Source organism: Pieris rapae, chromosome 17 (assembly GCF_905147795.1).
Source record: "Pieris rapae chromosome 17, ilPieRapa1.1, whole genome shotgun sequence".
NCBI classification, from domain to species: Eukaryota; Metazoa; Arthropoda; class Insecta; order Lepidoptera; family Pieridae; genus Pieris; species Pieris rapae.
Genome location: NC_059525.1, coordinates 1557201 through 1825372, shown reverse-complemented (window position 1 = coordinate 1825372; position 268172 = coordinate 1557201). Strand labels below are relative to the sequence as shown.

Below are 268172 nucleotides of genomic sequence, written 5' to 3'. Positions count from 1 at the left end.
GATCGTTGAATCGATATTCAAATTTTAGAAGTAATTTGTAAAATAATTCTAATTGTAAAATATGCAAAATTAAATTTCGAACAATAGAACAAACATTAGCAATCGAATCTTTTGAAACATAAGGCTATTGAAGGCGATTTCAATCGTCATTTGAGGCTTTTTACATTGTTCGATTGAAACAAAGGCTGTTTCACTCGTTCTGTTGTGTCCTATTGTATCTTATCGATACTGGACTTCTGACTAGTGACTACTTTTCTAGAATCCATTGCAATCTAAGTATTAGTTTTTTTGCTAAATTACATTATAAGGCTTAAGTATATCTTAATCTAAAATCTGATTTTCGTGATTCATGTGCACTTTTACATTTTGTTTTTCACGTATCCAGTATCAGTTTAGTTTATTTATTTTTTTTTGTTCCTGTTTATTTTATATTATTAATAAAGAAATAAATATATTAAAAGAAATTAAACAATACGAGAGAAGATAAGATAAATGCCTAAAATCTTTACAGTAGTTAGTACATATATATATATATATATATATATATATATATATATAATAGATGAGAAGAGAATATGTCCGCATAGGGAGACCTATAGTAACAAATGGAGCCCTAAGGATAGGATCAAGATATTGCAGGTCTTTAAATGGACTCACGTGCCTTCTGGCAGTGTAAGATACCATAACACCTGAAGAGCCTGTTCGACTCATGCTTTAAAAAAAAGTGACAGGAGGATTGTCTTGCTTGTTAGTAGTTAGTTAGTTAGTTGTTAGTTGCTGTTGTAGTTGTAGTTTATACTTTGGCGAGTCATAGTGGCTGCAGATATTATAATCAATGATGTACTTAAAATCTGATAAATTATTTCCGCTTTCTATCGGAAAGGCTGAAAAAGCAGCTCAATATTTATTAACAACATATAATATAATGTACCTTAAGAATATTGTAAATACTGTGTTATAACTTTTTTTATCATATCATGTCATTAAATATAATAAACATTATGTCATTTTACCCATTATGTTCGATTCTTATTCGGCTGGGATATTATTTTTTATTTGTATACCTTCTCTAATAAAGAAAGATATGAAATAAAATGATGACTAATGGTTGCAAATAAAAATTCTTAAATGTAATAAATTTTGATCAGAATTCAAATTTTCCTCATAATTACTAGTAACCAAGGAGGTTCTAATCGAATCAAGACTCGTTATTTGAAATTCAAATTCAACGTAGAAGCCCGTCAGGCAAATAATATTTACTTTGATTACTTTACGAAACTTCCTAACTGTTATTGTAAACAATCAAATTATGTTTAAGTTTTCAATCAATTATACCCTGGATATTTGACTTTAGAACAATATACCAAAAATTTCATTTGCTTGAAAGAAATAAAAAAATAAGTAATTCTTGCTTTAAATAATCTTTGTAGAACGTTAAATGTTAGTAACTAGTCTGGCGATAATATTACATACAAACTTTTTTAAATTAATTTAAATTTGGAACACGTTTACTATTTTAAATACTTCTTTCTATTTTGCGCCATTCACATATTTTTTGTGTTTCTTATAAAATATATATGGAATAGGGTGTTAAAAAGAAAATAAGATTGCAGTGAGCGCCTGGGTATGGAGCCGTCGGTCATATTCCAGACACTTCAAAAGCTTGGTATCAGTCGTATGTTCGTATACCGTACTTTCAACTGACGAAGTCTATTAATGATAAGGAAAGTATTAAATAAAAGCTATATATAAAAGCTGACCACTGAAGTATTTCCGATCCAATTTGACATAGGGTCCTTCAAGAAAAGAGCGTAAAAATTCTTAAAAAGCCGGCAACGCACTCGCGAGCCCTCTTGCATTGAGAGTGTCATGGGCGGCGGTATCACTTAACATCCGATGAGCCTCCTGCCCGTTTGCCCCCTGATCTATAAAAAAATATACATATATTTCATTGGGGCTTCTCTCTATAAATAAAATTCAAGTCAAGTTAAAGCTGTTAATTAAATATTACGATTTATATTATATGAATTAGTTAATATATAAAAAATAAATCAGTGGCGATACAACTTCTACAGGTCCTGGCCTCAGATTTCTGAATCTGTTTCATGATCATTTTCTAAATCTAATAGGCAAGTAGGTGAACAGCCTCCAGTGCCTGACACACGTCGTCGACTTTTTGGGTCTAAGACATGTCGGTTTCATCACGATGTTTTCCTTCACCGTTCGAGCAAATATAATGCGCACAGAGAAAGAAAGTCCATTGATGCACAGCCCGGGATCGAACCTACCACCTCAGGTACCAGAGTCGCTCGCTGAAGCCACTAGGCCAGCACTGCTGCAAATGTTAAATAAAAGTTAATGTATAAACTAAAGTTACATAAAAGTTACTTATGTTTGACGAGTTATAAATTGTTTTACACTATACTAAAACATATTAGCTTATTTCACTTGCTGAAGTTTTTACAATATTTTTATTAGATTTAATTTGGTTAAATTATATGTATATCTGTCAAAGTATGTTTGACAGTAGAACGTTATTTGATTTGGTCTTGCGATTCCAACACATTCCAGTTTATACGAGGTGGTGTGTCATATACGGAAAACGCTGTTAAATTTAGAACCCTATTAGTATAATATTATTTTTATAATTGAAAGACTGGCAACACCCTGGGGCCTAGTATCAGCGGTAAGAACCCCTGTTCTATAAAAAAAGTCCTAAATACATCAACATCTCAATTGTATTGTATTAAGAAAAACATGGTAGGCCCTGATAAATATATTAGGAAAAAGATGTGTACTATTAGTATTCGATATAAAAGCGACGATTATCCCTTTTTCGGATGACCTCAGTACAGACTTAAAAATATCACATCGTGTTTACTAAAGGCAAGCAATACGTAAAGGACGTTATAATACAGAAATCCCTTCGTATTTGAAGGTGCTATTAGCCGATAAGTTACGTCACCAGCTTTATCCTAGAGTCTCAACCCTCATGCGGCTTACTTACTGTTTATTCGATATCTTTGTGATACAAAACCAGGACTTTCAGTAATAATTGTGGTTTATTGAAAATGACGCTCTTCTCTGGGATTTTCGTTTGTGTCTACAATTCATGCGAAAACTAGTGAAAAGCGAAATAAAGGATAAGACAAATTAACATGAGTATGAATCATAATGGGACTATTATTAAATTAAACTTAATAATAGTATGTTTTTTTATGTATGTATGTATATTTTTTTATACATAACGTAAGTAAACAACAAATAATTATAATTCGAAACGGAACAATTATTTACTTTCCATATTGCATTCCATTCCACTTTTACAGACACTAATCTAGTAGAATTTATTTGACAATTAAAACAAACAAATACACTATCAACTTAGAAGGTGGTCTATTCATTTTTTGTTTGTCACGTTCTTACAAATATTCCCTATGTTTATGTTTTCGTAGCAATCGTTTAAATTTCGTAGACTATGCTACGAAAAGCTACATTTATTTTTATTCGTTACTCACCTAAGAGAATGGATAACGGTGATAAAATACAATCTCATTCAGCCGTATCCCAGGTCCCACGGCTTTGAGATCGTAGAAATAAATTTTGTAAATCCATAGTCCGGCCACAGTTGATCTACATCCATGCACCGATGTGTCGTTGGGCTTACGGTGTAGGGATATGGCGATGAATGCACATGCTGGTTTTCCAACGTTTTTATTCAATTAGTAATTTTTTTTAAGGAAAAATATATTTAACAAAAAATGAAATCTCCTTAATGAGTAAATGATTCTGTAGCTAATAAGCGGAGGCTTACAAAATTGATGATTTTATTACTCGATATCGAAATTTATTGTATTTAGTTGTATGTTTTGTAGTAAACGTCTATATTACTTTCTATCAAAATGATTTTAGAAATATAATAAGTATATATCGGCGCAAATTTATATATTGTTACGAAAAATATTAATAATGTTTGGGATTCATATTTTATGATAGTCTGTAGTAATTTTATATTCTTTATTATTTATGTTACAGCAATGGCGTGTTAGTGTCAGCTGCCACTGTCATTATCATTTAATGACATCGAAGTCAAATCTCTTTAAAACCGTTAATATGACTAGTTCATTTAACTTGTCAATGTTGCTAGATCTTATAATTAATCACTATTCAATGATCGATAATAATTCTGACTCCATAGTCATAATTATTATTATGGAAAGTTATTTATCATAATTTTAAATATTGGAGACTAGATAACAATAAATATTAAAGTAATCTTTGACACTCGTTCTTATGACTCTGTTTGACTCTGTTGTCTATTCGGGTTCGGTCGTGGAACGAGTACCCGAAATGTTACGAAGCTTGTTTATTACAAATTCTGGTTGTTATAAATACAGGAACTGATTGGTACGAGCCTCAGTTCGATTGAGCGGTCGAACCAAGCAGAAGCCTTTAAAGTGTAGACTCTAATGTCGAAATTAAATGGCAGATGCCAACAAACTAATCTATGACACCAGTATAACTGACGTCATTATCTTCAATAATTTAATGACAGCTTTAATTAATCTGGATTCGTTATTTACAGGCCCTTCGCGCCGACAGCAGCGGTGGGATCACACATCTCCAAGAGACTTCGGGAGAGCTGATCCATACGTAAGTGACGTGTAGAGTTTCGGTACTCGATTGACGTGCCGAAATGGCGCAACTACACTTCGGACCAAGCGAGCCGTTACGCAGAGTATGCTACAATGGCACGGACGTTTTTTTAAGAGGATTCGACCATATGCTACCGACGCCGACGCCGAGGTAATGGTTGCGGTGATCACAGGTATTTACCCTGAGTTTTTTCGATCTGAGTAACTGAGAATTACCTCCGATTCACTAAATAAATTCTTATCAGTTCTTATAATATATCGTAGGCGTAAAATCGAAAGTAGAGTAAATATAATGATATAACAAAGATCCCGTGTTATGGTATCTTCAAAATATCAATTCGTTCGTTTCACTTTCTTAAACCGGGTCGTTTGTCGTTGTCGTGTTACCGGGACTGCAAAGTGAGAAATTCGTCTAAGCATAACGTTATTTCGTCATAATTCAGTAACAACAATACCGGTTTTCATGGCACAGTTTATTAAATGAGATTTCTGCCGTTGTGTGGGTCATCTAGAGTAAAATTGCTACTACCGTCAAAATGACGAATGTAACTCGCTAAATTAAACTATTAAGTATTGTTCATTTATTAAACTTACTACAACAAAATATGTAATTAATTGTTCAAAGAAAGGTATAAGACTTTTTAAAACTATTAAAATTGTCAATTAATTCGAGAAAGTCATAATAAGATATGAATTTTATGAATCGAGAAAAAGAACGGGACGGACCAACTTTGCGTTGATTTTTGCGTGTTGAATTCAAGTGCGGTTAGAGATATTAGCAGACCAAATTTAGAGATTAGGCAGAGCCCGATATTACAGATGCTTAGATATAGCATCTGGCTTTCACGGAATTCCCTAATCAGATGACACTATTAAAAAAAAACAGCTTTTGTGTTTAATATTTACGTATGTCTTTCGGTAAATTTATGTATTTTTACTTTTCGTCATCGCTGAAAGTGAAAAGAGAATTTTATATCGGTCATTATAAACATTCTCTAATATTTTGCACATATGGCAAAGTAAAATCCAAATCAAAGTTGTAAATATAACTTTTAATAAATTTGGGAAATGTATTAAATAGGAGCTGTGTAAAAAGGCTTACTATAAAGTTAGCGATTATCTAGTTGATAAAAGGGACTAGGACTAGTGCTGGGCAAGCTACTTCTAATTAATTTGCTATGAGCGTTGTAGTATTGTTTGATGACTTATTTTATTTTAAAAATTACCAAGAATTTTTTACGTCGGCTTTTTCTCTCGGCCTACACCCTGTCTTCTTTGCCAATGAGTAGGGATGCCTACAAGTTCGAATTTAATGACGTGGAAAAAGTGATACCTTGACGATCTTATGTTCCAAAATAAACGTATTTTATTTTAATTTTATTCATAGTTGTCATGACAAATATCAACTTTGTATGAATACTCAATCCAAAACGCTTTCTCTTCAACTCAGTTACATTCTACACATCAAAATGCAGTGATTTTTGTCTACCGTACGTTGCGTATTCGTTCTACCCACTTTTCGTTGTTATTCTATTTTGTTGGGTTTGGCCCATTACTAAAAACTAAGTGTGCATTTTATATCAACCATCATAAGCGAAACATTCCATACGTTACAGATATGAGTAATTAAAATTTGAATTTAAGTTGTAAATGTAACTGTAAAAGTAATTGTAAAATTAAATCTTCTAATATTTTTGACGAACATCAGGTGCATGAATGTAATTTGATGTGAATAACTAATGTGATAATAGTGTGATGACAAAAAAAATATCATGTATTTTTGTGATACCATTTTACTGTGGGTTTTAATTTTTAATATTTTTTTTTTTTTAAAGAGAACGGGTATCGGTATATTCTGACATTAGACGGCTTTTGAGAAGAACTGCTTTATAATTCTTAGTCTAGATGTCAGCAGGCCGAGGCGGTTTACATGTTATGGTTGGTTGAGTAACTGATTGAAGCAATTCTTTGAACGCCATGAGTTTATACTTCAGTCGAATTGACCGTATCGGCGGAAGATTTGTCGGAGAGTTTTATGTGAGGAGGCCTCGACCTCTTCTACTGACGTTATTGGATCTAGGTAATTGCATTGAATTACTGAATAACTAATCTAATTAAAGGTAATAATTATTCTATGTATATGCATTGACATGTTTATGAAAAAAAAAATGTGTTTTACCTATCCAATATCCTTCCTAAAACGCTGGCTGGCCACCATGCGTATCCTTGATCCTGGTCTTGTTGGCTGAACCCAGGATGGGTGATGCCTTGTGTGGGCTAGATCTCGTAATGAGTGATGCCTTATGTGTGGGCTAGATCTCGTAATGAGTGATGCCTTGTGTGGGCTAGATCTCGTAATGAGTGATGCCTTATGTGTGGGCTAGATCTCGTAATGAGTGATGCCTTGTGTGTGGGCTAGATCTCGTAATGAGTGATGCCTTGTGTGTGGGCTAGATCTCGTAATGAGTGATGCCTTGTGTGTGGGCTAGATCTCGTAATGAGTGATGCCTTTTGTTTTCCTATCCAATAACCTTCCTAAAACGCTGGCTGGCCACCATGCGTATCCTTGATCCTGGTCTTGTTGGCTGAACCCAGGATGGGTGATGCGTTACGTGTTGGCTAGATCTCGTCATGAGTGATGCCTTGTTTAAAGTTGTTGCAATGTAAAGCAGCGCAAGGGACGCGCTGGAGTCAGTATGGCCGTATCGGCGCAAATTTATATATTGTTACGAAAAATATTAATAATGTTTGGGATTCATATTTTATGATAGTCTGTAGTAATTTTATATTCTTTATTATTTATGTTACAGCAATGGCGTGTTAGTGTCAGCTGCCACTGTCATTATCATTTAATGACATCGAAGTCAAATCTCTTTAAAACCGTTAATATGACTAGTTCATTTAACTTGTCAATGTTGCTAGATCTTATAATTAATCACTATTCAATGATCGATAATAATTCTGACTCCATAGTCATAATTATTATTATGGAAAGTTATTTATCATAATTTTAAATATTGGAGACTAGATAACAATAAATATTAAAGTAATCTTTGACACTCGTTCTTATGACTCTGTTTGACTCTGTTGTCTATTCGGGTTCGGTCGTGGAACGAGTACCCGAAATGTTACGAAGCTTGTTTGTTACAAATTCTGGTTGTTATAAATACAGGAACTGATTGGTACGAGCCTCAGTTCGATTGAGCGGTCGAACCAAGCAGAAGCCTTTAAAGTGTAGACTCTAATGTCGAAATTAAATGGCAGATGCCAACAAACTAATCTATGACACCAGTATAACTGACGTCATTATCTTCAATAATTTAATGACAGCTTTAATTAATCTGGATTCGTTATTTACAGGCCCTTCGCGCCGACATATACGACCAGATACATTTTAGATAACCAATTGGCCTACATTTTCACCGCCATATTTATATCTTTTTTACATGAAATACAGGTTTAAATTGGAATTTTTTGTAATGTAGTCGACATTTCTGTTTTACTAACCCTCTTATAGATATAATTTTTTTCTTAATTTTTTAAATATAATTTTATTACGTTATTATTACATAGTTATATGTAATATGTTGTTTAACTTCGCTCAAAATGGCTAACTCACGTGTAAATTACGAAATCAAAAATTAAAAAGGCAAATTTCAATTTAAGGTCAAATTTCGACGTTATAGCCTATTTAAATTCACAATTTTAAAACATCTGAATCTTTCTTTATTATTGTTTATGTCTGAATAAAAATGTAATCGGTATATAAATTAAATCGTTATAAGTAATTATCCTTATTACTTTATATTAATAAAGTGATAATCTTATGTTATGTCATCTATATTAATTATAACTTACATTAAACATTGTAATGACACTGTGAATAAAAACAATTGGCTGTTATACCTTCAACTACCAAGGCACTTGAGACCTAACCACTTTAGACATAAAGTAGATTTTCATTCAACATTTTCCACGTGAGCAATCAAGTAACGTTAAAGCCACGTGTGAAAGCCGGCTTGTACAAATACCGTTCAGAGAAAAAAATGAACTTTTCGCTTTGATTTTTTTACTATACACAGAATAGCACGTTTTATTGCTTTTCCATATTGCGATTGTATTTGTCCACACTATACGTTTATGTTTATACCTTTACGATACATTTGTATTTGCATACAAGCTTTCATTGTGACCTTTTGTGGATTTGGTGTTTTCTTATTTCAGTAAATTTGCATGAAACATACAACTTTCACCTTTCACCGCCCGTATAGTGAAGAAAATATCGACTCAAAAATGAGGACCGTGTGTATCAGGCAAAAAAAGCTGATCGCCTCTTAGGAAAAAAACTCAAAACTCACAAAACGGATACAAAAATCGGAGGCCTGAAAAGTAGCTTTAGTAAGCCATAATTCAATAACGCATTCAAGACTAATTGAAGCCATTCTAAAGCTAAGAGTAGAAAGGAGATTTATTATTCATCGTGAAAGCTTGCTAACGCTTAGAACACTGATACTTTGGTAAAAGACCCATAACATACAATTTTTAATGTGACAAGAACCTATAGGCAAAAGTGACATACCCAAAGAGATAATACAAATATTAAACAAAACAATTATTGAAAAATACTAACATAAAACAAAACAATAATTAAACAATACAAACATAAAACGAAACAATTATTGAACAATACAAAACAATTACTAATCCAAAAAATTAAAATTACAAAAAACGAAACATATATAGGTATAGTATGAGGGAAGCAACTATGGATATCCAGGCTTAGCTCGTTTATGAAAATTCTCAATCTGAATATCGGTGAGCTTAGATCAAAACTCGTTCTAAAAAAGGAGGGACAAATGGAATGATGGAGTATAGAGAGGCTACACGAAATTTAAATTTAGACAAAAGGACCATTTTCTGCGATTCTACAATGACAACAACTTAAAGTGCCTGACCACAAAAAAAAATTTCGAGACAAATTTTACGTAGATATTTCTAGAGAAAAGTGTTTCTAAACTATAGCTACATATTCGACTCGATATACTTTTGAAATCAATTAATTGGTATAGATTTTATAAGGCTATAATAAATCAACGTAGGGGTAATTAAAGGGGTCTGCAACTTTCACGTATCACTAGTGGCAAAAAGAGAGCATTTCAGCAATTAATTTTAATTGCAAAACTTAGTGTACGGGGCGAGTGAGCTAGCGTTACGTACTCAACTTTGGATTGTTTTGAATTATTTTCATGCACAATTTCTGTAGAAACAGATTACTATAAACACGTGACTCTCAACCCCTATGTGTAAGTTAGAATAAAGATCATGCAATCAATTATAGTTTTATTCCAGTCGGAGATTTTATATTGCTCATTTGATGAAAGTTATTGTGACGAAAAGCTTGTAAAAATTCAAAATGTATGCCGATCACCTATTTGCCTAAAAATCAGAAAGATCACAAAATCCTGCCTGGATTGGATTTTTTTTCAGTTCTTGTTTCCTCTTTTTGCCTATTTATGTTTTTCGTTTCATTTATATTTTTGTGGCTATTGCCTTAGTATTTTGTTTTATAATATGTATGTTACTTGTAAGTAAATAAACAATTTTATTTTTTCATTAATAGCTTATTTATTTAGTAATAATTATATAAAGACAAAAAAATGTTATTGTCAGTAATCATTCCACACGCAGTAATACGTAAGCTACCATACTGTTCCTTAATCTAATCAAAACCTAGTTAAATAGGTAATTATATTGAAATGAAACTGTTTAATAAAATGATTAATACTTAAACCTCGTTGAGTAAGGACGATACCTTAGCATCTACTTTGCTATCAAACAGTGATAAATTGGAATTGTTTCGACTTCAGTACCTTTAGCTCTAATTCTACATAACTCGACGGATAAATCAATACCCGCCTTTGTTTGTACCTAGGTAAGACTGAAAATATTTAGAAAATGAAAAACGGTTTAATGTAGAAAGTTGCCAATACTTTTATGTTTTTTTTTTGGGAAACAACCGACAAAACCAACAAACGTGTCATATAAGCTACAATTCAATATCATGATTACCACGTGTTATTAAGGCTAAAGTATAAATTAAATTTATTTTGTGAAACGAAGGAGAAACGAAGTTCGCGGGGGCAGCTAGTAGCATTATATATTTAAAATCGAATCAGCGACCGGAATCCCACTCATATGCGGCCCATTGCAAAGTGCGTTATCTAAGTTACTACTATTTATAAGTGCCGAAATAATGAGTGAATGAAAGTAGAATAAGCGAGATCCTTTTCGCTATTTCAACAACAATTCAACGAAATTGAATAACAAATGATCGTATAATGCAACACTTGGAGATGTCTAACCAAAAGGATGAATCTCCTGCGTGTAAGCAATTATAGTAAATAATTTAATAAACTATTAATACGGTCTTATGTTTTTTGATAATGCTTTACCTAATTTTTATCCTGATATAAAATTAAAACAGCAGTTAAATACTTTTATATGAGTAATCCTTATAGACCAGTGCCGAAGCCTTCAAAAATGGTAAAAACAGAAAAAAAATTACAGTAGGATGAAACCCATTAGAAATGCAAGGAAATATGATAAAAATGACAGGAAAAATAAATTACGGTCGATCCGAGTTCGGGAAGTGGGAGGGGGGTGGCTTTTAAGGGGGAAAAATTGTTAATCTTGATTTCCGGCGAAACTACCAGTCCTATGGAAAAAAGTTGAATGGCAAAGTTGTAGGTCATAAAAAGATCTACAACTTTTGTATTTACAATTTTTTCACATAACCTCAAAATTTAGGTGAAAAATTCAAAAAACCATGTTTTTGGTTTTTTATTTATATCTTTTTTAAAAAGTTTTTTTTTTCTACGAAATTTGGTGAAAACTTACCTTATTATGTCCCAAATATACTGTAATTTATTTGATTAAAAATATTTATTTTTTCGCCTCATTTTAACTTAATATCAAAAAATCACCCTAATTAGCAATCGAAAATTCTGACGTCAAAATTTCAGCTTTTTTCAAAAAGTTTTGGGGCTTTTTGTTCGTTGAAATGTCTACTTTCTGATGGTGTAAAAAAAAATTTACATTACTATAGGAAATATTATTAGAAAATGCAAAAAATTGAAAAAATCTCAAATTCGAAAATTTTCTTTTAATTATGTACAATTTTGAGGTATTTATTAAAATTTACACTTTAATTACTCAAAAAACGTAAGATTTCATGCTTCATTGATAAACGAAAAAATTGCAAATTAAAATATACTTCTATAATTAACAAGCAAATAAGTTAATAAAGTTAATATTTAATAAGACATCTACAATATTTTGAAAAAGTTGTAGAATCTTCTGTAAATAATATTTGTAGATGCCTATTTACTGCTGTTTTAAGATAATTTATATACCTGAGTGACCTTCGGTGAATTTTAGCCCAGTGTAAGTTATTTCATTGAGAAGTGGGGATGGACCTAGGAGGGTCTGGGCCTTACTGCTACTTGCAACTGCTGTTGTAGTATTGTTTGATGACTTATTTTATTTTAAAAATTACCAAGAATTTTTTACGTCGGCTTTTTCTCTCGGCCTACACCCTGTCTTCTTTGCCAATGAGTAGGGATGCCTACAAGTTCGAATTTAATGACGTGGAAAAAGTGATACCTTGACGATCTTATGTTCCAAAATAAACGTATTTTATTTTAATTTTATTCATAGTTGTCATGACAAATATCAACTTTGTATGAATACTCAATCCAAAACGCTTTCTCTTCAACTCAGTTACATTCTACACATCAAAATGCAGTGATTTTTGTCTACCGTACGTTGCGTATTCGTTCTACCCACTTTTCGTTGTTATTCTATTTTGTTGGGTTTGGCCCATTACTAAAAACTAAGTGTGCATTTTATATCAACCATCATAAGCGAAACATTCCATACGTTACAGATATGAGTAATTAAAATTTGAATTTAAGTTGTAAATGTAACTGTAAAAGTAATTGTAAAATTAAATCTTCTAATATTTTTGACGAACATCAGGTGCATGAATGTAATTTGATGTGAATAACTAATGTGATAATAGTGTGATGACAAAAAAAATATCATGTATTTTTGTGATACCATTTTACTGTGGGTTTTAATTTTTAATATTTTTTTTTTTTTAAAGAGAACGGGTATCGGTATATTCTGACATTAGACGGCTTTTGAGAAGAACTGCTTTATAATTCTTAGTCTAGATGTCAGCAGGCCGAGGCGGTTTCCATGTTATGGTTGGTTGAGTAACTGATTGAAGCAATTCTTTGAACGCCATGAGTTTATACTTCAGTCGAATTGACCGTATCGGCGGAAGATTTGTCGGAGAGTTTTATGTGAGGAGGCCTCGACCTCTTCTACTGACGTTATTGGATCTAGGTAATTGCATTGAATTACTGAATAACTAATCTAATTAAAGGTAATAATTATTCTATGTATATGCATTGACATGTTTATGAAAAAAAAAATGTGTTTTACCTATCCAATATCCTTCCTAAAACGCTGGCTGGCCACCATGCGTATCCTTGATCCTGGTCTTGTTGGCTGAACCCAGGATGGGTGATGCCTTGTGTGGGCTAGATCTCGTAATGAGTGATGCCTTATGTGTGGGCTAGATCTCGTAATGAGTGATGCCTTGTGTGGGCTAGATCTCGTAATGAGTGATGCCTTATGTGTGGGCTAGATCTCGTAATGAGTGATGCCTTGTGTGTGGGCTAGATCTCGTAATGAGTGATGCCTTGTGTGTGGGCTAGATCTCGTAATGAGTGATGCCTTGTGTGTGGGCTAGATCTCGTAATGAGTGATGCCTTTTGTTTTCCTATCCAATAACCTTCCTAAAACGCTGGCTGGCCACCATGCGTATCCTTGATCCTGGTCTTGTTGGCTGAACCCAGGATGGGTGATGCGTTACGTGTTGGCTAGATCTCGTCATGAGTGATGCCTTGTTTAAAGTTGTTGCAATGTAAAGCAGCGCAAGGGACGCGCTGGAGTCAGTATGGCCGTATCGGCGCAAATTTATATATTGTTACGAAAAATATTAATAATGTTTGGGATTCATATTTTATGATAGTCTGTAGTAATTTTATATTCTTTATTATTTATGTTACAGCAATGGCGTGTTAGTGTCAGCTGCCACTGTCATTATCATTTAATGACATCGAAGTCAAATCTCTTTAAAACCGTTAATATGACTAGTTCATTTAACTTGTCAATGTTGCTAGATCTTATAATTAATCACTATTCAATGATCGATAATAATTCTGACTCCATAGTCATAATTATTATTATGGAAAGTTATTTATCATAATTTTAAATATTGGAGACTAGATAACAATAAATATTAAAGTAATCTTTGACACTCGTTCTTATGACTCTGTTTGACTCTGTTGTCTATTCGGGTTCGGTCGTGGAACGAGTACCCGAAATGTTACGAAGCTTGTTTGTTACAAATTCTGGTTGTTATAAATACAGGAACTGATTGGTACGAGCCTCAGTTCGATTGAGCGGTCGAACCAAGCAGAAGCCTTTAAAGTGTAGACTCTAATGTCGAAATTAAATGGCAGATGCCAACAAACTAATCTATGACACCAGTATAACTGACGTCATTATCTTCAATAATTTAATGACAGCTTTAATTAATCTGGATTCGTTATTTACAGGCCCTTCGCGCCGACATATACGACCAGATACATTTTAGATAACCAATTGGCCTACATTTTCACCGCCATATTTATATCTTTTTTACATGAAATACAGGTTTAAATTGGAATTTTTTGTAATGTAGTCGACATTTCTGTTTTACTAACCCTCTTATAGATATAATTTTTTTCTTAATTTTTTAAATATAATTTTATTACGTTATTATTACATAGTTATATGTAATATGTTGTTTAACTTCGCTCAAAATGGCTAACTCACGTGTAAATTACGAAATCAAAAATTAAAAAGGCAAATTTCAATTTAAGGTCAAATTTCGACGTTATAGCCTATTTAAATTCACAATTTTAAAACATCTGAATCTTTCTTTATTATTGTTTATGTCTGAATAAAAATGTAATCGGTATATAAATTAAATCGTTATAAGTAATTATCCTTATTACTTTATATTAATAAAGTGATAATCTTATGTTATGTCATCTATATTAATTATAACTTACATTAAACATTGTAATGACACTGTGAATAAAAACAATTGGCTGTTATACCTTCAACTACCAAGGCACTTGAGACCTAACCACTTTAGACATAAAGTAGATTTTCATTCAACATTTTCCACGTGAGCAATCAAGTAACGTTAAAGCCACGTGTGAAAGCCGGCTTGTACAAATACCGTTCAGAGAAAAAAATGAACTTTTCGCTTTGATTTTTTTACTATACACAGAATAGCACGTTTTATTGCTTTTCCATATTGCGATTGTATTTGTCCACACTATACGTTTATGTTTATACCTTTACGATACATTTGTATTTGCATACAAGCTTTCATTGTGACCTTTTGTGGATTTGGTGTTTTCTTATTTCAGTAAATTTGCATGAAACATACAACTTTCACCTTTCACCGCCCGTATAGTGAAGAAAATATCGACTCAAAAATGAGGACCGTGTGTATCAGGCAAAAAAAGCTGATCGCCTCTTAGGAAAAAAACTCAAAACTCACAAAACGGATACAAAAATCGGAGGCCTGAAAAGTAGCTTTAGTAAGCCATAATTCAATAACGCATTCAAGACTAATTGAAGCCATTCTAAAGCTAAGAGTAGAAAGGAGATTTATTATTCATCGTGAAAGCTTGCTAACGCTTAGAACACTGATACTTTGGTAAAAGACCCATAACATACAATTTTTAATGTGACAAGAACCTATAGGCAAAAGTGACATACCCAAAGAGATAATACAAATATTAAACAAAACAATTATTGAAAAATACTAACATAAAACAAAACAATAATTAAACAATACAAACATAAAACGAAACAATTATTGAACAATACAAAACAATTACTAATCCAAAAAATTAAAATTACAAAAAACGAAACATATATAGCAATAGTATGAGGGAAGCAACTATGGATATCCAGGCTTAGCTCGTTTATGAAAATTCTCAATCTGAATATCGGTGAGCTTAGATCAAAACTCGTTCTAAAAAAGGAGGGACAAATGGAATGATGGAGTATAGAGAGGCTACACGAAATTTAAATTTAGACAAAAGGACCATTTTCTGCGATTCTACAATGACAACAACTTAAAGTGCCTGACCACAAAAAAAAATTTCGAGACAAATTTTACGTAGATATTTCTAGAGAAAAGTGTTTCTAAACTATAGCTACATATTCGACTCGATATACTTTTGAAATCAATTAATTGGTATAGATTTTATAAGGCTATAATAAATCAACGTAGGGGTAATTAAAGGGGTCTGCAACTTTCACGTATCACTAGTGGCAAAAAGAGAGCATTTCAGCAATTAATTTTAATTGCAAAACTTAGTGTACGGGGCGAGTGAGCTAGCGTTACGTACTCAACTTTGGATTGTTTTGAATTATTTTCATGCACAATTTCTGTAGAAACAGATTACTATAAACACGTGACTCTCAACCCCTATGTGTAAGTTAGAATAAAGATCATGCAATCAATTATAGTTTTATTCCAGTCGGAGATTTTATATTGCTCATTTGATGAAAGTTATTGTGACGAAAAGCTTGTAAAAATTCAAAATGTATGCCGATCACCTATTTGCCTAAAAATCAGAAAGATCACAAAATCCTACCTGGATTGGATTTTTTTTCAGTTCTTGTTTCCTCTTTTTGCCTATTTATGTTTTTCGTTTCATTTATATTTTTGTGGCTATTGCCTTAGTATTTTGTTTTATAATATGTATGTTACTTGTAAGTAAATAAACAATTTTATTTTTTCATTAATAGCTTATTTATTTAGTAATAATTATATAAAGACAAAAAAATGTTATTGTCAGTAATCATTCCACACGCAGTAATACGTAAGCTACCATACTGTTCCTTAATCTAATCAAAACCTAGTTAAATAGGTAATTATATTGAAATGAAACTGTTTAATAAAATGATTAATACTTAAACCTCGTTGAGTAAGGACGATACCTTAGCATCTACTTTGCTATCAAACAGTGATAAATTGGAATTGTTTCGACTTCAGTACCTTTAGCTCTAATTCTACATAACTCGACGGATAAATCAATACCCGCCTTTGTTTGTACCTAGGTAAGACTGAAAATATTTAGAAAATGAAAAACGGTTTAATGTAGAAAGTTGCCAATACTTTTATGTTTTTTTTTTGGGAAACAACCGACAAAACCAACAAACGTGTCATATAAGCTACAATTCAATATCATGATTACCACGTGTTATTAAGGCTAAAGTATAAATTAAATTTATTTTGTGAAACGAAGGAGAAACGAAGTTCGCGGGGGCAGCTAGTAGCATTATATATTTAAAATCGAATCAGCGACCGGAATCCCACTCATATGCGGCCCATTGCAAAGTGCGTTATCTAAGTTACTACTATTTATAAGTGCCGAAATAATGAGTGAATGAAAGTAGAATAAGCGAGATCCTTTTCGCTATTTCAACAACAATTCAACGAAATTGAATAACAAATGATCGTATAATGCAACACTTGGAGATGTCTAACCAAAAGGATGAATCTCCTGCGTGTACGCAATTATAGTAAATAATTTAAAAAACAATTGATACGGTCTTATGTTTTTTGAAAATGCTTTACCTAATTTTTATCCTGATATAAAATTAAAACTGCAGTTAAATACTTTTATATGAGTAATCCTTAGTGCAATTTGTCATTTCAATAGGCGTAATAATATTTACTATAGATTTTCAATTAATTACACTTTTCACGCCATGCTAAGAAAGGTAAAGAGAACAGTTGATATTAAAATTATTTTCAATACAAAGTGTTCAACGACAGCATTTTAATATACTGCCTTTTATTTTGCCAATACGAGAAAAACAGCACTCATTTTCTACTTGCCACCGTTTGTGAGGATTGCTTTGATTACAATTTTCAATTGAACGCTCCGCAAAACAGTTTATTACGTTTATTGTTGTACAATAATTTTCACCTATAGGTCGAATTCGGGAGTTAATTAAAATATTAAGTGTGAATAATGGAACAACGATGAAGACTATTTTGGCGATGGGTACTTTTGTCCTATGTTATGTTGTGGTTTCAAAAGTTTATAGTTTATTAATTGAAAATTAATTAAATGTAAACCTTCGACAGCATTTTCAGAAAGTGCTTATTATGATTTAAAGGCGTATGTTTTACGCCTTTAAATCACTTGACTTAAAACTAAAAAATACTATAACCGAGATTTAGTTAAATAATTCAGACATTTTTTTAATGTAAGAATTGTAAAATATGAAATTAATTTACTATAGAATATTTGTATATGTCATAAAAGATATGGCTTCATGCCATATAAAATTACGTACAAAAATACATGTTACGTTCATATTTAAAGAAACAACTGGACGAAACAGAAGCTTTTCAAAGTTTATAGTACATTTATTATTCATTAGTAAGAGGATAGACAATATGCCGGCAATGCGTTCCATAATTCATTAGTAATTAATTTAAATGGTTCCTATAATAACATAATAACATATTCTAATATGATTTTGGACGTGGAAAATAAATTGTGTATTTCACGCAAATTAGCTTTAATATCATTCAAATCATTTCATACAATTTCTATCCAAATACTACTATTATATTACAAATTATATGTACGATTCCTTATCTATTTTTAAATAATTAATCAGTTGCCAAAATACAAACAGCAAATCCCATTAAACGAAACAAGCAAACAAGCATCGAATAAAACAAATGAACGATATACGTTCCAAATTTGAAAAACACAAGCCATCGAATAATTAATAAAGCGCGATATTTAATAGCACGTTCTGTATAATATGACAGGAGCATGGGCCATGTTTCACTGTTTTGTTCAGATAAAGCAGAATAATGTACAATTAGTGCCCCCGCCATAGGCATTTGGCCATTAGCAGTTAAATAGAACATGCATTACGCTACAAAGTACCCGTGGCTTGCATGTGCTCCAATGTGGACTGTAAAGTAACAAAACGAATTACTCATTCTAACTTAATGTACTGCACTGTTTGTTGATGTTATAGCCTCTATCAGTGTATTATTTTTATTTAAAAAAACATTTAAAACGCATGAATTTTATCGTTTACTAATTGAATTCACAATAGCAATGTATTATAAAATAGTTTAGTGATTCATTTTGCCTTTAATCGCCATTTTTATAATTTGATATTAATTTAAATTTAGAATATTGTTTTTATGAACACGTTTCTATTTAATTAGTTATTAAAAAGTAGAAGATAATATATATGCAAGAGTTTTGATACTTCTAAAATAGTTTTTGTTTATATTTAAAGGTCAGTATTTTATCCTTCTGAGTTTTTTATTTTTTCAGTTCGGAAGAGGTTATATTTTATAGGACATCATTAAACTGCTTCTTGGGTTTATCGTGGGGTTTAAATATTTACAAAATTTATGGGTTAGCGTGTTATTCTCACTATTAAACATGTGCGTGCTCCTTTATACCATGCCAATTGCTGATAGAGGTAGTGGTAATTTTTTTAATAATTATGATTCATACCATTTTATTTAGCAAATCAATACTTTGCGATTAAGTGTGTTAACTGAGTGGGTTGATTTTTACCTATTCCATTAGTGAATAAATATACTTTGAACTTTAACTTTATTTACATTAATCAATAATATTTTTCTGTTGCCAAGTTCAGACTTAATTACGTGTTTATTATAAATGATATTTTATTAACCCTGTCAAAATTAATTTATATTAAAGGAAAGTTAATAAACAAAAACATCAATCATGAAACAGCTTGCCAGTTAAGATCGTAAGCTCACAAAGAAATCCAATTTTCTGGAATAGTTCTCCAATTCGGAATTGGAAAACTTCCAGATTTCTAATGTTCGTGATCATGACAGCAGGCTTAGCTGAGTTTTATTGAATGAAAGTGTTTCTATTTAGTTTATAAACAATACCTTATTTGTAAAATCATGTTACGATTTACGCCAGGGTTGTTATAGAACTATGATAATTAATTAAAAAAATAAATAAACAGTTTTAATTAAATTCTGAAGATTAGAAGGCAATGAAACCTGTAAACCTTCATTTTTGGTAAAATAAAATTGATAATTAAATCTTTGCCTTAATTATTATGTTAATTACTTTGATAGTTAAAATATTACTTTATAATTGACTTATTATTTTTTAATAGTTAGTCAATTATCAAGTCAGTCAAGCCTATAGCCATGTATTGCCTACTTATTTGTTTTATTTTAGATTATAAGTCTTAGTTATCGAAATGATAACTGTGAAAGTTAAAATATTATTTTATATTTGACTAATTCTTTCTAAATGTTGTGCAGTTAATGTTTTATATACCTATTTGTTTTGTTTTAGATTATAAGTCTTAGTTATCTAAATTAATACTGTGATAGTTAAAATAATATTTTTTACATAACCCTTTTTTCTAATAGTTAATTTGTAAGCACGCAAAGCAAAAACGTTCTAAATTTCGTGCAATTAATGTTTAATAAACCTATTTGTTTTAGTTGAGATTAAAGGTCACATCTCTCAAAAGCTATAATCTTCTTTACAATTAAGTAATTACCCCTTGATGGCAAGTTTCTAAAGTCAAATTATGAAAAATATACTATTGCAAATGTTAGTATCGAAAATGCATCTTGTATAAAATAGTATAGATTTTCTTAGGATTATTTTTTTTGTATCTTACAAACATTTGTAGTAGTAATAATAGTCGCGTCGAAAATGATTATTAATGGACCCACTTTTCAATCTTATTGGCAACTTGTTGGCTATCAACAATGGCTCCCAACGCTGCTTAACGTCTTGATATACTATTGAAACTTATCAACTTTTATTCAGCCGGACTCGTCTCGTTATGTAGAAAGGTTATAATAGCGAAGAGAACCTAAACAACTATCACTATCCCGGGCATCGAATCTACTATTTTTTTCGATATTAAAAATTCTCGGTTTGTCTGCGTTTACTTATCTGTTGAAAACTAAAAAATGGGTTTTATTGGATATTTTAGTTTAGTGTAATAACTAATGAAACAAACTTAATACGTTGAATAAAATTAAATTTCGGTTATAATTTAGCATCATAAATGTGATTCTCTGGGACTGCGAATATTAATATTCAAATCCAAGCATGGCGTCGATTAAGCTAAGTTTGCCATTTCGGCATTTCTCGGCTGTTATCTTAGCACTTCAGAGGGAAGTTTATTTATTTGGTAAGAATTAATTTTATTATTTGGATATGTTTTTACAACACATCGGGTATTACATCACCTTGCACTCACACATACATGCTTAAGCCCTTTATTCTCGCATATAATATCTACACTAATATTATAACGAGGAAAACTTTGTTTGTTGTAATGAATAGGCTCATAAACTACTGGACCGATTTTAAAAATTCTTTCACCATTCGAAAGCTACATTATCCACGAGTAATATAGGCTATATTTAATTTTGAACAAAATTAGGGTTCCGTAAGATATTATGGTTTTTCGGATACAAGGTGTAAAAAATCAACCAAAAAAGTTACTTATTTTGCGTACCCTGCCTAAACTATTAAAGATTAGCATAAGATCTTATAAATATCTACAAAAAAGTCCGCGACACACTATACCTATCTATGTCAAGTGAGGCACAATAACCATAAATGATATACATGGCAAAACAACGTTTGCCAGTTCAGCTAGTTATCTATATTCTGCGAACTATAACGAACACTGAAGGTGAAACCAATACGGGTAGACAATGTGAAATAAAAGACGAACGTAGTGTTTTGTGCTTGCCTAACGGAATAACGTCATTAGACGTGCTAAGGGCTACATACTTTTCTTGGCCGCTAAGCGGTTAAGAGCGTCGCTGTCAATGATATTAGAATTGCCTGTGAATACAATATAACCATTATAAGGGGGATAATTTTTCATGTAGAGTAACTTAAAATTTATTAAAACGTCTTAATAAAACATACACTAGTATCTTCGATATGTAATTCTAGGCTTTTTTTAAGGGAATAAGAAGAAGATCAACACCACTGGAGACCGAAAAGAAGGCTGGCAGGCTCATTGGCTTATTATATAGGCTTACATAAATGCGACATAAACTTAGAAACAAGTGTTAGGTTTTGTTACCTGCACTATTAATTATTGTTTCCGTTCGTTAATTAAAACTTAGCCTTTGTTACAAATAATGCAAGGAATAACAATAAATACATTGGAGTTAAATTTTTACACATATTATATAACACAGATCTGAAATATAATTAAACAAACAAAAATATCTTCATATAGGTAAACAGTACACTTATGAACGTCAAATAAATTAAGTTAATTGGGAATTTACATTTACTGCCAGTTCTCAAATCAAGGGCGTAGAACGGAAGAGAAGAAATGGAAATAAACTCTCCGCCACTCTTTTTTAAATTTAAATATATTTATAGTATTATTCAGTTTAAATATGAAAGCTTTGTTTAACTGAGTTAACAATCAAATATGACTCCAGTTTAACATTTTGAAGCATTCTAGGTAAGCGAATAATAAAGTTAATAACGTGAAGAATATTATTAAATTACTTTACTGTGCGAGTGTAAAACGCACACATACACAAAAATGTCTATTGTTGCAAACTAGGAATTGAACTTGTGACCTCGGGTATCAGAGTCGCACTCACGCCGCTAGACCAACACTAGTGTTGCCCAAAATCGGTCTTGGTCTTGCAGTCTTGGTCTTGTTCTTGCATTTTTGCAAGACCAATACCAATACCAAGACCGCCTTATCGTAGCAAGACCAATACCAAGACTGAAGCCTGCAAGACTTGAGCAAGACAATACTTAAGCCTGCAATACTCTTGCGTCTTGCAGTTAGGACAAACTGAGATTTGGGCGTTATTAAATTTTCAACTTTATCACTAGAGAAATAAGGTTCAAGGTTGATTGGGAAAATGTGACGTTCTGCGAATAAACTGTTGGTCGGTCGGTGTATTATATACCTACATATTTGATAATTTACCGACAAAGACGCCGCGGTTTGCAACAAGTGTATCACAGGCATTTGACACGCTGTCTCGATAGTGGGTGATTTAAACAAATTTGAAACGTGGAAAACCTCCAAATATGAGCGACGTCATATTGCTTTACGCATTTGGTTTTAAAATCACACATTTCCAAAAATCGAGATTTGCAGTGTCGGTTTATCAACTTCTATCGTATCTACTCTAGTAGCTAGTAACCTCCATAAAAACAGCAGGCAACGTATAGTTCCAATAAAAAAGGAAAATCATAAACAATATTATTTGCATAATTATCTACACTTTATTTTTGCGTAGGCACAAAACCTATTTGATTTTGATTCTGATACTTCTGTTTTTTAATCTTTCAAAGATTTATTCTATCTATCAAAGAATGCCGCATTTTTCTTTGTCGGTCTTCGGCTTGTGTGCTTATAAATATGAGTTTTTATTTCAATTTCAGTCATTTCTAATTGAGTTTCGCTTCGAGTCTATCTTATTTATTATTCTCGCCCATTTACCTAGCTAGGTACTCTAAATTCTTATTGCTTTCGGAGTGAATGTTTACAATTTGACATGAGTGACGAATAAATAGCAATAGGCTAATAGGTATTTGCAAGTCTTGCGAGACTTGCGAGACTCTTGCTGCAAGATCAAGACCAAGACCAAGACTGAGAGCGCAATACCAATACCAAGATCAAGACCAGGTGTATTGACGCAAGACCAATACCAAGACTGGTCTAAGTCTCGTCTTGGTATTGCATTTGGGCAACACTAACCAACACTGCTGAAATCGCAAATGTTGTTTGATTATTCTATACCATGATTTGTATTATATAGAATGCAGTAAGCAGTTGAAGGTATATGGTTGATCATGCGATACCCGATTGGAAGTCATTTAAACACCAGCTGGGAACTATTTAAATTTATTTCTGTTCTTGTGAATTGATCTGCATTGTCAGGCATTCGGTATATTTAATACCATAAATGAGAAGACAGAAGGCTTTAAAATATAAAAGTTAATTGATTATAATGTTAAACAGATGATTACTAGACTTAAGGTCTGTTTCACAATATCCGGATAAGTTCCAAATAAGCTATTTATTACTTATTGGTAGGATAAACACTAATGTTGGGTTTCACGACTGTCAGATAGCGCTATTCATCATGAAACGCGATGTTATTATTCGGAACTTTTATCTTTCGAATAATTTATATCTTGCTGTTTGGTACTTTATCCATACACTGTAAAACAGACCCTTAATAAATAAATAAAATCAATTGCTATTAAGCTATAAGTCGCTAAGAGAAGAGTTGGAACGCTGAAGGTATATTATTATTCTAATGTAATTGTTTATATAACAATCCTATATATATTGGGAGAGCAATCGAGTATGTAAAGACTTCCGCTTAGTCTGTGCATATTGACACTGTAGCCTGTACGCAGCTGTCAAGAGCACAAACATGCCAACAACGGAAATGTGTTTGTCGAGACTAGCACTAGATTAGTCTAATAAAAGGTTTATGCAAAATATAAGTAAAAACCAACCTATTTTAGCGAATACTAAACATTTTAATGAACACAATTTAAACAGTTCTGTATTTGAGAACTGGCAGTAAATGTAATATTAGAAGAATGCATTTTTTTTTGTAGTTCATAAGTGTACCTATATGAATATATGATTTTTGACTTGACTTGACTTTGTCACAGAAATGTGGTTTATTTAAATTATAAAACATGATTCTATTCTAGATAACCCTTTTATTTGTGTACTTAAACATGATAAATAAATTTATTATTAATTTAAATAACTTATAATATGTTCTGAATTTATAATTAAATGAGCTTATAATATGTTCTATACATTAATAAAGTTAAATTTACAAGCACGACAAAAAGATATTATACAGCTTATTTTTTTTACATTATACATATTATTTTATTTATCTTGTTATATACCCTAGATATTAGCTAAATTTAGGACCGTCGATCGGAACCCCTTCGCGGGTAAAGGCTTTCCAGCTTTTACCAACTGACTGTGTCCATGGCTCTCATTCTCCATTCGCTTCCTGTTACCGCGTTTATTTCTTCGGGGCGCCCTCTTCTTCTTCCCCTTGGTCCTTTCCCTTTTGTATCTTTCAAAGATTAAAAGAAACGCATCAAACTGGCAAGATCGGTTCTATATTTCACAAATAACAAAATAATTTATTTATTTATTTATATTGTACTCCTACAGCTAACACAAAATACATATAATAACAAACAAATACACCGAGAACATAGCCACAAACGGAATACATGATACATTATAATAAAAAGATTTAAAAAAGGGAACAAACAAACAAGGTATTTAATACAATTAACTGATTAAATTTAATTAATTAAAGAGAAATTGGTTGTGTTGTGTAATGGTGTGTGTGTACGTGATGGTGTGTATGTGGGTCGTGCTTATGATGTAGATGATTTTGCGCTATGTTTATTCTTAATACATGTTTTAACCACATTCCGCGATAACCTAAACAAGTCAATGTCTAATAACATGAAACAATCAACCTTTACAAAATACAAAGAATATAAAAGTGAAAACCCGTTTTATTTCCTTTCCTCTCAACGGTACGTGCCCAATAGAGGAATAGTGTGCCGCTTTAACGACCTTGTTTCGTAGCATCGTTGATGCATTGTTTTCGTACGTTTTTTGTTCAGGACTTTGGTAGTTACTTATTTATCATTCATATAACACTGGAGTACTGTATGTTTTCTATCGGATTTTTTTGTTTATTAAAGTGAAATTTTTATTGCGTTGCGTTAAACGTTCAAGGTGCCTGGGGAGGGGGAATAGAAAGAGACAGAGCGAGAGTAAATGCGTAGTATACCTGTTGCAGGTAAGCGTAAACTTTAACATCGAGTAGCGTCCAATATTCCAACGCAAGAGGGTGAGGGAAAAAAGATACACAAAGATAGAAAGTAGGAGAGTGAAAGAGAGTGAGTATACATTCTTTCGAATGGTAGTATTGCTATGTAGTAAAGTAAAGAATGTGAGCGTCGTGAAATTAGCTGAAAATACGTACTTGTCGGATCCTAATTAATTACGGATTTTAATTAATTATATTCATTATTTCTACGATGCGATCAATTTGTTTTAAAGAAACTAAATATCAATTCCTTCCTATTTTCATTTCCTCATTATGAAGGTTCCACATTACACAGAGGAATTCTACGCACTATTTTTTATTTGTAATCGCTTTCGAAGAAATAATTTTTTCAATTCAGAAGGCTAGTTAGTTAAAAACTTTGTTAGGTAACTTTGTATTAGGGCTGAGTGTACCTTCCGTATATCAAGGTTTTGGATTTTTGTTTAATTAGTTTAATAGTTTTTTTATGTGCTCTCTTAATTTAATATTCCGTGTTGTGTGATTTTAATAATTAATGCAGTTTTTGAAGCATCCATAGCCATCGCATGCATAAAAAAATGTACACAAATAGATCGCATATTTTAAATTAACATAGCTTTGTATTTTATTTGTAATCCTTTTAAGCCTTTTTTCGCTTGAATAGTTCAACCTATTTTCGATGTTAAACATTTACATATTTCACTCACGATCTGGGTAATTTTTAATCGCTACGAAATAAATAACGTGGTTTAATTCTCAGGAAAAATATTCTGTATACGAACAAAAGTAAAATTCAGCAAGAGATAATTGGACGTAACTGAAATTTCAGCTTGATTAATAACATTATAAATCAGCTGAAAAGCCAGACTTAATGTGAAAATAAAAACGGTAATTTAGATTAAGCAACGATTTTGGCATCGTAATTAATAATGTAAATTTTAACGCCCCATAAAATTAAAACAATGGCCAAGCACATCAGCTCACTATTTTTATAGGTTTGAGGTTTTTTGGATGGATTTTTGCTTCATACCGAATCGCTATATATATATATTGGAAAGCTGAAATTAAATATATAGATATATATATAGATATTCGTGTAACAAAAAAGTCCATTGGTGCAGAATTCATTCTCAAGTCACTTACTAAATGCAACATTTGATCATAACTAACTCAAAATATAATATAAATTCCTGTGTACGATATTAAAACATATTTTTTTATACAAAAACTTATAGACAGTTTTAGATTTGCAAACAATAAAAGACGTATTCTTACAAGCTCAAAAATCTGTCATTAAGAGAACTAATTTATATTCATTTAAGTTAATCCTCTGTTAAGCTTCATACTAAGTAAGTACGTACGTAAGTTTCTGTTAAGTAATGTTGTTGTTGTGAATGAGAAATAACAATTTTACATCATGATTTAAGTTTAATTTTTTAATGTTTGTATGTAGGTTAGTTGGTGTGGGTAATATAATGGAATTCTATCGCATTATTTGTAACTGTTAAGATGGGAAAATTTACTGGAAATAAATAAATAAATAAATGATTAACTTACTGACGTTGGACGTTTGTGGCCCTACTATATATTACCAACTTATGCAAAAGAACTTCACGGCTGCTCTCGTCATACAGCTATGTCACCTACATGGCGTATTCGTATGATGTACATATAAGTATAATTGCAAATAACAACGATGCGCGCAGACTTGAATGCTTTGCGGCGCTCCCACTGGAGTATGGCCATCAGTAAGCGGCATCCGCGCTTCTTTATTCCTAGAAAACGTAGGCTATAACTTTTGCGATTTTCGTTTATAATTTACATTACTTTGATGATAACATGTACGGTAGGTAAACCTTATTGGATTTTATAACAAAATCCTTTGGTATTCAAAAAGGTTATATGATAAATCTTTCGTGTTATAAATAAATACACTGACTTGGCCTTCGCTTTGAACAATCTAATTTAAAATAGTAAGACCAAGTTAATGTATTTATGTATTATATAAAAAAATCGTATTACCTATGTGGCCCGTATAAGCTTTTGTTAGGTTGGCTAATTACGCAATAACTTTAGGCAGGAAGTCACTTAAGTAGGGACTGAATGATAACCGACTTTTTTTTACAGAACAGGGGGCAAACGGGCAGGAGGTTCACCTGATGTTAAGTGATACCGCCGCCCATGGACACTCTCGATGCTAGACGGCTCGCCGGCCTTTTAAGAATTTTATAAAAAGTTATAACATGGTTCTCACAACTTTTTACGGTAGAATAACTGAGTTTCGAAACTTGATTATTTCTAGTTCTAAGATATGTTTTGATGGATTTATAATTTATTCACTCTAAAACTTGTATAAGCCACAGTAGTAGCCTTCAAAGTAAATCTGTTAAATTCAAATTTAGAAACGGACACCGTAATATTAGCAAATTCAAAACATTACGAAATAGACATTAAAAGACGAGAGGGGATCAAAAGCTTCAAACAGATCTCCCAAAGACATTTTAAATGGGAATGGAGAAATTTCCATTAAGTCTCTGATGCCAAATATTAACATTTAATTACAATAGGACTTCTAGCTTGTAATTATGTGTCGATGTGATTCTCTTTGTTTCCGTATTCCGTTCATTACATTATTTACTTTAATTCATATGGTTATTTGTGAACAAATATGTGAACAAATTTCTTGGTTTTGTAAATTTCATTTTAATATGAATAAAATTGTTTGTACGACATTTATGTTAAACGCGTGCAAATATATAAAATTTATATCTTGGTAAATAATAATAACACACTAAAAAGAGATAAAGGTAAGTAAAATATAAAATGTATTCCTCAATCCGTACGTCATTTAATTTATAATTGTTTAGTCAAGCCACATTTCATATATCTAATTGAAATATGGGGTACGGCATGTAAAAACATAATTTCTAACTTACAAACACTACAAAATAAATTAATAAAATCATTATTTAGATACAATTTTTTAACACCGACTAATAAAATCTACCAAGAAACCAAAATTATGACAATTAAACAACTGTATGTATATAGCACCTGTATCTTGATAAAAAAAATTTTAAATAACTCAATCCATAGTTGCTTGTCGTTTAAAAAAATCAAACACACAACGACACGCAATACTCGTCGAGCGAGTTTGCTTATCTTACCGAAGCCGCGTACAAATTATTTGAAGAAATCTATTAGGTATGAAGGTGTGCAATTATTTAACCAATTACCATCTCAAATTCGTAATATTGGAGTGTTTGACAAATTCAAAAAGGCATTAAAGATGCATGTTAGAATGAACATAGCTGACTAAAATTGTTACGGCTAATGGCGACGTGTATCTCGCTCGTATATAATATACACATATTAATATTAAGTTTCTCATGTAAATAAAATATTTCTGTTTTGTAATGAGAAATAAAGTTCTTTAAACATTACATTAAAATATAAAATAAATTACGACATGCATAATTTAAAAGGTATATTAAAACCTGCGTACAGTTTATCGTCAGTGCCCCGTCTTGATATCGCCAAGAAGGCGCTTACCCATTTATAATTTATGTATTGGTATTATGTAGTCTATGTATGGGTCGTGTCCTGTGGTGTAGTGAGCGGATATAGAGATACTGCATCTCCATGTACTTTATTGTATATGGTTGTATTTATTGGATGGGTACCTACTACAAATATTGAAGATTGGAGATATAATCTCGCTCTATAATAGAAAAACTTTCTATTCTAGACCTTTTGTAATACTAAGTCATTTTAAACGTAAATATTAAAGTAACATAAATTCTAAACTGAATCATCTTTGTATACAAAAAGTAAAGTCAGTATACCACGTTTTATCTTTGTATTAAACCATTAATTAAAAAAGACGAATGAATATTAAGCTTTTGAATTAAAAAGTGATAATTTATTTATATTGTTATAACTCTAATTCTATAATTAAATTTAAATGTAATGTTATTTGATTGATTGATATTTCATATATACAGAAGTAATAAAAACCGGATCGAGTATACAATGTTTATTCAGCAGTAGAAGTTTCCGGCTGTCCGATATGCCACTGCATGTGCAACAACTTCTTTGTGCCTCCGAGTTCGCGGTCGTAAAGCATGAACTAATTTGTCAAAGTTTCTGTGTGCACAGACATTCTGGTGTACTCCCTGTAATGTATTTGTAGTTGATACGAAGAAGTAATCGTAAAATAGGCGTATATATACTTTTTTATCTTTCATAAATATCTACTAATCCAATAGGTTTTGTTATTAGCTGTCGCTGTTGTAATGGAACGAATTGGCTCAAAAAGTACTGGACCGATTTAAAAATTTTGCATTTGCTACATTATCACTGATTAATATATGCCATTTTTATTGCAAGAAAAAATAAGGATGTATACTCTAAACCTAAGTGAAATGGTTTGAAAACTACCCATAGATGTCATTTTGTTTTCATCAAGTCCCGTATACAAAGGGAGCCAGCAATAGACTATAGCTACATACATTGGGTATGCCTACATTTACTGTATGATTTTGCCATAATGTTTAAAAAATAAATATCCATCCGTGCGAAGCCAGGACGGGCCGCTAGTTAATTATATAGTGGGAGGCTAAATTTCGCCCACGATGATTGCTTCTCTATGTTATAAGTTACGGGTTTAAAGCCTTAAAGTATTTTTAGGTTAAAAAACTTTCTTGCGACCTTTTTCTTATGCATCATCCGTAAACCATAAAAAAGGAAATTCTGATGCTGGGAACTCGAGATTGTCGACGTATGAGTAGTCTAAAACTGTTACTAAGGGTCTGTTTCACAATATATGTATAAAGTACCAAATAGCTATGCAACACATAAATTAGGAACTTCGTATTTCATGACGAATAGCGCTATCTGACAGTCGTGAAACGCAACAATAGTGTTTCATCTACCAATAAGTAATAAATAGCATATTTGGGACATATCCGGACATTGTAAAACATACCCTTAGTGAAGAAAAGTTATAGTTAAATGTGACAATTCGCATGTCATTAACACAAATAATGTTATGTGATCGTGCAAAACAGCAAATTGTACAAAGTTATGCAATTGAAACTCCGATATTATAATCTCGGTTGCAGTGGCGGCTGTTTTTGCCACAGCCTGCCATTAAACGTTTATATCTCTGCCAAACAGTCGTCGCCTTCACGCTACAAGAAACCTTGATTGCTTACTTATGCGCAATTAAAATTGAACTTTATTTTATAGAAATACGAGTTGTTATTACTTGAAGCCATATGGTTGTTCAGTCCTTTGGTTCTAGGATGGACCCTTAAGGTATTTTCTTGTAATTGCGTAAAACACAATTTTGATAGTATTAAGTAATGGAAGCTCAGTATCTCGTATAAATATATGTATTTTAAACGTAAACTAAGTTAAAATTTCTGCTTATAATTGAAGGTTTATTTAACAATTTGTATTATGGTAGTATGGTATCTTTCTATCAAATTATAAACAATTATCACATCGCATTTAAAATATTAAATGTGCTTATAAAGTAAATATAAGTTATTTATATGTATTGATATTAAAATGTTGTTAAAAAGAACTATTAACTTAACTATTAAACGACTGATTTTTCCACTTCCATTGTTTTTTGCTGATATCCGTAAATGTTATTTTTTTTTAACAGCTGTAAACCGTATAAATTTGTATAACTAAACCGCTGATCCCATGGTAGTGGAAAGTCTAATACTGTTGGACAATAGATATATTTTTCCTATATAACCTTTTTTTACTCTTTGGGTTATATCATTGCAATTTAATTAGAGATCTCTATTTTTTTTGAAAATGTCATATGACCTATTTCAGTCCGTGAATATGCAACTTTCTAATGGTGAAATAATTTAACAAACATACTTACAAACACACCTCTTAATAATTTTGGTATATAACAGAAACATACATATTGTCGAAGTAAGAAGTAGACATGGGAAGAAATTATCAGTGCCAGAAATGAATTTACAATAATTTACCAAAAGAATGAAAAGATCATGTGACTAGAGTCTATAAAAACCGACTTGGAGTAAAGATAATTCAATAAATGATAATTTGCTTAATCCTTAATCCTTTAATGACAAATTTTCGAGCAATTGTTTGTTGTATATTAGAACTAACGATTGTATGGCCTTACACATTTTTTTATCATATTCTTGCAATAAATTTTTATTATTATTTTTATATATTTTTTATTATTATTATTATCGCAATTATGTTAGTGTCCTTTTTAAAATTTGAAAACGTTTTCTTAAAGGACTTTAATTATCATAATACTAACCGGAACCGGACTTACTAATAGGTAAGTTTTAAATAGAAAATAATTCTATCATATAAATTATTGCGTACTAGTTAAGATTTATACTAGTATCGCACGAGGAAAAGAAAATTGGAAAGGAAAGGGTCGCTAGGCGAAAGGGAATATTTCAATATGCCATTCACATTTTTTACGAGCGTAATGCGCGCCGCCTTACGATTGTGAAAGCCACAATATTGGCGATCCCGCCGTGTGCTTTTCTTCCTATATTCACTTGTTTATCGACAGATTGAACGGTTTTGCTTGATAACATATTGGGAAATAGGTTTTATTGTTTGAAAGAAAATGGGTATTTGTTATATTATATATAATTAAACTGTTTGACTAATTTATATGTCAGTGATCTAGTGATTAGCTTCTAATCTTTGGAATGGTGAATTTTAGATTTGGATATAGCTAAGTGCCTTGCAAGCTGAGCCACCGAAGTGATCTCTTTATCATCTATCTGATCAGCTTTTTAAGGTTTTTATTAATTAAGGAAGCACACCTAGTAGGTACGTTTTTCATTCAGGCAATTCTATAGCACAATCACTTGATGACGATCTATTTCATGTTTGAAGTGTATATATAACAATATACAAACAAAAGTACTAAAAAAACTACAAAATACGTGACGCGTAATTATATAATGTATACTCTATTCTAAATCTATTTAAAAAAAATACACAAGAACACACATTTAAAGATTGTATGATGATAATATAAGAAAATCTATATTTTTTAAATATACTCGTGAACTTGTGCTGACTGGTCGTATTAGAATTCGTGTAAGCGGTGATATTAGTTGTTTCTACTATGTATTTGCGTGTTGTTCCCACGAGAATGTAAGTGCGTACACCTATTTCACCAAGCTTCCTGCTGATAAAGGACAACTCTTTGTTTTTAATTTATTTTATTATTATTTATTACTTAAGAAGTCATATGGAACATGGTGTAATGGTTGCAGCTCATTACAAACGTTGTGTAAAAGAAAAAACGTAACTAAATTCAATTTATATGTCTCTTTTGACGTTCATAATTGTACATTATAGTACCTACAAGAATAAATGTTTTTTTTAAGTTGAATTTGTCTTAAAATTACGCTTTTCATCATTTTAAATTGTGTAAGACAATTTTTTTATTAAAATTAAGGGTGTTGACAGAATGAGGCGTTAACGATGTCTCCAATTAATTTGAACGAGACTCGTAATTAAATAACGTACTCGACTTTGTTTTACTCTCATTATGTCTTCAATATTATGATACTTCATATTATTATACAAACAGTATTAATATCTCATTATTGTCTATAATAGGATTTTATATTTCATAAAAAGTATGTCTTTAATATCTTGTTTCATACACCCTGTCTTGAGAATTATAGTAGTTACAATATTACATTACAGTACATACAATATTTGGTAACCTAACATTGAACCGTATCATGAGCGCGGGGCATTGTTCTCCTAGTATGTCTTTTATTAACTTATAAGTTTTACACATTTAAAGAAAACACTTTTTTAATGATTGAACCTATGTCACTATCATCACTACATAGTATAAAACAAAGTCGCTTTCTCTGTCCCTATGTCCCTTTGTATGCTTAAATCTTTGAAACTACGCAACGGATTTTGATGCGTTTTTTTTAATAGATAGAGTGATTCAAGAGGAAGGTTTATGTGTATAATAACATCCATTAAATAGTGGAGAAGTACTGTTATTTTTGAGGTGTCTAATGTAATGTCGTAAATGATTACATGTTTTCCGCTTACATTGCAAACGCAGGCTGAATCCTACGAGTTTTATCAAAATAATGTACTAAGCATCAAAATCCGTTGCGTAGTTTCAAAGATTTAAGCATACAAAGGGACATAGGGACAGAGAAAGCGACTTTGTTTTATACTATGTAGTGATATATATTAATAATTAAAACTTGTTTTTGTCCTATGGACATATAATATAAATTACTATTTTATTTATTATTATCAAATTAATTCCTTTCATAAACTATCGCTATATTTGCTCTTGGGGATCTTTTAATTACTGTTGCGCTATGTATCATAAATTTTACCGGTCTGTGTCCCCGGGGAACTACACAAATTGGATTTTAGAATTAAAACCAGAACACATGCACATCACACAGGTGATTTTAGATTATCTGTTTAAACAAATTCAAATTGATTGTGAACAAACATTACTAAGCACCGTTTATACAACTCTCAATTGTAAAAAGGCTTTCTGATTTCTTATCCTTGTTTTTATTATTATTCTGAATATTTGAATAATTTTTATATACATCGTCTTTTTTAATAATAAGATTTTTGACAACAAGCCATAACCAATTGTTTGGTCTGATCCCCACTACTTTCTTAGTATTGGAAATACCATAGTCCACTTCTCTAAGCATTTACTTTTGCGAACTAGTTGAACTAATGAGCTGTGGAATCGGCTTCTATCTTCCCTTTTTCCCTTAGAGAAAAAAAATATGAGAAAACTAACATTACTACGGCCGGCATCGACCAAGATGGGAGCATGGGCTGTGGGAGCTACCTTTAAACCTCTAAATGCACGTTTAACCTCTGGTAATTAATTATTTTTTTCTTAGGAGTAGGATATAAAAATAAATAGTTAATTATCTAAATTATCTGAGACTAAACACACATACACATATTTTAAGTGGTTTTTATTCCCCAAGAAGCATTCGCTACATGATAGGAAATGTTCTAATAAATGCACTTTCAATAATAACATGATAATTAAGAAAAAAATTGAAGTAGGGTTTGTGGTTGAATTTCTTGAAAAACATTATACAAGTATTGTAAAGTTAATTTATATAACTTTAAAAAAAAGTATATTCTAGATTTTTTTTTTAATTATTTAGAATTATGTTTATGTTTTATATTTGTTTCATACTATTAAAATTAAATTAGTGGCGAGTTAAGTTGGGTGTCAGAGGGCGGGCGGTTAAGTAGGAGTGTTGAAATAAATGAAACTCTTTGTTTGAAGCTAAGTGTGAACTAGCTTTAATCGTTTTAAACTTGAGCTTATAACTAACATACAATTAGAGGTAGCAATGCTAAACTAATGTTAGGCTTATTCTAAGTACATCATACTTTACCCATTGTATATTTTTTTAATCGGGAATGATATGTATTACAATATCAGTGTATGAGAAACTGGCTCATTTTGGCTTTAAGTATGCTAACATTTTGTTTGGGCTGCTAATTAGTAACTAAAAACTATGAACAGATTCAACGCGATTAATAATTACAAAATTGGTGTCACTACCGTTGTCCGACATTATTACTTAATATTTTACATATTACATATATTACATATTATTTATTACAAACAAAACACACACACATAAATACACAACACAGCGGTAATCAAAGAGAAAAAAATAAATAAAAGATATAAAGAGAGGTATATTATTTGTTTCCTTTTCCCCATCGGTTCGTCTCAAGCATAATATATTGCGTGTGTGCTGTGGCTGTAAATTGCCCTGGCTCAGCATTATGAGGAGGAGCAGAGTGTTCCACAGCGCTGGTCATTCTGCCAGAGACCACATCAGCTAGTTTGCGCCTCAATCGTAAAAAAAAAAAAGAATATATTAATACTCAGTAGGAAATGATAATAATTATTAAATATTAATTATTAAATAAATTATTGAAACTTAGCAATATCGGTAACAAAGTCTTGTGTAATATGGTGTGAAGTAAATAGGTAAAATTGAAGGTTAAAATAAGAATAATTGTTAAGTTTTCAGAAACTGCATATACTGATACATAAAACTAAGATAATGGTATGCACAGTATACATATACTTACACAATACTTTAAATAAATAAATAAAATAATAATATTTAGGTCATTTGGTGTCATTTGATGGTCTTCATAAGATAAGTAATTATTACCCTGTGTACAGAATATATAAATATGTAAATGTAAGTAAATCAGGCTGTGACTTAAGTATATAAGTTTATGCATTATTTAAACACATTGTGCACGTCCGGTGCAGGCGCCGATTGGAAAGCAACTCTAGAACAACGACCGATTGATTTTACAACGTGTAAGATGTCTATGATATTGCATGGTATTGTCATTCTAATAAATTAAATAACATCGTGTTCTATTATTAGATAATGTCTAACATGTAACTACAACTTTTTTAGGTCTAGGCCTAAGATTATTGAATCTGTTTCATGACCATTTACTACATCTACAGATAATCTAATAGGCACGTAGGTACACGCCGTCGACTTTTTTGGGTCTAAGGCATATTCTTACGATGTTATCCTTCACCGTTCGTGCGAATGTTAAATGCCAACAAAGACAAAATTCCAAAGTTTACAACCGGGGATCGAACTACCTCAGAGATGAGAGTCACACGCTGAAGGCACTAAGCCAACACTGGTCATACTATACCACAAACAAATATGCATCAATACGCAATTTACACTATATCGTAAGCCTTATCATTAAGAACTCGAAGGGTCCATGCCCACACGTAATTAAGTACCTTTTACGGCGGTCGTAGAGCGGTTTTTATTACGGAACGTTTAAATAATTTCATGAGATTGCGTAAGCGAAATTACCCTACTCCCCTTTAAACTCACTGCTTTTGATTTCACGCTCGTGAGTTCAATCGATAAAATAAATAGTTTTTAATCAGTTTTTAGATTATAGTGGGTTTAAAGCCAACTTTATTGGATCAATTATCATTTTTCTTATTTTTATACAATACTAAATGTCCCCTAGAGTTTCTCCTTAATGTCTACCATACCTTTTTAGTAAATACTAACAGGGAATATTTTGCTACGCTACCCCAGAGACTGTTCGGTTTTCCGGAATCAAATTTAGGCTTTTTTTTGTGATTTAACTCAGGGTTCAAGTTATATGTTCTTAACGAACAAATAAAAATTGCGATTGATGGTAGCGGGTAAATGTCAATTAAGGGCTATGTATATTTTTGTATACTGTATCATAAAAATATAAAAACAAAACAAATAGAAGGTGGACACCCCTTATCACTCAGGGGCTTGAAGGATAGATAGTACTTAGATGATTTGGAGGAGTATAGGAGTCCCATAGGAAGGAACATTGTTATTCAAATAAATCAATCAGTTTTTAGGGCAATATCAGTACTAACAACCGACCTCTAATAGAATGTAATTTTAGTAACTAAACACTGCAAATACTTTCTAGAGAAATACGATCATTAACAGTTTCTTAAAGTAATTAAGATTTTTTATAACTTAAGTAAATACTTGGATAACTTAATATCGTTTGTAAAACACGAACGAATTCATTTAATTGAACAAACGGGGTTTATCTCGCTTTTCGCAATGATGAGTAATTAATAGTTCTTTAACAGTTCTCTAGCAATTAGATTCATTTTATAGGAAGATCTTTAATCAATTAAATTCAAATTATTACTGGATGCAGAATTTAGATATTTCTCAAATATTCACAATTTTTATATTCAAATTCATTAGTTTGAATAGATAAAGAGAATAAAAAATATGAAAACTTTAATTTTATTATTTTTAAATTTTGCTGTAATACACAACTGGGATCAGTTTGTAGGATGAAAATTTGTTAATTTTATGTTAGGAGTTTATCAAAAAGCATTGAATTATTTCGTCGATGCAAGTGAGGGTAGAATGAAACAGACGGTTTATTAGTCCCACGCTCGTAATAAAAGTTCGTTCATTCAAGATAGGGTAGGGTTGCCAACTTTCTAATCATATTACCCTGACTATATAATTTTTGAAATATAAAGTGGCAGAGGTTTTTTGACGCCAACCATTCAGTGTGATTGGTCAAACTGATAGTGTATGTAATTAAATGTATACGAAACGAATTAGCGATATTTATGACAGACTGTATATATTTAAACCCATGTAGGTTTAGATACTTTGTTACTGTACGAAGGCCAGCAGCTTACGCTTAAAGCGATTTGTTTCTAGAATTCTAAAACCATAACCGGGCTGGAATAGTCTCAAGTAGAAAGTAACCTATATCTGTCTATCATTAACACAAGTACTACATATCAATATAAAACTTTAGCAATATAAATAAGCAAATCTATATATTATTTAAATTTTGACAAACTTTTCTTGTGGTTTTCAACAATCGTATTCAACGAGAGACTGCCACATTGAGTTAAGAGATTGTCTATTTTATATGTTTTAACGCCATCTATTGCTTATAGTTCTAAAATATTCGACACTTAAAAAATACTACGATAAAAACCATAAAATTTATTACTAGCAAAACACACGTAAATACACAAAATAACAATAATAAAAAAATTGAGAATTTTATTTCTTTTTAAGAACAAAGTACTTTTAAGTGTATGTTTTTGGTTTGAGTGTTTTGTTTCAACTAGGAACCCATCTATGACCGTGGTGCGACTCTAATTTGAGGTGTTGATGATGAGCCAACCCTACTGCTTTAGGAATGGCTAAGCCGAATTAAAGCCGTATTTATAGCGGTCCACGCATCGATTCCCATGATGATAACATGTAATTCGATTGTTTTGGCCAATAGACGTAGTCGAGTGGTCGTAACAGTTAGCGCGATATATAGACTGCCCTGTCTTCCGTGATACCTTTTATTACTGTATTGTTAAAATTATATTTAGTATTAAAAAGGCACCGTTTGTGGGTTATCCATATCCAGTAAACCGAAAACTTTCTTTCACAAGTCTGACTTCTGTGTTGTCCACCGATGACGCAGAAATCAGATTTTATTCAATCAATCAATAAAAATATCTTTATTCATTTAGGTAAACATGTACACTTATGAACGTCAAGAAAAACAAATTAAATTAATCGTAAATTCACATTTACCACCAGTTCGCAAGTCAAGGGCGTAGAGCGGGTAAGAAGAACTGGCAAGAAACTTTCCGCCACTCTTTTCAATCGCCAAGTTTTTAATACAAATTGTTTGAACTGGAGCAAATCAATCCTAAGGATTAGGATCATTTAAGTATTCGTCACATTTATAAAAGGCTTATTTAATTAATTTACTTTTAACAAGGGCTTTGAATTTATTTAGTGACAGTTCTCTAATTTCGCTTGGGAGTTTGTTGTAAAAACGAATACAATTTCCATATAAGGAGTAGGAGAGGAGAGAATTAGTTCAACAACATTTTAAAGGTGATTAACGGATGATCCAAACATTGCTTTCAATAGACCGCGAACTGAATCTAAAAGACTGCTCATAATTTATAAAAGGATAATATTATATAGCAGTGTTGGCATAGTGGCTTCAGCGTGCGACTCTCTTACCTGAGGTCGTAGGTTCGAACCCCAGCTGTGCTCCAATGGACTTTCTTTCTATGTGCGCATAACATTTGCTCGAATGACGAAGGAAAACATCGTGAGGAAGCCGACATGTCTTAGACTCAAAAAGTCGACGACGTGTCACTGGAGGCTGATCACCTACTTGCCCATTAGATTAAAAAAAGACCAGCCTTATGTATTTTTATTTATTTTATAATATTATATACGAATACAATCAAACAAATATACTTTAAATTTTAATATTTCCCTGATCATAGCAATATCGTATAAATATAAACAAATCAGTTGCGTTACAACTGCTTTAGGTCTGGACATCAGAAAGTCCATTGGTGCACAGCTGGGGTCGAACCTGCGACCTTCAGGATGAGAGTCGTACACTGAAGCCACTAGGTCAACACTGCTCTCATATGCCGATTTATTCTAATATAATGTATGTAAATAATGATTACTAAACCCTGTTGTTTACTATAGGTATATGTATAGATAGAATATAAATACTTTTAGGTAGGCCACCATTGTCTTTTATAAGAACTTTCTTGGCTTAATTGGAAGCCCTGAGTTCGGATGACAAAATAATTGATGTAAGAGAAGCCTACCTCTACTGGCAGAAATAAATTTCTTTAGGGTATTCGATTTCCACTGTCTATAGTATTCTCTGTAATTTTTCAACTTGCATTTAACAGTCCATCAACCCTGTTATGTAAGCTCTATTAATTATGTTCGTTCAGCTTGTAATAAAAAACAGGTGTCTACCCACAACGTCAGAACAATGTTTGCGGCGCTGTGCAAGCGTTTTTGCACAGTTCTGTTTACACGACAGAACATGTGCTACGAAATAAATTCGGCCACAATTCAAACCGACGCAACACGACATGGAAATATTGGGTGATTTAAAATAAAACCTGGTTGGCTCTGATTTACGTAGCGTCGCGAAACCGTACGAAAACTTTTACTACGAATAGTATCCCGCAGATACGAGGCGGTTTTATGATTGTTACAGTTAGGCTGTTTTCCATAATGTTCTATTTTTGAATTTATTTAAAACTAAATGTAGAATGTGAATTTTTGTCACAGACAACTTTGGTCGTATGGTTATAGATTATTTCTTCTATAATTTAAATTCTTTATACATAATTTATTTTTTCATTTTTCTGACCTGTAGGCGATCGACCCCAAATTTTCCTACTATATCTTTTCTTAGTTCTTTATTAAATTTATAAATTTAAAAGTTAACTCATTTTCAATCATTTTTCGAAAAATAAAGAAGTTGTGTACACTAGTACACGCACACATGTTTTTACTAAAGTTTTCTCTTGCTGTTTTAACGATTAGACTTGTGTGACGATTACTTTAGTTTGAATGGTGCAAAGAGACTGATTTATAATTAATGAATATTATATTTTTCAAAGAACTTTTATTGACTAAATGGTTTGAATTACGATTTGGGATGAGTCGGGAGTGGCCGTGGCATCCCGGGAGAGGTGCCTTGCAGTTCAAATTCAATTTGGTCCGTTGTCGTATTCGCCCGGTCCATTTTGGTATTGGCAGATAGAGGAGATAGGGCAGAGTGGATTTATCCCAGCGCAATATAAAGAGACTGTAAATCTAAACTAAATACATTGAACTTTGTGAAATCATGATTCAATAAGATTAGATAGTGTGAACAGGGTACAATGATTTAGGGTTGGATTGGGGTGGATTTTGGTGTATTGTATAATGTGTTTGCAACGAGTATGTAGAAGAGATTTTTATTAAGAGCATTTATGTTTTCAGTCTCATTAGCTCCGTGCCTGCGCATTATTTATTGAAAAACACACATGTTGGTCATCGGTTCGAACTCCGGCTAGTCACAAAGAAATAACCGTCATAAAACCTTAGACCCAAATAGTCGACGGCGCGTATCAGGCATCAAAGTTTGCGAACTTGCGTTGCGAAAGAACTTGCGTTTTAACTCGTTGAGCAGTGTTGGCCTAGTGGCTTCAGCGTGCGACTCTCATATCTGAGGTCGTAGCTTCGATCCCCGGCTGTGCTCCAATGGAGTTTCTTTCTATGTGCGTTTAACATTTGTTCGAACGGTGAAGGAAAGGCTAGGCTGATTACCTACTTGCCTATTAGATTAAAGAATGATCATGAAACAGATTCAGAATCTGAGGCCAAGACCCAAAGAGGTTGTAGCGCCACTGATTTATTTTACTTGCGTTTTAAACAGATAACGAAAGAAAGAAAGAAGAGCAGACATCAACAATTACATACATAGTCTAAGTTACTAATGAATTATGTCTGAATGCGTGCCTGAGATTCCTCTAATAAAACTTTTCTTTCACAGATGTCGCAGCCATAAACTACCTTTACAAGTCAGACAAATCGCCATACAACACGAATTACAAAAAGCAACTGTCATAAGATTTTAATATTAACTTAATTCATTACACGACAGCAATGTGTTTAAGAATTTTCCCCATTTTAATGTAAATAACGTCAGGGTAGAATTCCCGCTCTGTCGTGATGAAAGTAAAAAAATAAAATTGCCAACATCTGCAAATAAGGAAATTATGAAACCGCGCTCAAAGTCTGCGTTCGTGCTTTTGTTCCCTCAATGCTTTGTTTTAACCTTTCAGGTTTTAATTGAAAAATCAAATGGGGTTTAGACGTTTTAATAGCCTTCCGATGACAGTGTTTGGATAACGATTATTTTGGACGGAAGTTTTCGACATTACTGCTAATTGCTTATAGAAAAATATATAAACGAATAGTAGGTATGACCAATTAATGTTGCATCTATTCGGTCCCCAAACAACTGTAACAGTGGAATTAAATTGCATATTTGATTAACTATTTGTTTTTCTTAATTAATTTTATTGTCATTATTTTCTTTTAATTTTTCCATTTAAATTTTATGCACACTTTGTTTGAAGGATTTCCGAACCAATTCTAGGGTCCTTCAAGAAAACAGCGTACCTATTCTTAAAACCGGCGACGTACTCGTGAGCCCTCTGGCATTGAGTGTCCATGGGCGGCGGTATCACTTAACATCAGGTGAGCCTCCTGCCCGTTTGCTTGTTTATATGAAAAAAAAAACTTGTCATTGATGCAACATCTATATACTGTGTTTTTTTGCGTATTTGTATTTCGTTAATGTGCATATTTTAATTAAAATTAAATAACTTAAAATTCAATTTAGATATCTGACTGTTAAGGATCCTTTAGAGTATATAAAAGCTTAATTATATTATAATACTGGACAACAATTCTAATTGTTTTATAAGTTTGAATTGATATTTATTAATATAATATACCCCTCTTTTTACTACTACTCTACTCTACTCCTACATGTTTTTTGTCGGAAAAATGTGGTCTTTCACACTTTGCCGACTTTCCAAACTTTCCTTATGGTTTAATAAAGTTAATAGTCGACCCCTATTTAGTGAAGGTCAAACTCTTTGAGCGAAAATAATACGCAACAATTAAATTACAATTAATTTAGTTGGTATTAAATTGCATTAAGCGTGATGAACTATTATTAAAAAAATAAACTTCTTATAAATCCGACCCACATTATATACGTGAACTTCTAACTAAAGTTCGGTAGGGAAATTTACTTAGTCAGAAGTTGAAAGGCAATGAGCAACGTATTAAACTTTAATAGGTCGCTAATCTCGTGTACACCTGCACATGATGTATAATAAAAGCGTTTGCCCATAATGCTGTATATTTACGGGTTTTGGAGCGTGAAAATATCCAGAACATTGATATATAGTCCTGGATTAATAAAATAAAAATAAACTTTATTTGAGCACTATAATTTGAGCTACATTGATTTCATATAAAGTTAGTAATTCTTAGTTGGGAAAATGGATACTTTTCTTTAATAAAATCCCAGAGGCTCTTTTATCTATGCCTTATAATAAATTTAAGAAACGTATTAAAGAAAAGCTGTGTAAAAAGGCTTACTATAAAGTTAACGATTAAGTTAAGTTGATAAAAGGGCCTGGGATTAGGATTAGGCAAGCTACTTCTTATTAATTTGAAAATAAATGTTGTTTTGCTATTTTAAAAGAGTACCTAGTTTTTTACGCCGACTTTTTCTTTCGGGCTACACCCTCTGTCTTCTTTGCCAATGAGTAGGGATTTTGTGACAAATTTAATGACGTGGAATAAGTAATCTTATATTCCAAAATAAACATATTTTATTTTGTTCATTATTTTTAAATTAAATACTAGTACTACCTAAGGTCCGAAGGCCTTCTCCAAATTCTTCTATCTTCTACTATTCTTCAATTATTCCCCGCTATATCTGTTATTTCAGCTTCTCTGGTTTCTGGTCGGCGTCTTTTCTTTTTTCTGCCAATTGGGCCATTCCAAGAATAGACCCATGTGCCATCACTGATACGGGTATAGTGACCAGCCCATTTCCCCTTTTTTTTTTCACATTGTCTTTAATTTTCTACTCAAGAAGGACTGGATTATCCGACATATGACTATTGTGTAATTATATCTGTGGATCAGTGTGGATATTGTAACTTATATAATATAAAAACTGATTTAATTTCTGATATTTTGAAATCGATTATGAATAAAAAATATATATAATCTCATTGCACCGTTATAAATAAATTCTAATGCAATTGAAGATAACCAACAATAATTTATTATATGTTTCCAAACTTATCATTAACTCATCGTTTTTAATAGCTTCAGACGACACAATCTAGTGATATTTTATAAAAGTTTGCAGCAAATATTTGCTTATGTAAATTGATATTAATATGTTTTTTGAACTCAGTATCTACTGCGCACGCGACAAATTTTTTTTTTGAACAAAAATTCAACATAGATCTACTTTTGATATTGTATCCTTTTACAAGGTCCTTCTTCTTTAAACTATCTGGGGTTTTCCCTAAACTTCAATTAAGTGCAATAAGACTTACAAAGTTATCGGAAAGTATAAGGTATACAAGTATCTTTTTAAATTTTATTGAACTCTAAACTTATCTATATATACCAAGATAAAGATGTAGCTTAACGAACCATCTATGTTTACGATTAATATTTAATGAATAATCTAGCAATTTAAATCATTGTAATCGAGTGTATTAAACGATGCAGCTTCGCAAGCGTTCGGAAGCCGCCCGAGAATGAAGAAATGAAAAATAAATGATTTTTCACAGCCAGAGATTTTAAATCAGTCCTTTTGTCGTTAATAACATAAGCTATAGTTTACTATAATTGAATCACTAAGAGGTCTCTTAATCTGTAATCTTAACTCAAATATGATGTCCATTGTTTGGCGCCAAATTTTGTATTAGTTAAAAATCAAATGTTATGACTACGTCTCGCCTAACAATTCCCGGTACTAGTACTCACTCCTAAAAGGAAGTCTAAATCAAACCTGATGAGATCAACTACAACTAGTAAAGGCATTCGAAAACAATGTATTAATGGCTTATATTACTCTAGGTGTGAATCCTACCCGTTTGCACTTTGTCCTAAACGTATAGATATTTGTTTGGTATAAAATATCTTATTAGAGTTAAGGTTTACGCCGTTAATTTTGTATCAAATGTGTACCCCATATGAAAACGTAAAATTTGATTAACATTTGACGCTCATATTTTTTTATTAATAACTAGCTGACCCGCCAAACATTGTTATGCCATGTATATATATATATTATTAATTTTTCTTGACAAGATATGACACGATAATTTTATATATATAGAGAATAGCCTTTAATTCCGCCTTTAATTTATTTAAATTAAGATACCTTTATATTTTTTTTTTATAAATTTTTACTCTACTCCCCTGCCCTAATGTCCAGGGACTTTATATATCTCACTTTTTTTTTCAACAAACAAAAAATAAATTCATTTCACTGCTACTATTTGTGAAATAGTGTATTGGAAGTGTTACGCGTCGGGAATTTACTTTTATATTTAAACACGTTTCTATTTTAATCCTTTAAAGTATCTATGTACCCTTGTTTGGTACAAACCCTTTTCCTGAACTGTGCCACACTCTGCCATGTACCAGCTGTTTATTTTTTATTACAAAATAAAAAAACCTTAGATTTAGGGCCAAATCATTTCTCGTCTACGACAAGGAAGTTTCTTTGTCTTAAACTAAATTAACAAATAATATTTATTTATATTAATGAAAACGCATTTCTTTCGTATATCTATATTAAATAATTAAATATTTTTAACTATACAACGTGTTAATAGATACATTCATAGAATCTAGTTAAGTCTGTTAGGCAAATTAGACGGCATGAGGACACCTGACACTAGGTAATCTTGCCAAGTGACGCGGACATGAACGGTTTATGTAAATTGAGTATGAATTTATGATGTATCAGATGTATGTTGATGAGTAAAAGATTTTAATACCAGTAATAATAAGACATACAGACATAGCATTGTTTAGTAAGAATTCAAAGCAATATACACAGTATACTACAGATTTTAAAACGCACGACAAAAAGTGTCAAAAAGTAATAATTTACTCTTGTGAGGAAATTAAATATATTATATATGTCAGAATATGCCCAGATGTCAGAAGTAAAATACGAACGGCCGAGGCGGGTTTTTATACACCTGAAATGAAGTGGGGCAACGAAGTAAGGTGCAGGTGCATCTGCATGTGTATATGCAGATGTGTGTGTAGGTGTGTGTGCACCGTAGTGATGGCCTTACTTATTTATTCCTTAATCTTACTCGTTGGATAAATTACTGAGCTTGTATCATATTTGCTTAAATATATTGCTTATACGGTATAAATGATAACGCAATTTTAAGAAAACTTTGTTTTTTATTTTCTATACAATATCGCTGCTCGGTTTCTCACAAATTACAGATTTACTACTTACAATTTAATTCTCCACGTGATTCCAGAGCGCGGAAAAATCAAACTTACTGAATTATCAAATAAAACAAAGATAAACTTAAAAGGCGTCTTTAAACTTGCAAAGCACTCAATAAAAAGTGTTTACTGTCCATATATTAAACAGGACTATTGGATTCACATGAGGTCTCTTAAAGTTTTACGACCAAAGATGGGGTTTTATTCGATTGTTATCAGTTCATTCGAGTTTTAGAGCTCGTACGGTCTTATTATGTATATTCGAGCATTATAATTATATTAAATAGAATTACATATGCACACATAAACTATAAATATATAAAATATAATTCAGTGGACTGCAACCTTTTTAGATCTGGGCCTCAGATCTTAAAATCTGTATCTGTTTCAACATACATTCATTTTTCTGGCATTGAGAGTGTCATCAATAGGCAAGTAGGCAATCAAGACTTCAGTGCCTGACACACGCCGTCAAATTTTTGAGTCTAAGGCAAGCCGGTTGACGATGTTTTCCTTCACTGTTTGAGCGAATGTTAAAGAAAGAAAGTAGAAAGTACCCATCCGGGTTTGGACCCTATGACCTCAGGGTCACACGCTAAAGCTACTAGGCACACACTGCGCATAAACTACATATTCATGATGTTTTGTCGGTAATTAAATGTTTATTACTATGAGAGACGCGGTCAATTTCATCAAATAACCTCTATTTCAGTAAGACATTAAATTAATGAGTACAAGGAACTATCAATATATTCCTTGAAAAACTTGAACTTAATTTTAGTATTCATATATTTTATTCGAAAGCGTTACGTGTAGAAATTAAAATACCAATTTAAATGTTGTTTCATAATCAGTCAACATACATTTCCAGGCAAGAAAAGCCTTTCTTAACTAGTAAAAGTCCTCAATCCTATATAATATCATATTATGCTTTCTTTATTAAGTCCTCTACTCATAGGTTCTATGCGTGCAAAATTGCTTAGGTTTAATCTGGTTTGGTCTCCAAAGATATTCGTAGTGAACATCTAATTACTGCCTCTATGACTTTCATACATACGACCGTGAGCCTTTAACTGCAGCCATCGTAAATCTGGAAAATCTTAGCGGGGAGCCTTCCAACAATAAAACTACCACGATGCCTATCATCTTCATACATCGAGCGGTTTTGTGTTGCGTAATCTTTCTTTTATTAATATCAGTTATATTTGGTAATGTTTATAATCAAATAGAGATAATTACAACAACAACAAAATATCTTTATCATATAGGTAAACAAGTACACTTATGAACGTCAAAAAAAAGTAAATTAATTGTAAATTTACATTTACTACCAGTTCGCAAGTCAAGGGCGTAGAGAGGGCAAGAAGAACTGGTAAGAAACTTTCCGCCACTCTTTTCAATCGCCAAGTTTTTAATACAAATTGTTTGAACTGGAGCAAATCAATCCCAGTATTCGTCACATTTATAAAAACCTATTAATTAATTTACTTTTAACGAGGGTTTTGAATTTATTTAGTGATAAGTCATTCAAATGATCAATAATTCACAGATTACGCGACTTTATGATCAATGAGTCATCAGTGATAAGCAAAATATGGCTATTAATTGCGGCTTACCAAAATCCTCAATTATCGACTGTAATCCTCTGAAGAGCGATAGTGATCCAATTTATCTACCATATTGTATTCCAATACATCAGATATGGTGTACTAAGACAAGGTACTATATAGTTAACTGACAGTATTTGCAGATGTATATAGTAATTCATCTATACACTTTAGTAAGTCAATGCCCTTCTGCTAAAATAATAAACAGCGATAATGATAAAAATTTTAAAATGCTGAAGTCAGTGCAAAGTTAACTTCGAGGATTGTTGCCTAAGTGTGCAACTCAAACGGTCTTGTAAATTTGGTTGTACATATTTTCAGTTTTTAATAACACTTGTATGTACCACTTTTATAATAATAAAAAAATATTTATACAAGCAAAAAAATTATAAGTCTATATAGTTCTTTGAAGGTCTTAATAGAGTGATAAATTATGAACTAAGTCGTCTGTCAATTATTAGTCTTAAAACGGCCATTTATACGAAAATATTGGAAGTTTTAAATAATTAGACTTGGAGACGATTATGAAGATATTTTTACAGACCATGTATTTTTGCACTTCTTGCCTACCATATGTAATATACTCATAGTGGTTTTTTCCTTTACTCACAGTAATGTTTGTAGTAGGGAAAAAGTAGTTGCATTAATAATAATAATAATATAATAATATATTTATTTTATTTCTCACAAAAACATATACAATAATTGTCATTCTTCTTTGGACCACTGCTATTGCTTAAGTGAGACTGATGCCTGTTAAAGGTTGTGCACCTGTGTTACAGGTCATCAGGCCTCCACCACTTCGGATCGACAAAACGATTATATGTAAAGAATAGACAATTATATTAATTATAAGGAAACCACATGGTGTATGAGTGTGTGTTTGTGTATGTGTGTGTTTGTGTATGTGTGTCTGTGAATGTGTGTGTTCTGAATAATTGACGTAAAAATATTGCACAATTATACTCTAAATAATTATTAACTAAAATTTACATAAAATTTGTGTCAAACTTTATGCTCAACTATTTAGTTATGATAAGCATTTTCTCGGTAACCTCATAGTTTAAGTCCAATAGCCACAGTGTAACCGTCTTCTTGCACTCATTTTTTGTTAGGGGATATATGGAGAGAGAAGTGTTGACCTTGTTACATAAGTAATCACCCAAAAAACAGAAGAATTTTTGAGCAAAGCTTGTGCGAAAGGGTTTTGTATGGCACAGCATGATTAGTACACGTCGATATTGTCCTTATTTGTAAGTTACTTTAAAAACTTACCTTTAGAATACAGAAAGAGTAACTACTAAATTTCATAGTATAACTAGCTGCCCCCGCGAACTTCGTAAATATTCTTGGACAAAAATTTAGAAAGATGAAAAATATATGTTATCCGATTATCAGACATGCCCAATATGCACACAAAATTTCATGTTAATTTCATGAGAATCGGTCAAGCCGTTTCGGAGGAGTTTAACTACAAACACCGCGATACGAGAATTTCATATGTTAGATACATTTACATTATAAGCCATAATTAATAAATAAACGTTTTTTTTATTTTTTTCTTATTTTTTATAGAACAGGGGGCAAACGGGCAGGAGGCTCACCTGATGTTAAGTGATACCGTCGCCCATGGACACTCTCGATGCTAGAGGGCTCGCGAGTACGTTGCCGTTTACGTATTTATAATTCTACATTACTAATATAGACATTTTATAGGATTTAAAAACAATAATATTCATTTTTTACACCATAATTACAAATTACATTAATATCCTCCGATTGATGATGAACTCTAATTTTCTTACAATGTTAAGACATAAGCCTACTTGTGAGTGGGCTAAGAATAAAAACGCTTGAATTTAGAACCTTAGCAAAAAGCTCGATGAATAACGAAAAGTTTATCACAAGTACTCATGATAAGTGCTACACAGCGGAAATTAAGGGTCGTCAATTTTTGAAGTCGATTCTTACTCAGCAAATGAAGTAATGACATCAACTCGACAGCGCTACGCAATTTCCTTTAGACCATCTATAAAAATTCCTTTTCTGACTTCATTCAGAGTTCAATGATTTTCGAGGTCAGGCATGAAGGTAAAAATCAAGAAAGAAATTGTATAGTATGGATTAAAGTTATATAAATAATGTTTATATAATTATAAGTTTACAATAATACATATTTTATCCATTAAAAAAAAAATTATTTTTCTTTAAATGTGTAAAAGTTATGTTAATAAAAGACAATACTAGTATGGATTGTATTACTCGGAGAATATCGTGAGAATCGCCGTTGGTAATGGCGTTTAAACACTCAAAAACAAAGTAACCCAACTCCATGATTAAACTTTATCTTAGAATATTCTTATCTGCAATTTGTTCCTAATTATCGGAAATCAAACATCTTAAGCACTGGACGGAAAATTATTAATATGGAAAGATATAATCACAATTATGAAGCAAACAAGGCTTGGCCAGGTCGTTATATAGGAATTCAATTGTGATATTCAAACAAATGTCATCTTGTGACATCGTTACCTTAATGTCAATTGTCAAGAGCGTAATGCGAAAGACAAATTCAGTCTCATTACAGCTGCTATACGTATTCTGCAATGCTTGTAATTAAGCCACCTAAATTGCGGAGTCCACAAATGATATCGGAGAGGAATTCCACAATGATGCGATTCGAACAATGGGTATTGGAAATTGAGACGTATTGATAGGGTGAATAGAATTTAAATGACAGGCTGTTAATTTAAAAATCAGTATTACATTTAGGCTTAATTATGTATCGTATATACCAGCTGACCCCGCGAGCTTCGTATCTCCTTAATGCCTACCATACCCTTATTAGTACATACCAACGTGGAAAATTTTGCTATGCTACCCCAGAAAATGTTCGGTTTTCCGGAATGAATTTTTTTTTAGGTTTTTCTGTGAATTTCTCTATAAAAATCAGAGTTCAAGTTATAAGTTCTTAACTAACAAATAAAAAATAGGCGTTGATCGAAGAGGGTATATAAAAAATAAATTGAGATATATCTATCTAATATGAGATCATAAGAACCGGTTGATCCATTTCGGAGGTAGGAAGGAAGCGAACATTGTGACACGAGAATTTTATATGTAAAAATTATACAATTTTCAATTAGACAATATATTGGAAAAACTAGTTTTGAGAATGAGTGAAGATAGTCTCTTCCCATCACGATAAGAGCGACACAGACGACAACAATAGTGTCGTCACCAGATTATTTTTTTAACAATAATTCGTTTATTCTACAAACGCGAATCTATGTTCGTCCCGAGATAATTAATTCTAATTTCATTTAGATCAGATCATTTAAAATTATGTGGTTAGTTAGGTTAGTCGAAAGCCATCATCATCAGGTATTTTTAGATAATAAGAATACAGAAATCAAATCTATAAGATGTAGTTTAATGTTATAAGTAGCCTTTTAGAACGGTGATAATAAACAAAAAATTCATGAGCATACCCAGAGTACTTAGCTTATTTGTACATCAAGAACCAATTTTCCTTATTTACGAAGGCTAAGCGGTAAGTGCAATCATAATGAGCCCCATTCACTTGTTAGTTTGCCCTACTTTGATACGAGCAAGAAGAGTGTGTACTTTTTCAGGGGGTAGTTATTATAGATTCTATTTTTAAATTAATTTGTTTGAGATTATGTCTTGAACAGAATATATAATAGGTAAAAATTTTATCATTTTACAATTTATTACACAAAAATCTTCACGCACTATCCGTATATTACAATTATTAACTTAGTACAATTAGCAACTGTAGTTTTAATTATATGTATGTATGTAAATTAAAAAGCTAATAAAGTTTAATTATCTCAGCCAGTATTTATAACCTACAATAGCCATAGCGATACCGATCACTACGTTTTTGTTTACAATTTCTAAAAAGTATTCTCTATCTAAAGTAAGATAATTCCCACATACCCCTGTAACTTTCTAGGGCAGGGGGGGATGCGCAAATGCATTTCCACCTCGAATAAAAAAAAAAAAGTAAGATAATACATATATGCGCGTCATTGGTCTTAATCATGAACTATCGATTCGATGTTTTCAATAGTAGTAATAATTTTCATTGTTCCTATTTTAAAATCGGTTGCAAACAGAAATTTATTGCTACTCTCTAACAAGTACCTGTTGCACTATTGTAATTTCAGTTTAGATGCGCTATTAGTGTGCACAAGTCTAGACGTCAGTGTAACTTCAGGCCACTACAAAACGTGTCTAAAGTTCTATCTTCATAATACTAAAGAGTGAATTGTGGGTTTTGAGAATATTCACTCAAACTGTGAAGGAAAACATCGTGAGAAATCCACTTGTCTTTGACCCAAAAAAACTAGTGCGTTTGTCAGGCACAGAAGGTTGGTCACATGCTTGTCTATTAGATTAGCTAATAATTATGAAACAGACACAAAAATCGGTGGCCTAGACCTTAAAAGTTTGTAGCGCCATTGATATATTTTATTAAGAATATCCAAAACGAATTAAGTCTTTATAAATTTATTTATTTGCCCACTGAAGTATTTCCGAACCAATTCGACTTTCGAATTCCTTCAAGAAAAAAGCGTACCAATTCTTAAAAGGCCGGCAACGCACTCGCGAGCCCTCTGGCATTGAGAGTGTCCATGGGCGGCGGTATCAAAAAAGTTTGTAAGTCAAGTGCATTTAACCTATTCTGTTGTATTAATGTTTATAATAAAGAGAAATATTTGGTTTTTTGGTCTGTTGGTAAAAATTCGCTTCTCATTTAAAATAATATTTTACAATTAGAATGCAGCTATATTTCTTCCTAAATATAAAAAAAAATCAAGGCTTGCGAAACAACGCTAGCCAGTAAGCATTAAAAGGCTTTCGTCCACCAGTCTTGAGCCTCGTATTTCACCTCGCTTCAAGTCGTTTCCGCTCTGTTTGCCTGATCTGCTACTGTATACCGCCAGGTTTAACTGGAACGGCTACGTTTCCGCTTTCCTTGCGGGTTCCAAGCAAGCATATTATTATCATATTATATTACATAATATTATTGGGATACCTTCGGAGTATATTTCCTATCCAATTCCATTTACGCTTGATCTACAGGCTACTAATAAAAAGGCTGAAAGTTATTTAATCAAAGGCTTTGTGCACGATACTGATATTAAAACTATTCCTTGTTACGACACGAATCAACTTTTTTTACTTCAAATTGTAACTGTGGTTTAACAATATATACCCATACAAGAACTACACTGTTAGTAAAAGTTAACATATCAAAAACAAAGAGGCAATTTGGGTTGAGCACATAATTGTATAAAAGTGTGATAAATTGTTTTTCTGTCCGTATTTTGTACCGTTGGTACATGGATTTGGTAATTAACTCGTTGGAAACCACGCACCATTCTCTATACAAAGCGATCGCGCCTGAATTATGAATTAGGTTGTTAGGCAATTAATTAGCCTGTTTACGCACATAACTTACAATCATCGCATTGTTTAAGTATTCGATAGTGATTGTGCCATTTCATTCTCCAAATTAACTATTGTTTGGTGAAAAGCGATTTATAAACATTAATAAACACTTATTTTACTCCCTTTGGTTGGTCATTTGAAAATAACGAAAACAAATGAATTCAATTTGCTCTAAGTTTTTGATCTTCTTTCATAGTTTTGTTTAAACACACGCGGTCAATTTTGCATATACCATTTCTTCACGATGCTGTCAGTTCAGCTCTACATTTCTGAAGGTGGTGTTTGTGATGCCACTCAATTTCCTCTTCAACCCTCCATCTTCAGCAAGATTTGGTGGCTGGATGTTAAGACCTGTAGGGGCCTTTGCTTGTGTCCAGCTTCTAGGGACTTCAGACTTTTATACACCTCCACGATGTAACATGTTCAAAAATGTCAGTTAAAAAAGTATCGAAAACTGTGTGTTTTAACAGTAATCTTCTTACTATGGACATGTTTGTTTTTTATCTTTTCAATGAATTCTAAGAATCCAACACCACATTTTCAGAGCATCATATATAAATAGGGTTTGAAGGACTTAAAGAGTTACTACGTTCATATTGCTTTAGTCTACTAGGATATGTACTGTGTCATATCTATGCGTTTTTATGGAAGTATTATAAATTTAGGATTAATATATCTTACATATTTGCTATAGTTAATATTGTTATTTAAAATAATAATATTTCCTAAAAGGTAAGACGTGCTTCTGCTTTAGATAAGGACAATGATATACGATATTACTTATTGATGAAACTAAATATCATATATTAAATTGTAAAATTTTGATAGAATATGCAAAACTGATACCAAACTATTAATTGTTATTAATCTCAGTCAATGCAGTCATTTGTATAATTGATTCTAAATGGTTAGTGATTTGAACGATTAAATAATATCCAATGTCATTGTGGTATAAACGTGATAATTTATGTGTGAGAGAAGATTAATAAATATAATATAAAATAGTTCTGAGTAATAAACAGTTAGTGTCCGGTAGATAGTACCGGTGACCCCAGAGTACTTTCCTGCCAACTAATAAGTATCGTAATACGGCGAGGAAATGCTGCCAGCGATAAAAGTACACAGGGACCAAACTTATTAAATTTGTTTTAATATTATTTATTCATTTTAATGATTTTTATTGTTATTATGTTGATTATGAAAATTGTTAATACTGTATAATATGTGTTGTTATGGACTGAATTATTTCTCAATAAATTAAAAACATCGGAATAAACTTTCAATTCGCACGCTGTATACTAAAAAATGCGTTTATTAGAAATAAAATTATATATTATTTAATAAAATGTAATTATACGTTCATCACATTAATTATAATTTATTTCTTTAAATAAAAGTTAAAGATTCTAGAACTGAATCTAGAACTAGAACTCACTCTAGACTGAAAAGACAACGAATGTTTATCTGAGGGAAAAAAAGCCAATTTAAACTAGATCTAAGAATTATTTACATTGGCACTGCACACCTGTTTAAATTCTTAGACGTAGGTACTGAGTATTGGCCTTTCTACAAACATTGCCCTCATGGACCCGAGTTAGTTAGTCTAAGATAGAAGCTTTAGAATATTTCGTAAAAATATAATTTTGGAATTTAATAAGAAAATCTTATCGACCCTATAAAATTGTTAATACGTATTTTGTGTACCAATATTATCAACATATACATTCGAGATAACAGAACATACTCTTAGTTTGATTGCATAGTTCCGGTTGCTCTTAGATGCAGTTTTATTGTCACGATGGCACATCTCGCGGAGATCCTGTTTTTGATTCTTTGTAGAATAATGACATGGAGTTATGTCATATTTCTTTATTACTTTTGTGACTTTATGTAGTTTTTTGTTACTAAATAGTAAACTGGAAGTCACAGTCACTCATTGACTACCGTTGCTGTGAAAACGATTTTATTTATTCGGGGGTACAGGTGCTAACAAAAAATTACATTATAATATTAACAGTAATGGAAACAAATGCTTCTTTTAAATATAATCTGATTATACGGTCTCTATGTACATATGACAGAATGCGTATAACTATATATATGTATATATTTTAATAGTCTTTGTGTTAATATACGAAAATAATTGTGGTTGTACATCACTCAAATTGTTTTTTTTATAGAATAGTGGGCAAACGGGCCCGCAAGTGATACCGCCGCCCATAGACACTGTGCCAGAGGGTTAGAGATAGGCTCGCGAGTGCGTTGCCGGCCTTTTAAGAATTAGTACGCCCCTGAATTGTTGAGTATTGAACAGATTTTTTGATATAGGTAATAATACATTAAAATCGATTTTCGACTTTCGCCTATGTTTTAAATCTTAAACCTAGTTGTTTAAGTTAAAGTTGTTGCGAGTCAGCAATGTTGGTCGCTTTGTAAACACAAACTCAGCCTCTTCTATAAAACTTAGACTGTACCGCGACTTTGTTTGCGCAACCTCTGCATTAATAAATATTTTTTTACCACTTTAATGATTTGGATTTAGAAGATAGGCGAAGATTCATAAGAGATGTGTTGCAACAACTATGTATTAAGGAAATAAATCAAACATACATAAAATTTCTTTCAAAAGTAATTTCTAAAGTTCAACAATCTTTTATCAAAACAGCCAATAAAAGCATTTGCTTCCAGGCTACTTATGTAAAGTGATAGAAATCTGTCGAAGAGAGATAAAAGCAAAAAAAAAACAGAAATAAACAAGAAACGTAACTAAAAAGTATTCCTAGTAATCTCGAACTAAAATATTTATTTATTAACACTTCGTTACATTACAATAGAAAAAATTAACATAGTTAAATGAAATGGAGGGCAACCTGCGGCCTTATCGCTTTCGAGCGATTTCTTCCAGGCAACCACTAATAATAATTTAGACAGGCATCTTATGGCATTAATATGCCTAACAGTAGAAACTTTTGTATTTTTTTAAATGAAAACTTCTTTAGCGGCGTTGTACACTTTTGAATGGATTTGGAATGGGTAAAAAATGTTAAACGTTATGTTAAACACATGACCTGATCGAAAATTAGTAAGACGAATTCAGAGTTGACAGCTGGCACGGCGTATTTAATGTAATGTAAATTGTCATATTTGTGTACGATAGCGCAATAAATAAATATTGTATTATTAAAGCAAATTGTGCAAAGTTATTCCCTAACCATTCCAAAATAAAAAAAATGCATGTTAATATTCAAGTTATCACTTCTGCCGGCACTCCCGGGGTGCAATACGTAGTTTTTTTTACTTACCAATAGTAATATAGCAATTCCAAGTAATAAGTAACAAGAAACATATTTAACACAATGTAGATGACTACAATACAAAATCGTTCACTACACAATCACACTAGAAATAAGGTTGCTTCGTCCAGACATGTTTGCATTTTTTATAGAACAGGAAGCTAGGGGCAGACGACTCATCTGATGCTCAGGAACTGCATCCTTTGCCTTCATATGGCCACTAACACTGCCAGAAGGTAACTGCTATATTAATATTTCAAATAAATAATTCGTGCACGTAATTTATATTAATTAATATGATTCGACAGTGCAAAGGTAAAAGGAACAATTTATAATAGTTATCAAGTTAACGGAAGCTTATGCAAATTTAATTGGTGTAATTAACCACTGTACACTGAAACTAATTACTAACGCGATTTAACTATAATAAGTTATTTATAAAATCATTTGCCTATTTGAAGAATTAGAAACATCTTCAAATACTCCTAATCGCCCACATGGTAGATGAACATCAATCAATATATATTTACCATAAAAATAAAATAAATATATATTGATGTTATGTATATGATTGACATTTAATTTAAGATAACAATGGAATAAAGTGTTTTAATTTCAACAATTCACTTAAAAATGAAAAACAATAATTAAACTTAATTAATAAAGTCACTAAAATATATTATCAACAGAAGTCCCTTTAGGTATGGTTCCGAAGATACGGCAGCGTTTCCCCTTTGAATAGCTAGACTAATTCTTGTCCGAGGGCTGTCAGCTCTTCGGTCTCCTGTGATGTCGACTAACCTTTTTGATATTTCCATAGATAGCCATATAGATGAGAAGGGGCCAGTGTATTTGAACATTTATTTATTTTATTCTCTTCTATTCTATTCTATTCTATTCTATTCTATTCTATTCTATTCTATTCTGATTCTGTTCTGTTCTGTACTGCTCTGTTCTGTTCTATTCTGTTCTCTTCTATTCTATTCTTTCCTATTTCATTTTATTTTATGGGGTATCAGACTTCTTGTTATAACAAATTTGAATCATTATTCTCTATGTATAGTATTCCTTTATCATAGTTAAAAAAAATATTCTACCTAAAGTAAAATACGTGATGTTTTCGTATGAGAAATCATAGTTTTGCGCTGAACCATTGGAGGCGTTGTAATTTTCACTACAAATTATCAACGCAAAAGTTTAACATCTTAGCAAAACAACTAACAATACTTTAGCAAATCTTTAAGTGGTTTAAAAGTTGACTGTTTCACGAAATTATGAGTGTCAATACAACACGGCTTCCGTCTATAATTTTAAATTATTTAATTTTTCTGACTCATGTTAACTTTATACAATACGCAAACGAATTTTTTGTCTATTTTTATTACCTATAAAAAAACTGTAAAACAATGTAATTCACGACAAAGTTCAATGTTGCAAAAAGCAGATTGGATATAAAATTTAATATTCAGTAGTAAAGATTCACAACTTATTAGATGGACACAGGTCGTAAAATCGCCAAAACATATTGGAAATCGTTGGAAACTTTATTGGTTGTGTCTGTCGTAAAAATATGAGACACGTGCCGGACCAACAATATCAGCGGGGGTGATTTGATAATGTGTGCTTACAAATTTTAACCATGTTTATTATACGCCTCGTCCAGCTGTTAGTATTAAATAATAAATATATATTATAAATTATATTATATATTAATTACATATTATATATAGAGGATGCCTACGTCGAAGGATAAGCTGTAAATCAACCGGCTTGTCTATTAATTATTACTATCTATTTTTTATTTTTAGTGAAAGATCCCTATATATCTCTATATATTAGAGAAAGATATAAGAATATGAATATATTACATATTTTCTGCCTATTATGAGATATTTAATAGATATACGTACTCATCATTATGAAGCCACAACATTTTAGAATTATTGTTTAGAAATAAGATATATACTAGTTTAAACTTAGTTCTATATAAATTGTGTAGGAAATGTTTTCGAGGTATGTCAACTCAGCTGAATAAGGGGTAGGAAGTATTTTGTGTAATGCGGCACGTTGTAGAGCTTAGTTCAAGGTCTACGGTACACAATGTTGGATTTTACACTACACGCGTAATATTTTAATACTACTGTTTTATACTTAGGGCCTGTTTCACAATGTATGGATAAAGTGCCAAATAGCTATGCAACACATAAATTATTCGAAAGATAAAAGTTCCGAATAAAGAAACTTCGGGTTTCATGACAAATAGCGCTATCTGACAGTCGTGAAACGCAAAAATACTGTTTATCCTACGAATAAGTAATAAATAGTTTAAATGGAACTTATCCGGACATTGTGAAACAGGCCCTAAATATGAAGTTATTGATTTGTGTATGCCCACGGCAATATATATTTTGCTTCAATAAACGGGTTTATTATTATTATTAACATGCATAAACCTACGGGAGCGGCCAATAAAAAAAAATTGGATTTGGAACGGGGACATAGGGCTCTTAAAAGTGCAGTGAAAGCTTAATGTCCTATATATATGAATAAATACAATATATTATCAGTATTTCAACTCACCATTCTACAGGGAACGTCCTGTTAAACATCCACTAAATATTTAAACGATTCCATTTACAATGTACACTGAAAGGGAAGCCTTGCCCTATCAAATGGGATGGAATTTTGTAATTAGAAATGTTTTTCCCATCCGTTTCGTATACGGTATCGTTAATGAATTACCTGAACTGCATTTTGCCCGTTTCTTAAATTTAATAGTATCTTGTAGTTGTACAGTGATGTTGTTATTTATATTTATGTATAATGTAACTATACACACGAGAAAATTTGAACATTTATGTCTTTATACGTTGATATATCTTTACCACAGCTAATAAATAGTGTACCCATTCAGATATTAGATGGCCTAAACCGAATCAACATTAAATTAACAACTACTTTTATATTCATTTGTCGCGTTTCTAAACAAGATAGGTTACATGAATACAAAACACAACGGCTTTCTAATGTAATATTATGTGATTATATTATTTTAAAATGTAAAGAAATTTAAAAAAAAACTTAAAGCTCGTTGAGTAATATGAAACAACTAAATAATTTATTCATATTGTAATTGTAACGTAGGTGTATTGAAATTATGAATGTCTAAATCTAAAGTTACTGCCAGTTCTGAATTCAACAAAGCATGAGAAGAACTGGCAATAAACTATCGGTATTTTTTTTATATGTGGTTAAACAAAGAATAAATTTATATTCAATACAAGACTGGAATAAACGCAGTTTTCTTTTATTTATCACATGTCATTTTACGTATCACAATGAAGATTGGAGGTGTATTTTAGTAAAACAGTTTTTTTAATCCATGACATGATGTAAATTAGGTTTTCCTATTTCATTGAATTAGACGTTTCATAATTTGGAATGTAGTTCAAATCAATATTAAGTAAATAATTTATGTTGAACTTAATTTGAATTCTATAATATTACTAAACAGATCTACGTCTTATGCCGTCAATTGCAATAACCATATTATATTTATCCTAGGCTATTCCTGTGAAACGATCGATATTGCTTTGTTATTTTCCTCTGCCAATGCCGTAATTAAAAATAGGCGATAAATATTTGTAGCAACAAAACATTTAATTATTCGAACATTCACTTCATATTACTCGTGCGATCGCACGCGACGCGATTGACGTGAATGCAAACTAATTCCGATACTTTAATTCGATTAAATTCCAGCAAAGTTTAACGTACAAATTAGTAATGTAGTAGAATTGATTCCAGCTCGCGGAATAATGATGGCGCAATAAATATCCATTAGCTAATGAGTGGGAATAAGCGGCAGGCAAGTTGAGGGCCATTTGTATATATATTTTGTGAGGGGTTTATTATTGTACTTAACACGACGGTTCTTATTGTGAATATTATGGCAGTTGAAACGACAGTTGGCTTTTGATGGATATTTATTTTCAATTATTTTGTAGTTTGTGTTAGCTTTTCAATTTCGGAGCACTAATAAACTTATCGATAAACAGCAACTTTAGCAGTTCAACGTTAAAATTAACAAAGTATGATTAATGGTATTATTCATTCATATAGGTTAAGTTTTAATCGTTTAACGATAAAAAGTAAATCCATTGCTACTTCATGATATGGGTAATAAAGTGTTCATTTTTCAGCGTTAGAGCCACTGAAGCAGTATTTTATTGACACGCCTATGCCAGATTATGTATTGCTCAGAAGTTGATTATATAAGTAATTGACAGCTAAATTTTCGTGTTTATTTATATATAAATCTGAATTACATTGTTAATAGATACTATATATCAATTTGGCTATACGCAAAGTATTATCAGTTAAAGGTTGAAGAATCGAATACGTTCTATTGAAGTAAATTCATCACATATGCAAGGTTTTAACGCACTTTCTCTGGATTGATGATTATATTGATAGTATATAGGCAATATCCACATGATTTCTATTTCCGTTGCAAAACCTTCTTACAAAATAAAAAATACATGAACGCGAATTTTGCAATCGCTTGTAAGCTCATTCCCACGCGAGTTTCACATTGCATACGTTGTTGATTTTTATTGAGAGGCTACACCTTTACTGATACTCAATATGGGAAACCGAACTATTGTAGAGAACTCAAATAATATTGTATGGCCGGAGCAATGTAATTTTAGCGAATGGAAACTTGTTTTAAAACTGAATTTATTTTTATTAAAAACGAGTGAATACAGAAAAATAGTGTAAACACTAACTTGAAGACGTGGATTTGCAAATAAGTTCGAAGATTTATATACTAGATAGATGATGGATGACTCCAAAAAAAGCGATTGTTCAAGCGCCGTAAAAATCAGCGATTGATTAAAAAACTCATCCTATTAAATAGTTCACAACATTTTTCTGTTCGATATGTTTTCATTGTTATTAATTGTGTTGTATTATGACAAGTGTCAGTTATAAAACACTTGTGATTAATTTATTATTAAATAAAGCAATTGAAGTTAATATATCACTCATTAAACCACAGAATCATGAAGAATATTTTTAAGGAAAAAAAACAGATTATACACGTAATACTAAGAGTGAACAAGAATGGCTGTCGGGGGATTTAAATGTTAGTTAAACAACTTGTTCTGATCAAGTTTTGCAAAAACATTACTTTCTTAGTTTCAGCTTTAACAGTTACATTTCAGCCATTCGTTTCATAGCAGTTATCTCAATCATATGAATTACGCCCCGAGAGTTTAGCCAGATGCAGGCTCTCTTTAAAAGTTACAAAGTAGTCATTTGTTTCATAGCAGTTAACCAAATCATGGTAGATACTCCCCGGGGGTATGGCAAGACATAGACACTCTCTTCGACTGTTACATAGCTTTCATTCGCATATATTCTATTGTTGTAGGCGAGTGGTTAATATAGAGTAAAACTAAAATACTGTAATAAGTAAAGCACCCATCACCCAAGAATCGTACAATATCTAAAAAATAAAAGCATCATTTTGACTCGACCGCGTTTCACTTCGAGTTGTTGAAATATCAGGTAACGCTATGTCTTAAAGTTGAATCAATGGAGTCCGGAGTTCGAGCCCTGTAGGCCTTATAATAACATATTTCCGTAGGGCTTATAGTGATTTATGCGAGGTGTCAATGCGATTAGCATCAAAGAGCCGGTGCGGGCCGTTTGGCGCATTTCAATTACTACGCCCGAGTGTTGCCCGTTGAATAATGCATAGAGGAACTTTGATTGAAACGTTTCGGACCCGTGTTGGTCTTAATTTCAGCTTGTTTGATTGCTTATGTAAGTTGGGTAATCGTTGTGATTATTAGCTGTTAAAAATTTAATTATTTTTGTCAGCAAACTTAGGCGAATAGCCATTAAAGATGTGATTCTCAAGATTGACAGTCGTATTTAACGCCCGAAGCCATAATTAATCCACAATTTCAGATTGAAAACAATCTGGGATCAGACCATGACAGTCTATCAAATCAGCCTATCTGCATCCCAATAACGATTCGATAACTCGATTTTTGGCGACGGATCGAATGCAGTCTCTTCGCTCTTTACACTCATATTTGATAATCAATATAAAACAAATAAAACCGTACAAACGTTTAAAACATATTAGATAGTTTTATAATTATTTTAAAAACTGGTCTAAGTTTAAATCTTAAAATAGGATATTGTCACAGTTGAACTGTCATTTTCATACAAAGGTTTATCCACATACACCGATCTGACCTACCATGGATAGATTGTATCGACATATGGCTATTATAATCCATCGATTCGTTATTACTATTATATTATATCCATTTTATCAATATTTGGATAAAGATGTCAATCTGAGATGGTCAAACATGGATTGAGAGAGGTTATTGGGTTTGGGCGTAAGACAGTGAAGTATTCGATCTGTAGTCTTTGCATGTGTTTTTACAGAAAAAGTCGTTAGGACACTGACGTGTCAGTCACGTCTCAGTTTATGATAAACAGGAGGCTGATCACCTACTTATTTTCGTATCAAACAAAATGCTAGAATGTCTCTGCCCTATTGAAAGAAACAGGATTTCTCCTTCTTACATGAGGAATTAAGAAAAATAACGTTCCAAAAAGCAATGTAAGTCAAGATTTGAAGTTGTGAGGGGAACAGAAGTGGAAAGCTGTGCAGGAAGTGACACCGGAAGTAGCGAGGCGGCGGCAAATACTCCATCCGGTTGCTGTTAACAAGTCCTCTTCTCAGTTCAAATTAACTCACTAGATTTCAGAGTACGTGAGTAATGTACGCTATGTAAATTACACGACACGTTAATATTATTATTATTACTTCTTTATATAGTTGTACATATGTTTAATAGATTACATCAAAAACTACAATCCGAAGGTTATTATTTCTTCACTTTCAAGCAAAACAATTAGCGATGGTATAAAGAATATTAAATAATTTATAAATGTATCAGTATGGATGCTTTTTCAGAAAGGTAAATTGACATACATTACTTGCGTACTTTAAATCAAGTTTAAAACTTCTATCACTTCTCGTTACAGCAGAAAGAGATATATCGACCACGATTAATTAGGTCGCATCTATATTCGTCAAAAAAGTTTTGATACGTGTCTATGCGTGCCTAACACAATATTGATTTATAATCACACAAAAGTTTGCTAAATAAATGTTCTGTATTTTTGCATTGTAATCGTTGTAATTGCAATTTAAACAATCATCTCTTACCTGATCTCGACGCGCTAGGAATTTCAATTTACCCTCACATTTGCATTAGGTCCTTGTGTTCAATGTGAAACAGCCAATTTAAATTAATTAGGAGGTTCCTTGTAACATTAGACGTGCATATTACAGATTTGAGAGTACTATTATATTATTTATTAATTTTATTATTATTATTATTATTTGCAACCGCGCATGTTCTTAGCTCAGATTAATATTTTAATATTGAGATTAGACTAAAAACTATAAATAGTTTCGGAATTGCATTAAAAGATTATCCTATTCATGTTAATACTTATTCATAAACAAAAGAGCTTAGGACGAACCTATGTTAACACTATTGTTATAAAATTTATGTTAAAAAAATATAAATATGTATTTAAGCTAGAAACAAGTTTCAAATAGGCTCATTTAAAGGCATTTAAATATAATAAAGGCACATATTTCAAGTAAAAAAATTACTCTAGCCTCATACAAAATGTAGTTTCATATAGAGAAGAATAGGCAAGAACCTTCATACATAAAAAATAAATAAAAAAAAAGCCTTTTTATTTCCTACAAATATAACTTTTTACATTGGCCCATCTCCAAGCGCTTACTTATCTAATTAAAATTAATACCATCTTATTTTTACTTATTTTCTATATTATTTACCTACTATTAAACTATTTTATTTATTGTTATTAATATATTACTTATATAATATTTGCTACTATATATATCATATTTACTACTAGATAATATTTACTATTACATTATTTTATTGTATTATTAGCTAGCTTGGTTAGATTTTAGTATACTTAAATAATATAATTTGTAGGAACCCCATTATTGGGTGAAGGCCTCCTCCAAAGATGCCCAAAGATGCCCATTTGTCTCTGTCTTACTTTGTTTTTGTTTGGCTATTTTTAATGTTGATCTAATTAATCGGTGGTCTGACGGATAGTTTAAATTCAGGACTTCAAAGTTATTGAATAGTTTTGGTTGGTTCGATAGTATATAGTCGATCTCATTTTTGTGTTGTCCATTTGGGGATCGCCACGTCCATCTCCGGCTACGGTTTTTCTTGAAGCATGTATTGATGATAGTTAAATTGTGTTCAAGTGCGTAGTCGACAAGTCTCTGTCCTCTATCGTTTCTTTCACCGTCCCCATGTTGATGCACTATTAAGTATTCACCTTCTTTAGGAGCCCCTACCTTCGCATTAAAGTCGCCCATTAGTATAATGTTCTTATGTGTTATTTCCATAGCTTTTTCGATAGTTTTATCAAATTCCTCTATTTCTTCTTCTTTTGCGGATTCGGTGGGTGCATATACCTGTATAATGGATATCTTAAATTCGTGAAGTATTAAATTTAGCATTGCCACTCGTTCTGTTAGGCCGATAAAACCTTCATACATAGCAATGTAATACTTTTCACATGTAAAGTGTAATTATTGTTTTTTATAAATTTATAATATTTCGTCTTTATAAAGTAAATTTTGCATTACTCCTTTTCACTAACTTTAAGAAGTTTTTGGTAGATACCAAGAGTCATATGCCTTCGTTTCAGATATCAAAACGGTCAGTGAACTTGAAGCTCAAACTCATTAATATTAGATTTTAATTTATGAATATCAAAGTAGCGTTAATGTTTACATTTCTGTTTGAGATTTATTAAAATCACATTCATGAAAATTTAACAGAAATTCGTTCTTTATTTTAATGATAGGAATACATGTAGTATTTAATGAGCGATCGCTATAATTATTTTCATACTGAACATGTAATTTACTATTATTTACTTAGTAACATCATCTGTTCCTATAGTAAATTAAATATTAATTATATTTTCAGAAATCTGTTTTCGTAGATGTATTTACAATATTAAATTTGTTATACTCTGGTAGTAGGTATCGGCGAAGAAAATCATCGGGTTATTTTTCTTCGAGGTGCAATGAGCGACTGGCATTTTAGACGAATATTTTTTTTGTACCGAAACTGTAAGAAGGCATGGTTTCAACAAGACGTTGCCACAGCCCACAGTGTTTCCACAGTTTCGGGGAAAAATCATAATCCGCTTTGGAGTCATATTGTGGCCACCCAATTCTCTCGACTTTTATTACACCAGCCGATCTTTTATGGGTTTATCTCAAAGCAAGATGTTTTCCTTTACGGTACAAGTGAATTTTAAAGGCATATTCAAAGGGTTCATTTATGCCGTTGATCGAACCTACGACCTCAGAGATGAGAGTCGCCGTAGCCACTAGGCCAAACCTGTTCTCACAACATACATTAACATAAATGTTTTCCATAGTAAACTACATACTACATAAACAGTTATGTTTAAAAACCACAATTCTTATACTAACATTCGTAATCCTTTCAGAAATATGATACATGCTGGGGCAGAGTTATGATATGGATGAGACCTTGCTGACGTAGGCTTGTTCCAGATTGGACGTCGTCCAACTCGCCTTTTATCTTTCGGGAGCATACATTCAATTTCTTTTTTTTTACATATATTCAGAATTCTATATATGCAGAATTATACTAGCCACGCAATTACTAGAAAAAAAAACAAAGCTATTTGGTTTGCAAGATTCATAGGTCCGCAGACTCCAGTTAGTTGTGCCATTAATTAAGACTAAAAACAGTTCACAGTCGTCTCGTAAATTCCACCCACCCACGGATACGGCTCATTACGCCTATCTAGCGTACTAATTTGGTACAGATTAGCGTTGCGGTACTCGCAGGTAATAAATATACTGGCGCGTGATTTATTTGTCATCCGGGCGTATTTCGCTACTGATATTATCTATTGGAATACAGTTAATCGAATACAAAATTGAGGACAGCTTAATTTCAGCGTGAACTGTGCGGCTATTTTCTGTTCTAATAATTAGTTATATAATGTATTATTACGTAATAAGCGCACTAAAAGTTCTCTGGTGATGAAAGCGTAAAACAAAAGACGACTAGTTCGTCTTTTGTTTTTTGATGAACAGAACGTTACGCAATGACAACGTTCTTGAGTAGAATGCCTGGCTAACCACAAGGGCCCATCTTGAAGGCGAGTGAAGGGCTAAGGTGTTTTAGTGGGTGGGATGTCGCTACCTCTCTGTAAAACAGAGGGATTTCAGTTTAGATCCAGCCCCATAGTCTCTGCGTCAAGCTCAACATCCGAGCTTGGGTAAGCGCATTTTCACCTCATTAAAAAAAAATGACAACTTACGTTTTGCGTCTTTCATATCACGTTTTCACCATTGTCCTTTTAATGAACGGGAATTTATTATAAAATTATAAATTTGTTTTTGGACTACAACTACTGTGAATGTAAATGAAGTAAAGAAATCACGTTGTTTTTAAAATAAGTTAAATTTAAGTGTATAATACTCGCGATAACCAAACAGTAAGCTGATAATTCGGGTTTTTATTTTATACAGTACGGGTCCAAAAATTACTCAATTAATAAAATCAATTAAGTTCATAATGTAAAATTAAAATCCCGAAGAATAGTATTCATATCTCAGTGGAAATATGGATGATTCAATTATTTTAGTTTGACGGCACCACAGACCGACCCTACGCGGTTGAAAATACATAGAATATACATATACATAAAGTACAATCATGAACGTTATATATTTATTTATTTATTAACACTTCGTTGCATTACATAAAATGAAAAAAATATTAAACATAATTTCATCAACATAAAATCATATATTAAAATATAAGCTTTTAATTTACTGCCACTTTTCATACCAAGACTGCCAAGTGAACCATTCCCCACGCAATGACTTTTCCACCGCGGTAAGTTAATAATCCCCAAGATTTTTTAACCAGAATTTTGTATGGGGCTAGTATCTGACCCGCTTATTTAAAATACTGGTATAATATGTTTTTCGAAATGTAGTCATCTGAAAATAATTATGTAAATTTGCATTAAAAATCTAAAATAAAACAACTTTAAACTTACCAAAAAATAACAAGATAAGTTGTTTACAGCGCCATCTCTGCGATTTCACTGATACTAAAAGGAGTATACTTTGTGAAGCCATAAGCAGGTTGATATAAATGTTCAAGTGACATCAGTTACACATTAATACAGATAGATGTTAACACTTTCCTATCTTTTACCTATTGTCATTACGTTAAAGCATGTTTAAAGTTTTCTCTTTGAACGCACTGAATAACTCTAACATTTTTACAATTCGCAGGTTAAAGTTTCAGTTTTGTTAAAAATGTCTATGGTAAAAATAATTATGTATTTGGTAATACATAACATACATTCGGGTTGGACCCGACCTAAGTCGGGAGCCAGAGAAGGTAGGCCTAAAGATGAACTTTAACCAAAACTATAGCTATGTCAAACATCAAAAGAACCAGACAATAATAGCAACTATATCAGGCTTGGGCACAAAATTTAACTGTAACCGATGGACGCGCAGGCTTCTTGAGCAGGGATCCTCCTCGGCAGAACAAAAGACCGGCACGACTGCTTACATATTAGGTGGACAGTTGGAAACACAGAGCCATTGCGGCCTGTACTGGAGGAAAATGGAGGAGTCCAACGTTCAGCAATTGACCAAAAAAAAAAAATTACCAAAAAAGAGACTGATGATAGTATATCATGATATTTTGTTGCTAGAATACCTAAAATAGATAGTTAATAAGAGATAAGGCAGACAAATCCAAAGAAAGCAGTCTTTGAATTTGTTAATGAATTTCATTATTTTCTTGAGTGAATATTTATTATTATTTTTTGTACATAGATACATTCCAGGATACTAACACTTGCACGCACGTCCAGCTCCGTGGATTTAACTGTTTCATAGATTAATATTACAAAAACTCTCGAATCCTTTAAACATGTAGGGGTGTACGCTAAGCATGGCAACACTGTTTACTTTTTAACTTCATTCATTATTTATTTGGGTCTGTGGACGCATCATTTGATTTCTGTTTGATGTCGTATAGGATCCGAAAGTATCGTATAAAATTCACGTATATTATGAGACCCTTATCAGGTTTAAAAAATGTCTTTCCTTTTAGTTTGTACTTTACTGCGACAGCTTCATTTTATGCTCTTTGAATTAGTAACAAAACATTGATCGTTCGTTTTACGACGAAAATTTTAGTATTTCCGAGAAGGCTGAACAACTTATAATAAATTTTACAATTTTTATAAGAACCTAGCTGTACCGTTGAGCTCTGACACATTGATGATTGTGAATGGTTGAGAAATGAGAAACAAAACAAAGAATACATTTCATACAAGTTTAATTTTGCAATACTTGTGGATATAAAATACATTTTGAAGTGAAACTTTCTTATCGGCGTTGGAAAAAAAAATTCCGTCACATTTTTCGGTTACCCGTCACATGTTTAGGTTACGCGTCACATTTTTTCGTTATGCGCTATCTTTTTCTTGTAAGAAAAAAATGTGTGCGTGTGTATGCACGTAAGAAGTAAAACTTGACTTTTTTTTCGAAAACTGATCTACTACTTGTAATTTTCTTATACTACGTTTAGTTAGAAGCAGGATAATTCACATCGTATCGGAAGTGGATATATTTTCAAAGATAACTCATTAGGATTATCCTCAACTGACAAGAGAGCTCTTGATACAAGTGTGGGACTCATTTGCACTTTTGCTTAATAGAGTATTGACTATACAGAGGCTTTTGTGAAGTCGAGACTTTAAGAAAATAACATATTATCCCTAAAACAGGTCTTACTGAATACAAAAAATTTAACTAACATGCTCTCAAAATTTCAAGGGTGATTCCTTCGTTACTTTATATAAGTTTAAATAAAATTATTGAAGTTCTGTAACTGTTCCGTAAAAAAAATCACTGTCGTTTACATAATTCTTCTTTTTGAGTCACACTCTTCATTTCTGAAGACGGTGTAAGTGGCGCCGCACAATTGACTAAAATTTCCCCTGTCTTCAGCCAGCCTCTGCGCCTGGTTGATGGTAATACTCGCAAAGGCCTTGATCGGTCCATCGATCAGCCTCCAGCTCTTGTGGCCTTCTTTCTGACAGTCATAATAAACTGTTGCTAGACTTGTGTATTTCCTTTTGAGAAAAATACGTAAAACCTGAGAAACACGTTATTCGTGGTATTATTATTAGTAAAGGTATCATATTAAAGAAATTTGCTACGTTAATTAACAAAGTCTGTAACATCAAAGATAATTAATAAATTTTAATTATACATAAAACAAATTAACAATTACTTTATAGATATAAATTGTCTACGTCATTTGTATAACACGTTAATGGAATTTATTGTATATGTGCATGGCCATTATCGTAATATATCGCAACAATTTTTTATATGAACCACTACAAGCTAGAATAAGCTATTTGATTTAAGTTTCTTATTGCATTGCTATTGCTGCATTTTTAACAATTGTACAATTAATTGAACGCATTCAATTCATTTATTAACTTTGAATTTAAATCTCTTAACCTGTATTTATTGCCAGTTCTTCTCTTCCGTTCTACGCCCTTGATTTGAGAACTGGCAGTAAATGTAGAATTAGAAGCATTCAATGTTTATTAGAAGCATTTAAGATTTAGTATTTGCTGCCACGGCTAATAATTAATAGTCTACCTAATCAGATAATAGATATAGCCTAATACTAACCAACATAAATTTAAAAAAAAACTACTTTTACATGCAATTGTCGCGCTCCTAAACAAGACTGCTATGGTTACATTACAACGCACAATACAACAATACAACAACACAACAACATACAACATTACAAACCACAGCGGTTTTCTAATATAACATTTTGTGATATACTGTATTATTTTGTAAAATAAAGAGAAAAAAATATTTGTTGACGTTTCTAAGTGTACATTATGGTACCTACATGAATAAATGATTTTTGAATTTTAATTCGTAAATCTTTCGTCAAACTGTAGGTTAAGAGAACAGTTAAGAGAAGCCCTGGACAAAAACCGGTGGAGACAGATACTCCGATCCAGATGTTTCCTTGTTCAACACGTCGCTCAGACATTTAAACAAATACCTATAACTTTAATCTAGTAAAGTAAATCATTTTAATACTGATATATTATTTTTACCGGTTTAATGCCGTACATATTATGTCATTTACACAAAGCTTCTTAATCAAACGATATGACACCGGAACGTAAGTGGTATAAAGTTATAAACTGTTAGATAACTAGGATTGGAACTCGCTGCCTCTACATGAACTTTCTCTGTACTCCCATTATCTGCAGCTGTCTACCTATTAATTCCTTCGCTATTGGTTATTTAAACGGTGCATAATCAAAGTGATATTTTTGATATGGTCTTGTATATAATTGTACATAAAACAAAAGGATTTGTTTTAGCTCAATTACCCGATATGTTACATATTTTAGATAGATCAATTGTCTTGATAAGGAAGTTAATGATCAAACATTTGTGATTAGAGGTGGGTAAGTAACAACATGGTTTTCCAGGTTTGAAAGAAACAGCAGGAGGTTGAACACAAGATGACGTGTCTACTAAGTACAAATCTCTACCGTGTGTTCGACTGTCTAGTCACCTTTTTAAATTAGCTTAATCATTAATAGGGATTCATTTATATATTATACTAGCTGACCTGGCAAACGTCGTCTTGCCAAACTACTACCTTTAACTCAGCGCCATCTGTTAGAATTGTATCAAATAATAAACAAATGTTAATGTTATCGTAATTGGGTCGCAGTCCGGCTGTCTAACGCAACGCACGTGTGGATTGCGCGCATTCGGACCCGATTTTATTTTTATTAACTATCGCGGCTTTTATTGAAAAGCACGTAATAGTTGCCCTGAGGTGCAGTCACAAACCAGCTGAAGCTACTATTTGGTGACGCCCGCTCGCCGCCTATCCTGTAACCCTTTGGGATTCGGGAAAAGCGGTGGAGCGCGCAATGTACCGGTAGTTTCGGGTCGTGCGTGACAGCCTCCTGGCTTCAGTTAAGTTATTTTTATTTTTATAACATGAAGCGCACTCCGCAGATCGGCGATGATAAGCAGCCGCCCCGCCCGCAGCGCCCACGCTCCTATGCCAGTCGAGCGAGGCCACCTGCGGATGCTGAGGCAGCCGCCGCCACAGCCGGACCATCATTCCAAGTGCGCGACACAACGCACAGCTCGCCCGCAGCGAAGCAGCAAGCTGCGTCAAGCTTGTACAGCTTTGCGGAGCCAGCTTCGCAGCAGACGAGCCGCAGCCGATCCCTAGAAGTCCCCAGGGACCGCCATCCGTCGCATCAAAAACGTGACCTAACTCCAGCGGCTAGGATTAAGAAAACGGTACGCATAGCCCTCCCTCACCGCACCCCGCAAGTTTCCGTCGCTACGTCGGCCGTGACGTCATCAAACGGAGCGGCGATATCGCGGCGTGCCACCGACGTTACGCCGGCCGAGACCGCATTCCTGAGCGTTGAGTCATCGCCTCGCGCCACCGATAGCGTCATACAATCCGACCCGCCCGCCCCGCGGGCCCCGCAACAAATTGTGTCTACTGTGACGTCATTTGTACATTCCGAGACATCGCCGCATGTCACCGAGACGCGGGCCGTGTGCCAACGCCGCGCGTCCGTAACAAATAGTGAGTGTTCTGGTATTGACGAACTGTTGCGAATGCTCGATCGCGACCCGGGTACTAGTGCCGCGTCTTCGCCGCGGACGGCATTCGAGTCAGACTTGATCTTTTTGGCTCAGTCAGCCGCATGCTCGTTCGCGTCGCGCGGGATGCTGCGCGCTATGGCCCGGTACGCAAAATCGCGTGAAGAAGCGCTACGCAACAGCGGCATATTAGAGTCGCCGCTCACCGAAGCCGAGCAGCGGGAGTTGGCGCTGATCCGCGACGAGTGTCGCTTCCCAGCGCGCACCCCTGCCACCCCTGTACGCCGCCCGTTTTCAGCCGTTGACCCCGGCTCGGAAGGTGAGTCTGTGGCAAAGCGCCCATGTGCTGTGGCACCCACAGCAGCTACTCCAGGTTCCACTGGGGACCCTCGGCTGGCGCCAGGTCGCCGCCTTGACCTGGGACCTCCAGTCCAGCCGCCACCTTTAACTGTTCCGCCACCCGCCGCCCCTTTGGCTGGCAGGGCGGGGAACGCCAACGCACCCCCTGGTGCCACCGGTGCCTCACCTGGACCTGCTGCTCCCGTTGCTCCTGCTGACGACGACGCCGCCCCTGCGCTGGTGGCGCCCTCCTCATACGCAGCGATGGTGACCGCACCTACGGTCCACGCACAGCCCCCCAGGGCCCCTGTGGCCCCGAAGAAGCCATCATATCCGCCCATTGTGATCGAGTTTCTCCCCAATTATGTACATCATTTGGGGAGGATCAGCCAACTGCTTGGACGTTCCGCCAACACCAGGGCATACGGTAAGGGCTACCGTATATCTCCCGAAACAGCTGACGAGTACCGGGTGGTCCAGCGCTACCTCACAGACCTGGAGAAGGAGGACCGCCGGGTCTCTTGGTTCTCATACTCTCTTCCAGCGGAGCAGGACCTCAAGGTGGCGATCCGGGGAATACCAGTCACCACCGACCCCGAGGAACTGGCCCAGGCGCTACGAGCCCTTGGATACGAGCCTGAGTACATACGCCCAATTCGTGCCAGAAAAGGTCGACCAGGGTGCATTTTTCTCGCCGTCCTGCGGCGAACACCTGACATCACCCCTGCCATTTACAGTATAACCGAGCTGCTTTACATGATAGGGGTAACGATTGAAGCCTGGCGCGGGAAGCAGGGCCCTGCACAGTGTCATCGTTGCCAATCGTTTAGGCACTCTTCGGTTAATTGTCATCGACGAATGGCGTGCGTTCGTTGCGCAGGGGAGCATCGCGCGGCGGACTGCACGAGACCGAGGGACGTGCCGGCGACTTGCGCCAACTGCGGGGGCCCACACCCCGCCTGCCATTCGTCGTGCCCGGTCCGCAAGGAGGAGGAACAAAACCGGCGCGCGGGCACATTTGCCCGAACTGCGCCCTCTCGCCCCTTGCGCCAACGCCACGAGCAACCACAAAAAGAAACTTCTCAGCAGACCCCGAGTGCGACATCAGCGGCCGCTCCTTCGACGTCTGGCGTCGCCCCTACAGGCGAAGCGGACGACTTCATCACCGTGCGGCACCGCACAAGACGTGGTGGCCGCAGACGAGGTCGTGCTCCACCCTCGCTTGCCGCTCAGGAGGCAAGCCGCGCTGCCGCGCTCCATGCAGTCACCACCGACGTCGCCAACCGCGCCGCCACCGCAGCGACTACACCTACACCAGCTCATGAACGCGCTGCCACTGCACCACCTCGCACAGCACCATCTTCGCGCTCGCGCACCAGATCCCGCGCGCGCCGGCCACAAATGGAGGAGGCGCTGTCGGCGATCGCCAATATTCTCCAGGCTGTACAAGCCGGGGACAACCCAGCCGCGCTCTTCAGGAGAGCGGCATCGGCCTTCAAGGGCCCAACCCGAGGCCGCAGTCGACGATGATGGGGGGCCTCCGGCTCCTACACTGGAATGCGCGTGGCCTCGCGGGTAAGGTCACATATCTAAAACATGTACTCAGCTCACAGGACATCGACATCGCCCTGGTCAGTGAGACGCACCTAGCCGCCACAGCTAGACTCCGCATGCCGGGTTACGAAGTCTACCGCCAGCACCGTGTCGACGCCCGTGGTTACGCCTACCGTGGTTTGGCGGTCATGGTGAGACGCCGGATACCACACAGATTGCTGCCAGATGTGGTGGTAACCGAATGCGATGCCCTCGGCGTGGAGCTACAACTCGCAGGTCGCCCCACTGGATTCTTCGCGGTCTACGCGCCACCCAACAATCGGTATACCACAACAGATCTCCAAGAGCTCCTCGCTGCAGCCCATCCCTGCGTCATAGCTGGGGATTGGAACGCGAAGCACCCGGCGTGGAACTCGAGAACTTCAAACCCGAGGGGTAGGCGCCTGCTGCACGACGCCGAGACGCTGGACTTTTCAGTGTCCGGCCCAGACGTGCCGACACACTACCCCGATCAAGCCAGCCACAGAGAGGACACCATTGACATCGTGGTCCACCAGGGACTGACGTGCCAGATGACGCAGGATGTGATCGTCGACGAGTTCCGGTCCGATCACCTTCCCGTGGTTGTCACTCTGGTGAACTCCTCACCGAACATGATACTTCATACACCGCTTCGCCGGAAGTGCATTGACTGGAGGGTCTTCGAGCGAGCCCTAAATGACGCACCCCAGCCGCGCCCACCCGTCACCCCAGCGGCTATTAACGAACTTGCTGCATCCTTTACCACACTGTTACAGAGTGCATTGGACGCAGCTACCACCGAGCGTCCTCTACCAGCCACGTACAAACAGTTGCCGCCCCGTTTGCTGGCGCTCATCCGCCGCAAACGCGCCCTACGTCGACGCTGGCAACAGACCCGCTGTCCGCGCATGCGTGCAGAACTGCACGCCTTCGCCGATCGGGTCAAGGCTGCACTCAACGACCACGCCTCCGAGTCGTGGGACCGCGGCCTTGATGAGGCCAGCACGGATTGGGTACGGCTGCACCGCCTTTGCAGGCGTCTCAGTGGCACAGCCGACCCCATCCGCCCCTTGCGACACCCAGACGGCACACTGCGCTACGACGCCGAGGGCCGCGCCGAGCTGTTCGCGGACCACCTTCAACACCAGTTCTCCCCTAACCCTGCGGAGGACCCAGCCCGTGCGCTAGAGGTCGAGACCGCCGTCGCCGAGCAGCTGGGCGCCCCTCCACCGGCAGACGAAGAGGTGCTGTTCTTCTCGCCGAGCGCCGTCAAGAAACAAGCAGCGCGGCTCAAGCTCAGGAAGGCCCCCGGCCCAGACGGTATCACAAACGCAGCACTGCGTCACCTGCCCCACCGTGCGGTGGTGACGCTTATGCGTCTCTTCAATGCGATCCTCCGGACCGCACACTTCCCCGAAGCCTGGAAGGAGGCAAAAGTTATCATGTTGCCCAAAAAGGGCAAAAGCGTCTTCGACCCGGCGAGTTATCGCCCTATCTCATTACTCGCCACGCAATCCAAGCTGTTCGAGGCCATGTTGCTGCCGACAATCAGGCGACACTTTACTCCGAGGCCCGAACAGTTTGGATTCCGAAGTGAACATTCCACCACCCTCCAGCTGTCGAGAGTACTGCACGACATCACCGCCGCTCTTAACAAGAAAGAGGCGGCGGCTGCAGTATTTCTCGACATGGAGAAAGCCTTTGACCGGGTCTGGCACGCGGGACTTGTGCACAGGCTCCTCGCTTCCGACATCCCGCGGCGCGTGGTGGCTATCATCCGCTCCTTCCTTCTCGACCGGCGGTTCCACGTCTCCGTCGAGGGGGTGAAGTCGAGCTGCCGGCCGATCACCGCGGGGGTCCCGCAGGGCAGCTGCTTGTCACCGAGCCTGTACTCTATTTATACCGATGATGTTCCAGTCGCTGCGGGGTGTGCGGTGTCATTGTTTGCGGACGACACCGCCTACATCGCAACGGCATTCAACGCGCGCTACGCAGGCGTCAAGCTGCAGAGGTCGCTGGATGCCCTTCCCGCCTGGTTGTCTGAGCGGCGCCTGACCGCAAATGCCGCCAAGACCCAGGCCATAGTCTTTGGCCGGCGACACCTCCCGCCACCGCTCCAGCTACAAGGGGTCGAGATCCAGTGGCGCCCCAAAGCAACCTACCTAGGCGTCACATTGGACCGAGGCCTCACAATGCGCCACCACATCGCTGCAGCCACGGGCCGCGCAAAGGCGGTTGCCGTGAAACTACGCCCTGTGCTCCAGTCGTCGCTGCCTATAAAGCGCAAACTGGCGCTCTACAAGCAATACCTCAGACCGCACCTTACGTACGCGGCGCCCGCGTGGTATGCGCTTGCGGCCGAGACGCACCGACGTCGGTTGCGGGCCGTGCAGAGTACCACACTGCGGCGTATAGTCGACGCGCCGCGCTACGTAAGGAATACCACCATTCAACGTGACCTCAAACAGGAGAGCCTGGATGACTTTATCAGCGCGCTGGCGAGACGCATGTTCGAGCGTGCGGACGCCTCCGGCTTCCAGCACCTCCAGAATCTCGCCCCGCTCCACACCAGGCCTCCCGACCACCGCCGATCCTTCCCGCGCGAGCTAGTGCGCGAGGAGGACTCCGATTCCTGAAGAAGTACCTACGCATTCTCCACCCCCGCTGACACACAACAACATTGCAGCCAAGACGCTACATAGCAACTAAAAGACCCAGGGCCGCTCCAGGCCCGCCACAACGACCACCCCGCCCTTGAGCGGGGCGCGAAACTGATACCCCCCGCAAGCCCACGGGCGTAACGGGGCTCCCGGCGCCACCCACGGGTGCAGCGCGGAAGACAGCAATTGTTGTTATCGTAATTTTAGTAAGGATGCCTATTTTTTTGAAAATGAAATATAGCCTATGTCACTCAGGAATGATGTAGCTTTCCAACAGTGAAAGAATTTTTCAAATCTGCCAAGTAGTTTCGGAGCCTATTCAATTCATACAAACAAACAAACAAAAAATCAAACCTTTCCTCTTTATAATATTAGTATAGATATCTTGTGATTTTTACAGCATCACGCATGAACGGCTGGACGGATTTCACTAACTCTTTTTTGTTGTGTCTGTTATTGTCAGGAGTAGGATCTTATGAAAGAAAAAGCAAATTTTATTTCCATGCATTGATGTAGCATTATGGTGTTTGACATAACATTGACAGAATGCGAGCTGCAAATAACGTCAAAGAGGATGTAAGAAAAATGAATATCATTTAAAACAAATAATTTGATCGATCGGAGTTATTTAATAAAATTCATTTAAAATAACGATAGTCATTGTCTGTGGTGTCTTGAAACATCAATGTTTTCGAAATCTATATTCACAGACAAGACAACGTCTGTCGGGTCCGCTAGTTGTAAACATAAATGTTACTAATACCAGCGATTATGAACTACATAACAACTGTATAACACAATAAAAACTATAAACAAAATAAAAGTTTGATGATTAATGACGAAAAATACCTTTTAATTTCCGTAATTATGTCGAAATGTTAGACGAAACTTATACAAAAGCTGGTATAATTAAACAACAGCCTTCATTTAATACGACCTTTTGTTTAGACAAAAGATTATATACAATGCATGTTTTCTCATCGACATGGGTCGTGAAAGGTCTGATTTAGAGTATAGATTAACTTTTTGTGGTTATAGTACATGTATAGTGACATTTATAAATGTCAAATTTTCCTCTCTATATTGTTAAAATTAAATAGGCGCGTCCACACAGAGCGGGCAGCCCCGCGAGGCTTTTGCAGCAGTTGGGTTAGTGTGGACGTGTCGCAGGCGAGCAACCGAGCGCCCGAGCCATCGAGTGTCAGGTTTTTGATTTGCTCAAAGGTTCCTCATTCGTTTACCACGAACACTCTGGAGGCTCGGCCTCACCGCGCACAGCCGCCTCGCGAAGCTGGTCGCTCTGTGTGGCCTCTGTCACGCCTAATGAATATTAGCTTCAGATAATACTATTACCACATATATAAGACTTATCACACATATATCAAAGGAAAAACAAATAGGGAAGAAGATAACAATGATCTTAATTCAATCTTTAACGTAGGAGGGGAGATAAAATTTTAAAAGATTTGAAAATATTTCAAATACGTAGAAAGTGTACCTACAGTAGCACTCGGGCAGACATATATTATGTAGGATTCTGTAGATCGAATTCACTAGCTTGATTGACTTTAATAAACTTTACGATTGGCCGAATGCGTCAAATACAAACTCCTGTATTGGAAGAAGCGAGTCAGCTTGCAGAATTCAAATGTTTGCTGGGACATGAGAAATTACGATTTTCGAGTTTCAAATAATTCACCAATCAAACATTTAGGATATAAATATAGGATATTACTGAATCACTAAACACTTTAGTAAAAGAACATTTTTTTAAGAGCCATTTTGACTTTTATTGTGTACGAAATGCATTGTTCCATTAACGCCAATTAAAACATTTATACTTTCATCGTTCTAATTTTAAATATCATCTATTACTTTAAAACAAAGCCGGTTCGGTCGAAAACAAGTATGGCTCCCTCGATTTCCACGGTTGATAAGAAATACGATACGATTTGAACATTTCAAATGGTTTCGTAACTGTAAATTTTTTAATTACGTACGATACGTTAAACACAAATGTATATAAATTAAGGTTCCAAATCGACATGATATACCCATAATATTCTAATAATAGCGCATTGGATTGTAACTGAATAATGTCATATATATATATATAATAATATATGGGGCTCATATTTGGTAGAAGTACTTTACCGTGTATAAGGTATCCCTGTTTATTAAACTGCCACGCTGTACTAAATACCGGAATCCTTGCACTCCCTTTTATCAGTACCTATGAATAAAAGCGTTCAGAAATGTATTTTTTGCAACGAAAAAAAGATATAGAGCGATTTTAATATATAACAACTTTTAATTCTATTTCTTAAAAGAAAGTGTTTTTATAGCGTGAAGGAATATCTAGATTTTAAGTTTGACACATATTTTAAATGCCTAACTTGACTATTATTGTATGTACATTTGCATGCCTATTTATATCGGCGGATTGTGCAGATTTTTGTTATTTATGTAACTAATTGTACCACTGATTTTTTTGTGTTATTTTTGTATTTAGTATATAACTTAGTATTTATTTTGTATTCATTACTCACATAAAATCACAAATTAAGTTCTGGTAATCTATTACACGACATTCATTGACTGTTAGAAATTAAATTATTAGCGAAATTAGCTCAGCTTATACTTTTAAATTCCATCTAATATAAAGCTGTATAAAAAAGTAATTAAGAAGTATACGATATCCTTAACAATGAAAAAGGAATTTCGGTGTCTTTAGTTTGTCATTAAATTACTGCTACGTCACCCATTTTACTGAAGCGCTTTCAGGAAATCTGCTAATGATTTTTAGTTAATTAGTCGTTTACAAATCGTTAGGGTTAATGGAATCTTGTGCCTTATGTTCAAGCGAATTATGTAAAGGCAATTTAGTAAATTACGTGTTTTGTTTTTAAATGATCATTATTACATAACCTTATGAAATATTAGTTTAGTGACAACTCCGTGATCTTAGATTAAATCTTAGGCTCAGATTTTAAAATGTTGTAGCGCCACTGATTTATTTATTTTTGGTGTCATGGTCATCACTTTTAATAATAATATTTTCATCTTTAGAATTTTCTTTTCCCACTCTTTGAGTTAGATGTTCTTAGTAGTCGGATGGTAATAATTTGTGATTTTTTTGCATTTGAAATAGGTATCATAAGTCTTTCAAGTTTTTTAACGATTTTTTTCATTTTGTCAGTATTTTTATGTTTATTGTTAATTAATTGTTGTAATTGTTATATTGTTATTGTTATTAAAAGAATCCTAAGAATACAATGACCTGGGTATATAAATGTTTAAAGTGTTAAGTAAAATTGCATACTATAAAATCTAGTTAGTAGTAACCCAGTTTTAATGTGTTAATAACTGAGTGCCAAATGCATTTAACATGTTAAGTTCTTAATATTTTCATTTTTGTAATTTTTTTTTCACGCCATACATCTTAGTTTTTTTGAACTCATTATTATTAAAACTAAACAGTAGCACTAGAAGCTTTTTATATGCCTCAGACTTGTGTATCTGCTTCATGATAATTTGTCAATCTAATAGGCAAGAACGTGATCAGGCTCCTGTGCCTGACACGCTGTCAACATTTTCAGTTTTCGGCAATCCGGATTCCTGACGTTTTCTTTCAACGTTTGAGCGAAAGTTAGAAGACCATTGGTGCACAGCCGGGAGTCGAACCTACGACATTAGGGATGAGAGTCGCACGCTGACGCCACTAAGCCAACACTGCTCGACTGTTGCTTATTTATTTAAACCAATATAAATTGATATTTAATTACATAATGTAAATTACTTAAATTCAAACGTTCAACATCAAAAAGAAATGTAGATCTTATTTAAATGCAATTAGACGGAAATTCGATTGTAGTTCAAGTTACAATTAGTTTGGGTTTTGTAGTCACCAAACTCGCCAACATGCTTCCAAGGAAGGGCACTTAAATTATAGACTTTGGTTCAATTTAGTGATCATTAATTTGCTGCGCTCGAGTCAATAATTTAATATTGTGTTATGATTTTCAATCGCAATGAAACGTAATAAGGTTTGCGGTAACTTCGTTCTTTAAATACGGTATAATTTTTTGTTTAATTTTATGGCATTAGTTAACTTTATGCGAGTTTCAAGTAGAAGCTACACGCAATAATAAATAAAGAAACATATAAATAGGAAATAAAGGGATAAGCTAGTTAAAAACAAGATATTTACATAAATATTAAATCTTAAATAATTGATTATGAAAGAATATAATATATTTTAATATAATAAAGGATAAAGAAAGGAGATTACGGTCTAAAAATAAAAAAAGTATTTTATAATTATTTTTGTGTTGGTGTTCTCTTTCGTGGCTGTGTTTTGAAAACCTATCACTATCTATACTTTTTTAATCAGTTTACAATATTTATTTAATTTTTATGAACAAATAGCCATTTAAAGTATTACCTTCATAAGCACAACTGAGACAGTGGTATTTCTGAAGTAATACAACATAGTCGCTTCAAAGACGGGAAATTTTCGAGAATTCTTCTAGCATTGCGGAAGTGTGCTGAATTAAATCTGATTTTACACTTCAAAACGTATAACGTAGACGCAATTTACACAGTTTCCTATGAAGCACAAAATTTTATTATTAAAAAAAATCGAACTCTCCGTACAAAATTCATTTGCATATAATTAATCCTACCCACGCCCTCTCACTACTTACTCGTCTGGCTTTTAATCTAATTAATTGCGGTTCATATGATACGTGGTGTCACCACAAAGTAGCGTACCAATTTCACGGGTGTGCCGATCGTTGCTAAGCCCTAATTATGTTCACAAACATCGGCTTGAACGTAACGATCTTTTGAAGATGTTTAAATGCACATCTAATCTTCTTAAGTTTTCACATTAAAGACAACATGTCTGTTAAGATGAATAAACAGTTAATTATTTATTTGACTTATTAACACCATCACACTCATGAATTGAAATAGAATGAAAATGAATCATTTGTACTTGAACATAAAAAAAATTGTGAGCTGTCACGGGACGCCTGGCAGATGTGAAACATCGACATTATTTTGTAAAAGTAATATGCAGAAAATAATAGATTGTGATAGGAACTAAATATGTCATAATGATAAAATAAAATATTACGATTTTTTTTCCACATAACGATGACTATTTGTTGAATAAACATTACTTTCATTAAATATTTTTAATGTGAAATTTACTACTGCATTTAGACTGTATATCATATACGGCGACGCGTCGCCACGGCATGCGTCGCCACGCCAGAAATCGGTTTTACGTGCGGCTATAGATGTTTCACAACAAAAAAATATTTTTCAGTCGCAATCATTTCCGAAGTTCGTTAGTTGAGCCGCACGGGTTCATCCACTCTCCCCTTTCTACAGCAAACCTTTGCTCCTGGGTGATGCCTGTGCCCTTTACTTGATAGGTCCAGTTAGTAGGGGATCGGCCTCGAGTTCTAGTACATTATTCAGCCTGTAACGATAAGTTTTTCTAGTCTATCTGGATCTTTACATGTCCAAAAAAAATGGGATGCGTTCTTACCAAAGTGTCGAAAGACGAATGTTTTTGATGATTACGTTTATTTCCTTAGATCTTTAGCATCCGTCACCACGTTTCCCGAGCATCGACTTTTCTGCTATCAGGTGTCCGTATTGGCTATAGAGCAGAAGCGCTATAGAGGAAAATCAGAAATACCAGAGTCTCAATCAATTTCTTCTTTGTTTTTAAAGAATGTTCCGGTCCTTCCATAAAGACGTTTTTAAAAGTAAAGAGAATAACTAGCTAGAAACTTTTTAGCACTCGTTTTAATACCTTAGTATTTTTGGAAGATTTAAGAATCTTACAAAAAAAAACTAGATCTATTAACTATAATGTTTCACATGACATGGAATAAATATAAAACAATTATCTGTTATTGTTTAATTAAAACTAAGAAATTCACTTCAATAATCTCCACAACAATTAAGTTTAAAAAAGTCTCTTTATTAAGTAAAAAATATTTTTACATAACTTAATTTCTATAATATCGCTTGCATTACCATGGCTATGGGTTTCTCACGGAATGCAAGAATTAGTTTGAAACATTTGATCAGTGCTGCCGCCCGGCTGCGGTTGTAACTTACCAACTATTATTTTGCACAGTGTCTGGTAAATATCTAAGCTATCTTATAAATCGGTAGCCGTTCCGTTTACAAACCAGTCCATATGAACCAACTATCAAATCAATCAAAATCATTTATTCATATAGGTAACATAATGTAAACTTATGAACGTGAAAAAAAGTTTGGCCAAGTTTTTTTTTACACAATGTTTGTAAGGAGCTGCAACCATCACACCATGTTCCATATGACATCTTGAGTAATAAAGAATAATAATATAAAAAACTTATTACAATCAAGTTTTTTTTTTTCAACAGGAAGATCAATTCTAGATATTATGTTTTATGAATTTATTGTTCATACTATCATGTACTCGTTGTCTATCTACTAAACCGTCTTTTAGTAGAAACGATAGCCTAAAAAACTAATGGATGTAATGTCCGTTTTGGCAGAAATTTGTCGAAATCCCAAAACTAATCAAGAGAAGGTCGGTTGAGCGGCGATTAAATGAATTTCCAGGCGATCGACTCGGTAAGCCACTTTTATAGAGACGTGACTAATTTTACAGGTGCGATCCTCAATAATTTGACTAAACTTTGACGTACATATTTTTTTGTTATTTCGTATTTGCTTTTTAATATTAATTATTAATTTCATAATACTTATAAACATCTTAATATATAATAATAATCTTAATACCTATATATAATGACTTTGTTTGTTCCTTTATATTAAAATCTATCAATCAATCAATTTTAGAACTTATAATTTAGAATTTTGTATGAATTTGTGCTTATATTTTTTGTTTAAATAGGTAAAACTGTGCTTTATGTTTATGTTTGAATGTGTATTCCGTGTTTGGCGTTTGTGTATAATGTAATTGTTTGAATATTGTTTAATCAGTAGCTGTAGGAATAATTTAATAAAATAAATATATAAATTACGCGTCACGTTGTTTGTTGTCGCGCCACCACGACTCCTAATAATCAAAACTTGATAAACAGAAAAAATAAAAGAAATTTAAAGTTTGGTATACTAATACAGGTAGGTACACTGCCACAAGGACCAGCATTATTGCTGGCAGAATTTTTTCACTGTATTGCGATACTGATTCGTTGAGCGAGGAAAATCCTAGCTCTGGGATAACTTGTTACTACCAGGAACCAACGAACCAACCAACCAACTTAAAGAAGCACATACTTTATTATACTACCTATGTACTTTTAATATGTTGCGTTAAATAACTGTTTTATTATTTAACTAAGTTTTAACTACTGTTTATTTAGAGTAACTATAAAACGTATTAGTTTGATATTCGCGTATCAAAAATTAATAATATAATGAAAATTTTGTATCCACTTGAACTATTTTTTAAATAAGTGAATTAAAAAATAAATAATTGTTTGAATAAGTGAGACAAAATTCTCTAGTGTAGTAGTCTCGTTTTGATACAATTCCATATAAATTCAATCATTACATTACTAAAGGTTATTACATTATTGAACCTACACGTTAATGTACAAATCAGTGATATATAGTAACCGAAATGTAACGTAATCCACTGGAAATGAAGTCATTATCAAGTACATAGCCTGATGTGTTGGGTCAAGATTGATGGGTAGGTCTGGAGGCAATTCCATTCACTTACAAATGGCCGACGTGTTCTGAAAAACGGATTGGGAAAGGCATTCAAGTTCATTTCAAAAATGTTTAAATGAATCGTCATATATCACGTATGATTTGCGAGAGATATGATAATAATTTACTTATTATATATGTTAGTTATTGTCCCTAAAAAGTGTGTCCCGTGTTATTAAAAAGAGCAATACGACTTTTAAAATACGTGTTTAGTTATATGTTTTTCACATTCCAGGAAATTAATGTACACTACCACTTTTAAATGTATTTGAACATATTAAAGAATTTTTGAAATTGAAATTGAAATATTGTCCCTAAAGTCGTTAGCATTTTCTCGTTTTATTACGATGCAAGGAAAGCTAGGTCTGGTGTTAATGGTACAGTTAAGCACGTTGAATTAAATATTTAACACTTGTTTATCGACTTTACCAACCCTTTTAATATAACGAAAAGATAACTTAACAAAACTAGAGGAAAAATATAAAACCGAATAAAACACATGTATAACATTTAAAAAAATATTATTTTATTTATTGTATATACTTTAAAAACCAGGCAGCCTGCTTATTAATTTGTAGTATGCAAGTAAATAATCAAATAATAGTAAATTATTAATAATTCTATCTTTCGTGAGACTTGACCGCACCTCAATTGAAATGTGATCATTTTTTTATAGACAAATAGTGATCTGTCTTTCTGCCCCTGACACGTCTCTTGAGACGAACTGGTTTCCTGACGATGTAAGTCTTCAAAGGAGAAAGAAATGCTCATTTTATGAGAATCATCATAATATCAATTTGTACCGAGGTTTGGATACACGATACGATACTTCGATACTTCAAGACGATACTTCAAGACCTATGTAATGATAGTACGTCTTAATAGGTCTGAATTTAAAATTGACTTGACGATTATTGATTGCTATAAACTTTTACCGATAGCAAGTTATAAATTAGCGTCCCTCGGTGACTTCGAATTCAAAGTGACTGTCACGTTGAGATAAAAAGTTTGTGAGATCCATCAGTTGTGTCACCTGCTCTTATTAATATTAATGATGAATATTGTTGTTTTTTAATTAGAATTTTTGTTAAAAATCCAGCAAAATTTGCAAATACATTCGCGACCACAGAAGTCATTAATATAACTACATTTTAATAGACTACTATGCCTGATATTTGTCGACTTGACATATCAATCTCGCTCACCACGTTAGCTGTGACTCGAAACGTCAGTAGATATGTGTTATTCCAATTAATAGTTTAAAAATATATCGTTTATTTACATAATAAATATTTATCAATTATTAGATAAGTCACTAGTCAATGGACTGTGAAATGTGCATTAAAATATATACATAATAAGTGATAGGTTTTTGAGGAATAGTAAATGCTATTAGCACAAGGAGGTAATTGAAGGAGTCTTCGCTACTTTAAGAAAAAGCGAGAAGTAAAAAATGAGCAAATCTGATTTATTGTATATAACACTAGCTGATCCGGCTTACTTTGTTCCGCCTAACATTGTAATAATATCATGTTAACTTCACTAAGAGCAGTGTTGGCCTAGTGGCTTCAGCGTGCGACTCTCATACTGAGGTCGTAGGTTCGATCCCCGACTGTGCTCCAATGGACTTTCTTTCTATGTGCACATAACATTTGCTCGAACGATGAAGGAAAACATCGTGAGGAAACCGACATGTCTTAGACTCAAAAAGTCGACGACGTGTCACTGGAGGCTGATCACCTACTTGCCTATTGGATTTAAAAAATGATCATGAAACAGATTTAGAAATCTGTGGCCAAGACCTAAAGAGGTTATAGTGCCAGTGACTATTATTCTTAAGCTTTAGTTAAACTTAATTTATGATTATATTATTTTCAATTAATACATACATTGTATTGCTCACCAACCTATTACATACCATATTACATACCACTACCATCAAGAAGAATGGCAGTTTTACATATTAAGCCTCTTCTCTCTAGCGCCAATATTGCCATACTGCATCGTAAAGCAATTCTTGATATACAACATTTTTTCATGAGGTAACACCCATCTTGTAATATAAGTTGTGTAACTAACACAGATTTTTCACAGATTCACACTTGTACTATTATTCATGAACATTTGGTGTATCGCGCACCTTTAGTTATGAAAATTTGGGACAACTGCGTCAGCCGTGTTAGAGGTTAACCAATGTGCAAATGAAATCTGAACAGGAACTAAACCTCGAAAAAATAAAATTATTTAGCTTTTTTTACTGGAAACATTGTACTATCACTAAAACATACACAATTTAATTTTAATAGGTACATTTTACTGTATTAAAATTAAAACTAGCTACATAAATATATAAGATCAATATAAACGAGTACTAATCAAGTTTATATTATACGATGCGAAACTGTAGTAAAAATGTGACATACAATTTCCGGACACATCTCAGAAACGTAAATTATATTTAAATAAATATTTCGTGTAATACGCCAGATTTCGATAAATGTTTTATTCCAAATTCATTGACAGGCTTCTAAAGTTTCATTTTTTAACCAACTAAATCCCAAAATGATCTTAGAAAATTCATTTTCCTAGAAAACGCTATATCTTTGATTATGCATAAGGACATATTGTTAACTCACAAATAAATCCAAGAGGAATAATTACTATAGTAGGAAAAATTTAAATATGGAACGAATACGCAAAAAGGTTACACATCTGTCTAATATATCAAGGAAATTACATTTTGATTGATGGGTCCCCCCATTGATAGAGTCAATGGTTGCGAGATAAATAGCAGTTTGATCCAACCGATGAATGGATAACAAATGACCACGTGACGTCACCGTGTAGAACCTGTGTCACCACACAATGCCTTTTATCGAGATATTTTCGGAGGGAAAGAATTTTTTTCTATAGATTTGGGCTTCTACATTATATATTGTTATATAATTCAATTATTGAATACATTACATTTATTTTTGGAGAAAAATATATATATTAGCAATAATGGAGATATCGTAACTAAGTTACATTTTACTTTTAACTTATAATCACTTAGTAATGATGTTAAGTTTTTGATTCGTTATAAAATACGATACCGTACTAACCTCACTATAGAAATTTATTTATTTATTTATTTATTTTATTTATTTATTTCCAGTAAATTTTCCTATCTTAACAAATTGTAATAACAAATGTATATAACAAATTGTAAGAGAATATTACATTTTTATTTATACAGAGAACTTTACTCCAACTAAACTTATTACAATATGTAATGCCCTTGGCACTTTAATGATACACAAATTACTTTCACTTATAATACAAGTTTTCTTCTGAGCTTTAAATTAAAAACTGTTCATATAGTTTCCGTGGTGTAGCGGTTATCACATCTGCCTAACACGCAGAAGGCCCCCGGTTCGATCCCGGGCGGAAACATTTTTTTTTATATCGGCCTTATACTTAATTCAAAACAATTTTAATTCTCTATATTTTAGAAATTTTAAACATTTAAGTTCTTTACATATTTTCTACTTTCCAGGAATTTCTTTAATATATATTTTTTTATTTTAGCACCAATTCAAGTAATAAAGGTCTTCACGTGTCAAGTAGAGGTTTCATTTTTAATTCAACGAGAATTGTGCCTCGTGACGAGGGTTAGGATCTCATAAAATCTGTGAATGTGCTTTTTATGTCTGATAATTTAATTAGTCATATTCTAAGTATAAATGGAAAGTAATCTGTAGTCTAGCCTTGTGTATTATACAACGTGACTCCACAATAACCAGTTAGTAACACTGCATTTGGTAGCCTCAAGTTAATTTAATAAATTTTCATCATCAAAAATTATGAGGGCGACGTAATTAATCAGGAGCGTTATTAATTAATGGAATTAATAAATCATTGCATTTTTCGAATCACCGATGCACACGGCGTCCCGTCAATTGCACGTTGAAAATCAGTCTGCATTAATTTAATTATCGATGTGGCGAAAACATATGAACTGAACTTTTTAATTATGAGAAAAGTTGCATAGATAAATGTGTATTCAAGTGGAAGACAAATGCAAGTATAATATTACTAACGCTTTGAAGTATCTATCTCCTATTGATTTACGTATTTACAATTTTCTTAACCTTAGTAATAATAGTTTGCTTTCTTTGGCTGGCGGCATTTCCTCGCTGTATTGCGATACTTACTACTATCTACCAGGCGTCAATTAAACTCATTAATTAGCATCCGTGCACTTGTATCCCACGGCCCAAGAATCTCTACTCCAAAGAGAACAAAATCAAAGTTGGAGGAAATACTTATATTTGAGTCATTTATTATTTCATTGTCTTGATGCATAGATGTATGCGTAGTATGGTTTTTGATAAGAACGAGTTTATTTAGCTCCGTAAGTAAAAAATTTCTGCATATTGCTGCATTGCATTGCTGATTTCTTTGATAATATTTCAACCTCGTGGTCACCAACGTTTATTTAGCATTGGTATGCTCTTGTAAGGTACTTATTATTGTATTGAAACGAAGCTCAGGATACGTCTATTTACTATGAGTGTTGGTACAATACTGATTTAAATTAAAACATTAATATGTATTAGTCATGACACACAAACAAGTAAATAAGCCTTTTGTGATCACAATTGTAAATTTTGGGACTCAGACAATGAATTCGGAATCGAGCCGGTTACTAGTGAAACACAAACCAAAAAATATAAATATCGGTAGTTGATAGTTGTTACAAATGAGCAACTTTTTCGAGCACTAGTCAGTGTCCACTATAATAATGCTTTAATCATCACTACATAGTATAAAACAAAGTCGCTTTCTCTGTCCCTATATCCCTTTGTATGCTTAAATCTTTGAAACTACGCAACGGATTTTGATGCGTTTTTTTAAGAGATAGATTCAAGAGGAAGGTTTATATGTAAAATAAGATCCATTAAATAGTGGAGAAGTACTGTTATTTTTGAGGTTTCTAATGTGATGTCGTAAATAATTACATTTATTCCGCTTACATTGCAAACGCAGGCTGAACCCTACGAGTTTGATCAAAATAATATACTAAGTATTGTACACATTGAAAAGGTCTACAGAAAAGTCCGTGATGGTATATGTCTATATGGTATATGTCGCGTATATTATCGGTGCTTTCCAGCAACGGAAATAATAATACATAATATAAACCTGCTTTTCATCAGCATTGCACCCGTGCGAAGCTGGGGCGGGTGTAGTATAAAAATGATAGAAATTTTAAGAAGATATTTCTTACCTAAATTGTAAAATGATATACCCACTTTAATTATTATTAAAAATAATTAAATTATTGATATATGATATGATATAACTGTATCTCGTGTTTTACTTCTGATGTCTGGGCCTATTCCGATATATCATATATAAAAACATCTCAGTCACCTAATCTATTGTATTTATTTAATGACACTAGCTTCTTTTAGAAGCCACGAAATATCACCCATATTATGCATTTTATTTAAAATAGGATTGCTTTTTATCGAGCAATCATTTTACATATACCCTGCAAAGATAATCAATTGTTATTATTAAAAATAACGTGCTCTTTAGTGTTTATCATTTAACGTTAGTTAACCATATAGTGTTTTATTTGATTCAAGGTTTTCAAAGCGCTGAATAAATAATGTATGAAATTATAGCTGTGCGTACACTTCAAAAACATTTTCCGCTGAGTAAATTGTGGTACCACTTGTCTATCGATTCCTATATTTTATTAAGGTATTCGAAGTCCCATGTTTGCGTCCATAGGGAAATAGCACTAAAATGTACCGTAATGTATGGAGTTGAATTTATGATATCGTTTGTTTGATCTAACAGGAGGCACACTAGCAGGTCACTTAAAGTGTTTACCGCCGCCCATGGACACTGGTACTGGTGCGATCTTATCCTGCAGGCTCCATAGTCGTAACGGTTAAATAAAAATGGCCTAAATACCTGGCAGCTGGTTTCATAAATTAGTGCTGCACATGGTGACGTTTCATCTGTTAATATTTTACCCCCATGCGCCTAAAGAAGTTTAAAGAAACTTGAGTATAAAACTTGAATATAAAACACAATTTTCTTTTAAGGCTGGGTCGTCAATATGGGCAACTATTTTTTATTAGCCTTTATAAATTAGCGTGTTCTGAGGAATTTTACAGTACATTGTAAAACTCCTCAGAGATCTAATACATAAAATTCTCGTCACGGTGTTTGTAATTTAATTCCTCTGAAACGGCCCAACAAATTTTCGTGAATTTAGTGTGCACATCAGTTAGGTCTGCGAATCAGACATCAATTTTTATCAAATTATGGTCCAGCCCTTACTTTTTTCATTATTTTTTGATGATTCAGCATATAAAAATAAACACAACGCACGGCATCCAGTGTTTCTATATAAAATGATCAAAACGCAACTATTATTGTTAAAGGCGCGCGGGCGACGTTCCGCCTACCCAACTAACCATTTTAGAAAGCCTATACTATGAGGTATATAGATATTTCATACCAGTGAAGGCTATATGTTACCGGAAAACAAATAGTTGCTGTTGTATCCCATACAGGTACTTATATATACTCAGCTATACTCAGCTTTCTGTGTTTGTTTAACTGTAAATTTATAGAGTCAACGAAGTGTTCAGCCGTCTGTATCTTCCATATCAAAACAAATACAGTTTTGCTAAGAATCGTCCGCAAGCAATACTAACGCCCAAACCTATCTCAATCCATTTTTAGCCATCTGAGATAGACATCATAATCCGAATAATGATAAAAGTGTGCCTATAACCAATAGACGGATAGATAGCCATCTGTCGATACAAGCTATCTTTGGTAGGTCCACCTTTGTATGAAAATGACAGTTCAACTGTGCCAATATCGTATCTTTAGATTTTTATTTTACACCAGTTTTTAAAATAATTAAAATGCTGTTTGATATATTTTAAACATAGACATATTTTCATATTATTTGTTCGATTTTATTTACTTTATTTGCTTTATATTGATTATCTAATATGAGTTTAAAGAGTGAAAAGTATGCATTATATCCGTCGCCAAAAATAGATTGTCTTTGTATGGTTTGGTTATTGGAATGCAGATAGGTGATCGATCGACTGTCACGCTCTGAATTCAGATTGTTTTTAATCTGAGATTGTGGATAAATTATTGGGTTCCTCCAAATAATATTAATACAGTAACGATTTTATTTTGTTAATATACCTATTACTTGGGGTATTTTTTTTAAATATTGGTGTAGAAATAAAAATACATTTATATTTTATTTGCTTTATTGAATCACAAGTAATAAAAAACGCTGTCGTTTCATTACATTACTTTTTACATTTAAAAATAATGCTGTAAAAAGAAAATTTTAACTTAAGTATAGGTTTACGTTTATAAAATAGATAAAGATAAGATAGTATAACTAAAAAAATACTCTTTACTGGATGTAATTATCCTAATTTCGCGAATATTTAGAATGTATTTATTGTAAATAACAATATTGCGTGCTATAAATATCTAAATCATTAGCAATTTTAAACAAGGATTTAACAAATAAAGTATATCTTCTGAATGATATTCAAATTCATAATTTATAACTAAAAACTTTTTTATTATAGCGAAATGAATTAAGTTGATTGTAGTCTTCTACACGTCCCATCTTAAAAGTAATAAATCTTTAATTAACTAACTAATATAGTACATTTTTACATTAGACAATTGACTATCTTTTGCCCTACCGAATTATAAGTGAATTATAAATTTTAATTACTTATATCTCTTTGGTATGTCTTTAAATTTAAAAAAAATTAAATAAATTTACAAGAAATTAATTAATTTTTCAAACAGTATTCGTGTATTTCAATTACAATAAATTGTAAATAATGCATAGATAAGTATTCTCTTTTAAAATGTGTAAAAGAAAATTATAATTTAAAAGTTTTTGTTTACCCAATAATAAATAATAATTATTACTAATGAGTTAATTATCGGCTAACAGCCATCATAATATATGTTCTTTATTTACACGTTACTTAAATTTACAAAATTTAGGACATAATTTTTATTATGATACTTAGTTTATGCCTAACTATTATAGTTAACTAGCAGAAGCCATCGGAGGATTTTAGCTATGTAGTTCCTTATTGTCAACAACATGAAATCATTGATGATTTTATGAGAATTTTACGCAAATCTATTTCAGAAAAATTACCAGTTTTATCCTTGAAATTTTTTATAAACGATAGATATTGCATTTTAAATGCAACAATACTAAACTTATTCAGAATTCGACCACTGCGATGTTAGCTATCAATCAATAGATGTCCACTATCATGAAGTTAGGTGTTTAAGGCAAATCCGAGGCTTGTCTATGTAGTTCGTTATACACAGCTTTCCTGATGTGCTGCTAGGAGTGGCGTTCTCGTAGTTACTACTTCTCTGTGGGATCGGACACCACCATTACTGCTTCGGTCATTCTGTAATAAAAGAAAATGCGGATTTTTTACATATAGAAATAGAAGTAATGTATGTATTGCTTGTATACAAAATATAAAACAATACGCTTTTCAGACTAAATTGTTCCTGACTTAATTCTTTTAAGATTTGCCATAACGCAAGAAACTAGTGCATAAGTGTATTCAATGATACACTATAATCCATAACTCTAATAGCAGGTGTCGGCCCCGATAGACACGCGAGATTAGGCATTTAGTTTGGGTACCTGCTAGTTTCTAAGCTCTATGATAGAATTTATCGCGGGTTTTGAGTGCGGCGACCGAGTTAAGAAATTTCGTAACGAAAATAAACCTAACACACGATGGTAACGTAATATAAGTGCGGATAATACGCGTTAGAGCGGGACAGAACGAACACTGCGTATTCACATTTACCTTCCAACAAAAGTGAAGGAAGAATAATCTTGAATTATAACCTAAGAAAAAAAAAATATAATTGCATAAGTTGATAAAAAATGCTATGTTATATATTTCGTTTTATTATTCCTGAATACATAACAATGATTATACTAGTAATATAGTTCGTCCCAAGACCTCAAAATCAAGCTGCGTTAGTTAAAAGTGGTCAAAAGTTTAACATTCAGTCAAAATCCGTATACTAATAAACGTAATTGAAATGAATCACAGAAATAAAATTTTACATTTATATTATAACACTAAATACCCTAACTATATTTACTCACAATAACGAACAGTACAAGTGTATAATTTTAATTGGAAACCTCTCAGGACGGTCAAATTAAGAAAAATATTCATTTCCTTTAATTATACTTTAAGCGATTTTAATGAGAGTATCGATACAATCACTCTTCATTACACTGTGTATTTTAAAATTGGAACGCTGTAAGAATTTCGAATAAAATATATTAATATTTGTAAACTGTGCTCAATCATTATAAAAATTATTCGACCGTCCATAGAGTGCGTCCGTTTCGCCCACTGCGCACATTTATCACGTTTGACAATTTGCAATTTAAATACAATCTTTCGTGTTCATTATCTTTGTGTAATTTACATTAAAATTGCTCTGGGAAATTAAGCGACTCATTTGCCGTTTCTCGATGATAATATTTTTACCCGTTTTTTAACCAGTCTATCACAATAAACGCAACTAACTGTTAACCCAACAGTCGGGCGATTATTGACCCTGAGTTAGTGGATTTTATAGCAAAACGATTTTTAATTGATAATATATTTTTACCTTAAAAAATTATCATAATAATATTTAACGATTTAGTTTTTTTCTTAAATTATACATCAATAAGTACTTACAAACCTGTAATTCATTTTTCTGCGCAGGCGGCGTATTGGGCGACTGCATACGCGCGACACTGTTATTGCTCGAAGAATTTTTCACTTCCGCTTTTGATACCACCTCGGAATACTCTGGTGGCTTAGGGCAGTCTGTATCTAACAAAATTTTATACTATATTATTTATTTTTCTATGTTATAACATAGAAAAATTAATATAAACATATTAACATATATAAACAAAATAATGAGGGATGGGCCTCAGATTTCTGTATTTGTTTCTTGATCAATTGTTAATCTTATAGTGTGTGGTCAGCCTTCTGTGCCCAAGCCTAGCCTCACCCCCCGGAAATACCCGCATTGGAAATTTAATAATCTAAACTCAACTCAACTTTGCGTGACTCAGTGAGTTATATTCTGAGGTCTATTTGGTCTAGTTTTGAATGCAGTTAAAAAAATTGTTTTAAAATTATAAATATATTTATAAATAATGATTTTGATAAATTGTGTCAACAACAATCAGACAATAATCTTTCTTCTGATTATACTGGATAATTGTTTTTTTAAGACTTGATTTAGGACGATTGGTTCAACAACTTTCAATAAAGATTAAGTTTCACTCACAAAGTTTCGGAGATATCAAAACAATAGAAACCAATACTGAATACTGGTTTTAAGTTCGTGGAATATAAATTGGTCAATTTCAGTCTAATTTAGAAACCATTAGAATCTTTGTCTGTTCTATTAAGACGATAAATCTTCTATTACCATTGCCTCGTTGCAATCGATTTAAATAGGAAAGACATGAAAAATGTAGTGTTTATTTTTTTCAATATAGGTTACATTGTAGCTACACGATTAGGCATATCTGTGGTCGAGAAGCTAGACAGCAAAAAGGGACTTTATTTGGTTAAACTTAGGTCTGGTGGACGTGGCGTCTGCAGCCTTTGTATCTACTACACCGGAAATATCCTCATGATATTTATGGGCGATTCCTAAATCACTGGTCGGTGGGACCCGCGTTACCTCTTGCACAATACAAATTCGGTAATTCTATGGCAAAAAAAATCCAGATCTGTGCAATATCCCGTTATACCATCATACCAGTTTTGTATCGCACCTGGCTTTTGAAGTTTATAATATAATGATTGTTTCTTGTCATAAAATGTGCTGTTTATTTGGATAATATTGTCTATATAAATAGTTATTATTGAAAATAAAAACTAAATATTGAAACTAAAACCAATATTTTCAACTATTGAATGTATTTTTCTCGATTACTCCATACTCTCAAACATTATTCTAAAAAATAAGGTCACTGAATATTTAAGAGATTGTTAATAAATGGATGATTCAAGATCTATTGGAATTGATCATTGAAATCTTCAAACAGGAATGTTATATTAATTGGTAGATATTTTATTCTTATATTGTCTGTTTTTTATATACAATACAATTTAAAGCTTTTATTTTCCTGTTGCGTTAAAAGGTAATCCCTTTCACTTTAAAACAGGTCCGCAGATAAATACATTTTATAAACGCACCTTTTATTTTAAGTTAAATGGTATTAAAAATTACTAAGATTAAGCCTTTAATATCGAGTAGAGAAAATGTAATCTGAAATCAAGCAGTGTTAATCTACTTATGGATAAAATAAAATATTGCAAATAATATTTAAGACGATTTTTTTCTATTTATCAACACACATTTTAGATTTTTATGTCTCAATTTTAGAGACATTTAATATATTTTTTCATACCGTATATATTGTTTATACAAAGTGAAAAAATATTTAATTTATTACGTCTAAAACGTTATTACAGGGATAATGTTAATAAATCCTCTTACTGAGTGAGGGATGAAAAATATTCCCCTAATTAAAGATCGCTACTAATGAACTGCTACAAAATAGCCTCAGATAAAGTAGGGACATATTATGTGGGTCCATTCCGTCTAATGACATGATCCTATCATGAAAAGGTTCATGCGATAGAAATGTCAAAGATATATTTAACCTAGATTATCTTTGTGTTTTCAGAAGATGTTTTAATAGTTCGGACTTAGTGACTTAAGCATGGCAGTCAAAACCCTTTGATCCTACATTCGAATGGATGTTGGCCTAGTGGCTTCAGCGTGCGACTCTCATACCTGAGGTCGTAGGTTCGATCCCCGGCTGTGCACCAATGGAGTTTCTTTCTATGTAATTTAACATTTGCTTGCATGTCTTAGACCCAAAAAGTCGACGTGTGTCAGGCACTGGAAGCTGATCACCTACTTGGATATTAGATTTAAAATATGATCATGAAACAGGTTCAGAAATCTGAGGCCAAGACCTAAAGAGATTGTAGCGCCACTGATTTTTTTTTGTTTCGTTCTATGTGTGGATTTAACACTGGCCGTACGGAACAATTACGAGGTCATTATAGGGTTGTAGTGCCATCTTATCTTTATATTAATTCAAGCTCTATTTGCATTTCAAAATACCTTTGCTAAGTGGTATTAAATCTGGGTTGCAGTCATCTGGTGAGGTCCTCTTTTGAAGCTGCGTTTTTTGATTCTTGGATGATTGCATTGTAACTGTAAATATAATTATTTAGAATTATTTGTAGCCTTGAAGTAAATTGTATAAGCCTCTATCTTAGGGACCTAAGGTAGTTCATTTTAGAAGGAATAATAAGTTTATTTTTTGCTTACCAAACTAATGTTATTATTCAATACCAGAACATGGATTATAATGTAATCTGATCAAGAAACGTAATGATTTCGTGTGAGAAACTAGACTAATTAAATACGTTACTTGATAATTGTCAGTAAAATAAGTCATTATTAGTAATATTAAGCGTACCCGCAGACTACAGACTTTTAATCGGCCGATAGTTTAGTCGAGTTGGCCTGTTCGTGCGCACACTGTACCAACAAAACAGTTGGGTTAGACCCGAGTGCGCAGACTAGAGTTACTAGAGTTACTAGAGTTGGTGAAGAGACCAGTCGAAAAAAAATTATTATAATTGCCTTATACTCGATACAAATGAGGAAAAAAAAGAAGCGGAATCGAGAGTATTGGGTACATCCCATCTACAATAACAGATTATTGTAAGGGAAGTTATAAACAATTCATTCTAAATTACTAGACTTCCCGGAAAAGTTTTCCTCCCTTTATCGAATGAGCATAACCAGTTTCAATGAACTCGTTAAATTAATTGGACCTTAAATATCAAAGCAGTCGAGTCGGCCGATGAAACAATCGGCAAGTATGCGGGCGGGGAAGAGCGCCATACTGATCAAGCGGTCGGGCGACAGTTCGCCGATGGTTTAGTTTGAAGGCAGTCGTGAAGCCCATCAAACTTTTTTATCGGCCGATACTGAATCACTGTAATGTGCGCATCTGCATACATATTCATACTGATTAAGAAGCCGACCGCTGATCGAACTATCGGCCGATAAAAAGTCTGTAGTCTGCGGGGACTCTAAAAGTTTTGCCGCACGTTCTAACGCCGTAGAAGAAATACGTCGTAGCATGTTTGTAGCCCTCGTGCTCTTTATTTAATCAGCCTTACAACCATGTTTTCCTAAAAGCTCCTCTTTGTCTTTTTGTCACAGTGTAAACCCAATTTGACTAAATTAGATGATTAAGTACATCACACATTTAATTTTATATACATTTCTCAGATAATAATTCAACCTATTTAATATTGTAAATTAACTAAAACAATTTCAGTATTTAGTACAGAATTATTTTAAACAAATTAGTGTGTATTCAAATCACGAACGCGACTACAAGCTGCATTTAGAGTAAAATTGATGACACTACTGCTTTGAACCCTTGTCACGTTATCAAAACATATTTACGTTGAATTATATGTAAAGCAACGTTTAATTTTGTTGTTGCGAAATTGATTTGATTATTTTGATACCAGATTGTTTTAGAGAAGTGCTTATTGAGGCGTTTAATTTTTTAAATATGATGCAGTGATTTTAATCTCGGTTAATTTACCAAAGAAGACGATATTCATATAATCATATAATATTAATAATAAATTATCTTTATTTCTCTCTCACATACATGGTTATTATGATTAAACTAAGATGATAACATTTGGAGACTGGGCTCTGTAACAGGAGACCTGAGTGACAGATAGCCAGTCTTTTCACCACCGGACCGGAACACGTACAATCAGATCATTGTTATAAGATACAATAGAACAAAATAAGTAAGTGCTAGAAGAAAACATTGCAAATGGAGTCGTAAAAATAAATTTGGTGTGTGTTTGTGTGATACAAATTTAAATAAATAGAGCTTGGTTTCTGTGGCTGGACCAATATATATCTATCTATCAAATCGTACGTTGTAGTCATAATCATTTGAAAATCACAAAAATATATTTGGTCTAGTTTGAACTGTACACATGTATTTCTATAACTGTATTTACTAATTTCTAATAGACTAAGGTAGGATTTTAAAAAACGTCTAATTTTTAATGAAAACGGTTTCAAATGACCTTCATAGTTACTGCTGTGGCGTAGTCTCGTTGCGATGAGGGCTAGGCACAGTATTATTGCAACAGTAAGTGCCGCTCCCAGAACTCCACCAACCGCCCAGTTCACTTCCCACGCTTCTTGAGCTTCTACAAAACATACAAAATACCAATAATGAAAATATTGATCTCGATTCAATCATTCAATTTACCAGAATTCTTAATATTCTATTATATTATATATAATTGTTTTGATTCGAAAATTAAAAATACTTTATCCTTGGTCTCCATTTCTATTCGTTGATAATTCTCATTAATAGGCAAGTTAATTGAAAATAAGGTTGAATAAGTCAGTTCAAGAAATTCACATATTGAGGTGAATGAGAAGATGTATAACCAGACTTTGATCTGGATCGAAGACAAGGGTTACCTCAAAAAAAGTTGTATATCAGAAAGTGCTTTAACATTAATTTTATTACATTAATGAAATCCTAAATTATGTTTAACTAAAGTTAACACGATATTGTTAGATTGTTAGGCGGAACAAATTTAGTCGGGCCAGCAAATATTTTAAATTTGTGATTATTAAGTTATTTTTCTTAATTTAATAAATAAAGAAATAAACATACATACTAACGCAATTTATTTATTTGATTATTCATGTTATTGTTGTATCTTGAAACAGATCATTGTTTTATCTATATCACCTAACTTATAATATTTAATTAAAATTTGCCTCAACTCTGATGGCTTAAAATTGTTTTCAGTTTTGACAAAATGCTGCTTTGAGCCGGAAATTAAAGAGATTCCGCGTTGAGTCGACCTTCTAAAATAATTTTAAAAGATTATTTTCGAAAATATTAATTAATTCTTGGATCACCAGATTTGAAGATAAGACGCAAAATTGATTTGCTAAAGTACAGGTAGCGTTATTCGAACTACCTACATGGATACACAACTTACTATAAATAAAAATAAATCAGTGGCGCTACAACCTCTTTAGGTCTTGGCCGCAGATTTCAGAGCAAATGTTAAATGCGCACAAATAAAAAAAGCCCATTGGTGTACAGCCGGGGATCGAACCTGTCGTAGGTTCGATCTCAGGTATGAGAGTCGCACGCTAAAGCCACAGGGCCAACACTGCTCTTACTATAAATGTTAATTGAAAAATCAAATCATGTACCATTTAAATATGTTGACCTTATTTTAATAGCGACCATTATAAAAGAAAACCAAAATAATAGTTGATATCAAACGATAAAACTTTGAAAATTATATTTTTATTGTATAAACAATATACCTATTTTTCTTAGTATGATGTTTTATACTTGTGTACGATATTTTTTTGTATGTTGGGTTAAAATCAAGGATTCAATCTAACCATCATTGGAAATACTAAGCTAACAAAATCGTAGTCTCAAAATTCAGTCACATAATGAAGTGATAAAATAATCACTCATTACTAAAATAGAAATAAATAATTACTTTAAAAATATATCAGCTTGCAATAAGGCTTAAAAGGTTTGCGTTTAAACTTTTAAAGCACTAAGCTTTGCTGTTACCATATTTATGTATCACAGATATATGCCAAAAGTTTAAGTTTAAGAGCGCTGGTAAAATGGTAGTAACCTTTCTGTTATTAATCTATGCAAAATCATCATGACCACAAATTACCAAAACTACACCAACACTATCATTTACAATTACTACATATCTAATTAATATTATAACAGCGGTTAACTAATGTTTTATGCTTAAGAGTAATAATAATTAAATCACAATCGTCATCATTACTCACTGTCAAATTAATATGGATAAGATGGCTTGTTGCTACATAAGCTAATTTGGAGATTTATGTATGACATAGTACTTACATACTTTTGATGTAACAAAATCGAGTGCATTGCGCTATTTTTAATGCAGTTAAATGACTTAATTCATTGGATTTATAATAAACGATATATAATTGACTTTATTGTTTATAAACACTTTCATTTTTTTTAAGTAAAATAGTCATCAATATTTGTATCAGTATATCTATTTCAAACAATTACAAATTATCGTCAAAATTTTGATACATTTCAGTGTAAGGAAGAAAATACTCAAGGATGGTAGATTTTTATTTAAGAAAAAACAACAAAAAATAGCTATATTCTTATCACAAAGTATTATGGGACTAATTTACTTAAATAAATCTTCTGCTAATAGAATAATGTACTTCTGGCACTTCGATACAAAAGATAATTGTTTTATGAATTTTTAAATGTTGTTTTAAGACCTGTTTTTTCTGATTTTAAAATATCTCTATGTATAAGTGTGTATATGTATAAATAAATATAAGTACAGGCGAGATTCCTTTAGCCAGTATTTTAACCAGTATCTAGTGTTATTATTAAAAATAATAATTTCATAGCTTGTATATGAAAACCTGCGACAAGTGAAGTCAAAATCGTTTTTGTCTTGGATATGGTAAGTATAATGCGAAAATGTTGGAGAGACTGGCTGCGTGTACCAAATAATCACACTTGGCGTTGTAAGCGGTCGAAATTGCTTGCAATGCCTCGAGCGCGTACAAATTTACTCAGAGAAGAGCCATTTATGCGTGTCTTGCGTACTATGAATATTATTGCATGTGAGACGGATATAATATATTATGTAGTCGCACACTGGCTGAATTCACTAGCATTTCTTTATTTTTAATTAGTTATAAAATGGTTTACGTTTTATGTTATGTTTTATATTTAATTTTTATAAAAATAAGTTTTCTGTTATATTAGTATTAATACTGTAAAATAAGGAAATAACAAAAATACAATATTGATTTATGTAAACCGACTTCAAGTACATTAGTTCCTTCTTATACTCTTATAGGTTTCAGTAGCTAGTTTTACATATATAATTTATAAAATATTTTATTTTAATTTATTCTATTATTCATTTCATTCAGAACAAACACTTACCAGTTCTAGGTGATAATCGCGGGGCAGTTTCCACTGTGAACGTAACATGTTCTGATCTGCCTCTTAAATTGGCTGCATATACAACAATACGTAGATGACGGTTAGCACCCAAACGCCGAAGATTCCATACTGTCAGTGAGTTCGTTGAATTGACTACGAGGCCCTCGTTCGCCCATACTTCCGCTATATAGGTACAGGGAAGGCCGCCTTCGTAACCTGTGAGAATATTACTAGACTTAAAGAAACTTTTTTAACGTATAAAAAACATTATAATTTGATTATATATATATGTATAACACTAGCTGACCTGTCGGTTTATTGACGTGAATACGTGATTAGAAAATACTGATGGAATAGTTGCATTTTTAAAAAGAAAATTTTAATTTTATTTGTTTGATAGATATTTGAAGGTAGATGGAAATCAAAATTCATTGTACGCATAAATAGAAGTTTGACAATTTTCAACGAACAAACGCGGAGGCGGATTTTGCCTCTTTGTTCTGTGCTCTCGCTTGCACTTCAAGCCTTAAATGGAACGCCTCAGAGCGAGGTAACGCCGCATGCGTCATGTTTTTTCGTGCGTGCAGACGGCTCCATCGAATTATAAGACGTTGTCAAAAACAAAATGTAAAAAATATATATAGCCTATAAAAGCTCGCCACGGCCAATTTATTCAGAGTTAGAGCACAAGCCGGAAGCTGCCTCGCTACAAACACGGTACGCATTAGACAAATGCTAACAGAACTTTAGCAACGCCACAACTTCTTATCGAACATGAATAATGGGTATAACTGTGACACGTATTGTGCAATTGTCCCACTTATATTTGCTTTATTGCAGAATTTACTTTTATTATCTATAATAAAAGTAAATTATTTATATAATATACTTATATTATATTTTATCTTTCTCCCTACCATCTTTTAAAACCCTTCTATATAAACATTTCCTAACCTTATCCTATCCAGATCAATCGTGACCTGTTTAATTATTGTATTTTCTTTTCTTTTGTATTGCATCGCTATTTGCTATATTTTATGAATCCTTAAGATTAGCTTTTTAGTTTTTAGTTAGTTATTAATATTCTATTTTTTTATTAAGGTTATATACATAAATATTTTTTTATATAACTTCTGGTACTTCACTTCACACTTGTCTTACATTAATCTTTTTTTCGTTTCTTATTAGGGTTACCTGGAAGAGATCGCTTATTAGCGATAAGGCCGCCGTTGCGTCCCTTGTAATTTTTATATATTGTGTCATTTGTATCCATTTTATTACTATTATGAGGACTGCAAGTGGGAATAAATAAATATACACTATTAGGTATTATTTAACGGACAAATTATGTGAACTAATATTTTTTATTATATTCATATTATTTAAAAACAAAAGCATTTAAGTTATAAATAAATATTATTTATATAGCCAAAATATCTATTTGTTTTTAGATTTAATAGGATTCTTAAAAGGCCGGGAACTCACACGCGAGCCCTTTGACATTGTCACTCCATAGACGACGGTATCACATAACACTCCTGCCCCTTTGCCCCCAGTACTATATTAAAAAAAAATCTCGACTATCTCGTAAAAATATCTCCCACTATAACATTTGTTTATAACATACGGAATGATTGTAATATGCATGCAAGTAAAACGTTAATAATTTATAAAAATTTCATTCTATACCTGTCCTCCAATCGCCTTAAATTTTATACATCACAAGGCTGTAACCCAAAACCCTTAAGAAAATTATTGAATAAGATTTATACCTTATGCAAAAGTATGTATAGAACACATTTTATTCATAAAGAAAGCCGTAGTTTTCATTACCTAACATATGTATCATATTTATTTCGAACCTATCATTTTATCAGACACAAACACAAAGCCACATCACCACAATCGTAAACCAATACCTGATAGACACGTCAAATCCAGGGAATCGTCAGTCAAATTGTATACAGTACAATTAGCTGGGGAATCGGGTCGTGTAGCCGGCAATAGGGTGTACACACAAGGAGATACTTGTTGCCCGGCAAGATTCGTTGCCCGACAGGAGAGAGTCCCATAATCAACGTCAGATACCGGTGTGTAGGTTAAAACCGATCTGCCATCCTTTGCGTGGACTGTGAAGCGCTCCTGTTGGAAAAAGTACGTATTAGAAATTATATCTCTAATAATTGTATTACAATAAACAGTGATCCTACTCAATAATTGGTCGCCAATGTCTTAGTTGGTTTTAGTATGTTTCCAGTTAAGTTATTTTTTAATAAGGAAATAATCTATTTAGATCCAAGGAATGCCGGTGTTCTCGCAATGCTTTTCATCGGACAAGTAAATTTAAGTGCGAAATGTGCTCGTCTTACATCTGAATTGCAATAACAAAACGATATTATTTGGTTTGTTGGTTTGTTGACTTGTACGGGCCAATGCAGTAGATTTTGCTCACTCAGGTATTCTTAGTTTTATAAGCGTAAGGATTTCCTAAATCGTTGGAGTAACGCCCCGAGTATATGTAAGGGAGTGCCAGACGTAGGCACTTTCTTCGTATATTCTTCTATTATTTCGCTTACATTCTATTGTTCATATTGAGTAAAACTAATATCCTATATTATTTAAATCACTCCAATGACCCAGGAACCGTACAGTCCTCTTAATGATAAAAACATAGAGAGATAGAGAGACTCTAATAATATGTATACCCTTTTCTGTAACAGTTGTATCAAAGAAAGAAATACAAAACGGCATTTCTATAATTTTACAAAGAAATAACGAAACAACATACTTAACAAAAAAATCGTATTTTAATTCGATAAAACAACGAACGATCAAAACAAAAGAATCCCAATTCCCTGAAAATCTAATACACTTCAATTTTGTAAAGTTAATCTGGTAGCGGCCACAAGTTTTGTCAAGAAAATGTGCCCCCAACCGCCTCCAACCATCGCTGTTATAAAATCCTATTAATTTTCACACCGCAGAGTTTGTACTAGAAAGTTTGATCAAATTTTTTAACTATTCCACCATAACTTGTAACATTTACAAGCTTTCAGAAACTTACCAGTCTTTCATCAAAATTAATTAAACTGAAATTTACATTTTCCTACAATATATAAAAAATATTTATAGGGAGGCTAAAAAAATAATATTGCATACATTCAACTGTCATCATTCTAGTTATTATAAGGTGTTTATTATGAAAATTCTTTAACGTTAATTCTAGCGTTTTTGTTTTTGTCTTTTGTGACACACTTTAGATCGTTGCGCCAGTGGAGTAAATGTGTAAGTAAATACAAATAAAAGTGATATCCCTTAGTTTTTCAATTACGTTTGGGATTTGAATTTATAGCCTTATAATTTATCATGCAACTCAACACGGAATCCTCAACCACAGTGTACAAGAACTAGAATGTGTTAGACTCAAAAATCAACAACAAAGACAAGCCTACTATCGTTTAAACGCTAACGTTGTAGCGATATCGATATCTAATTGGAAGCCATACGTAGGGTTGTCAAATTCTCATTGAATTCAATCCTACGATAGTAATCGGGCTTAGTCTCTAGCTTTGTTAGTAAACGTCAGACTAGAATAATTTGACATTTTGACTAGAGAACGCGGTAAATGATTTTTATAATTATTTGATGATTTTGTTGTGTAACTCTAAAAAAAAGGTATTAGAGTAGCTCTATTGGAATATCAGTTACGAATTAAAAAGTAAAAAATGTCATTTCCCAACAGTTTTAAACGAGTTTATAATACGATGTCAATTAGTCGACTTTATTGGATACATTAAATTATAAAAAAATAATAAAGTGGCGCTACAACCTCTTTTAGGTCTTGGCCTCAGATTTCTGAATCTGTTTCATTATAATTTTTATATCTAATAGGCAAGCAGGTGATCAGTCTCCAGTGCCTGACACACGACGTTGACTTTTTCGGTCTAAGACATTTTTTATTATATATATATATATATATATATAGACAGGTTTTCTCACGATGTTTGTGCGATGAAAGAAAGTCCATTCATGCATAGCCGGGGATCAAACCGAGGTATGAAAGTCGCACGCTGAAGCCACTAGGCCAACACTGCTCACATAAGGTTATTCCATATAATAAATAGTAAAGAAAGACAGTTAATTAAAAATAAATATAAAGACAAATTAAATCCAATCATTGAACAGAAACTTCTTTAGGTGCCTGAGTGCAATTTTTGTATGTATGAAGCGTCATTAGCACGTATATAATGTGTACACCGTGTTTTTTGCTAGGGCACCCCTCTTCGTATTCTCCCCCTTTGTCCTTAAAAATACATGTTTTGTCTGTGAATCTTGCTATATGCCCTTCGCAAACTACAAAACGTAAACAAACATCAACAATACAATTTTAATGATGGCTACTTCATACTATCGCTAATATCGTTTGTTTAAGGGGGCTGTCAAAAGGGTGACCAAGTAGCTCTACTAAAAAAAACGACCACCAGACACAGACTAACACGCCTATATAATCTGTCTCACTCGTAACGCGTGCTTAGAGCCGTCACCAATCTCCTCAGAGATATGTGACTATGCAGTATGCCTTCTGTCCCGCTCTATTCGTATATCGTATTCGCCGCACCTATATTACGTCATTGTGTGTTGTATTTTCGTTACGGAATTTCTTAAGTCGCTCATTGCGCTTAAAGCTCGCGATAAAATCTATGCAATAGCTTAAATCTGATGCCAAGACTTAATGGAAACAGACGGTAATTATTTATGATAAGTGAAAAAAATCATCCATAAACCCACATATTCCTTTGAAAATCTAGTAAGTAGGCATTAATGAGTGACGAAACAAAAAGACGTTTTTCATATGTCGCTCCCATGTCAAAGCGTCTTTGAAGGAGCGATTAAATAATTTTATCTCAACAATACATTTTCGCTTTTATTCCTAACACTTATGATCTCTTTTGGTGTACACATAGTTTTTACCATAAACATCGCTTTGTATGCAGTGAGCCCCGATTCCTACATATATTTGCGTAAATACAAATCAAAAGTATCAGTGGACTGTATAACACCCTTTTCATACATAAAAGGGTCGTAAAATTGGGATGGACATGACTATTGTTCTTTGTTAATTCGTAAAATATTGAGAGATGATACGAGACAATTTTAGAGCACTTTCACAGTTATGAACAACGATATACTTAGATGAATAATGCCATAAACATTTTTAGGTTTTATTACTAAAATCACCTGCATCATGACCATACCCCACATACACACCTTCATCACACAACACAGCCAAATTAGGTACCACTTAGTTTAATGTATAGAATAATTTTTATTTGTTTTCTTTTGTAAATTTTTGAACCTTTTTGTTGTTAAAAGTATTCCATCTCTGGCTATATTGTCAGTGTAACTGTTTGTTATTATATAAATTATATTAGCTGTAGACTACGAAATAAATAAATAAGTATAGTGCTCACCATAAATAATGCAATATATTATGGGTGTTCATTGCTACCAAATATTAGTATGGAAATATTTTGTCAAATAGTAACAAAAACGAACGAAACGAACTAAACATCGATTTCATGTAACAAAGTAATTAATTTTCTAGGAAATCGGAATATTTTAAAACGAATACAATAAAGATATAATATACAAATAATTAGTACATTGACCTATTTTCAAGTCAGTCGCATTTTATCGTATCTGAAAAAGCTTGAAGTTTGTTTTGAAGTTGAACCTATTTTCTAGAAGTTCTATGTGACTACAGAGTAGGCCAATGAACAATTTATTGGTTTCATAAATTGATACTAACAGCTGTTATAAATTGTAAAAGTTGAACTGAGCTGTCAATCTCGATGATTTATTTGCTTTTTGGTGAAATAAACACTTGATACGCGAAAATTCTAAACCAAACATTTATTCAAAAAGTAAATGTAATGTGACTTACTTAGGACTTTAGTCCTGAGATTGCCAATATTATAAGCGTGATCAACCGCCTAATAAACGGATTAGCAGATTTTGCTACTCACCGCATCGACCTTTATAGATCCGGCGGAGTTATTGAGTGTCCACTCAAAGGTGTCGGGAGGGGGGAAAGCGTCAACTTGACATTCGACACTTGACGGCTCTTGAAGCGCCGCGCCAATCAGTTTGATTTCACGACTGTGGCATAGAGGTCTATCTGTGAACAAATTTATTTAATATTAGTTTACTTATGTAACAATTAATGTATCATGATGATAGATAAGTTTTAATTAAGGTATAATAAATGTACATTAATAGAGTTTGTTATTCATTAAATGAAAATTTATTAAAAATTGTTAAAAGTAAAAATTATTTTGACACTATAGGGGATTTCGCTGGTCGTGTCCACATGTTTAAGGGACGACACCGCTTTTTATATTTTCGTATGTATGTTAATTTTGACATGTGTTTGTCCTAATTTTGTGGTCCAAATAAAAAAAAAATAACTTTACGTAAACGTTTTTTAATTTTGCCTCTAAGGTTGCTATAGTTACATTCTCCGCTCAAACTAATGTTCATTCCACATACTCTCGAAACTCGAATAAACAATTTTCGGTTGTAAACCGCTTACTAAAAATAGCATTTTTATATTTAAGTCGTAATAGGTTTATTGAAAAACAGGTATTATATTTTTTGCGGTAAAACGAAAAGCCTTTTGTGTTTCTGATCTTTATCTAATCAAGATATTTTTTTACAAAAGGTATCTATTCTGAAGTATTAAGTATTAATTCAACATAATAAACGTATTTTGATCATTATTTGTTTGAACGTAATTTCGTTTACTTGTTCAAAGAACTGAACATGTAAACGAAATTACATTCAATATGCCTATTCTATTGATGGCTTCAAAACAAATCTAGTAATTACATTGACATATGAATATTTCACCATATAATTAAGCTTCAGTTAATTAAATGATCTACGTTGAATCTCTTTGTGATCCCGTCTTGAAATCAAACACGCTACACAATGCTTGTCATTTTGCCCTGATAACCCAACAGATAAGATAGCATTTTGGGCAGGCTATTGTACTAATTCAGTGAGAAATTAGGACCATTATGACCTATTAATATAGAAGATTTTCGTATCTATTGATTTATAAGAGCCAACAATTATTTCAATACGGCTTCGTAATCGACAAAAAGATAGGATGGTTATATCATCGTTGAAAATGACACACACAGAAGAGAACAGAAACAAAAGACGTAAGAATATTTTTTGTTTCGAAAAAGTAATTTATTGAAATAAAGAACTTTAATACACAATAAATAAATTAATAAGATACCATCAATTACTGGGGATTACAGTATGAATTAAGAAAAATGAATTAAACATATCCCTAAATTATCAAGACATCATCTATAGAACTTCATATTTTGAAGTTTAGACTCATAAGATATATTTTGGTCTCCTAAAATACGAATGATGTATAAAGTTAGATCAAAGGAAAATGCATCTCTTGTGTATAACGTTAAGGTTGAATCTAGCATATACGCTCAGATTATGGGGTTGTATGTACGCTTGTTAAAGATTTAATAGCATGGTTGAAAGTTCTGAGTACTGAGTACCATTAGCATACCCCTTAGCCAATGGTTTCCTCACGGAAAATGCGACAAGAAATAAGATGGTACGTTTTTGAAGTGAAACTTATAATTATTTAAACATAATTTTAAACTTATACAGCAGCTGATTTTAATTTACATTTCTACAGCTGTGATACTTTTTTGACATTCAACACCTTTTGTTTTCATTCACCATGACCACGCACGCTGTAAAGCACGCGAATAGTCGGATAAATTTAAAATTATGTTTAAATAATTTATAAGTTACAATAATACATAACTTCAATCCGTTAAAAAAATGTTTTCTTTAAATGTGTAAAAGTTATAAAAGACAATACTAAATTCTAAATTTACATTTACTACCAGTTCGCAAGTCAAGGGCGTAGAGTGGTCCAGAAGATATCAATGCCGACGCTCACGGTGCGATTTGCTTAAATATTCATATAGGTAACACATGAATACATGAATAACAAATATATGGACTGATGAACGTCAGTAAAAAAGTTTCAAAATTTAAATCAACTAGCAATAAACTGTCAGTCAGTTAAGTTGATTGTTTTACAACAAGCGTGTAAAGAGCTGCAACTATTACATAAAGCATGTAAAAAATTAAATGCTAAATAATAAGAAAAATAAACGTTTAATTCACTTTGTTATTCTTCCTTTATATTAAATATTTATTATAATGATCAATTAATCTTAGAATTTCGAATTTAGTGTGAATTTATACTTTGTTATGTATAAATAGATAATGTTATGTTTATGTTTGAATGATTATTCCGTTTTTGGCGTTTGTGTATAATATAAATGTGTGTATATTGTTTTATGAGTATCTAAAAATGAAAAAGTCAAAAACCTCTATCACGTTAAACTTACAGACAACTTGCATCCTCAATGGTGGAGACTTGCCGTCTCCCTCTACGTTAGAAGCTGTACAAGTATACAGTCCCGCTTGATGTCGCGACACATTTCGTAATGCGAGATTTGTGTTGCCTGTCAGTATCACGCCATTCGCTGCGTTATGCTGGAGTAGAACGCCCTGTGAAATTAGAATATCACATTAAAAATGTATAAACATTTTAAAGAATTAAGGCGTATATGCTTTTTAAGAATATCTTTTTATCATGATAATGTTATAACTTTAAAGAAAAACACTTTTTTACGGATTATAGTTATGTATTATATTAAGGGCCTGTTTCACAATGTATGGATAAAGTGCCAAATAGCTATGCAACACATAAATTATTCGAAAGATAAAAGTTCCAAATAAGATACTTCAAATTTCATGACGTATAGCGAAACGCAAAAATGCCGTTTATCCTACCAATAAGTAATAAATAGCTTATTTGGAACTTATCCGGACATTGTCCTAATAACTAATATATTGGACTAATAATTATTTAAACATAATTTTAAATTTAACCAACGTTTCGCGTGTTTTACAGCGTGCGTGGTCACGGTGACTGAAGACAAAGGTGTTAAATGTCAAAAAGTATCACAGCTGTAAAAAATGTTGTATTATCTGTATTTATTTCGGAGTTGGTATCGACAAAAAGTGTTTTTCTTTAAATGTGTTTAAAGTTATGTTAATAAAAGACAATACTAATGTTATAACTTCTGACATGCTTGGTCATGCGCATTATCGTTGGCATTTTAAAATCTTTAATACTGACGGCTGTTTTGGAATTTAATAGGCCAAAATCCGGTTATAAATGAATAATATAACTAGCAGACTCGGCCAAGCGTTGCTGTGGCTAAGGTTATTGTTATATTACATAGTAGTAAATTAATCAAGGGAAACCGTAGGAGAACTTATGTGAAACGTTGGTACCGCGACACGGACCGAAACTAAACTACCTTTAACTCAGCGCCATCTGTTAGAATTGTATCAAATAATAAACAAATAATTTGCAATAAAATTGTGACTATAATTAAAGATCTTACCTATCCTATCTCTCAAGTTGGATCGAACTGCACATGGTGTGCGAATTTTATTATAATCGGTTCGATACGAGATTTATATATATTAAGATGAAATAAGATTTGATGTTTAAAAACGTGTAAAACCCCATTACTTATCTATTATCTTAAAAAGAAAATTGTATACAAAGATATAGATTCTGTGTCAAGATATATGAACGAAATTTAAAAAAAATCAGTGGCGCTACAACCTCTTTAGGTCTTGGCCTCAGATTCCTGAATCTGTTTCATGATCATTTTTAAATTTAATCGAACCTACGACCTCAGGTATGAGAGTTACACGCTGAAGCCACCAGGCCAACATTGCCCTTAAAGAAATTAACATTATTTAAATCATATTATAAAACCTTTTGAAACTTAGTTTAGAAAACACTGCAATTATAATTTCAATGCAATTTGTCGCAAAATTAACCACTAGATTAAAGTTTTGATATTTAAGCTTCATCAAAAACTATTCTACGAAAAACTAACAATTTCCACTGAGTATACGAAATTATAACCACAAACGAGTTTATTTAAATGCAAATTGAGAATTAACTTTAGAACACCTTTTAGTTCTAAAATAATTTAGAATAAAATTTTAAATGACATCGTGAAAGTAGCAGGCACCTGTGCAAATAAAGAGAGAGAAACTTCTAACAGTTAACTTACATCAAATGTGGTTTTGATAAAGACATATAACATATATTTTTTGATTAAAGAACTATTGCGTTAGTAAGATTCAATAATAAAAAAGAGTGTGTTTACTTTTGTACACGCGTTAGAATACTTCTTTGGCGTATGGAAAAACCTAAAATGCAGTAGTGATTAACGATAAATATTAAAATTAATCAAAAAGATTTTATTTAAATAAATAAATGATTAGTAAATACTTTCACATATAATATGACACATGAAATTGATTTAAAGACACCAAAATAATATTTATTTATTCACACTGTTTACTTGTACCGTTACGAAACACGTGATCTAAATATAAAAATACTAATTGAACATATTTATCGATTTCCATGCCATCTAGACCTAACTTTACGATGTCGAATTTAGGTGTTGGTGTGCGAGGGCATCGTAAAAATTCACTGTCATCATTTTTCTCCATCGCGCAAAAGAAGTATAACTTCAAAAATATTACTTTGAAAAATATAGTTTTTATAATAACTATAATCTTATATAAGACATCATTATCTATTTTTAACAAATCTACGATAATTTAAAAGCCGATATTAATGTCAAGAATCTGTGAAAGAATAGGCAAAAGTTTAAATTTCTTTTCTTTAGGTAACCAATAAAGAATATTGGATAAATTACGCATTTATACTACAAGGACACGGTAGCCAATTACAGAGCTTTCAAAAGACATTATAGTTAAGAGCTTTTATAACGCCGTTCTTCCTCCATTTTTGCGCATACACAAATCGCAGCAGAATATAAAAATTAAAATAGGTCTTTGTTTGCAGAAAAGGTTGTAGTTGTAAATTGAAACAGAATGACTGGAATTTTGGACATATACTACATCAGTTGGAATCGTTTCGCTCTATATAACCATAGAATGTCAATCAACCACAAGAATGACGCTATGATTGATATAATAGATACTGTAATTAGGCTTAACATGCGTTCAATGTTACATTAGAGACAGGTATGTACAAGCATTAATGAAACGGTGTAAAACATTATTGTGTTATTGCTATTGCAAATCTGAATACTATGGAAATTAATGTTAAGTTATACAAAATATGGTTCAATATTCATAATTCTTCAATTTGTATTGTACCTAATTCTATGAAATAATGGCGGTAGTTGCAAATCTTCCATATTAGAGATGTCTCAGTGGTAACTGAGATGTACTTTTCAGTAATAATAATATAGCCTGCACGAGAACAGGTATAGTAAATAATAATACAACTTTAAACGCTATGCCAACAAATACAATTTTAAATAACAGTCATATTATATTTGTTTGTAACTACAACTTCAAAGGAAAATAATCTTTCAAACATAGATTACTAAAGCTAAATCAGGTCAAATTTATACACTTACGTCTGGCGTAAAATATATTTGAGCTCTAAAAATAAATATATTAGTAAAATACGATCCGACATAAAAATTATTCTAATTCGTACGTCTCTTTTTATCACGTTGCATTTGCTGTCTAATGATAAAGGATAGTATAATTGAGACATTGCAATGCAACAATCATAATTCGAACAAAATAAAGTATATCGAGTTAATTGTATCGGAGCAATATTCGCTATTTTGTTTGGTGGCATGGAGTTAATAAAACGTTCAATTCTGTCGTGTTCATAAAAACATAGGAAGCACAATGAATACTGAATATTTCTGACAGAAACATGAATAATTTCCGTAATTGATGAATTTTACCAACCATTTCTATTTGGATACCTACCTATATTTTATTTTAAAAAATATGAAAAACAACGGAAACATTGCTTTTACGTAGTAGTTTTTAATAACGTAGGAAGAGGATGCTTTGGCAATTCTTTGTTTTTGCTTACTTTATTTAAATCTAGTTTCATTTTTAAATATTTATCAATAGAAATCTTAAGTCTTCATTAGTTTAACCGCGCTAGAGTTATACACATTTATTTATTTTAAATTAAAACTGTATATCCATTTGAATATGAGTTTGAGACATATTTAGTTAAAAGATTATTAGTATTATTACACACCGATAAATAAAATGCATTGCCAAAATATATTTACTCAAATAACTTCCATAAGACAGTAAACCAGCAAATAATATTTGTGTTCGTTTTTAAAAGTATTATTGTATAAAATTATTTTTAATATGACATGATACTGAGCATGAGATATACATAAAAATATATTAATGAAATGGTTATATTTAATAAAAAAGACTTCACTTTCAAGTGAGTATAAACTTAAAAAGACCACTTACATTATGCTCCCAGACCACTTTGTAGGCGGGCGGGTTGGCGTCAACGTCGCAGCCAAAATACACGTCATCTCCTTCCTCGATGTCATTCGGGTTCACGTTCGCGCCAAGGTGCATTCTCGCCTCAGGCACGTCTATTCAAATATTCATTCTATATCAAATTGAGTTTGCTTTTTGTATCGAGAATTTTCTCGAATATTTGAGGTTTGATAGACTCCGCGATATTTGCGGAGCTGGAAAATTAGAATTCTAAAGCGATTTTATTGATTTTAATTGCCTCGTTTTGGGCATGTTATAGTGACAGTATAGTATAAAACTAAAATAGAATATATATATTATAGAATATATATCACTTATTTCAGGTCATTTAATTTAAATTGGTAGACATCCCTACTCATCGAAAAAGAAGACAGAGGCTGAGAGAAAAAGCCGACGTAAAACACTCTTGATACATTTTAAAAATTGCAAATCAAACAATACTTATTTTAAAACAAATATCGCAAATTAATTAGAAGTAGCACTAGTTTCAGGCTCTTTTATCAACTAGATAATCTTTAACTTTATAGTAAACTCTTTTACACAGCTTTTCAATAATACATTTCTAAAATTTATTAAAAGGCCAAAAATAGATAAAAGAGCCTCTGGGATTTTATTAAAGAAGTATCCTTTTTACCAAAAAAGAATTACTAACTTTAACCTGATATATACGCAGGCGAAAAATATCACGGGGAAATTGTAGCCTGCGTTTGTTCCGAGTATTCACATTGTGCGTATCTTGTATTCTAGTAAACTTATCACTATTTTTGTAAACATATTACATACATAATATTTTCATAAATAAATTGCGAGGGAAAGGTATTTATATTAATTTCCTTTAATTTATCTTACAAAGATTGCACGAATCATCTGCTATAAATTAGGCGAAAACTGATCAAATTAATTATAAGCAACGTAATCAATATTAATTACTATAAAACTTGAAGGATTTCGTGTGATATCATCGAATTGATTACGTATAGTTCCAAGGCTTCGTTCACATTTATTGTGGTTTGTGGTCGTAATATTAAACTAAATACTTCCTTATACCAGGAATAACACATTTGTTGATATCTGATATTAACAAATGTGGCTAACTTAGTAATTATATCTTTGTATTTATTTTTTCAAAAAAGCCATATAATATTTTTTATTAATTTTTTTTTATATTAAACATTTATTACATCTTCATTAAAACAAAATTATATACGAGGCACACGACTGATTTTAAAAATTCTTTCGATATTTCAATGCTACATTATCAACGTTTAATATAGGATAATTACACAAAAATTAGGATCCCTACTAAAACTACAAAAATATCTCTCATCGTATGCGCTGTGAAAACTATTGATGATTGATAAAAACGTTTCAAAATATTAAAGAACATATCAGTATCTACAAATTAAAAAAAATCAGCCGTGCGAAGCCCGAATGGCTCGCCTTTATAAAGATGTTTATGTGTAATGCAAAAATCGTGGTAAGTAGTTTAATTTTTCCGTCCACGTTGCGGTGGAACAAATTCAAAAATATTTTTCTTTATGCAAAGTATAGAATAAAATCAATAAAATCACTAATAGACATAGACCTTTAATTTCTAAATTGTGAATTTATTACTCAGTAACATTTACAATACGTTTTTAATTCAAAGTCCTATCGGAGAGCGTACTGGCTTCCCGCGTTATAAAAAACATAATTACTCGCACAAGTACCCTATTATAGCACAAAGCTTGCATTTCAGCTAACAATAGTTCAAAGAGTACTCACAATATATGTTAAGTGGCAATTTACTTTCGATGGTGGATTTGTTAAATTTCTCGTGTTCCGCGCGACAAGTGAGTACTTGTCCATTTTGTTCCTTCAAAGGAGTCCACTGAAGTAAGGACTGCGTCTCGTTTCTGTCTTCTAAATCCTGCAACGATATTACATTTTTAAAATTGAAATTTTCTTTGAAATTGTTTTTTTTTTATAGAACAGGAGGCAAACGGGCAGGAGGCTTACCTGATGTTAAGTGATACCGCCGCCCATGGACACTCAATGCCAGACGGCTCGCGAGTGCGTTGCCGGCCTTTTAACAATTGGTACGCTCTTTTCTTGAATTTTTCTTTCTTGATGTTGGAAGTCTTAACATATATTTTTTTATTTTTGGATATTCTGAATTTTTTATTTGATTTTTTTTTACTTTACAATTATAACTAGTTGCTCTAATAATCATATTGTGTATAAGTAATAGCAGCACTGGGATTAGAACACGCAACATTATTTATATATATTTTAACATAAAAAACCAAATATAAAATCACCCCTATTAGAAGCATATTTATTTAACTGGATTGATTAAAACAATCAAGTGAGTTAAATATTAAATTTGAATCAATATTCTAAAATATGTATGCTTGATTCGTACCCGTTGTTTAGTAACTGAATTCAGCTGTTTTCCTCCCAGCCACCATGTTATTGTAGCTGGCGGCCTCGCACCTGTAGACTTGCACCACAGTTCAGCTCTCCTCCCTACTGAGAGTGGCTGCTCTCGAGATACTATTTCTACTGATAACGGCCTCACTGTGAACAAATCATGGTCACTTGTTATATACTAGGGAACATGCAGTGTCTTATTATAGCAGTCAGCGTTTTTTCCCTCAATCCTCAAAGAACATGTATTTTCACGTATATGTTATGTACGTATATGTTGTAAATATTCAAAATAATATTTATATGACATACATAGATTATTTGAGTGCAATGAGATAGTACTCATAAGATTTATATAATACAAAAATATTATAATAATAATGCCTAAGCGAAAATTGTATAGCAAATGAAACAAAACCGTTTCATATAATCTGAAAACATATAAAACTTATGTATAATAATATGTAAATGGATGTTACCATAAGCACTTAAACTTAACAAATTAAAGATAAGTCTAATAAATATAACAAATTCCTCTGTATTGTAAGAGTAATTTTGAAAATTGGGTAATATAAAAAATATTTCAATGGCCGCAAGTGTTCGGTAAAGGGTTTTATTTCACTCGATTTCCAATAAGTGCTCATACAAGTACCGGGAACAGCGGGAACAAACTTTACTTTAATAGCTTCTTTTTTGTGCCTTTAATGTATGAATAATTAATTTTAAATACAATTGTTGTTACATAAGAGAGTAAGGGGATCAACGTTATGGGACTAATTAAATATAATTTTTCCTATACAAAACTGATAAATGAGTGTTTTCATATTTAATGATTTTGTTAAAAAAATATTGTTAATAACCCCCATAAAAACATTTTAGTTTGATATAATTTCACGTTAAATAGTATTATAATTATTTGTAGTTATAAACTATTACTATGAAATATGTAAACAAATAATATTTTTGATTCTTTGTCCGTTGTAAGCTGGCAAAAAGTAATATTATTTGTTAGTTCCTACAGTAAGTAAATTTCTTCTATTTTTATTATGTAATTTCACATGTTTTTTTATTTCGTATGTAAAGTGTATTATTATCGTTCACTCGTCTCAATTTACGGTCACCGGTTAAGGCAAGAGTGTCTTTTTTTAATAAATATTGAAACTACTTTAATTTACAATCTATACAAATAAATTGAATATACTGAGAAATAAAATGGTCTTCGAAGATCAGAGAAGAATGCAATCCAACCATATCGCATTTTAATATCATAATACACAACTTAATATTTTAATGTAAAACACCCAAGTTTAGCGGTAAATAAATGAATTTTTTGACGTAGAAAAATATAGAGAAAAACAAAAGAATATTTCCTCATGTTCCATCAGAAACAAGTTATTTCTTGGACGTATATTTAGTGAAGTGAAAACATTTGCAGAGTTGGTTCAGAATTCCGTACCGCACCTGAATTCTCCACAATGCAATTTTTCCGAGTAAAACAATCATTTATACGGAACGTGATGAAAATAGACGGCTGTAGATTTGAACAATTTAATCTTCAGGCTTAGAAAACGAAGTGTTTCAAATATGAAATCATTTATTTGCCTTCATACACGCTAAACTGAGTAGAAATAATACAAATTATATGAACTACACCTTATTAGTAATAAAACTTTATTTCCTAAATAATGATACATAAAAACAAAAATTAAGACATATTTCATAAATGTATTCTTTTTTAAACGAAAGAAGAAGTTCGTGTTTAATTTTAATTTTAATAACAAAATGACGTGGTAGCACAACCAAAGAAATTAAAAAGGAAATGCCCCGGTTGCCTTTTGCTTACGCGATGGTAGCAGATGGGCCAAAAAGATTCTTACTTCATCGTCCATCGGGCAGGAAAAGGAAAGGACTGCTACTAAAAATCTAGGAATATGAAATAAAAGAGACAGTGGGCCATTACTCCTTCAGAGATTCTACTTAATATAACTTAAAATTAGTTCTCAAATAAAGCATATTATTTTTTTAACTATTTAATATCCATGAACAAAGAATCTTTAGATTAAATCCAAATCTGAAGAAATGAAATGATGTTATAAGACTTTGGTTTTATTAAATTTAGAAAAGTTAATTGATTCAAGTTCATTTTTTCTCAACTCAGAATTCTTTTATGAAATTCATACTTATTTATTACTTTTGAGAAGTCGGTGCTAAAAACTTTGGCCTTCGAGGCGGTAAATTATTTTACTAACTTTTTTAATTAGATATACTCAATAAGCGAGTTCTCAAAATCGCAAAGAATGCTATATAATTAATATGATATTAAAATAGCATTTTATTTAATGGAATTTAGGATGATGAGTTTTTCATCTCAGAAATATAATAAAATCAATTGAGTAAGATAGATAGATAATGAACTCAATAAAAGCAAAAGTTCAACAACGGCAACTAGGTCTGTTCTATATAGCAGCTACTCACACTCAATTAAAATTTATTTAATCGGTATTCATGAAGACGATAATGGTTCTTAGTTCCCGGCAACAATAACGTACGTATATACCAATATATCTACATTGTAATACACTCTTTAAAGGCTTTGTAACAGACAAAATCGTATATTTAAACATAAATACAAATACAATATGAGTGCTAAAAGTAACTATATAGAAATGTTCTCATACTTATTCAGACATACCAAAATAATTTATAATTTTACGCAATATTCCTTAATATAAGTCAATTATTATTTCCATTGATATTTCTCCGTTGTATTAAAATTCTTAAGGCGATTTCCTTGAAAGCGGATTATCTTGTAAATAAATCGAATGAAAAAATAATAGATGACTATTTTTAGAAGACTTTCAAAGGTGAATAAGTCAAGTAATTTATGTTTCTCTTCATATAGCAACCACAATAATTTACGATGATAAATGCATGTCATCAAAAATATACGCAAAACTTTTTTACATTACTATCTGTTGAGTACTGAAGTATTAAAATAAAATAAAACGTTTGGGAAGGTATGCTACCTTATTAGTCAAACTAATATTTTATTTAAAACAGTAAAATAAATAAGTGTATAAAAAACTTGCGTCCGTTTATACATTCTTGATATGCAAATTTAATTTCAGTTAGTGTTTCCTGATATAAGCGCAATCCACCTAACAGACGATATATTTATAGAATATTAAGTAGAGATAGCGAGAATTCACTATTATTTAAGTTGAAGCAAACAAAAAGTGTACAATAACTTCGTCGGCGCATTTCATACAATGCCTCCATATTAAATAACTTATGGAGTTAATATTCGAACTCGTAAACATCCGACGCAATAGAAAAGTTTCTAATAAACCTTGATGACAACGAAGTCTGTGACATAGATCCAAGCTTCTAAATGCAAGGGATATTAACTAGGACTGAAATTTGAAATTTATATTGCACATAACAGCTTTAAATGTGGAATAGACATACTGCTTTACGACTGAGCCATTGATGCAATTTTTTATATATAAATACACTGTTATATATTAAAAAGTGCGTGCGTACAAAGTATACGAGCCAGAAGTGAGACTTCTTTGTAAATTAATTACTACTAGGGTAAAATTCCTAATAGATGATCATGTACCAGATAATGATGACTCCATGTATTTGTCTATCTTTTTTCACACTGTATCCGTGCTAATGATAACATAAATGGATAAAAAAAACTGCGTTTACTAAAAAAAACTATACTTACATTAGGTATTTAATACATTGAAAGTCTTATTATAGCACATTATGAAGTTAAGTAAATGTTATTTAAGTATCCTAAAAAAACGAAAATTTTGACTATAGTTTTTTAGGGTATTGGTACTTGTGTTGTCATAAGTTTTATATATTTTGTATTGCACGCAAAAAAAAACGCGTGTGTACTTATGTAGACGCGTCAGATGTTATACTTCTTTAGCGTAACAAGACAAAATCTTTTTTTTGAAAAAAAAAATGTTTCTTTTACAAACATAGAATAAAATGTTTGCAGAAAAAACTATTTTTTTTTTAATACAAAAATAATGTTCTTTTAAATATCACAAAAATACTTAACAGAAATAATAATGCTATTATGGCTAACTCCAAGAATTTCCCTTCAAGGCAATGCTTGATTCACATTTGGTTAAACCCAAATTTGAACTCCAGAACACATAGTAAAATATACTCACAATATAAGTCAATTCTCACAGAGGCTCGTTGTGGCGTCGACAACATTGTGTTATCTGCTGTGCAAGTATAGACCGATGATAGATGAGCCCTCGTAGCATTAGCTATTGTAAGTGTGAGGGATCTAGATGAACTGGGCTGCGCTTCGCCCGCTCCAAGCGTAGCGAGCACCGTGTCGACTTGAAGCCACTGAACTCGTGGTATGGGGTTGCCTGTAATTTATAAACTATTTAGTACGAACGATTTGGATTGTAATTATTCACGTGTTTCTGTGATTAAATCGGAAGATATATGATTTATTATATAAATTTTATAAATACTGTGAACATAAATTCAAATTTTATTTTAATATAATACGGATTTGAAAAACCAATTCATAAAAATATACCCTCCCAGGACTAGTATAAGTAAGAGAAAAAATAACAACCTATTGAGACTTGCCTCTTAATAATATGCACAAAAGTTTTCATAAAAATCGATTAAAATTTAAAGACTATAAGACTATATAACAATTATTTAAAGACACCATTTTACAAAAATGTATATAATAACAAATCATACGTTTCTCTTAAAGCGGATATAGGTTATATATGAACAAACATTTTAAATAATATTTATAAAAATTAAGTAAATCAGTGGCGTTTCAACCTCTTCATGTCTCGGATTCAGGTTTCTGAATCTGTTTCAAAATATTTTTTCTATCTAATAGGAAAGAAGGCAGCTTTCTGTGCCTGACACACGCTGTCAACATTAGGCATAAGGCAAGCCGATTTCATCACGATGTTTTCCTTCACCATTGAGCGTGTTAACATAGAATGAACCTTCCATTATTGAACAACTAGTGACCGACTATACTACATGAGGGATGAGAGTTGCACGCTAAAGCCTCTAAACCAAGACTGCTCTAAAAATATACAAAACAACCTTTTATCATATAATATTTATATTAATTTAATATAACGATCATAAAACCAAACCAATATTTTCAACTAAGTAAAACATTTTTATAGCAAATAATTATGACCTCTCGCGCTCCGCACCAGTAGGCAATAATTCAAGAGCTTTTTCTCTGTGGACATAATAAAACGAAGTGAAATTCCAATTGGTTTAAACGCACGTTCGATCACTAATCCCGTTAAGCAGACGTTATTTTTTAAACAAAATTTTCTTTAAAATGCAAGAATACCGCTTCAAAAATGGCACCCCTGTCAAGAACTACTTATAGCAATGAAGATGAATGATCGAAATGGAAAAGTCTATTTGAAAGTTCTAGTGCAGAGTTGATATGATTGATGACGTAATTAGGCTATTAGCAATGTGAATATTCGTCAATACTGTATTAAAATTGCTGCGATATGTTTAACGTGCTATTAATAATGCACGTTAAATATATCGCATGATATTATGTCGTATCATTATTTGAACACATTATTCAATTTTAATATGAATAGAAATTGATATTTCAAGTCGTTACGAGTATTTTGGTACAAATTCATCATTTATTTCGACTTATTCAATATCCTTAAAAATAAAAATATAATAAATATATTATATTATTATTATTTTTTATGGTACAGGGGCAAACGGGCAGGAGGCTCACCTGATGTTAAGTGATACCCATGGACACTCTCAATGCCAGAGGGCTCGCGAGTGCGTTGCCGGCCTTTTAAGAATTTGTAGGCGCTTTTCTTGAAGGTCCCTAAGTCGAATTGGTTCGGAAATACTTCAGTGGGCAGAGTATTAGTATTGTTAATGAGAAAATAAAACTTCTTCGAAAATTCATCACATATTATGGTTATAACATGTTGCAGAGAAACATTTCTACGCCTGGTTCTTTGTAAATTGTATTTATAGAGAAGTAGGTCGTAAACTTTCTGTGGAGATTTCTTTTGAATATAAGATATGCAAATAATTTCATATTTTCTTCACCTATGAACATGCTTTGTACACATGAAAAGAACATTTGGTTTGAACACGACCTTTAGTTCAAAGCACTTGAATTTAAATCAAATAAAGTATAGTTTCAAGAACTGTCAAACCATTATTTTTGTATTACCAGTGCTCAATATGAGATTCTAATCATAAATAATAATCGGACTCTTAGAAAGAAAAATCTTCTTTTTTGGATGACAATACGCGTCGAATCTCTTTGACACAGTATACATTACTTCAAGTGAACTCAAAATATACTCACCCCCATCCACAGAGCAAATAAGTTTGATCTCCCCTCCTTCATTGTAAGGACCAGCTACTCCAGTTATTTCCTTCCCGAATTCGTCAAAGATCACCGGCTTAGACGGCAACTCTGGAAGCGTTTGTTATGTTAAACAGTTGTTTATTCTGAGGTGATTTAGTGCGAAGAACGTTTTTATAAATGATCTGGTGAATATTTGTGAAATATTCGGGCTCAACAAATACTTTATCTTTTGTATTTTGAGAATGGTTTGAAGGCTTCATTGTGTTGATAAATAGGCGTGTGATAAGCATGGTTGTTTTTTCAGTTTTGAGAATAAATTTAAAACTATATTTTATGAAATAAAAGTATTTGGTACAATACTTTTATATATATGAAACTATATATAGTAATGTTAAGTAATTTACCCATTACATACGAACTATTGATTTTTACGAAATTATAAACACAGAACCTTATTCAGAACTTTAATAGATTAAGCAAGTCATTATTATATGTCAATATATATCTTTATTATTTTAGTGTGGTCATTGGTTTTATTTTCAGTTGGCTGATATTTGATTTTTTATATTATTTTCAATTCATAATAATGAATTTATAAAGATTTTTAAATATCAAACAACATGAAATAATAAGTTAAACTTGAACAATATAAGCTCATTAAAATTCGCCTCAATGGCACAAAATAAAAGCTTTATACGAGAAACTCCGTACCCATTTAATTCCATCTCAAGCGTTTAAGATGTTATAAGACATAAAAATTAAACGGTGTATAAACTGCCACCTAGTCTTTGAAGTTAATTCTAATGTAGTGTTTAATTTGTACCGGCGCCACGAGGAGACTTGTAACGCTGTTCTGTAATTATATATTTACAAAACAGCGTTTATCGTCAGTTCTTCTCATTCGTTCTACGACCTTGATTTAAGAACTGGCTGTAAATGTAAAATTATAAACATTTAGTTAATATGTATTTCTTCATAACTGTACATTGTGTTATCTGAATGAATAAATGATTTTGAGTTTGTTAATTTTGACGTAGCGTAATTATATGTCTACCTTGATTAAGTTCTAGCCAAAACATTATTTTTAAATAACACTAGTAACACTAGTATCACTGGTATCCCTAGTAACACTAGTTTCTGGGATTAGCGCGCATGTCTTGTCAAAATCTTATTGGATTTTGACAAACAGTATAGTTTGCGATTTGTTCGTTGCGATTTCTCGTTTTTCAATCTCCCACTTAGTCAAACATTATTCAAATGTCAAGTGTCTGCAAGCTGTCCTTGTTATCAGTTAAAAAGGTATATGTTATTTTATTTATACATTATAATTAATATTCATCATTTTTATTTATTGTTTTCTTTTCTAACTAGGGTTGCCTGGAAGAGATCGCTTGCAGCTTGCCCGTTGCATCCCTTGTAATTTTTATGTATTGTGTTATTTGTGTTTCTTTCTAGCAGTAACGAAGTGTGAATAAATAAATATCATATCATTCGGTTTTCGATTAATAATATTATAATTATTGTAAAATATCCACTATTCAGACCTGCTACTCATAAATGATTGCATCTGAGATGTTTCAAAAGATAGTATTTCTTTGATGTTATAACTTGCAAAATGGTGCAATTCCTTAGGAAATCCACGATTAAAATTATTTTAAGAAAAAATATTAACAAAAGTATATTTACATATAAAATACAGAAGCGTTATGATTTTCGCACAATGGTAGGGTAGCTTGAACAAGTTGTCGATTTATGATTACTCATTGATACACTTTGGAAACTTAGTAGTAGAAATAACGTGCCTAATTTAAATGCATGCTCATGGTATACGGCGTAGTGACGGGTTAAGACGGGTTGATGCATTGCAAACTTTTTACAAGAAAGAAACACAGCCTCAAAGTTGATAATCCCATGCTTCATATAAGCGGATTCAGGTATGTTTTCTACTTGTACATATTATACGCATTGCGCTTGTATTCATCAACCGAGATGTTATTAATTTTGTGTCAATCATCAAGCAATTAACTCTAAATACGACGCAATCCGAAACTAAATAGAGCCCTGCATTGGTTAATCAATTATTATGCAGATACAGGCCTATATTTATTATATAAATAATGTTTCTATGAAAAGTGGGTAATTGATCAATTTGGTATTGCAACAATATATACGTAAAGTTAGTAAAATAAATCAGTGAATAAATTGGCTGTGACAGACAAATATAGCGATTCTATTGTGTGTTGTTGTTTTTAAGATCGTAATTAAAGTATTCATAAGATGCATAGAACAATTTAATAATTTAAATCGATAATTAGAAAGAGTATGCGGAATGTTTCATTACATAATGTACATTCTTCCATCGGCTCTAAAACGTGAGTGGGCTCAATCCAATTTCTATTATCGTAAATAAAATGCCTGAAAAAAGGTGTTCAATGTACACGTTCATTTTTTACGCTGTAGCAGACGTGACTATAGCAAGAGGATAACATAGATTTCATAAGCATATTTAATAAACAAGGTACAGCGGTTTATTAGAGAGCGCGAAATAGCGAAAAAATTTTTTACCCTTATGGTTCTAGCATATTTTTTATATATTGTACAAATAAAATGTTCTACCGATTTAAAGACGTGATGAAAAGTATGCATGTATATATGTATATATCTTAATATATATATTTCTTGTGTGCGTATGTATGTGACTGAACTCCTCCTAAACGACTGGACCGATTTAGACGAAATTTTTTGTGTGTGTTCAAGGGGATCTGGGAATGGTTTAGATTCACAATTTTGTCCGCTGGACAATGTTTTTTTAATCAATTTTCAATTTATTAGTTGTTGTTGATTTTGGAATGTTTTACATTGGATCCGACAGACGGCGCTACCATCGCAGTGTCAAATTTTAAATAATATTCGAATTTTAATTTTAGTCTGTCCCGAAATTTAAAAAAAGTTTTGTTATCATTGTGTTATATCGTGTGTGACCATGTGCTGGATCGTTAGATATTGTCATAACATTTGAATAATAATTTTCATCAAAATGGCTTATTAAAAATTGAAATTTTGAAATTAAAGACGTGTAGACAGGACAACGTCTGTCGGATCCGCTAGTACATATATATGTTCAATTTAAATTTATCTCAAATCTTTTAAATTTCCTAGAATATATATAATAGTATGAGTCAATAATGATTATATGATTCTGTTTTACGCCTTGTGTTGTTTTTTTTTAATTATATGGAGACTGGCTTAGTTGAAATATGTTTTGCCAGGCCGCCTCCATTATTATTTTTATATTGTTCAATATCATAATACTGTAAAAATTCTATGGTTTAAAATAAAACTCTTCTAACAAATATTAACGAAGTCTAAATTTGCAACTTATTTTCATAGTTTTCCATATTATGTGATTGTGATTAAAGTCTATTGAAGTGTAACTAATTGATTCATATGCGGATAAAAGTTTTATATAATTCCTTATTTGATTTAACTTGTATTTTGGTTATAATATTTATGTGACGACACATAGGTGGGTGATATTCTTTCCAAACCAAACAATCGAATCCAATATATTCTAAAAAACTTGGACCATCGAAACGCGACCCTCATAAATATGAAAAAGGGAGAAAATGATGAATGGGGCGATATAAGTTATTCCTCATGTCAATCCATTACCTCATTGTGGGACGCAGGTGCAAACAGATAAGAAAATGTCCTTTCAAAACAATTTTCTCGCTACACGGCATTGAAGTAAGGTTAATTTATTAGTCAAAGGCCCTGCCGTCTTTAACGTTGAGTCGTACCAGACAATGTTCATGTTTTATCACGGAGCAACATGGAAGGAATGATAAGGCAGTTTATGCCGCGAACCACCATTATGTGGAACCAGCTGCCCACTGTCTAGAAAACAGCGTACCAATTCTTAAAAGGCCGGTAAAGCACTTAAGAACCTTCTGGCATGTGAGAGAGCTGCGGTATCACATAATATCAGATGAGCCTCCGTTTGCATTCTAATACATTTAAAACAACCATAGGCAAAGGTTTGACTACTTAATTAAATATTTTTTTTAAATAATTTTGAAATTGGCATAATGTTTTATATGGTGTATATCTTACGATTATCTTAGATACGATAATATTTAACATAAAATCCACTGACAGTGTTACAATTAAAAACTACCTGGTTACTGTTTTCGTCTTAGTGACTGTATTGATAAAAGCTTGCCAACGCTCGGCACACTGATAATAATTGGTAAAAGTACCACAATATACAATGTTTAATGTCACAAGCACATATAGGCCAACATGACATACACGAAAAGGTCATAAAAATATTAAATAAAAAAAATAAAATCACAAAACAAAACAAAACTAGATTTTAAAGTGTGAGGAGAGCAATTATGGATATCCGGACCAGATTCCACCATCTGGATATCAGTGATCTTTGCGCAAAACGCGTTCTTGGGATTTTTTTTGTAATGCTGCAATTAACAACAAAATTGTACACAATGTTATTTTTGGGTTATGAAATACATACGCAACATCCAAGGCACATACATTCCTTACACTTTAAGCTAGTAGTAGCGGGTGACAACCCGAAATGACTTTTTCCTACTCTCTTGCGGCCTAAGTTATAATTACGATTGAATTTACTCTAAACTGGCATATGTGTGACGTGTATAACACACTTTGCCTAACTGTAAATTAAATTTGATGCAGTGAGTTTCAGAATTTTATTATTTTCCAACTTGGACGTTTGAAAGTTCGTTTGAAAGGACGTAATACCGGATAATATTGCAGCTGAGATTCAAAGGGCGTTGAAAATTGTTAAGTTACAATTTCATTTTTATGCAACTGAGACCCGTCAAGATTTTTGTTTGCAATTCTTTATAATATTTGAAAATTTAAAATAATATTTTTATAAAGCATATAATGATGTAAGATATTCGTTTTAATTTTGTTTCTAGACAATAAAATAACACATTTATAAGATGAAAGAGAGAAGAGATAGTTAGTGTTATTTAAAGGAACATGTCCTTCCTTTCCTTAATAAGCGACAACAAAAAGCTGGGAGCAAACGGGCAGGAGGTTCAACTGATGTTAAGTGATACCGCTGCCCATGGACACTCTCAATGCCAGAGAGCTCGCTAGTGCGTTGCCGAAATTTTAAGAATTGGTACGCTCTTTTCTTGAAGGACTGTATTTTAATTGGTATAATTATATGTACTTATGTTATGAAATACTATCGATCGTCAAAAACTTTGTAGAAAAAAAAATGAATTTGTTGTAACTTTGTAGTAACTACTAGGTACGTCTGCACATTTCTCGTATAAAACTTCTGTTCACAGATATTTTAAAATTTACATTATTTATAAAACTCGACATTTCAACTTTTTACTTCCGTTGATAGTGAATTACTTAAATGTTCCTCTATGAAAGAAAGGGCAGGGCACATATTGAGTGATACTGGCCATGGGTACCGGCCTTTTAAAAATTAGTACGCTTTTTTGAAGGACATCAAGTCATTTAAAAACTAATTAATGATTTAAAAAATTAAATTCAAACCCCAACAATTCTCATATGTACCATTACCACAATACATCAGAATTCAGCTGAGTAAACCAAAATCTGAAACAGAGTTTTACATACATTATTCAGAACTCCAATAAAATTCATACAATAAATGACCCCTGAACAAGTGAAAGTATAAACATATGCGGTTTTAAGGATTTCGTAGTCTCGCTATCTAAAACTCATATATTATGGAGCGGTGTAGAAAATTCATTTTATATTCGTTCTAGTTTGCCGTAAATGCAGTTTCGGATGTCTGCTAGAAATGCGGCGAAAGAGGTTTTTATTTTAAAATTTCACTTTATTCTCGTGGGAATTTCGTGTTGTGCCGCAGTACATTATAGTGTTGATATCGTGTAGATTTCTATCGTTATTAAAAACGTCACTACATAATCTGCGATTTCGGTTCGAATCAATTGCTCTAATATGGAAGAATTAAGAGTGGATGAAATTTCCATTATGTTATTGAAGTATGATATATCTGGTACAGTAAAATCGATCAATAAATAGTACACGGATTTTATTCAACTAGTCATTATATTGATGTGTTACGTTTTAGCCCCAGGGTACAGTATTTTCATTTGTTTTATTTAAATATTTGTGAGTTTATACAAAAATAGTAATAGTATTACAAATAAATAACCATTGACAATAATAAATTAGGGGTATTGTCTATTGCTGTTTGACTTTACTTTAGTTTTTTTTATAAATTGGCTATTAAACGATTACTAACAAAACATTATTTTTACAAAAACAAGACTTTAATAAAACTAATTATTGCATAATACCAGCAATACTTGTATTTGTAAATGCAAATTTAATAAAACTAAACAAGCAAAAACAAAGAACAAACGAATTTACATTTATCAAACTTACCCAATACGGATTTTAATCATTCTTTGTAAGAAAAACAGGAGCAAAAGGTTCTTTATTTCCGTCAATAAAAAAGTTGTTGTCCAAACAAAAAACTTGGGAAATACTCGTAAAAATCTCTTGATTTCGTTGGGATAAAGCTGGGGATTACACAACAAACGGATGGCTATCACGACACTGTTGAATATACAGCTTGAAATAAAGATGATAGCATGATCCCTTTTTAATTAAAATATAGTCAATATCTTACTCGGGATAGTGTTTTGTTTTTGTAACTTTGAATTACATTTTATACAGAAATATTATTTAGATTTTTTAGAGAACATAATATAGACGGGTGACCCGTCTAATGTTCTCTACAAATCGGCTTGAAATTAAATAATACCATATCGTAGGGTATGTCTATATCTAGTCAAGCCATAAGTTATGTTACAAATGAGAATGTATTAAACGCAAAAAATTAAGAAATGTAATAAAATTAAAAGTTATACCTACATATTTATTTGTAATAAGTCTCAGCAATAAATATTCTATTCGAAAAAGCCACATTTGGCCTTTGGCTTTTTAACGGTACATTTTTTTAAAGTGTGTTTCTGAGTGTTTGTAATTATATATAATTTATGTTAGCCGTGGGATTACTAAATAAAGAAATAAAAATAAATTCAACTGTTTTTAATTCGTTTACAAAGTATATAATGGTATATCAAAGCCTAGTATAAAGTATAAAGTATCTAGTTGGCACTTATAAAGTCGTTGCAAATCTTATCGCAGCGCTCACGTGAGGTATGGATACCACAAATGTTTTAGCCCTGTGAAGTTCTTAGCGTTATTTACGTTCATACGACGTTCAGCGTGTTGAGAGTGTGATTAAATTTCTACCCACTTCCTTGTAGAGGTTGTCTACACATAGTTTAAATTTTAAGACTGCGGTAAGTGAACATTTTGGGTGATAGAGTTTGCTAAGTATGTACATTTTGAAGGAATTGGGTTATGTCATTCTTGGATAATTCTATCGTGACTGAAGTAATATCCAAGCGAAAGTATTTTGTTGTTTATTCTTCGGTTACTAAACCCATTTATGTACAATGAAATAGTGACATACATTTAGAAATAAAATTGTCTTTATATATATTTTTTGTATGCCCGGCAGATGGCGCTTCTGTTGGTACTTTCATATTTTGTTAAATAATTTTTTAAATAAATTGGTGGTGTACACCCTTTTTTAGGTCTGGGCCCCAGATTTCTGTATCTCTTCAAGATCATTTGTTAATCTAATAGTAGTTGATCAGCCTCCTGTGCCTTGCCCATCGACGTTTTCGATCGAAGGCAAGCCGGTTTCCTCACGATATTTTCTTACCGCACCGCACTTAAATGGGCAAATAGAAGGAAAGTGTACAGCCGGTGATCGAACCTACGACCTCCGACATGAGAGACTCTGAAGATACTAGGCCAACTCTGCTTTTTATAATTTTAATACATTTTATTAATCCATTTATACTTTTTTCTTTACTTGGGGAATACGGCGCGACTACTCGGTGTGGAAGGGCTATGTGGGACTCGCTATTGTATACTCAAACCCCAAGGCGCCACCAACAATCGCCTTAGTCGGGATGCGGTAACAGCAGAGCCTTATCCGTTTTAATCCATTTATACTTGTATGTAGTCGTACCGTTCTAAAGAATGTCTTGGTGTCAAGCTTGAAGTAGTTTCTTTAAAAATATTATACCCATCTCGTTAGACTACACCTCCTAGTCTTTCTTTTGTACTTTATGACTCCAGTTTCCATTGTTATTAAACTGTACATTGTGCAGATTTAACCCTAGAAAGATAGTCTGCGTAAAAATTACGCATGCGTTTTCGAAAAATTGCTCTCACTTTCTAATTATCGCGAATCCATAGCTGTGCGTTTAGGACATTTCATTCGTCGTTGGGAGCTGCCACGTGCCGTAAGTGTCAATGAGGTAAGTGCCACCGATTTTGAAATATAACGACCGCGTGAGTCAAAATTACGCATGATTATCTTTATCGTGACTTTTATGATTTTGGCTTATATGACAGTTTTATTGTGTTTCGTAACTTTTAATACTTTATATCATAACTAATATTGTTATTTCATTTTTAAAGATATTGAGGCAAATATAAAACACAATGGGGAGTACTAATTTAAACGAACACGAAATCCTGGCCGCTCTTATGCAAAGTGATGATGCTTTCGTGTGATGACACCGACAGTAAAGTAGCGGACCACGACAGTGAGTCAGATGTGTCAGTGATCAGAGTGAGATGAAGTGCAGAGTAACACAGAAGAAGGGTTTGTAGACGAGATACAAGAAGAACAGCCGACGCCAAGCGGAAGTAATATCTTAGAAGAGCAAAGCAGTACTGTGCAACCAGTCTCCACATCGGCCTTTCGTAGGATCGTAGCCTTTCAACAGAGGACAATTGGTTTACCTCACAATCCCTTTGGCAACAAGATTGCTCCAAGAACCTTATAAAATAACCATTGTGGGAACCATACGATCAAACAAACGTGAGATACCGGAAGAGCTAAAAAACAGTCGCTCCAGGTTAGTGGGGACATCTATGTTTTGTTTTGACGGAACCCTTACTCTCGTCTCCTACAAACCGAAACCGGCAAAAATGGTTTATTTGTGAGGAGAATGCTACTAAACGAAGCTACTGGCAAACCAGAAATGATAATATATTATAATCAAACAAAAGGTGGCGTTGACACGCTAGACCAAATGTGTTCTCTGATGTCCTGTAGTAGAAGACAAATAGATGGCCTATGGCTTTATTCTATGGAATTTGCCTGCCTTAACATTGCCTGCATTAATGCATATGTAATTTACAGCCATAATGTTAATCGTAAAGGAGAAAAGCCTCTGAGTCGCAAAAGATTTATGAAAAATCTTAGCTTGGGACTGTCTTCTTTGTTTATGCGTAGACGTTTAGAAGTACCTTTTTTGAAGAGATATTTGTGAGATAAAATCTCTGATATGTTGCCAATTAAAGTGCCTGATACATCCGAAGACTATAGCAATGAGCCAGTAGCAAAAAAAAGGATTTATTGTTCTTTTTGCCCTTCTAAAAAAAGGAGAAAGGCAAATGCGTCCTGCAAAAAATGTAAAAAAGTTATATGTCGTGAGCATAATACTGATATGTGCCAAAGCTGTTTGTAACTTACTTTTATGTAAATGTATGTTCCTAAATTATAAGAAAAGCTTACTGTTGATTTTCTTGTTAAAATGAGTCTGATTATTAGAATAAAAAATAAGTTTTCATCAGGAAGAGTAAGTGTTATACTATTTTATTGATTTATAGAAGACGTTTAAAGTTTTGTTTATTTTTTAAATACAAATAAAGAAGTTTAACAAATTATCTGCATTATTAATTAATTTAATATATGAGTATATATAATAACATAGAATTTATTAAAATAAACTATTAAACCTAAACCTACAACTAATTCAAATTCATGCGTAAATTTTACGCATGATTATCTTTTCCGTATTACAAAATATGATTATCTTTCTAGGGTTAAGCTGGGCCTAATAGTTAAAAAGCTGAGATTTCAATGGAAATCTCAGCGTATATAACGGATATAGCGAATATAACGTTCTAGCTCAGTTCAATTCAGAATTTGTTTTGAAAACAGCTTAAACCTAGTTCGCCGTAAAAAATACAGTAAAATGTTATCAGCTAGTTGCGAGTGAATAATAAAAAAGCAACAAAATAAAGGTTCGCCTGATCTTATTTCTCATAGCCCGATACACTTCGGGTGCTATCGCCATAAAATTTTAATTTTCAGAACAATTCCCATTTTATTGATCTTGAGAAAACTTAAATCATCTACAGTATCGCCAAGAGCCAACGATACAACTTTGTAACAATAACCATTTATTGCCGTTTTCAATTGTATGGATAGAATTTAGAACAGAATTTGCATTAGGAATAGTTTTAGCTTGAATTTAAATATACGTTATATATGTATGAATTTTATGGTTACGATGACGAATTCTAACACCCACTTTTATTTAATGAATGCTTTGAAGCAGGTACCTCTACACATTTTATTAAATATATCTTAGATGAATTAAGAATGTAATGTATTTAATGTTTTAGTTTTTTATATTTAAAGGACTCTAACCGTTGCAGCTGTATTAAATTTGTATCTAAACACACATAATAGATGTCTAATATATATGATAATAAGGGTCTATTTCACAATGTTTGGATAAAGTATGCAAGAAGCTATGCAACACATAAATTATTCCAAAGATAAAAGTTCCGAATAAGAAACTTCGTGTTACATGACGAATAGCGCTATCTGACAGTCGTGAAACGCAACAATAGTGTTTATCCTACCAATAAGTAATAAAAAGCTTATTTGGAACTTATCCGGACACTGTGAAACAGGCCCTAACCCTGCTAGTTTTTAATGTATAACCAAACCTAACACTTTCTTCCTCAACTTGGGGCTGACGATGACGTTATACTGAATCGTGCTATTAAAGTTATTATATATGTGCTGAGCATATATATAACATCTTAACATGAGCTATTGGGGCCATTGGGCCAGACAGACAGTGGTGAGACTAGTTGAAATCATTCTGGAATATACTTATTTTAGGTGGAAAGAACAGCACTCCATCTTCGTCTACTATTCATACCTCATACTAAATTACCAATAATAATAATAATAATTATCTTTATTTCTGCTCTCACATATACATACAAGGTTATAATGATTAAAACTAAGATGATAACATTTGAAAGTGTATGTGAGAGACTGGTCTCTGTAAAAGGAGACCTGAGTGACAGATAGTCAGCCTCTTCACCACCGGACCGGAACACGTACAATCAGGTCATTGTCATAAGATACAGTAGAAGAAAATGAGTAAGTGCTAAAATAAATTAATGCAAACGGAGTCTAAAAATAAATTTGGTGTGTGTATGTGTGTGTGTGTGTATGTGTGTGCGTGTGTGTGTGTGTATGTGTGGGTGATTGGGTGTTTTACAGAGTAACAGTTAATAAATCTTCTGTTTTATCATAACTCAACGTCTTCAGCCAAGCAGTAACCGTTTTTTTACATTCATATTTTGATGATCTCCATTATGTGAAAACATTTCACAATATTTACGACAAGTGAATAGTACAACGCCTTTTCTAGCCACTCAATACAGATATGATCGATATTACGTAATAAAGTTTAATACTGAATCGCTATAATATCGGCTAACACTTCAGTACAATACTATTTAACAAGAGAAATTTAATAGTCAAGATAATATCTATGATTTTAATGCGGTAGTTACATTTGAGGTTATCATTAGGTTTAGATTTTATTATTGTATTTTATACACTACATGGGCTGTTTTCAAATATTAGTGAATAAAAATTAGTATCAGATGATAGCTATAATACCGATTTACGATTTTGGTATATAATTTAGCTTGGATTACGTTTAATTTTTTACTTATTGTATTTTTTATGTCCTACTTATCCGCATCTGATATTTATTCCCAAGCAATTAATTTTTGAAACAATTTTTTTTAAATATTGGAAAAAATCTAAACTATATCTAAACTCTCAAACTACGATAGCACACACCAAAGCATGATTTTCCCGCGTTGATACCGGGATAAAGAAGGGTCAACTTTATTGCCTCTTCCGTTTTTATCGTGATTACCCAACCTTGTTCCCTCGTTTTTTAACTTATGTTGCTTTATAAAGAAAATTTCTAAGATTTTTCGCTATACACCTATACCTACCTACGTAGGCTTCTAAATTCAAAAAAATATTTTTGAGTCAAGCGAACTTTTCTGCTTGAATATTCATCAGAAGTAAATTTTTCTCCTAGTAAGATTATTAACGTTAAGAAAACCGTCTGTTTCAATTACGATCTGTTAATATCTATTTCATTTGTAGCTGGAAAACCAATGATTCTATATTGTCTTATGATAATAGGTATGTAATAGATATTATTATTTATAGATATCTACATTCGAGTTACTGTAGAAACATTCCGGACATGTACACTACATCTAGGGTTTAACTAGGGCTTAGAAATTCATAGTTAACTCTCTCCTGTTGTAATTTTAGTGCCAATATCACGAGGCGACTTTCACAAGTATAATACTCGAAACAGAATGAATTTAAGGATAGAGAAAACAAACCACTCCCTATTTGCAATTAGGGAAATAAATATTCGTTTTTACAACAAACTATATATATAATTTTGCTTGGGATATATATATATATATATATATATATAAAGTTTAACAAGAGTTTTTAATTTATTCATATATATATATATTTATTTAAAATAAATCATTGCACTATTTTAATCAAAGTCTATCTATCTCTATTTACCGCAGATGCTTAATTCTTATAACATAAGGGTGAATGGTTTCATAGCGACCAGCATGTATGTTTGAAATTAATCTGATCAAAACTACAAAGCGAGTGTCCTTGACGGTGCGTCATACTTATCTCTTTGTATGGCTTAGTTTTAAGGATTTTTGCGGCACCGAAATGTTCAAAGGTTGGCACGTCTTTGTTTCATCTACGAACGTCAGATAATGAACCTTCAAAGTGAATCTAGACGCATAATTATGTAACAGATTTTGATAAATTGTTAGACAATGCTTTGTCAAAATATGTGTAATAATTGTATTATGGTTTATGTGAGGACTGCGAAACTGAAAATCACTCAAAACTAAATGAATTCGCATTTATATTAAAGATATTTAATGAGAAATATTGATTATTTATTAATATATGAGATCGCTAGAATTTATAAAAAATATCCATTTTTCAATAGATAGGTAACAGTTGAACAAACAAAAGTAAAAGTTATGTACTAGACTCGAGTTTGTCCAAACTATATTTGAGCAGGAATGGCCTGTCAAAGCAAAGTTCTTAATAATTTAAAATTCTAAAGATATTATCACCTATATACTTATAATCTTGGATTGTTGTAAAGTTCTACGACTTACCGATAACATCGAGAGCAATCCTATAATTCCTCGTTGGCGACACTTGGAAGTCGACTCGGCATCTGTAGATAGCTCTGTCCCGTGACTCAATATCACTGACGTGTAGCGCCGAGGTCGGCAAGTCGATCCATCGAGCGCGGTCGCCGAATGTATCATCCGACCAGTAGCCTGTCGGGCCGGGCACACGAGTGTCGTAACTGTAATAGTTTTGATTATAATTACTATCTTGACGTGACAACGTCTTATAATTTAAAGGAGCCGGCTGCATGCACGAAAGAACATGTCTCGTGCGGCGTTACCGCGCTCTGAGGCGTTCCATTTAAGGCTTGAAGTGCAAGTGGGCGGGGAACGAGCGACAGCACAACCGGCTTCCGTGTTCACATATAAATTGGCATAATTGTATTTATTTTTACAAATAAATGTAACTTGATCAATTCAATTGTGATTTCCATTTACCTCCTTCTCTATATCAATAAAAAATATCTATCAAACAAATAAAATAATAATTTTCTTTTGAAAAATGTAACCACTCCATCAGTATATTATTCTTATGACACCCGACTTTACAGACAACCGATTTTTTACTTTAATTAACATGGGCAGAAATGGAAAAGATACCTTGCTATAGCTGATACTGAAGTAAGGTATGAAAATATTATTTTAAAACTTTGTTAACATGAAATATTTAAAAGGAATAGATTTAGATGAAGATACCAGTGGCTCCCTTTTAGGCCTGACCCTCAGATTTCTGACATCATTTTTGACGTTGCCATCGACTTTTTGAGTATAATGCAATCCGGTTTCGGATCGAGCTACTAATACATGGGATGAAAGTCCATTGGTGCACAGCCGAGAATCGTACTTACGACCTCAGGGATGATCTTACACTGAAGCCACTTGGCCAAAATATTTTTATTGACTATCCAATAATCTGAATATATAAATTCATATAAATACACCCGCCTTTAAAATGTTCTCATCAAATATACCCACAATAATTTCAGCAATCCCCAATAATGTTTGTGGACGTTAGAGTCGGTTGTCGGTAAACCCAATGATTGAACTACGTGGTATTGCTATACAATTAAGGCTCTCTCTATTACATTCATTGATTAATAATATCAAATGAGTTAACAGCTAACCGTCATTTAACGAACGAAATGCTGGAAGGTTATATTCAAAAATATGTATAGATGTAATATTTTCAGCATTTGTATTTTGGGAGGAGTCTAAAATTTCAGTAGATATAAAGGTTTGAAAAGCGAGTACTAATATAAACCGATTTAAAAACAGTGTAAGCAACCAGTCAATATACTGAGACCATAATGAATTTTGCTTTTTTGTCTAATGGTGGTGTGTTTTTTACTTAAAAGTTTTCCCATATCTTATAATGACTTCCATCACTTATAATGAATAATGACATTTTTATTTTTTTGTTTTTATAAATGATAGTATGTTTATTCAATATAGAGTTTGCTCTTACATAATTGATATATTCCAGGCAACTTTTAACACGTTTTTGGTGATAGAAAACACATAATTTATCTATTATTTATTTATTTAATTAGTAATCTTACAGTTAACATATATATTACAATACAAAACAAAACACTGAAATATATAAGAAACAGAAAACAAGCAAATTAATACACAAAATTCATGAAAAAAACTGAAACTTAACATTTGAAACAACAAATAATACGTAATTGTATTTAAAATTACTACTAAACAAAAGCAGTCTTCCTTCCTTTTTAAATACTTCCTCACATCTTCGGTAGATGGAAAATATAAATATCCTCATAAATGGTGTCATCTATATCTATACTAATATTATAAAGAGGAAAGGTTTGATTTTTTGTTTGTTTGTATGAATTGAATAGGCTCCGAAACTACTTGGCAGATTTGAAAAATTCTTTCACTGTTGGAAAGCTACATCATTCCTGAGTGACATAGGCTATATTTCATTTTCAAAAAAAATAGGCATCCTTACTAAAATTACGATAACATTAACATTTGTTTATTATTTGATACAATTCTAACAGATGGCGCTGAGTTAAAGGTAGTTTAGTTTAGGTCCGTGTCGTGGTACCAACGTTTCACATAAGTTCTCCTACGGTTTCCCTTGATTAATTTACTACTATGTAATATAACAAAAACCTTAGCCACAGCAACGCTTGGCCGAGTCTGCTATAGCTAGATAAAACCAAAATGATGAATGTATTGTACGGATTATGTGGGTAACTGAGTTCGCACGAGGCACATGAAACAATTTTGTGTATCTTGTCGCATATGGAGACGTTTTAAAGAGAAATTAACGACTATATCTAACTCAGACACAGCACGACTATGACATATATCAGCCACACTCACAAATACACTCTCACGCACACACACACCCACTTTACATACTCATACTATAAAGATTTAAGCCCATAGTTTTGAATATTTTTATATATCACTTACATTCCTTTTGTTTTACTCATGCACTACCACGGAAAAATAATAATCAAGTTACTTACAACGCAAATGCTCCTTATTTAGTCACAATCCATAGTTTGTTATTAATACACTTTATAATTTTTATTATTTTTCAAACGAAATTGCAACATATTAAACGCATTGTTGATTGGTTCATAGATTAAATGTGTCATTGGAAAACCTACATTATTTGGAAGTATATATACCGTAAACATTAATCTCATTAATTTACTTAATTAATTATGTCCAAATAAGCATTCTTTTAATCATATAATTCTTTTAATTAATTATTATTTATTTATTAAATTAATTCTCATTAATTTATTTTAAATTAATTCTCATTAATTTATTTTAAATTAATAAGATTTAATTTATTTTAAATTATTATCATTAATTTACTTTAAACTAATAAGATTTAATTTACTTTAAATTTTTAATCTAGGGCTGAGCTATAACTTATACAATTTAATAATTGACTCTTTATTTAATCAATTTTAATATCAAATATTACTTTAAATTGAATAATATTAAATAATTATTGGAACTGTAGATTTGAATTATGAGAGCGGGAATCACAGTCAGAATCACAGTACTCAGCCGTCTCACGGTTCAGTGGCTCTAGAATTTATAGCACTATCGTTGGAAATCCTTCTTGAATTATGACGGCTAAGCAATTGCAGCGAACACGGAGTTGTATCCAGCCAACAAAGCGCTGTTCAAAGCGCAATTACCGTACATATGTTTTTCTTTTTTTAATGCAGCTTGTAAAAAAGCAAAGCAAGCAAAATAGGTATTTCACGATTTATGTTAGGGATGTCAAAGCATTATACTTGAAAGTTAATCTTTGGTAATAATATTGGGTAAGGATTGTCAAGTTTACAGGTAACGTTATTTTAATTATGTAAACGAACGTTTTCAATTTAAGGTCTATAAAAAAATAATATCTTTTAGTACTTCCTATATTTTTCTTAATTAACTTTCTATGGCGGTATATTTGGAAGTGTTTAAAACATGTTTTTATATCAAAGATTTCCTCGTAAACAATATTTATTTGTTGAAATCTTGACTTTAATAGTTCTAAATTAGTAGTGGAATAAATAAATAAAAATAGATAAAATATAGATGCTTTGCGTTTCATATAAAATATTTTTTTCTAATACTGAAAAATAATATAAAGATTTAAGTGTACAATTAATTGTGGTTTTATATCAATTACCCAAAATATAACGATTGTTATTGATGAGATTGCAAAAAAATTACGGGGGTGAAGCTATATTACAATAATTCAGCAATAGATCTGAAATACTAAATTTAAAATATCGCTCTCAGTCGTTCTGTTAAAATTACCTTATTATTCTAAGCATTGAAATCACGCCATGTTCGATCAATGTTCAATGCTAAATTTAATCTAAATTTGCATATTGTGGACGTACAATGTATATTTGAACACCTATTCATAGTTGAATGCGGCATGCGTTCCCGATGCGGTAGGAGGCTCGCCGCAACACGAGTGCATTCTATGCCAATATAAACCATTTTGTGATTCAATACATTTACTTGATTTACAAAGGTGAGTTAAATATGAAGCGTTGTATACTAATGCATCCGTCATTTTTAAGGTCGTACATCCGACCACCGGCATTAATAGACTTTCTGAAGTGAATGATAATAAATGAGGCCTCCGAAACAAAAAGTTATTAACTTGTGTGTTACCTAATTTAGGGCCCTGACTTTAAAAGGACCACTGGTTTTTAATAATAAAATAGTATTTATGGATCAACAAATACAGGATTTGTCATGTTGGTTAAAGCTTATTTTTAGTACAGCAGCTTTGAACGCACGACAAAATCACCAGTTATGCACCAATGGAGTTGTATTTATATACGCCTAAATCAATATTATATAGCGAAGATAAATAAAATTAGTAAAAAAAAGATAGATGCTCCAAAACGTGGTTATGAAAATTATAGCTAAAAGTATAAAGCATTTATTAAATTATCAATCACAACTTTTCCGTAAATAAATCAACAATCGTTTGAAGCGTGGAAGCGGGACTTTTTGGCAATTATGCAAACAAGCCCCCCAAAACTTCAGTATCGTCTCAGACAAAATATGCTTAATTCAATTACAACAAACTGAATGCCTTAATAATATCTAAGGCAATAGAGGTAACTCTCGGAGCTTTATTCAAGCTGAATTTCACTTGCAAATGTGTTTATTGAATTACTCCAAGTCTAGAATGAACTTGCCTTTGTAATATTTCAAGAGGTTAAATTGGGTGTTAGTATGTAACTTATTTAACAATACGAGAAACATCTCAAACAACTCATATGAAGGGTTTCTTCCAGGCAGATTTTGTGTTTTAAAGATAAGATACTACAAATATTATTCAGTATTTGTGCATTGTGATATGCATTTAAGAGTAACGTAACATCTTTCTTCAACTGTTAGGTAACCTCTGCAGGATTTATCTATAGCAGTCAAAAATAAAATTTTAAAATTGCTTGGAACCATTGCGTATTGGTCCGTATACATTGACAAAATGTCTCCAGCCGCTCAACTTTTAACTTAAGGGTTAAATCTTAATCTATATTATATATATATATATACGTGATTTATATATATATATATATATATATATATATATAAATCACGTGTCACGTTGTTTGTGCGCGATGGACTCATTAATAAGGATGACCAGATCTTTGACAGCTTTGTCATTTTTGTCAGCGTCTTCTGCCTTAATTTCTCTACAATAGAGTTGTCGGGGATTATTTCAATATACTACTTAGCAGCCATGTAGCCCATTGTTGATAATTTTTTGGAGTCTCTGGATGTATCTTGGCTTATTCAGTTTTTAATATTTTTCTTAAGAACATTTAAAACACAAATATAATACTTAAAATATTAAGGAACTACGATCTCGATCAGAATATTAAAACGTTGATTAATTTCGCCAGTGACCCGTCTATTTCGTACTTGATAAAGTTAGCCTCGCGAACCTGAGCATTTTAATAAAAGTTCAAACGCCTAGTGAAAAATTCAAAGAATTTTACGTGGGCCTATTTTATAAACTCCAATATTGACCTATTTCGATTGATACTAACCGAGACCACTCAATTTACGTTTAACCTACTTAGGGGGTTAAGTTTTAACAAAATTTAAGACTAGACGCGTAAAATTAAAGCACACTTATTACTCAAATTGGCTTAACAGGTTTGTCGCTGTGTTAAAACCGATTTACTTGTATTTATATAACATCATTTTTAATACATTTAACGTAAATAAATATCTTTAGTATGTGACTGAGATTATAAAAAACAATCAGTGGCGCTACAACCTATTTAGTTTTCTGGTCCTCAAATTTCTATTTCATGATCACTTGTTACTCACTAAGTAGGTGATCTAGGCCTGACATACGCCTTCGTAAGAAATGTTGGTTTCCTTAGGTTCTCTTCACCGGTCAAGCAAATGTTAAATGCGCAAATAGAATAGAATTGGTACACAGCCGGGGATCGAATCTACGACCCCAGGGATGAGTGTCGCACGCTGAAGCCACTAGGCCAACACTGTTCTGATTAAAATTATATTCGCTAATTAAAGGGTGGAATTAATTTTTGATGTGTTTAAGTACTTATATATTATATAATTGTCTGAAATTGTAGGTCAAGTTTTCTTACAATAAAATTAATAAAAAGGGCAATCTTACGTTTAATGACATTTCTTTAAATACTGTAAATTTAAAATATGTGTGACAAGATAGTAGTTCTAATAGTTCCGTTTGAGTCATGCTTGGCGCAAACCTTGGTATTGTGTGCCAAACGTAGAATACTTTACCGCGAAACAATACAGCCATAATGCAGGCTTTGATGTTACACTCATTTTTATTTCACTTTCCAAAGCTTTCAAACGATGTGTTAGCGACAATTTATGTGATTACTGTTTGAAAATATTATTCGTTTGACGTTATGCGTTTAAATATTATTTTGAAAAAGAAATTATAAATTATAAGCATTTTAAAATATTACTTAGAATATGAAATAGATGTCATCAATATAAGTTTTCTGAGTTTGATACGTATTCTATGTTATAGTTATTATTTTTTTATAGAACAAGGGACAAACAGGCAGAATTGTTATCTGATGTTGAGTGATACTGCCACCCATAGACTCATAGATTCCTGAGGGCTCCCGAGTGCGTTACCGGCCTTCTTTATGAGTGGTGGTTTCTTTCGGTATGATTTATTCATACAAACTGTGGTAGTCTTAGGGCCTGTTTCACAATGTATGGATAAAGTGCCAAATAGCTATGCAACACATAAATTATTCGAAAGATAAAAGTTCCAAATAAGATACTTCGAATTTCATGACGTATAGCGCTATCTGACAGTCGTGAAACGCAAAAATACTGTTTATCATACCAATAAGTAACAATTATATATATTATAAATAGCTTATTTGGAACTTATCCGGACATTGTGAAACAGGCCCTTAATATTCAAACATATATTAGTATTTTAGGCTAATATTGGAGGATGGATTAAGTATGATGAAGAAACGAAAATATAAATGGAACTGCTAACTTAAATGATATCGTGGGTGATTTAGAAAACTAAAGTTTCAGTAATGGAATAATATTTATAATAGATAAATTCGTTAAATATTCGCAAGTTAATAAATAGTATTCTATTGACGCTATACTGCGTAAAACAAGATATTATTTAATATGTCAAATGCTTATACACAGTTACGTAATACACAGTTACTTTCATATCAGAAACAAAAGATGAAAAAATTTACGTTCAAAATTTTTTTGGTGTTATATCATCACTGATTACGTATACCAGTATTAGATTAGCTATGCTTTACGAATATTAAGAATAAATTATTCATATCCTATATAATACATTTATCGTTATTTTTAAATACTTATTGTTTCCAATTCCGTATACGAGCACTTACCAACTCCTGATATCTCAGAGAATTGTACAAGTTTAGAAGTATGTGAACTTTACAATCTTTCTGAACTATAATTTTCAATGTAAAGTTTTTCTTTGGACTGAGGAACTAATAATGGCTATAAATTATATATAATGTACCTATTCATATATTTAGTTTTCTGGTGCAGCGACCTTCATAGCCTTGGCCACCGACCGGCGAATTTCAGCGATGCCGTTCGCGTGCTGTCACAAGTATTAAGTTACGCATAACAAAAGATAAATGTTTCGTTTATGTAAAGAAATCATTTGTTTTTGAATTATGACTACAGTATAAATATTTCTAATAAACGGCTCAATTATAAGTCTTTCCTCCAACTTCTGAATTGGAGATTCTGTTCCCTTTGGAATAGAGACTCTTGAGTTCAAGTTCCCTATGCACTTCTTAAAGATTTAAGTTGGCTGATAGTACCGGCGACCCCACAGCTGGTTCTTTTTTCGGTCCACAAATAAGTATTTCACAGCGAGGAAATGCTGCCAGCGTTAAAGGTAACCTGCCACAGGGACCAAACTTTTTACAATCGTTTTTCTTTTTAATTATTTTAATTATTACTTTGTAGGTTAAGAAAATTGTAAATATTTGTCATTTAGTATACAAAAGTTAATGTATTACGCTATTCAAATGGCTTGATGTTTTGATTCACCCATCATGGTCTCTCGTTTAATGTATGCAATGTAAAAAAAGATAAATAACCAAAAAAATACGGAAAGAATTAATAAAAGAATGTGTGGTTTGTATGGTTATAGGCAACACTTTTAAATATTTATTAAGTAAGGATTCAAAGATGAAGCTTATCTTATGAAGCAAGAGACCTGCTTAGAGAGATTAAAAACTATTGTTCGCAACGGTTTTTCAATACATGTAAATGAGAAAAGTTACAAATTTATTTTTAATAGAAAATACCACGAAAATTCAAACTGATGTCTATAAAATCACATAATAAACATGTTGCATCTATAGTATAATACAAAACCAGTAGATAAAAGCAGCTTACGTAAAAATTGGATTAAAATACTCTCTGTTCTTCAAATACCAAGCAAAAGAATGTGTCTAGGGACCGAAGGTACTTCTAATATTTTTATTAGTACTAAAGAGGTGAAAGGAAATGAAAATAATACTTAATTTGGAATCCTCTGAGGTACTATCATTACGTTGGCGTGGATGTCGCAATGCGCTTTTACCTAGCGTTGGGTGGAATAGAATATTTTTGTGTATAAAGAGTTGAATTAGAACTATTAGATACAATACTAGAGTAATTTTAGTACATTTACCTGATTGTATATAGAAACTAGAAAACTAAGTTACTAATTACATTAATTGTTAATGATTTCTGTGTGACTTTTTTTTGTCAATGCATAAATTTTTTTATAAATTAAAAATAAAAACTATGCACAAATAATTATAAATCATGATAAAATTTTAATCATGAAATAATATTGAGTGTTCCTGCCAAACCTCTACGCTCGCACAGAGCTTATAACATTCCGACTCCCAGAACCAACATTGTACCAACAACCTCCCAGAAACAAAATTCCATGAGCCTCTTTACAGGATGTGTTCTACTTTGGATTCTGCCACCAATATCGACCCTTTTTCACTATTCTCTTCTTTATTATAGCTACTATAAGCATTATGTTTGTCGTTCACCTAATTTATAAATTTTGTGCTGTATTTTGTTTTGCTTTGTATTATGTTTTTTATCAGTGAAACTTTTATGGATATGTCCAATGTATATATAATAGGGTTGTTCCTGTTTAGTTTCCTTATTAAATAAATCTTTGTTTCTCCCGAAATCTACCCAACTAGGCTATCTAATGATCTATACGGATGCCGTAATTTTAAAATAACATAACGCTACATATGAAAAGTCGTAAAATAAAACTTTTAAAACCGACTAACGGGGAGGAAATTTTTGTGGTTGATGTAAAATTTAGATAGCGCACACGAGTTTTACGTGTTATTCCAACTCCGGGTCGGGAATATTTTATTAATTACCGTGGATCTGTTTTTCTATATTTTAGTAAAAATAAAAAGTTACGTTTGGTTGAAAGACTATTCGTTGATATATATATTTTTATATGTTATATTTTTTTTATATAGAAAAGGGGGCAAACGGACCGGAGGAGGAGCACCTGATGTTAAGTAATACCGCCGCGCATGGACACTATAACTATATAGCTTTCGACAAAACTAAACCTAAATTTCTGTATTAATTTATTTAGTGTGTCGTATTTATGTATATCGGTTAACTAATTTGGTGCTAATATTGTGTTACTGTTACCCTATAAAAGCCTAACTTTTGAACCAACTAAATAAGTAATGTCAGAATTATAAATCAATTTTTAATTATCAGATAATAAATATAATTGCCTATAGAACATATACAACTATTATTATAAACAATTATACATTTAAAGAAAACATTTTTTAACGGATTAAAGCTTGAAGCGAAATCACTATTAGATATTATATGACTATATGCAACGATTAGATATTAAAAGTTATTAAAACACGCCCTCTTCACACAGACTATGTTAATTGTGTACATACTCTTATTTAATTTAATCTAATTCAATCTACGCAATGAATATAGATCAATGAATTGAACTTTGCCAAAAATAGTATATTTTTGCAATATAAAAAAATGATAGAATTATGAATTAACAGATTGATAAAATTTGTCGTGATATACACTACTTAAAATTGTCACTTACTCACTGTAATAAATCTTCAAGTAGTTAAATTATTCATATATTTTTATAGTGTATACTGCTATACACCATTAAAATATATGAATAATTCACTAATGAATCGTTTTGACACCCATAAATCAAATACTGGTAACATAATACTAGATTAGATACAAAAATCAATGAAACGACGAACGTCTAATTATATTTAATGGTTGTCTGTTATTATTAAAGTGTTATTACTGGTTACTAATACAACGTAGAGTAAAATATATACTGGCTATAATAGTTTCAATACGCGAATATATTGAAAAATTACTAACAGTAATCAGAGCGACTCCTATGATTTCTGTAACCATAAAAATGTTTAGTCATGTAAGCAAATAGGTAAACGTAAAGGAGGTAAACGTAATACATAGTTGTATACGTTCAAAAACGTAACGGTAAAGCAATTTTCGCGAGTCGAACCATTCAATCTCAAGACGCCACTTTATACCTCGCTATATCAGAGCTTCACACGCGATTTATTTTAGCTTTAGATAAGCATGAGAGAGTGTCTTACTTTGGCATATGATTACTTTAATAAATATAACACAACATCGTGGATTACATATTCACAAAGGTGAAAAAACCTTGTAGACGTTTATGTCCAGTAATTAGAAGCAGGTATCATGTGAGTTGGAATAGAATGGTGTAATTGAAACAGGCTGGAAAGATATATATATGGGAGATTCCAATAAAAGCCTTGTAACCTATGGATATTCCAAACTATAATAGCTTTAAAACATATCATATCATGAATGCATAAACGAGTGCTGTGTTTGTATTATAACACAGATTGATAAGCCGGCTCCTAACTCTCGCAAGGCGCCTCATCGAGACACTCCAATATTGGCGAGTCGAGGCAGTATAACCTTATTTATTTAGTAGCTCGCTGCATCTACTTCAGAATGGATGTGATTACAGTGTTGTGCGTTAGCTATATATGTGCCTACCAATATTATGGTATCTTGCGTTTATACCACAATTTAAATAAAAAATATCTCATCATGCCGGTATATATATAATTTTATTTAAAAACATTTTTCTTATGTGTCATAACTTCTAGATATTTAATTATTTCCCTATTCAATCCCACTATTGGATTCCATATAAAAAAATTTAATGGTTCCATTTCATAGAATTCTATAAAAGTCATTAATATACTCAGTGGAGTATATTAATGAATGGAGTGTCATTATGATAAGAAAACACGCACATCCTTACGTAACTACGTAATAACTAATGAATCCAAAGTCAACAACAAAGTTTATTGAGCATATGTGGCAGTGTGTGTGTGTCCTTTGATTCGAGCTCAAAAAACCGACAAACAGCGCAAAGGCGACACGAGAGGACAAGAGCTCACAATTCACACTCTCTCGCTCGCGTCGCAGAAAGTGTAGCTGAGAATCTTCGAGTATGCAGCAAGCATTATATTACCTTTTGTTATAGAAACTATTAAAATATAGCACGAGTTTCTTGCACAATAAAAAAGGCTGCCTGATCATTTACTTATAGAATCAAAGTTTTGAGGAGGCATGTTTATAAAGATATCAGTTTCTGTATTTGAAGATATCTGTACTTCTGTAAAGGTCTGTATTTTGAGAAATAAGATTAATTGTTTATTTTTGTGATTGCGATACAGCAATTTTTAGTCGATAAATTGGACTACGTTAGGTATTTTGAAAAATTGCATTTCTAATAAATAAAATAAAAACGTGTGGCACTCGGGGACTGCCGCGGTAAAGCTATTTTAAATTTTTTTATCAACTTATGCAATTTTAATTATATAATTATTTTTAATTTATGCGGTATTTTTTTTCTTTGATATTAATTCAATCTACCATTCTACCAGACACAGAATAACACACCTATATAGTCCGGTTCTTTATAGTACAACGGTACGTGTATTTATTATTATATTATATAGTAATTTAAAGTTTACGCAAATGTTAACAAGTATAAAGAAAGGATAAGTTCTGCAAAAGCATTAAGGCATACCTCGCAGAAATTTCGCGTATAACCGAAACTAAACCCTACTCAAAGACGCATAAGTCAGATCAACTAATTCTGATAGTTACACACATTTGGATGGCAGCCAACAGAACCCAAATAGGTTGAAGTTCGAATAGTTAATAAGGTATAAAATTCCCACAAACAAATCAGATTAGAATCAGCTTAAACGGTGGGCAGAAATTAGAGTTATTTTATTATCGCCGCTATCGGCCAGCTTAAAGAACGCCGTAACATAATACAGACGTATATTAAGCGTGAAAGTATAAGTAAGTCAAACAAACAAACAAACAAAATATGTACAGTTCGCAAGTCAAGGGCGTAGAGCGGGCAAGAAGAACTGGCAAGAAACTTTCCGCCACTCTTTTCAATCGCGAAGTTTTTAATACAAATTGTTTGACCTAGAGCAAATCTATGCCAGTCTTTCGCAGACCTATAGTATTATAAATCAGTTACTAACCAATCAATAAATTTTATTTTGGAGCTGTATTGTTATCTATATATATTGATTATCTTCTTTTAGATTATTAAGAGTATATCTTCATACATGATTTTTATTAAATTCTTATTATGAGAATTCTCGACAAAAACAGGTTTCTTACATCGGCTGTGTTTACGTCGTTGTTGCAATTGATTTATAACGGTCTAATGGTGCAATTTCATGGCTTAAAATGTGTATGTGATTAGCCTTAGTATATAAGGTATATATTTAAATTTGTTCCAATAGACAGAAAATCTGTGTCCAGTTTGTGATTCCACCACATTGTTATAAACATTTAATAAATAAAATATTAAAATAGAGTACGAGTTTTTTGTAGAATAAAAAAGGTTGCCTGTTCATTTATTTATCACAAATGTTTATTTTACTACTCTCCCCGATTCCATAGAAAAGAAGTAGTTCATTTAACATTTTAAAAATATAACTTTATAATAAATTTATGATGCTTTGCTTTGAATTGATGTATATAATTGTGTAAATAATATCATATAACTGATAAAAAATTGGTTTATAAACGGGAATGTAAATAATACTTAACAATAACACGTTTTTTTATATTGTTTCTCGAAGTTGCAACTGCTTTATTCCCATTTAGCAATGAATAGACAGATTAAATTAGAAATTCGATTATTCTACAGATATTGAATAACTACAGTTTGCCGCATTTACGTTGAACGAAGGTAATAAATACTGAAGTTCCGTGGCTCAGCCAAGGACTACGTATTGCTGTATCAACAGCGGTGCAACATCAATTTGCGAACTCAATCATCGGATCTGCTTAAAATCGCAAAAATAAGTCAAAATATTTGATTGATGACTAAGCGAAATATTCCAGTGATTTTTCGATACAGTACCTTTTCAGTGCTTTTGAAATTTTGCCCAAATGAAACAAAGGGTCGTGTCGGTGCTCCAAATATTCTGAATTGCATTTTTCATTTACTCATGAATGGATTTTTACTTTGAAGTTTCCGAAAAATTACTCTATGATTTTTGAATAGGATTTTGAATCTATTTATAATGACGTAATAAAAGTTATTAATAGTCTGTAACAACTTTACGTTAAAATATAGGCTAGTATAGTAGTATATTATTAATTAATTTAAATTCATATTATTTTATAAAATAAAGAACGTGAAATTCAATCTACCACTCTACCAGACTCAGACTAACTCGCCTATATATCTGTTTCACTCTAGCGCGTAACTGTTCTCGACAAAGAGATGTGAAAACACAGTATGCGTTCTGTCCCGCTCTAACGCGAATTGGGTTGTTTAGTTTTTATTACCGTTACGGAATTTCTTGATTTGGTCGCCGCACTCAGAGTCCGCGATAAAATAAATAAGATAAAGTAATAAGCAACATGATATCCAACATTATATGTCGTCATATAACATAAATATTACATAGAAAATAACATAATAAAAACAACTTCACAAATCAATATTGCGTATGTACACGCCACTGTCGAGATTATTAGCTTATAGCGCCTAAAAATAACGAAGCGAACTGCGAAAACTGTGGGATTTCAATTAAAACTTGAAAATAACTAACAATAAACACGTCGGTTGCATTTTTACAATGCAAAACGTAACAAACTTGAGCAATTTAAATAAAACAACGATTAAACGCCACTGCGGTTTCGTATCTGTCAAAACAAGATTGTGAATGTATTCTTTAAAATTGCAACGCCTGTAAATTGCACAGACAGTGTGCAAACGAAATGCTTTCATTTTACCCGCCCTATTACTTTTTGGGATATGCGAATTGACTTTTGAATATTTTATTTAAATTACCATAACATTTGTTTTACGTGATTTGTCACGTCATACTTTCCTTGTTTGTAAAACATCGTTTAAATCTTGTATCCTTAGATATTCCATTTTTCTTAGGTTGATTTTCTTTACCGTTCAAATTGTAATTGAAAACTTAATTAATGCATAGATCTCAACGTTGCTACCTCGATAGATAATATAATATCTTTATAATTGTGAAAATAGTTTAAAGGATTTAATTATGCCGTAGTTATGTCAAGGCCATACTTAGATTAATTTATAAGATTTTATTTTTACTATTATTTTCCTGAACAGAAATTCGCGTATAAAGTTTGTTGCCTATTAAATTAAAGGCTTGATGTTTCAGGTATTTTTCCAACAGGCAAAGAGAATATCAAACGAAATATAATTAGTATTCCCGCACAATATTAATTATGGATGCTCTGTCTTAGTTTAAGTGATCGCTAATAAACGACCATTAACATCGAATAGTTCACACTTATCATCATTACCGCTGCTATGACATCATTCATAATTATTTAATATATTAATTAATTATTAAGATATACCCACAACTTTATTTAGTAACTTAGTTAACAATATATTTGATTATTCTACTAATATTATAAACGCGAAAGTGTGTAAGTATAGATGGATATTTGTTCGTCTTTCAGGTAAAAATTTCTAGATTTTGTTGAAACTTTATGTAAATATAGCTTTAACATCAAAACAAAACATAATTCTATTTATACAGATATTGTATGAATTGTCCAAAATAAAAAGTAAGTCGGAAATATCTGCCAAATGCGAGCTATTCTGCGTGAGCTGCCATAACCGTTAGATTTATTTATTTATTTGGAAACAAAACAGATACATCTTTACAATAAAAATAAAGTTAAACATAAAACATAAAATAAGCACTCTGGATGTATCAACAATAGGTTTCACTAATATAACTATATTATACAAACAAAACAAAACATGACATCGACATACATGTAAGAGTTAGGACATTAGCAGTTGTTATGATTATTTTTTAAATAAAGCAGTAGAATGATGAAAATGTTTATGTTAAATAGTCCTACAACCGCCACGATATATATATGAATCGTATGTGTAATGCCATTAAATGTTGTAGAAAAAGCACGTACTAAGACAACGGCACAACGGATATATTTACAAGAAACGCGTGGGGAGTAATCAAGCAGCATTTGATTACTAAGCTAGGCGAAATACGAATCCTGCGCAGACGAAGGGGCGCCATCTAGTAGCAAATATAAAAGAATGAGTTTTTTATTTAAACAATGAAAATATACGGTACGACAAAGTTATACGTGAAAATAATACAGTTAAACATTTTTTTCTTATTTGTAAGAGATCACATATCTGTAAGAGATCCGTATTTCTTAGGTACTTAGGTCTCACTCTCCCATATATGTTAGTTATCAAGTGAAGTTTGCTAATACATACAATATGTATAAAGTTCTATTCAGATCCTGAAATTTATTACGTATAAATTTAAATACACAATTCATAGTTCACTGGCTATGAAGCTGTAGAAATGTAAGTATTAAGTTAATTTGAAAGCTGTATTATTATATAAGATATTTGCAGACCTTGTAGTATATTTTAGTATTTAAGATATGCTTATTCTAAATAAGAATAATAACTATTTGAGTCTCCTTAATGAGATTTAACTGAGCCTACCTGTTTAGCACCCCAGATACTGTTCGGTTTTCCGGAATGAAATCTTTTTAGGTTGTTCTGTGAATTTTTCTGTATATAAACCTGAGTTTACATCATATGTTTTTAATTAAGAAATAAAAATCGAGGTTGATCGTAGAGGGTTGAAAATGCTGTATCATAAAAAAATATCTAAAAATAAAAAAAAAACATAATTTAGAGGTGGACTACCCTTAACATTTAGGGGAATTAAAAATAGATTTCGTCCGATTCTCAGACACACCCAGTATGCACAAAAAATTTCATGAGAATCGGTCAAGCCGTTTCAGAGGAGTTTAACTACAAACACCGCGACACGAGAATTTTATATATCAGATATATTAAACTATAATATTCTTAATAAGATTCGTTCAAATAGCTCCAAGCTAGCTTTAATTTATGCTCCCGAATAGGCAATCATATTATTTAGATTTTGCTCCTATAAGTATTACCATAAATCAGATTATTATCTAATCTTGTCGTATTTAATTGCCTCTAGAAAACCATCAATAATAAATTTCTGTATTTGACTGTACTGTTTTTATAGAGGCATGAAATTGTTCTATTTTTAAATGATTCACTTTGTGCTCCAAATGCTTAGTAGTCAAGACATGTTGCATGCAAATAAGCCCACTGATATCGATTGAGCAGGCTTGGATAGATTACTTTGTGGACTATTAGATTAATACGATCAGTGCTAGTCACTCACATAATTAGCCTTCATGTACGGATATTAACCAGGACAGCAGCTAGGCAAGCTTAATATGAGTGTCTTTGGCGTAACAATGTGTATTAGTTTATACAAAGAAACAATACATTATTATTTAATGAAATCATATTTTCTTATACTCCTGGAGATAAACTTTCAAACATTACTGGTTTATAAGTCAAGGTATCTTTTGGATCTGATTTATGTATTTATTTAATTATCGCATTAAAAACAAAATAATTAACGCATTTTTCGTGTTTGTATGTTAGTTATTAATATACACACAATATTTTATTAATCAGATTTGTTTACTTATTAGTATTAACATCTCAAGAACTAATTACGTAACTGGTATTATTATTATAAACACTGCAATCCAAATTTAAATAGCATTTTAATCTAAGACTCTACTTTTAATAACCTGGGAGGGTCATTTTTGGAATTAATCTTCTTATTTGCAAGTACACATTGACATTGTTTTGATCTGTCACGCGATTTATTCATTAAGTACATGGTCATTGATAACTAGTAAAATACAATTAAATATATGGTTTAAATTAGGTCATCTAAATTAGAACAAGTATTTTACCTACAGTACCTAATACTATTAAAAATATATTAAAGTAAATATTTAAGATGTATAAAATATGTAAAATCATAAATTTACAAATTATAATTGTATATTCTAGGATTAGCATGCACTTTTTATTCTAGGATTAAAAACAATTAATTACAGCAAGTACACGGTGGAAATATCAGGAAAATAATTTAGTATCACCGATATATTTCAGATATCCTTAAACATAATTATAGCTAACTAGCAGACTCGGCCAAGCGTTGCTGTGGCTAAGGTTTTTGTTATATTACATAGTAGTAAATTAATCAAGGGAAACCGTAGGAGAACTTATGTGAAACGTTGGTACCACGACACGGACCTAAACTAAACTACCTTTAACTCAGCGCCATCTGTTAGAATTGTATCAAATAATAAACAAATGTTAATGTTATCGTAATTTTAGTAAGGATGCCTATTTTTTTTTGAAAATGAAATATAGCCTATGTCACTCAGGAATGATGTAGCTTTCCAACAGTGAAAGAATTTTTCAAATCTGCCAAGTAGTTTCGGAGCCTATTCAATTCATACAAACAAACAAAAAATCAAACCTTTCCTCTTTATAATATTAAGTATAGATAACACAAAGTAGTAATGAACGTACTTCATATGTCATATTGTAAGTAATTAATTTAGAAAAGTCTCATATTGTGTGAAGATTGAATAAGGCTGATGAAGGAATAACATTGTACATTGACAGTTCTGGTAACAATATATTCTAATCCTAACGTTCTTATGAAATATTCATGAACATGTTTGAAGTCTCCCGCATTGGGTAGACATATTCTACGCCTACTTTATTGATTATTTTTTTAAGATTGATGTAATACATTGGTTAGATGTAAACTCTGAGACTGTGCGATTTGGATTTCCAGTAATAGTGGTACATAATAAATTCAATTAAGTGTGAGTATTATTAAGTGTGTAAACTTTATTATTTCCCAAAGGTAAATTATATATATTTATATTATATATAATATTATATATTAGGTATATATTTTAATGCTTAAGTATCGAGGGTCGTGTTGAAAAATAATGATAAATAAATCTTAGTGCTAAGAACTTTTCTGTAATTTATATGACTAGATTTGTTTTAAAAGTCGGTTTACAGTGCCAATTAAAGATTCCTTACAAGTCATCCCTATTATCAAAATATAAGGCTTTACTGGTAACTAGATCTCAGTTTTAACGCCATCAGCATTATAAACCCATATTTTTTATTTATTTCAATATTATCTACGCTATGTCGTGGGGAAAGAACTTATACATATTTGTATCTATGCAAAGTAAATACTTGGTCATACAAAAAGGTAATTGTGAAGAAATCACAATTAAAACATATGAGACACAGAAGCCATGATTAATAATCATAAAAAATCTTAGACCTAAACCATTGATGACTAACATTTCTTTCAATTTGAAAAACGTTTTGTGGAAATTGAATCTCAATGGGAGTATAAGTCAGTATTTACTACCCATATGGTAGTTCAATTGACAATTGGCTCTGAATTTAAAACTTTAATAAAACAAAATACATTGTTAGATTCCATCTTGACATAAAACATGCTATAAACTTATCCATACCGAGTATTACAAACATAACATCAAATAAAATACAAAGTACATGCATAAAAAGGCAATAAATTATTTTCATACAAGGTAGAGTCAGAAATTTTACGCTCCGAGAGTTTCGGGCGGCCATTTATAAAGGACCTTTTTGTCCGAGTTCATAATATGTGGTTCTTTTTTTTCCGTTTTCGTATCTGTCGACGAGAACACATGTATCCCGCCAACCGTATTATATACTAACTTGTTTAAATAAATTGTAATATACAGTCTGAAAATAATCTCCATTGTGTTTTGATATGAACATGCCTTGAAGCAACCATTAGATACTTATGTGAAGTTTTTGATTTTATTTTTAAACACATTTTTTAAAATTATTAAACAAAATTTAGCCACAGAGACACTCGAAACACATGGTACAATTACCAAGAAATTATTGAGTAGACAAAACAAAAATGGCGAAAAACTTGATAAAGAGCTTGAAAGAAACTCAAACTTATAGAAGTTCGTTGCTGCGTTACAGGACGCAAAATGATTATATGAAGAAGGAGCTCTGATTGGCGTAAGTGAATACAAAACATAGGACGCATGATGATTCTTTGGGGAAGGTGTGGATGACGTATGTATGTGAACACAATCTAGTAGCGGCGTGTAACCATTTTATTAATACAAAATTTTATTTTCGTGGTTCCTTTTCAGTGAAAATTAAAACTAACCTAACGTTTTGAATCGGGAAATATCTCGCTTATTTTAAAAGTAAATATATTTAATGATTTTTGTATATTTAAAATGCAATATTCAAGTTTAATATATTATGATGCCTGCTTTTGCACTATACACACAATTTTGGTAACTTTAAACTTGTTTTTTTTTATCTTTGTCTCCTTATATTAGACGGAAAAAATAGTCTTATTTGGTCGTTGTATTCGTATGATGATGCTTTTATTTATCGCCCACTTTAAATATACTTGTAAATTTTATTTTTGACTGACTGATTATCTACTTGTAGGCTTTGGAAAAATTACACTTTTAAAATTTAAATTTAAAATTATTCAAAATACATATCAAAACCGTACCTGTATACTGGATTGTCGTCCCGGTACCAGACGACGAGTAAAAGGCTGTCATTTCTCTGCGGTGGACGCGAGTCACATGGAAGTTCAGCTTCACCTCCGACTACTGAAGACACTCTGGTTACCGTCCCCGTAACAGATGATGAGGGGCTACCTGTGAAGACAAGATAAATTTAGTGCCTTAACGAGCAATTTTTTGAGATTTTTTTCCCAGTAGTAAAACGATTCATTAACACCCAACTCATTAAAACTAAAAGTTGCCATTTATGTGGTATTAACTATCGGAATGTCGAAAATAATATTAACGCCCCGCTCATCGAATACGCACCCTTACACCAATATCCATATACAAATTATACAATATTGGTTATTTTTATATTTATCTTAGTCATTTTATTTACATGAAATACATGAAGTAGTATTCAATTAGTAACTACATAATATATTAAATTATTCGGTCTAGCAAAGAACTTGTTAAGCCTTTATTGAGTTACATGGATAAAACAGTTATGTATGACATAAGACTGTGATGTGAATAACTTTGTTTGTTAATTAATTGTGTGTGAATATTACATTTGATTGAATAACACTTTATTTTACATATGATATCTTCGACCGTTTGCCATATTTTCACTGCTACTATTGACATTAATATGTCACTTAATATTAACTTATTAGTTCGAGATATAAAACAAGTACTATGTATGCATAACCCTTTAGGGTATTTGAATAAACACACCTATGAATCAATATTAATACTTCAAAACTAACCAAAATTAATTTATCTCTAAGCGGAGAAACCACACGAGTTTACGTCTTGAGTCAATACAAAATGTTTGAGTAGGAATATTTGTTTAAAGTTAAAGGTTCGTGAACATTATTTTGTGGGAAAGCAAGTAATTACGATTTGAATGGTAATTTGTTTTATGTAGGTAAGACAAATAAGCAGACGGCTTGCGTAATTTCCGTTTGTTTTTATTAATGGACATCTTATTTATGTTTTTAATTTACTCACAAGGAATATCTGTATTTTTATTTATTTATATTTCAGAACTGATTTGTATATGACGTATTGACTTGTGTGTATTTAAAAAAAATGTAATACCATAGCAGTGGCGAAGAGTCCATACAAGCCGATTCCCACCGGGTTACCTTTCAAAAATAAGTTCCATATTCATACAAAAGTATTTACATTCTATTTCATTAACAAAGTATTATTAATTAAATGCCTGCGCGATTTACAATAGCAATAGTAATTCTTAGCAATACCCTAAGTATCACATTTCATTTTATAGTCGTAAATTAATCAGCGCGTCAATTTTTCGTACCTAAATTACATTAAAGGTAACTCGACGAATTACAGCTTATCTCGGCCAACGTTTTACTATGAGGCGAAAAGAGACAGAGCGTGTCAAACCATCTCTTTCTAATGCTCGCTAACTGTACGTAAAATTTAAAGAAAGATAAGGCTGATCGCGACCGGCTTGCAGTTCTCTCCTCTCCTCTATTAGAAAGAGACAAAGAAATTATTGTTATTGAACCACGGCACGGGAGAAAGAAAACACGACAAAATTAAAAAGAATTAGCGTTATAATGAAATCCTTCGCAAGTCATATTCTTTTTATTTTGGCATATTTTCGCGTTCCATTTCGTTTGGTTGAAAATAGATTATTTTTAGTATGTGACATGTGTTCCTATACCACTGGTGCGTGATAATTTCGTTTGTTATATTTTAATATTTGTGTTATTTAAACTGTGACTGATTCTGTAAGGTAATTTAATCGCAGATTTGGTTAAATACTGTGGATTCTGTTTGTTATTATGGCTTTAATTCATATAGAGTGCTGTTCAACATTTTTTTGGACCGGCTTCCCTTTGCCAAAATTTCACCCTTCGCCACTGTTAACCATAGGCAATACATTTACTATCAATATACCCAATTGCATACACAATATGTTATGTATTAGCCATATCTGAAATTCATTTTATTTGTTTTTCATAAATATGTTTAATAAATTAAAATATACCTGATTAAGAGAATTGTCTAGCCTTGTGCATTGTGTTTAGCTACTCGTGCTGTACACATGAATATAGCGATATAGTTTTTTCACTAAATCGTCTTTCAGAAATAGCTTTATAAATATCTGAAACGAGAGTTATAAAATAAAAATATTTCCTATTATAGCAATATTGGCCATTTTTATCTTTGTTAAATTGATATATTTCTTCACAAACAACGGTAATTAATTTATATTCTTATAGAAACGCTCAAAGGAAAAAATGCATGCTCACTCATCTTAAAAGTCTGTTCTGAGTGACGTCTGTTTTCTTCTTTTCTTAGTGTCCTGTATTTATATTGCCACATACATCAAAATCGTATAGAAAATACTACACCATATAGTATGTACATTTTAGTGCGTATCTACGATACGCTACATCAGCAATAGTCTAGATTGTGTACATACTCAACCAACCAAAAAAGATCAGCGGGTGAAAACGAATATACATAAAACTTTCAGAGAGATTAATGATCATAAAGTTAACATTCGAACCGCGACTTAGTGTAATTTAAATAATGGTATAAATTGTACAACAAATTTCTTGAAATGAATTCGCCCAATAAACACGGTGACTGTGGACAAAATTGTAATTTATTTACCTCGTGCTACGTTCACGTCTCGTGTCAGTCCAGGTTAAGGATTACGCGGGATTTTGCACGTATTCGTAGAATTTTACAAGTCAGTGTAGACATAAATATAACGTTGAACGAAATTTCATTACGTCATTTTTCTGTGAGTGTAATGAAAATTGAAAACGGATAAAGTGAATTACTGATTTTGGTTATGCGCCTTTTACGAATTCAATATTTTATCTGTTTGTTACACGTCATTTTCGTATAATGTTACAAAATATTTTATTTCATAAAATTAATGCATTGTGTTTTTAAAATTATTAAAAGAGCATTAATGCGCAAATAGTATACAGAAATCTCCATTGATGCAGAGCCGAGGTTAAAACCCCAGGCTTCAAGAACTCAGGATGGAAGTCGCACGCTCACGACACTAGGCTAAAATTTAAGTTCCTTATTATATGGTATTAATTATGTCAATAATTAGCTTCTGTTATATAATATCTATATACAATATATTTAACTATCCTTGAGTAAAACCTTATAGAAATAATGTGGTAATAACATTGCATTTATATGGTTCTAAAATAAACATAACAACGGAATTAAGATGACTGAAACCAACATTTGGGAGATGCCTTTATTGAACTGTGTAAAGTCGTTTTCTGAAATATAAATTAAAGATTTATTATTTAAGTACGTTACCATACGCTTATTAACTCAGCTGAGTAAAGAACTACTCCAAAAGCTACATGGGTGTTATTATTATATAGATTACCGAACTAGAAATTATTTTTCAAGCATGGACTATAAAGTTACCAAATAAAGCCTATTAAAATATAAATATTTAATAAAAAATGAGTGTGTTCTTAAGTCCATGAAGACACAAGTTTGCGCGGTTACCGCTAAAAATTTTCGAATTTAGGTGTTGGTGTGCGCGCGCATCGTATAAATTCACTCTTATCATTTTCATACATCGCGCGAAAAGAAGTATAACTTCAAAAAAAATAAATGTCTTTTTTCCTAATAATTTAATTAGTAGAAGTATTAAAAATTTATAATAGAATTTAAGCCGTTCTTTATCCTAGCTAAAAGGATTACGAGACACAAAGCTAAGTTATTATTATAGCTCCGGATTATTAATGCAATTAAAGGTTACACTTGAATGCGAAGCTTTCTCTTTATATATAGAATTTAAGATGTAAAACTAAAAAAACATTGGTTGTCTGTAAAGTCGGTTTACTGACGATAGTTGACGTGACAACGTCATAAGAAAACACTGATGGAATATTTGCATTTAACAAAAGAAAATTTTAATTTTATTTCATTGATAGATATTTTGTATGGATAGAGAAGGAGGTAAATGGAAATCACAAATGAATTGATGATGTTACATTTATTTTATGCGTACAAATAAATGTAACTTCATCAATTCATTTTGCTAATTTTTAACGAACGAATGCTGTCATATGCTGAGGCATAATATAGCATAATATAAAGAGGATTGTGCCTCTTTGTCGCTCGATCTGCTTGCACTTTAAGCCTTAAATGGAACGCTTTAGAGCAAGGTAGCGCCACATGCGTCCAAAGCGAGGTAACGCTATACGTCTCATGTCACGTAGGAAAAAAGTACCAAAAGTAACCAACGACCATGAATTTGGAACAACCGAGAGGGATATAAGGACCGTATTATATTATTATACCCTGTAGATTCACAAAATTAGAATTTTGAAGATTCACTAATTAAAATAGAATTTTAATTAGTCAATAAATATTGAGTAATTAATTATTATAGCAACTAAACAACACTCAAAAATTTAATAATTTATTAGCAATATATCATTTTTACACGTTTTAAAAAAAGAAATTTAACGCTTGTTGAGTTATAGCTAAGGTAGATAAGTAAGGCAGGGCCGTCATCAATAAAATTAGACATCACTATGACAGCACCGTGGAAGGTAAAAAGAGTTTACAATTATTAGAGCGAGTCACGAATACATCGTGGTAATGGAAACGTTTACACGCAACGCATTAGCCGTGGCGTCAAAAAGTTTTGTACTTTTTGTCGAGTTTCGTAGAACTATTAAGTAACACTTTCATAGCTTCAACGTGTTTTCGTGGTTTAGTTTTGAGAACGGTGAACATTTAACAGCTATTTATATACCAGCCGCAAAGGCGATAAAATTATAGATTCTTTTATAGTAACCACGATTCCGATAGTAGTTATGCTTTCCCAAAATAGATTACAAGATTTTAATTTTTCTTCTCTAATGTAGGATTTTCATTTTGCTTATAGGGGCCTTAATAAATAATTTTGGAGTATGCCAAAAGGCTATGTTGCGCTTGATTATACAATCTAAACTACGTATAAAAGACAAGCTAAAACGATGTGATATATAAAGGTATAATCGAAATGGACCGATTACATTGGCCGCATTTGTGGTGGCAGATGGGTCAAAAAGACCCGTAGTTTATTTTTGGAAATTGAAATTTTTAAGAATTTAAAATTGGAATGGCCCAGAGGGAATAAAGGGAGGATGACCTGCAAAACTTGGGAAGATGAAATAAAAAGGATAGCGGGAAAATATTGGAAAATTGTCGCAGGGAATCGAGAAAAATCGAGTACTAGTGACAAATTATATGACAGACTTAGTGTAACTATAGTGTATTCGAATAAAGGCTGTTGGAACGAAGTTCCTTATTGCGCGTTGTGAAAAGAGGCTAGACGGAAAAAATTCTTACGAAAAGTTGTCACGACACTTTTTGCTATAGTTGTTGTAATTCACCGGTTCTTGACCGATCACCGAGGTTAAGCAACGTCGGGCGAGGTCAGTACCTGGATGGGTGACCGCCTGGGAACACCTTGTGATGTTGTCTTTTTTTTCTTTTCCTAGGGATAAGAAATGAAAACAACAAAGTATAATACTACCATGCCAATAAACCGATGCAGTTTTTTCAAGACATAAATAAAATAGAACCCAAACATAATAATATGTTCCCTACTTGAATTACCACAAGCCAATTATTACTAAAGCCTACCGATTAAATTTTAATAACATTATATTTGTTATTAATAAAAAAAATATTATAACTTAAAAAAATAAAATTTTATTACAATGCCTTCACTAATTAATCGAAAAGAACTTCGTTCCATCCGGGTGTCCTTTGACACCTCTCAATTTTTTTAAATTATATACCTATTACACTGTTATCGAATAGAATTGAAGTCCTCGAGTCACAATAACCCTATTTTTTCTAATTAAGACTTTATTTTGTAACATATTAAAACTGCACTTTGGAAGTACAGTTTTGTATTGTTCACAAACCATGCACTATTCTCTTTATTCAAACCCTAATACTGTCTTCGTTAGAAGGGTCGGTGTTCCCCTATAATTGTACAAGGTTGACTAATGCTCAGACTTAAGCGGTTGTCCTTTTCAAATTTAATTAAATAAATTAATACTTTATTTATTTAATTAAATTAGTAATAATTGGCTTGTGGTAATTCAAGTAGGGAACATATTATTACGTTTGGGTTCTATTTTATTTATGTCTTGAAAATAAATAAAAATTAATGTAAGACTAGTTTGGGGAGACTGAGACAGAAAGTGTTATGTTGATAATAGCTTGATGTGGCGTATCTTGTTAGGGACGGGTGATATCGTGGTGAGACAACGTCTCTATTGCTGTCATTTAATACTTTTATATTAAGTTTATATTTTTATCGCTTATTACATTGTAGCGGTTGACTTGATGGAAATGTAACATGCCCTAGATTGATTAGGTGAGCGGTATGATAACTGGGACCTAGAAATCACCGAAATTTTTGTAAACTTTTAGTAACATACATCTTTTTATTCTACATTTTAAAAAACTGTAGTAATGTCTGTGAAAACGTCTGATTATACTTATATTTTTGATACTGTTAGATTGTATTATACTAGTTTTATTAATATTATTCTAGTATTTTCGGTAAATATTGAATAATTATAATTTCATTACATCTCTGAGAGCCAGTTTGAAGTGTCTCAAGATAGCTTATACTTTCAGCTCTTCTTTAAATTGATAAATTAAATAAATAATCGTTTTATGTTATCGCTTAAAATCATGCAACAATGATAAAATTAACCACCAAAGAAATAAGAAAAAATATAGCAATGATTGACAATGTTATAAAAAACTTTGTAAACTAATTGTCTTTATAAAACAACACCATCATTAAAACTTTAAACTTCAAAACTGTAAAACGCAACATAAACTATAGCGTTTTAGTAACAGCTGTTTGTCAAAGAAACAATAAAGAACAGAAAGAGGGCATTTCATCAATGAAGGCTACGGTAACAAAAGCCTACCTGAAAAGCGAAGCTGCTACGCCGTAGCCCGTGGGTTCCGTGTCAAACTAAGTTATAACAATAACCTGTAATTTTGAGGCGCGAATAAAGTTCAGCAACTTAGGTCTATTAAGATTTTAATCCATTTTCCTTTATAACCCACTATTACACTTAAAACGTTGGTCTATGATTAATCGTTATGCAGTGATAAAGGTTCTTAATAGATTGTTGACTTGTTAAATTTAATGTATAATAAAATAAACTGGATACATATATTTTACGGTTCATCGTAAGAATGAATATATAGATATCAAAATCTAAATAAATTCATATCTGAAGAAATACTGCAGAGTATGAGCAACGTGTTTTAGGCACTGAAAATTCAATTCAAAGTCCATACTTCTTACTGCTTGTAGGGATAAAAATGAAGTATATTCAATATAACTCTAATTACCTTTATAGGTATTGTACTATATACTACTTATAAAGTTGGTAAAACAGAAATATTAATGATACCATACTATATTTTTATCGCTACAATTAGTTAAAAACCTTTCAAACAATGAGTTCATCAAATATTCGATTCAATATAATCAAATGAAATTGCCAAAGCAAATAGATTAAGTTTCTTGAATTCGAGCCGACATCGCGTGCTATCGTTTAGTAATTACTCAAACATAAAAAGCCCTACAACTGCGTTGTCCATCTTTCATTGAAATTACAGGAATTTCCATTACATTTATTACATTGTTGTACAAACATTTTAATACTCTTTTAAAGGATGTCTTTTCTTAACATAAACACTTAATAAAACAATTTAATAATTACCAGCGTGGTAACTTATGCTATACGATGATATGCTATACCTTTAGTTACGTATATATTTTTAAATAATGATGATCTTACTTTCAGAATTAGACATATATCATACGTCTTAATTTGATCAAATTTTATTAAAGTTTGTTGCAAGGCATTGTTTAGAACATTTTTTAAGACTGACAAACACGCATACCACGCATCTGTCAGATAATAGAATTTTAAGTGAAAACACACATTAGATCAACTGAAATGGCATTTATGGGCATAAAGCTAAAAGCTAAAAAGTAAGTATTACTCTAAGTAAGCGTACTCTTACTAAAAGATATAAAGACTCAAATAATGGTCATAAGTATAAATCTAAAGAGGCCTATAGGAGTCTTTCTGTCAAAACCTGTTTTGCCTATACGCTAAGTTTTATTCGTTTTATAAATCAATACCACATTTTATTTGTTCGATCTGCAAACAACATTTCATTCTTTCATATAGAACATTTTTATCGGCAAATATTGACTAGCCCATCACGCTCTAACCCTTTTCGTAAAGATCACATCAAACGGTTTAATATAATCCCTATTTATTCCAAACGTATGTACACACTACACTATTTCCTTTTTCGAACATTCTATGAGAAAGACCGCATGCAAAACCGTAATCTCACGATTTCATGGCGATATAGATGTTAAGGAAGTAATGTATTTGCTATCGAGATTGAAGTGAGGAAAGTAAAACTTTTCTCTTGTACATAAGTGCCTTCTACATACACTTAAATAAATTATAACTTTAGTTAGATAATACTGCATATTACTACTCCCTATTCTAAGTGATTACTTGACAACTGATTTAATGATAAATAAATAAATAATAAAATACGTTTATTCTGGAACATAGGATCATCATGGCATCACTTATTCCACGTCATTAAATTCGAGCCTATTGGCATCCCTACTCATCGGCAAAGAAGACGAGGGTGTCGGCCGAGAGAAAAAGCCGGCGTAAAAAACTCTCGGTACTCTTTTTTAAAAAAAGCAAATCATCAAACAATTCTACAATATTTAAAACAAATATAGTAAATTAATTAGATATCAAATTTACATAACATTTTTCTAAACTCCATTTTAATAATCATCAATTTATTGATTGATACATATTGTATTAATTAAGTTATGTACTTACGACAGATAAAGAACGCCGTGTAAGCGTTTAACTATTCCAGTTTTAAAAGTCTAAGGGTCTGTTTCACAATGTACGGATAAGTTGGAAATAAGCTATTTATTACTTATTGGTAAGATAAGCACTATTGTTGCGTTTCACGACTGTCGGATAGCGCTATTCGTCATGAAACCCGAAGTTTCTTATTCGGATCTTTTATCTTCCGAATAATTTATTTGTTGCATAGCTATTTGGTACTTTATCCAAACATTGTGAAACTAGTAAGGCCTAAAGAATTTAGCATTTCCTTACTACATTTCACCAGAAGCAATAGTATTTTGATGCCGTGATTTGAATGTAAGACTTCACGGTATACAGTTATGTGATTAACTGACCCAGCCAGTGCTGCTCTTCATTACGTTATCATTAAATTGTTGATACACATTTCTTACACTGGATCTTAGACAAAACGCGTTTGTGACTGTCTCGTTTGCTTTGTAGAGTAACATTCGTTTGAGTAAACGTTATGGGAAATAATATGGCTTGTTTGTTCTGCTTTTCTCCTTGTTCAGTGGCCATAGCGTAAAATTGCATTTTAGCAACGCGTTTATATCGCCAAAGTGCTAATTTGCACTCAGATATCAACACGTGAATGGAAATGGGCTAAATTAATTTGCATGCGTTATGAATTTGTCAAATTTATATGGGTCATGGGGGATACATTAACATATGTTTATATTTTTTTCAATTTTTATATTACTGCAAGTGGTAGACAAAAATAATTATCTATGAAGCAATATATTACTAGAAATTATTATTTATATTTAAATTAGCAATCTTGAAGATATCAAATTGTATCGATTAGCTCTTTAAATAATTTGATTATAAGCTGAATATAACGTACATACACGAAATAGTATTCTTGCCATGAATATTTAACATAAATTTTATATAATAATTATCCAAAATATTCTGGTACATAGTTGAAATTTTTTATTTATGTTAATAATCAAAATAATTAGTTATATAATGTTAATTTATTTTTAAATGTTTACTTTTCATTCAAATTCAGTTTCATTCATTTTTCTATTATACAGTTGTACCGGATTTTAAAAACTCCATTCGCATAGTTAAGTGACGAATTAAATTCAACAAATTATTAACAGCAAGCTACACCGAAGGGAATTAGTAGCCGTTCTACGACCGTCTACGAGCGAAGAGCTCTACGGCGTAGATAAACACCAAACAACAGAATTCCATTTATAAGTTACTAGCTTATATACGTTGCCTTGGAATAAATGGTAGCCTAGATATTATCTTCTGTAAAGTCTAAATCTGTATTATTTTATGTTACTTTCTTTTCAGAGAGCGGCTTATGATATACAAATCTATAATATAACTGTATGATTTAGTAATTGATCAGTGTAAGTATTATCAGTAAATAATATTTGGTTTGTTTAACAGAAAAAACGATCTTAACTAAACTAAAATCTAAACTTAATTTGGGAATTTTTAAGAGATATATTAAAGTAGAAAATATACTTAAAAGAACCTTTATCATCATTGTGTTAATATTATACGGAGATAAAATTAGATCAATGTTTTCAACTTTCCTTTCAGTGTGAGGCCTACTATGTAAATATTCAGGAATATTTAATTTAATATTTATGTACTGACTTCATAAATATTCTTCAAGAGAATTGACTTCCTGTGTGTCGTTACTATACATGAGCCTACAAGCCTATTACGTGTATCGGGTGGTAACACTTAAATCCCTTTAACGATTATAGGCTGTATTATGTTCATGTAAATATGAGAATGGGCTTGTAACTGTCTAGATCCTTTTTAAAACATATTGCTAAACAAAGTAGAGTTTCAACACCAAAAAATCAAATCTGTGACTTGGTAAGTCTATTGGATCATTAATAGAATTTGTTGTCAATGTACAAAAGATTGATATAGTATATGTAGTATAGTAAAAACCATACATTAATTAAATATACTTAAATAGGTTTCAAATCTAGAGTTGATAGGCGTATATAGGCGATATGTAAATAAAATATTTGACGTATTAAATACTACGCCAAAATAGATATTTTTCTTAGTAAAACCTAAGAAATAGTTTTTAATAACCTCCTTTCAGAAAAATAGAGATATTACATTTTCATTCATAATGTATTCAAAATATATTCGTACAGATTTTACTTTATAATAAATATATATCTAACATGATTTAATCATTTACGTAGAATGACCGATATTCGTAAATGTTAAATTACTATATTAAAAAATTCTTGATTCAAGTAGGAAATTATTTCTTCAATAAATCAAGGAATTTTTAGCTTGATAATTATAAATATCTAATATAATAATATTAGAGAAGACATTTATTTGTAGAACTTCAGTGTATTATAACTTCCCTATATTGGAGTTCAGACTCAGGATAGGCCAACATACAATTACTCATGAGCAAAACATTTTTTTGTGTATATATTGATACGTTCTATAACACTGTAAATTGTTTTGTTCTATCATCAATAGTTTCCTCAGCGCACGCGATGCCAGATTTTTATGGATAACGGTTTCACACCTTGGTTTTATTTACCATGGCATTTGTAATGACTTTTTTATATGAAAATGTAGCCTTTATCAATCAGTAAAGATGCACCTTACTTATGGTGAAAGGTGAAATATTTGAAATCGGTCCAGTAGTTTTTATGTGAAAAAAATACAAACATACTTACAAAAACACAAATCTATCCCCTTTAAAATATTACCATAGATATGTAAAGCTGGGAAAATAGTTTTATACGTACGCATATATTGTTGATAACTTTATTTAAACTATAATCTTATATATTATTATATAATAAGTTAAAGCTAATAATATTAAGTAAAGAGCTATTGTCTCTAAATAGACGTACGAATGTAATTCATTACGATTTCCCCAAGGATTTTATTCAAATTTATTTCTCCCTACATCATGGTTAATGGTATTAACATCGTTCCGTCTATATATTACACTGAAACCTACGTTAATAGTAACAGATTGCGGCTAACAAAATCCGCTTACATAATACTATTTTCCATATAGAAAATTTCATCGGAAGCGGCCAAGCTGACGTGATACATAGGCATACGGGCAGCCACCCGGAAGACACCTGAGCGTACCTATCAAGCCACTGACTCAGAACACTGAGGGTTAGCAAAAATCTCTGGCTTCTTTCATACATTAATTTTCGTAAGTAATTGTTCTAAGAAAAAGTGATTTTGTAGCCCATAAAGTAATTTAGGTTGAAAGCCCTTAAATGTTTTCAAGGTTTGTTTTTTCAATAACGGTACAATTGCAATAAATAATAGGAATTTTGATTCAAATAAAGCAATATCGTACTATAAAGAACTTCTGTTGTCCTCAACTTTAAAAAATTTAGGCTTAATAAAAAAGCATGTATAAAGTTATTTTTAAAAATATTCATCTCTTTATATGTGAAAAGGGTCTTTTTATAAAATCTAAACTCTAAAAGAGAATTTCACAAAGGCAAGAATCTCAAGTTTATGCATTTATTTCTCGAACACTAAAATTGTAATCCTACCTTTACTGCCTTATAAAAATAGATGCTTCATAAAATATTCATGCAAAAGACGTAAAAATATGTATGTTATTCGATCTTTTTTATTAAAGTACTCTTCGACAGTTTTAGTTGCCTTCAATAGCTCGCATATATTAATATGTATTGTTACAAACTGCTATGAGAATTTGTACACAATAGAAACGATCCTCTTTGCTTGTCGATTTTCTTAACATACACTCACTAATTAACTGCGCAATTCTGCATTCAATCTTATTTCATTTATTTATTTATACTTCGTTACCATAACATACATATAAAAAACAAAAAGTAAGTAGGTTACATATATTATAATGCTATGGGCGCCGTTATCACTAACAAGTGATGTCTTCCAGGCAACCCTAATATGGAACAATAAAAAAATCTTCTAGTTAGCGTACAAACATCCGATTTTCCTAGAACTGTACTTTCATTGGCTTTCAAAGAGATACAACAAACAGTCGAAATCGACTTCAGCCACTAAAATCTCTCCACTCCCAAGAGAGCACACACATACTTACTATTCCATTATATACTCGTTTACAGGAATTCAAACAGATTTACTCACTCCATAGCTGTATATTTGAAAACGTTTATCAAGATGCTATCAGTCTCAAAATTCGCCAAATCTTAATCAAATGACGTTCTTACGTTTTTCATTACAGATTACAGAACTATGTCGCTACTCTACACTTCGTTTCGATTATTGACTGCAAACGAGCCATAGTTGTTGGCGTAAAATCGTTGACTTAAATCATGACTCGTATTTTGAATATAAAACAAAACTTTAAACGTAGCAAATAATTTAATTTTGAGGTCGGACATATACATTTTAATCTCGTGCCCCTCACAGACTGTGTTCTTAATAGCACAATGGTGTCTCCTGTGAGACTCGAACCTCGGGTTTGGCCTTCGCGGGCCCGCGGAATAAGTTCGCTAGCGCGTTTCAGGGTATGACGTCATAGGATTCTTAGTTAAGGAGAGTAGTTCTTATAAATAAATAAAACCAGTCATACATTTTACCCTCGATCCACTTATAGGTTTTGTTATAAATTGTATTCACCAGTAAATCCATGCCTTAGAATTCAGACAATTTATAATATCTTAATAAACACATTGTATATTGCGTATCGTATTCGAAATAAAAAGACCTTAAGAATTTAGATAGCGTAATTATTTCACCTGTCCGCTGCAGTAACAATAGCCTGAGAATAATGAATGGACGCATTTTGCATTATATCTTTCATCCGCATTTTATTTTTATATTAAAAGCTTCTAGCTTATGTGAAAAGATCAGAAAATGAGTACAACGTTCGTTAGTCGTATTTAATGAAAACCACAAATGGTGGTCATGAAGCTGACATATTTATTTTTATTATGCGCTGTTGGTGTTTATCGAAGTTTCTGGAGCAAATTTTCATATAAGATTATTTATTTAATATACATACAAAATTTCATATAAGTGCAACATAAAGAGGAGTATGACCTTGATGTTATAATAAAGTTATTGTTAGTTTAAGACGTTTAAAAAGACATTTTTAATCTGAACACACTGACATCTTTGAATTATTATAATTTTGTAATCTTGGTAATCTCGATCCAGTGAGCGCAGTGAGAGCAGTGTCGGCCTAGGGGCTTCAGTGGTTCGATCCCCGGCTGTGCACCAATGGACTTTGTTTCGATGTGCGCATTTAATAATTGCTCAAACGGTGAAGGAAAACAGCGTGAGGAAACCGACATGTTTAGACCCAAAAAGTCGACGACGTGTGGAGGATAATCACCTACTTGCCTATTAGATTTAAAAATGATCATGAAACAGATTCAGAAATCTGAGGCCAAAACCTAAAGAGGCTGTTGGACCACTGACTTATTTTTATTTTGTAAACCTTTAAAAAAATTTAACGATAAAGATTTATTTATTTATAATTGCTCTTAAATCAAAAATATTTTTTCTGTTATGTTATTCAAAAAATGATGAAGACAAAATATTAAATTGCTATTAGAGGTTCGTATAAGACTAACGCCACTTAATAACTTGAACGGAATAGGAAGGATAAATATATTTAGTGTGACTTTAGTGTAGCTTTATTTCGTTCACTTTGTTTTATGAGGGAACGTAACACCGGAACCGGAAGTTGAGTAATTGCACGAAATACACAAGTACTGAAACACGTTTGTGAAAACCGTTTTAATTGCGTCTTAAATAACAGGCGGATTTTACTGACACTCATTATCTTTTACACCTTGTCTTTTTTTTTGTTTAAATATTTACTATACATAGTTTAGGAAATTTTTAAAAACTCTAAAAAATGCTCTTATTATTTATATTACAAAAGTAACTGTTTTTCTGTACAAACTTTGTATAGAATGTTGTGTGTTGTTTTGCAACAATGAAAAAAATCACAAGTTTATTTTATATATAATTTCCTGGCTCAACGAATACGTATTTCGCAATACAGCGAGAAAATTTATTGTATAAATACATATGATTAATGGAAAAATAAAAACATATTTTAAAAAACGTAAACAAATTCAGCCAAATTTAATAAATTTCTCGCCTTACCACTAGAAGAACAATCACGCCCAAACTCAATAATTAATCCACAATTTGAAATCAGACCGTGACAGTCGATCGATCTTCTATCTGCATCCCAATAACCAAACCCTGCAAAGACAATCAATTTTTGGCGACGGATAGAATGCATCTCTTCGCTCTTTGTCGTTCCATTTTATCGAGTTCACAGTAATATTTGATAATCATTGTATTATATACAAATAAAGTAAATAAAACCGTACAAATGATATTAAAATGTATAAGTTTATGTTTTAAACATATCAAATAGCGTTTTAATTATTTTAAAAAGTGGTGTAAGTTAAAATCTTAAGATAGGATATTAGCACTGTTGAATTGTCATTTTTATACAAAGGTCTATCCACGTACACCGATTCGACCTACCATGGATATCTTACATAGACAGATGGCTATTATAATTCGTCGATTGGTTATTGGTACACTTTTATCAACATTTGAATTAAGATGTGTACATCTGATGATCAAAAATGATAGGTAATTGGGTTAAGGCGTTAGTTGCACCGAGATAGAGTTAATAGCAAGGGATGGCTATTTTAAAAAACTACACTCTTTTTACTAGATAATGTCATTAAAGCAAACTTAATTAAAGACTCAGGATATCAAACACAAAGCGAAGCAAAACCTTGACAAAATCTTGAATAAGCCGACCTCGTTACAGCAAACCTATTGAATTTGGTTGCAATAAACGATTGTAGCTGAACAAATTTCAACCGAATTCCCTTGGAAAACAGTTTACTTTCCCAAGCATCAAACATATCGTTCAGTGAAATTAATTAATAGGCATATCTTAAGATTTAAGAAAAAACATTGTTCGGTTTTATTGAATGGGTATTTATGGGCCTAATTATAACTCTTTAAACTAAATTGAATAAAATTAATGGAGAATGTTCAACAGATCAGAATTTATTCATGCGAATTTCTTTTGAAATATATTTCATTTTTTAAAATTTCATAAAAACGCCTTTAAATTTACATAAAACATTTTCTTGTGACTAGCTAGAAAACGTTCTTTCAACTATGCAATAGATGTAAAGAAGGAAAATTTTATATTAAAAATCTTAAAGCCAATTTCTAAGTCTGTAATTATAGTTCTATTTCTAAGATGTTGATGCATATCATTTCTCACTACTTTTGAAGAGAAAACTTAATTAGCATCGTTGTGATTTGAGAGTCGATGAAACGAAAAAGCGAATAAAAAGAGACACATACATTCATAAGATTTACTATGGAGTCAATGGGATGAGCATTATACAGTGTATACTACACTAACTTTAAATAAGTGTATATTTGAAAAGAAAAAATGTATGAAGTTTAACAAATTTATTTACATAACATTAATTATAAAACTTTAATAAGGGAAATATTCTTACTACACTAACTTCTCGTCTCCTCGTACTATTTAAGTTAGTGACATATGTGACAATCTTGCAGCAGAAAAAATCTCTCGAGTTCCAAATCGCACCTGACCCTTTCAATGGTCGCATAGTCAACAATATCAAGTCAATAATGAGACGAATCTAATTATGATCTTCAGTTAGAGCGTTAGACTGAAAATTAAAATAACATTCGCCTCATTATGTTGAAAACAAAATTTTTGAAGGTTTCGCTTCTACCACAAAAAAAATAGGTATGCCAACCTATTTTTTTTAAGTTTATTACTAGAGTTATTTTATTTGATGTTTTTTTCTTAACCTTCTAATAGTTTAATGTAATCTATGTTTATATGTATACCTAAAAAGTTGATCTAAATAAAAGGCTTCATTATTATTATTAAACTACTAGTTATTATATAACTATTTCGTTCCAGCCACGAGGAATTCGAAGAATAGCAAGACAATCATAATTATTGAATATAACTATACAAACTTTTAGAAATAAAGTATTATTAATTATATATTAAGCATTACTTTTAATTACTCCGTAATTATTAATATTTACACACCTGAGATAAGAATTATCCGCGTTGCCAAGTTATACTTCTTTGGCGTAACAGGATAAATAAAAATCAAACAAGATAAAGATACATCTTTTCAAACATTTTATCTTTCGCCTTATTCTACGTTTGTAGAAAAAATGAACAATATAAAAAACCAAAATGTTCACGGTGACTTCAGCGTGTCGGTTATTTGTAGCGGTGTGCGTGTGCATTGTAAAAAATTTACTCTCACAATTTTATCCTAACGCGCTAAAAGAAGTATAACTTCAAACAAATAGTAGTGCTTAAAGTAGTTCCCTGTCATACTATCTGTTACCCAGTGTGCTAGAAACTAGAAAGTGGAGTAACAGAGAACAATGTTCCAGCCACAAAGCAATACTGAATTATTTATTTAGGAAGCACCTAAGAGAACCAAGCTAAACACACGTAATTGAATCTATGTTTGAAGACTTGCTATTAACTATTTTATGGGGTAAAGTGAACTAGTTTCTAAGTTTTTTGGCACTTAACACTTATTACATGGTCTTTACTTTTTTAGGATACTAAAGACAAGAAGAAAGATGTCGTAGAAAAGAGTAGCGATAATATTTTATGTCATTCATAATTTATTAACATTATTGCAATCGTTTTACAAAAATACTTTTTCATCAAATTACGATAGATACTTTTATTAAATGTACAAGTAGCGTCATTTATTTTATAAATCGGAGTAAAATTGGTGTTAATATTAAAAGCGAATTAGACAATCGTAATTTTTGCAGGAAAGTTTCTAGGCTTGTAACAATCGCAAATTGATATTCATATTAAAAATACCAAAATTTAATTTAAAGATAACATATCATTAGTATCACATCGCCATGTTTTTATTGCATCAAATAATAGGATATCCCTAGCCTCTAACGGAGTCTAGATATTGATCAATTCTATGACCTGAGATATAATACTGTAGTATATAGCTTAAATCTAAATAAACGAGTAATTATTCTTGAAGAGAGAAATCGGCTCCAACGATTTTCATGGAATTTAGTATACGACGGAATCATTTCTAGAAAATGTGATTTTATTCGTGTTTTATCAACTTAAACATAAACTAAAATAACAAAAAGGTAGCGTTTGAGTAGTGCAGTTCATATTTTTTTATTATTCTGTCGGTAAGATCGAAAAATATTATTCATATTTCATCATTTTATTAGAATGTAATATGACTAAACGGTCATCCAAGTACGTATATGTAAACGCTAATACATTTTAAGTTTCAATTTTCATTTGCGTAAATTAATTCAACAAACCTATTTAATATCGTGTCATCAATCTTTTTCACTGCAGTAGAATTAATTCTGAACTTTTTGTGGTTAATACTTCACTTATTCGATGTAAATTATATAATTATGAAAAGTGAAAAGCATTATTCGATGCGTATAGATCATAAAAGTTTAACAAGATTGTTGGATAGTTTAAGCTGTGAGTCAACCGCTTGGAAGTAATCGGTTGTTATGAAGCGTAAGGAGGGGTGGTTGAGCGATATTATTGACTGATGCTATTAATAAACAATTTTTAAAATGTGTAATGTACTTTAACATTTCAAAGGAATTATATTTCGATATTTACTTTGTTCGGTTTTCTTAAGCATTTACCAGCAGAATTATTGTAAAAGGACAACAATATTATTTGTATAACATTGTAATGTTATGTGTAATACCATCTTAAACTCACTACAATAATTATCAAACACTAAAAACTAAGCACTGTATTATATTTAAAAAAGCAGTCTGACTTACCTATGGTAATGAACCTTTAATTTAGATACTTATTCATACAAGAAAAGCTCTGGGTTCATTGGTACTATCTATCAGACACCAATTTAAATATATAATTAGAGTGTGCACTTGGATCACAAGGCCAAAAAGTGTCGACTCCAAATGAATGTTAGTTTTTTATTGTGTTTTTTATGTTTGAATATAGTTAGTTGTAGGTATTTTAAATTATGAATTATAATTTCAAGAACTTTAGACAAATAAACAGCAGTATAGTATATGCGAGTCATGATTTTTTAAATGAGAACATTTATGAATGTTACACAAAAACACACATTACTTCGCAACATTAATCCGTATTAAAACATAACTCGCAAATTCTTCTGTAAATTTCAATACAACGCCTCGTATCAAAGGCGCTTAGTTAAATGTGTAAAATGTGTGTCCGATTCTGAGTCTTTGTGCCTTGTTATAAAGCTCGTTTTGGCTTGAAGTATTTAGGTGCTGTAGCCACCATACAATGCTTTTATGTTTGCGTATAACGCGTTCTTTATCTGGTGAAAGGCCTTTCAACCCTCCGGCGCTCCCACTTGACAGAGGCCAGATTTATTTTCTACTAGCGGAAACCTGCGACTTTACTTAGATCTTGATAGTTAAGTTTTATTTTCTTTAGGAAATGTTAGAATTAGATTTATGTTATTGTCGGTATTGTGTGGTGTCACATTGTACAATTGCGGAAACAAAGATTTCTTTTCACAATAATACGTTTTTATTTATAACTAGCAACCTGCTTCGGCTGTTAAAAAATATAAACCTTGTTAGAGCCTGAAACTATTTTTGATTCTAACTCGATTTCTGAAAATGTTAATTTTATACAAAATTAAATACTTATAAATAATTAGAAGACCGATAGAAATCTCTTGAATACTTGTCAGATTTAAAGTAAAACACTTTTTTAACGGATTGAAGTTATGTATTATTGTAAACTTATAATTATTTAAACATAATTTTAATTTATAATACAACATTTACGACAGCTGTGATACTTTTTTTTTGACATTCAACACCTTTTGTCTTCAGTCACTGTGACCACGCACGCTGTAAAGCACGCGAAACGTCGGTTAAATTTAAAATTATGTTTATATAATTATAAGTTTACAATAATACATAACTTTAATCCGTTAAAAAAGTGTTTTACTTTAAGTGTGTAAAAGTTATGTTAATAAAAGACAATACTTGTCAGATATTTATTATGTAACAATTATTTTTAACCTCGAACGCAAAGGGTGCAGACTGGGGTGTCATGGTTGAAGTGCCTATTTATCTGTGTGTCTGTAGATCGTAGTTTCATACGAATGGACTAATTATAATGCTGTCTTTCTCTCGTCGATAGTAATGGTTCTCTGCTGCAATTTATGAAATACTTTTTAGTTGTTTCAAATCTTTTTTTTAAATTAATATTATTTCTCAAATCGTCCTGACAGTCTCTCGCTTAAGCACTTTAAACGTCAAATAATGTATGAAGAATGTTTGGATAAACATGGGTTGATTTAACATATTTCTATGAATCGAAATTTTTTAAAAAATACTTTAACACTCACCAATTTTGCGTGATGCTTTGAATAAAATAGGAAATATAGAAATAAATTGTTACTCCTCCATTCAAATTGTGATTATGCAAACGTCGGAAAATTTGAAGTGGAAAAATCCGTCGGTGACACATGTGACTCGATTTGACGTTACACAGGCTTTTAGCATTACGTGTGCTGAAAAGCCTCCGAATTTCAGCGGTGAATATGTTGGGACCTGCACTAGACAGCCAAAGTCAAGTTAAAATGCACGTTTTGTATCTGTGTTATTATTATTGTTAATACATATATTTAGTTAAGTCTACGTTGTATTACTTTATTCAAAGTGAATAAAGTGCTAACCACCGTCCATATACCTGATATTTGCAGCGCCTGGGGGCTTACGAATATGTTGTCAGCCTTTGAGGGAATTATATGCTCTTTTCTTGGCCTATACTGGCATCTGAGTGCGACAAAGTGGTGCGTGGTTGCACGCGCTAATCTGAAGAACTTCTTCGAATAAAACTTTTTGTGTTGCATAGTCCTTTAATCTACAAGCTGACCTGGCAAACGATTTTATTGCCATGTAACTATCTACTATAATAAAAAACAGGGGTTGATCTTAGAGGGGCGAAAATTAGGGGCTGTATTGAATTTTGTATGTTGTTATTAAAAAATACAAGCCAAAAATAAAATTCTAAGAATTAAAACAGTTTTTTGGGTGGACCTTTATCACTTTGGGGTTTTAAATATAGATAGTAGCCGATTCTCAGACTTACTATGCTTAAAAATCATAAAAAAGGTTGAGCCTTTTCGGAGGAGTATTTGAACGTACATTGTGACACGAGAATTTTATATACATAGAGAAATACACACAATGAAATGCGGGTAAACCTTTAAGCTCAGCTGGCATACAAGTAAAAATTAGTTTGAAAATCCTAGCATTACGGTCCGTTGAAGTGGCCTAGCAGCACTTAAATCGCTATACATTGTATATTTAACCGCGAAACTCTAAGCACTAAAGTTTGCCTTTTAAGAGCGGAATAAAACACGTCTTCACGCTGAAGTTAGACGTAAGTGTGCCAAATGGGCGTTATCCTGCTTTTATAACGATAAATTCTATCCTAGAGATAAGTACAGGGCATACTTATCCTTACACTTTACGTAAAAGTTTAAAGCCATTAACGCTATTAAATTGTTACTATATTGTAGTAATGTTGACATTACCCGATTTATGAACTAATAAGTTATATGTAGGTTTAAGAGGATCAATAGAATAAAAAATACTCGAATACTATTGGCTTCGCAATCTATTTATCTATTAAAATCGATCTAATCAGTACCATAACTTAATTATATTAATTTAATAGATTATTTGTTTAAATAATGTGTAGAATCATAAAAAGCTGATGGAAAACATTATTCTCATGTCTTTTTTCATAACAGCTTCAACACAATTTGACAGACATCGTTCTTTCTTTAGTCATTTGTTTTTTTCTCTTTAGTTTAAACGGAGTAATAAGACTGATTATTTTTGATGTAATGTAAGTAATTTTCTTCTATTAGCCTTTTATTTTCTTTACACAATTTTCAGCTTCTGTAAACTATTAAATATTATAGTATTGCCATGGTAACGCAATGTGTGAGTTTTCTTAATACAAAAATTATGAACATTAAACTATGATTCTTCAGTGTAATATATAGTTCCTATAAATTACAATTAGAAGAGCGCTTATCTCTGGCGTGTCTAACACTCATTATTACGAATGAAAAGAATGAAGAGAGCTTATGATATCTATTACTCGAGTGATTATGAACTAGTCCACGATGGTTATTACTACGTATTCTTTCAAGTTTTTTGCTGAGTTAAAAGTTTAACCTATCTTTTACAGTACTCATAATTAACGCGAATTAAAATAACCTCTCACATAATCCCTATAAAATACTCGGTCGCAAGTACACGTTTTATATCATTGAAACAGATATAGACATATCATATCATATAAATAGTATATCTTATAAGTATACCAACATCATTAAGAAATAAATATGACTTTATATGTATCGACTAAAAATTGATTATTGGGTTCATTGGTTGGTTGATTGTTTTAATGAGTTCGATGTTAGTGTAAATTGTGCACATACAAAAATCTATAAGTAGACATTCAAAGCCAAAATATTCTTTTTTTTACTAAAACACTCTTTATACATAATAATAAAATAATAAATTAGAAACCAATACAATATTCACACAGTATAGAATATGACAGTTAGGGCCTGTTTCAAAATGTATGGATAAAGTACCAAATAGCATTGCAACACAAAAATTATTCGGAAGATAAAAGTTCCAAATAAGACACTTCGCGTTTCATGACGAATCGCACTATCTGACAGTATGAAACGCAAAAATACTGTTTATCCTACCAATAAGTAATAAATAGCTTATTTGGGACTTATCCGGACATTGTAAAACAGTCCCTTAATATATAAAACAGCTGTTTGCATTTTTTTCACCCGTAGCAGCCCTAAATCGGTATGAAATGCATTTTACTCTAACAGAGAGCGTCAGTTACACAGTTCACTTATAATATTATAACGCAAATTTCGCTTTGTAGATCAGATAAGGCTATCCTAAAATAAATTGTCAGAAATTATCCTGTTTTTGTGATAATAATGAGATATCAGATTACAAGCTGCCTATTTAGGTTAAGCTTCAAAGCTAGAATATCGAAACACGTGTAAGTTGAAAATTAATATTGTTGTTGTTGTTAGTAACAAAAGTTTTGAGCTTTGCCGCAAATACTACTGCCCTTCAGTCCAATTGAAAAGTTTATTCAATTCAAATAGATACGCAACAATTCAGGTCAGCTAACCATCATTAGAATATTTAATTTGTGTTCTACTATATTTTATACTTTCTATTTTTTTATATGTTTATTATAGTTTATACTTTCATTATTCTTAGTACTGAGGACATCTATTTGTATATTTGTGAAAGTAAATGATGTTCACCAAGCTGTGGCTTTACCGTGTGACTCTCATACCTGAGGTCGTAGGTTCGATCCCCGGCTGTGCACCAATGGACTTTCTTTCTATGTGCGCATTTAATATTTGCTCGAACGGTGAAGGAAAACATCGTGTGGAAACCGGCTTATCTTAGACTCAGAAATCAACAGCTTGTATCAGGCAAAGGAGGCTGATACCTACTTGTCCATAACAAGACAATGATCATATAACTGATATAGAAATCTTTCGCACCACTATTTATTTTTAAATTATTTATAATGTTTACAGTCACAGTTCTTTCAACCAATATACAATGTTTGAAGATCAAATATCAATAAAATTGAATGGCTTAAATATAAAAAAATCGATATATAAGTAAATATATTTAATAACATATACAAATCTTTAACTACCCATTAAACCCTTATCCCAAACATTAACAATCGAAGTGTGGAAGTTATCTTTAACACCGTAATATATTTGAGCACCGAATTGTCCGTTAACATCGGTCTAAAAGTTTCCAAACTGTTCCGTTAATGTTCACGATACGTCGTTATTGCAAACTAAGATAACGGGCAAGAAATCAGACCGTTAGAAGTTAATCAGGTGAGCTTGTTTCCGGTGAGGTTCGAGTTAGGGAAGGATGTTTAAAACTAAGCGTTGTGCACACTATTTTATTGGTTGTATACATTAAATAGGTCTATCATGTATATATATATCGAACGGTTACTGTTCGCCTGGAAACATATATATAATGGGAGCACTGTTGGCAAAGTAGTTACAATTTAAAGAATTTCATATATTTTTTTAGACGTTCATATATATATATATATACACATATACATATAGTACATGGTTTTACCTATATGAATAAATGATCTTTGACTATGACTTTGAAATGCTTTTTTTAATAGAACAAGCAAGTTTAGGGACTCGCCTAATGTTAATTGATACCACCGCTCATGGACACTCTCAATACTAGAGGGCTCGCGAGTGCGTTGCCGGACTTTTAAGAATTGCTATACGCTCTTCTCTTCAGTGGGCAACTGATTCCACATAGTGGAGTGCGACAAAAACAGGCTTAAAAAACGTTCAGCGTGCGATTTTCAACCCTGAGGTCGTGGGTTCGAACCCCGGCTCTGCACGAATGGACATAGAAAACGTCGTGAGGAAACCGGTTAGCCTTAGACCCAAAAAGTAAATCTGAGGCCCAGACCTAAAAATGGTGTTGACCTAAAAAAGTGCCACTGATTTAAAGGCCGGCAATGGGTGTCTATGGACCGCGATGTCTTTTTGGCCTTGCCTTTGCCTTTTTGGGCGTCCCGCAGGCTCGTTTGACCCCTATTAAAAAAATATTGAAAAATTTAGGTACAAAATGTTTATGAACATATTGTTACTTTCACTTATATAGAGTTAGATGTATTATAAATCGAATAACCGTAGTCCAATCTGTGAGTTCCCAATTTAGAAGCCGTACGGTTTTTTATGTACGTAACTATTTCTGGAATCGAATAAGAATAGAATTATTCCTACATTGTTATAATAGTTTTGCACAAAGTAGTATTGTATCTATGTAAGGACGTATTGTGTTTTGTACTAGTGAATAGTGGCTCGAGAGTATTTAGGATGTGTGGCATTACACTATATTGTTTCACTCATGCATTTACAAACCAAACCTATTATCTATACTATACACAAACATAATTAAGAACAAAGATTTGTATATTTGTAACGAAATCGTGAAATCGTGATCCATGTGATTTGAGAACTGGCAGTAAATGTAAAATTGGAAGTATATTGTTTTTCCTAAATTAATAAATGTTTTTTTTTAATTTTAATATTTTTTCATCACCACCTCCCTATATTACATTAAAAAACAAAAAACAGGACCTTCATAAAAATATAAAAGGCACTCCACGTCATATTTAAAATTGCATTCAACGAAAGCTCATCGAAACAAAACAATTAGATCTGAACAATGCATTGAGAAAAATCATAGAAAGAGAAATAAAGAGAAATGGAAAAATATAGTGCAGGTTTTTTTTTACCCTACAAAAAAATACTAGACCGCAGATTTTTTTACCTGTAACTTATTAAATCTTCTACTAAGAACACTTATACTGATATTAAAAACTATTAACAAACCACGTTTTGTACGCACTTTTTTAAAGAACAGGGGCAAACGGGCAGGAGCCTCATCTGATGTTAAGTGATACCGCCGCCGATGGATACTCTCAATGCCAGAGGGCTCGCGAGTGCGTTGCCGGCCTTTTAAGAATTGGTACGCTCTTTTCTTGAAGAACCCTATGTAGAATTGGTTTGGAAATACTTTAGTGGGAAACTGGTTCCACAAAGTGGTGGTGCGCGGCAATAACTGCCTAGAAAAACGCTCAGTTGTGGAACGGCGGACGTCGAGGTGATACGGGTGGAATTTCGTATTCTGCCTCGACGTCTGATGATGATACTCAGATTTTATTAAATAATTTAAATAAATAATAATTTAAATTTAAATAATTTTACAGCGTGCGTGGTGCACGCTGATAAATGTAAAGAAAAAATGACATGTAAAGCAAGCGAAACGTCGGTTAAATTTAAAATTATGTCTAAATAATTATAAGTTTAAATACATAACTATAATCCGTAAAAATGTGTTTTTTTTTAATAAAAAACTATTAAACTCAAACTGGTGACGATTTCGAAAAATTTCCTGTAATTTTTTTCTTAAGTTTTGAGCAAATTAGAATTTATATTACTATAACTTTTTTCACTTTGTTCATTTCACTTGTATACATAAAAAAATCGAGGATGTTGTACTTAAATTCAAAATCGAATTAAAGCGATAAATTCTCATTTACGTAAACGCTTTTCTCCTGCGCCCCAATCCACATTGATACAATTTCGAATCTTATCTGTTCAAAGATTTATTATACAGCCGGAGAGTTGGGACCGTCATTTTATTCAACGACTCTTTTATCACCGTGGCTGGGCACACGGCGTAATAAGAGGCCTGGGTTCAATTGTCGGGGAAAAAGGAATTTTGCCAAGCTCTAAAATAATCATAGATAGGTCTATATTGCATTAAGTTTTCAATGTAGGTATGTATTTTCAATAAAAATAAATGTCAAGTAATAGAATAATGTATTTTCAATAAAAATATATGTCAAGTATTATCGTAGTTAAGTCTAGTCTTGAAGGATTACTAAATAATCTTATTATTTATTTTATTTTTTTTTTTGTAATAAAAGTCAAAAAGGCACGACGCTCACCTGAAGTAAAGTGAGCCGTCCATGGATACTCACATTGCCAGAAGGGCCGAAAGTACGTTGCTGGCCTTTTAATAGTTGTACGCTCTTTTCTTGAAGGACGGTCGGAATAGGTGAAAAACTAAATAAATATGTTTAAAAATTTCTTCGTAATTGTAAATAATTTACAATTAAGTAAAATAATTGTACTGTGTTAAACGCTGCCTGCTGTTAATCTTTTTATTTTAATTACTTTATTCATTTAAATTTCAATAAAATAAAGCATTTAAGCGTTGAATAATTGGCATTAAATAAACATTATATTTTTAATACGTATAATATCTTTTTGTTGTCCATATTCCCGGTAATTGTATAGTTTATGTTAAGATAACGTAGAGAATAGAAAGTTATGCTTTTGAATCCCGGCCGTACAACAATGATTTTTTCTAGTGCGCAATAAATACGCATACGATGACAAATCAGAGTGAGGAAACTGGCGAAGACTAACAGTAGTAGCCCCTTCTATGGACTTGTGACGTCAGAGAAGGTTTATCTACTTGGAAATTGAATGCTTATCCAAATAAATACAATCATATATGAGTGAGACAATTAGTAATTACAAAGATCTTTAAAAATACATTCATATCTGAAAATAATAAAATAGATTCCTTTGGAAAGATTATTCAATCCTTACCAATCCTTTCTACTTAAGATTTAAATTATGCTTTTACCGTCCACGTTTATAATTTCTATCTTTTGTGAAATGGATCGTAAAATAAGTTGGAGTATTTGTAGCGCATAAATAAAAAGAGCAATTTTTAGAGCTTGCCAATTTTTGCGGATATCGTGTTTAAACGTGCCTCGGCTACATTTTGCGGTTTTAGATAACGAATCGATCAATTTGTTGTTTTTGACAATTTCCACTCGGTGCTGCGGTCGTCTTTGTGAATAAATTCCTCTTTATGGGCGCAAATACTCACTAAAAACTCGTTGAGGTGAATTTAGTAATTGACCAGCCAAATTGCCAAGGATTTATACAAAATTGCTTTTAAGAGATCGTTTATACGAGGATTTGAAACCGCAGATCGGATGTTTTCGAGGCAAAAGATTTCTTTGTAATTATTTATTAACATGACAGACGTTCGCTCCGTACAAAGAACAATGTAACGAGTATACTTTAGAACAAAATCTAATAAGCTGATTTTTGCGCTTGCCAACTGCTTTATCAATTATTTCTGAAAAGGCAAGGACACAATAATATGCTAAAAGCTTCTATTGTGAATAAAGACAAAATGTTTTACGATAAAACATTGCAAGCTTTTTCAATTGAAACTTGAATTATTTTTTAGCATTGTTTTATATAGGAAATTGTGACAAAATTGTTTACAGCTAAAGTGTCAAGTTATATAATAATAATATAAACACTTTATTTTACTAAAGAGAAGTGTTGGCCTAGTGGCTTCAGCGTGCGACTCTCATACCTGAGGTCGGAAGTCGATCCCCGGCTGTGCACCAATGGAGTTTCTTTCTATGTGCGCATTTAACATTTGCTTGAACGGTGAAGGAAACATCGTGAGGAAACCTGTCTTAGACCAAAAAAGTCGACGACGTGTGTCAGGCACTGGAGGCTGATCACCTATTTGCCTATTAGATTTAAAAATTATCATGAAACAGATTCAGAAATCTGAGGCCAGGACCTAAAGAAGTTGTAGCGACACTGATTTATTATTTTACTAATTCAGCGTTCAACTCTGCGGTCAGCGGTCGCAAAGTATCTTGAGAAAAAAAAACTCGAAGGCCCTATACACTCAACTATAGCTAGAAGATAACGATAGTAATAGTTTATAACTATAAATTACTATCCGTTTCTCATAGAAATTTACTCAACTACATACGATTGTCACACTTTAACTGTATATAAATTGTACAGTTAAGTGAATCAAAATTCGTTACACCGGTCCAGATGTTTACCATTTATAACTTAATTTTTTGCATGTATATGAACTCATATTAAAGTAAACATTCACAATACAATATTCTTCCCAATCCCAGTGCTATTAAAGTTTTCTTCTTCGTGAACTGTGAACTGAAATAAATCTTCAAAGTCGGTTTTATAAACTGTCAACTGTTCCTTACGTACTTCAAAATCGTATTCTCCGTGATAACATGAGTATTAGGAGTAATAAAATTAACTAATACAACCCAGGTTGCCTTTCCGTGTACATTAATATTCATAGTATCATGATACAAATTGAGTTGATGAATTATTCATAGCACGTGATTATGGTTTTTCGGTTATCGACTGCTTAATTGTTCCTTTTAATAATCTGTATGTCATTTTAATTCATACATTTTATAGCTTCATCATAATCAATAATTGTAATCTACACTAATATTATAAAGAGGAAATTTTTGTTTTTGGTAATGAAATTGTTTCAATAATCACGAAAAAATAGGTTTCTCTTTCAAAATACCCTGACGATGATTTAAGACTCCTTGATTAAATCAGAAAATAATTCATGAAAGATGTTTCTTAATTATAAAGAAAAATATACATTGTAATTATAAAGAAAAGTGTGATGCTACATGAATCACAATCTAAGCCTTTCTTATTATAATCCTACAGCTAATATAATATTACAAAATACAATCTAACCTTAAAATATAATAACTAAAATATATATTATTAAAAGGAGTCCCTTAAGAAACTAGCAGCGTTCCCCCTTTGAATAGGCTAATTCTTTGTCCGAGGTAGGTGCCAGCTCTTCAGTCTTCTGCGATGTCGACTAACCATTATGCTATCTATTTAACCCATTATAGCGACCCCTCGGAGCAAGGATCTCAATACCGAATGGATCAAAATCATAATCAGAGCCTATGCTTTAATAAAAAGATTTTAATATCAATGTAATATATAAAAAAATGCATTCAGTGTCTGAAAAACCTAGGATAAATTTTCAGTATTTATAACAGTGTGAAATCGCCAATATAACTATTAAATGAAGTCATCCGTACTTTTTGAAAATTGTTTCTATTAACGCATGTTAACTTGCAAATATTTTGATATCAAGCAATACATTTATTTTTAACATAAATTTTTGACACAATAATTTTTAGGTTAAAAATATTGTACTGTATTTAAGTTTTAATTTGGTATGTTACAGTGGTAAATGAATTTAAGAAATTCAAAATCATGAACATGAAAATTTTAAATGATAAATGCTTCTAATTTTACATTTACTGCCAGTTCTCAAATCAAGGGCGAAGAACGGTAGAGAAGAACTGGCAAAACAATTTCGTGACCACTGTTTATAATCATGAAGTGTTTTTTTAGACAATGTTTGTAAGGAGCTGCAACCATTACACATGACATCTTAATTAATTAAGAATAATAAAATAAATTTCAAACAAAGACAGCAGGAGGCATAGTGAAATAAGAGCACAGAATACATTCTCGTGAGAACAACACGCAAATACATAGTCGAAAGAACTAAGAAATTTCATATTTTATATACCTTGTAAATGTACCTGCTCCTTACCTGCTTATACGTTTTTGGCTATAATCTATCATCATCATGTTATAACGGAAAATCATCCAATGGAGACAGGAGATTTATGCAAAGAAACACAATGTTAATCATAATATAAATAAATCACCGTAGGTGAATCTAATATAAACTTATCAATATAAGCTGACTGCTTTAACCTGTAAACTAATTACACAGCTAATTCAAAGAAGGAACGATTATAGCAGTATTTTTAGGAAGTCTTAACACAAACAATGCAATAAATTTCCCAATATATTATTTTACAATTACAATTAACAAAGGCGAAAGCAGACACAGTACTTGGTGTCATAAGTACAGGTTCCTTATTGTGGTTATACGTTCATTGTAAACAACCAAAGTTTTTCCGTTGGAAGCTTAATAAACAGCGGAATTCAATACTTGCAATAAAAAACTTAGGAAGCAACATAAATAATGTTGTATTTTCAGTGAGGCGAGACCGAAAAATATTGCGGACATTAATAAAGGGAACCCGAGGCGGCAAAATGTCGATAGCCCATTCAGTATTTAATCATACCGTGAAAAATAATCCAATTCGGTCAGAAAAAAGAAGGATTTAGTATGAATAAAAGAAATCTCGGTGGAAGGAAATCCTCTAAGGTGAGGGTCATATTTTTTCGCAAAAGTACACGAGAAGACGGGGCTTTTGAAAGCTTATATTCAGAAATTAACTTGGTGTTAAGGGATTTGGGTTTCGGCCGACCCAGATTATTTCATGGAATCTGAGGAAGTAATTCATTTCTTTAGTTCACATATTAGTCTTCGCATTGTAGGAAGATATATTTATACTAGACTTTTAGTTTATTCTTTTAATAATACATTATAATAGCCGTTATTAATATTATATAGAACAATACAGTGTTGAGGTTACCTATTTTATTTTATAAAATAAAAATATTATACAATAAGCTATTGCAAAAGTATGAAAAACTCAATATGAAAACATGATATAACAAAAACAATCGAAAACTCGACTAAATTAGATCAAACTAATTAAAAGTACTACGAACTACTACGTAAGTTCAGACTGATTCCCGTAGTGGATTATTTACGGGCTAACCTACTCGTAGCAAACGTAGCGTTCATTTCACCTCGAGGCCCGGAACAGTCTTTGATGCTACAAATGTACATATCTTTGACTACATCTACAAAGAACGCTATGAATGCTTTATAAAAAATGACCCCGAAATGTACCGCCATTTTCGCTAAGCCTAGCGCATCGTTTTGTTTATGTGAAAAATATGACTTACTGCCATTTAATAGAGTGCGAAATTGCCTGAATGAATATTTCTTGCTCCTTACATTTTTTCTTCAATAAACATCAACAGCAAGTGACGAGCGCATTAATATAACTTTCTTGCCTGACCACGACCGAAGTAAAATATTCAGTACTTATAATTCAAGGCATACGCCTCTGAGAGATATTATATTGGAGGGACAAAAATGTTATTATATTTTGTCTCAACTTTGCTAAAGTTTGACGTAATCGCTTCCTACAAATTGTTAAGCAAGTTTGAAATGTAGGCCACTAGTAAACATAGGTATTTAATAAAAAATATAAACAATTGAAAACAGATGGTGCCTTTCTTAAGGAATGTTCCCGAATTTTCTCGAGTGTCTTACTGAGCTTCTTACAAACAAAACAAAAATCTTGCCCCAAACTTAGGAGATAATTATCATATACAACATATATCTAAAGTAAAGTGCTTCGGTTTCTATACCACTTTTAAACTTGATAGGTCACAAAATCTATTATGCTCGATGAAATTCTTATTTGTTTTGTTTGCTAATAAATACTGTGACGTAACTGCGGGGGGGAGGCAGGGGCCGGGTAAGCGTGTGATGTGCTAAAGTCGTTCATTCGCCTTATGGTAGGTTTACACGCTTGCCAAGCCTTGCAAGGGCATTTGGCTTGGCTTGCGTGGGCTTCTGCCGGCTTGCTTCCGATCCAGTCGAATGTCGGTTTTTTAACGCAGATCAAAGGGCGTTTGCGGCAAGCGGTTGCGATGCATTTACATGTTGGTCCGCGTTTGGAAGAATCATTTTATTTTTATTTTAATGAGGAGAGTCTTTCGTTTATGGAACATTACCGAATGGAACCATGCATCTGGAATCCGATGTAAAAAAAGATCAACATATCATATCATATTATGGTTTGATGATTTTTAAAAGTACGTTAAACCAAATGTAACAGCCGTCACAAGTTCGGTGTCCGCCATGCTTGGATGTATATTGCAGACTGACGCATTCACACGCGTGTAATCGCCATCCAAACGCCAAACGAGATTTGTGGAGGCTTGGCACAGTTTGCAGTTTGCCAAGGCTTGGCAAGCGTGTAAACCTACCATTAGGTCGCTGACCACACCACACGCCGCACGACACTGCTTCCGTAGCACACTTTTACGAAAATATTTATTTATTTATTCGCCTCGTCATCAACATCAATAATACAATTTACTTACCAGATATAACAGTGTTCTGTGTAGCGGACGGTGATGACGATACAGCGGTCAGAAGCAACGTCAACAGAGTCCGCTGGATAAACCACGCCCCTCGCATTTCGTTCATTTGCTATCTACCATTCATTCATATATTTACACTAATCACTGAGCTTGACACTGTGCTTTCGAGTGCTCTTATTGTCCACATCTGAAATAAGAAAAATTTATTTTAATATACTGAAAAGATAAATTGAATATCGATGGAAATAAAATAAATAAATTTAACAAAATAAATCGGCTAAAACACACTATAGATTTGTAAATCTTAGAAATGCAGATTTCTCGTGATGTAGCCTTTCACATTATGAGCATGTATTTATACGCACAAGAAGAAAATATATTGGGCCAACCAGCGGAGCTTGAAAGTACTACAAAGTTAAGAGTCACCTAGGCACTAGATTGCTCGTGATATAAATTGCGTGCATTTATTGCGTATTTTTCATGTATCCAAAGTAATAAATTTATCTTATTATCTTTCTTACAAAGTTCGACTAGAGAATTTCTCAACGTATCGCAATATTATGATGAATCGTATCGATTGCCTATACTAGAAATACAAGCCACCACTTTGTAGAACCAGCTGCCCACTGAAGTGTTTCTAATCCAATTCGACTTAGGATTCTTCAAGAAAAGAGCGTACCAATTCTTGAAAGGCTGGCAACGCACTTGCGAGCCAATGGCATTGAGAGTGTCCATGGGCGGCGGTATCACATAACATCAGCTGCCTGTGATGATCCTGCCCATTTGGGCAGAAGCAGAAAGCACAGAACAGGGGTCAAAAAATAGAAAAAAAAACAAACAATTCAAAAAATTTCCTGTTATTAACAATCTGTGTATCCTGAAACAATAAAGCCCATTTACAACACATTCGTTACTAAGCGAAAAAAAAGCTCTAATAACCTTTCGAATTATAAACAGTATGTAACTATAAATGGTTGTCTGACATAATCTAGTAATGATTAATTTAATAATTATAAAACACGATTTAGTTCGGTTCAGTGGGCTTGTTTTGTCAAGGACAAGGCCTTATAATCACCTTGTGTATTAGAAACTTGTTTATTCATAATTTTTCTTTGTTGCTTTATTGCCTGAATTACACCGAAGTTAATTAGATATTTCAGTTATATGCTTATTTGATAAATTAGCTGATGGATAAATTTTCCCATTTTTTAAACTGTGTACTTTTAATAATATAAGTGAAACAGCAATGTTTTAGCGATTTGCGAGCGGTTCTCAACCTATGTTCATATTTATTTGTATTATACAAGCAACATTTGTATTTCATATATCATAATAATATATAAGATTAGAATATGATTCTTTGGAAGACAAAAAGTTTATATTCAAAACACGGTGAGTTTAACAAAATACCGCATTCTATACTATAAACTTGTATACGTCGAGCCAGCTTACAATCGTGTTGTATTCGTATGTTTTAATACAAATCAGAGATATTACACTGTTTTCGGTATAGTTAGGTAATTTTTACAGGTAATTTTTGCAATAATAGATAATAGTATTTTAGCTAACTCGAATACTTAGTTGATGTCGTAGAATATCAGAGATGATATTTAAAAGCCTGGTTAATGTCGGTAACATTAGGTCTATTACAAGTGATTACATATACAAATATTGTAAATTATATAAAAAGAGTAAGTGTGGAGTTTCTTGTCCATTCTTCCTTTTGGAAGGGGCAATTAGAATCATATTTATATTTAATGTAACGTTCAAAAGTGCCTTTTTAGGTACTCTAATTGGAATAAATGATTGGATTTGTTTAACTAAAATAAGTCCCTAAAATATTTAAGGCAAATTAAAACCAAACTTTTGAGACTACGCAATAAGTCTTCACTTCAAATAAAGCTATATTTTATGTCTAGATTTATAAAATAACCTCGTTATTTAAAAATAAACATTTTAATTGAACTCTTCTAACTAAAGTGCCCTCGTCTCTATCTTTAACGCTATGATTAAAAGATACAGATAAGTAAGTTAAAACGTTATTACACTCGTTTTTTTAAATAATTGACCATGTATTAGTTAAGCTGTTTCAATAATAAACTTTTCGAAAGCTCGATGGCTGCTTTTTATTTACTTATTAGTAGTCTTACACCTAACACATTAACATATTATTAAACAAAACACCCAGACAATATACAAAGGTGAATACAATAATGAACAAAATATATGAAACAGAAAACATAAGTATATTAATAATCGAAAAGAAAATTGTAATTTATAACTCAAAAAATGACAAATGATACTTTATTTTTTAAAGATAAAACTAAATTTTTACTTTTTAAATGAGTTTTGCTTTCATTTTAATCATTTTAATTTATTTCTATTATTACTTTTTAGATTAAGAAAATTTTAAATACTGTATACTTGATTGGCTAAATAAAAAAAGTAAATTTTAACTGCTAAACAATCTAAAAGTCTCTCTTCAAACATTTCATCACATCTTCCTTGGTGACGTGGAAAATATTAACGTCTTCATAATTAGTGTCATAGTTAGTTAATGCAGGTAATTCGTGTTCGTACGAAGTACATGGAACAACTATGAATATCTATTCGAATGCGGTGGAGGGACTAGTAGAGGCTATTTATTCACTCATTAAGGATAGAGTTGAAAAATAATAAGTGTTGTTGACTCCGCCAACTTTCTAATGAGTCTTCATTAAAATATTTGCAAGAATCGAAACATTGATACTGTTTGAAGGAATTTCACAATCTTATTTTTTTATTAATAGTTATAGTATTATTTATAGCTCTATATATGTTTAATGTAGTATGGAGACCAGATGAAAATACAAGTTTCATCTGGTTTTCACTCCAGGACACTTCCGACATAAACAAAATACAGGTATTCTATACAATTAATGTTTTAAATGACTTGCATGTATGCTCGAGAAGATATCTAATGAGCAACTTTGAGAGCGCTGCCGAGAAACCCAGATCCGTTAGATTCGAAGCGTCGGTGTGACGTCGGCCAATGTAATGGATAAGACATAATATATTCCCAAGTAGGCACTTGATTGGAACCCACAAGCAAAGTGGACGTGTGGCCGTCCCAGGCAAACATGGCGTTACAGATGCAGATGAGGCAAAGAGAGCCGGAAAAACTTGGAGCGAGGTGAAATACAAGACCCAAGATCAAAGGCTATTGATACTCACTTTCAACGTCCTCTGCCTAGGGGTTATAAGATATATAAGGCAAGTACGTAAGTCATGTCCGCTTACCACAAATCCTAGTTACTTATATTCTTTGCCAGATATGTCATCCATAAGTTCTTATAGGCTAATATCACATTTGTTTATATTTATGCAACAATATCAATAAAAAATATAAATTTTACTAATTAATAGTAAAATTTAGCTTAGCTTTTAATTGTGTTATAAAGAAGCCCATGTTAAAGCATTTTCTGTTTAAATAAATTATTTAAATAATATTAAAACCAATTTTTCCTTGGTATAATAACACATACTATAATCTTAAATTGCTAAAAGGTTTTAAACCATTAATAAGCTTAACTATATAACCGGGATAATTGTAAGATAAAGTGCATACATTTGTCTGTCCAAGAGGTATCCGGAAAGCTGTTTGCGGTGAAACTTTAAGCAAGATTTTATTAGCTTTAAAGCTTAGTAGATAACATTTTAATACATCTTACTTAAAACAATATTGTGATTTCAACATAGTTTTATATGAATTGACTACGTGAATAGTGCAAGTTTTTTGTGGTTAGCATTGTTAATGATACAATATTATTAACAATATATGTTACAAATAAACAACAATGTTATATATAATTTAATGAATAAACGTGTCACATAGCTAGGTAATAAATAATAGGAATTTTGAAATATATAATTCATCTCTTCGTTTTCCCTTTATCTATAATAATGAGTAAATATAAAATGAAACCATTAAAATAGTCTTACTATCGTTCCTATTTTTATACATAAATCTTAAATATACCTTCCTCATAAATCATTTAAGTGTGCAGCAGATGTTTTGTGTATCGCAAACATACAAACGCAGCGGAGGACCTTGCTTTTTATTGTTTTAAATATATTAAGATAATAAAAAAATGTAAAAATTGATTTCTGTTTCGTATTAATAATCGTTATATAAGTAATTTTATTATTGAAATATTTTAACTTTTATTATATTTTAAATTACGTTTGTAAAAAAAATGTTTTAATATAAAATCTCGTCCTAAATTAAAATGCTTGTTATCTTATTCATTAAGAGTAGCATTTCTAGCCAATTCTTGTCGCGCGCTCTTGATTAAAGAACTGATTTTCTATTAGAATAATATTTATAATCATTTGATTTTATATTATTTCCGTCAGTGTACTTTAAATCGATTTATGTAAAAATTACTTTATTATTTAGGGGAAAATAGACGTTTTCTGTCTATAGACGTTCAACAGCATTATACAATGTTCATTTTCACTCAGCGCATATAAGCATTGAAGATACGGGCTCTTCAGGAGTTTCAGGGAATAGCAGCCAAATTGAATTATGCCACCCCATCAGTATGTATAAGATTGATATTGGGAAATAAATTGTTTTCACCGACATACATATATAAACCCGGTCTACGCTAGACATCAATTTATATACAAAATTGTATAATAGATTGATAATTTCTATACAATGCCACCGAAGATTTTTATGAGATGAGCCTCTGTAGCAACGATTTTAAGTATTTATCGAATAAAGAATATTCTAGTCCTTTGTGTTTGACCGATCATTTCTTGTTATATAGGGTTAAACTCTACTAGAGAAAACCTTTACTCCAATATATTGTTAATATACTTGAAAGTGTTTACTTTTATTACTTTAACAATAACAATATTTTAATTATATTAATATACAATTACAAACTAAAAATATATCTAATAAATAACCTTAAAATTTAATTATTAAAAAATATTATTAAAAGGAGTCCCTTTAGGCAAGGTTCCGAAGATACTAGCAGCGTTCCCCCTTTGAATAGCTAATTAATTATTGTTAATTATAGATAGATAGATTTAGGAATATAAGTTTATGTTTTTATCTAGTTGGTGTGGGAGTTATTTTGGAATTCTATCGTATTCGTAGTTACTGTTAAGATAGAAAAATGTAGTGAAAATAAATAAATAAAATAATTATTAGTAATATTTTTTTCAATCTTCTAAACTAAGTAATCTCTAAGCATACACTGCACGTAAGATCTAGCTTTAATCAATTTACACCCGCGATAAATCCCTTACAAAGGGATTACTATAGGTTTATATAAAGGATGAGATTTCATACGCATAACACGTAAACTTTGAACACTCGATGACCCGGATTTGACGGCGCCCATTTACTCTATAGGACACTTCAGTGAACCCTACTCAAATACAAGGTTTTACCAAACACAATTTGTGTGATACTCGGTTATGCTATGAAGCTCAGATGTTTTTGGAATACAAGATTGAGAAAAATGGTCTACGGAATACAACGGCTAATACATAACTTGTGAACGAAATTCATTTACAAATTACAGATTTGTTGTCAAATTGAAGCATATTATTAATGTCACTATATCACAATATGACTCACATAAGAACTTCCCCGCATTATAGAAAATCTGTGTCTATAAAATCTAATCTCGTTCTTTTTGAAAGGATTATATCGAATTATGTGTAGGTGTGAATAAAAAACATCATAATGGTTGCTTTTGAGTGATTGGTCTAGTGACGTGATTGTCTAATTACATTTAAGCGTTACAAACTCTCCTTTCAAACACATCCTAATTTGATTAAAAAACTACTAAAACACTTAATCTAACAATGGTCATCATAGCCACAATGTAACAAAAACACAGTGGCCAATTGATGATTAGAGTCTAAAATATTACAAATTTTGACCTAAAGATGTCCTGCAATGAATATGAATTGTATCAGTAAAAGTCTCCAATCGGAATAACCGTCAAACATCACATTTTCAGAATTTTAGCTCATAATTAGAAAACTATCATTATATGCTCTCAAACAAACACAACATCGGTGACCCGCATGATATAACCAAATCGTAAATTAATTCTAATAATATCTATTGTTAGAAATAGATAACGTCGTTTTGAATGATATCTAACTATCGGGTTTCAATTGTTATTGCTATTATATATTATTTTTTTAATTTGACATTACATTAGTTTAGACGAATACTACACATATAAATTACAAACACTTTAACAGAGTGGCAAAGTTGACCTAGAAAGCTCTTAAGGTAAAGCTCGTTATGTAAATATTATTTATATACACTTTACAAAAATACTCATATAAAACGGTTATATAAGTTATTTCTCCCAGGCAAGCCTAACTTGAAACATTAAAGAAATAAACACCCACAGGGGGTAAAGTACAAGTAGTGCATGATATTTATATATCCATTATTGATAATATTAATAAACATAACATTTATTAACGCCATGTTGAATTTAAAAATATGTATTTGATTTTAACAAACAAAAGTCCCAAGTCGAAATATTACCCGATTTACACGAAACCTTCATTTCAAATAGACTAAGTATACATGTCAAAAATAATCCTCTTATCGTCAGTCTGTGATCTTTAATTTCTTTTCAAGGCGACTTAATATTGATATTACGTCGTCATTTTCAGAAATGACTAAGAAATTAAAAATAGATGTTAAAAAATTAGGGTCTACAGTATTTTATTCTAGGTAAATCAATAAAATAAAACGTAATCACCACTTAACAACAGTAGTTCAAAATAATGTAAAGTAAATGTCAACTACTTTCGAATTAAGAACACAAATAGAATAATGAAAATGACGTTTTGAATAGTTCTTATATATTTTTCAAATTTCGAATCTTAAAAAAAATAGATTAAAATCTATTCCTCGGTGTTTAAAGGTCCAATAAGTTAAAGTCAACATAAGAGATCCACTCTGCATACCCGCTCGTCTACAATTACTTAATATGCTCAGAAATCTCGGATCTCTTTCATTTATATAAGGAGTTAACTCAACAAAGTTGTTCGGGTCTTATAAAGATTAGCCGAGAAACCTTAAGGCGTGTGTCCACTCGGGCTCAGACGAAATGAGGAAAAACGAAAAATTACCGACAAAAGAAAGGTTTTATTAAAATACGAGATTGGCGGTTCACCTAATCGTATAACCCGTGTAGATGAAGAATGAAATTGTAAATTGTGGGTAAAACTGGAGTAGCGTTAGCAAAAAATATATAGACTGTTTTTTTGTAAATTTCTCGAACCATGAGAATTTTTTTTCAATAGAAAACGACGGCTTTTTTTCAATACTGGCTGATGAGCGAAAAAGCAAGCAACTTGGAGCGGAAATACTGCTGCTTACCTTATTTAAAATAAAGAAATTTTAAATTTGTTAATTTCACTGTGTTTTTCGATTTTAAAAGAATTCGTACCGAGTATATTTTTGCTTCTGTTAGTCTGAATCTAGTACGTATAAATGTCTGTTCTATTAACTTTGATAAAATCACACACCTAGTTTATTTGTAATAAAAACTAGAACTAAGAGCTGCCGTACTATTAAGCTAAAAAAAGCGTATTTTTTTCAGAATTACAAATTAAATATATTTACTTATAAACATCATTTAAATATGCCGCATTTGTATTTGTATATGGCACACTATATAAATCAATACTGTATTCATAAAACTCAATATATTCGAACCTTTTTAAGTTAAAATGTCTTTTTCCTTTTTCTATGTAAAAGCAAGTAGTTTTAGTGAAAAGAGTGGAATTTTACTATTTTAGATTTTTTGAGAGGAAAATAGCAAGGTTCAGATTTATTTGATAGAAAAACATAACCATTACTAAATACTGCAGAAAGGACATTTCTATAAGTACATGAATAGGTGTTTTAAAATGAAATATACCTTGCTAACCCTACTCGGAGTAAACAAAAATAAAGTATAAGCAAGGGAAATAAAGCAACTGCTTCATTTTGAGCAATCATTTTTTATCAGTATAAAACAGACCTAAATATTTTATTCGAAGTTTGACAAATATACATTTATGTATTAAACAAATGTTTATTTGATGTACAAAATTAGATTAGAGAATTATTTTTTGTTATGAATAAATCAGTTAAGTCTAGACTGAATTTAGTTCATAAATTTCAAATGCTGTCATTATGTAGATCAGTCTTGAATACTTTTAAAACCGAATATAAGATATATTGAAACAAAAAATTAATGGACATGTTCTGATAGGAATACTTCAATATTATAGTTTATCATAATGGAAAAAAAAACAAATGAATTAACATTGTGTTTATACGTATTAGATATAAAACATTCAACAGCGTTCCGTCAAATTTTTGAATTATAGTCAATACAAGTCTACTTTACGCTAGTTACATTCATAATCATTAAATTCCTATGACCGGGTAAACTACACCTGTCCATGATATGTTATCTACGCCCTCTCTACGCCTTTGTTTTGGAAACTGGTATTACATGTAAATAATCTTAATCTAATCATTTTTGTTATTGTACGGAGGTATATTATACAATTAAAATGTACATTATACAATTAAAATGAGATCAAATTTGTTAAACGTTATCTATTTTTAGTTTAATCAGCTGTACTGCTGTTTGCTGTTTTCCTTCACTGCTCAAACGAATGTTAAATGCGCACATAGAAAGAAAGTCCAAGAAGAAAGAAAAAGAAAAGAAAGAAAAGGTGTAGGAGCCGCATGCTAACGCCACTCAAAACTCGCGGACTTTTGAGAAAACTAAAGAAATATATTTTAAAAAAGAGCTTAGAACTCATGTTTTATTATTATTTTATAAAACTCTAATAAGTTTTATATAGAAATATTTCTTAACACTAAAACCACGATTGCAATATCTTTGGTAGGCTCAGACTTAAATATCTGTTTTTGGAAAATGTATGTCGCCCTAGTTACGAAACTTTCCACACGTTGTATACCATACTCTTTTATAAAGCAATAAGAAACACGTATTCTTTCATATTTTTCTGTCATTCGCATACAACGAGTAATATACACATTTAAATAGTTTTTCTTCCTGTGCGTGTCAGAACAACGCAATTCGATTTGAAATTCAAATAACAGCCAAGTTATGTTGAGATTTATTGCCATCAAATATTCAGAGAGAATTTTGGATCTATTTTTGAAATTGCTTTTTCTGATCGTTTATTAGAAATTAATTAAGAGCCATAAATGGGTAAGCAATATTGAACGGAAAAATTTATAAATTGAACGATATTAGGTAACAGTAAATATAATATGAATCATTTTTAGTTTCTCTCTAAGTTCTTATCACAATATAGAATACATATTATTAAAACATGAACATTAAAACACGAAATACTAAAATGGTACTAAATAGGTCATGGGATCAAACTCAAACGCAAAATATCTTTATTCATATAGGTAAACAAGTACACTTACGAACGTCAAAAAAAAATAATTTACATTTTCTACCAGTTCGAAAGTCAAATGCGTAGAGCAGGCGAGATGATGAACCAATGAAATAATTTTCATAAATTAAAAATATATCTCCGATAGATATAATGGAGGCTTTGGCTGGTTTTGAAGATTGTACTACAATAGAGATTAATCTATAAATAGAATAGAGAATTATCGCACAATAAATTCAAAACGCTCGTTAAACGTAATTTAATCAATATTTTTTATATTATGAAGATTATTAACATGATCCTAATCTGTAATTCAAACAATTTGTATGTCTCATTTGGCGATTAAAAAGAGTTTCTTGCCAGTTCGTCTTGTCCGCTCTACCCCTTTGACTAGCGAAACGGTAGTCAATGTAAATTTAGAATCAATTTAACATCTTTTCTGTTGACGTTACTAAGTGTGCTTGGTTACCTATATCAACAAAGTTATTTTAAGTTTCAGTTTGAGTTTGAGCACTTGAAGTTAACAGCTAAACACCACTACCTCATGCTACCTCTATAATATAAATGCGTGTTCCTATTTTAGCATACCGAATATATATAGAGGTTTAGCCTTTTATTTATTTGTATAATTTTGATCAATGCTTCAAGATCTATTTAATGCCAAGAAATTGTTTGTAAATTAAAAAAACATGACAATTAAAAGGTGTTATAGGTCGGCTGTTCTTCTAGATACTCCCTTGATTTGAAGACTCGCGTTGTGCTTTAAACGGTTCACTGAATATTGATACAAAGTTTCTTTTAACAATACATATAAGACCTGAATATATCTTGATATGTCCTTAATTTGATTAATTTAGACGAAAAAAGTCTAGTCTGTTGTGTCGGAATGATATGGGAACAATGGAAAAGGTTAGTTGGTAGTTTACAACCCTTTCAAAACACTCACGAAATTACAAGATTAAGGACTTTGTTAATAATAAAATTGTCAAATATTTTTTTTACGTAATAGGAGGAATAGGGGCAAATGGAGGCTCATCTGATGTTCAGTGATACCATCGCTTATGGACACTCATAATGCCAAAAGGCTCGAAAAAGAAGTGTGTTGCCGGCCTTTTGAATTGCTATGAGGAAGAGTATAGGCACCTAAGTTAGGCACAAGTCATATAAACATCAGGCCGGCAGCAGCAAGTGGGCGTCTTATTGAGATAGAAGGCGATGCATAATAGAAAAGGCAGATTTACTTCAGGAAATTAAAAGTTTAGCTAACTACCATAGCGAGAGTTAGTAGGTCAGAAAAAGAGGTATGTCTGAGGGTTAAAGGCCTTAACGACACAGTTTCTGCTGAGGATGTAATTGCTGCCTTGTTGAATAAGGCAAACTACGCAGCAGAGTTAATAAAATGTTAAGACTTTGAAAGGGGCTATAGAACAATGAAAGGAGATTGGATAATTGGGTGGAGTTTGATAGAGGATTTTTTTAAAGCGCCCCCTGCGCTGCTATAAATGTTTGGAATTTGGGCACACATGGGCGTCTTTATCATCCTCTGTGGTCATAGCAATATGTGCTATAGATGCGAAAAACGGGACACAAATCCAGATGTGAGGAAGCACGTTAAGTTGCAACCCTACTGTAAAGACTTGTAAGGCGATGTCAATGAGAAAGATGGTTTCTGTAGCAGCTGTCATGAGTCTCTTGGTAGATTTATATTAGATAGATACCATTGCGACCCTAAATTACCCCAATAGTGATGTGATGGTGTAGTGGGTAGAGCTCGTAAAGCGAGTTCCACACTCTGTGCGAAACTGGATTACCCCAATAAAAATGCTTCACCCACCCCTTCAATTAATTAATTTATTCCCTGTTACAGTTAATTTATATTATATGACCTTAGATCGACCTTAGATGTTATGATCTTTATAGATCAGATTAATTTTGTTACAACCATTTGTCTGTCATGAATAAAGTTTTATTATTATTTTTTAGATACGATCGTGAGGTATGGGAGCAATTCTCTTTATTATGATAATGATTTGGTCATAGTATTGTTATGTTAAACTTAAAACTGAACCAATACATTTTTTATATGAAAACTTTAAATATAGTATTGATATAAATAATCGTTCAGTCCAATTATTCACAATTCTTCCACAGCTTGATAGTAGTTGGAAATTATGATTAACATTTTTTTTTAATCGTACACCAATTATTATTAATCCCAAATACAGTATAATATTTTTATGGTATGCCTTTGTAAAATTTTACAGTGTTGGACTAGTGACTTCAGCCTGTGACTCTCATACATGAGGTCGTAGGTTCGATCCTCGGCTGTGTACCAATGCACTTTCTTTTTTATGTGAGCATTTGACATTTGCTCGAACGGTGAAGGAAAACATCGTGAGGAAACCGACATGTCTTAGACCCAAAAAGTCAACGATTTGTGTAAGGCACTGGAGGCTGATCATTTTCTTACCTATTAGATTTAAAAATGATCATGAAACAGATTCATAAATCTGAGGCCAAGACCTAATGAGGTTGTAGGGCCACTGATTTATTTATTTTATTTTGTAAAATTTATTAGTATCATAATTGTCATCTATTTTAGAACAGATTGATTGTAACTTATACCATCGAAAATGCATTTCATATGATGTGGTGTATTTTAGACAAATGTTTTTTTATGTACCTTACTGAAATTATTATTTTAATTTTATAATTTAGCAATACAAACTATGTTGCTAAAGTGCTACGTTGTTGCAGTGATCCAATTTAATTAAATTTGCTCAATAAATCTTTGTTAAGCCTTTTAAAGCTTACGGTATTAGTTTTGATATAGTATTAAACCAGATAATAGAAAATAAATGTTGTGTATTTTTTACTCTGGATAAAATGCATCAATATTTAAATTTAATGTGCACAAATTGATATCTTCAAAGCACGCGAAATAATTCATTTAATTGGAAAATAATATTATATTCAAATCTCAACATCATTTGTCAACTTAAGCCAACTAAGTCAACTGTTTGCGTGGGTAATCAATTCATTGCGTGTGTTTTATAAGCATAATAAGGTCATTAAATAGTATTTATTTATATAATAAGCGTCAAAGTTTATTAAAATAATTACCGCTACAATATATCCAAGGTCATGGTCAATTAAAGAAACAACACGATCCAGAAACCGCAAACTGTATTGTCATTGAGAACCGAGACGAGGACAATTTTATTGCATTAATTAAAGGCATCGTAACATCTATATAAAACTGACCAGTGAAAAACTTTCCTCATCCATAATCCGACACTAAACACAACACAATTAATAAACACGACAACTTTACGATCTAAAAAAGTTTTTTTGAATTTAAAAACTTAACTTGTTAATTTTGTGCACTGTCGAGTTTTCGATTTTTACATTTTGAATTAAACATCGCAGTCAGAGATGAACCGAGGCGCCGTGCGCATCGCGCAAACACCGACTTCACACTACATAAGGGCGTAACTTAACAAGCCTTTATGCGCTTGCGTACAACTGAGTGACTCTTCGTCGCGTTATTCACTAGTTAATTAATATATCAACTTTCCACCCCGCATTAAAAGAAGGTCTTAATAAAATATTTGGCTTAGTCGCCGTAAGTTCTTCGGGTTTAAAAGTATCGACGTTGAAACAAATCATACGATAAAATTATTATAGTGAAGACACTGGCTTACTACTGCGGGTGTGAATAATTTCAAGATTTAAATTTTGAACTTTGGCTGCAGGGGATTTACTTTTATGGTAATACAGACACACGTGTAAAAATTGTTATTTCATGATTGTGGAATATATACAAAGGTAGATTAATTGTATAACCCCAAACCAAATTTGAATAGCTTACGGTAATAACTTATAATTAAGTCAATCTCGACAAAAGTTATTTAAAAATAATTACAGTTTCAATTATCTATATATTGGCTCTGTAAGCTAATTAAAAATATTTCGGTATTTGTGTGTAGAGATAGATAGGGAGATATTTTATTTCAAAAATCTCCAACAATTAATTGTCACAAGCTCTTAAGCTCAATAAGTTAATATAACTTAAATAACTTATAAATGAAATTGACCGAAAAGTCCATTCATTTTTCGGTCTCTGGTAAATTTCGTACAACTATATTTTTTATGATTATCCGAAATTTGGCCTTCGTTCAGGTTGTATAAAATACGTATGACGTAATTGTTAATGTGCGTCGATGAACATACAAATTGTATTAAAATGGAGGATTAAACGATTAAGTAATTGATGTTATAACAGTGTTCCGGATAAATGTATTTTTATTAATAAAATATTCCAAGTTCCCATTCAATATTGCAGTTTTTATTCCGATTTTAATTCGCCGGATGGTTTTATTAAGTTCTTTGCTTACGTTTTTCTTTATGAAGACTAGATATTTTTACCTAATGACAGGAAAAATGTGATTTTACGTTCGCAAGCAGATCGTGATGTCAAATCCATAAGAGGACTACATCCTTGGACAACATGAATATTTAATGGAACCTCTAGGTCATGCCTTAATTGAGGAAATAAAGCCCAAGAGGACCAATCCACTCTTAAAACTCTCACATCTGACACGGCGATCAGAAATTCATTGGACTCCCCCAGGCCCTGGTCTATGAGAGCCACCTGATCTCACGTGTGGTCCAACAAATCCTGGAACCTCCTAGTCCTAGTTATGATGCTCTTTCACCTCCAGATTTCAGGTAGTGGTTATAAACGTGCAGTCCACCTATTGGAACATAGAACAACTAAGTAATATAGCATTACTATCTTCAGAATCCGAACATAATAAATTGACCATTGTCCGGATAAAATTACGGTATATACATCTAGTTTGTTTTGAGTTGCGTTGTAACGATTCTACCGCTGCTGTCGCAGATTCGAAGAGATTGTTATTAACCACGTCCATATCACTGTCGTCCGTCAGGCGCTGATTAGACTGGAGAGCAATTTAAACTCAACGATCGCACGCACTTCTCAAATTGACGCATTGACGTTGGAAATTTATAATGTCTATGAATTTCTATGATATAGTGATTAAAACATTTTTGTGTACTAATTTTTTTTTTACACAATTTTTATTTCTATTTAACTGCGTATATGTGTTTTTTTTAATATTTTATAGCTATTTTAAGTTTATATCCATACTTATATATTATCCAAGATTCTATTGATTCATTTCATTCAATAAATTAATAATAATAATCTACAACATATCTATAGATAAAAATATAAACGGGATATTTTAAAATATTCTGGCCTACTTTCTACACCTTCATTTGGATTTTAATCTTTATTTGTCAAACTCTCCAATGCGAGTTGTCTCTGTAAATGTTAAATAGTCTGTGCGTCAATGTTTTCTCAGTACCTATAGAATAAACATACCTAATTTTATTAAGCGTGAATGCGAACATGTAATAGTAGCAAAGTTGGCAATAATATTGCCAAAATATACTGACTCAGACGGATAAGTATAAATATTATTTAAAAAACTAAAAAATTACTAAATTTTGTTAGTGATATTTATATTACGATTCCTGTCGCTTAGTTCCACCCCGTTTATATTATGTTCTGATAACTATATATAGATAGTAACAGATAAATTGTTAATCTGCTTTGAGTACATCTTAATTACGTTCGAAAGTTTTCAGAATACTTTCGTATGAAATTACCAAACACCGCCGCGTGATTAGTATATAATAGCATATAATTAGATGGTAGTATTACCTATATTAACGGTTTTAGATTAACAGTATAAGATCTTATTGCACGTCATACATTAAAATATCATTTGATCGAAGTTCAATCAAATATTACGTTTTAGATATTTATCAATCAGGTTAGTTTCTTCTTTTACCTAAATTTAAATTTCTTGCACCCTCTATATACCCTAAGCATATCATCATCCATGTTGTCCTTTTCAGAAGAATTATTTTTGCCTAAAACTTTCTGATATCCAGATTGAGCATTCCGATAAGCAAGATAGGTCTTGATCTAGCAATGTTTCTAAATAAAATTGTCTTAAAAGTGAGTTTGAAATACCGTCTTTACTAAAACATTGTTCGTCTCTTCTTACAACTGTATACATAAATAAAATAATACAAAAAGAGACAAAAGAGTAAATAAATGTGAGTATCGGTATGTAACTCGAAACTACGGCATGCTTTGTTTTTGAATTAAGTACCTAAAACGACTTCTAAGCCACCGACTATTTATTTACCAGACACTATAATAAGACTGAACTTATTAGAAACTCATAAAGCCCCTTTGAAACTGTGCATACTATTTACATTTTCTTGAATATAACGTCAAGATTAAAGAAGCAAGAAAATTTTCGGCGGCACTTAACTTTGCTCCGTTGGGAGGTGTAAAATATGAACTTGTCGTCCCGGGAGCACACACGTATTTCGCAGACACTCTAAATTGTACATTGTGTTTATCAACGTATACATAAAGATTTAAATTCTGTTTACGGCTTAAGTTAAGATTTTAGGATTTCACAAAACCATTTTGATTTTTAATTTTATGTAGTTTTTAACCATATCAAACATCGAAATGCTTTTGTTTTGCTTATTATGCGGGTACATAACATTAATTGAGGTACTTAACGTTAGGATCGTTACGTTAAGTACCTCAATTAATGTTTTTTATTTATTATTTATATATCTCAACGTTTTAAGTACGAGACGCGTTTAACATTGAACAGCTGGTAAACTTTATTTAATATTAATTTAAATATACTAGCTACCCCCGTGAACTTCGTATCTCCTTCGTTTCCTCAATAACGTGGTAATCATGATATTGAATTGTAGCTTATATGACACGATTGTCGGTTTACCATAGCAGTGACTATTGATTACTTACACAATCTAGTCGAAAAGTATCGACATCTGTTAGAATCTTTTGCAGCTAACAGATAATTGTGACTGTCAATTAATTTGCAAAAAAATGTAATTGCGACTATAATTAAAGATCTAAGCTATCCTATCTCTTAAGTTGGACCGGACTGCTCACGGTGTGCTAATTTAATTTAAAATCGGTTAAGTAGTTTAGGAGTCCATCGCAGACAAACATCGTGACAGGAGATTTATATAGATTAAGATATTGTTTTTTTCTATTTGTTACGAAAATTTGTATTGAATCAACGCACCTACTGAACGGAGATGGCCCAAAACCTAATTTGCATTTTTATATGCAATTATGAAATGAATAAATACTTGAATTACGGTTATTTATCCAATTCTATCGGTGTTGATAATACGCATGACGATTCCCTAATGGTATTAAACCGTTGAATATTTAACATGCTTCATATTACGAAACTCAATATTTACTTTAGCTTGTAACAACATGTTTTGTTGTAGAGAAACATGGGTCGAAACCCAGTGGGGCTATAACTATTAAACCAGGAAACGAATGGAGTTTTTAGTAGTAATACAATTATTAATAAAGAGGCAAACAGGCAATACGCTAACCTGATGTAGAGTGATACCGCCATGGATACTATACATTGCAAGAAGGCTCGCAAGTGCGTTGCCCGCCTTTTAAAATTAGTACGCTTTCTTGAAGGACTCTACCTAACATGATTTGGTTCGGAAATAGTTCAGTAGGCAGCTGGTTCCACATGGTGGTGGTACGCCGCAAATACAATACGTGTACAAGTCAAAATTAACACTTTCAGTGAAAGAATTAAAAAGAGTATATTGTATATTATTTGGAAAGCTGGTAATGTGTTTTGAAATTACATTAAAATTGTATATTTATTATTGCTTGAACCCATTTAAATTGGTCACGAGGTAATTTTTTTTTTATTGAACAGGGGGAAAACGGGCAGGAGGCTCACCTGATGTTAGGTGATACCGACGCCCATGGATACTCTCGATGCTCGAGGGCTCGCGAGTGCGTTGCCGGCCTTTTAAGAATTTGTACGCTCTTTTCTTGAAGGACCCAAAGTCGAATTGGTTCGGAAATACTTCAGTGGGCAGCTGGTTCCTCAAGGTTTGTTCTTGTATGCACTTAACTCTGGCCTTAATTGTGAACCTCTTCGATCCCGATATTTTTGGATGCTATTTAGGTAAGTACGAGTAACATAGGAGCCGTGCGGTCATAAAGTCTTTATTGAGATCGGAGTTGCTTACGGTATCGCTACTATCAGAATAAAAGGCCGGAAACGCACTCGCGAGCCCTCTGGATTGAGAGGGCCCATGATGGGCAGCGGTATCACTTATCATCAAATGAGCTTCCTGCCCGTTTGGCCCTTTCTTTAATAAAATAATATTTATTGAATATTTAACAAAAAACATAAAGTGATTCTCTTGAAACATCTAAAGTTATTGTGTATTCAGCATATAAACGAGAAAAGTCTGCGAAAACATGCTCGTCTCGAATAATATTATTATATATTGAAATAACACGCGACTAAACAAAAACTAAAGATTTACATGAATATAATCATAAATATTTACAATTGTAATAAAAAAATGTGTATAATATGTGGTTATACATTTTTTTATCAATTTTTCTGACTGACATGACACACGAACATAGTGTCTACACACTAAGGCCGTTTGTCCACCGCCGCCGACACCGAGAACGACATTGATTCGGGCCGAGTTTAAGAACCTATCCATTGTTATCCATTTTTTCTTTCCATTTTTGTTCTCGTTTCTTAAACGAGGGCCATTGGAACATATATTATTTTAAAACGTCGATACACGATTTAAACAACTTCGCTCGATAGGAAAAATATACAAACAGCCGATTCCTGACACTTTCAACAAATTTAATGATGATTTTTTTTTTTAATTTACACGATATATTTTATCGTAAGCCAAGTAATCCATTTCAGACAAAAAAATTGATAAAATTACATTAATTTAATGTTTTTTAGAACTTTATACGTGGAAAAAAGTGCGTTTATTCAAATTAGAAAATCATTGTTTGACGAAGGCGCTTAGAAACTGTTGATTTGAATTAAAATATTCAGTGGGTAGTTCATTTATCGAGGACGTAGTATTATGTAACATTTGCAACGAAGTAATTAAAATAAAGAAGTATTTGAGAACTCCAATAGAAACAAAAGACAATCTACATACTTGTTTTACCACATACATATGGAACATAATTGACTGACTGAATCAATCATCAAAATTACTAAAGTATATACAACAAATTTACTTATTATAAACACGACATGGAACTATTTAAAGTAGTCCACTTTACGCGTTATTTATTAAGTATAAAATCTCTTGGGAGTCACGCCCGCATGTTCAGGAATTAAATATAATTAATTCATATTAGCTGTCACGCTGTCGTGTCATACCGAGCGAGCTAACTTTCATGTTTTATAACTCCCAAACCTCTATTGTTCTTACATTCTAATGCCCCGAATCGTAAAAATGGGGTAACTGGGTTATGCTTGCATGGAAATATACATATTTAAAATGCTGTGTAGTTTTGTGTTAATTATTTGAATGTTTAACGTTCTAAGTTGTTTTATCTGAGTCGATGCTAAGATGAAATTGAATACGTAATACGAATCTACTAGGATTAATTAACAGTGATTAATTCAGTAATAATTATGAAAATATTTAGGTAAATGTTTTCAAATAAGTAAATATATCAAGTATTTGTTACAATTTTTATTTCTTTTTTAAACCTCTAATCACTTCTGTTCTGTTAAAAAAATACAAATTAAAGTCTTAACATGTAAATAATATTTTTGAAAACAAAATATAATTTAATAGCAACTAATGAATATTTATAAACGACAGTTTTAATTTTAATAGAATTTTATTATATCGTCCTCGATGTCGTGATTTTGAATGACAGTTTTGTACCATTGGAAAGTTATTTCTATGTGCATAATTAGCCCTGGTTCTTAAGATGTATGCTAAATCATTAAGAGATCAACTCAGTGTGAAATAAAAAAATAAGACGTATGTCATCGTCATTGAAAAGATTCAAATTGTATTACATTATAATATATACGTGCCATTATTTGTAAAAAAAAAAACAGATCGACGAGCTTATCCTAACCATTCCAAACAAGAAAATCGAGATTCTCAGTATTTTTTCTGAGGGTCACACTGAGATGATCCCGAAATAGTCTCATACCTAAAATGTATCTATCTAGTAGTCTATAAAATAGAAAGGGTCGAAATTTAAATGATCATTTTTTCTTAGGTATTGACCGATAATGCCACTGAATTATTATTATTAAATATTATACTTACAACCATATAATACATGTAACCGAATGGAATTTACATTTGTAACACTCTCAGGTGCATCATCAAGCAATGCAAATAACGTAGCACTTTGAATTTATTTCATCAATTGCAATAAAAAATGACGGTCGACTGTACAAAAATAATTACAGGCTTTCATGGCGATTCATGTGTTCCACGAAAAGGCCATTTCTGTGTAATGACTCATTCCACTCAAGGTACTATTTATATGTGAATGTGGTCGTTTTATCGCTGACAATAACTTATTGATAACTACGTTTTGAAAACCTAATAAGAAATATATAATTAACTACATTGAATTGAAAAGTGTGAATTTGAGGAAAGTTGCATGTCCTGGTAATTGTAATTACTAATTGGCATAACTAATTACAATTACCCCGTACAATTAACACTTCATGCAACGACGATAGTGATATTCATCGCCAAAGAAGGAATTTCTGCAATTTCTGTTAGTTGTGATGTCACACCTAAAATGGTACTTTTAATATCATGATATTTTTGTTCATAGATAAACCAATTACTCTTATAGCACCGTCTTATCTACACTATAAACAGAATTTATCAGAATGAAACAAAAATAGTACAATCAGGCTGACTATTTTTTATAAATAAACATTTGAACTCGACCAAGTTTAACAATATCACCCTGTACAAATGATAATTTATTTGAAAACTTATCTAAAATTCACACTGGATAACCAAGTACAATGAAAACCCTCGGAAACACTTATCAAACGGTCAAAGTCTTCCTAATAGCTCTGAGGGAATAAAGTTACACTAATTTGCATATATTACCTTCTCTCGTTTAAGAAAGTTAGGGCAAAGTATTTTCTCCGATTGGTACCCTTGGGTACTATCCAGCGAGAAAATAAGTTATTAGGTAATAATTTTCACAAATTGCTCGATAATGATCGTTAACCTTTCTTTCATAGTGAGGATAAGAGGAATAAACTGTTGCTAGAATGAATGATAAATATACGATAATGTATAAAAAATATTGCATACTTTTTTATTCCACAGAGCAGTGTTGGTCTAGTGGCTTCAGCGTGCGACTCCCATACCTGAGGTCGTAGGTTCGATCCCGGCTGTGCACCAATGGAGTTTCTTTCTATGTGCGGATTTAACATTTGCTCGAACGGTAAAGGAAAAAACATCGTGAGGAAACCGACATGTCTTAGATCCAAAAAGTCAGGCACTGGAGGCTGATCTCTTAGATTTAAAAATGTTTATGAAACAGATTCAGAAATCTCAGGCCAGGACCTAAAGAGGTTGTAGCGCCACTGATTTATTTTTATTTTTATTCCACACATAACAATAACTTCATATAAAAATTGTACTACTTGACTTCCTAGAAGAGAGTTATCTATTATAGCACTTTTATGTAGTTCTGGTATAATTTATAATTATGAGCAAATTTGTTGATAAATAGACCAATTAACTAAAATATTGTCTCCGAGGCACATTATTCAATCCTTAAAATATCTGTCTTTATCGCAGGTCTACAAGAACAGATGCCTCATACCTTGGAGGAGAATTTCGCATTATACAATGAAAACATTTTATTAACTTTGCCATAAACAACACAGCTTTGATGCCTCTGCTAATAAAAAATATTTGTATACAAGGTCTGCTGGCTACATGTAATGGTCATAATACGTACCTATAAATGGCAATACCAGTTCCATACCAAGCCGATAATTAAATTTTTAGACAAGTTTTTATAGGCTGTTTTTAATAATATTATTCACATTAGTGTAACAGTTTCAAATCTTAAATTATTCATTATTATGCAAACGAGTTGCTGTCGAGTACGTTCGTTGGATGCATTATAAAGGTACCCATCATACTCTCGTGGGTACAAACAACAGCGAAAATTATAAATTTATGTAGAAAGTTTGTTTTATACTCCCCTAATGCTGATGGGAAGCCGTGTTCTAATTAAGGTTTAGGTAATACGTAAAAATTATTACTTCATAAATATGTTGGCCTAAGGCAGTTTTTCTTATCGGATTGGAAATTACGATGAAAATCGCCAAAGGTTCAATGTAAGTCTAACAACATTTTTATTAAGTTAATTATTTATTAAAAACTCTGTTTGATATCGTTTCGTATTTAGTTCATATTTTTCTTTTTTTATAACATTTATTTTTTGTAAAAAAAAAAAAATACTATATTATAGGCCATTCGCATCAACTTTGTAACTTCCAATAGCATTTGCTTTAGTTTGCAAGTTTGATGTTCGATTTAGAGAAAAAATCTCATTAAATAAATTATTGTGATTGGTATCGCTATTGTAAGTTATAGAGCAATGCCTCAGTTGTGCCGTGAAACAAACTTCTTAGCAATCATATAAAAAATACGTATTATAGCCAATTTAACAGTATTTGTTAAGTTTTTTGTGCTATTAAAGCCGAATCCAGAACAAAACCACGGCCCAAGCTACACCATACATTTAAAACTACCTCAAATGGTAAAGGATCTATGCTTATATTGCGTTACGTTCGCAAATGAATGTCGCATGGTCAGTGGGACGACCGGATACGATATAATGATACGAGACAATAGAACTTGAACCTTGAATAAAAGGTCACGGTAGTTAATGCATCTTGTACTATATATTTAATTATTTCATTTATTAATTGAACCTACCAGCTGCCGACTGAAGTATTTCCGAACCAATTCGACTTAGAGTCCTTCAAGAAAAGAGCGTACCAATTCTTAAAAGGCCGACAATGCACTCCAGAGTGTCCATGGGCAGCGGTATCACTTAACATCAAGTGAGCCTCCTGCCCGTTTGCCCCCTGTTCTATAAAAAAAATCTAAGTGATGAAAGCCATTATATAAATCTACTTTGAAGAAGAACCATACAAATCATATTACAGTTGGTGTATTGAATGAGCTATCTCGCTCTTACAACTTGATTTATTTAAAAATATTGATGTGTTTTACAACAGTCTGCCATGTTACCGTAGCCTTGATTATCATGCTCGTAGTGACGTTTTAGTTTTCATGTAGTTAACTTATTATTGTTATTTTTATATTATCTTTTTAGTTTTAGTTATTATTAATTTTTATATTTTGTGTTAGTTTGTTTTAATTAGTTTACCTTATGTTCTAATATAATTGATGGGTATGTGTATTAAATTTGTGATGTCATATTTTCTTGTATTATTTTAGGCATACGTTGCTTTAGCACGTATAAATAAATAAATTATACAGCCTTTTATTTATTATTATTTATGTTGACTAAAATTACGTTGATTTTTTTAACGAAATTTAATAATGTTATAATTCGTGTTTTTAGTATGAATGAAAAGAATAAGCTAAGAAGGAACAATATTAATAAAATTTTTAGTCTTTCATTTACATTTTCCTGATTTGTATCCAATTTGAATCCAATTTCAAAATGGAACCACAGAGAGTAGCTATTATTCTATACTAGCTGTTACCCGCGACTTCGTCTGCGTAGAACTACTACTTCGTGTAAATTTGTTTGGACTGAATAGGCTCTGAAACTATAATGAAACGATTCTAATGAAGCCGGCACATTGAATTATTGAGATTAACATAGGTAGACTTTTCCTGACCCTGATCCCTGACTTAACTTAGTTTAATACGTTTTTGTATACGACATTTTTTGTTTTTCCTTCTTTGGTCAAAACATGTAGGTTTTGTGGACTCGATACTCGTGAGCACGCCACATACAGTTGCCCATGGGAGAAACAGTTTTTTTCTAAATGAACACCAGCTACTTTGAGTGTCTGTCCTTGAGCTTTGTTTATCGTCATAGCGAATGCTGCTTTCAGGGGAAATTGTACTCTTTTGAATTGGAATGGCAAATCGGTAGGGATTATTGGAATACGGGGAATTAACACTTCTTCTCCCTTTGCTGTTCCTGTCATAATTATTGCTCTCACAATATTGCGTCCCAGGTGTGTAATTTGTAGACGTGTGCCATTACACATTCTTGCATTCGCATCAACAGGACCGGGACACCTACTTTTAGCCTCAACTTATGGGAAGGCACCCCCGATAATTCTAAGGAGTTAAGAAATTCTACAGGGAACGATGTCACTTGCTCATATATGCTCCCCATGTATACATTGTAAACGCATTTCTCCTTTCTGACTGCCGTTCAGCATTTAACACACGTCGTCTTTGGGATTCTTCTGGCATCTCTGCAGCTATCAATGATGCGTATCGCTCAGCATCTAAAGTCTGCCGGGCCTGAGTCTGTTCATAGGTCTCGGCAGCTCTTTGCGTTGCGTGTCGCTCAGCATCTATAATCTGCCGGGCCTGAGAATGTTCATAGGTTTCGGCAGCTCTTTGCGTTGCGTGTCGCTCAGCATCTAAAATCTGCCGGGCCTGAGTTTGTTCATAGGTCTCGGCAGCTCTTTGCGTTGCGTGTCGCTCAGCATCTAAAATCTGCCGGGCCTGAGTTTGTTCATAGGTCTCGGCAGCTCTTTGCGTTGCGTGTCGCTCAGCATCTAAAATCTGCCGGGCCTGAGTCTGCTCCTCAGATTCGTGGGATCTAGCTACTTGCGCAGTTCGAGCTCTTTTAGAGCTACGCGCTAAATTAGATTTACGCTTGCGAGGCATATTACTTAACCAGTTACCTACCTAAAGTAATAAAAACAGGTAAGTACTTATGCAAAAAAAAATTCTTTAGCTGACAAAAAAATTTAGTTAAAGGTACTGAGTACGAAACTATACTTAAGGTAGGTACTTATACACATGAAATAAAACAAAAACAAAACGAATTGCTAAACTAAAACTAAATGTTAAAAAAAATATACTATCCACATGGAATAAAAACAAAATGAATCGATAAAATTATATGCGAAACTACTGGAACTATTTTATTCACAAAACAACATTACTTACCTAATAATACTCAATAAAAACTATGCTGACCTTCTTAGGTACCGTAACTACTTACTAAATGTGAAAAAACTTAAAAAAACCTGCCTACTAATCTACTACAATTTTATACCTATCCTAAAAAATGAATTAAAGTATTTATTTTACCTATTAACTATAATTCTACCTACTACTAACTTATGCTAAACTAATAATAACAACCAAAACAACTAAGTAAATAACACAAAATGCTTATCCAAGAAACCCTAAACACCAATGAAAACGTAAAGAAAGCGAATACGTTGCAGCTCAAAATTGTAGATATCGCATGCGTCCGCCAACAACGTCTGCCCTCACGTGTCTGCCCGTTCGGGTAAGCATACTTTGTGATCTACACTCCTCCCACCGAGCCATCCGCGTCCCCCGCACGTCTTTGCAGCCGCGCCGCGCAGCGCGCCCGCGCCCGCCAGCCCCGCCACACCACACCATGCATCGTCACACTCACACATTCATAGTGTATAGGCCGATGGGCCTGATGGACATGTCAGGCAGAAAGTATTCTAAAAGCTGGCTAGGAGTATTTGAATTATGCGATACATAACTGCACCCCGCGTTTCCACCCGTATAATTCCGGGATCGGGATCGGGATCTGGATAAAAAGTACCCTATGTCCTTTCCCAAGGTTCCATCTATCTCTATACCAAAATTCATCAAAATCGGTTCAGCGGTTTAGGCGTGAAAAGGTAACAGACAGACAGACAGACAGACAGACAGAGTTACTTTCGCATTTATAATATTAGTAGGGATTCAACAAGGAAGATATGCAAAGTGATTGCCGTGCGGATATATCATTGAACCATCACAGGACCTCATTACATATGAGAATTTTAAGAACCCTGGGGAATATATTTAAATACAATAATGTTACAGCTTTCAATTTTAATGAGTTGATGCCCATATTGGATGTTTACGTTCAGATGATACGTAAAACTTAAGATTTTGGTGTAGTTGATGGACCATCAAATGCAATGCTACCCGATAGAAGTTGTTTCTTTTTCCGGAATAAAATAAAACGAAATTTTTCCGTTTTTTATTCTTCTCTCCATAAAAACCTTTCTCAGAGTTCAAGGAATAAATAAAAAAATACGGTCCAGACGTCTTCGAGTGTTGCGCTCAACATATTTTACGATTCATTTTTATTTATATAGATATTATATTGTCAAGGAAAATAAACTTATCGGAACAGTACAATTCACGTCCATTTCGCGGTAGGATGCATTTACGAAAGTGTGAATATAGTGGCACTAACACTGCCGTGAATTTAGGGTTATTTCTCGAGCACATGTGGAACCATCGTTAGTTCATACTTGAGTTGCAAGTCAAAATTATTTAGTGTGACGAATTCACATTTTTTAACAATATTATAATTACTAGCTGACCTGGCAAACGTCGTTTTGCCATGTATATCATTTATAATATAAAAAATAGGGGTTGATCGTAGAGGGGTGAAAATTAGGGATTATATGTATTGACTAATATTGTATCAAAAAAAAATATTTTTTTTTTATATAAAATGAAAAAAAAATTAATTGTAACATTTAGGGGGATGAAAAATAGATGTTGTCCGATTCTCAGACCTACCCAATATGCGCACAAAATTTCATGAGAATCGGGAAAGTCGTTTCGGACGAGTTTAACCACAAACACACGAGAATTTTATATATAAGAAAACAAATTTCATCGAGAAATTACAAAATTCCTCGAACGTCGCCAACATGATATGACAAATATTTCATCGCTTTAAAATTTGCTGTCAATGAAGAGTTATGTATTTTTTTCGCTAATAAATTTATCCATGAAATAAAAACCATATTACTTTGTAACACTAAAACTAAGACAATCTCTAATAGCAAGCGAATTCTTAAACCTTGGATATCACTAGGAGCCCTACGCTGTATTAAACTTCGCAATAAAATGCAACTTAAACTAAAGAAAAATCCTTTTAACGTAATCTTAAAAATAACATTTAGACGCTTTCGTAACTTCTGTTCAAACTTAATTAAAAAACTTAAACGACAATTTCATAAAACTCAAATAGCTAACTCAGTTAAAAATCCTAAACAGCTTTGGATAAAAATTAATGAAGTAACTCAATTTAAAACCCCCAAATCCTCAAATACATGTCTACTGAATATTACTCCGAATCCGCTTGACTCACTAAACCGTATCAACCAATTCTTTGTTAAAATAGGGTCAACTTTAGCTGAGGACATTTTACTTAACTTCGGTAACCCAACAACTACAGACATTTGTTCTCGGGTGTCTTCGTTTGTTCTTCTTGAGACTAGTCCTCGTGAGGTGGATGCTATACTCATGGGTCTCGATTCTGGGAGCGCACCTGGTTGGGATGGTATACCCACAAAGTTTTTGAAAATGTCCAGAGACTTTATTGTCCCGCTCATTAGCCAGCTGGCTAATTCCTGCTTCAAAACAGGAATATTTCCAGCCGTATTTAAGAGATCGTTGATTACGCCTGTGCATAAGAGTGGGGACCTGAACGACGTCAATAACTACCGTCCTATATCCGTACTGCCATGTATCTCTAAAATATTAGAAAAGTTACTGAACAATAGACTGGTCAATTACTTAAATAAATTCAAAATTTTATCCAACACACAATACGGATTTAGGAAGGGCCTGTCTACACAAGATGCCGTGACTGCACTTACTAATGACATAATTGATAATGTAGACAGAGGTATTAAATGCGTAACAATATTCTTGGACCTTAAAAAGGCATTTGATACCGTTTCCGTTCCCATTCTTCTGCGCAGGCTGGAAGCCATAGGAATTCGTGATACAGCTCTCTCCCTTTTTAGAAGTTATCTACAAGGTCGAAAACAACAAGTTAAAATTAATAATTTGATAAGTGAAGAAGAAACCGTGGAATATGGCGTCCCGCAGGGAAGCGTGCTTGGCCCGACATTGTTCCTGATATATATAAATGACCTTTGTAATATTCGGAGCAATGGCGGACGGATCTACTCATACGCGGATGATACCGCGATTGTGTACACGGGAGCGACTTGGATGGCTGTGAAATCCGCAGCTGAACTAGGTCTGGCTGAAGTAGCTGGCTGGCTTAATACCAACTTACTTTCACTTAATGTTAATAAAACAAATTTTATATGTTTTACTGCGAATCAAAGATCTCAGCCGGGTTACGACTTTGGAGTTAGGATTCATAGGTGTGGTGATCCGATTGCCCAGAATTGTAGCTGTCAGACCATAGAACGTGTCAACTCTACCAAATATCTTGGAGTTACAGTGGACCAAAGGTTATCATGGCACTTACACATCGAAACAATTATGGCCCGGGTTAGAAAACTTATTTGGATATTTAAAAACTTACGCTACGTCATGCCCGCGTCATTGCTTAATAAAGTTTATCTAGCCCTGGCTCAATCTATTATAATATACTGCATTCCCGTATGGGGAGGAGCAACTAAAACTAAGTTTTTAGATTTAGAGAGATCTCAAAGGGCCCTTATTAAAGTAATGAACTACAAACCATATAGATACTCTACCGATGACCTTTACAGAAATAGTGGCTTATTGAGCGTTAGAAAATTATACATTTTGCATATCACCCTACGTATGCACAAAACACTACCATTTAGTCCAGGTAAACTAAAGAAGAGACGTAAAGATATTGTAGCATACGCCCCACGCGTGCACACAGTTTTTGCTCAACGTCAATATACTACACAGGCTGCCTACATCTATAATAAACTGAATCAGAAATTAAATATATATCCGATGTTATTATATAATTGTAAGAATACCGTAACTGGGTGGTTGAAAACTATCACATATGAAGAAACAGAATTAATTTTGACGAGAATCAGATAAACACACACACACACACACACGCACACACACAAACACACACACACACGCACGCACGCGCGCACACACGCACACACACACACACACACACACGCACACAAACACACAAACACACACACACACACACACACACACACACAAACACATGCACGCACTCACACGCACGCACGCAAAGACCGTGCGTTATTATTTGTTTAATTTAGTTAGTTTTTAATTCAAAAATAAATAAATAGAAAAATAATATATTTTGTAACTAAGTTTGTCAAGTCAGTTGTTTTGGTCCAAACATTGTAATCTATAATTTAAGGGAAGTTGCGAGGTTGCTCCATCACAAGTATTATTTAACTTACTGGGGCTACCTCAATTTTACATGTATGTTAATGTTTGTGATTCAATAAAATACTTTTTTTTTTTTTTTTTTTTTATTCCTTAAAATCAAAGTCAATAAAAAATAGAATAATATACAATAAATGAAAAAAAATACAATATAGAATCTTCCAAATTTGTTTTGTAATCATTAAATCGTTTATCACAAATAAATCACTTAATAATTCAATATCCAAACATAGAAAGCAAATGCGTGATTAACCTTAGATAACGTCCCAACCTTTGTAACGTTTTAGAAACTATTGGTATGATTAATTATCACACATTTATTAGAACACCATAAAACATGCATACTATTAAAGCTACGGCGCTTATGTGACTTATAGTTCTATATGTTTTATTATGGAGACACGCCACTGATTATGGATATAAGATTTGCCAGTTTCCTAACGTATTTAATTTTCCAATATCTTAATTATGACATGTAGGTAAATACGTGGGTAACATTGTAAATGTTTAGAACTGGCCACTTAGAAACATTGAAAATGAAAACTCTTTGGTAACCTAATATAATATATTGCATTCATGTGCCATTTGTTTTTGTTAATTGGCGGCAAATCTAAAACTCTTGTTACACGGGAAAATGAATCGATCGCAAGAAAATTTTCGGTCAATGATTTATTATGACTTTTGTTGTGGGCTTACTCAACCTCAAAGCTATGATAGGCTGCGATTAGCATTTTTTAAAGAAGCCTCATCTCGTGCCACTATTTACAATTGGTTTAACGAGTTTAATGATGATCCGAGCAAGGGATGTCCTTTAACAGCGACTACTGAAGACAACATCGATGCTGTGCGATGCATGGTATTAGCAGATACCGCAAGCTTAGGCATTGGCAGGCATTTGACATCGTCACAGGTGATGAAAACTTAATATATTGGTTGCCTGGAAGAAATCGCTCGAAAGAGATAAGGCCGCCAGTTGCCCTCCTTTTCATTTAATCATGTAAAATTTTTATATTGTAAGGTAACGAAGAGTTAATAAAGAAATAAATAAATATATTGCTACGAACCCGAAACCAAAAGACAATCAGCTCAGTTGGTGTTTCTTTTCGAGGATCGTCCAACTAAGGTAAAGAAAGGAAGAAGCCAAGGAACAAAGATAATTGCCTTATTCTTTGGTCGGAATAGTCATTTCGCGACAGTTGTACTAGAAGATCGAAGGACAGTTACTGCACACTGGTATGTCAATCGCTGTTTGCCTGTTGTCTTGGAAAAATACGACAACAGCGCCCTGAAAGCAGGATGCTCCTTTACCACGACAACGCTTCAGCGCATTCCGCAAAACGGACTTTTGAATATTTGACTATAGCAGGTTTCGAGATAATGAGTCATCCGCCATACAGTCCGGACCTGGCATTTCCTAAACATATTCAGTCTTTTTAAGTTTTAAAATTAAAAATTGTCTCAATGTCTCTTATTTTGTCACAAATAGTATTAATGTGCGGTTCTATCATTTATAATTAAGCCGACGTTTTTTCACCAACTCGATTATATAAGTTACAGTGTTATTACAGTTTTGGAGTAGTTGCGCAACTATTACTTGAGCTAATATGTAATAACTTTGTTTAACTAGTATTGAGTGCCAATCTTGCATCATGAAAGCAGTGAAAGTCAAATCGTAACTTGATTTCTGCTTCCTCTTAACTATATGTATACAATATATCTGTCACTTAGCACATATCCGTCAGCATTGCGAATACAGCTGTAGATGCAATGTATTTTTTTTTATAGAACAGGGGGCAAACGGGCAGGAGGCTCACCTGATGTTAAGTGATACCACCATGGACACTCTCGATGCTAGAGGGCTCGCGAGTGCGTTGCCGGCCTTTTAATAATTTGTACGCTCTTTACTTGAAGGACCCTAAGTCGAATTGGTTCGGAAATACTTCAGTGGGCAGATGGTTCGCATTAATCTTCCGACATAAATTTTAATTCCCGACAAAAACGCTTTAACATCGGCTATGTAAGTAAGTCATATCTTTCTAGAACTGTTCCTATTTATTTTAGCTTTGCGCTAAATAGACAAGAATTGGCGAATTGAGATTTATATGAAATTTTATTATCAGTTTAATATTATTGAACAGTTATTTTTTAATAGACAATCAGTAAATATGTTTTTTCAAAGACGGGAACAAGTGGAACAAAACTCAAATGTCAAGGAATAAATTAAACTTCTAAATTCACACTTGATAACGAATGCAAAGATAAATTTTATTTCTTCATGTAACTGAATTCATTTTGCATATTTTTATGCGCGACTAACTAAAAATCTCACAATCCATCTCTATTTGTTAAGCCCACTTTACTCGGCTTCAGTTAAAAAAAAAAATTAAAAAAACTTGTAGCTTTTAACGATACTTCAAACGTGAGGGTTTAAAGGATTACCTGTAAACTCTCTCCGTGATTTTTGTCAAAAACATAACCATTTTCCACGAGCGAAACGGACGGTTAGATTTTTCAAAAAGTTCACAAAAATTGTAGCTTCAAATAAAAAATTGCCGGTATAAGATACATGTATTTCATAAAAATATTTTATAAATTTTAACTTTTTATGAAACGAGTTCTTCAAATATTTACATTCTCTTATTTCATTTGTTAGTAATGTATGATCTCGGTAGAGAAATTGAAATAAAATGCAGCACTATCTAGGTTACAAATTATTATTTTGCCGGGATTTAAAACTAGTATATGTAGTAACTAGTGGCGGAGAGTTTATTGCCAGTTCTTCTCTTCCGTTCTACGCCCTTGATTTGAGAACTCGCAGTAAATGTAAAATTAGAATCATTTAAAGTATATTTTGACGTTCATAAGTGTACATTATGTTACCTATATGAATAAATGATTCTTGATTTGATTTGATTTGATATCATGTATATTAATAAAACTAAACCCCTTGCGGATATAAAAATAACAGATACCTGTAATACGTTAATAGGCCGGCAATGCATTCGGAGCCATTTTGGCAATGACTTTGTTCATGGGCGGCGGTATTCCTTATTACGTGTTGCATTTCGTGTAATCTACATACATGACCCATGCATTGATTATTTTAAAATAAATAAATCAGTGGCGCTACAACCTCCTTAGGTCTTGGCCTCAGATTTTTGAATCTGATTCATGATCTTTTTTAAATCTAATAGGCAAGTAGGTGATCAGCCTCCAGTGCCTGACCCACGCCGTAGACTTTTTGGGTCTAAGACATGTCGGTTTCCTCACGATGTTTTCCTTCACTGTTCGGGCAAATGTTAAATGCACACATAGAAAGAAACTCCATTGGTGCACAGCCGGATATCGAACCTACGATCTCAGGTATGAGAGTCGCACGCTGAAGCCACTAGGCCATCACTGCTCCACCATTGATTATTTTACTATTTAAAATAATATTGTTGATATATTAGAATTGGTCTGCTATTTGCATTAGAAAAAAAGTTATTTCCGAGATAAACAAATTTATCTAATAGAGGTCAAACACCGGAGATTAATACTATCTGTATATAATACATATCTCGTTATATCAAATATTTAACAAGTTTAAACTAAAATTCCAAAGAATGTTAACGTACTCAGTTATGTCAGATGTTTTTGAACAAATAATTCTTAAAGAGACAAAAATACTTTAATAAAACTTCCAACTCAAAGCGATGTGAATAAACACAAACAAGCTAGGACAATATTACATTCAATTACAAAGAAAAAACATAATTTGCTAAAGTAAACAAAAGAACGACTCAAATGTCTTTCGTATTCCGAAATAATTTAAATATTAACGTCAACGTTTCGTTATGTCGAAATTTTGTTTGAAATGAGAGAGTTCAAAGAACTTTAGAAGTGAATAACAGGGCAGACTCACATCAATCAACGTAGGTAAAAATTAAACTCAATAATTTGACTTAACTACTTACCTGATTACAGGTGCGTTGGAAAAATAGCATAAGAGCTGGGACATATATAATATATAAGTTTTTGTAGTGATGACATTAAGAAGTACAAGACTTAGATACAATCAGATTTCTAGACCATCAAAATTTGATCTTAATTATACTTACGTAAAATCGTTTTTTTTTCGCCAATTTTTTAATATACTAAATAATACTACTAGTCTACTTACTCATAATACTAGACTTCAATAAGACATCATGGAACATTACGATCTAGCCTAACTTAAGACTAATAAGTAATTTAAGCCTAACCTAATTTACGAGAAAGGATTTTTATCATAAGTGTCCAATAACACTTTAGTTCCAGTTCTTCTCTTCCGTTCTACGCCCTTTATTTAAAAACTGGCAATAAATGTAAAATTAGAAGCATTCAAATACATTAAATTTATTTTTTTGACGTTCATAAGTGTACATTACCAACATGAATAAATGATTTTGAATTTTGAACACTACTTACAGTCTCTAGTAAAGGGAAGACACACTGATCTTGTGTTCTAGTTTTTCACTCACTGTTGAGCACTAAATATTAACGAACACTAACACTAATTCACTTTTCAAATGGTTTTGTCCTTTTCAGTCTTCTCACTAGGGCCGTGGTGTCAAGGAGTTGAATAGACATTCACGTGATAGTGGAGCCTATATTCGTGTGTTATCGCCTATTTAAAGCAATTCATGTAAAAAATGAAAAGCCGAATCAGAAAAATTGGTAGCTCCATCCAATAACGTCGAATACAAGACTGTTCCAATCGTGATTAGTGAGAGACTGAAAAACACTAGAAACGTCAAGCCTTTCAGAATTTCGAGTACATTTAACTAATTATTTATTTACTTGCTTAGATCATACAATAAATTTATTATATGACCTTAAACTTAATGTATGAACATTTATATAAAACACTTTTTTACCGGATTGAAGCTATGTATTATTGTAAACTTAAAATTAATAATTATAATACATAATTTTAAATTTATCCTACTTTTTCTACAGCTGTGATACTTTTTTTGACATTCAACACCTTTTTGTCTTCAGTCACCGTGACTACGCACGCTGTAAAACGCGAAACGTCGGATAAATTTAAAATTATGTTTAACACTAGAAAGACGGGAAAATCTATCTACCTACAAAGACGGCGACCGGTCAAATGACTCCTCCAATAGATTACACCTTTTTTTATTATTTTAGCTGTTAAAAATGGTAACTATAGTAATAAAACAGGGTTTGATGTATGATTAATTATAATATTTATACACATATTTTACATTTTAACATTTTCTTTACATTACAAGAGCCGCAAAGTGGCTTTTTACAAGTGTCTTTATTAGTTTTATTTTTGTACTTTTGTACATAACATTTTCCGAGTTTCTGGATTTTGAGTAGAATATCGAGAAGAATTGAAAAAATGTACGGCCACCTTCGAGATGCCGCTTTGACACTATGATTTTATGCCATCTGGTAAGCCACATCCACGCCGTACTTGGTAGCATTGTAAAAAGCCACCGTTTTTGGCTTTTTCTTAGGGTAATTGGAGTCTATTTCAACATTGTTATGTAACGTGCTAATATATAACACGTTCTTTTTTCGTTTTCCTTGATAAATTGTGAGTGTACATCTATCGGATTTCAGGATTGTTGTTTCAAACAAAATCATATGAAGTGATTTGACGTAAGGTGGAATCTCTCGTAGTGCCCCGTTCATAGTTCCTACAATCGTAGTGCGTTTTGCGAGCAAGTTATTTACCAAGCTTATCGATGTAAAGAAGTTGTCAGTAGTTATATTTCGGCCAGTATTTGCAAAAGGTTCCACGAGACGCATAACAACGGATTCACCAAGGCTTTGGTTTTGTGGCCTGCTTTCGTCCTTTCCTAAATAAGGAAAGCCGTTGAGCACAAACTTTGAATCCACATCGACATAAGCAAGAAATTTTATTCCAAACTTATCAGGCTTGTTAGCAATGTAATGAAGAAACCTGCATGTAACCTTAGTAGAAAACAGTTGTTCGTCTACTGTAAAATTTTCTCCTGGCTTGTAGCATGATAAGCAGTTCTCAATAAATTTGTTCCAAACGTCTGATATTAGTGCAAATTTGTCTAGTTGAAGTGACCACGACGTACCGTCGGTAGAGGTGATAAGACCTTGAAGCTCAGAAACTTTTAAAAACTTAAACTTGAAACTTATAAACACTTATCGGATCGCAGCCGTCAAATGACTGCCGCCGTCTTTGTCGGTATATCAAGATTTTAAATAATAAACAAAAGCGATGTGAGTTATTTTGATACATAGTTTCATTTAACTACTAATATTAATAAAAGTCACAAAGTTTCAATACGTTACGTCAAATGGTTTGTGAATTATTCAACATTAAATTCAAATTGACAGTCAAATGACTGCTCCTGTCTTTCTAGTGTTAAATAATTATAAGTTTACAATAATACATAGCTTCAATCCGGTAATAAAGTGTTTTCTTTAAATGCGCAAAAGCTATATTAGTAAAGGACAATACTATAAAACATTTAATTGATAACATTGGAACAATTATCGAGTTGTTGCTGAATCTTAGACTATTAATTCGTTTGGAGTTTCTCCGCATGTCAGGCACAGACGGGAACGTCAAAGGAACGAAAAGCGGAATACGATAAGTAAAAGTTTGATGTTATCTCGATTGATAAATTGTCAAAGTTTTATTACCAATCCATTATTAGGTAGGAACAAATCTATATATGTATAGGAAAGAAAGTAATTACTTCATTTTAACCTTAGAACTGTTGATTAAGATTGGGTTTACAAACAAACAGTTTATAGTTTTCTAATGTAACATATCATCATTTTACTATATAATTCTGTAAAAAAAAATATTCCGTGGCACGACTCCGAATTGAATAAAGTCAAACAAATTTAAAATCATATTTAAAAAAGATACTTGACATAATCGCTCGCCATAGACAACATTTGAAATATATTACTTAAGATCGGATATATTAAATAATTTTTAATTGCGTTTATACATATCAGGATAAGTCGAAGATAAGTATTTGTTTTTAAATCTCATATGAAAGAATGAAGACTGCGAGAGATATTTATATCGTAATAGATAAGAAATTTATTGAGAAAGGTTTAGTTTATATAAGATCACCTTCCTATCAAATTTTAAAACCAGAGAGCATTTGGTTTACAATTGTCACAGATGAATAATGACACCATATGAATTTATCAACCGCAAAAAATGGCGCTTTTGAAAAATAACGCTAAAATATTTGCATTGTAACAAATTGAAACGGCTGACACGATGTGTCATTTTTCATTTGACATTATTTAAACATCGAACGTTAAAAGTAAAAAAAATTGACGAATTTAACATTCCTGTGTCGTTCGTGTCTTTTACACGTTTCATTGATAGTCTTTTATTACTATGTGGTCAGCTTTATGTGCCTGACACACTGATATTACTGAAAATAATTCTTTCGCTCTATGGGCATATGTTAACTCCATACAAAGAAATTCTGTTGATGCCAGGTTCAAATGCCCGCCGCTTATGAATAGTTTGCCTAGCTAACAGTGCTCTTCATACGTGCTACTAAGACACTTGTATTTACTTATTGACTACTGAATAAAAATGTCATTAAAATTTAATTACTTTATAAGTAAATTATAAAAACATACTAAAGAAAATATTTTTTAGTATAAAACTGTATGATTATTAAAAGGACATTTTAATTTAAGCGATAAGTATTATAAAAAAACTTACGCAAATGATCACAGCACAATACACAATTCACAAGCACCCACGAACACGGACAACTTAGGGCTGGCACCACGTTCCAAACAATTACAGCTAATTGTATTGACCTAAGCTAACCCGCTTGTACTAATTCGGTCGTATGATGCACCGCCTTCTTTATCTGGCCATAAACTTATGACGTAGCAATGAAAAAAGTATGGTAAACGTAAATCCTAATATTTGGGTTTGATTTGCTCCAGTTCAAACAATTTGTATGTCTCAAAACTTAGCGATTAAAAAAAGTGGCGGAAAGTTTCTTGCCACCTCTTCTTGCCCGGTCTACGCCCTGGACTTGCGAACTTGAATGTAAATTAACAATTAAACTTCTTTTCTGACGCTATAAGTGTACTTGTTTACCTATATAAATAAATAAAATAAAATAATTTTTATGAGTTTGAGTTGTATAAATTAAGCCCGATATACAATTGTGACCAGCCAAAGTTGGGAGTTTGTTTGCAAAAGTTATCTCAAACTTACTTTAACTTCATGTGATCTAGTCACCTTTGAATGGCGTGGTACAACTACGAACTAATATAAGTTTTAAAAACATTGGTGCTGACATGCCTAGGTATTGTCTTATCTAAGTTAGACTATGTGATGATAATGTATTGTGGTGCCCAGATTTGAACCGGTTCGGTTAGGTAAATCTATTTTTATAGTCTATCCTATATAATTAAATCTTAAACCATGTATTAAAAGGCTGGCAAATCACTCGCGAGCCCTCTGGCATTGAAATTGTCCATGGGCGGCGGTATCTCTTAACATCAGGTGAGCCTCCTGCCCGTTTGCCCCCTGTTCTATAAAAAAAAGAATATATCTTTTATCTTTTTATAGTATGGTCACAACCGTATTATTAAAATGAACAATCAATGAGCTTAATTTTGTCTCGATACTGATAACTGTTAAGGATCCAGTTATGAGAAATGCACCACAGCTGATAATGACCGTTATAATGTAATGCTATAACAACTTAAACTCAATATAAAATACACACAATAAATGTTAAGATATTTCTATATAATAGTCAAATGACATGTATTATTCATCGAAGAATATACAAGATAAAGAAACAGTTATTTACTCGCAAACACTGTCTTTGTACTTGGTTGGCGTGATAAATTATTCTAAGTTGTATAAAATTTAGATAAAAACCTTTAAAATAGAATTTAATTAAACATCTCTAGGGAAAGGGTAAAACTCAAGTCTTAATGGATGTAAGAGTGTAATTAGAAAACTCCTCAGTTCTTGTACTGGCTTTTCGCAGTAGTTTCCAGGAATTAGTATGCTAAGAACAGTTGGCAGCGCCACTCACTAATAGAATTTGCTCTACTGTTGGTATGAATTATTACTTGAGGAATTTACTGGGTAATATTCTGTTTGTTTCAAAGGAAATGGGGCTAGAGAAATAGACATCTTCACGCATTTAATTATCAAGATTGCACGTAATGCAAACATAAGAGTGTGATATACAATTATAAATTGCAAAGAATTTCCCACTGAAGTATTTTCGAACCCTTCCTTCAAGAAAAGAGCGTACCTTAAAAGGCCGGCAACGCACTCGCGAGCCCTCTGGCATGGGCGGCGGTATTACTTAACATCAGGTGAGCCTCCTGCCCGTTTGCCCCTGTTCTATAAAAAAAATCTGTTTTATTATTATTAGTTGTATTAAAGGCCATAGCCGTCTTGTTACAAAATATGGGGTTAACCGTTATCCCATAATTTATTTGATTATTCATATCAATAAAAAATCTAATATCAGTATCAAACTAGTAAACTCTGTGTATGCATTTCATATCATGCACCTATAGATTTCATTTCTATATAAGTATCGTTTGGAACAATTATTAGACAAACATACCCAAAAGCTATTAAAACTATATATTATAATACCATTACTTTTTACGTTTATGACCATAATATTTTAATTCTTGTATAATTTACATTCAGTCCTTAAAATCTTCTTCAAAATTTCACTTTGGCCGAACTGAGTTTACTGTGCCCAAAGACCGAGGATTTGCATACATTATCTTATCTTGTTACTCCGTGATTGCTCTTAATTTTACCTATATTGGACATCGGGCAGGAAATGGCCGGAAAAAATAAAATAAAAAATTTTCTGTACTAACGAGTAAATTTATGATGAGATGTATATACTACTAAATTGGCCGTGTATTGATTTTTTATGAAAAGTATAATATTTTTTTTAATAAAACATTTGAATTCCAGAATTACAGTTTATGCATGTATGTAAAAATTTTAAGTTTTTATAATTGTAATTAATCATTGTCATTAATCTATGAAAATTGGTATAAGGATTTTTCAGTCGGCGGAAAGAGAATAAAAACTTACGGTATTCCGACGACACAATTCTTCTGGCAATATCCATGGACGATATGGAAAAACTGTTCCAAATACTGAAAGTTGGAACATAGGCCTCAAAAATTTTTTATAGGAATTCTGAAAAGCTGTTACACATAGTGGCTCTAATTTATTTCTGTTAAAATCAAAAATGTTTTCGTTTCACATATTTGTAGTTGAGAAAAATATCGCATTGCTTCTTGAATTTGATCATAAAAGGAAATATATTATTAATAAACAGCTGAAAACTGTAAAGTAATACAAATTCAGTTCATAGAGAGGTGCTTCGTAAATTGCAATATTAACAATTCCGATTTGGCTCACAAATGAATTCAGAGCTTGTTTAAGGAAGGTAAGCGGCTAATTCCTTAACTTTGCTAATTAAAATTAACTTCAAGTCGAGAGTGTCTGGATGGCGAATAGTTTGAGATAACCTGAATCTTTAAATGTTGTATTGATTTTAGAAAGTATTTCCGAACCAATTCGACTTAGGGTCCTTCAAGAAAAGAGCGTACCAATTCTTAAAATGCCGGCAACGCACTCGCGAGCCCTCTGGCATTGGCAGGTAAGCCTTCTGCCCGTTTGCCCCCTGTTCTTTAAAAAAAAATATATATATTTTAAAGTAGAATTGATTTATTAATAACACTGAACATAAACCAGTTCAAGCTATAAATATTAATAATAAGGCGACTTTCTGGTGACATATATTTTATATAATAAATAAATCTGAGAGCATAAGTGCAAGATTATATATTTTCTTTATTTACAATACTTAATAAAACACGTTTAATAAAAACTGATGACTGACTAAACCATTATTAAATCCACGAGGTTAAAAGAGGTACACAGTATGAGTATATAAGTATAAAACGTCGACCAGAAATTGAAATCTTTCATGATTTTAGTACATACCAATAATCTCTAAATTATAATCAATCTGACACCACTTTAATCTAAGCCCTACCGGGGTAAGAACTTAACAGTCTACTCGAATTTTAGTCGCTTAATAATTCAACGCTTAGATTATCTGTTGTGAATCGAGCCGGTACAATCAGCTGCCGTCTCGGCATTAATTCGGTCACTCAGTTAACACCACTTGACATGTCAAGTGTTTTAAATAGTCAATTGGTGACCTCTGGAATCACCTGTTGTATGACTAATGAACATAGTCTTGGCTACATAGATTCATTACACTATTAGGGATTCTTGTATATTCGAATTCAAAAATCATTTCATGTAGGTAATTTAATGTACACTTATGAACGTCAAAAAAGACATATGCATTGACTGCTTCTAATTTTACATTTACTACCAGTTCTCAACTCAAGGGCGTAGAATGGAAGATAACAACAGGAAATAAACTCTTTACCACTCCTTAAATATAACGCATTATCAAGTTTTAAAATACAACTGGTCTGATACAATCTTAAATGGGAGATATTCAAGCTTTGTAAACTTGCTTCACACAGCAACTGCTACAAAATATCCCCAATTCCAGTATAAACTGCTAAAATGGGGCGTGGCGTAGTGGGTTCAGTGTCCGAGGCATTAAAGTGTCATATTTGGTATAGTTGGTAGGTGCGATTTTATTATATTGTATCTACTACTATAAACTCACTGGTATTGTAAAGTCGACGACATGTGTGAGGCATATGTGTTTGATTAGGAAATCATTAATCATCATTTGTCATTCAAGTAAGAGCTTGAAACGACAAATCATCATGAAATTAACCAAAATCTCAGTCAATTGTTTTTATTTCATGAAATTCCTTCCTCCTGCCTTCTTGCAGAGGATTATCCAGTAATTATGCATATATTTACTGTCTCGTTTTTTTACCAATAATATCAAAAGCTATAAAAAATCAGTGACGCTACATCCCATTTTGGTCAGAACCTCAGATTTCTGAAACTATTTCATGATCCTTTTTTAAATCTAATAGGCAAGTGGGTAATGAGGGTCCTGTGCCTGACACTCGCCGTCGACTTTATGCGTGTAAGTCGGTTTCCTCACGATGTTTTCCTTCATCGTTCGAGCGAATGTTAAATGCGCACAAAGAAAGAAAGACTTGCAGCAATGGGTGCACAGCCGGGGATCGAACCTACGACCTCAGTATTGAGAGTCGCACGCTGAAGCCACTAGGCAAACTCTTCTCTTAAACAATCATATACGTTTTAAACCTATGTAACATCGATTTATTGAAAGCAAATATTTAAAGTAAACAAAAAAAATGTTATACTAATTTCAAGATTTCCTTAACTCCTTGTAGAGAAATTAGACACAGCAACGTCTAATCGTTTATATTGCGTTTCCAGTGGAGGGAAAAATATTCGCTCGCCAGCAATACTTTATTGTCCATGAGACGCTGTACTACATATTTTAATGTCAGCAACCCTGAAGGTATTTAATAAAAATGTGTTAAAAACTAAATACTTGGTCATATTAGTCAAGAAAAATTTAATGTTTTATGTTCATAAAACCGCAAAATGTACGATAAGTAACAATATAAAATAATAAAAGCAGAAATTTCGCTCTCAGTTCTCAAATTATATTCGTATTAGGGATGAACAACACTCTCTTGATTAATTATTATTATTATTTATCGCTGAAACCTTTTATAATATATTAATACTTATTTAAGTTACATACTAAAACTTCGTCTAATCCATCATATGAGTAGATAATCAGCATGTCCTTTGACACATAGGCTTCTTCCAGCTGCTTTCATTATTTTCTTATGTTGTTGTTCTTCTTGTCCAAGTTGTTCCTCCTATTCTCTTTATCTCTGCTCTGTCTTCCTCTTTTCCTATGTTCATCACGTGGTTGTCATTTTGTAATCATGTTTGTCCATTTCAACCTGCTATCTATTGTCTGTACCGGTGCAGCGCCATTTCAATTGCCTTATTTTCATTATAGTATCCTCTACTTTGGTCATTGATCTTTTTAATTAATCTTACTTTAATGATATAAACTTCATTAGACGTCTTGCAGCTATTCAGAATAATAATAAAATATAACAACATACAACATGATCAGCTTGGGCATCATGGGCATGGTATATATATATATATAGGTATAGAAGTTGACCCATAGAAAAACAATCAACTATCTAGCTGAATCACAGTTAAAAAAATCTTATTCCCGCCCGTCATTTTTATATTAAAAGTTATAGCAACTAATTTCTGAGAGAAAAACTTTCTGCATTAATTAATGAAATGGTTGAGAATAAGCCGGATGTTTCATATCCGTTTTATTAATAAGCACACTGGCACAATAAAATGTTCGCGGAATCCATTGTATATTCTTAATTGGTGGTGGCTCTTTATCTTCGTTAATTAGTTCGAGTATGCCCGAAGGGTCGTCTCGATTCATGGTGATTATAATATAACACATGGAGTGCCGTGACTGTCTGCATGACACCATCATATATAATAAAATAAATAACATATCTTAATATATATAAATGTTCTATCACGATTTTTATCCGCGATGGACTCCTAAACTACTTAACCGATTTTAAATTAATTTGGCACACCGTGAGCAGTCTGGTCCAACTTAAGACATAGGATAGTTTAGATCTTTAATTATAGTCGCAATTTTTTTATTGCAAACTAGATGATGCCCACGACTTCGTTTACATAGAATAAAGTTTATTTTAAGGTAAAAAAATATCTAATTGCTTTTCCATTTATGATATTATAAACTACCTTTAACTCAGCGCCATCTGTTAGAATTGTATCAAATAATAAACAAATGTTAATGTTATCGTAATTTTAGTAAGGATGCCTAGTTTTTTTGAAAATGAAATATAGCCTATGTCACTCAGGAATGATGTAGCTTTCCAACAGTGAAAGAATTTTTCAAATCTGCCAAGTAGTTTCGGAGCCTATTCAATTCATACAAACAAATAAAAAATCAAACCTTTCCTCTTTATAATATTAGTATAGAAGTTTGCTGTCTTCCGCGCTGCACCCGTGGGTGGCGCCGGGAGCCCCGTTACGCCCGTGGGCTTGCGGGGGGTATCAGTTTCGCGCCCCGCTCAAGGGCGGGGTGGTCGTTGTGGCGGGCCTGGAGCGGCCCTGGGTCTTTTAGGTGCTATGTAGCGTCTTGGCTGCAATGTTGTTGTTTGTCAGCGGGGGTGGAGAATGCGTAGGTACTTCTTTAGGTATCGGAGTCCTCCTCGCGCACTAGCTCGCGCGGGAAGGATCGGCGGTGGTCGGGAGGCCTGGTGTGGAGCGGGGCGAGATTCTGGAGGTGCTGGAAGCCGGAGGCGTCCGCACGCTCGAACATGCGTCTCGCCAGCGCGCTGATAAAGTCATCCAGGCTCTCCTGTTTGAGGTCACGTTGAATGGTGGAATTCCTTACGTAGCGCGGCGCGTCGACTATACGCCGCAGTGTGGTACTCTGCACGGCCCGCAACCGACGTCGGTGCGTCTCGGCCGCAAGCGCATACCACGCGGGCGCCGCGTACGTAAGGTGCGGTCTGAGGTATTGCTTGTAGAGCGCCAGTTTGCGCTTTATAGGCAGCGACGACTGGAGCACAGGGCGTAGTTTCACGGCAACCGCCTTTGCGCGGCCCGTGGCTGCAGCGATGTGGTGGCGCATTGTGAGGCCTCGGTCCAATGTGACGCCTAGGTAGGTTGCTTTGGGGCGCCACTGGATCTCGACCCCTTGTAGCTGGAGCGGTGGCGGGAGATGTCGCCGGCCAAAGACTATGGCCTGGGTCTTGGCGGCATTTGCGGTCAGGCGCCGCTCAGCCAACCAGGCGGGAAGGGCATCCAGCGACCTCTGCAGCTTGACGCCTGCGTAGCGCGCGTTGAATGCCGTTGCGATGTAGGCGGTGTCGTCCGCAAACAATGACACCGCACACCCCGCAGCGACTGGAACATCATCGGTATAAATAGAGTACAGGCTCGGTGACAGGCAGCTGCCCTGCGGGACCCCCGCGGTGATCGGCCGGCAGCTCGACTTCACCCCCTCGACGGAGACGTGGAACCGCCGGTCGAGAAGGAAGGAGCGGATGATTGCCACCACGCGCCGCGGGATGTCGGAAGCGAGGAGCCTGTGCACAAGTCCCGCGTGCCAGACCCGGTCAAAGGCTTTCTCCATGTCGAGAAATACTGCAGCCGCCGCCTCTTTCTTATTAAGAGCGGCGGTGATGTCGTGCAGCACTCTCGACAGCTGGAGGGTGGTGGAATGTTCACTTCGGAATCCAAACTGTTCGGGCCTCGGAGTAAAGTGTCGCCTGATTGTCGGCAGCAACATGGCCTCGAACAGCTTGGATTGCGTGGCGAGTAAAGAGATAGGGCGATAACTCGCCGGGTCGAAGACGCTTTTGCCCTTCTTGGGCAACATGATAACTTTTGCCTCCTTCCAGGCTTCGGGAAAGTGTGCGGTCCGGAGGATCGCATTGAAGAGACGCATAAGCGTCACCACCGCACGGTGGGGCAGGTGACGCAGTGCTGCGTTTGTGATACCGTCTGGGCCGGGGGCCTTCCTGAGCTTGAGCCGCGCTGCTTGTTTCTTGACGGCGCTCGGCGAGAAGAACAGCACCTCTTCGTCTGCCGGTGGAGGGGCGCCCAGCTGCTCGGCGACGGTGGTCTCGACCTCTAGCGCACGGGCTGGGTCCTCCGCAGGGTTAGGGGAGAACTGGTGTTGAAGGTGGTCCGCGAACAGCTCGGCGCGGCCCTCGGCGTCGTAGCGCAGTGTGCCGTCTGGGTGTCGCAAGGGGCGGATGGGGTCGGCTGTGCCACTGAGACGCCTGCAAAGGCGGTGCAGCCGTACCCAATCCGTGCTGGCCTCATCAAGGCCGCGATCCCACGACTCGGAGGCGTGGTCGTTGAGTGCAGCCTTGACCCGATCGGCGAAGGCGTGCAGTTCTGCACGCATGCGCGGACAGCGGGTCTGTTGCCAGCGTCGACGTAGGGCGCGTTTGCGGCGGATGAGCGCCAGCAAACGGGGCGGCAACTGTTTGTACGTGGCTGGTAGAGGACGCTCGGTGGTAGCTGCGTCCAATGCAGAGTGCATTGGACGCAGCTACCACAAACAGTGTGGTAAAGGATGCAGCAAGTTCGTTAATAGCCGCTGGGGTGACGGGTGGGCGCGGCTGGGGTGCGTCATTTAGGGCTCGCTCGAAGACCCTCCAGTCAATGCACTTCCGGCGAAGCGGTGTATGAAGTATCATGTTCGGAGAGGAGTTCACCAGAGTGACAACCACGGGAAGGTGATCGGACCGGAACTCGTCGACGATCACATCCTGCGTCATCTGGCACGTCAGTCCCTGGTGGACCACGATGTCAATGGTGTCCTCTCTGTGGCTGGCTTGATCGGGGTAGTGTGTCGGCACGTCTGGGCCGGACACTGAAAAGTCCAGCGTCTCGGCGTCGTGCAGCAGGCGCCTACCCCTCGGGTTTGAAGTTCTCGAGTTCCACGCCGGGTGCTTCGCGTTCCAATCCCCAGCTATGACGCAGGGATGGGCGGCAGCGAGGAGCTCTTGGAGATCTGTTGTGGTATACCGATTGTTGGGTGGCGCGTAGACCGCGAAGAATCCAGTGGGGCGACCTGCGAGTTGTAGCTCCACGCCGAGGGCATCGCATTCGGTTACCACCACATCTGGCAGCAATCTGTGTGGTATCCGGCGTCTCACCATGACCGCCAAACCACGGTAGGCGTAACCACGGGCGTCGACACGGTGCTGGCGGTAGACTTCGTAACCCGGCATGCGGAGTCTAGCTGTGGCGGCTAGGTGCGTCTCGCTGACCAGGGCGATGTCGATGTCCTGTGAGCTGAGTACATGTTTTAGATATGTGACCTTACCCGCGAGGCCACGCGCATTCCAGTGTAGGAGCCGGAGGCCCCCCATCATCGTCGACTGCGGCCTCGGGTTGGGCCCTTGAAGGCCGATGCCGCTCTCCTGAAGAGCGCGGCTGGATTGTCCCCGGCTTGTACAGCCTGGAGAATATTGGCGATCGCCGACAGCGCCTCCTCCATTTGTGGCCGGCGCGCGCGGGACCTGGTGCGCGAGCGCGAAGATGGTGCTGTGCGAGGTGGTGCAGTGGCAGCGCGTTCATGAGCTGGTGTAGGTGTAGTAGCTGCGGTGGTGGCGCGGTTGGCGACGTCGGTGGTGACTGCATGGAGCGCGGCAGCGCGGCTTGCCTCCTGAGCGGCAAGCGAGGGTGGAGCACGACCTCGTCTGCGGCCACCACGTCTTGTGCGGTGCCGCACGGTGATGAAGTCGTCCGCTTCGCCTGTAGGGGCGACGCCAGACGTCGAGGGAGCGGCCGCTGATGTCGCACTCGTGGTCTGCTGGGAAGTTTCTTTTTGTGGTTGCTCGTGGCGTTGGCGCAAGGAGCGAGAGGGCGCAGTTCGGGCAAATGTGCCCGCGCGCCGGTTTTGTTCTTCCTCCTTGCGGACCGGGCACGACGAATGGCAGGCGGGGTGTGGGCCCCCGCAGTTGGCGCAAGTCGCTGGCACGTCCCTCGGTCTCGTGCAGTCCGCCGCGCGATGCTCCCCTGCGCAACGAACGCACGCCATTCGTCGATGACAATTAACCGAAGAGTGCCTAAACGATTGGCAACGATGACACTGTGCAGGGCCCTGCTTCCCGCGCCAGGCTTCAATCGTTACCCCTGTCATGTAAAGCAGCTCGGTTATACTGTAAATGGCAGGGGTGATGTCAGGTGTTCGCCGCAGGACGGCGAGAAAAATGCACCCTGGTCGACCTTTTCTGGCACGAATTGGGCGTATGTACTCAGGCTCGTATCCAAGAGCTCGTAGCGCCTGGGCCAGTTCCTCGGGGTCGGTGGTGACTGGTATTCCCCGGATCGCCACCTTGAGGTCCTGCTCCGCTGGAAGAGAGTATGAGAACCAAGAGACCCGGCGGTCCTCCTTCTCCAGGTCTGTGAGGTAGCGCTGGACCACTCGGTACTCGTCAGCTGTTTCGGGAGATATACGGTAGCCCTTACCGTATGCCCTGGTGTTGGCGGAACGTCCAAGCAGTTGGCTGATCTTCCCCAAATGATGTACATAATTGGGGAGGAACTCGATCACAATGGGCGGATATGATGGCTTCTTCGGGGCCACAGGGGCCCTGGGGGGCTGTGCGTGGACCGTAGGTGCGGTCACCATCGCTGCGTATGAGGAGGGCGCCACCAGCGCAGGGGCGGCGTCGTCGTCAGCAGGAGCAACGGGAGCAGCAGGTCCAGGTGAGGCACCGGTGGCACCAGGGGGTGCGTTGGCGTTCCCCGCCCTGCCAGCCAAAGGGGCGGCGGGTGGCGGAACAGTTAAAGGTGGCGGCTGGACTGGAGGTCCCAGGTCAAGGCGGCGACCTGGCGCCAGCCGAGGGTCCCCAGTGGAACCTGGAGTAGCTGCTGTGGGTGCCACAGCACATGGGCGCTTTGCCACAGACTCACCTTCCGAGCCGGGGTCAACGGCTGAAAACGGGCGGCGTACAGGGGTGGCAGGGGTGCGCGCTGGGAAGCGACACTCGTCGCGGATCAGCGCCAACTCCCGCTGCTCGGCTTCGGTGAGCGGCGACTCTAATATGCCGCTGTTGCGTAGCGCTTCTTCACGCGATTTTGCGTACCGGGCCATAGCGCGCAGCATCCCGCGCGACGCAAACGAGCATGCGGCTGACTGAGCCAAAAAGATCAAGTCTGACTCGAATGCCGTCCGCGGCGAAGACGCGGCACTAGTACCCGGGTCGCGATCGAGCATTCGCAACAGTTCGTCAATACCAGAACACTCACTATTTGTTACGGACGCGCGGCGTTGGCACACGGCCCGCGTCTCGGTGACATGCGGCGATGTCTCGGAATGTACAAATGACGTCACAGTAGACACAATTTGTTGCGGGGCCCGCGGGGCGGGCGGGTCGGATTGTATGACGCTATCGGTGGCGCGAGGCGATGACTCAACGCTCAGGAATGCGGTCTCGGCCGGCGTAACGTCGGTGGCACGCCGCGATATCGCCGCTCCGTTTGATGACGTCACGGCCGACGTAGCGACGGAAACTTGCGGGGTGCGGTGAGGGAGGGCTATGCGTACCGTTTTCTTAATCCTAGCCGCTGGAGTTAGGTCACGTTTTTGATGCGACGGATGACGGTCCCTGGGGACTTCTAGGGATCGGCTGCGGCTCGTCTGCTGCGAAACTGGCTCCGCAAAGCTGTACAAGCTTGACGCAGCTTGCTGCTTCGCTGCGGGCGAGCTGTGCGCTGTGTCGCGCACTTGGAATGATGGTCCGGCTGTGGCGGCGGCTGCCTCAGCATCCGCAGGTGGCCTCGCTCGACTGGCATAGGAGCGTGGGCGCTGCGGGCGGGGCGGCTGCTTATCATCGCCGATCTGCGGAGTGCGCTTCATGTTATAAAAATAAAAATAACTTAACTGAAGCCAGGAGGCTGTCACGCACGACCCGAAACTACCGGTACATTGCGCGCTCCACCGCTTTTCCCGAATCCCAAAGGGTTACAGGATAGGCGGCGAGCGGGCGTCACCAAATAGTAGCTTCAGCTGGTTTGTGACTGCACCTCAGGGCAACTATTTCGTGCTTTTCAATAAAAGTCGGGATAGTTAATAAAAATAAAATCGGGTCCGAATGCGCGCAATCGACACGTGCGTTGCGTTAGACAGCCGGACGGCGACCCATATTAGTATAGATATTTGTTTATTACTTGATATGTACAAGTCTAACAGATGGCGCTGTGTTAAAAGTAAAAACTTTCACATAAATATACATATATTTTGTTTTTTATATAACTTCTGGTTATGCACTTCTTGCACTCATCATTTTTATTTATTGTTTTCTTTTCTTACTAGGGTTGCTTTGTAGAGATCGCTTGTTAGCGATAAGGCCGCCCGTTGCATCCCTTGTAATTTATATGTATTGTGTTATTTGTGTTTCTTTCTAGCAACGAAGTGTGAATAAATAAATAAATAAAATAACCTACCTTTTTTAATTGGTTCGAAAAGTACTCGACTGATTTTAAAAGTAGATTCACCATTTGAATGCTTAATTTTTCACATAAATTTTGAGGTTATGTGAAAAAAGTGTAAAAACAAGAAGTTTAGATCTTTTTACTATCTACAACTTCGCCATTTGACTTTTTTCCATAGGACTCACCCCCTACGTCTTCCCCACCTCAAATCGCCCGTAAAATATGTTTCCTTTCATTTTTATAATATTCTCCTTCTTTTCTAATGGGTTTTAACCTACTTTTTTATTTTTAAAGGCTTTTACCCTAGTCTATTACGCTTCAGCAATCAGTCATAGATACTTCGAGATATAAATATATAATAAATTCAATTTTGTATTAGAACTAGAAAATCAGGTTTTTAATAAGGTGCGTCAAAAGTGATCACATTTCCGATATGGAAAGAAAAGGCTGTATCGCTTTTTTCTGTTCCTACTAATATTATTTCAGAATATTAATTATTGTTAATAATAAGAGGTATTCTTAGAAGATTGATGGAAGGTCACTTTAGTCCGAAAGTCTAAAGGAACATTCGCATGATTGTCTGTGATATGGTTTTTAAGTAATCTTAACTCTCTTAAGTACGTGAAAAAATCGGATAATTTATTTGTGTGTAACGAATATAAGGTCAAACAAAGAAAGAACAACGCAAATAAAACAAAATCAAAAATAAAAGGATCTTTTGTTCTCAAACAGAATGCGGAAGTGACATCAACGATCGACATTTTCTTATTGTTTTTCCTTGAGATTAAAAGTTCTTTTGTTTATCGATGAGTGATATTAGAAAGCGATAGTAATGAATATGTTTTGTTTTCTTAAGTAAAAAGGGAAAAATAGAAAGCTTATATTGGTTACTGATTACGTCACTATCTTATATCTTATCTTATACATTTCTGTCCTCCGACAAGTTTAAAACCAGTCTACATATTTTTTTAACATAATTTCGATTCGATTTAATATTTATATACCTTTAAATATCGCATAGTCGCATGTCGGTAACAAGGTCAGGAATCCGTCCTGTGGATGTTTATCTAAGCCCAACTAAGGCACGTCACACACAGTAACTCAAACTCAAATTCAACATAACTTCATTCATATAGGTAAACAAGTACACGTATGAACATCAAATGAAAAGATTTTAATTTAATTTTAAAAATAACATTTACAATCAGTACGCAAGTCGAGGGCGGAGAGTGGACAAGAAGAACTGGCAAGAAACTCTCCGCAATTATTTTTAATCGCTTAGTTACAAACTGTTTGAACTGGAGCAAATCAAGTTCAAAGGACTAAATATTAGTCAAATTTATAATAACCAGCGGCTTCCTAACTTAGGAAATATTGCAATAGAATTTTTTACTATCCGATCAAATCCGAGATTTGAAAAAGAAATTACCTAGAGGCAAAGGTAATTAGTTTATAAAGCAGTTAAAAAATGTAATGAGTACATAGAAATTTTTAATTTTGTACTCTGAATATTATACATAACACCCAAGCGTAAAACTGACCTACTTAATAATCTAGTGTAAAAATCTATACATAAAAACATACTCTACATATCAGGGATTTATGTTGACGCTGCAGTATCCCATTTGGAAAATTACATGTTGCATTTGCCGTCAATACTTCACAAAGACATTGCACCTCAGAAAACCCAGTGGGCTGGTAAACGAGGGAGGGTGTCTTTTGCACTCAGCGCAATTTATATTCCTTTTACATATACTATTTATTTACCCTGCATCCTCTTAAAGGGAATTTTTATATTTTCTAGTTTTTTACTCACTCAATCTTTTGGCTGTCACTTGTCTCACTTGTGTCTCTTTATCCATGTTGTATCAAATTATTTCAGTATAATTAGTATTATTATTATGTTCTAGTGTACCCAAGTTCCCATTTCAAGGATCGTCATGCTCGCTTAAATGGCGGCGTCCATGCGTCGGGTTGTCTCTCTCCCAAAAATATGGCTGGCCATGCGTCATACTCGGGAACGGGTGCTACTCGAGGTGACTGGTCGTACTTGAATTCGTGTATGTGGTGATGTTAATTAGACAATACATTTGGGTGTTGTTACATTCGTAAGTGCTTGCTCCTATTCCACCATGCTTCCTGCTGATAGAGGATCTTTGACAATCTGGAACAAATCTGTGCTTTTAATTAAAATTATTATTATTTATTGCATAAGATGTCATGTGAAACATGGTGTAATGGTAATCTTATATATCTTTCGATCTATGTCCGATTAATTATGAGATGAATTATTAGTAGATGCGTATAAAGTTGTTTTATTACTCAGAAAAAAAAGTGTTAGGACAATTATCGATTTTCAAAGCAGTAAGCTAGTAGACACATTTATTTAACTCGATTAAAGTTATTTATATATGACAGTGAGAGCACCGAGGTTGCCCCTAGCAAAGAAAACTGCGAATTTATTTGGAAGCCCCATTTCCGAAAATATTGGCCTAGCGACGTGGTTGCTTCAGCGTGCGACTCTCACACCTGAAGTCGTAGGTTCGATCCCGGCCGTGCACGAATGGACTTTCTTTCTATGTGCGTATTTAACATATTCTCGAGATCACCTACTTGCCTGTTAGAGTGACAAATAATCATGAAACAGATACAAAAATCTGAAGCCCAGACCTAAAAAGGATGTAATGTCTATGATCTTTTTTATTATTATATTATTAAGATTTATTATTCAATTTAACATTTTAAAAGTATTAAAATTTGTAATTAAATAACAGTCACCCCATTAGCGTCAAGAATAACACCAGCATCCTATTTCTAAAACAGATATATCTCTTATTTACAATTTTTATGATAAACAAATCTGCGTTCATATATCAGATAATGATAAGTACATTTTTGCTCAGTATGACTTATTAATGTATGAAGTGTTTCATACTTTAATAGTGCCTTCAAAATTTCTATATCATATTATATTCTGACCTACGTCCACAGAAATATTTTCTTCACCTAATTATTGATTGCTCTTAATTAGGTCCAAAGCTAAGTTAACAGCAAAGAAGCAAAAGTCACGAATGATGTCACGATGAAAATTATCCATTCAGTAGTGATGCAATAAAATTAGCCTAGTTCTTAACAATTGCCTGGAAAATATTCGAGTTGACTTCATCAACGTTCTTAAGGAAAGTTTTCAATTGAATTTTCGTATTTCCGAAGATGTCCTTTGAGAAATGGGACAAAGTATTTCGTCTTGTTTGTTCCGAGATATTGTGTCAAACATAATTTATTAAGAAGATGATGAATACATTTTGTTACGGCTGTTTCTTATTATATAAACATATAATTATGAAATTAGAATAAATTAAGTTCATTGAATATGAAGCACACTGAATTTCACTTCAAGTATAGCAATATTTCTAGTAATAATTATTAATCTTGGTTTATAATGTTTTCTCAGTAAGCGAATTTGTACATAATTCATATGAGAAATAAAGTTATTCTAACCTTAACCTTAATAGCAATAACCATCTATTTTTTTATGAAACGAAATCTTCTCAAACTCACCTCTCTTAAACACATGTTGCAACGCCAAAGAAATTGAAACGCAAGAAGAATGAAAGGCAAATACCCTTTTAACAAAGCCCTTCTCTGCCAGGCTCTAGACTATTAAAAGAAATGAAGCAAAATACAAAGTTATTTATATTAAAACCACACACATGAATGTTTTTACATTAGTAAATTACTCAACAATTAATAACGTTCAATTCCGTACCATTCAATATATGAGTACGTAGAAATTTTAGGCAAATTATTATATACCTACATTTTCTTTGGGTATTTATTTAATTATTAGTTGCATGATAAAAATAACAACACTTATTTTAAAGAAACCATATTATTAGTAACACAATATATGTATACTTTTCATTATTGTTAGATTTATAAGATAGGGACGCCAATGCTACCTACATCGTTGGGTGTAGAATAACAAATGTTTTCATTAGATAAAAAGCACAGATACAAATACTAGAATCAATTTTTCACGCCTTCATAGAAAAAATATCTCAAAATTCGTGTTTAGTCCTAAATGTGTTTTACATACTTCAGCGGATTCTGCACTCTTCCCATATAATTGCAAATATATATATTTGTAATTTTCGTTGTTATGCACGTAACAGTTTAGTATAAAAAAGATAATTATGGTGATTCCTATAAATTTTATTTAAAAAAAAGATTAAATAAAAAACAAAATTCGCCTCGTATACGACAGCTGCAGGTTTATTTAAACTGTCATGTTATTACATTTCGTTTGAAATACTCTGGAATGTTTTATATAAAGACGTGTGTAACGACATAAATATCTTTTAAATTACAAAGGTTTTGTCATAACCGGCGCCTAACGACTATCAACAATAATAATGTTTAGACTCGGCTACAAACTTTTTCCTAATTATAGAAATAACCAAGATCAAACGACTGATAATTTTACACCTTTTAAATTTTAGTTACCACCATACCATGTATTATATATTTGAGTTTCTATTATTTTTAGATTTCGTTAAAAGATAGTGACTGTGAGCATTGCTGTTTGCGCTATACCAAGGAATATATAATTAATGTTTTCATTAGTTAAAAGGCTATTTTATCAACACGTCATTCATTATATTGCCTTCTGCCTTCATAGCTGTAACAATGACTCCAAAATATGTGTTTGATCTTAAATTCGTTTGCGTAATAAAAATAATACTTGGTTTTTACAATGACTATTTTGGGGAAAAAAGAATACTAAAAATATATTGCACATTAAGTTTTCTATTACAAGTTTATTTATTTTTATATAATTATTGTATATTTCAACTTAATTATAGAGCAAAATTAATGTATGTTATTTTATTCTGGACACCTTGGTTTTTTTTCTCTTTAATTACGCGTCATCTAAACATATTAAAGTATTTTACTTTTAATATTGTAACCGATACTGGTCCTTATATAAGTAAAATGTTGAGAAAATTTCAAGTTTATGTAACAGTTTTCTTGATAAGTCATTGCATTACAATTTTTATTTATTATATTTTGATTTTAGTAAATTCCAATTTTTTTTATTCGTTTAATTTTCAAACTATGTGCATAACTTTTTTACGAATTTCGTCTGAATCAGCACGAGTGTCTATATATTTAGTATTTACGTTGTTATGCACACGTATAAAGATCTTTCAGAAGAGGCTCGAAGGTAACATTTGCCATCGAAATGAGACGCATTTTGCGGATTTATATAAGGTGTATTTAAAAATACACGATATGTTCAAGGAACTTTCGCCTTCGTTGTCCGTAATGGTGAGTTATTTTCTTGAAACTTTTCTTAGATTAGTTACTTACAGCCCGGTCACACATGGCAGTCGGTTTTAGTGGTACGTTTTTAAGTGAACAGAAAACTCGCAGTATACGCCGCTATTCTACAAGGATGTTTCTATCCGTAAAAATTCTACGTATCCGTATATTTTTACGGTTCCGTCGTCCAGTATTCGTAGGCAAAGCGGACTGTTATTTTTTTACGGAACGATATTTTTTACTGTACACAGAATACTGTGCCATGTGTGAAGTCGCTCATACAACTAGATACGCCATCGAATCAAGAATCAAAAAAAAACGTAAACGTTAAAACGGAGACATGTTAGAACCGGCCGTCATTAGACTGAGGACTTTATTTGAATATGTATTCTAATCCTGTGTGATCCTAATATCGATGTTAAGTAATACCGCCCATAGACACTCATACGAGAGAGCTTGCAAGTGGAATGCCGTTCTTAGAATCAGTACAACTTTGTTACTTAAATAAAAAAAATATTATCGCCTGATACATACTGTTGGGTCTATGATATGCTAATTTCCTTACAAGGGTTTCCTCGGCCCATAATACAAATATTGAGCCTTGATACAATTATGTATATGTATGTTTCATTTCAGATGGCAATTAGTTTGGCATATGTATTCGTTGATTCACTCATCGTTCAATATAAAATTACTTATATGGTAAATGTTTTTAAGTAAATTTGACTCTTATTTAATTATTTTAATTGTAATAATATATCCTTTATTTGTGTTAGATAAAACGTATTGTTAGATTTTAGGTAACATGTCGTCGCAAAACAATATTTACCGATTTTGTATGTTATTAAGATGTATAATGAATCATTCAACCGTCTTGTACCCAGCATTTATAATGGAATATATCGCTGAAATTTTGGATAATCTTAAAATTTATTTAATTGAGCAAGTTACAACAGTTACAGGTATATTAAAATACAGTCAAAACCCTTTAAACCGATGTATATAATACCGATTATATTGACCAAAATCAAAGGTTCCGGCTGAATTCTAATGTTTTAGGTTCCTAATAACAATGTCAGCGGCTGTCTACGGCGATACAACTATCCGAATTCGGCTTTTAAGACCAAATATGAGTAGGCCCTTCTATGTCGTTTTAACAGATTTTGACTGTATATATTATATTATTATATTGTAAAAATTCTAATTTGGTTGAGTTTATTTGAAGTATAGAAAAGTAACTTTGAGAAGAGACACAACAAAGGTAAAGATGTTTTATTTATAAAAACAGGAAAGATTCTTTTTAACTTCAACTGGATTAGCTATTCCATAAAACCAAGTTGGGTAGCGACAAGACTGCATGAAAGGGGCCTAAGGTCGACAAAGTGTGAACCACGCAGGTGGCAGGAGATGGGTGGAAGCTATATCTCAATTGGGTTCTTACCTGCGCTTTTTTGCTAATTTCCAGTTGATTAATGCGGCATTAGTAATTAAAAAAACGGTTGTTTGTAAGGTCGATTTACTGACAACGTCATTTTTTTTTTATAGAACCGGGGGCAAACGGGCAGGAGGCTCACCTGATGTTAAGTGATACCGCCGCCCATGGACACTCTCAATGCCAGAGGGCTCGCGCGTGCGTTGCCGACATTTTAAGAATTGGTATTTTATTACGTCATTAGAAATTATTGATGGATAGTTTGCATTTTACAGAAGAACATTTTAATTTTATTTGTTTGATAGATATTTTGTATGAATATATATATAGAGATGAAATAAATGGAAATCACAATTGAATTGATCAAGTTACATTCATTTGTATATGTTGTATAAATACATTTATGTCAAATTTTTAACAAACGAACGATTGTGCCTCTTTGTCGCTCATTTCGCGCTCTCGCTTGCACTTCAAGCCTTAAATTGATCAGAGGTAACGCCAGATGCGTCATTTTTTTCGTGCGTGCAGCCGTGTCCACCGAATTAATAATTAATACGCTAATTAATAATTATTAATTAATACGCTGTCATGTCAAAAACGATTGTAAACTAACATATAACGCTTTTCATTTACAGATTTAAAGAAAAAAGAAGATATAAAAAACCTTTTAAAATTGATGAATGAAAAGCCTATTATTATTACTATACTCCGTGCTATTCCCGTAAATATGAGTTTACCAGTTGGATATATTAGCCTTAGTATAACTTATTTAGTATTTCTGTTACAAGTATAATGTACGCGGTTTGTAATTAAATTAGTTTAGCTGTACGTATAATTAAATGATTGAAAATAAATAGCGTGTTATTTGTATCTTTATATTATTATAACAATATAATGTTAAAGATAATTAAAAAATAACAGGATACATGTGTTAAATACTGTTTCGTATTGTTTATGCATATGACGATGAAACTAGTTCTTACACAGTTAGTTCTTATTACATTGAAATTTATCGTTTCATGATAAACATTCTCAGTGCTTAATCACAGTTCACACTTCTTTACTTTATAAACTACAATCTATAAAACATTATATTGCATCTTGCATCATTTTAAACATATGGGGATCAAAGAAATAAATGGAAGGAAGGGAGAGTGGAAGGAAACTCTTACATATTTTTTGGCACAAAAAAGATCTTTTAATACATAAGATATATATCTATTTAATTGAAAAAAAGTCTGAATGTTAAGAAAAAAATATCAAAGTCTTTAGTTATATTTTAGTATCTAAGCTTTGAGTTTTCATTATTTTTAGATTTCGTCAAGAGATAGTGACGGAGCATTGCTGTTTGCGCTACACCAAGGAATATATAAGTATAATTAATATTTTCATTAGTTAAAAGGCTATTTTATGAACACGTCATTCATTATATTGCCTTCTGCCTTCATAGCTGTAATAGTAGGGGAGCCCAAGAGGGGATTTCGGGATTTACTCAAGCGCGGCAGATTAATATACAGGGGGATACCTTGTACCCGGTTAAGTACCTCCACCAAATATGAGGCCCATATATAAGGCCGCCCGTGAAGGATACAGGATCAGATTAGTAAAAAAAAATTGATCATCAGACATTCTCGAGCGCGTCAGATTAAGGTAGTGTGAGTTAATTACATCCTAAAAAGTGTATATTCCACTAATCTGACAATTTGAGAGTGACGTAAAGAAAGGGGAGGGCAGCAAAGTTGTAAAAAAAAAACGTCATCTTGACATTCTCGAGCATAGCTAATTTTTTTTTTATTTTGAAGGAAATAATTCAAGAATATTGAAAAATATATAATCTGACGATTTCCGCAAGCCGAAATAACAAAATTTCGTCGATAAAGTTCGTGCGATAAACGCGTGCAGCTGCGTGATGCCTACATTTCCTTCTCCGCGTTTCCCTCAAAATTAGATTTCATGTGAATTTGAACCGATGGGGACCGATAGATTTTGAGAAATTTTGAAAAATCTAATAAAATAACAATTTGTTTTCTTGAAAGTGTTTTTTTGCAATAACTTTTAAACGGCTTTATCCATCAACTTCAAAAAACTAATCCATCTTTAAGCTTGAAAAACGACGTCGATCGCCACCAAACTGGTGAAAATCGGTTGATTCGGTCGAGAGATATCGTGAACGAAAGAAAACCGAAAAAAGTGTTTCTATCACATAACTTCGACATTTCATATCGGATTATCGTTTTTGATGAAATTAAATAATTAGAGCTTAAAAAATGCGTCGATCGCCGTCAACCGCGGGAAAATTGCTTGATCCATTCAAAAGTTATTGGGGTTTGAAAATTTCAAAAATAGTGTTCTATGAAACTTCTATCAGACTTTCGAGCTGGGAGAACTCAAACGCATAGAAATATTATTTCTTTGAACTCAGCGAGCTCATAAGTACAATTTTAAGCGCCCAGGAATGGAATTGCAGGGATGGCCTTTAGGGTGAACCGTTTTTCTAATATTTTTTTTGTCAGATTAGGCAAATCCCTCTAGATAATCGTCAGATTATGAGACAGTACGTTTAGAATATAAATCTGAACCATATATATCTTAATCTGACGCGCTCGAGTATTTCAAAATGGCGATTTTTTTTTGCACATTATAATAATGGCTGCGAGTTTGCGTCAGATCGAAATCGTCAGATTATTGAATGAGAGCTTTTTTTTTGGTGCACTTAACACCCCCTTAGAAAACCTGACGCGCTCGATTAAATTTTTTTTTTTCATTTTTAACCCTTACGTACAACCACCCCCATCATGCAAATGATCAGATTAACATACGTACATTATTAAAAATATGTAGGACATTGATGCTATCAATATCTGACGCGCTCGAGTATGTCCATGCAACAGTTTTTTTTTACATATTTAAACATCTATAGCCGCTTTCCCCACCGATGAAAAGGTATATATCATATAACATTTTTTTCTTCTTATCATCTAAGCTTTGCAACCCAATAGGTCTCCACGACGCTCGAGTAAATCCCCATTTAGCATCGTGGGCTCCCCTACCATAACAATGACTCCAAAATATGTGTTTGATCTTAAATTTGTTTGCGTAATAAAAATAATATTTGGTTTTTACAATGACTATTTTGGGCAAAAAATAATTCTCAAAGTATATTGCACATGTAGTTTTCTGTTTCAAGTTTATTTATTTTTTAAGAATATTTGTAAATTTCATCTTAATTATAATACAAAATTTATTTACATTATTTTTTTCTGGGCACCTTGGTTTATATTTTCATTATCTACGCGTGATAGATACATATCAAAGTTTTTTACTTTTTATAATGTGACTGACAGTGGACCTTACATAAGCAAAATTATAAGAAAATTTCAAGTTTATCTAACAGCATTATTGATTTGTCATTGCATTATAATATTTTTATATTACGTTTTTCTTTTAAAGAGTACCGATTTTTTTGATTCGTTTAATTTTTCTTTGATTTGCATGTCTTCATTACGGTCTGCAACCGAATTAGCACGAGTGCCTATATATTTGGTATTTACGTTGCTATGCACACGTATAAAGATCTTTCAGAAGAGGCTCAAAGGCAACATTTGCCATCGAAGTGAGACGCATTTTGCGGATTTAAATAAGGTGTATTTAAAAATACGCGATAAGTTCAAGGAACTTTCGCCTTCGTTGTCCGTATTGGTGAGTTTTTTTTCATAAAATACTTTATTAGATATAATTACATACGTACATTATCTCGATACGGAGACATTACTATACACCACCACAACTACGTTTTTGATTAAGGGGTATGCATTTTTTTGTATATCGCAATTGCTGGCAAACTCAAAGCCCGAGGTAGTCTCAAAAACTAAGATTGACTAGAGCCAAATTTATTAAAGAAATGAAGTCGTATTGTATTGAAGATAAATATTGTTGGCTGATTCAGGTTGTTAATGTTTGTGTCATTACATACAAATATTTAGCCTTGATGCATGTAATAATATGTCTTGTTTCAGATGGCAATTAGTTTGGCATATGTATTCTTTGATTCACTCATCGTTCAATATAAAATTACTTATATGGTAAATATTTTATATGGTTTTGATTAATGGCACCCTTATTTAATTATTTTAATTGTAATTATTCATTCTTAAATTGTATTAATACGTATTGTTAAATAGATTTTAGGTATCACGTCTCAAGACTCTTCTCTCCCATTGTGTTTGGTATTACGATGTATAATGAATCATTCGACCGTCTTGTACCCAGCATTTATAATGGAATATATCGCTGAAATTTTAGACAATGTGAAAATTTATTTAATGACACAACTGATGACAGTTACAGGTATATTTTTAATTATTATATTATGAAATTCTAAAATGGTTGGTAAATATTACTTGAAGTTTTAAAAGTAACTAACAAGTTACTGACATGACGTCAAAACCCTGAAACGATACAACATTCTAAACCCTAACTATCCAGACTAGTGGTTAGAGTGGTGGTGGAGGAACCTTCTTTTAGATTAGAGAAAGCTACCAGCAACTATTTAAATCTATAAACTTATAGCACAACCTTTGAGGTTTACTTGTTTGAATTATCCTACTATAATCAGGAACAATTGATTAAAATCAGGAACTATGAGTGGGTCTTCTTACACTTTGACTGTATGAGCTATACCATAAAACCTATCAAACGCATCAAAGAGGCTCAAGCTCGACAAAGTGTGAACCACGTAGGTGACGGAGACGGCCGAAAGCCAATCCAATCTCTCTCCAATGGGTTCTTATCTGCGCTTTAATTTCCATTACAGTTGATAAATGAGGCAATTTTAATTAAAAAACTAACGCCTTTCAGATAAAAAGAAAAAAGAAGATATGAAGAACCTTTTAAAATTGGTGAATGAAAAGCCTATTATTATTACTATACTCCGTGCTATTCCCGTAAATATGAGTTTACCAGTTGGATATATTAGCCTTAATATAACTTATTTAGTATTTCTGTTACAAGTATAATGTACGCAGTTTGTAATTAAATTAGTTGAAGAGCTGTACGTAAGATATTATGTTGGAAAAGTAATCATTTGTTATTTATATCCTTCTATATCTCATTATTATGTATTTTTTCTCAGTTGTTCAGAAATATTGTGTTAAATATAATTAAAAAATAAATTTATTTTTCAACTTCTCCTTCCTATTATTTATGCATATTATGTTGAAATTAGAATGAAAATGAAAAAAGCTAGCCAAGTTCTTGTCAAAGCGACTGGTTTTTTGTGAAAGCAGGTAATAATTTATTCCAAAAAACACCAAATATATCACCAAACTATCGCCGTTTATGTCCATATTGGTGAGTTACATTTTTATTTAATTTTCTAGTCCATCACTCACAAAATAAACCTAATAAACATAATAAAAAACAGCAAGCGCCAATTGTAGCGACACTGGGTTATTACTATTATTAATTTCATTATCTTTTTTCTAGTGCTATATTTAACCAATTCTACTAAGGGTGCTTCAAGAAAAGAGCGTACCAATTAATAAAAGGCCGGCAACGCACTCGCGAGCCCTCTGGCATTGAGAGTGTCCATGGGCGGCGGCATCACTTAACATCAGGTGAGCCTCCTGCCAGTTTGCCCCCTGTTCTATAAAAAAAATATAAGATCGACATCGCCAATAATAATAAATTATTCAATACCTCTGTATCCAATAATTATTATGGAATATAATATATCGCTGAAATTTTAGAAGAAGTTGTCATAGTGATAATTAGTACATATATAAAATTTATAGTCCAAATAATTCCCTATCATTAACTTTAAAACGTAGGATATTTTAAAGAATATTTTTATTCTTTTAAAAATAGTGGTAGCCTGGTGGGGCCTTGAACTTGAGCCTTTGCATTTGCCTTGCAACACAAAAAACCGACAATAAGGCAAAAGATAAAAATTTTAATTATGTTACAATATGCAACAAATTTTATCAAAGTTTTTATCAATAAAGAATTAAGAGAACGATTTAAATCTCTTACTATTATAAATTAAAGTAGATACATGTTTCTGTCGTCCTTATATAGGCTTATCTTTCTTTAAATATATTCTATGTATGTTTCTTCTATGTATTGTTATTATCATGGTAATAAACATGGTAGCATCATCCGTATAAGTATGCCAATCACACCTTTGTAAAATCAAGATTAGAAAGATAAAATTGATTAAATTCGACTATTACGTACATGTAGTCTTATCTACATTGTAACCTTTGAATGTCCATTATTTTCCGATTTCCTAAATAGATAGAACTTAGCATTGCCGTAGACTAAGTAATATAAAATTAATATTTTCATTAGTTAAAAAGGTATGTTTTCGTCATTTTTCATTGCCCTGTGACAATAACTCAATAATATGAAAGTAAAAAAACCTTAAAATCGTTTTCCTAATATGAATAATATTTGGATATAACAATGAATATTTTTGGCAAAAAGAATTTTGAATGTCTAAACATTTTTTATCTATTTCAAACCTATTTTTTAAAATATTTTATATAAATATTGTATTAGTTTAAGTTTAATATTTGTGTATATAATTTTTTGTTTCAGTATTTTACACTGAATACAGTGACTGATATTGGCCCTTACATAAGCAAAGTAATCATAAAAGTTTTTATTGAGGCCTTCTTGATAATTCATTAATAATGTTATTGTAAATTATATTTATCTAATAACTTTTTTACTTTCTAGATCAGAAGCGAAAATAAACCGAGTAACATTAAAAAAGGAAAAGCCTATTTCTCGAGCTATTCCTATAAATATGAGTCTACCGTTTAGAATCTAATTAAATTTATCTGTATCCAAACTTTAGATACATTAGCCTGAGAAATGCATATGACCATGATGACATGACCACTGATAAATTTAAAATTATGTTAAATATTTATAACTTTACAATAATACATAGCTGCATTCCGGTAAAAAAGTGTTTTCTTTAAATACTTAAAGTATTAGTTTAGCTAAATACCGTTTTACTAACTATTTGGCAGCGTACGTAAACTGGAAAATACGCCTGGAGTAACGTAATGAGTAAACTTATTAAAAAAATACTTTTCATATTACATTATATTCCTGCTTTACTTACAGCGGTTCTTATAGATATATTCTTATACCTCATAATTACCTAAACGCCTTTTTACATAAAAATGGACCTAATAAAACCACGTCCTGTTAATAAAATCATACCCTTTTACACTTGAGTACTTAGCTCTCACCCAAAATACAGTCGCACATGCGATTCACATTGGCTTTATCTAAGAACGTAAGACAAATTAATGTTTAAAAAAATAAAATAAATCAGTGACGCTACAACCTCTTTATGTCTTGGCCTTACCCATATGTTTCGTGATCATTTTTAAATCTAATAGGTAAGAGATGATCAGCCTCCAGTGCCTGACACACGCCGTTGACTTTTTGGGTCGTAATTATAGACTACTGCGGACTATTGGGGACTCCGTTTCTAGTAAATGAAGCAGTTAGATAGCAACCCATTGCAAAGTACGCCTTAATAAAGTAGTAAAAAAGTTTTTTCCGTGATTGTGCCCTGCATGGGCATGGTCACTCACATTGTATGCTCTTTGTTTGAAAGACCCTAAGATAAATTTGTTAGGAAATACTTCAGTGTGAAGTTGGTTCCACATATATATGGTCTTAGATGCCTTAAAAACCGCTCAGTTGTGGAAAAGACGTCAAGGTGATACGGAAGGTATTTTGTATTATTGCTCCGTTATTTGACGATTTAACACTACACTGAGTTATCTTTAATATAAATAAAAATAATAATTTATTTATTGTATTATATATATTTTTAATAAATAAATAAATATTGCAAGAATATGGTACAAAATGTTAAGGTGGTACAATCGTAAGTCGTTCGCATATTCTGCCATACACAGTGGCGCGCAAATTTATCTTAATTTACATTTTACATTATTAATTACTTAATTAAATTGTTATATGTTAATAATTATGATACGTATTCTTTGGAACATTATATTCTCCAAGTCGAACCCGCCCGTGCAACAATGGGGTTTTGGGATTATGTAGAAACTCGTACTGTACAGAAAAACAGCATGATCTTGAAAAATAATCAAAGAAATTGATGCAATCGGAGTCCAAGGCTCTATTTAATTAGCTAGGTATATGTACAGCTTTCTCGGAATTGGAATATTTCTTTTTAGGTTTTGTCAAAACTGTTTTTAAAAATTGAAACACGAAAAATTCAATTTATTTGCCATTAATACGCTATGCATGCTCATTTATTTCCAATAACGTTTATGATACAGTAACATAGCAACCAGTATACTTTGTATTACCATTAGTAAATTATTATTTAGATTTTTATTAGACAAAAAGCCACACGTGGCACAAAAACATCGATCATTCTTATATCGACTTCACAACCGTAGTGATGTCTTCAAAATATGTGCTTGATCTGAAATTGTTTTTCATTACAAGACTAATATTTGGTTTCTATAATGAGTATTTTGGACAAAAAAGATTCGTTCGGATATTGTGCACGCTTAATTTATTATTGCAATTGTACTGTTATTTCACGATTTTCTGTGAACATTATGTATCGCTAAGTATCAGAATCTCATATCTAATTTGTTTTACGTTGCCTGCTTTTTTTATTCCATTTTTTGAATACGACCAATATATCCTAGCATTTTATTCAAGAGACCGTACGACGGATTCTGGTCCTTACGCACACAAAATGTTTAAACAGTTTAAAATGTATATACATATTTTTTTCGTTTGCTATTGTTCTGTGATTATTGTATATATTGTAACAATAATGCTTTCTTTTTCTATGCATCCAGAATTAAATTACTGTTCTTTTACTGTAGTTTACCTCCGAATAGTGGTAGAGGTAGGGCGATCTCCAATATATTTAATATTTTCGCTACTATTCACTAGAATAAAAGCCTTTCAGAAAAGGCTTCACTCTTGTCGAAATGAAACTCATTTTGCTGAACAATGTCAACATTACGTTAAAATATACGAAATATTTAGTGATATATCACCCTGCTTGTCCGGATTGGTAAGTTCATTATAACTATCTTTAATAGAAGACTTTATTAATGTTACATAACATTATACTAATGATTTATTTAAATTTAACGCAGTTGATCTTTAGTTTTGTCTAATTAAATACACTATTTAAGTTTGAATAAGATGGTCCTATGTAATATTTTATTTCTATTAATATCTGAAAAGATATTCAAGATACTTAACTTTTTTGTTGTGCTTTGAGCTCAATCTTGAAAATCAAAAATAAATTCGTATTGCTTCTTAAACAAACAAGATTAGGTATGTTAAAATAATACTAGATTAATTTGGTAAGTGGACTGGCTTAGCCATGGCCATGTGGGCTATTATTAAGCCTGGATTACGCCGAGGCAACAACGATAGTGCCTACCTACACATTGCGGCATGCAGCACCTTGTGGTATGCTACAAATAAAAAGAATTTGCAACATATGTTGCTTACGGCAGCCTATGTTACACCGAGGCAACAACGTGCGATAGTGCCTACTTACACATTGCGGCATGAAGCACCTTGTGGCATGCTACAAATAAAAAGAATTTGCAGCATATGTTGCTTACGGCAGCCTATGTTACGCCGAGCCAACAACGTACGATAGTGCCTACTTACACATTGCGGCATGCAGCACCATGAGGCATGCTTGCGTTGCATGCGACAGTCTATGTTACGCCTTGGCAACAACGTGCCTGGTTAATTGTCGCATGGAATACATTGTGCTCGGATACAAGCTGCAGCAATCTGCGATATGACGCAAGTATTGCTACAATGTGCGACATTTTTAACATTGTAGTACATGCGGCCTTGTGGCATGCCGCACAGTGTTGCGCCTGCGTAATATAGGTTTTACGCTCTTTGTGGAAAGCGTTGACTGAATAAAAGGCACATCAGCTCCTTACAAACATTGTGTAAAAAAAACTTGGCGATTAAAAAGAGTGGCAGAGAGTTTATTGCCAGTTCTTCTCTTCCGTTCTACGACCTTGATTCGAGAACTGGCAGTAAATGTAAAATTAGATTCATTTAATGTATATTTCTTTTTTTTGACGTACATAATTGTACATTATGTTACCTATATGAATAAATGATTTTTGACTTTGACTTTGAAAGATAATCGTCACTTTGACAACAAATTTTGAAACTTATCATGCTCCTGATTCCTGAATCTTTTGTTTCAGACGGGAGGCTGCCTGTTTTACGTATTCATCGATTCATTTATAAATGAGTACACAATATTGCATGATGTGGTAATTTAATCGTTATTATTTCAATTAATTCTTATTAAATTGTGTTTTGGGATGTCTATTGAAGTGTTGCGTTTGTGGGTATGAGGCAGAGACATTTCGTCGGATTTACTTATTATTTTTCTTTCCATGTATCGTTGTTCTAGAGTAAATCTATAAGGATCGTTAAATAAAATTTAAAAGCTAATGTTAAATATCCTTACAGAAAATTATTAAAATTTATACATACGAGAGAACCAAAATGTTCTTAAATAGTGATATAGCGTTTATATATTTGGCTGGGAAACTGGCTGGGAAATTGGCTATACTTTCCGCACAACGGAAAGTATAGCCAATTTTATTTATAATATTATTTTACTCACAATTATAATTTCAGATGTCAGGTAATTTCTACATTACTGCTATTCCTTTCTTATGTTTGATATTAAGAATTGGATTCAATTACATCATAGCATTATGCCCTATAATAGTCATGGAAAGTATAGCTGACGTACTGGATGATACTAAAATATTTCTAATGGAGCAAATGATGTTATGCTCAGGTAAACTTTAATTCAATGATAACCTTAGTAACCTCCATCGAGCTTTTTGAAGTGAAACTTCTTTAGGCCGATAAGGGTAAAAGTTTTATAGATGAATATCTGCAGTGTTTTAGTCAGAGTGTTTTTAGAATGAGCAATTCCGATCGAGAAAAAATACGCGCTATTGGTTGATGTATTCGTTTAGTAGTTACTTTTAGTTTAGATTGTAATTCTGTCGAATATTTTTTATTTATTTATATTGTCATTTGAATAATATTATATAATTATTATAAACAGTGTGAATATACAAATATATGGTGTGATCGTATACGTGTACCTGATCACTTGTGAATTTCGTTTAAAAACTATGATGTCATCAACTAACATATTCCTCTATTTGTGTCAAGAGTTACAAATAAAAACAAAACCGATTATTAAACCTGTTTAGACTTTAGAATTTATTCTCTTCATAGTGAAAACTCTCTACGAAGTGTGAAAAAACTCTCTGGTAGTCTGTAACAAGTACACAAGCGCTCACAGGTCACAATCAGATAAGAAAATCTTACGTATCGACTTGTTAATGAATTTGCCGTGTGTTTACTGTAATGTAGTAATGTCACCAACTAACTTAGCCACGGCGGTTTCTCTATTATGACTTCAGCGTATCATCGCAAGAGTGCATGCGTAGGGACACAATTGTACTTTCTGCACTGTACTACTCTAATATGGATGTTTATGATACTGTAGTATCACTTACGTGCCATGGCAACTTATCCGAGATGATATATCATGAGAGTGTTCACCGACTTCTAAACTTAGAACTAGATTGATACTTATTATAGAAATATCGAAAGGTTTATTAATAAACCCAAAAATCAAATTTGACATTTAGAAGAAAATAAGGCAGTTTATTGTTTGCCTTAGTTACTGTACAAACGTAAATTATATTAAACATATTTTCTCTTTTGGGTTTTAGATAAAAAGAAAATTGAAGAAATAAAAAGCCTCTTAACGTTGATAAAGGAAAAACCTTTCGTGATGACTATATTTCGGATTTTTGCAGTTGATATAAATTTGCCGTTTATATATGTAAGCCTTAGTATAAGTTATTTAGTTTTTCTGTTGCAATTAGAAATTTAAAATCGATACACATGCATACAATTAACTGAATAATGATTTCTGATTGTAAGAGATTTATATTCAAATTACTTATTTACTCTATTCGTAGTGTAGATAAAATTTTGCTTAAAATGCACATACATAATATTCTTTTTCAAAGCACAAAATATAAATACATTTATTCTAATTATAATGTGAAAGTCGTATGAAGTTGCATTATACAAGTACTGTCTTTCATTAAAATGTTGATACAAGTTATGCAATTAACCTCTACTCTATACTTTAGTCTGAAATCTTAGGTCTTCGCGATAGCATTCAAGATGTTTCTTCGTAGTTAAGCCTTATTTATTGCTAGCCTAGACATAAGCTACGATACATCACCTAGATACCTTTATATAAAAACAGGCAAAATGCAGGATTTAATGTATTTTAATAATTTATTAACAAAAACACTTTTTGAACGGATTCAAGCTATGTATTATAATAAACTTATAATTATTAGACATAACTTTAATTTTCTTGCCCCGAAGTTTCGCATACAACGTGCATGGTCACGGTGACTGAAGACAAAAGGTGTTGAATGTCAAAAAAAATCACAGCTGTCTTTCTACATCTAAATTATCTGTATTTAATTCCCCTGAGAAGTACATAATGCATAGCTTCAATCCGTTAAAGAAGTGTTTGTCTCAATTTCTTTAAATGTGTAAAAGTTATGTTATTAAAAGATAATTATTATTATATGTAAATTTCATCAAAATCCGTTGCGTAGTTTCAAAGATTTAAGCATACAAAGGGACATAGGGACAGAGAAAGCGACTTTGTAGTGATAACGACTCGTTGGCGCGTTTACGCTTTACGATTGGCAATATAATTGAGCTAGATTGACCGATCAGAAACAAATTAAACGTATCATTGTGCTTTTTGTTGTATATTATCATTCCATAGGTTATAATCATGTGGCCTATTTATTATATATTGGTAGTTTCACGCATAAAAATGTAATTAGTACTATATTGAATTATATTAAAACCGGTCGGTCGGTTCGGTTATATTAAAACATTTTTGTTTATATTTTAATTAAGAGTCAAGAGTCACTCCAAGATGTTTTTTTAGTTATAAAAAATATTATATGATCAGTATGAGGAAATGCGAAATGTTTTAATTTTTTCTTCTAATTGAATTTCATATAAATAAATTCCAATAATGTAACTGCTTAAGAAAGTTATTAACATTTTATTTAATGCGAAATAGTAAATAAATAATATTTTGTAGACGTAACCTAATATATGACCTTTCTTAGAAAAATATTTCTAGTTCCTCTATGCACTATTTCTATTGTCCTTATTCTAAAGAAAAACAAAGAAAACTTTTACAATGGTAAGTAAACCATGCTTATGAAAGTAGCCGTATATTTACGAACGTATGATATTTTAAGTTATTTTAGTTGTGATAGATTTTTACCGTGATAATTATCATGTTTCTTTTACTTTCCGATTTATAAAAACTCTCCGTACGAAGGAATGTTGAATGTGTGAATATAATATACACTTATATAATTGATTAACACAATTAAATAATTATAATTTTTCTAATGAAATGAAACCGGTGACCCTTACAGAAGTTCTAACTACAACGATTTATAAAATTAATTACTCTTGTTAATCACTATTTTAGTCGGTGAAAAAGTCATACTGACAGCTGCTATTGTAATTTTCATTATCATTATATCACAGAGCTCAAAAGTACATATACATAGAGAGAGAGAGTAAATTAACAACCACAAAGTGAAATCAATTTAAAATTGTTCTTAACATTTAACCGTTTAAAATCCACAAACTTACAGTTAAGTAGTCAATATTATTTGGGATTATTATTATTAAAAATGGTTGTTTGCCATTGTCATTATTTCACATAGCTTATAAATTAACAACATCAAATTAAACAATCAACATCAAAAAAGTCCATTTATTTCAAAACCTGGTGTATCGATTTGCCAATGTAACTAGATATACAAATAACGAATATTTGATAATACATATTAATAAAGATTATTTATTAAAAAATATTTATTATATCAGCGTCTCTGTCAGCTGCCATAATGATTGTGTCACAGAGAAAATAAAAGAAAATCATCAACGACAACTTATTTCAAAACCGTTGATACTATAATATGCTAGTGTATCGATTTGCCAATGTTACTAGATCTACAAATTAAGTTCCTCCACAATCCTCCAAACCTCCAAAATCGGTCCCTGTCTTCTCCTGTCGCTTGACGACAATGTTTCTATCGTTTATACTAAGTTCCTACCTCTGACTTTCTATCTTATTCTCCCCTGCACCATTATTTAGGTGATTCTTTGTATGTCACTACTCTCTACAACAAGATTTATTAAAATTCCAAAATTCAGTGAGCTTCAAGTCGGTATACAATATCAAAATAACTTAGTAGGCAAATAACAAAATTGTTAAACAATTACTCTCTGAATTTTGTTATAAATCATCGGAGTTTATCGAAAGCGCGAACTTATTAGAATTGATTAATTACAGCTTTATCGGACCCACTCGGGGTCTAATTTATTAATATTACATAATACCAACTAAGCACAAAATATTGTTTACAAATATTAATTTAAATGAGGATTTATTGTAACTGCTATTAGAAAAGCATTTCTTCTTGTTCAGTCCCCAACATGTTATTAATGTAATAAAAACACAATTATTGTATGTAATAGCAAGTCTTAATTTTTATATTCATAGGTACTATTTAAAATAATTGTAATGAATTATCTAGATCTAAAATTGTGTTATATTCACGTTGATTACACAATACTCCATAATCTTCGACAAAAAATTAAATGCTTCTAATTTTACCGATTGCCGATTACCTCTCTGTCTCAGTGAAGTAGTTAAATCCGAGAATTAATTGAATCTCTAGACAGTTAACTAAATATCGATATTCAATTAAGTCGCAAAAGTTCCGTCAGACAGGTGACTGGCCGAACGTTTCGAAAACGACTACTGAGAGCTGGTTCCCCAAAGTGGTAGCCCGCTCTTATTGTGGAAACGCAAAGACATAGTATATACGTCAGGCTCTAAGCTCAATATTACCTGTAAAATCACACATGAACACCAAAGCAGGCGTATATTTACGCTATAGTAAGCGATGAATATTCATTTTGTTGGCTTTCACTAATATTTACAAGGTATCCTGGGGTAAACGATCCCGTTCTTGCGGGCTAAAACCGGTATGTTAATTAGAGAACATTCAAGAATGTTTATTTTGCATGAGCTTCTAACGTATATGTATTCAATGGGAACAGAACAGTTAGACTTGTGCATCAGTATTGTATATACGTAATTTGATTTATTCATTTATTTATTTGGATACAAAACAGATACATCTTTACAATCAAAATAAAGTTAAAAATAAACACATTGGATGTATCCACAATAGGTTTCACTAATATAACTATATGATACAAACATATTATATTATATTTTTTTTAATAAAGCATGATTGTTGATGATGATGATTCAAACACACATTCAATTCTACCTTTTTACATCTTGAGAAGGTACGTCAACCGCATTACGAGCCCAACGTATGCGTCATATTTCGTCAGTCAGTGTTATACTCAAACGTTTTTTTTACGTTTTTGGTTTTGTGTTCTCGCCCCCTCATGTTTGTTCGCATTGTAATGGTTCTAGCTTGATTTTAACAAAACACCAAGGATGAACAGATAACCTAATTTCTTCAAACATCTCCAATGTACTAGAAATTGTGGGTAGTAGCGCCTTTGGTATGTAGACTTGAATAACATTTTCGTTTGCGCGAGCTCACAACTTTAATCAAAGCTTTTTAGAGGTTAATAATAAAAGAAAGGATAATTGATTTAAAATTTGCAAATTTTTAATTAATGCAAGAATCATTATTAACTTTAGATAATTTAATTCAGCAGTTATATTTTTAGACTTGAATGTGTTCGTACCTCGCTTGTGCACCAAAATAAAACTTTCTATACAATTAATCAGTTCGTAGCATGGACAGGAATATTTCAAAAATTGATATTAATAATTATAATTTTTCAGATACTTAAACTTAAACTTTTATGTTTCTTTCTCATTTTAGAACACACACAGACACAGAGCGTGTGGCCTTTTATGACAAAGGCCTCCTTCTCGCATTTCCTGTCTGCACTCTGCTACTCTCTGCCATATATCCACTGCTCTTTCCTTAATTTGGTCTATGTACCTTTAAAACTGTCTACCTCTTTTTCGTTTATTCGACCTTTGGCACGAGCTTAGTAGTTCCCTTGCCATGGGACCCGCTCAGTTTCACTTTAGTTAAATTATTGTTATTTTACATTGTTACCTTAGTTGTTCTGATTAATAATGCATCCCTTATTTTTTCTATATTAAAGAAATAAATTATATACAAGTATATTTCCAATCACGAAGCGGCTGTCGAATGAAATATATAGTCTGACCTTAAGACGTAAAAAACACAGAATTACCTCTGACCCCAACTTATACCTTTTAATACATTAGTGATTGCTTTTAAAATATGAAAAAGGAACAATTAAAATGTTTTCAACGTACACTGTACGTTCGTAGTACAAAGCACATCAAGAGTGCTTTCAAGTAAAGCTCTTAAAGCGTCCGATACGGACGAACAATAGACCACTCACTTTACTTGCGGACTAATATCTACATTACAATACTCTGCCCAGGCAACCTTGGACCTCAATTTTCATTTTTTTATTCATAAGTAAGTAAGTGCCACACACTTTTCTGACTTTAAATTTTTATGTTTGCTGGCGTAGATATAAAAACTATAGGTGCACAACTGGGATTCAAACGCTCTAGGTGCATATATGTATAAATGATATTTATATAGGAATTCAGGCTTAACATAAAATTGTTGTTCATTAAAATTATTAAAAAAATCCGTCTACAGAGAGTTTGTACATTGAATTTGTAAAAACCAAACACAGCATTAGTGTTGTAAATATTAATTAAACATAATAACGTCTTTTGTTAACATAGATTTTACAAGTTTAAAGAAATCACTTTTTTACCTTTAATAAATACACTACATATAACTTTTTCTACAGCTGTAATACTTATTTTACATTAAACACCTTTTGTCTTTAGTCTCGGTGGCCACGCACGCTGTAAAGCACGCGAAACGGATAATTATAAGTTTACAATAATACATACCTTCAATCCGTTAAAAAAGTGGTTTCATTAAATTTTATGTACTTTTTACCTGAGTCCTGTATTAAAAAACTTTTGACTAAATTTAGTAATGTTGTGTCCGAAATGTTACATCTGCAGTTTTCATAAGCGATCGTAATCAGAACTTTTCACATCATCGACCAACTGACCATTACGGAAATTTGTGTAGCCAACTATGTAACTAGATGTTAGTAATAACTAGATAATGTTGGACTAAACTGAGAAAAAGTAACTTCGTAGCTTTGCTTCGTGGTATCAATTTTTAATTGTTGTTTCTAAAAACCTTGCTTTGAACAATATAATAATTAAAATATAGCATAGCATCCCTATGTGTGTCTTGGCTCCCATAATTCTCTAGAGCAGGTATGGCCAACCTTTGACATGTTGAGGGCCAAACTTAAGCGTGCAAATACGGTCGCGGGCTGCGTTTTAATTTTAAACTACTTAGTGCATTTTAAAGTAGCGTTAATATATTTTTCGATAGATATAAGACATATAAGACAATAATACGACGATGTTATTATCAATATTAAACTAATATTTAAAAAAATGCACATTATAATTAAATCGTTAAATTTGCAATATTGTTACAAACTACGAAAGTTAAATGCATCGAAATCAATGCATTCAAACACACATTCAATTCTACCTTTTTACATCTTGAGAAGGTACGTCAACCGCATTACCAGCCCAACGTATGTGTCATATTTCGTCAGTCAGTGCTATACTCAAACGTTTTTTTGAGTTATCAGATCATTAATTATTCATTTTATATACATTTATTATAACTAATCGGCGAAATATTTTACATTAAACTTTTACATTAAACACAATAGTCAATTTCAGATGTGCACAAATATTTCATTAGGAATGTTGATAGATTATGTAATTATTATTATCTGACAATTATCATTTATTTTTTCGCATCAAAAAGTAACGAGGTAATTCATCAGTAGATTTTACCTATCATATTTTTCTCATACCGGGGGTCTTATACATGAAAATCGATTCTTAAGGAGTAAACTCCAATAAACTCCAATAAACGACGACATAAGTTGTATATTCTAGTATTTTTATATTTAGAACACGTAACAGTGCAATTAAACAGTGTGAATAAATAAACATTATTTTGGTGTTTTAAATCAATTTCATATATTATATATATGAAATTAATTATTATTTAATTTTAATATTTGTCGTTACTCACTACTGCATTTTAGTTATTTTTTTCCATACGCCAAAGAAGTATAACTTCTAACGCGTGTACATAAGTACACACACTCTTTTTTTACAGGTACTATCAACATATAGTTGTTTAATCGTCATATTTTTGGTTCCTTGCTGACTAGATTTTATTAGTCTGTGTAAAAAATTGTATCTTTTATTAATTTATTTTGTTGTGTTTGTAAGTTAGAAATTTTGTATTGTATGCTGTACGCCATATTTCAATTTGATAAATGAAATATGGCATGACTAAACATACACACAAATCTGAAGTTGTAGCGTCGTTTTTTAAACATTATTCAAACAATATATAATACCTATACAAATTGACAAATCATTATTTATCTCTAAATAAAGGTCAAATAGAGATTTGAAATGCAATATTGGATAAAATCGCAACCAGCACCTGATCCTAACGGCGAGAATCGTTATACGAGTACAAACGACATTCCGATGATATCCGGCTTAATATCACCACTTTCTATGGAAATTGTCCGGGAGTAGGGTTACCACGAGTTAGTTTTTTTCTTATTTCTTGAACACATCTTAGTTGTTGAGAAATTGGGTGGCATTATACTATTGTACTTGTTCTACAGAAGACTCCCCAAACTTATTCTATGAAATTCCATCGTTTATTATGGATATATACCGATACTATTTGGTTTTTGGTTCTACCTAATGCGGTTTTCATCAATACAGTGTTACAATTACAATACAGTGTGAAAGTATGTCCTTTCATTACGGTTAAAAATAAATTGACTGAAATACAATGATGTTTGTAGTCAAAGAACAAAAATTCTTGCTAAACTACACGAAAGCCACTTGCGAAGCTACGGGCGGAAGTTACGGCCTTATCTTATCTGAAAGGCCAGCACAGGCAGTGATATGTGCAACGTGTGTGCATTTGTGTCGTGTGTGTGTTTAAAATGAACGCTCGTGTATCCTCTTATGTATTAAAGAGGTTTTAACAATTAGTAATTTTACTTACCTGAGGAATTATAACATCATATTTATATAATTAATAAGTATATGCGTGCTGATCCCTCGAGAATGTAAGTGCGTACTTCTTTTTCACCAAGCCTCTTGGTGATAGAGGACAAATCTTTCAAATTTAATTTTTTAATTTATTTTATTATTATTAATTACTTAAGATGTCTTTTGGAACAAGGTGTAATGGTCACAGCTCCTTACAAACGTTGTTTATAACAAAAACTTGGATGTTATAAAGAGTGGCGGATAGTTTATTGCTAGTTCTTCTCTTCCACTCTACGCCCTTGATTTGATAACTGTCAGTAAATGTAAAATTGCCTTTCAAATATCATTTTTTTAATTGTACTGTTTACTACATTTTGTAACAAATATGAACAGAAATAACTTTTCTTTTTTTTATGGAACAGATAAAGAGATACCGCCCATGGACACTCTCAATACCAGAGGGCTCAACTAACTAATTTGCTTCCGTCATCAAAATATCTTATAAAAATTAAATACTAAACAGTTCTTATATAATTTATATTTCTTAGTGAATTTCTATCCGTTTAAAATTTAATTCCCCCGATTCCAATTGAAGTAATTGTATTAGTGGCAGGCTGTTTCACGACGCCATTAAGATGACAAATGTACAAGGGTGCAGACGATTATCTGAATATTACCACTTCAAACGGACCTTGGTGTCACAAAAATTATTAATTTCAGTTTAATTTATTTTTAATATTAGGAATTTTCTGATATAATTTTTCAAAACATGGATGAAATTTGGCTCAGATTTCGGCGTTGAATAGCAAAGATCACCAGTTCTGTAATAAGTCTTATACGCTCCTTGAGTGAAGTTACGTAAAGTATCTGGCCCCACAATAAAAGGCCGCAGGTATAAAGTACCTACGCCATTATTAATAATTATTTATTTCCAAACACTCATTAAAAAGACCTATAAACCAAGATTAGTGGAAACAAATACGAAAATTGCAACAAATAATGTATTTGTTTGACGTAGTATACAGCTTTGGCGGTACGGAAGATCGTTAAGAAAAAAATTGGTATCCTTAAGAAAAAATATTTTGGAAATAGTTAACTTTAATATGCACTGAAATATAAAATATATAAGTTATAAATTAACCGTAATACCAATAGGGATGGATGTTCTACGAAGATGACTTCTGATGCATCCAGGGATTTAGTCCATTTAGTCAAATAGTTTGAAAGAAACTGAAAAAAAATGTTCATATAATGTAACTAGAACCTAAACATTAATAAGACGTAGCAAAAATAAATTGTCTTAAGAATTGATTCTAAAAAGTCAGCGCTATACAACATAAATAGCACACTGAGTTGAAACCGCCGCTAAATCACATTCCGTAAAATTGTACTTCACTATCTGTATAACGTTTGAACAAAATTGTGATTTCGAATCTCGAATTTTCAAGGTAGTTATAAAAACCAATACTCCTTTCAGCGTGAAACGTCATTTCCAACTATTTGATTACATCTCAGAGTTGAAACGGCCAAAGTCGCATTGATTGCACTTACACGTTTTTATTGTATAAGCAATCAAACTGTTTTCCTGTGTAGGCGTGTCAGGATTTGATTGCCTTTGAAGTTATGGTCGATTTACTACCAAGTATGGAACTCTTGGAAATCAGAATATTTTCTAATAAACTTTCTTTAGCGTGAATATGATTGATGATCGATATATCATTATAGATTAACGATAGGTTTAATGTTGTAGAAATGTTAAGTCTAAATAGTAAATAATAAACTGACTCGACTGAACGGCCAGAATAAGATATGGAATCGTGAGGAAAGCGGAATGCCTTAGACGCAAAAAGGCGACGGCGTGTTTCAGGCTGATCTCCCATTATTTATGTACAAGCTAAGTAACGTGTTTTTGGTAATTTAATATAAATAGTTATAACGAACAATTCAACAGATGACTAAATTGTTATATCAATACATGGCGCTCGTCCACGTAAATATAAAGGAAAAAATCGATATCTGAAGGTAAGATAAGCATTAAAAAACAAAAGCCACTTTTCAGTAAAATTCAGAAAAATATTCAAAGTCACACCTAATCTTGTATAGGAAATTTTCAACCATTTTGTAAGAGTAATAATAGTACGGCTCCAATATTAAAATACATTATGAAACGTTACTAACATCGTGGCGTGAAAATGAAACCGCATATTGTGCTGCCGATATTATAAGGGAACATCTGTCAGTGAAATTGATTATATCACGAGAAAAACGGTTCGCACTATTATGGGGTTTCGTGATAAGACGGGCTGTGCGATGTGATAAAATCTTATTTATTTATTTATTAAGTCTACAACATCATAATATTACGAAATCTACTGATAATTTTATAAAATCATCTATCTAATACGTACGACAATATATTATGTAAACATAAGTTTTGCTAAAAATAGGAATTAAAAAAAATACAATTAAAAACATAAACAAGATAAGACAATAATAAAAATAAAATAAAATTACCAAGAATGTAAGGTAATAGTAGAGAAAAAAGAAATCATCAGCAATACAGCGAATTAGGTTTGAGAAAGGCAACAATGCTTTTTTTTAAAACCGATCAGCCCGCTACCGAATATATCCAGCTCCGGATAAGCTATATACAATATTACAGGGTTTTAAGAACTAAGATTAATTAATTAAATTTCCTATTACTGTTCAAATATAAATGCATTCACAATTAGTGCATTAAAGTGTTCTTCTTCCAAAGTCCAAGTAGTACCAATAAAAGCACGCAGACATACTCGTAAATACTTTATATTATGTTTAGACAGCTCAATCGAGAAAATGTACAAGGCCTCACAAAAATGATGAAAGGTTCTTTCAATCCTTTTAATCCAAAACTTGAGCCTGGAACTTTTCAAGTATTCAGAGCTTTCACTTTGACTGACTTGAGGTCGGCTCAAAGCGAATTAAACGTTAGACAGAAAAATCTCGAGGGAATCAATTAATTCTAGGAAACCCATTCGCTTTTCTAATGTGACAAAAATTAAACAATTTAATTAATCCTTTGAGATTCCTTGTTAAGATCGTTCAAAGTTAGATACGCCCTCAGAGACAGAGGGTTATAAAAATTGTCTAGAAAGTTGTTAAAATACTTTACGTCGAACTTTGAATAATTTTGTATTGTTGTCATGAATTTTTAGCACTTGGCATAGACTCTTAAACTTTCACCCCAAATACAAAACATATTTTGAACAAGTTGCAACTTTTACGAGGGTTTTTATTGTAACTTTTAGGCTACATTTGTTAAGATCATACAATGTTGGAATGATTAAGTACATGTTTATTTAAATAAAATTATTAACTATGAGTTAGTTTTGCATAATTTAATTAATTTTAAATCATGTAGAAGATTTAATAACTAACATAAACGATTATTCTGATAACAAATAATGAGTGTTATATAGAGAATTGTACTGTTAACG

The 268172-nt window shown here is 32.9% G+C and overlaps 3 protein-coding genes and 1 non-coding gene across 8 annotated transcripts; 1 reads left to right on the top strand and 3 right to left on the bottom strand.

Moving 5' to 3' along the window:
* Positions 1 to 64693: 64693 nt before the first annotated feature.
* Positions 64694 to 65266, bottom strand: LOC123689931 (craniofacial development protein 2-like). The gene has a single exon (XM_045632016.1). The coding sequence runs from the start codon at positions 65264 to 65266 to the stop codon at positions 64694 to 64696; it is 573 nt and encodes a 190-aa protein (XP_045487972.1).
* Positions 65267 to 88175: 22909 nt separating this feature from the next.
* On the top strand, positions 88176 to 88248 carry Trnav-aac. Its single transcript has one exon. It is a non-coding gene; the product is annotated as a tRNA-Val (tRNA).
* A 3943-nt stretch (positions 88249 to 92191) lies between these two features.
* Positions 92192 to 226265, bottom strand: LOC111000563 (nephrin). Of its 5 annotated transcripts, none has more exons than XM_045631908.1 (17): positions 202354 to 202556; positions 189625 to 189811; positions 156965 to 157115; positions 136791 to 136987; positions 123345 to 123455; positions 121153 to 121362; positions 116955 to 117109; positions 116315 to 116459; positions 114515 to 114645; positions 110491 to 110653; positions 108058 to 108209; positions 103951 to 104173; positions 102032 to 102247; positions 99096 to 99221; positions 97081 to 97173; positions 94617 to 94754; positions 92192 to 93305 (listed from the first exon to the last, which is right to left on the bottom strand). In XM_045631908.1, coding segments are annotated over exons 2-17 (2319 nt in total). In that variant the 5' UTR covers positions 189731 to 189811; positions 202354 to 202556; the 3' UTR covers positions 92192 to 93303. The 5 variants fall into 5 exon arrangements, with proteins under 5 accessions (XP_045487864.1, XP_045487863.1, XP_022125738.2 ...); XM_045631907.1 differs by having other exon boundaries at positions 94621 to 94748; XM_022270046.2 differs by lacking the exon at positions 202354 to 202556 and adding an exon at positions 226208 to 226265 and having other exon boundaries at positions 92193 to 93305; positions 94621 to 94754.
* An 8381-nt stretch (positions 226266 to 234646) lies between these two features.
* LOC123689921 (protein app1-like) lies at positions 234647 to 238231 on the bottom strand. Its single transcript, XM_045631970.1, has 2 exons — positions 236561 to 238231; positions 234647 to 236107 (listed from the first exon to the last, which is right to left on the bottom strand). Exons 1-2 carry the CDS (start codon positions 237951 to 237953, stop codon positions 235458 to 235460), a joined length of 2043 nt encoding a protein of 680 aa, XP_045487926.1. The 5' UTR covers positions 237954 to 238231; the 3' UTR covers positions 234647 to 235457.
* Positions 238232 to 268172: the final 29941 nt, after the last annotated feature.

Coding starts and splice junctions, on each gene's coding strand:
- LOC111000563 (XM_022270046.2), bottom strand. CDS start 189,730: ATGAACGAAATGCGAGGGGCGTGGTTTATCCAGCGGACTCTGTTGACG. Junction 121,363..123,344: donor TATTTGCTCTGTGGATGGGG/GTGAGTATATTT, acceptor TATAAATTACAG/GCAACCCCATACCACGAGTT. Junction 114,646..116,314: donor ATTGCCACTTAACATATATT/GTGAGTACTCTT, acceptor ATATTTGAATAG/ACGTGCCTGAGGCGAGAATG.
- LOC123689921 (XM_045631970.1), bottom strand. CDS start 237,953: ATGAAGCGCACTCCGCAGATCGGCGATGATAAGCAGCCGCCCCGCCCG. Junction 236,108..236,560: donor CGCCAACACCAGGGCATACG/GTAAGGGCTACC, acceptor TTCGTTGCGCAG/GGGAGCATCGCGCGGCGGAC.
- LOC123689931 (XM_045632016.1), bottom strand. CDS start 65,266: ATGTATGAAGGTTTTATCGGCCTAACAGAACGAGTGGCAATGCTAAAT.